General features: G+C 40.3%; 3 protein-coding genes and 1 long non-coding RNA gene across 5 annotated transcripts; 2 read left to right on the top strand and 2 right to left on the bottom strand.

Annotated features, from left to right (window-relative positions):
- Positions 1-2,351: 2,351 nt before the first annotated feature.
- Positions 2,352-33,947, bottom strand: Pon2 (paraoxonase 2). The gene is made up of 9 exons (XM_034519225.2): positions 33,781-33,947; positions 24,844-24,914; positions 13,877-13,932; positions 9,181-9,346; positions 8,535-8,661; positions 6,072-6,272; positions 4,477-4,558; positions 3,625-3,753; positions 2,352-2,994 (listed from the first exon to the last, which is right to left on the bottom strand). Exons 1-9 carry the CDS (start codon positions 33,852-33,854, stop codon positions 2,836-2,838), a joined length of 1,065 nt encoding a protein of 354 aa, XP_034375116.1. The 5' UTR covers positions 33,855-33,947; the 3' UTR covers positions 2,352-2,835.
- Positions 33,948-36,314: 2,367 nt separating this feature from the next.
- On the top strand, positions 36,315-145,886 carry Asb4 (ankyrin repeat and SOCS box containing 4). The gene is made up of 8 exons (XM_034519622.3): positions 36,315-36,788; positions 47,445-47,607; positions 47,970-48,014; positions 101,791-101,987; positions 109,397-109,696; positions 135,354-135,844; positions 142,636-142,749; positions 143,732-145,886. The coding sequence occupies exons 4-8, from the start codon at positions 101,801-101,803 to the stop codon at positions 143,918-143,920; spliced, it is 1,281 nt and encodes a 426-aa protein (XP_034375513.1). The 5' UTR covers positions 36,315-36,788; positions 47,445-47,607; positions 47,970-48,014; positions 101,791-101,800; the 3' UTR covers positions 143,921-145,886.
- A 13,401-nt stretch (positions 145,887-159,287) lies between these two features.
- LOC143434573 (uncharacterized) lies at positions 159,288-189,849 on the top strand. Of its 2 annotated transcripts, none has more exons than XR_013104186.1 (4): positions 159,288-159,874; positions 177,824-177,943; positions 180,570-180,715; positions 180,937-182,338. It is a non-coding gene; the product is annotated as an uncharacterized LOC143434573 (long non-coding RNA). The 2 variants fall into 2 exon arrangements; XR_013104185.1 differs by lacking the exon at positions 180,937-182,338 and adding an exon at positions 187,981-189,849 and having other exon boundaries at positions 159,291-159,874.
- Positions 182,821-194,999, bottom strand: Pdk4 (pyruvate dehydrogenase kinase 4). Its single transcript, XM_034519767.2, has 11 exons — positions 194,550-194,999; positions 193,460-193,601; positions 192,159-192,230; positions 191,253-191,437; positions 191,014-191,100; positions 190,495-190,572; positions 188,564-188,640; positions 186,791-186,889; positions 186,481-186,591; positions 186,076-186,189; positions 182,821-184,959 (listed from the first exon to the last, which is right to left on the bottom strand). Exons 1-11 carry the CDS (start codon positions 194,677-194,679, stop codon positions 184,816-184,818), a joined length of 1,239 nt encoding a protein of 412 aa, XP_034375658.1. The 5' UTR covers positions 194,680-194,999; the 3' UTR covers positions 182,821-184,815.
- Positions 195,000-243,793: the final 48,794 nt, after the last annotated feature.

Genomic DNA, 243,793 nt, shown 5'->3' with positions numbered 1-243,793 from the left:
CTTTAGGCCAGGACTGACTGAGCAAATCAAAATCTAGTGAAAGGATCATTTTCAGAGTAGTTACCCGGAATGATTAACTCATGCCAAAACAAACAAACAAAAACTATGAAAATACAACTTCATAGATTACTTGCTTTTCCTTGTTCCCTCTATTGAGTACTCAGGAATCATAGGTTTTAGTCAACTAAAGAGGAAAACAAAATAAAGGCTGGAGAAATGGCTGGGTGGGTCAGAGTGTTTACAAGACTTTCTGAGCTGGAATCTCCAACCCTACTTAAAAGCTGGGCATGGCTGCATGTACCTGTAACCCCAGGGCTAAGAAAACTCGGGTTTGTGAAGACACCTGGCTTAAGAAAATACAATAGAGAGTAACAGAGGAAGACATTTGAATGTCCTCCCCTAAGCTCTGCAGGCACATGTATATAAACACACACACACACACACACACACACACACACAGAGAGAGAGAGAGAGAGAGAGAGAGACAGAGACAGAGACAGAGACAGAGACAGAGAGAGAGACAGAGAGACAGAGAGAGACAGAGAGAGAGACAGAGAGAGAGAGACAGAGAGACAGAGACAGAGAGCACTCCAGTACATCCCTTAGAAATGTCAAATCCAAACTGCAGTTTCTGTTGTTTTGGGCAATGATGACTTACTTAATCATCCAATCCTTTCTGTCAGCACACGATCATAAAAAGGTCATCATAAACACGCATTAGACTTACATTTGATAAAAGCAATCTCTCATACTCATTAACACCTCAAATCAGGATTTACTAACAACCTTTCCTGCTTGCCTAAGATAAGCAAGCCATGTGTTTATTACTGCATACCCACTTTCCCACAAAGGAAATCTTGAATAAATGTAATACTGGAAACTTTGCGTGATGCCTGTTGTACTCTGCCATTCCTATGAGTGCGTCTTCTTAGATAGACAGCCGTTGTTAACATCCCCTAAAATTAAAAAAAAAAAATCCCCCTCTTGGATTATATCATTAGGTAAGTGATGTTTAATCCTGCCTTATTCATCTTCGACCTAACATTTTCTTTTTAGATAATGGAAGCAATAAGAAGCTTTAAATCCCTTGGCCTGAAATCTACTCTTGATTCATTCTTAACTGAATAAACTGAAAAATCAAAAATAATAAGTAACAGAAATACAAATACAGGCTAAATGAACTGGAGCCCACGTTTAAGAATACTTCTGCAATTTCCACTCGAAAGCCATTACATTATACTACAAAACACAGAACATTAGCATCTTCAACACACACACACACACACACACACACACACACAGAGAGAGAGAGAGAGAGAGAGAGAGAGAGAGAGAGAGAGAGAGAACACACTATTTACTATAGGGAAAAGGTAACTGTAAAGAATTGGCTCTATGGCAGTAGCTTCAAATAATTGCTAATGGCACGGGGTCTGGCATTAGAAACAGATTGATATTCACCCTTAGGAGGTGTGTGACCTTGACCGGCTGTGAAATGTTAACAATGATACAATATTGACATGTTCTCCCTCCAGGCTGCAATTAAGATTAAGTTAAATAATGAAAGTACCACTTCTCAATTGCTGGACATTTGATAACTAACAGCCAGGCATCTTTAAAAGAATGAGGAAGATGTGGGAAAGTGAAACAAAAGGCTTTGAGAAGACGATGGTTGACAGATGATTCATGGGGAAGTCCTTTATAATAAAATTTTAATTAAAAAAATACACAGTGACAATGGAAAGAAATACATTAATGTCTCTCTTCAGGACGTATTTTGGAGATAAAAGTGGAAAGAAATATTCCTCTAGTGATTTTGGCATCTTGACCCTGTTTTAGTATAGTCGCTGCAAACCAGACAGGTCTAGACAGTGGGCCATGTCTCTCCTGGCTTCTGGTCATAATTCTGTTCACTGAGCAGGTACGAAGTAAGGTACCAGATCCAAACCTTTATCTCCTCTTTGTGTCAAAAATGGAATTGTACTTAGGAACAGAAGCTATGGAAGAGGCCTTAAGAACTGAGCATTTGAAGGTTGGCTGTGACATGGGTAGGCCTCTGTGAGTTGGAGGCCACCTTGGTTTACACAGCAAGTTCCAGGACAGTCAGAGGTATATACTGAGATTCTGTTTCAAATGAAAGAATAAATAAATAAATAAATAAATAAATAAATAAATAAGTTGAGCTACAGTATTCGCTTGTTTTATTTTTTTCCAAAACAGAGCTCTTTTACACTGAGCTTTCATGAGAAATTAATATAGCCATTTGTTCCTGTCCAACTGAATTCCCTAGGAGTCACTCCCCTCCTGACATCTCCCGAAAAATCTCCCTTGGGAATTAAACACAAACAAACCCATGGGTTTTGGTTAGTCTTTAATACAATTCTAACTTGTAAAACAGTAAACAAAGCTGGAAGTACAAAACATCAAAATGTTATCCATCAGTAGTCTTCAACACACTCAGTAGTCACAGCATGGGGACTGAGGCCAATGACATTTTTATAACACTCCCTGTTTCAGTGGACTCCTACATGGTGAAGGTACGGAGGTGAAGCCCCTCTGTGCAAAATGCATTCACTTCATGGAAAAGCAGCTTTCTTCTTTCTCCCTGGATCAGCATAAAACAAACAAACTAATGGACAAAGCCAATAATAAAGTTCATTTTCTTTTGATGCTAAAAGTGCATCAGAATTGTGGGGCCTTTCCTTATTGAAATAAGAGTAACTATGTATGTGGTATATTACTAGGTCAGTACTGACAGTTAAATACCCTCAGAATTAGCCATTAATCAAAAGATTATTTTGTTAAAACTTTATCGCACTTGCATGCCAAAAATACAATTCAGAGTTCACAGTACAAGGCTCTCTGGTATAAAGTGCCTACAAGAAGTTTCCTATCATATATTGTCGCCACAGAACTTCCCTGGAGGACAGACCCATTGTTGATATACACTGTTGTCACCGATGGCTTCTCGGAGAGAATGTTCTGAATGCGGAGAACCTACCCAGGAGATACAAAGTATTAATAAAGAACCCACACACCCATGCCACTCAAGCACCAATAATCCCTTGTGTTCCCCAATGACACATGATTAAGAAGGCATGCTGCTACAAACAGCAGTCACCAATCTCCTTAATGCTTAAATTAAAGTACTTTCCCCAACGTTCAAAGAAAGGACTTTTTAAAGCACCTAGTCATGCCATGCCAACACAGGATGTTGTGTGATTACAGCAATTCAACATTAATGGAAATAGGCTCCTGCCACTGTGCCCACTTTGACGCTACTTGAACATGCACAAAGCCCCCGTCATGTGCTGAGCTGACAATAAACAAGATATTTTTAAGATTGCCAGAATGCCACATGAAAGTGAACAGGACCTGTGTCTTTATAAAAATTACTTTTGACTAGTCCCCACCATAATTTAATACATCAAAAGATTACTTTTCTCAAAGCATTTGAGCAATGTAACATTCTGCCAATTATTGGCTTAAAGCAATTACAAAACTACCTCCCAGGTTTATTGTATTTTTGCTTTAAAAGAACTAACAAATCATCCCCGTGACAGTTTATTCCATTATTAGTTCAAAGGACTTGAATAATTAAGGTAGAAAAACTCAAAATATAAGAACCTCTGACGAGGGAGGGTGGTTCGGGTCATACACAAAGAGCTTCTGGCCGTTAGGGTGACAGCCGACCCAGATGTCGCCCGAGGAAGGATCAATAGATAAATTGTCCACCAGCGTACCCAATTGCAGAACCTTACGAAGAAATAATGTCAATATCTAAATGATGCAAGCAACCTGATTAAATAATGTAGAGCTAGCCTTTCCTGCTCTTGTGCTGTGTGGGGCCATTACACACACCTCCCTGCACCTGCCCTTCCGACACCAATATCGTTTAAAATAAATTTAATGAACTGGCTTGAAGCCATTTTTCATCTTCCCTGAATGTAAGAAAACTCGGTGTGATCCATCTGTTTAGATGATAATAATAACAAACTCTTTTTGCTTTAAAAGATGTGCAATGGTCAGTTAGCTTAAGGAAGCGCATCAAGACACGATAGGAAATTCTTACCCTAAAATATGTGTTGGTTGGCAGAAAATAATAATGGTGGACCACTCAATTTCTACCTTCATTCATTATTGAAAAAACTAAATGTTCATAAATCTTCACTTGAAGATTCAACTATTTCTTTTGAACTGTGGAAAGTCTTATTGGGATACATTAGGTGTCATCAATACATCTTGGAACAGTCCTAAATCTGATGCCAATATCACTCAAGCCACTGCAGGCTGCAGTCATTGACCATCCTAGTGACAGCTGCCAACTTTGTCTTGTTGGAAGGGTTACATCTAAGAACATAGACTGGCTGCTCTGTCTGGACCTCATGTTATAGTTAGGGTGATATTTTTATAGTTAGTTTCACTATAATACTGCAAAGAACATTCAATTAACATTTACACAGAAAACCATATATTTACCTTTAGTTGAGTTAAATTCATATTTGGTTGTTTTTCCAAAACATGGATTTCATGAGCCAGTATGTCAGCAACGTAAACATGCCTGTTCAGAGAAGATACTAGTTAGCACTTCCTGCCAACAGAGATGTCTTAATACAGCAGAAAAGAGAAGGCCCTGAAACCTGCTTAGGAATTCAATGAGATGCCCTGGAGGAACATTTGATAAAGGTCAGCTTTTATTAAAAAAAATAATAATAAGCTTTCAAAATCAGTTTAGTGTTGCTATACCAATCATGGAGTTATTAAATTAGATTTTAAAGGATTTGTACAAAAATTTAATTGAATATAAAGTTTACAGTATTTGCCACTGAAATAACCAAAGGAGTGTTTTTTAGAGAAAAAAGCTTTTACATTACACCATATAATTTAATATTTTTATAACGTGCATATAGTATTATATGGAATGGAATACTTTATTTCTTAATATGCATTAAAGTATATTAAAATATTAACACATAGTCTTAAGATAAGTATTAATTCAAAGATGCATGTCTATAGCTAAGGGGCAGTGGGTGAGGCTAACTCATGAAATTAGAACTCACTATTCCATGGCAACTGTCTCACTGAGCCATCTCCCTGGATTAGGCCAGAATATGAGATTGTGTAAGCTACACAGGAAAGGGTCATAACTTTGCTCTTCAAACACATTGACCAGTTCAAACTGGTTTGTGCTCACGAACACCCGAGTCAACAGCACCATGAAAGACAGTTCAATTCTAGAGACTGAAGAAATGTCAGGGTGCTGACAGACCGTCAAAGGAGGGGACTCCTGCACAACAACAGGAGGATGGAGCTATACGAAAGCCAGCGAGATAGGACAAAGGAGTGTGAGGTACAGAGGGGAGTCAGCAACGTCAAGGGCAAGTTGTCTTATGGGAAGTGTGGAACAGAAACAGCAGTGAGAAGCTAGTCTGTGGCAGTCCAGATCTTTTCTCCCTTGATCTGACAGGGACCTGGACTCTACAGAATGCTCAGAAGAAAGAAATAGATTTATATCAAAGGGCTGGCTGGGTCCAACAGTGACTGGGTATGTTCTTTCCAGCTGGTGCTGTGGTGGACATTTGAAGTCAGAGATGGGGATGGCACAATCAGCCATACAAAGACCACAGTGGCCAGAGTACAAAAGATGGAAGTAGGCTGAAACCAAGTTGCAGCAAACACAGCATACTAGCAGTGGAGAAAATAGAGATTGGACTGGATAGGGCAGACTGAAATGGTTTTGGTACAGAAAATAAATAAGGAAGTTATGTAGCCACCAACAGGGAAATGGTTAAGCCAGCTTAGAATCATTCTTATGATGGAATCATAAATAATGTAGCCAATAGAATGACATGAATTAATAATTTTAAATTCTGTTTTGAAGGAGGAATTTTAAAACCTGGGATATTTCCTTTTTGTCTTATATTTAAAATGTCAAATTATTCTATTATAGTGTTACTTAATATGCAAACTATAGTGTTAGACCTAAAATTAAAAAGGGTATAGTGAAAATGAAGGGATTTGGCTTTGGGGACAATTTATTTAAAAGTGGAGCTACCACGTGAAGGGCTGTATACTTTTTATCAGGTGAAATAGTGATCCCGTTGGCTGAATCAAATCCTTCTGCCACCAGCTTAACTTCTTCAGGACTGTAGTAAACAACATTTGCCCAGCGTAGGTTCAAATATGTCTCCAAATACTTCAAGAAAGGATCAGAGAAGTAGTGGTCATTGGTGGCGTAGAAGTGGGCCGGCCCAACAGCGATGACGTCATTCACACTGCAAGAGAAAATTAATTACCATGGGAGAGGAAATCCAAGCCTTATGATCTTCATGTAGAAGATTAGATGAATGTTCACAAGCTTTCCACAGCAGGGATTTTAAATTTTGGGAAGTTTCCAATCCCCCATCCCAAGAAAAGGGAAGCTAAGATCACGTGATGATCCAGAACCAGAGGCAATCACTATGGCGGCAACTGTAAGAGAACAGTTACACGAAGTACCACGGAATTAGAGGGCAGGGCCTTTGGCAATCGTGGCAGGCTCCTTTACGGAAGGAAAGAGATCTAGCCAGGTGCAGCGATTCACATGTAATCCCAGAACATGGGAAGTAGAGGACGGAGGCACTTGAGTTTAAGCTCAACCAGGGCTACACAATGAGGCCTTGTCTCAATAAATAAATAAATGAATAAACAAATAAAAGCATATTTAAACATTTTATTATTATTATTATCTTTTTTTCTTTTTGACTCAGGGTCTCCTATAGTGTAGGCTGGCTCTCCTGGTTCCTCTACCGCCCAAGTCCTGGTGTTACATGTGTGTGCCATCATGCCCAGCTAAACGCGTGTTTTCTGACACACGCACTCCGGGCTTTAACAGCTACCTATAAAGAGGGAGCTGTTGGCCCAGGCCTGACTGTCATTACGCTGTCAGTCACATCTATCCCTACCTCGTTTATTCTGCAGCTGGACTTTCCTGAGGCCCCTTGCTTAGTCATTAGTCAAACGAAGGTTGACTGTTCAATTTCTACCTGCCTCACAAAGCTGCCAAGCCGGGAATGAACAAGCATTCAATAAACACTTGCAGAGAGACAGATGCTGAAATGGCCAGAGACCAGCGCTTCGAGGGAGAGACTGATGTGCTAAAAACAATTACCGTTTCCAACCAGTTAGGCAAAGGTGTTATTAAATTGAAATTCCAATTATCTTATGCAAAAATCTCTGAAAGCACTGCTTTCTTCTCTGTCAAATGAAAAATTCAGAGCTACAAGGGAGGATCTTCCTTCCTTTCTTTCTTTCTTTCTTTCTTTCTTTCTTTCTTTCTTTCTTTCTTTCTTTCTTTCTTTCTTTCTTTCTTTCTTCCTGAAAAAGCTCCACAATTTAAACACCGCCTGATCGGTATTTGTACTCCTCTTTATTATGAAGTGCATCTGGGGAAAGAATGATTGGACATTACATGCTTATAACCTAGATAGGGAAGTAAAGATTAAAAAATATCTATCAAGTTCAAGCTTAAAGCAGGAGCATAATACAAGCTGGGCTGGAAGGAATCCATGAGTCTCCTGTAGTTATCCATATTCTTGTCATTTTGCTAGTAGTAGTGGTCCTCTTCCAACTTGGATGCTCAATTCTGCAGGGATATTGACCCCCCAGCTATCATGAGTGTGCTTTGTATAAAGCAGGTAAGCCTCCCAGAAGACAAGCTGCTCTGCCAGGAAAGGCCAGTATTTGACTGCTAAGTTATCTGAGATGAGAATGTCAGCCATAAAGAATGGTAGAGTTTATCAAATCGGGCCTGAGGAGTATCACCCTGAAATCTGGTGTTTCATCATTTCTCAAGAAAGTGTGCTCAGAACACTCATCATTATAAAGAGTGGCATCGTTTTGATCCACACAGAAATACACACACACACACTCACGAGAGAGAGAGAGAGAGAGAGAGAGAGAGAAAGAGAGAGAGAGAGAGAGGTTGAGTGTTTGAGTGTCCTTTATTGAAAATTCTTGGGAGACTATAAGTGTTTTGATTTTTTGATATTTGCAAAAACACAATGAGATCTCTCTTGTAGATGAGGCTCAGATATAAACACAACATCCATTTACATACCACATACATCTTGATTCTTAAAAGTAGCACTACCCGTATGCCATGGTGGGTGACCATCCACTGGTGCACAGTCAGCCTATTAGAGGCTATACTTCTGAAGTAAAAGTACACTTTCTCCTCCAGCAGTGACCAACTGCCAACAGAGTCTCAGCGAGGTATGAGATCTCTTGAATTCCCTCCTATCAAGGCTGGAATGTTGACTCGCTGGATATTGTGAATATCTTATTTAGGTAATCACACAATGTTTTATTTAAAAAGAAAGGAAATGTTATGCTATAGAATTTTTGTTTGTGGCATCATGCTTTAAAAGACTCAAATTACAAGGCATTCTGGACTTTAGGTTTTCAGTTTGAAAATGCTTACATGCCCTCCCCCCCCCACATATGTATGTAGAAATGCCGGAGATAGCCAGACAAGTGAGAACAAGGAAAGTAAGTACCTTGGAAGGAGTTCGTGTTTAATTGTTTTGAGGTGCAACAGAGAATTTTCTTCTTCTTGAAATTTAAAAATTTCCACTGTATTCTTGAATTCCGGGTGGTTCACAACAAAGAGATAAACTGTATCATCTAAAGGATGAAAAAAAAACAGAGCAATTTTATAAGACACACAGGACCCGTGGGCAGGCACTGGCATTTCAATATCGTGGGCACGGGAAGATTGAAGGTATAAGCTGTTCAATGCCTTGTTCTTCTTGCTGGTCCTTCCCATTACTATTGGCCTGGCATTAGTGCTGATCACTGGTCCCCTGACCTTTAAGGTGGAGTGGTCCACACTCTATCCACAGAATTCATGCCTAACAGATTCATAGACTCATTTGGAGATAGAGCTCTTTTTAATCCGGTGACCACAGCAATATGAAAATGTCTGGAAATCTAAGCATTCTTTTGGTTGTTAACTGTTAGATATTTCAACATGCAGCTTAGGAGACATGTAAACAAGCTGTTGGTAGGCAGAACACAGGCTTGTTTCATGAGGTCATTGTCTCCTTCCGGTGTGTGTGTGTGTGGTGGGGGGGGAGGTTATTCATCACAGCCAGCCATGAGGCTCTGTGTGTTTCTTCACCTTGGCAGCACATCAGCTCTTACCATCATCTATGAAAGTGCTAATGCCATGTGGGTTAAATGAAGCCAAATCAAAGCCCCAGCTGACTCTTAACTCCAGCGCCCTCGGCTTCTCATCTTTGAGATCCATCATCAGTATCCCTCCAGGCTTATCTGGTGCAAAGCTGTGTAGCCCTGGGAACTTGAGGCCCTTGAGAAACAGTGGGAGGAAAAGAATTAAACACAAAGGCTTAAGTACCATCCTGAATTATTTGTCTACTCTACATGAATTATAAGTAGCAACTTTAGTTAAAGTTAGTGGCATGGAGTCCCGAATACAAAGAACATGGTGGGACAGAAAGCCGGGGACACAAAGGGAAACAGCAAAAGAGAAATGGTGATTGGAAGCTGGAAACTGAACACTAGAAGATCGTGTAGAGCTCTGACAGATGGTGCAGCCCTTCGTTCTCTTGAAGGGCTATCTGACGAGTGGTAGGCTGAAAGATTCCAGGTAGAGCAGGGGGTCAGGAGAGAAGAAACTCTCCCATCCCATGCCTGAACTCTGCAAGAGGCTGGAAGGCTTGAGATCTGGTCAGCAAAGCCTGTTGGTGTTATCTTGAAAGGATATCCCTCATACAGATATGGGTAGATCACCCCATTCCTCCAAGGCTACCTTCCTTGACATTGAAGACCAGGAAAATGTCTCTGTTGCTTCTGCCCTTACTTCCTGATCATTTACATTCCCTGAGAATCAGGATTGTGGTGGATTATGACACACCTTTAACCAAAACTCTAATGCTCCCTAACTTGGTCTGATTACAAGGGGGGAGATTTAGGATGGCTTGAAGGCCCTGTGTGATGGGCCTTTCTTACCCACCCTCCCATACCCATCTCTCTCCTCACTCCATGTCTTTCTCCCATAGCCACAATGTCTTAGGCATCCAGGCTTCATGACCCTCTGCAATAAGCAAACATGTTCTCATGCCACGTTTACTCCCAGACCCACCTGCCCACTAACGCTTCCCTCCAAAGATGCAGGGCTCCAACCCTCAATTTATTTACATCTGTTCTAGATGCCACCTTCCCAGTGAGGCCCCTCCAAGCAGTACCAACTGCCCTGACCTATCCTATCCCCCCCTTCCTAGCTTGCCATTCTCTATCACCCCAGTGCCAATGGCACACATACATATTAATACCTACATGAGCAACTTTGCTGTAGGTAGCACTGCAGAGGAGGCTGCCACCGTCTTCTGTCCATCTAGTGTACTCAGGCCTCAGGGCTTGTGAGCTGTTCTTGCTGTCTGGAAGCCCCTTCTCAGCTTATGGACAAGACTTACACCCTCATCCACCTGAATTCTGGGCAACGTCCCTAACCACAGAGATCTCAGCTCTTTTTCCAAATGACAGTATGATGCCACACAGGCCAGAATCAGTACTCTCCTCTACCCCGTCTCTCTATCACCATCTGTTGACCAGATTGGTAGGAATTCAAACCCTTTTTGATTTCTTACTAAATCCCAGGACCTGGAATATGGCAAATAACCCATCCTTTCTCCCATCTATCCATAGTGTCTCCTTCACTTTACCCTGGATCATTGCTTTTATACTTGTTTGTTAGGGGACACTCTATTTTGTTCTTTTGATGTCGCATACTATTCTGGTACTCATTCTGGTACCAATGTCTCCCCTCTAACATAGCGCTCCTTAACCACCACTGGAGGACCTCTGTCCGAGTGGAGTACAGTTTATTACTTGCTCGTTTGCACAGCACCGGGAAAGCCCTGATATTTTATATGTTCACTTTGAACCCAAATCTTCTCTTATTAGTAATAGCTTGTTAGTTGACTCTCTAGGTTGTTTAAAAAATATTATCTGAAAATACTGAGGCCACATTATCTGAAGTATTGACCACCTGTCTCTTGACTTCTTCGTCACATTCCCTTTTCTTATTGTATTAGGTTATTAGAAACTCCATTTTGAGGGTAGAGAGACTTTCCCTCCTCTTGAACATTAATGGAAACATAGCTCATACTTTGCCATTAAGAATGGTGGTTGTTTTGGGCTTCTGGAAATTCCTCTTATTTGCTTGGAACTTTCAATCAAGTGTGAGTATTGAATTGCATAAGCAACTTTTGTGGCATTCGCAGAGATGATTTGGATTGTCGTGCTGATTATAAAGTGCAGAATACTCCTTTTATTCTTAAGAAAAACTAAGAGCAATAAAAAACTTTATGCAAATTCACTACTATATTCAGTTTACTGTATTTTGTGTAAATTTAAGGGTGCAATAAAAACACAAAGACTTTTATGCACAAAAAATGGACAAAATAGGAAATTCTTAATTTTAAGGACTATCTACAGCTGCCTACTTTCATGCTGGCTGGCCCAATAAGCAGAATAAACTACACTTCTGCCAGTGTTTCATGGCAGCCCTATGTCAGCAGTTAATAACCTTCTTTTTGACGTATGTCTCTTCGCAGTACTGTGACTCCGCCATCACCCAGCACTACCAGAGGGTGATCACTATCTATAACTGTAGAAACACTTTCAATTTTTCCCTATTTCTCCGCTTTAAACTTTTGTTTTATTGTTAGTTGCATCAAAATACAAATAACATAAAACCCACCATTGCCATCATTTTAAGGAGACACTCCAGCAACGCAACATATATCCATCTTTCTCTGTTCTAGTCTACTCGGTGTCACCTTGTTGGCTATCAGACTTGTTAGCTTTGTGATGCCTCTTAAACCCATTTTTTTTTAGGAGTAGGGTGGTTTAGGAGACTTTCCATGTTAGAAATCAAAACAAGTCACTCTCCCACTCACTCCCCAAGATTCAAGAACCATGCTTTTAGAAGGGTGTATGTGCTGTGGAGTGTTAAGAGACTCTGCTGGAGTAAATGAAAACTAGCAAAAGCCAAATAATCAATGACTGATAGCAAAAAAAAAAAAAAAAAAAAAAAAAAAAAAAAAAAAAGTTGACATTGATTGGTCATAAGCCTATCAGCTTAAATGGCTGTGGATTTCAGTGTTTTGGATGGATGTCTTACTCATTCTTCTTTAAAGTCATTCCTTTGGAAGTAAAACTCTTGAAATAGGTAGTTTCAAATTTCCAAGAACACATCCTTGCAAAAACAAACAAATATCAGCATCACCTCCAAAGCTCACAATGCCATTCTGTCCTTCTTTATTCAGGATCATGGCATCTCTAGTAATGAGTAATTCTGACCAGCAACCCTGTGGTCTTTCCCTATAGACAAATGCTTCACAATAAACCAAGAGTTCTACTGTGCCTGTGCCCTGATTCATTCTGCATAGGCAATGGAAGGTTTCCTTTGAAACTGTCTATTGTTAGAGTTAAATATAAGTGCTATTGCTCCTTCTGAAGGCCACAGCATTTCTTTTGGCACCAGTGGTCCATCCAGCTGCTCAGAGTCCTTCATATAAGGACCATCAGGAGCCCGCGGAGTGCTCCAACCCTCAGTCTCTTCCATGTCCAGTGCTCTGGCCTTTCTTTTAAGTCTAGTGATTATTTTTATTAGTGTTATGTGTCTCTTCTAATGTATCTCCAGGTTTCTCCATCTCCTTCCTGAGTCCCAGCACCTCACAAGAATGGCTGCAGAGAAGGAAAAAATACTAGAGGCAGGCTGTGTAGTCAGATACTTCTTCCTTAAAAGAAACTGGACAAGGAAGATACAAAAGGCTCTGGCTTCTGCCCAAGTCAGGAAAATGGGGTCAGAAGCACTCAATGCCTTCTATCTATACACTCTGTGTGTCAGAACCACACAGACAACGAGCTTGAAAGACTTTCTATCAAATACTCAGAAGGTTAATTATTCATCAACCTATATGAATTCTTCAGCAAAAGAGAAGCATGTGAATAATAAAAATAGTTGCAAAATTTTTTCTTATGATGAGCTATTTGGGGGGAACAAGGGCCTTAGTTTGAGAAAATTGTTATACAGGAAACTAGAAACATATATGAATACAGAATTTAATGTGCTTAAAATGGAACATATAGTGGGAAGAATAGATGCTATATTGCAAATAGCATAGTGGTAGTGTATAATATTCACACTGATTCCTCAGTGTGTGTGTGTGTGTGTGTGTGTGTGTGTGTCCACACAGGCTAAGGTCAGAGGATAATTTATGGAAATAAGTTTTTCTCCTTCCATCAATGTGGGTTCTAAACATTACACTCACCTCCTGTCAGGCTTGGAAACAAGAGCCTTTACCTGCTGAAACATCTTTCCAGATCTCCCACTTTATTTTATTTTTGAGCAAGGTTCTCTCAGTGAACTTGGATTTCTCTGGCCTCTGACCCCCTCCAGTGCTGTGATTACAAGCGTCCACTGCTGTGTTCATTTTTGTTTTGTTGCTTTTAGACCTGGGTTCAGGGGATGGAAACTCGGGGACTCCTGCTTGCACAGGAAGCATCATACCAACGGAGCCATCTCTCCAAGCCTCAGAGATCTTTGTAAATAACACATTAGAAAACCAATTTGACCTGGAACATTCTAGTGCTACGAAACTGGGAGACAAAAGACAATCAGTCAGCAGGGAAGACTTTCACCTCTACATTCAGAAAAGCTTACGGACATTTCCCTATCCAGCCTGACCTGTCTTGTTCTTGGAATTTACTTTGAGAGATGAGGAATTTAAAGTCTGTTTCTATTTTATGGGTTTAAATTAATAGACCTGTTGGTCCCTGACTGCACATGGGACAAGAAGATGGTACTCACCACGCTAAAGAAAGCCAGACCATTAGGAAGAATGTCAATGTCCTCAGCTCCAGTTTCTGCAAGTTCAAGGAGTAGATAAATAGCATTATCCAACTGTGCTATTAGTTTAAGAAATCGTAACTATAGCTTTGTTTACTTCATCCGAGTGTCTATTTCTTTAGGGACAGTTCCAATATCTTTTCCAAGGCCCCATTGTTTTTAATAAACGTCAGTCTAGAGACTTTCCTACAGTGAACTTCTGACTTTAAATGTTAGATATTTTATGTTTACTCAAATCAAAGTCAAGTTATCACCACATTTCCAAGTATGATACAGAACAAGTTGACATCTGCACACTTCTAGGGTAAACATCCAGATGTCTGGATACAAGTAATTGACAACAGGGGAATATTACTTCCACAAGGAAGGGCCCACAGTCATTTAACCATGCAAATCTCCCGTTCCCCCCGCTCTGCTCATTCAATCTGAAGCAAAAAGACATTTTTTCTCATTAACAGAGAGAAAACACCTGGGATTACATTGTCTCCCCCCCCCCAAAAAGAAGGAAAAGAAAAGAAACAGTGGCTATTTGTTCTCATTAGTAAACACAGCTTCTAAATTAATCTTAAAGTTATAGAAAAACTAGCAAAAGAAAATTAATGAAAAGTACCATGGACCTATGCACCCTATAGCTTCTGACTCCAGTCTCTGAGCCAGGCTACAGTTACAATTGATTGTTATTGACTGTCTGAGGTACCCTTCGTACAGCATAACAAATAATTAGACAGAAGTCCTTTCCCATGGCCTCACTGTACACATTTCACAGACAGATAATAGAGATCCGAATACAAGAAAAGGATAAAATATGGCTTGTATTACGCTAAATCATGACACATTTTTTTCAGTCCGCAAGATCCAATCTTCCTCAAGACCATGCCAAGGGTTATGGCTGAGAATATTTCTATGCTGTCAAAATTAAAAAAGCATTAATGCCACCATTTGGTCTTGATTCATAACTCTGCCCATGGGTGGTTTCTTTCCCCCAGCATCTTTTACTCTGTTATAGAACCAAAAGCAAAATGCAATTAAGGACACAAGAAAGTTTAATTTATAACAGTGACCTTTCTGCTTGGTCCTCAGAAGAAAGGCTTATACAAAGACACTTAAGTATGTCCTGGTGGTGGGAAGGGACCTGAGCTGGGTTCCTGACAGGCTTCAGGGAGCGAGTGAACCTGCTGAAGTTCTGTGTACTGAAAACTGGCTGTGCGTATATAGATAAGAACTTTCTGCGACGAGGGTCCTTGGTTTATAGCAGATCATGTAAGGGTCTGTGATAAATCCAAAATATCTAAGAATCACCAGACATCTTGGTATATTCAACCTCTGGCATTGGATGCTATGTTATTAATATCATCTATGATGTCCGTGCTTGATGAAAAAAAAAGAGAGAGAGAGAGAGACTCATAATATTTAAATAAGTTTAGGAGTTTAGAAGTTAGTTAATCATTGGCCACAGGTGATTCATACTCATGTCCATAAAGATACACACACACACACACACACACACACACACATACACACACACACACACACACACACACACACACACACACACAGACACACACACTTCTAGTCTGGGTACTTTTTTCTGTGTCCACATAGAAGGAAGTCAATTAATTAACATTTTTCCCCTGAAAATCATTTCAGAAAATGTAACTTCAATATGTACCTATTAATACACATAAAAAATGGTAACAATAACATCCCCAACTGTCTCTTGAGTGAGAGAATGATGAGTGATTTGTTTTCTAATTTACTCTTTCTGCTTTTCACAGTTTCTATGGGCTACTGGTATAGCTTTGTAAGAGAATTCATTCCTGGGTGAGTGGGCCTCTGCCCAGTCACCAAGCCTAAAACTAAATGCATTCATTAGTAAATGAATAAATACCTCATAAGGAGGCAATTTCCCATAAATAACAATAGTGTATTAATAACTAAGGAGACATCAGCAAATGATACCCCATTTCTGCCACATTGAACCTTTTTTCTGTTTATCCTATGGCCCGGTTTTAGTGAGGAAACTGATGTTCATGTCTTGCACACTGTGGGGCGTTTTCTGAATCTACTTGGCCATGTTTGTGTGTAGAGCTAATATCACCGCAGGCTTTTATTGCATCCCATCACCACATCAGTGATGACTTCAAGTGCAGTAATTTCTGCAGGAGAAAGCTTCCTTCCTCATAGCAATATCTGTAGTGATCGCTGCTAATGTAATTCAATGTTTATAAACTATGAACTTTTTGTAAGTGATTTTCATAATCTCACATAGTTTTAGAACAGTGAGAAGCAGAATTATTTTCTCATACTTTATATATAAAAGGGAAGGGTCTTTGAAAGGTTAAGCAAATTGGAAATCAATCAATCAATCAACCAATCAATCAATCATTCTCCTACTGGGAATTGGAGACTTTTGGTCTGACCTACAAATTATTAGTCCATTGTTTAGTGAACTTTCTGTTAGAAAACTGTGGGGTTTTTTTTTTTTCTCTGAAAACACCACACTCAGGCAACTAGATAGCTCAGTGGGTAGAGCCTGTCATATAGCCAAACTATCTGAGCCTGAGTCCTGGGATCTACAGGACCTACTCTCCAAAGTTGTCCTCTGACTTCCACAGGATGATAAATGCACATGAATAAAGGATGGATACATTTCACTTTGTAAATTCAGTCATGAACAATTCCAAATTTGAGGTTTGCTCCCAAACATTTTTGTTTACTAAAATCATCATAACTTCCAATATTGAAGCTTTCTTTAAAAATCTCCTTTAAAAATCTCTCTCTGGGCATTCTTGTCATTTAGCACATCTGCTTTTAACCCCTCTTCTTACTTCAGCGATTGCCTGTCTGCGTCAGAGAAGGGCAGATGTTCCTTGGTTTAACACTTCTCTCTTTCTTGTTATTTCAGCAACTGTCTACCATCTGTGTCAGAGGAGCTCAGTGGTTTTATGGTCCCCACACTTTCCTGGTGCCTTTTTAGCAACAGATACCTGGCAACGTGGCTGCCACAGCTTCTTGCTAACATTGATGACCACGTGTATAAGCCCAGGTCAGTAGGACATGAGGGGAAAAGATAAACAAACTACTGGCAAAATACAACTAAAAAAAAAATCTATGTACATTAGTTTCCAACTCTATCTTGCAGTGAAATGGCAGCAAATAAGGTTGTAATCTTGGACAAAAGCAGAAGCAATAAGTTGGAGACAGTTTTATTACTTCATTTAACCTTTGCCCCTGAACGACAAAGAGAAAAGCAGTCACCTGATAGATCACAGGACCCTCTGCCAGACTATCGCATAATAGAAAAATCAAAAGAAACCTCTTCTTTAGTTCAGGTTAGTCTGAAATTCTCAAAATAGACCAAGGTGACCTTGAACTTATGCATCTGCCTCTTTGCCTCCCAAATTTCAGGATTACAGGCCTATACCATCATATCTTGCCTCGTTCAGAATTTTTGATTCACTTCTCTGGCCCATATGTCAATCACCCAGGGAAAAAAAAGATACTACACTGAAAAATAATTTACAAGTTATAGGAAATCTTTGAGCCTTAGTTCCTTATGTGTCATAAAAATTAAAAAAGAGAATATGAATGTGTTTTTTATGGTTTGGAACTTGTCAGTGTCTCTTTTACATGGACAGATTGTAGCATAGATGGTAAAAGTTCTAAATCAAAAACTAACTCAGGAGAGAGGAATAGAGTGGGGGGGAGGAGGAGGGGGAAAAGGAAGGGGAGGAAGGAGGAGCAAAAATGGAGAGGAGGAGGGAGAAGGGAGGGGAGAAGAGAGAAGGGAGGAGGGAGGAGGGAGGGGAGAAGAGAGAAGGGAGGAGGGAGGAGGGAGGAGGGAGGTGGGAGGAGGGAGGAAGGTACGGTTGGAGAAGAGCAGCTGAGAAATTGAAGACTGTCTTAGTCTACAACTCTGGAAAATAAAATTGTTTTGAATCTCAAGCTAAGCTTAACCTAACCAGTTCTTGGCATTATACATTTCATTATGTAGATGCTGGTATTGTACTAAATTGTCAGTATGTAAAAGCTGGCCTATAATACAGACAAGGAAGAGTTTATTAAGTAATAAACTAACTTTCTTCACCACAGAAGATGCATCTTGTATGCAATGGAGTAAATGCCTATTACTGATTAAGCCAAAAAGACATTATAATATGATATATAATAGATACAAATCTAAAAGACTTAAAAAGTTACTAAGAGTTCATTTCCAGTGATGATAAATTAAGGTAGTACTGTAGTGTGTGTGTGTGTGTGTGTGTAAGAGAGAGGGAAAGGGAGAGAGTTGGAGAGAGGGAGAAAGAGAAAGAGAATGTGGGTGCTTATGTGGAGGGGGAAGGAGACAGAGAGCACTAGAAGGAAGGAGTCTCCACTCTTACACAGATTAGTGTCAAGTGCACAACTATTAAAGTTTCCCCAAATAGTTCTCCTTACCACTGTGCATATCATAAAATGCAGATTTCATGTACATGGGGATGCTGGTCCAGCATACACTCATTCCTTGTAATCAAAGACCACTGGATAGGCAACTGCTGTCGATATTCATATCCATGAGTTTTATTAACCACTACAGATCGTAAGCATGGCACTCAACAAACTTTCATATGCTGAGTTCTAACCACAGGGCAAAAGCAAATGAGAATGGAAAAAAGCACAATTGTAATTAGAACTAAAAATGTATCCCAAATGTGCCTCTAATCACTCATCTTCTCCGCTCTGTTGGCTGCTGAAGAGCCTCAGAGGCATTAAACACTTCAGGAGAGGGGGCATAGGTGACATATTTCCTCCTTCTCTCCAGTTCCAGACAGCAGCTCACACACATCACCACATAAAGGTCAGAAACACAGACAGACGACTGTTCAGAATACAAATGCTACGGGGCTTCTTTTCCTCAGAGGCTTGCTCCATCCCAGTGAGCTGTAACAGGAACACGTTTGGCAGTTTGTCCAGTAATGTGTCTGATTGTGCCCTATTGTCTTCTGTGAGACCGAAACTCACAGAAGGTGGTCTTCACAGAGCCAAGGGCTGTTTGATAATGTGACAATTATTAACGTGATAGCAAAAGTAGCCAAAGAGTTCAGTGACCCAGCCTCCCACGCTTGTCTAACACCCTTCACAGATGTCTCGTGGTACAGGCAAGACCAGCTCTGAGGCTCTTTTTCATTTTCCTGCCAGGAGGCAGCATAAAGTAAGTTGCTGAATTATTTGTGAGTCCACGAAACCTACACTTCTAGAACTGGCTTCTTTAAAAATAAAACAGAAATACAGTCAGCCTGGCTTTGGGGCCTGAGACTGGAAGTTCCTCTTAAGTGTCTGGAGGGCAGTAAGAAGAAGTACCCGAGAACCATCCAGGATAGGGAGAAGGAATTAAGACTCGGAAACTACTAAAACAGCAATAAAGAAGAGGGGGCAGAGAAATAGACATTATTCTTATAAGGGAGCAGCAGGAGATCTGTAGAGAAACTCTTTGGTAGGCTAGATAAATTGCTTTAGCTGGAGTGAACTTTTACTCTTTGGACACAGGCGGTTAACAGGTGGCAGTGTCAGTCTTGTCAACTTGACAGCAATTCATTAATGATTACCAAAATTTGAAACATTTCCTAAAGACAACAGTTTCTCTGTTAAGGATCTATTCACTGACATACAAATGCAAGGGTACTGATGACCATAGTTTGTCTAAGAGATCCATCAGCAGGGTGAAGAGAATACTTGAAGAACAGGAGAACCTGTGCATCGAGCATTCATCTGACAAGGGGTCAATATTCAAAATGCATACAGAACTCAGAAAATCCAACAGAAAAATCATACCAAACATTAAAATATAAAACCCAAATGAAAAGTGGGCAAGTGTCTCAAATAGGCATTTATTGAAAGAAGACATAGAAAGGGCCAACAAAAAAGTAGAATCTCTAGTTAGTAAGAAAGTGCATGCCAAACCTACAGTAAGATATATCTCACCCCTGTTAGAATGCTTCTACTTAAAAGGACCAAAAACTAACAAATTTTGGTGAGGATGCAGAAAATGGGGAAATCTTACCTGCTGTTGCTGCTGCTGCTTCCCTCCCCTGTGTGTGTGTGTGTGTGTGTGTGTGTGTGTGTGTGTGTGTGTGTTGAGTATAAATAGTATAGTTACTGTGGATAAGAGTGTAGAGGTTCATAAAACTGAAACTATCTGTGATCTAGCAATCTCTCTACTGAGTAGAATTCCAAGAAAATAGAGTCATTAAATAAAGACCTACCTGCATGGGTGTGCTTATTGCAGGATCATTTACAGGTACTAAGATGTAGAATCAATCAAGATGACCACCCATGCTTGACTAGATGCAAACAAATTGGTAGTCTCCATTTGTACGTATATTAGAATACTATTCTGTGACAAAAGTGTGCAATTTTGTCAACTGTGGGGTCATATACTTATAATCACAGCAAGGTTGAGGTAGGAAGACCACGAATTTGAGGTCAAGTTGAGGTAAACAAACAAACAAAACAAAACAACTATAAGACAAATGGGGGCCATACCATGAGAATATCCCCAAAATCAAAAAACAAACAAAAACCATCTAAAACCACAAAACTACAAAACAAACATGCAAAGGACACTAGCCTCTCATTTGTAGTAACATGGCTAGAACTGAACAGTATTAGACGGTCAGACCAAGCAGGCTCAGAAGGATATATGATAACCTGTTCTAGTCACTTGGTAGTAGTAGCCTGTTCTCAATTCAGTTGTGGAAGCTAAAACAAAAGTTTGTCACACAGAAATAGAGACTTTAACAGAGGTCACTAGATGTTAGGAAGACCAAGGACAGGGAATAACAGGCTGAATAATTCATACCAAAACCTGTTTGGAAGTCGTTCTGATGTCTTATAGCACAGTAGAGTAAGTTCAGTCTATACCTACAAGGTACATATGGCATATTAAAAATTAATGTGTTTTTAAAAATAAACTACAGGTAGTCAGCTTTAGCTCAAGTATTTAAAAACAAGTATCTAGCAAAAGTATTGCACTGCACTTTCTTTGTTAAAAGTATTAATCAGTTTTATGTAAATATTTAAGAATGTGGCATAACTTTGTATTCTCAGGCAACTCTGCAATATCTTTGACATAAAAAGAGTACAACGGAAATGTTATGCACAAGTCCCCTTGAGAGTGGGCTGGAAGGTTGACCAGTTATTCGTTTTCTCAATTTGTTCCTTATGTTCTTTAGTTTGATATTTGTTTTATTTGCTCCTCTTCCCTCTTTCCATCTCTTTTCCTTTCCTTGGCTCCTTTGTCTTCTCTTTTTTTTCATTTTCTCCTTTATCCTCAAACAAACAAATAAACAAAAAAAAACCAAAAAACAACAAAACAAAACAAACAAACAAACAAAAAAACCCCTCCTCGATAAAGAAGAACCCCTTTGTGGCAGCATTTACATGGTTTTTGATATGTTTTACCTCTACCATTATTTATTTTGAGATATTGGGAAAAATCTGATGAAAACTATAAAAACAAAGGAGCCTTTCCTATATCCTGACAATACAGGGTGCTGTTCTACATCAGATTGTCCTTCAGTTTTAAAATATTAGGAATCCCAATCAAAATAAACACCCCAGGCCCCCTCCCTTTTTTTTTTTTTTTACTTCTGAGGTAGTCTGTGAAACTCCTTTGTTAATTAATATGATCAAGATGAAATTCCTTTAGGGAACTAGTCTGTAATCTTGACAGGAAATTATAAGGTAAGGGGTTATAGTTAGCAACCCAATGGGTAAACAAATGTAGCGCGTTCTACAACAGACTCCATAAAACGCTAATTCATACTTGCAATAGCAGCATTTTTAAGGCAGAAGCAAAATGATTGCTATGAGTCGGGGTCAGTCTGAATTACAGAGAGTTCCAGCGTAGCCTAGCCTACAGAGTAAGTCATCTCTAATAATGAGATAGACTTTTCCCTTTTTTGTTTATTTTTCTCTCATATATCACATCGCAATTGCAGTTTTTCGTCATCCCCCTACCACCACTCATTACTGAATTTTACACCTCAGGTGGTTAAAATGATAAGCTCTGCATTTTATACACATAATTATTTTTTTAAAAAAAATTAAAGAAATAAAAAGTCTTACAATATGTCAAATGTGCATTTAAAAGGGACTTAGTAAATAAGTCATTGAAAATAAACACATTTAGAACAACTAGCACTTTGAGGGCAGCATGGTTTATATAGTGACTTCGAGGCTAGTCAGGGTTACATAGTGAGGCTCTGTCTCAAACAACAAATAAACAAAACAACATCAAGGAAAGAAACACTGAGGTAGGCCAAGGTGATGATATCTCAGTGGAAAAGAACTGGTCTTGAAAAAATGAAGACCAGAGTTTGATCCTGGCTAGGCAAATGAGAGATCCTGTCTCAAAACAAAATGAAAAAAATGAAAGTGGATAGCACCTAAGAAACACTAGGTGAGGTTGTCCTATAGTCCCCACATCTAGACACACAAATGCTCCCCCAAAATGACCCTGCACACTCATGCAGCTTTGAACACATGTACCTGTGAGTGTGTGGGCATGCACACAGGCACATGTACACACCTAAGAGATAGATATGCATGTTGACACATACATAGGGCTGCTCACACCATTCAGAAACAGAGAGGGTAAAACAGGAAGAACGCAGCTCACTTCAATGTTATTTGTGACAACAGTGTGTGTGTATTTGCCTGAGTATTCACTAAGTATATCAGGAGAAAGGGAACAGTTTCATCTCTAGAGTTATTTCTGTGGAACAATGAAGTTTGGTGAAGGTTGTGTTATTTGCCACTGTAGATTTCATTGAACATATAATGCTCATATGAACTTCTCACAGATGGCAGTGTTAAAATGTGTTAAAAGGAAGGTAATTATCTGGATATAAGTGGACAAAGAATAGTATTAAGTAAAATTGGAAATATTCAAAATGTATTTAACAGTGACACTGGCTATAAGGGGCAGGACACTTCTGTGTAATACAGATTTTAATTTGCTTTAAACAAAAAATCCAACAGTCTCACCCATGGCCAAATACTGTCTTATAAAGGCTGGAAGGGGCATAATGCTATTTCCATCTTAACGTCTCTTAAAGTAGTCTAAAGAAAGAGCTCAAGAGTTTTAAAGGTTAAAATCATTCACTCCAATTACGAAGTTAACAATATCAGTAACTAATAAGAAGGCCAAGCTTTGGTCATGTTCATGCTACCTTGTGTAGTAGGACCAGAAGAGGAAACAGGGTGTTCTGACATCTGACTATCTCTAATTACACCATGAGCTGCCTTTAAGAAAAGCCAGCATTTCTATCACCCATTGATAAGTTAATAATGATTACTAAGAATCAACTAAGTTCTGGGGACTTTGGTAGATGGCAAAGGTAAAAACCAACAAGACAGGGACTCTGCCCTGAAGGAAACTGGAGAGAGAGAGGGTAGAGAGGCCCACGGACTTTGTGCAGACAAAAGCTGCTCTTTAGTGTTTTGTTTTGGTTTGTTTGTTTGTTTTGGTTTTTTTTGTTGTTGTTGTTGTTGTTATCACATCTGTATTTACCTTTTAAATCAGAACGTGGTTGGGCACTCTATTTCCATTCACAAGCCTTGCTGAGTTACAAGACATAGAAAAGCTTAGGGTTTTTGTTCTCAGTACTTTGGAAAACAAGCCACATGGGGAATTTCTCTTGTCAAGTTGTGTTAGCATGTGTTCTTAATTCTAAGACTAGTCCATGCAGAATTAACCACAGGGAATGAAAAAAATTCGAGATGGAAACTTAAGCCATCTTAATTTGGTCTACTAAAGAATTCAGCTCGACAGCTAAACACTTCGGACCACAAAATTACAACAAACGTCCTACCAACCTCTTGAATCAAATCTACAGAATCACATGTAAAAATTTTGTCTTCCCCTTAGTGTTCATGCCACACAGCTGTTTTAAATGTTAACAAAAATAAGCAAAACTCCTGAGAAATATGCTGCTACTAAGACTCAGGCATTTGGTGTATTCTACAGAGTCAAGAGGGCAGGGCCCACCCTGGTTATTTGCTCTTCCCTTTGTGTTCACAGCTGAGAAAATTAAATAAGAGTTTGTTGTTGCTGCTTCTGCTGTTTTGAATGAGAATGGATTCCATAAGCTTGTATGTTTGAAGGCTTGGTCTCCAGCTAGAGAAACTGGTTGGGAAAGACTAGGAGATACGGCTTTGCTGAAGTGGGTGTGGATTTCTTTTTTTTTTTTTTTTTTTTTTTTTTTTTGGATGAGGTGGGTCACTGGGGGTGGGCTTTAAAGTTTCAAAAGAAGGCCTAGTCTTTCTGCCTGAAAACTGTGGGCCAGATATGAGACTTCACTTATTGCAGCAGCATGCCTTTCTGCCTGCTTCTGCGCTCCTAGCCATAATGCATGGACCAACTCACCAAACTGTAAGCAAGCCTCAATTAAACAATTTTTCTTATAGGTTGCCTTGGTCATGGTATCTCTCACAGCATCAAAAGAGTGACTAATACAGTACAGCTGTTGTAGTTTCCAATAAATAGTAGTAAGGATCAATTATACATCGGGGATAAGACCAAGTGTTGGTGACAGGATGGTCAGCAATATCAACACTATTCCCGCTTATGTAGACTACACCTTCCTTCCAAATTCCAACCATCGGGAACATGGACTGCTGGAGCCATGTAAAGTTTCAATTATACAACACAACTCACAGAAATCCCTAGGGGAACCAAAAAAAAAAAAAAAATCAAACAATAAACATGTGCACAATCAGCCTAAGAAAGAAGAAATACAGGCAACTTAAGATCAAAAGAGATGGGTAAGAGAGGTACCTATTGATTAAATGACCTATATTAATAATTGACGAATGACAATAAAAACATATACAGTACCACCAGTGGGCACCAGAAGGCACCAGGAACAGCATCTTCTCATACATACCGATTCCTTTAATGAGGTGGCAGTTTGGAAGGTCTACAGATTCTACTTCTCTGGAAGCTTTAAGTCGACTTCTGTTGGAAAGCAAAAGAAAACTATTTGTGTATGTGTTCCCTGACAACTGGGCTGCAGGGAATGTTACACTGCCCACCGAGGTTCCCACAGCCCATACAGTTAAGAGTCAAAACAGCAGTTTGGTGTGTGCTCCTTGCTGTTCCAGTCTCTGCTTTCCACATTTAGAGAAAGAAGACGTCTACTGGCCTAATCACATAGAAGGATGCCTGGGCCTAGATAAGCCAGCACCTATGGGTCTATGGCAACTACACATTGTGGGTGTTCATAGCATATGCAAAATTTACAAATAAAGTCTTAAAAGTTATTATCATTGTATGTGTGGCTAATGTGTATGTTGGGAGGGTACCAGCAGGTCTTAGCATATGTGTAGGGTCAGAGGACAACACTGTAGATTTAGTTCTCTCCTTCTACCCTTTACATGGGTTCTGAGGCTAGAATTCACAGTGTCAAGCTTGTATAGGAAGCACTGTACCCTCTGAGCCATCTTTCTAGTGCCAAAATAAAAATAATAAAAGCAAATAGTATTGTATTACTTGAAAGGTAGCCATAAAGCAAATAAACAGTATGTGAGTGTGTGAATGCAATAAAAATATATTAAATAAATGAAAGTTTTAAAACTAATGGAATAGAATATAATAAATCTTAGTCCCACATGTCCCTAGAGCAATTTAAGAGGCAAATTACAATGAGAAGTATAAATAATTGAAGCAGCTATAGCAAGAACAGTATGGACACAAACGGCATCAGTGGTTACAGAGATCAAAGAACAGAATAGTAAAAATATCTATAATGGTAATATATAATATTATTTAAATATTACTACATATATATTATCTATATGCTACTTTAATAGTAAAAATGTCTTTTTGGCACAAGGCTAAGTTGGCTGCTGTTTAATCTGATATCCACTCAGTGAACTGGGTACCATTCAATTCTTCAACTAACCTCATGAACTGGGTACCATCAGACCCACCTTACATATGCTAAAAACCAGCCCAGAGAGATAGGAGCAAGTTTCCTTGCAACTGTTTTGCAGGCAGCTTTTACTCTTCTCATGGTACATTTCTCCTATAGGAGTGAAGAGATCTGGGTTCTTGGGTTATCAGTAGCATAGCCATGATCTCTGGCATGTCAGGGGTTCTCTGCGGGTCTCAGTCTTTCTCACGGATGCCGTAAGGAACAACCTAGAAAATTTCCAGATTCCACTGACATGTGTGGCTCCAGAATTGTGCAGATCAATCCATCTGGTCAGTAAGCATCCTGTGTTGGTCTGGATGTCGTTTTTATACAACTCGCTTATGAAGCCTACTGTACTGTACAAAACTAGGGATGATAACAGCTGGACGACCATTAAGTCGGTAAACTATGTGATTAAATGCAATCTGTTTCAGATAACAGGCTCAGACGCACCTGAACAGCCTAGTGTGAGCCATTTGTTTCAGAATGAACTTGGGTTACTAAAGAGGGTCTTCTTCAGCTAGGTTATTTGCACTGGGCCATCTTTATAGATGCAGTCTACCTACTATTATTAATAGTGTAGAGTTATGTTACCAAAACCTGAGTGTGACCTTTAGTTAATCAAATAATTTTCACCAGGCTCTTCTTTATTTTAAAATGAAAAGAAGATTTACTTAAATGCTCTGTGACTCAATTATCCACAGGAGTTAACTGCGAGCTGTTTGCTCTGGAAGGGCTCTCTGACTCTGATAGCTAGTCAGCTTCTGTAGACCCCAGATGTGATGGCGCCCCAGAACCAACATCATTCCCAACTGCCCAACCTTCTTCCATTGTCTTTCCACTGCGGAGGTAAAGAACCCCAGACTTTTTTTGGTTTTAGGTGTACTCATAGGAATTAAGTTTTGTAAAAACTTGTGTTCGTAATGGGAAAAGCCTCAAAAGAGAGTCAGCTGCCAACCCCCTTCCTCCTCTACAACTGGAACACATACATGATGCTTGGCACATCAGCAGCCATTCTGCACTCTTGAGAAAGATAAAGATGAAAATGTAAAGTCAAGAGTGAAGGGTTAAGTCACACAAATATACAAATAATCTAGTTGTCTGTTTCCCATGTGTATCTTTAAAACAGAAAAGTCAAGGGTACAGGGTACCCTTGTACAAGGGTACAGAGTTTTCAAATGCTTTGAGCTATCTGGCTATAAACCATAGACTCTTAACTGACAGTCATTAAATGGAAACCAACCTCTTTTTTATTCTGGAGACAGCAGTCCTCACCTGGACTGGATCCAGACAGAGGGTTGTTAGCTCTCCTTTTACCTAGTGACAGGTAGCAGTTAAGACACACAACACAATGGCTGAATAAAGGGAGCCCTGTAACTACCAGTCAGCCTTTCCTCTTCCCTGGGTCTCAATGCCTATGAGTTTTTAAAAAGTTGATAGTTCTTTATCTTCAGTGTACATATGTATATAAAAGGGGGCCTTTATCTTCCACACTCAGACTTGGACAGCCCTTTGGAATTCACCCACGGCCCCTGTAATGCTTACACTAGATAACTGAAATTTGTGTTTGGGCATGCAAACCTGGGGAATTTGGCTCAACCACAGAGAATCCAGGAAGCTGTGTGGGAACTGGGCCATAGTTTACTGAAAACTAAAGCGCTGGCCTAGAGCAGAGGCAGTGCTGAGGAGTTCCCTGTTGGGTTCGACACCTAAATTGCTCCAGAAGTCAATTATTTACATGTGAATTAGAGAAAGGAAGCTATTTGTCTAAGAAGTCAGCAAGGCCAGAAAAGTAAAAGAGCAGTCTCACCAAGTGTCAATAAATGTACCTTTGGGGGTTGAGGATATAGATCAGTGGGAGGTGGGCTTGCTTAGTGCACACAAAAGACTTCAGTCTCTAACTCCACATAAACTAGGTTTGGCAGCAAACGTTTGTAATCTTAGGAATACAAAGGAAATTTGAGGCCAGACTAGTCTACATAAGACCCTGTACTTTTTCTTTTAATGCTTGTGTGTTGCTTAATAAAAAGATGTTCTACAGTTATTTAATGTATGTGTGTGCACATATGGCGTATGTGGGTGGGCAGACATGTATATGCATGTGTACATGCATATGTGTAGGCCAGATGTCAATCTCAGTAGTCTACATCAGTAGTTGGCCACACGATTTTTTGGAAGGAGGGTCTCCCACTGAACTTGGAACTCACTGATGTGTTAAACTGTCTGACCAATGAGCTTTATTTCCCTGTCTCCATTCCTTACTCCCACTCCGTGCTGGGTTTATAGGTGAACACTCTTTTGGGTGGCTTTCATTGGATGCTGGGGATCTGAATTTGAGTCCTCATGCTTGCCGTGTGGCTGACTGAGACATCTCCATGAGCCAAGAAGTTCTATATTTTGAACAAAATGATCAGCACATCATTGTTCCACAATAAATGCTAAGGGGGGGGGGGGTCGATGGTCAAAACATAATAAAAAAGGCTGCCTGAAAAGGCGTCAGGCTTCAGCTGCTGAGATGGCTCAGAATACAAGAATACTTACCACTCCATCGCAATGGTCTGAGTCTTATTTCTAGAACCGTAGGTAGGTAGAGAGGACTGAACTGAAGTTAGTTGTCCTCTGACCATATTCACATACACTTGTATACAAACATACACACACACACACACACGCTAATTACAGCAATAAAGTATTTTAAAGTTCTGAAGGCACAAGCAAATCGTTGAGACGTGTGTCTTGGGGCTCCTGCCCACACTTTGTTCTCTAGCATACTCAAGTCTCATGATTTGTCCAAGTCTGTCTTTGCGACAGACAGCAACTAGCTTGGGAGTGCTGGCCTACTTCTACTTTCTCCTCTACTGCCCAAGAAGGGAGGGGTAGAAAGGGTAGGTACAGAGCAGCATCCTCCCGGGGAAACTTAGCTACAGCTCAGTGGGATAAAAGACAACTTCAATGACATTTATCCATTGGGGACAAACTTAACTAAAATATATACCCACTGTTTATCTAAAATTCAAGTCAAAATTTAAGTGGGCATCCTGGGAGAGAGAAACAGCTTGACAGCCAACATCCCATCTCTAATGATTGGATAAACAGAGAGAAGGTACCAGTTAGAGCAAACAGAGCACACAACTCAGCTGCCCTTTCTCCCTGCTCTTAAAGCCTGGATCTCGGAGCCTGTTGCTTTTTGAGGGTCTGAGAGAAGGTTGCATTTTTTCATGTCACCACACTGCAGGCAGGAGAGTCAGGCTATGCTCCAGTCATTCGGTCACTGTATGCAATATATGGTGCTCAGTTAAATCTGCCTTTAGTGAAATGATGTCTCAAACTACATGCTTATTCTACAATGTGTTATACATATATAATGTTAAAGAATGATGTGGGCTGCTGAGATGGCTCAGTGGGTAAAGTGCTTCCTGCACAAACACAGGGACCGGAGTTTCATCCTTAGCACCCGTTTGAAAGTTGGATGCAGTGGACCCAGGTCTGAAACCCCTGTACTGGGAAGGCAGAGACAGGAGGATCCATGGAGTCTGCTGGTGAGCCAGTCTAGCTGAATCCATGAGCTCCTGGCTCAATGAGAGATCCTGTTTTAAAACCTAAGGCAGAAAACAATTGAGGAAGACACTCAATGTTCACTTTTTGCCTCCATTCAAACATACACACACATACACACATACAAATGCATACATGTACAAACATACATGTAGTATATACACACACAAAATGATTCTCTGTTAATCTGAAATTAAAACTTAACTGGAAAAGCCTGATTGGGGGGGTTGAGATGGGGGGATGGGGGGGGCAATCCAACTACGTAACATTTCCTCCCACATTCTTTTTTTTTTTTTTTTTTTTGGTGTTTTGAGACAGGGTTTCTCTCTTTGTAGCCCTGGCTGTCCTGGAACTCACTCTATAGACCAGGCTGGCCCTCGAACTCAGAAGTCCACCTGCCTCTGCCTCCCAAGTGCTGGGATTAAAGGCATGCGCCACCACTGCCCGGCTCCTTCCACATTCTTATATCACCCTATTCAGAGCTTCAATTTGCCAATGAAGTCATCAAGTCACCAGCTCCAAAATCACTGCTCATTAGAAGTTTATCTTAGCCAGAGCTTTGAAAAAAAAAAGAAAGAAAGAAAGAAAAAGAAAAAAAAAAAGCTTGCACCACTTGTAAATTATCTACCTTCTGCATTCAGTTTGTGCATGGATGTGTACATGTGTGTCTGTGTGCAAGTGTGTGTGTGTGTGTATGTGTGTGTGTGTAGTGTGGATGTGTGTGGATGTGTGGATGTGTACACTCATGGGCATACATGCAGAAATCAAATGACAACATTGGGTCACACACCCATAGACCTTTCTCTATTGCTGTCTACCGTATCACCTAGGGACGGTCTGGCCTTACAGGCACTTATGGCCATGTATGATTTTTACATGTGTCTTTTGGGTTCAAAATCAGGTCCTCATACTTGTGCCACAAGCCCTCTTACTAGCTATCTCTGCAGCCGCATCCATGATAGCTATATTTCCTTTTTCTTAATTTGTAACTCTACTTGTCAATCAAAGGGACTTCAACTTTGGACTTTAATGTGAATAAAGAAAGGAGGGGGGGAGAATAGTTGACTATCGATTGACAAAAATTCAGTTTATAGATACACTGATGTTTTAACCATTGGTGATAAATAAAGGAGTCCAGGACTTTTCATGTCCTGTTTTTACTACTGAAAGCTGAGCGGACTGCACAGAATCACCTAACTGCTAAGACCCTAAAGAGTGCAGGAAACACCACCATCAGACTACAACAAACCAGACAGCTTCTGTCAAAAGAAACAAGCGACCAATAGATTTAAGAAATGCCCCCACAGAATGAGAGGATGCAGTCAAGATATAATTGCTAACAGTCGGAACATGTCAGAAACGTGCATTAGCTCACACATAGCTCATTAGCAAAACAGAGCAAAGCAAATAAACAAAACCCCAACAACCCAGTTTCCAAATAAGCAGAAGCCCTGAGTGGGCCCTTCTTGGAAAAAGATAAATGATGGCTAGTGTGGTTATGAAGAAATGACCTACCTCCCTGATAATCAGGGAAATGCAAATAAAACTTTCCAAGAGATACTGTCTCACTCTAGTTAGAACCACTGCTGCCAAAAAGAGATAAAGCACCAATGAGCTCATCTGTACCCTGGAGCTTGAACCCATGCCTCCCACTTACTCTGGAACTATACCACTGAGCCACACAGAAAAGCCCTGTTCAGAAAGAGATCCTTTACTTTCTGTGGCTGTAAAGCACTATGGTGTTGTGAAACAGATATGGAGATGCCTCAACACTTGTTAAAGTGTAAGTATCGTACATGACCAGCAATCCCAGGACTGGCTATATATATCTAAAGGGAGAGAAGAGACGCTTCTGAAGAGACGCTTCTGAAGAGACGCTTCTGAAGAGACGCTTGCATCTGCGTAGTTTCTCAGCGCTATAGGTAGCAGCCCCCAAACGGGAACTGCCGGAGAGCCCTCCCGTCAACAGATAAATGGGAAAAGACAATGTAGGGGATTTATACAACAGATACAGTGAGAGAAAGGGCTTGTAGAGGCATGGCGTTATATGTATGTAATATATGTATGTATATATATTATATGTATGTTATATGTATGTTATATGTATGTAATTTAAGTACTCAGGAGACCGAGACAAGAAGATTTTCATGACACAGATACCAGACTGGGCTAGACCAGACTGGGCTAGACGAAGAAAGACCCTGTCTTAATGAGCCAGGAAGGGAGGGAAGGGAAGGAAAAAGAAGGAAAGGAAAGGAAGAAAAGAAAGCAAGGAAGAAAAATAGGAAAATTCACCGATATGTGTGAAAATTACTTACAGAATTAATATAAGAGTGGTTACTCAAGCATTAGGCCGAGCCAGCGATGGCAGAGAGATTGGCCAAAGGGTACAACAGTATGATTAGAAGACAGGCAGTGCAGTGACTATAGCTAAGAGTAGTGTATGCTTCAAACTGGGAAGAAAGAATTCTTAATATTCTCATCTCAAAGAAAAAGCAAGTGTTTACGGTGACTGTTATGCTAATCATTACAGATACCACTATATATAAACATTAACACGGTAGCCCATAAGTACGTGTGTTTATTATATATCGATTAAAAACAAAACATGGTCCAAACCCATGCAAAGCATTCCAATGCACGGGTATTTTATCGGAGCAGAAGCATTTACCTGCCATGACAATGGAGCCACATTGCCATTCCATGCCACAGGCACAAGCCTCCCTCCTTGCTTCAGTGCTCCCATCCAGCCCGTTTCTCACACAGCCTTTTCCTCAAATGAAGCCGCAGCTATGAAACATTGGAATTGCCTAGCAAACCGTGCCATCACCGTGGCTTTGTCTCTCATTCTCGGGGATGCAGTCTGGGTCTCCTTTATCATTCGTGAACTGTTTCCCCGTGTCTAGTCCAGCAGTTCTCAATGCTTATGACGCAAACTGTACGCGAGAATTACCAAGAGAGGGGTATGCTTCGTGTTTTGATTTAAGTGTGGTGCTGGGGCTGGAAACCCAAGCTTCATGCATGCTGGGAAAGTTCTCTATCCCTGAGCTACACTGCACATCATTAGCGAAGAGTGAAGTGTAAAAAAAAAAAAAAACGAAAGAAAGAAGGAAAGAGAGAAAAAGAGAAGAGAAGAGAAGACAATCCAATGTGTCATGATGGTGTGTACCTGTCATAGCAGAAATCAGAAGACCAAAGATCCCGAGTTTCGAGACCAGACTGAGCTTCAAAACGGAGGATACACAGTGAGACTTCGTCTCGAAACCAAGAATTAATTTAAAACTTAGAAAAGCACCCCAAACCCAAGGCCTAGGCTCCACCAGGACCAACTGAATTGGAATGTTTCATACGGTGCCACTTGAACATCGGGACTCAAGGAGATCCTCATATTCACACTACGTTGCTACGCCCTTTGAGCTTATTTGTACAGTGCAACACTCAGATCAGCTTGCTGCTGAACAACCAGTGAGTGCCAACGCTTCCCTTTTGCCTATCAGAGAGAGAGAGGCCCAACTTCCAGCGTCAAGCACACCCTTCAGACTTGCCCCGCCTTCCTCATCTGAGTCCATGTTGCCTTCCAGAACACCTACAGAAGACCTGTCTTTTCTCTTTAACCCTATAAGGGGTTTCATTTTCCTGTCTTGGATAACTAGTTCCAATATTTCTCTCCTCTCCTGTATTAGAAAGGACTCTGTTTAGGGTTTCAATTCTCTACAGGAGCCTGGGGCAGAGGTGTACCTACTACCTAGTAGGCACCCAACTCTTCTGGAATGCTTTTGCAAGAAGCTTATAAAGTTTGAACTGGTAACTTGAAAGCATCATGTCTACCCAGAACGAACGATCGCTTGATCTGCTTCTGGAGCTCTGGTCAATAAATAAGGAAATGATGTAAGAACAGTAGCTGTCTCTCTCAAGTGTCTTTGATCTCCAGCGCCAAGACTGAAGCCCTGAAGTTTCCCCAACTATTATGCTGGGGAAGGATGGGTTCTGGCTGAGCAGAACAGCACCAGTGACCTGAAATAAAGCTGTATAATTAGAGCGTCCACGCATGAGTAATGGTTTTGTTTTCAAATTAAAGCACTGGGTTTGCCCTTGGGAAATTTGCAAAGCTCTAGCCTGTCAGCCTAGGCAGAGGAACCACGCCACCAGCAAAGGCTGGAAAACTTTTCACAAAGTGTCTAGGTCTTGGTGGAAGTGGGCTGGGCCAGCTGAATAGAGCACCAGTAGCCATCCGAAGTTCTTCCCTCCATCCGGTCCCCCGAACTAAACAAGCTCTCTCTCCAGTGACCCCCACAAGCAGCCCGGCCATCCCAGCCTAGGGATCCGCGACCCGGGACCCTTGGCAGCACCTACCTGAGCGCCAGGAACCGCTCGCCCAGCAGCGCCAGCCCGATGCCCAGCAAACTCAGAGCCACCAGCCGGCCCATGGCGCGGGACCGGCCCGCCGTCTGGCTCCGGCCTGACCGGGCTGCACCGGACGCTGGGCCAGCTCCCCGCCCCGAGCGCAGAGCCGTGCCCGATCCCCGCCCCGAGCGCCGGCTCGGCAGTCCAGGCTCCGCCCGGCGCCGCGGCCTCAGAGTACATCCGCACATGCCCGCGTGGGAACCCAACTGAACCTGACTCCTTTCACAAACACCCCGCCAAACCTCCAAACCTCGCGCAGCTGCACCTGCTCCCCTCCCTGAAAACTTTAGGGTGGCCCCTGCGGATCCTCTTGATAAAGTTTTGGGAGTGCTTTTTGTTGTTTTGGTCTTGTATTTGAGGATATTTTCCCCTTCTGTCCTGTTTAGTTTGGGTTTTGAGAAGCTAGGAAACAAACCCAGGACTTTGTTCATATTAGACAAATATTGAGCCACATCAACAGTCATAGAATAGTTTTGTTGTTGAACGTGTGTGTGTGTAAAACATTTCTATATTTAAATGTAAAATATATTTAGATATTAAGTATTAAACAGCACAGAAAGTATATTAAATGTATGAAATCTATTAAAATTATACTTTTTAATTTTTTTTATTGTTTTGAAGACAAGGTCTCATTTGGTCCAGGCTGGTAGTGAACTTCTGCTCTGCCTACCTCCAGATGCCAAATGCTTGGACCACTCAAGGGCTCTGCCTAGGGTAATATGTTTTAGTTTCGTTCTTTATTTCATATGCACGGATGTTTTGCTTTCACGTATGTATATTCGCCACATCCATGCCTGGTATCCACAGAGGTCAGAAAAGGGTGCCAACTACTCCAGTAAGTAGGATCGGTGTTCTTAGTGCTGAGCCATCTCTCTAGTTCAGGCATTTTAAATATTCCTTTCCTTTTTGTCTTCTTTTAGTTGAGGGAAAAAAAAGATGGTTCTGGACAGGTCTTATGTAAAAAGTTAGAGTTGGAATTACATCCTTTTGTATTAAGGTTTATATTACACTAGAACACCGCAATTTCAGAACTCCTTGGAATACTAATCAACTTTCTTTTCATTCTCCCTTTTAATTTTAATACTTAATTATATGCACTTATAAAAAAATATAAATAGAGAGGGCACTCGCTGAGATTGCGACAGCTTCTGAGTGTAACTTGAAATCAGTTTCTAGGTGTTCCCAGTGCTTAATTCCCACCTGCAATACGTCTACAGAAGGTACAGTCAGTTCTTACGGAACATTCTTTGACAGTGTTTTGTTATTACAGCCCGAGATGACCTTGGATTTGAGGCTTTCTTGCCTTCCCCTCGTGAGGATTACCAGCAGATGTTGGCACATCAGGCCAGACTTCTGTTTTGTAACCAACCATTAAGAAAAAGCAGATGCCAGTTTGTACCTGGCCCCTCACCAAAGGGAAAAGAAAAAGATCTTCCTGTTCCACACATCTGTGACCAGCCCCGAGGGACTCTGGGATGTTCCATCGGCCGATGGAGAGCTAAACAACTGTCCTTTCGAAGTCACTGAAGATGGACCTTTTATGCACTTTCCATTACAGATAACTTTGGAAAATAATGTTTGCCAGTGGGAACTGTTAGGTGGGTAGGATTGTCAAAGAAACCCAGTGTCATGAAACGTGATTATTAGAGGGTTTTAAAAGTGAGTTTGTGCCACAGAAATACAGTAATGCTACAACCCTTCTCATCTTGGCATGGGAGCTGCCCTCCCTCCTTAATGGCATCCCTGGGTTAGGTGTGATCTTAGCACAGCACATCAGAAAGATCTAGCAGCATTCTTTCAAAGGAAGATAAGGGGGCAGGGTTGGTGGCTGACTGGAATTTCACCATGAGCCTGAAGAAGAGTCTAAAGAATATTGGGTTCAAAGCTAGGTCTGAACTAGATAAAAGGGAAAAAATTCAAATGAGCTTAAACATGTTATTTAAAGATACTTGTAACAACTGTAGTGACAACTATTGCTTCTTTTGGTAACAAGAAATTTTAGTGGTTTTTTTATTTTCATACATGAAAGAAATGCAAAATTTCCTTTGAGATCAGTGGTTTTTCCCTTTATCCAAAATTATCAACAGCTCTGAACTTACTTACTTACTTACTTAATTACTTATTTACTTGTATTTTTCCTCTGTTTCCAAGTATCCTGCCTCTAAAATATATCCTCAGATCCTTCTAAAGCATCCATGCGCCTCTAAGTGAAGAAGTCTAACTTGGGATGCAGCTTATGACTGACTGAATAGACAGGTATTGCATTTTACCATCTGTGCCATGAATCACCAGGGAGAGGAACCTCAAATATGATCAGAATTTAGGAAAGCATGATGTTATTCCCCTGGCAAGTCCCTGGCTTAAGTTTGAGAGTTTGCTCTAGGATTCCTGGTTAGTCTGAGAGGTATATAGAAGTATACCTCGTGTATTGTACCTCTTGGGTACTGTGGGGCAAGAACCAGGCAAAGCACCTAAAGTGAAGTAACAGATATGAAGTTTTGAAATTCTGTGCTATTCTTAATGTCTAGGGAGACACCAATAAGTAGATCATTACAGTAATTCTCACCAAGTCCAGACTTGCCCTAACAATGTTTCCTGACAACAGCTGGGAAACAAAAATCTGCTGGCTGACTTCAGTCAACATCGAGCCTGCCGGTGACTCGTTGCTCAGCGAACACCGTTCTGGAGTTCAGCCCACCCGGCAGAGGATCTGAGGGAAGTCATGCTTTACTTATCTAGTTTGAAAGACTGTTTTTTTTAGTAGTATGTCTTTGCACACCCACGTGTGCAGGTGTTCATGGAGGCCTGAAATGAACATTGGAACACCTTGACTGGAGTTAGCCATCCCACCTGTGTGCTGGGAGCATGCCCAGGTCTCTGAAAGAGCCACAGGTGCTTTTAAGCAATGAGTCACTTCAGCCCAGCCCTGCTTTGATTCTCCAAGCACAGCCAGTCAGGTATACATCATTCTGTATTCCTCACAAGACAGGGCAGTTCACCACACTTTCTGAATGTTGCAAGGTGAAGCAGTTTCTCTTATAATTATACACAGCTATTGGGCTAACTGGCGTCATCTTTTTATAAGAGATATATAATTTTTTGACATCAAAACCTCAGCTATACTACTGCAAAAATGCTAGATTAATTATTGAGATTCTTGAAAAACTTAGCTATCTTTCAGATATTTGGGACGTACAGGGCAAAGTCAAGACTGTAATCCTGTTTTGTGTGGTTTCTGACTGTCGAATAACTGAGTTACTCAGTATAAATCCAACTTGTTTCAGAACCTGCTTGTTGTATATGGGTGCTATATTTTCAACAGTGTTTCTCAGCTGGGTGACTGGTTTGTAATTAGAAAATTGCTGTTCTGAAACAAAATTTCAAAAAAAAAAAAGATATAATGACACCTTTTAATCAAGGCTCCTCAGCTTTGTGTAGGAAAGGACAGATTTTTTTTCGCTGCCTTTCTTTGTAAAACACAAAGAAAATAAATTACAGGGGATTAAAGTAAAATCTGAAGGATCAAAAACACAAGCCTATATCTTTCACCTGATACAGCAGACATAAAATTATTTTGTCCCATCTCCATACCAAGATTCAGATTTAAAATCACTTCTAATGATGATGATAGAGGACTTTAAGAAGGACATAAATAACACTCTCAAAGAAATTGAGGAGAACACAGGTAAACAGGTAGAAGCCCTTAAAGAGGAAACACAAAAATCCCTTAAAGAATTACAAGAGAACACAACCAAACAGGAATTGAACAAGACCATCCAGGACATAAAAATGGAAGTAGAAACAAGCAAGAAATCACAAAGGGAGAATACCCTCAAGATAGAAAACCTAGGGAAAAAAATCAGGAGATATAGACACAAGCATCACCAACAGAATACAAGAGATAGAAGAGAGAATCTCAGGTGTGGAAGATACCATAGAAAATAATGACACAACTGTCAAAGAAAATGCAAAATGCAAACAGTTCTTAACACAAAATATCCAGGAAATACAGGACACAATGAGAAGACTGAACCTAAGGTTAATAAGTATAGATGAGAGTGAAGATTCCCAACTTAAGGGGCCAATAAATATCTTCAACAAAATTATAGAAGAAAACTTCCCCAATCTAAAGAATGAGATGCCCATAAACATACAAGAAGCCTATAGAATGCCAAATAGACTAGACCAGAAAAGAAATATCTCCTGTCACATAATAACCAAAACACCAAGTGCACAAAACAAAGAAAGAATATTAAATGCAGTAAGGGAAAAAGGCCAAGTAACATATAAAGGCAGACCTATCAGAATTATACTAGACATCTCACAAGATACTATAAAAGCTAGAAGATGCTGGACAGATGTTATACAGACCCTACTAGATCACAAATGCCAGCCTAGGCTACTATACCCAGCAAAATTCTCAATTACCATAGACGGAGAAACCAAGATAAAACCAAATTTACACAATATTTTTCAACAAACCCAGCATTACAAAGATAATAGCAGGAAAGCTTCAATACAAGGAGGGAAATTATATCCCAGAAAAAGCAAGAAAGTAATCCTCTTCCAACAAATCCAAAAGAAGATAGGCACACAAAGGTAATTCCACCTCTAATAACAAAAATAGCAGGAAGCAACAATCACTGTTCCTTAATATCTCTTAACATCAATGAACTCAATTCCTTAATTAAAAGACATAGGCTAACAGACTGGATACGTAAACAGGACCCAGCATTTTGCTGCATACAGGAAACCCACCTCATTGACAAAGACAGACTCTACCTTAGAGTAAAAGGCTAGAAAACAATTTTTTCAAGCAAATGGTCCTAAGAAACAAGCTGGAGTAGCCATTCTAAAATCTCCAGCCCGAGAACACAAAGGGAGGGACTCATGGCTACACCTGTATAGGTAGTTGAGGGTGGCCTTGCCAGGCATCAGTGGAAGTGGAGGGCCTTGGTGCCTGAAAGTTTGGATTGCCTAGTGTTGGAGAATTTCCAGAGCAGGGAGGCGGGAATGGAAGGATGGTGAAAGCACACCCTCATAGTAATTGGAGGAGGGGGAATGGGGTAAAGGGTTAGGCATCAGTGGAAGTAGAGGGCCTTGGTACCTGAAAGTTTGGATTCCCTAGTGTTGGGAAATTTGAGAGCAGGGAGGTGGGAATGGGAGGATGGTGGGAACACACCCTCATAGAAACTCCCAGAATTATATGGAGTAGACATAACAGAGGCAGGCCGCCAGAAGACTAGATTCCAGAATTCAAACAAAAAATTATCTTGATACTAAAATTTGTTTTGAGAATTGTACATTGCAGAATACATAGCCTTGGTGTATCTACTCATCAAGCAAGCTGAGCAGACCTGCTCAAACCTCTGATGTCCTGGAATTTCAGCTAGATGAAGTGAATACAGTGTCAGGAGGCTTATCAACTTACTCTTCCCCCTGCCCCTCTTCTAATATCTTAACACCCACAATCAGCTAGACGAAATTAATGAAGAGTCTGTGCCCCTATTCCCTGGGCTTGGGGACTGAGGTGGTTAATATTGGTCTGTCTTTGTAGGGAAATGTAGTGGGTTTGTTGGAACAGGGAGGATTAGCTAGGATTTATTGCATAGCCATAACCTATTGGTAGAAATATGTATAATTGTTACTAAGATGAAGTTATGATTTCTTAAATGATACAAAATTTACCTTGATTTCAAATTTAAGGTTTTCACTGGTATGAGCTTCTTATTGATATAAAATTGATATTAATATTGTTACTGTCATAGGCATTGTACCTATATAACACATTTGGGAATACAAGGCTTAGACCCAGTCCTTCTTTAACTTTTCTAACTGATTTTAGATGGTTAGCCTGTGAGTTAAGGGCATATAGCAAATTCATGGCTCTGAGTTTATTGTTAGGGTGTTTTCTATATTTTCTTTAGAAATAGCTGAGAGGAGTTAACAGACAACAGTCCAGATTGCCTTACATGTATAGTTGGTTTTCAAAATGTCAGAAGTCCACAGAATTGACGTTACAAACATTTCTGTATTCATGTCCATTTTGATTAGGGACCTGTCTGCTCCTGACAGCTTCCTGTCTTGGATTCTAAGAAGAAATTGAACATCTTTGGAGTTACTCCAGTTGTGATGAGAAAGCCACTAGACAAGGATTGCCTCTTTTCATCTATAGACAAATTACTGTCCAGAAAAGGAAATGCTTGCAGAATAGTTGACTGATTATATCTGCCAAGACAGAGTAATCAGCCCTTAATAATTCTGCATTTCAAGGTCTGTCAGATGATCCTGGGCCAGAAGGCTGAAGATCAGATGTTCCAACTTTTTGTAGTATAGGGTTCCAACTTTTTGTTGTCCAGGTGTTCAGCAGTCTCTATAAATTGGCTAAGTTTTAGAAGCTATGCTTTGTGCTTCCCGTAATTTCAGTTAACTTAGTCATTCTGGATTTCTGACAAGGTTGAAGACTTATAGTCTCATAGACAATCCCAGCTATTTACTTTGAGAGAAAAGATTTGAGAGGATGGTTTTCAGCTGACATTAATTCCAAAGCCAAAAAAAAAATCCAGGTTCAGAACTAAGTCTTTTAGTTAGGAGGAATGACAGAGGTTCTGGTTAGTCAACAAAATGATGGACTGGGTATTAGGTCTATCTTGTACCTTACTGATACAAATTGGTATAGTTATGTTCTAATTGTATTTTGAGAGAAAAATTTTATTTTAAGAGGAAGGGTGATATGTAGGAGGAGCTAAGTTGGGAAGAGTAAGGAGAGGAAGAGGAAGAGTAAGGAGAAGAGGATGAGAAGGAGATGAGAAGCTAGGTGACAAGGAGGGGGAACATGAAGCAGATGTTTGAGTGTCTCTGCCAGTCAAAGATAGTTGATATATTTAGGTTGGATATTGTGTTACACTTCTGATTGTATGGGCATCTTGTTATTGAGTATTACCAAACTTACAAAGCCTTAGATTAACACTAAAAAAAATTGTATAAAAGCAAAAAGGAGAAGGTGGGATGGAATAGGGGTTTTCTAGGGAGGGAAAAGGGGAAAGGGGATGGCATCTGAAATGGAAATAAAATATCCAATAAAAAATAACATAAGCTGGGTAGTAGTGGCTCATCCCTTTAATCCCAGCACTTGGGAGGCAGAGACAGAGGATTTCTGAGTTCGAGGCCAGCCTGGTCTACAGAGTGAGTTCCAGGACAGCCAGGGCTACACAGAGAAACCATGTCTCAAAAAAAAAAAAAAAAAAAAAAAAAAGGTAAATAAATAATAAAAGTAAATAAATAAATAAAATTTAAAAAAGAAAAAAAGAATGGCTGAGGAAAAAAATAAAAAGGAAAGTAGCACTTTTCTTTGGTTAAATATCAAAATGGTCTCATACTCTGTTAACAAACCAATTTGTGAATGCACTAAAAACCATCAAATTGTACTGTTTAATTCATCGATTTATGGTGTACGAATTTCATATCATAGTCATGTGCTATTTGAGTTCTATCTTATGAAGGCCATTTTAAAATCAAAAGTGTACACATAAACATTGAAAATGTCTGTGTGGTTCTGTACGTGGGTTTGTAGTATTGGACCACCATGGTTTTCATCGATAGTACATAGTATTTCTATGTGGTACTATTTTGTGACTCTTTGGGACTCTTAACCTACTACCAAAAAATAAAATAAGTCATTAAAATAAATTATTATTTAAAAGGACACTGTTTCATGTGCATGGACGAGAGGTATCTAAAGTAAATTTATGTCTGTCTAAAAGATACAATGCAGTTAGAATAATAAAAGTATTTCTTAAGCAGAACCAAAGAAATAAGGAGAACCATCATGCTGTTCTTAAACTGAGAACAAACAAGTAGGCCAACCATTCCATGCTTCCCTCCCTGTATGTGAGAAACCCACATGACACCCATCTCTGAGTAGCACTAATACATTGTGAGGCCTCTATTGGAAAGAACGGGCCCTTAGAGTGGCATCAAGACAAATAAGACATGTCCATTCAGTGACTAGCACTTGGGAGACATCAATCAGGCTATTCTGCCTCTCCCCTAAAGCCAGTCTGCTCCCAGTATCCCTCCACCCTCAGAAGGTTAGAGTTTCATACATTGACCTAAGATAGCATCACAGATCAAAATGCACACACCAACCCTCAGATAAAGTCCTAAAATCTTGTGAGAGAGCAGTAATTATAGATGAATAAGCACACAGATGAAGAGCTGATAGAACAGACAAAAATTGACTTTGGAAATCCCTGCATTACTGTATTAATGGATCACTGTCATTACCAGGGTGTTCCCTTCCAAGACCACAATTCCCGGGAGTCCATAAAGGCACTGAGATAAACCACTCTGGAAACGGTTTCAGGGAACAGTGCCTGCTTTATTGAATGTGAGCAACCACTTACATAGTGGAACCCTGTCAACTGTGACTGGCTAGCATATTATCTCAGATTGGACAGGGAACACTCAAACCAGCGTCTCCATGTGGAAGAAGCACATTAAAGGACAAGTGGGGAGCACAGACTTGACCACAAGCCAGCTTTCAGCTATGCAGGCTACTGGAGAATTCAGTGTTCTGACTTCAGGTACATGGTGTACTATGGTTTTCATTTAGGAGCTCAGAGGGTGAAGTAGGCTGGCCACAAGGTCACGCCTGCATTTTCTCTTTCACATTAATTCACTTAAAATGTTTCTCAAATCTTTCCTACATGGACCAGGTGCTCTTTAACATCTACTGTGCTAAAATGTCAAGGTTTCTGCCATCTTAGACACTGCAATTTACCAATGGTGACAATGGAAAAATAGAATACAAGACAACATAGCTGTAATAATAATAATAATAATAATAATAATAATAATAATAATAATAATAATAAAAACCAGCAGCAGGTAAGAGTGTTCTTTTTGTCTTTGGACAGACAGTCAGGGATTCCCTTTCTGAATGGGGATATGAATGAGGGGCAAAAGCAAGTTTCCTCATAGTCAGGAAAGAACAGGGAAAGGGAATGGAGGATGCTGTGTTAAGAGGATCAAAAGTGCTGGTAAGAGCAGAGAAAGCAATATATTTACAATAGAATAAGCAGGTGGGGCATGGTGTCAAGAATCCATTGGGAGCTTTGTCATCCCCATAGTAGAGGAGACTCTGAGAAGTGGTTTTTGTGTTGTGTTTTGTTTCCAGGCAGGGTCTTTCTCTGTCCCTAGTCTACCTGTCTTGAACTTGCAGCAAAACTCCTTCCTGCCTTAGCCTCAGGGGTATTGGATTGCAGGTACAAACCACTCAAGCCTGGTGAAAACTGCTGGTTGAATTGCATTTCATCAAGACTGTGTTTTGCAAGAGATGTGCGCATGTGCCTTGTGCAAGTCAGACAGCAGCTGTGTGAGCTCAGAGTGCCAACCTTGAAAATGATAATCAAAAAAATTAAAGCAGCTGGGAAACAGGAAATAAGAGGGAAGCCACTGGAGAGAAAAACATCCTTTCCTTACAACACACAATAAAAAGACAGAAGCATGGTAAGAGAGCAGACACACCAGTGATTTCCTTGGAAGATTCAAATTTTGTTTAAGTTACATATTGAAACTGACTATTAAAAGGCCTGTTAAGTGAAATAATAATGATGGAGCAATATTCAAAACCATGTATTGATAAGGACATATTTGAGTCATCTATTCATATCTTTAATTTATAGAAAAAAACTCTGCATTTAATAAAAACATCACAATGGACCATAATGAAAACTGATCACGTGTCAGCACGCGCGTGCGCACACACACACACACACACACACACACACACATATACAATTCCAGAGGATGGGACTAAGGATGGCAGAGCCCAGAACACCTGTTCTATGAGCGGCTCTGCTAGCACCTGACTAAGACAGATGCAGATATAGCCAACCATTGGACTGAGCCCAGGAACCTCAATGGAGGAGTTAGAGGAAGGACTGAAGGAGCTGAAGGGAAGTGCAACCCCACAGGAAGAACAACAATGTCAATTAGCTGGAGCCCCCAGAGCTCCCAGGGACTAAACCACCAACCAAACAGTATACATGGGCTGGGATATGGCTCTGGCTGCATGTGTAACAGAAGATTCCCTCATCTGACATCAGTGGGAGGGAAGAAGCTTGGTCCTGTGGAGGCTTGATGCCCCAGAGAAGGAGGATGCTGGAGGGTGAGGTGGGAGTGGGGGAGCACCCTCTTAGATGCAAAGGAGAGCAGGATGAGGTGGGGAGTTCATGGAGGGGAGACCAGAAAGAGGCATAACATTTGTAATATAGATAAATAAAATGATTAATAAATAAAAACAAAACAAAAAATTTAAAGAAGGTCAAGTTCATCATCACAAAAGACAAGTGTTCTCCCTCAAACACTAGCCGTGGGACTTATTTTGTTTGTTTGTTTGTTTTTTGTTTTAATATCACTGTAAAAGTTTTAAGGTTGCTGGAGAGATAGCTCAATAGGAAAATGTACCCACAGCTCTTCCAGAGAACAGGATTGAATTCCTAATTCCCACTTGGTGTTCACAACCACCTGCAGTTTCTCTGGCCTTTGCAGGCACTAGCACTTGCTTCTATACACACTTCTACACCTACACACACACACAGACACACACCCACCCACACACACACACGAACACAATAATAGATATTTAAATGTTTTAAAACTTTAGTTGCTTTTTAATAATTGATATCTTTATAGATTACGATATGAATAGTTTGAGTTCACATTAGATGTGCAGTCAAACAGTAAGAGGAGAAGGGTTTGATGAAGACATCCCATTTAGGAGTAGGGGTTATAAGGCTCATTCTTAAGTAATAATTGATACTGCATGATCTCAGTTAGCTGTGAAATCTGCAACAGGTGAGTGTAGGATGAGTAGAATGGCAGTCATCAGAGGCCAGGCTGAAGATAAGGGAAACCAAAGGAAAGGTTGATCTGTTGTCTTAAGGTTCAGTCCCATAGGAGCAAGAAGTTCTGAAGAGCTATTACCCAATAAGTTGACTAGAGGCAACAATCACATGCTGTAGGTCTCAGAACACTTAAGGAAATGTCTCTGTTGAGAGCTGATTACCTTGACCCCTCCCAAAGTAAATATCATGTATGCCGTAGTAAACAAAACAAGCTTTGAAACTTCTCGCCACTCCTGAAAGGTTAGAAAGAGCCAGAACTTCACTTTGTTCTGGGAATCTGTCACCATGGGGTGCTTCAGGGGGACTTCATCCAGAGACAAAGGCTGCTCTCTGAAGACAATCCTCTGGCTGGCCTCTCGAAGTTTCCCTCTCATGGTAGCATATTCTCTCTCTCTCTCTCTCTCTCTCTCTCTCTCTCTCTCTCTCTCTCTCTCTCTCTCTCTCTCTCTCTCTCTCTCTTTGTATGTGTATGAATGAATGAATGAATGAATGAAACTCCAGGGTTTAGATCTCCTTGTATTATATTGTTTCTGTCTAATGTCTCCCTCCCACCTTGAGCTCTCATCATGGCTCTGGTGTCCTTTCACTATAAACCTTGTTGAAGGGGATTTTCCTTTAGAGTCCTATGTGGACACGATGTTGGAATATTTGCTTTATCATCTTTTCTAACAATGTTAATTTTATTAATAGAGAGAAAAACGTCAGAAGAGAGGCTAAACAAACAAAGGAGTGATTTCAAAGTTATTTTATCCATAAGGACAATAGCTGGTCTGCTAACATAGGGATACTTCAGTTTTTCTTTCACTGTGTGATATTTAAGACAGAGGGCTAGGCACGGTGGTACACAGCTGTGATTCCAGCATTCACAGGACTGAGGCTGAGAATTGTGTGTCTGAGGCCAGCTTGGTCTTTGCCTCAGTGAGATGCTGTCTGAAAGGAGGAGAAACGATGAAGACTGAGGGAACTTCATTGTCAGGCCGGTTGAAACCGGCCTGGCTGGTTGGAAAATTTGCTATCTTGATAATGCTGATTTATCTGGGAGTGTTTGATATCAATGGTTGTTTCTGTGTGTGGACTTGGAGTTTTCGCCTGTGATGTCTTTTGGACTTTTAGCCCTGTCTGTTGGAGCTCTAGTGCAGGAGGCTAGTCTAAACTAGTCTCCCATGTGATATTTATATTACTTTATTTATTAATTTCATGTGTTTGTGTATGAGGAGGGAAGTATGAGGGGAGTCAGCACATAACTTGGAGGGGCTCCTTTTTTTTCCTTCTACCATGTAGGTCCTGAAGACTGAACTCTGGCTGTCAGGCTTTGAGACAGACATCTTTAATCAACCATCTTGTCTATTTAGTTTTTGTCTGGTGCTGGGAATTGAACTGGAGGCCTCATGCATGCAAGGCCAGCTCTGTTGCTAAGCGATATCCGCCTACTATAATTTTTATTAAACAGTATTTCTCCCATCTCCCAAGTGAATCCTCCCCAGCTTTCAAAACTCCTCATGACCCTGGACATCATAGCTATATCAACATCTCTAAATATTCTCTTCAGCTTTTTGTATTATCACTACCAGGACACTTCTCGTCTGTTCTGGAAGGTTCTAGGTCTTATCTAGCTTATAAGACATTCCCTTTTACACCTTTTGAACAGATGGCACCCAGTTAACATTCAGCAGTATTCTTCAGTTCAGGGGCCCTTCCTCAAATGACCCAGCCTCTCACTTTGAGTCATTCTGTAAGACTTTACTATTGTAACCATTATCTGGGGAAACTCAAGTTCTCTTTGGGTCTTAGTGCCCTTAAAATAAAAAACTCAAAAATGGGTTCAGGAAGAAGCTCGAGGATGATATTTATTAAAGTTTGGGAGAAAACAAAAGAAAAAAACAGGACAGGCAAGCTGAAAATCCCAGCAGCCATTAGGAGGGGAAATGAAACAAACAAACAAACAAACAAAAAAAAACCCCAAACAACAGAAAACAATAGCAACAAAACCAAAAACATGCCGTTTAAGTTAGTCTTGGAGGACTGGGCAACAGTAAAGACCAAGGGAGTGTCAAGAAAAGCTTGCTTAGGCGTGCTGAGGGTACCCAGTTCCAGGCTTTTGTGTCCTAGCACAAAAAAACTGTCCTGCTATAAGATATCTTATATTTAAGTTGGCCCCTCATATATCCGGGAGATTGGATCCAGGAGTCCTCCTTTGTACATTCACAACCCTACATGCAATGAAAGTCAATTTCCGCTTATATAAAATGGCGCATTATTTGTCTAGAACCTACACACATTCCTCTCCGTGCCTCTCAGTTATCTGCACCTGTGATAATAAACAATGCAATGCAAATACTCTACGAATTGCTGCCCTGGATTGCTTAGGGAACAATGAAAAAAAAAATACGTCTGTGTTCAATACATACACGGTATTTTTTTTCAGACATTTTTTTTTTTAATATCTGTAGTTGATTGAATTCATGCGCCTGAAGCCCACAGACACAGAGGGCCAGCTGTATGAGGCCAACAGAGTACTGTAAATGTGTGCATTTTCCTTACATTCTGAGGTTCACTGTGTACTCTCACCGAGGAAGAATTAGTGAATCATTCTTTTGGCCATGTGTTTAGGTAGTCGAGTGGACACATTAATTCCTTCTTTGGATACTAAACATGGCATCTGCTTGTTTGATGAAGAATTGACTAATACAGACTCCTTCATAGTTCCTAGGTTGCCACAGCACACAGAGAGAAGGACACTGCCCCCTGCCAGCCCCACCCACAGCCCCTGAACCCCGAATCAGGGTTGGAGGACTGAGCCAAAACCCAGTGAAGGAAACACCCGAGAAAAGAGTGATTGGAGTTTGGCTGGAATCTGAAAGCCCAGGTCCGTACTGTAATGAATAGAGTTTGGGGTCCTATCATGGGCAGAGGTAGTCAGTGGACTCAAAATATCAGAGATTCTTTATATCAGGGCTATGATAGGAAGGCAGGAACCTACTTGTTTAGTCCCTGCTCTGGCTTCTGGCCCACATACTTTTGCTACCAAACTCTTTGTAGACAGCCCAGAAGGGAGTTCTAGTGTGTTTTATGGGTAAGTACTTTAGGAGACTGTACATGAGGGACTTGGAAGTGTTATTTTTGGAGAGTTAATTTCGGCCTTTCATTTGTCTCAGACAGAAGTGTTTTACTATTTACTATCTCATTTTTAATTTTTTTTTAAATTTTTTCGTTATTTGTATTTCACAGATGCTATGGAGCTTGAAATGCCTACCAGCCTTGAGTCCCCTTAAGGTGAGCTTACTCTGCATGAGAGTTAGGTATAGACTTTTTTCTTATCTCAAACACACAGAGTCCTTTTCAACTGTGTTGACTTAATACTTCTCCCCTTAAAGAGAATGGGCTTTTATATTCGGAAGCACTTGTGGCTGACACAGAGCAGTCCTCTGGGCTCTTCACTCTTTGGATGAAGGTATGAACCATCACATGGCAGCTTCTGGTATATTACTCAGATCTTCAAGCTCTGAGGTTCTCTTTCTCTTAAACGTGTGTATTTACATTCGATCAAGGTCCGTCTCTCTTGTTCCACAACATTACAGCTCAGATTTTTTTTTTTCTAGGATTTTCTAGTGTAGGGTTTTTGGACTCTATCATCTCCTGCCTTTCCCTCCTTTCCCCCTTCCTCCTTTCTTCTCCTGTCTCCCTTCTTCCTTGCCCTCTGTTTGTTTGCTTGCCTGTTTTGAGATAGAGTCTCACTATGTAACCCTGGCTGCCCTGTGTGACTCACTATGTGAATGTGAAGTCAGAGAACAGTGAAGGGTGTTTACCTGTAAATAATTCCACTGGCCTTCCCTTGACTAAGTCCCTTGTAACTAATATGTTAACTATGTGGGTGAAGACATTATTTTCCTCAGACTGGGTGGTGTGGCTCAGTGGTAGAGTACTGGCTTATTGGAAGTAAAACCCAGCACTTCCAAGTTCCTGCTTTACAGGTCAGAGGAGGGCTATCTCCTGTGCTGAGCAAATGTTTACATGGATTTGTAGCACAGAATTTGGTAGCCCTGTAGATGTTGCTTATTAGGGACTACAACAAGCTTCACTGTTTTGTTTCTTAAGAAAGTAGAGTGTCTAGCAGGAGCGTTTTTGTTTTGTTTCTTCAATCACAGGGTCTTGATCCAATCACACTTGTTTCAAGAACCATCCCAATTTGGCTGTCGGACAGTCATCCCTGGTCTGTTCAGCCTTCTCTTCTGGACTACGTCCAAAGCCTGCATTTCACAACCAGTCTGCCTACAGAGTCTCCCTGTCAAACAAGGAGGAGCTTTTTTTTTTTTTTTCCTCAAGAGGAATTCTGTCTTTAGTTCTCTGAGAATAACAACAGTTTGCTTCTGACTGTTCTTGAAATTTTCCTCTAGTGTGACAATAACTCCTCACCCCAGTGTCCCCCTTTGAACATTCTTTCTTCCCTCATTGCTATTCCTTAAACCTTTGTCATGGTAATAATGTCAAACACAAATAGCTCTCACCATTGGTGCCAAAATTACATTCTGAGTCTTGTGTGTATCTTTTGGTTTTATGCATGATACAATGATCTCAAGCAGGATAGTGGCAAGAAAAGGCAGTGGAGGGAGAATAGCTTTCTGTTGATCAAAGGACCAGGGTTAACTACCTCTGTCACGCCTATGTTTTGAGGAAAGAGAGAAAGTTAGAAGGATGCTGACCCTGCTGATTGAATGTAAAATGGGCACACATGAGTTGATAAAAGACTTTCTTCATTGTTGCTTATAAAAGGAATACATATTTAAAGGCTAGTGATTAAATTAAAGTCTTTTAAACGTTTCTAGGGCAAAATGCTACCATAGGTTTTTGTTTGTTTTGTCTCTTGGTCTCATGTGGCCTAGGTTGGTCTGGTACAGCTGCGGACGCTCTTGAAGGCCTCATTTTCCACATCTACCTACTAAGTGCTGGAATTATGGGCATATGTCTCCACTCAATTCCATGTGTATTATTTTCTTATGTTACACTGTATTTTGTTATTATCATTTAAATCTTAGTTTTTCATATATATGCTTACATATATAAATATATTTGATTTTTTTAAAATACTTTTTTAGTATCATAGGCTGTAAAACTTAGTTTTTATATTTAAGATACAACTATACATCTTATAATCTGTTTACAAGAGTATTAAAACTTTAATGATTGTATGTGAAACATTTTTAATTAATGCTAAGCCTAATTCATAAGCACAGTCATCTAGACTTCTTAGTGTTAAATTGTGTTCATGAAACCAATATTTTCTTTTTAAATTCTACTTTTAGCAAACAATATTTTCCTGAGTAATTAAGTAATTCATGTATTAAACAAATAACATTCATTAAACAATTAATTTTAAATTATCTCAAAACTTCTGTGATGTTATGAAATTGACAGATTAATTTAAAAATCACTAACCTCAATAAGATATACAATAATATATTTAAAATTAAAACCAAGAGACTTCTATTCAAGGTACCATTCTACGGAACCAAATTATACTGATTATTGGAATACATCATCAAGAGTCTAATTTTTAAAAAAATATTATTTTTACTATTTTTAAAGTATGTATCTGTGTATAGGTTTATGTACATAACTGTAGGTACTTTGGGAGTTCAGAAAAAGCGTGTCAGATTCCCTGAAGCTGGAGTTAACAGTCAGCTGTGAGCTGCATGATATGGGTGCCAGGAACTAAACCCAGAGGTTACAAGAGCAGTGTGTTCTCTGAAAAACTGAGCCATATCTTCAGACGCAGATGTACAAATGTTAAACATGAGATTATCAATAGTATAGTTTGCTTATCCTGATATTTGCATATTTATTTCAGGGTTTCTTGGAGTTTAATGCTGACTGATAAAAAATCAGCCCATCACATGATTTATTAGGTTATTTCGCTGTATTTGGGAAATGCTTGAATCTTTTTCCTCCCACTTAAACTTTTTTCTTTTTCTTTAAACTTTTTATTAATTGTCTGTGAATTTCACACCATGTCCCCCACCCCCGTATCCCATTCATCTCTCTATCCCTCCATATCCCCTCCCGGCCTTGCAACCTTCCCCCCAAAACAAATACAAACTAACAAAAACAAATTTCTCTGTGGAAGAAACAACTTTTCTCCCAAATATTCATTATAGTGAGTCATTGGTGTGGCTGGAAGCCTCTGGCTTCTGCTACACTATCAATACTGGATCCTCACCAGGGCTCTTCTTGGAGATATTGTTGTTGCCTTGTGTCAAGGAGATCTTGCAGCTTTGGTTCTGGAGGACTCATCCCTTCACCTGCTCCAGCAGTTCCTAGATGGGGTAGATGCTGGGGTGGACCAGCTCAAAGCCTTGAATTTGGGCCTGGGTAGTAGCTGAGTTGTTCAGCCTAACAGTTCTCCTGTACTCATACCATCTGAGCAATTCGTCAGTACTTCCCAGAAGAGGAATAGGACTGGCTCTTCCACTCCTACACTACCAGGGCCACCTCTACTGGGCTGCCCAGGCAAGCTGTGGGCCACTCTCCCAGTGAGGGGCAGGGCTAGGGCCCCAGGAGTCAGTCCAGACCAGGAATGTCTGCATGACCTTTGGTGATAACATGGGCCACGGACATCAACACAGACCTCTGCTACTGCAGGGCCATGCCAGACATGGCTGTCAGTGACAGCACAGGCCTGGACCTTACCATGGACCCAGGTAGCATTGAAATCTATTCATATTAGCCTGTTCATCACTACCTTCAAGTCTCTGGTTCCCCCTCTCTTCATTGTACACACACTGTTCTGTCTCTCTATCTCTTCCATCTCTCTACCACTTACTTGCTCATCTTAGTAGTGCCCAGATCTTCTGGGTGTTTTCCACACGGTGTCAGGTGGGGGCCATCTCTGGAGTGCTCTGCCCATGCACCCAACTTACATTTCTTAATTAAATGTATTACTACTATGACGACTATATGTGTATAAGGTATGTGCTTGCATGCCCATGCGTACTTCTAGAGATTAAATGACAGCTTTACTATATGTGAATCCTAGCTTCTAATTTTTATATATGAGCATTTATGTAGGAATGAGTGTGTTTAGAGGCCAGGAACCTAGAAAGAGGCCATGGAGGAAGAGGAAGGAGGTTTGTGGTAGGGTGTAGTGTATATAAGAGGACACGTGTAACATTAAAATATAAGTGACAATACTGAGGAGTAGAAAAGTTTTAGTGGCAATGGGGGTGGAAAAAAAGTGGCTTGGTTAAAGGTCAACCAGCAATAAGGATGTGTGAGAAAGCCATAAGTAAACCAGCTATTTTGCAAGCTAATTTAACAGTACTTGTTACGAGAGTTTGCATGGAAATATGCTGTATGGAAGAATAAGTCACTCCTAGAAGATGGATTATTAAATGAAAACTTGGGCACTAAGGGTGAACTTCCTCCTTATGCAATGTTCTCAGAGAGCCTCTTAAGGTCCCTAAAACAACGCAGGCTGTTGCCTCAGCTAGTAGTTGCTGATCAGATCTAGATAGTTTGACCTGAATACTAAAGATTTCACATGTGTTGGTTGCAGAACACAAGAAGTAGGAACTAAGCTGGGTGGCTTTCATAGTGCCAGAAGGAACAACCCAGGCTGTGGGTGGGAGGGAGAAAAAAGTCACTAATAACAACAGTACACAGTTGTAGACCCTGTGTTCTATACTGCTGAGCTGCCAGACAAGACAGGCCCACTGCTGGAATAGTGGAACAACTGTTACAGAGGTTAACTGGTGGCTTAAATGAGAAGTGTTCCTCCAGAGCCTCATTTATGTGTCCCTTTGTGGGTGACACTGTTTGAGAAAGTCTATAGAAACTTCAGGAGGTGCACATTTGCTGGAGGACACATGTCACCATGGGAGGACTTAGATAACACTCTTCCACTTCCTGTTTGCTTTCTGCTTCCTTGTGTGGTTGAGAGGTGATGTCTCAGTTTTCTATACATGGCTTTACCACTCTTATGGACATCCAGCCCTCCAGAATTGTAAGCCAAAGTCAACTCTTCCTTAGGTTGTCTTTATCGTGGTATTTTATCACAGTAACGGAAAAACATTACTATATCCAATTGTCTTCTGATAAGATTTGAGGTCCACTCTGTAGAGGAATTTTAATCCATGGCTGCTCTGGCAAGGAATCATATCCAAAGACCTGTGTCTGTGTGATCTGACTAGAATGCAGACATACCACACACCTTTAATCCCTCTGGCTGGATAGATACACTTAGCACACACTTTTAATTCCAAACAATGGATGTAAAGTTAATTTGTAGAAAGTAGCACATGTTTGAAAGTGACGTCTAATTGACAAAGAGAGACACAGTGACAAATCAGAGAAAGATTTGACAATGAGTCAGAGATAGGTTTCATTCAACTCTCATGAGAACAGACAGGAAAGGAGGACTACTTAAGAGAGTGGAGAGAGAGAGAGAGAGAGAGAGAGAGAGAGAGAAAGCCTGGACAGTTTTACAGTGACAGGTTGCAGTAAGATAGAATGAGCCAGAGAATGAGAAGAAGCCAGAAGATTAGGACAGATTACCAGAGTTAGTTTGAGGCAGGGAGGAGCAAGATTGAATCAGTCAGCTTGGAGAGGAGTTTGAGCCAGAACAACTGAGTTGAACCAGCCAGCCAGAGTTCAGGAAGAGCTAGAAAGAGTGAATTTACTCACAAGTAAGCCTTTGTGAGAGGGTAATTACATGTGGGGAATAAAAGTTACTTTTACACCATTCAATAAGAAGAAATGCATGCTTGGTACCCAGAGGCAATAGAGACTGCATTATTGTTTTGTTAAATGGGTGTGTTGTGTCCATTAAACTGCCTTGTAAATGTTTAAATCCACAGACAATTGCTGCTCTCAGACTTGGTGAGAGTTTCCTTTTTGTAGTAGTGTGTGGGTACAGGTTGCACCCTGCTGCAGGGCACTGCTACTTGGGAGGCAGAACACAGAGAGCTTGACTGTGTTTATCCCAGGCCATGGCCAGTAGGTGTTGGGCTTTAGGGAAACACTGAACATCACTCCAGGGGCAGGAAAACACAATCTGAGCTGTGAGGAAACCAAAGCTGGAGTTCCCAGACCCCTTATCCATGAAATGCTACACAAATGAATTGGGGTGGGGGTGGGGTGTTCATGGTCTGCAGTGAGGCCAAGACCAGGCATTCTCAAGCTCTTGAATATTCAGGCACGGGGCAGGGGCGGGGTAGGAGCTCTAGCTTTGGTCATTGTACAAATGACCTTTGCTTGGCTGTGGTTGTGGCTGGGAGCAATGGCCTTCTATGGGAGATTTAGGCAGTGGCTTTGTAGTCGAGAGCCTGCTCCATGCTCCTCATGGTGGTTCTTGATGAGAGAGATAGTTCATCGTTCCAAACTGTTTATTGGTTCTTCATTGTGGAAAATGGATGCGTACCATACCAACTCCACACAGTGGACCCAAGATTAAATACCTCCTGCAGGAAGAAATGTCTGGAAAGGGATGCTTTATTGGCTAAACCCTCAGGGCCTCTAGGTATCTCATTAGCAGGGATAACTCTGTTCTGGGCCTACATGACCACAAGTCACATTTCCTCATATGGGAAGTGTGGCCTGTGTTCCAAGCCCGGAATTTGGCAGGGAGCATGAACAGGAAGTCACCTACAGTCTCAGGTGTGCACCCACCAAGTTTTCAGGGTCTCAACCCACTCTATCCACCAAGCTTCCTGAAATGAGAGAGCGAAAAAGAGCTCATTTTTAACCTGCCTGATGGGTCAGTGGCTGGGCTCTTCTAAGCCTCCCTTGGCTAGCATGCCTCTCTATTCCTTTACTCCTTGCTCAACACTCTAAATCTGCCTTTAGCTTAGTTGCCCGGGTTACCTTTTCCTTGCTCAACACCCTACATCTGCCCTCATCTTAGTTGGATTTCTAATCACCCACCTGGGGAAGCAGCCAATGACCACTCCACCTGAGATCTCACATGGCTGGAGACTCTCTCTCCATCTGAAGCATGACCTTCATGTAGATTTCCAATCAAAGCCTCAGAACAAGGCAGTTTACTTAAGAATAAGACTTATAACACCTACTCCTAAATGGGATGTCTTCATCAAACCCTGTAGGGAGCTATGGGATAGAGGACACGGAAAGAGTCTAAGAGCCAGAGGGGATGGAGGACACCATGGAAAAGGTGCCTTCCAGACACAACAGACTGATACACATATGAACTCACAGAGGCTGTGGTAGCATAGAGCCTGCACAGTCCAATCTACAGTCCCAGCACTTAGAGGGGAAGTGGACAAGAGTCTCCATCCCTAACCTGGACTTATCCCAGTTGACAACTATTCAAAAAGCAAAACATAATTTTATCCAGGTTGTCTCTCTGGGTATAAAAATCACATTTAAGGTCAGGCCCAATGACCAGCAGTGGATCACTAACACAAAATGAACTAAGTGGATTTTATGGAGATTTTTTTCCTCTCATACTGTTTCCTCTCATACTGTTTTTGTTGTTGATATTGTATTGTTTTATTTTGTTTTTTTACTTTATGGGTCTATTGCTAGTATATTATGGTTTCTGATTATGTGTTTCTATATATGTACATATATGTATGTATGTATGTATGTATGTATGCCTGTATGTTTGACTATGTGCCTTTCTTATACTTTTAAAAAAATTAATTCTGAATTTTTTAAAAAAAATTTCTTGTTTGTTTTCTAAAGACAGAAAGGAGTAAGTGTGGTGTTAAATGGGTTGGGGGGACCTGGGAGGAAATGAAGGAGGAGGAACCATGATCAAAATATATTATATGAAAAAGGTTTTCAGTAGAAGTAAAAGAAAATATTATCAATAGAAATACCTAAAATAAAATGTTTTCAATAGAAATAAAATAAAAAATAGAAATAGAATAAGCTTTATGGTAAATGCTTACTTCCAACTTTACTTTGGAAACACTATGTCAGCTGACAGCAACCCCTGGACTCACTAACACCATTGTTATTGCTTCTCCTCTTACTGTTTGACTGCACATCTAATGTGAACTCAAACTATTCATATTTTAATCTATAAAGATATCAATTATTAAAAAGCAACTGAAGTTTCAAAACATTTAAATATCTATTATTGTGTTCGTGTGTGTGGGTGTGGGTGTGTGTCTGTGTGTGTGTGTGTAGGTGTAGAAGTGTGTATAGAAGCAAGTGCTAGTGCCTGCAAAGGCCAGAGAAACTGCAGGTGGTTGTGAACACCAAGTGGGAATTAGGAATCCAATCCTGTTCTCTGGAAGAGCTGTGGGTACATTTTCCTATTGAGCTATCTCTCCAGCAACCTTAAAACTTTTACAGTGATATTAAAACAAAAAACAAACAAACAAACAAACAAAACAAGTCCCACGCTAGTGTTTGAGAGAGAACACTTGTCTTTTGTGATGATGAACTTGACCTTCTTTAATTTTTTTGTTTTGTTTTTATTTATTAATCATTTTATTTATCTATATTACAAATGTTATGCCTCTTTCTGGTCTCCCCTCCATGAACTCCCCACCTCATCCTGCTCTCCTTTGCATCTAAGAGGGTGCTCCCCCACCCACCTGCCCACCCACCCTCCACTCCCACCTCACCCCTCCAGCATCCTCCTTCTCTGGGGCATCAAGCCTCCACAGGACCAAGCTTCTTCCCTCCCACTGATGTCAGATGAGGGAATCTTCTGCTACACATGCAGCCAGAGCCATATCCCAGCCCATGTATACTGTTTGGTTGGTGGTTTAGTCCCTGGGAGCTCTGGGGGCTCCAGCTAATTGACATTGTTCTTCTTCCTGTGGGGTTGCACTCCCCTTCAGCTCCTTCAGTCCTTCCTCTAACTCCTCCATTGAGGTTCCTGGGCTCAGTCCAATGGTTGGCTATATCTGCATGTGTCTTAGGTGCTGGCAGAGCCAGTCATAGAACAGGTGTTCATGGTTTTGAATATTGCTCCATCATTATTATTTCACTTAACAGGCCTTTTAATAGTCAGTTTCAATATGTAACTTAAACAAAATTTGAATCTTCCAAGGAAATCACTGGTGTGTCTGCTCCCTTACCATGCTTCTGCCTTTTTATTGTGTGTTGTAAGGAAAGGATGTTTTTCTCCCCAGCGGCTTCCCTCTTAGTTCCTGTTTCCCAGCTGCTCTCATTTTTTTGATTATCATTTTCAAGGTTGGCACTCTGAGCTCACACAGCTGCTGTCTGACTTGCACAAGGCACATGCACACATCTCTTGCAAAACACAGTCTTGGTGAAATGCAATTCAACCAGCAGTTTTCACCAGGCTTGAGTGGTTTGTACCTGCAATCCAATACCCCTGAGGCTAAGGCAGGAGTTTTGCTGCAAGTTCAAGACAGGTAGACTAGGGACAGAGAAAGACCCTGCCTGGAAACAAAACACAACACAAAAACCACTTCTCAGAGTCTCCTCTACTATGGGGATGACAAAGCTCCCAATGGATTCTTGACACCATGCCCCACCTGCTTATTGTATTGTAATATTTTAGTTTCTCTGCTCTTACCAGCACTTTTGATCCTCTTAACACAGCATCCTCCATTCCCTTTCCCTGTTCTTTCCTGACTATGAGGAAACTTGCTTTTGCCTCTCATTCATATCCCCATTCAGAAAGGGAATCCCTGACTGTCTGTCCAAAGACATAAAGAACACTCTTACCTGCTGCTGGTTTTATTATTATTATTATTATTATTATTATTATTATTATTATTATTATTACAACTATGTTGTCTTGTATTCTATTTTCCCATTGTCACCATTGGTAAATTGCAGTGTCTAAGATGGCAGAAACCTTGACATTTTAGCACAGTAGATGTTAAAGAGCACCTGGTCCATGTAGGAAAGATTTGAGAAACATTTTAAGTGAAGTAATGTGAAAGAGAAAATGCAGGCGTGACCTTGTGGCCAGCCTACTTCACCCTCTGAGCTCCTAAATGAAAACCATAGTACACCATGTACCTGAAGTCAGAACACTGAATTCTCCAGTAGCCTGCATAGCTGAAAGCTGGCTTGTGGTCAAGTCTGTGCTCCCCACTTGTCCTTTAATGTGCTTCTTCCACATGGAGACGCTGGTTTGAGTGTTCCCTGTCCAATCTGAGATAATATGCTAGCCAGTCACAGTTGACAGGGTTCCACTATGTAAGTGGTTGCTCACATTCAATAAAGCAGGCACTGTTCCCTGAAACCGTTTCCAGAGTGGTTTATCTCAGTGCCTTTATGGACTCCCGGGAATTGTGGTCTTGGAAGGGAACACCCTGGTAATGACAGTAATCCATTAATACAATAATGCAGAGATTTCCAAAGTCAATTTTTGTCTGTTCTATCAGCTCTTCATCTGTGTGCTTATTCATCTATAATTACTGCTCTCTCACAAGATTTTAGGACTTTATCTGAGGGTTGGTGTGTGCATTTTGATCTGTGATGCTATCTTAGGTCAATGTATGAAACTCTAACCTTCTGAGGGTGGAGGGATACCGGGAGCAGACTGGCTTTAGGGGAGAGGCAGAATAGCCTGATTGATGTCTCCCAAGTGCTAGTCACTGAATGGACATGTCTTATTTGTCTTGATGCCACTCTAAGGGCCCGTTCTTTCCAATAGAGGCCCCACAATGTATTAGTGCTACTCAGAGATGGGTGTCATGTGGGTTTCTCACATACAGGGAGGGAAGCATGGAATGGTTGGCCTACTTGTTTGTTCTCAGTTTAAGAACAGCATGATGGTTCTCCTTATTTCTTTGGTTCTGCTTAAGAAATACTTTTATTATTCTAACTGCATTGTATCTTTTACACAGACATAAATTTACTTTAGATACCTCTCGTCCATGCACATGAAACAGTGTCCTTTTAAATAATAATTTACTTTAATGACTTCTTTTATTTTTTGGTAGTAGGTTAAGAGTCCCAAAGAGTCACAAAATAGTACCACATAGAATTACTATGTACTATCGATGAAAACCGTGGTGGTCCAATACTACAAACCCACATATAGAATCACACAGACATTTTCAATGTTTATGTGTACACTTTTGATTTTAAAATGGCCTTCGTAAGATAGAACTCAAATAGCACATGACTATGATATGCAATTAGTACACCATAAATCGATGAATTAAACAGTACAATTCGATGGTTTTTAGTGCATTCACAGATTGGTTTGTTAACAGAGTATGAGATCATTTTGATACCTAACTAAAGAAAAGTGCTACTTTCCTTTTTAAACTAGTTAATTAATTTACCTCCAAATTCTGTCTCTCTTTTCAGTCCTATCCTCACAGAATCCCTCCCTCTAGCCCCTTCTCCTCTGAGAGGTTGCTCTCCATTCCGTATCCCCTCACCCTGGAACATCAAGTCTACCAGGTTAGGCACATCTCTCCCGCTGAGACTGGACAAGTCAGCCTTATGTGTCAGGGGCCTAGGTCCAAAGAGTATGATCTTTTGTTGGTACCTCAGTCTCTGAGAGCTGCCGAGGGACCTGGTGAATGGACTCTGTTGTTCTGCCTATGGAGTTGCTATCCGCTCTGGGTTCCTCTATTCTTCCCTCAACTCTTACATAAGTGTCCCCGACCTCTATTCAATGATTGGCTGCATCTGTTTCAGTCAGCTCCTGGGTTGAGTCTCTCTGAGGACAATTATGCTAGGCTCCTGCCTGCAAACATAATGGAGAATCACTAATAGAATCAGGGATTGGTGCTTGCCCATGGGATGGGTCTCAAGTTGGGCCAGTTATTGTTTCCTTCTGCCCCGCCAACCCTGTGCAAAGTTTCATTTTTGTCTCTATGATTTTTCCTAATTTTTAATCTGTGGTAAATCATATGCCAGTACTCCATTCCTTTCCTTGCCAATGAGCATTTTGTTGTAGCTTACACAACCTGTGGTACACCCTCTCATCATCCGGTGGACATGTAGGTGGCTGTGTTGTTTCTACTTCTTAGCTAGTTTGAATGATCCTGGGTAACCATCTAAGGAGGGACAGTTATAAAATGTCTTATGTTTCAACTTAGATTCCGTTTACTACCACTGTGACAGGATACAGGGCTATCTCACCCCACAGACAAAGAGAGTCCACCTACCCCTTACTACTTATTTACCTTCCCACAGGTTAAGGCTGCCAGCCACTGAGCTGTTCTCTGTGTACAGTGTCACTTTGAAATGCCTAACATGTAGATCGAAACAGCATGGACCTGATGAACTTCCATTCAAAATGATAGTCTTGAGATCCATCTAAGATGATACCTGTATCTGACATTTGTCTCTATTTACTATTGAGAGGCATTTCACAGTATGGACATATTGTTGTTTATTTACCCAAAAAAGGGCTCTGGGCTAGGTGCTGAGTTTTAATGGTTACGAAGAGAGTTGCTAGGAACATTCCTTTACTGGTCTCTGTATAACTGTTTTCAGTTCTCCGAGATGAACCTGGACAGAACTCTGTACTCGTTCAGTGCTTGTAAAATGTTTGCATCTTCTGAAAGTAACAGAACTGTTTGCCATGCCTTTTCCAATTTAAGACCAGGTTTCTTCCTGTCTTCTCTGGAGCTTGATTCTGTGGGTGATTCCGAACTATACCTTAAAGGGGTATTGCACTAGTTCATTACTTCGTGCCTTTGTTGTTAGTTTTTGACGTGAGATAGTATCATGTAGCTCTGACTGATCTAGTGTTTGCTACGGAGCCCAGGCTGATTTTCATGCTCAGCAATCTTTCTGCTTCAGCTTCTCAGTGCTGGGATTACAGGCGAACATTATAGTGCCCACCTCTTATTTGCACTTCTGATAATTGTTTTAGCTTTTCATTATTGTCACAAATTTTCTGTGTTCTAGGTCTACAGGTAAGAAGTCTAGTACAGGTCTACTGGTGCTAACAGGCTATTAGCAAGCTGTCCTTCCTGGGAGGTCTATGTGGAAGAGAACTTACATATTTGCCTTCCATAGCTTTTCCTGCTGCCTGTACTTGGGCCCACTTTCAAAGCTAGAAGGTTTATTTCTCCGACTATCGTTTGTCAAATGTTACCAGACACACACATTGCCTTTTAAGGATTCATTTATATTAGTATATTATTCATTGATAGGTTAAAACTTCCAGTACCATGAACTCTATTCCCTAGGGTAAAGATTCTATTTCTCTGTGTCCAGTGAGTCATGTAGGTGTGACCTTTAGCAATAAGGACTTATCATCCATTTGCGGGGAACAGCCTGTACCCTTGGCAATAGCCTGGATTGTGTGGAAGTTCCTATGGGCCCACTTTGGCTAACAACTTGATTAGATGCAACTCATTCCTCGTATTATAATCTTCATTTGGTGATGAGAGATGTCCATTTGGAGCTCTGTCTCAGTTATTATTTGACAACTTCATTTAGATCACCTTCAGAGATATATATCTTAGGAAGCTTTTGCTATATTTGTTTTTTATATTACCTTTACAAGGCCCTTAGTTTTAGCTGTCCCTCCCCCTATATCCTCCTTAACTACCTCTTCCCTCCCTCTCCCCATTTGATCCTCTTGTTTCCACCCTCCTACTTGTTGATTCATAACTATTCTGTTTCCCCTATGTAGGAAAAAACAACCTTCCCCCATTCCCTTGCTCTATATCTAACTTCTTTGATCCCCTATCTAAGACTTAACAGCTAAGATCGTGTAAGTAAACAGGTACCATACTGTCTTTCTGGTCTGAGTTACCTCACTCAAGTTAATATTTTTTTTTAGCTCCATTCATTTGCCTGCAAATTTCATGATTTTATTTCTAAACAGCTAAGTCATATTCCATTGTGTAAGCGTACCACATATTTTTATTTATTCTTATTGTGAGAGACATCTAGGTTGTTTCCAATTCCTTTTCTATTATAATTCAAACAGCAATGGACATGGTCGAGCTAATGTCTTTGTAGTAGGAGGAATCATCCTTTCAATATATGTCCAAGAGTGGTAGCGCTAGATCTTACGACAGCTCTATTCCTAGATTCATGAGGAACTACCACACTGATTTCCATGGTGGCTGTAAACTTTGCATACCCCACAGCATAGGATGAGTGTTCCCTTTACTCTACATCCCTGCCCACATGTGGCAGTGGTAGACATATATCTGGTCTTATGTTGGAGTCTGTTGAACTTTGTTCAGGGTGATGAGTTTGGATCTATTTGGGTTCTTTTACAGGCAGCTGTCCAGTTTGATCAACATCCTTTGTTGAAGATGCTTTCTTTTTTTCTAGTGTGTATTTCTGGCTTCATCATAAAAAAACATGTGGCAAGAGTGTGTGGGTTGATGTCTGGGGCTTCAGTTCAATCCATTTATATCTGTTTTTATGCTAATACCATGCCTTTTCAATTGCTGTAACATTGTAATACAATTTGAAACTAGGGATGGTGATAACTTCAACATTTATTTTATTATTCAGGGCTGTTTTATTATTTTGGAACTTTTTTGTTTCCAATAGAAAGCGAAAAATTGTGCTATCAAGTTCTGTGAAAAACTGTGTTGGAATTTTTATGGAAATTGCATTGAATCTGTAGGTTGATTTTGATAGGATGGTCATTTTTATTATATCAGTCTTACTGATCCATGCACGTGGGACATCTCTCAATTTCTTTCTTTTTAAAGTATCTTCAAGTTTTTATCCTAAAAGTCTTTCACTTGCCTTTTTAGAGATAACCAAAAAATGATTTTTGTTCTTCTTGGTTTTTTTTTGTTGTTTGTTTGTTTGTTTTTGAGTTTTTAGAGGCTACTGTGAAAGGTATTGTTCCTTGATTTCATTCTCAATTCCTTTGTCATTTGTATATAGGAGGATTACTGATTTATGTATATTAATTTTCTATCTTGCTGCCTAGTAGAATTTTTAGGGTCACTTCTATACAATCATATCATCTGCAAATAAAGATATTTTGATTTCTTTCCTTTCTGTTTGTATCCCCTAAATTCTCCTGTGGTGAATAGGTATGGAGATAGTGGACAGCCTTGACTTGTTCTGATTTTAGTGGAAATGTTTGAGTTTGTCTCCATTTAGGCTGATGTTGGCTATGGCCTTACTATAAAGTGCCTTTATTGTGTTGAGATATGCCCCTTGATTCCTAATCTTTTTAGGACTTTTATCATGAAATGATGTTGGATTTTGTCAAAAGCCTTTTGTTGGGGATTTGATTTGAGCTTGCAAGGGAATTTACGTGTCCACTGTGGGTCTCTGCCAACAGTTGGTTTTTTGACTGGTCAATAAAGAGCCAGCAGCCAACAGCTGGGTGGAGGGACAGAGGTGGGACTTTTGCGATTCCAGGGCAAGAAACAGAGAAGTCTGCCATGAGAGGGGTGTAGGACAGACCATGTTGGGAAGAAGCAGGAGGGTGATTCAGCCATAATGTAGGTGCCAAGGGAAATCAGTCCCATGGGAGGGCTTCCCACAAGATAACAGAGCAGCAAAGATAAAATAAAGATTTAGAAAGTGTTAACTTGGGGATACTGGAAGGGAATGTAGCATGGGAGATTTGGAAGTGCTGAGCCATTGAACTAGTTAAGACTATTAAATAAAAAGGTTGTGTGTACCTATCTTCCATTCGTGAATCCAGAGCTCTTGGGTGGGTGCTGCACCGTGTGTGCACCCACAGGGAGTATAGAGTAGACCTTTAGCAATTTACTGCTACAGATGGTGTTCAATGTGGTGGGCCTGTAGCCACTATTAAAAATTATTTAGAGATTCTTGGATGGAATACACACAGTCCCACCATGATGTAAGATTAGGAGTTGGGGAGAATTGGCTTCTTAGCAGGCTACAGACTTTTTTCCCAAGCCTCATGGGGTTTCTTCCTGCAGTTTGGAACTAATACAAAGAGTTTGGGCTCAGGGACTGGGAGCCCCTGCTGTGCAAAGAGAAGGCAAAGAGAGAGGCAGATGGTAGAGGTTGTCTGCTTCCTACAATCAAATAAATAAAGGAGAGAGATAAATGAGATTTGTTTAATTGATCTTAAGAATGAAAAGGGAGTATAATGGTGATTGTTTAAATGTTTTAAATATACATGGAATAAAGAAATCCAGGTCTTTGATCTCAAATGTAGGAAACAAAGGCACAAAGACTGAAGGGAGATTGAATGAAAAAATGCTTTGAAAAAAGTTGAAAAGGTCTATACCAGGGCAAAGACTTGGATTCTTTGAAGGTGGTCTACACGAGAATTCTAGGATAACTTAGCATGATATTCACTTATGATTCAGCCTGAAAATAGGCCCAAACAGAAAATAGGAAGGAATTTAATTGAAGTTAAGTATATAAAAATAGGATGTTGATCCAAGTTATGTAAAGAGAAAGGGGATATATTTATAAATCTACAGATATCACTCTTTATAGAAAGGAGAAAAATGCTTTAAAGGAAAATTTAAAAGATCTATGCCAGGGCAGGCAGCTGGGTTCTATCACCGTGGGCTCCACGAGAATTCTGAGACTGCTTAGCCTGGCATACTGACACATTTGAGTTTAGAAATAGTAGGCTCATACAGAAATATAAAAGGGAATTTACTTAAAGTTAAATACATAGGAGAGAAAGTAATTTAAGTTATATAAAGAGAAAGGTATGTATGTATCTCCATAGACATATTAAGCTCCACAAAAAGGAGAATTTAAGTGCACATAAATGAATAATAGATGATTTGTTCTTAAATTGTACATCAAAAACAGGGGATAGGGAGTTCGACTTTATCTCAGACAGATAGTAGAAACTTCGGCCTTGATCTCATGATTAGAAATTAATCCTGTAAGAACAAGACAGAGGAGAGTGAAGGAGTACTGTCTTAATGAATAATATTTGTTTAGATTGCTTTAATTGTTTTGAATTGTTTTAATTATCAAAATGCATGTGGTTATAAGTCTGGTGATTATGATATTAAAATCCTCTGGAGAGAGGTCAAACTATTAAATTAATTCAATCTATACCTTTAACGATTTTAGGTTACTGGAGCAAGAGTATGTTATTTTTGGAGAGAGGCTCTGCATTTGTGTTGACAGGAAGGGAGAAAAGGTTTTAGACCCCTTCCCAGAGTGATATGGCTCAGATATGACAGAGGAAGAATCCCTGAAGATCTTGGCTACAGAAAAGAAAAAATTAGAAAAGTGAAACAGGACAGGTAACTTGATTTGCTGATTCCTTCACATGGGAACAGCCCTATAACTGACTTACACATAAAAATGTCTCAGCCAAAACTTCAGCTAAAATTAGAAAATACATCTTGTTGGTTGTGGAATTTTTAAGATTCATCATGCCATCCTTCACATGGCATGAATGAAGATTTATTGATCAAATTTGGTTATTGATCAACACATAAAAAGTCAGTTGTCTTTTACCTGCTCAAATAAGGAGCAAAAATTTATCTTTAACTGATCTATGCATTTTATACAATCCATACGAATATTTTTATAGAACTAAAATTTTGGTTGTGAGATTCATATATTACAAAATGTACAGCACTGACAAGATTCATCTATGGGAATGCTGAAATGACCTGTTGTTACAGCTCCTTACTTCTTGAAGCTGTTTCCAGAGAATTTCTTCCAAAAACAGCTTCAGGAATAGCTGGTGATTCCAGAGAACCTTGCTTCATTCAACCTTTCAAACACATCCAGTCAAAACTTCAGTCAAGCCCTAAGTCTTCTAAGCATACAGAGACCGGATAACAGATGTTAAAGCCAGCTTTCTTAAGCCTAACCAATTTTTCTAATTTTCTTACCCCTTTAAAGAATTTTCATCATCCAAATTCAGCTGGAAGAAGTTATGGAGAGTTGTCATCTCAAACCCTTAGTTTTGGATGTCTGGTTATAGTTATTTAATAAATTATAGATAGTCATTTTAAGGGATAATTTGGAAATGATCGTAACTTTGAACAGGGAGGAATAGATGGGATGGATTACTAACTTTGTTCATGAACAAAGCATTGTGTAGCCATAATCTTACATTGATAGATAGAAATCTTTATAATTGATGCAAAATTGAAGTCATAATTTCTAACATTGGTACAGAATTTATATATTAATATAGATTTAAGGTTTTCATTGGTATAGGCCTTTGTATAGTGATACAAATATGAAATTAATATTGTTACTCTTAGATAGGCATTGTACCAATGCAACTAATTTAAGAATACAAGGCTCTCACCCAGTCCTTCTGTAGCCAATATTACAAACGGTTTAGGATGATTAAGTAGTGCAAGTTAAGGGCCAGATAGTAAATATCATGGTTATATCAGATTCTGATTTAATTATAATAAAAATTTTCAATATTACTAAAATAGAAATAGCTAAGAGTAGTCAAAGTTTAACAGTTCAGATACACTTTATATAGATAGATAATCTTCAAAAACATCAGAAATCCACAGAATATGACATTTAGGGTTAATTCATTATTAAAGATCATTTGACTATAAATATGTCTGCTCCTGACAGTACCCCCTTCATGGTTCAAAGAAAAGATTGAGCATCAAAACCTCTATATGACATTGCTCCAGTTGTGGCAAGGGAGCCACTGGTTGAAAAATGCCCTAATTCATCTACAGACAAAAAATACTTTCCAGGAAAGGACACACAATGCAGGATAATTGACAGTCTAGCTCTGCTAAGACAGAGTAGCTAGTCTTACGTAGTTCCTGCCTCATCCAAGGTCTGTCGGATGGTTCTGGGCCAGAAGGCTGAAGACAGATGTTCCGACACTTTGAGGAATAGTAGCCTGTCCAGGCAGCCAGCTGTCTCTGCAAATTGTTTAAGTTTTTGTGCTTCCTATACATTCAGGTAATATTTAATTTGTTCTTGGATTTCTTATAGGGTTAAAGACTAGCTATGATCTCATAATCAAATTTAAGTTATTCAACATTGAGGAAGATGATATAGATTCAAAAGGATGGTTTTCAGATGGTAATACAAGCTAAAATCAAAATATAATTCAGGTATAAAATTGTTGTAATCTCTTTAAGTTAGAATAGATGTTAGAGTAAGGTATACAAATTGACAAAATTGGTGGACTGAACATTATTAGTGTATAGCATACCTTATAATTTGCATAACTGTTGACTATGTTCAATGTATATCTGAGAGAAAAGAGACAGAAAAAAAAAACTTTTCTGTATTAGATAAAAAGGGTGCGATTTTAGTGATTTGACTTGTGCTTACATGGGAATCCTCACATTGGCTGCAGATCTCTGCCAACAGTTGGGTTTTTGAGTAGTCAATAAACAGCCAATAACCAAAGGATGGGCAGAGGGACAAAGGTGGGACTTTTCCTGGGCAAGAAATGCAGAGAAGGGGTCTGCCATGAGAGGGATGCAGGACAGATCATGCCATGAAGGAGCAGGAGGGTGAGACAGTCGAAATGTAGGTGCAAAGGGAAATCAGTCCCTTGGGAGGGCTGTCCAGAAGGAAACAGAGCAGCAAAGAGAAAATATAGATTTATAAAGTGTTAACTCGGGAGGGTAGTGTGTGCTAGCCATAGGGAGGTTTGGAAGTGTCCAACCATTAAGATAGTTAAGGCTATTAAATATAAATATAAAGGTTGTGTGTGCATATGTTTTTTTCATGAATCCAGAGCTCTTGGGTGGGTACAGAGCCATGTGCACACCTGCCTGGAACATAGAGCAGACTTTTAACAATTTACCACTACAGCCTTTTCTGCATCCGATGAGATAACCATGTGTTTTGTTTTGTTTTTCCCTTTCAGTCTGCTTATATGGTAGATTACATTTATGGATTTACATGGACTATCCCTGCCTCCTTGGGATGAAGCTTACTTGATCATTGTGTATGATTTTATTTGATACATTCTTGGATTCGGTTTGCAAGTATTTATTGGTAATTATTGCATCTATGTCTATAAGGAAAGTCGGTCTGTAATTCTCTTTCTTCATTGGGTCTTTATATAGTTAGGTAGCAAAATATCTGTGGCTTTGTAAAACGAACTGGGCAATATTTCTGTTTTCATTTTGTAGAATAATTTGAGGAGTATTGATATTAATTTCTCATTGAAAGTTAGGTATAATTCTCCTCAAAAAGCATTTGGTCCTGGGCTTTCTTAGCCAAGAGTATTTTATTTATGGCTTCTATTTTACCAGGGTTATAAGCCTCTTTAAATTGCTTATCTGATCTTTACTTAACTTTGATAGATACTGAACATCAAGAAAATTATTCATTTCCTTTATATTTCCCTGTTTGGTGGAGTACAAGTTTTTTTCAAAATATGACCTATGATTCTCTGGATTTCCTTGGTGTTTGTTGTTATATCTCTTGCTTCTATCTAATTTTGTTAATCTGGATTCTCTCTCTCCACCTTTTAGTTAATTTGGATTCAGATTTGTAGATCTTATTGGTTTTCTCAAAGAACCAAGTTTTTTGTTTTTCTCATTGATTCCTTGTATTGTTTTGGGGTTTATTATTTCTATTTTATTGATTTCAGCATTGATTTTGATTATTCCTTGCCATCTATTCTCTCTAGTTGTGATGTGTTTTTTTTTTTTTTTCTTTTTGTTCTAAAGCTTTCAGGTATGCTGTTACATTGCTGATATGAAGTATCTCCAATCTTTTAAATATGGGCACTTAGTACTACAAACTTGCTTCTTAGAATTATCTTCATTGTGTCCCATAAGGTTGAATATGCTGAGTATTCCATGGAATTCTAGGAAGTTTCTAATTTTTTTTTGTTGTTGTTTTGTTTGTTTTTATCTTGGCCCATTTTTTATTCAGTAGAGAGTTGTTCAGTTTTTATCTATTGTTTCTTTCGTTGTTGATATCCAGCTATGGTGGTCAGGTAGGATGTAGGGTGTTAGTTCAATTTTACTCTATTTGTTGAGATTTGCTTGTGTTCCAGTATGCGGTCAATTTTAGAGAAAGTTCTGTGAGTTGCTGAGAATGTATTCTTTTCTTTTGGGGATGAAATGTTTTGTAACTATGTTGGGTCCATTTGATTTATGACTGATGTTCCTATTCCGCTCTCCCTTCTTCAGGCAGGATAGTCTGAGATCAGACCAGTGGCTTGAATGGGAAACCTAGGCAGGAATGGTTGAGGGTAACAGAGACCTTAGACAGCTGTGAGCACACTGTGAGAAACAGACTTCTTGGGAGGCAGGCTTCATTGAGTAGCTTTTTAATTGGGGGTGCGGGGGACAAAGGCTATGTAAACCTTTGAGGAGTGGTTAGAAGCTTTTGTGGTGAGTATATATCATTGGCAGGTGTTGAGGTGCTAGAAATGCCTTGTTTGCATGAAGAGAGATTTCCAGGTTCTTGCTGAGCCTGTCCTTGTATGTGTTAACTTGCAACCTGGCCACCAAGCTACAGGACTACCTCAAGGGTGCCAGAAGTGGGAGTTGTACAAGCTACATGCTCCAGGACATGCAGGCCCAGAGCAAGAAGGGAAGAGTCCTACTCCTGCCAACAGTCTCAGGATTAGATTTTCAGGGTTTGGACAGGTGTCAACTTTACACTTGCTCCAGACTGGCTCCTCCCTATTCCATGGCATCCTGGCTCCACATATGACATCTATTAGCTCTAGAATTTTGTTGTTGGTGTTTAGTTTTTGTCTGGATCACCTGTTGGTGAGAGTTGGGTATTAAAGTCTCCCACTTTAATAGGTGATTAAGCTGTAGTAGTGTTTTGGTTTATTATTTATTTATTTATTTATTTATTTATTTATTTATTTATTTTTTGAGACAGGGTTTCTCTGTGTAGCCCTGGCTGTCCTGATACTCACTCTGTAGACCAGGCTGGCCTTGAACTCAGAAATCCGCCTGCCTCTGCCTCCCAAGTGCTGGGATTAAAGGCGTGTGCCACCACCGCCTGGCTTGTAGTTGTGTTTTATAAATGTAAGTGTCTTGTGTTTGCTTCATAAACGTTAAGAATTGCAGTGTCCTCTTGGTGGGTATTTTCTTTGTTGAGTATATAGTTTCCTTCTCTATCTTTTCTGATTAGTTTGAAGTATATCTTGTCAGATATTAAAATGACTATATCATCTTTCTTCTTAGGTGCTTTTGTTTGAATTATCTTTTTCCATTCTTTTACCTTATCGTTGATGTTATGTTTCTTGGTCACAGTAGAAGGAAGGGTCCTGTTATCAAATCCAGTCTCTAAGTCTAAATCTTTGTATTGGTTGAAGTTGATTTCGGGTTATCAATGAGCATTAAAAATAATCTTATTATTGTGTTGTTTCACTATGGTTATTTTCTCTTTTGATGTGCCTATTTGATCATATTTATTCCTTTTGTTTTCTTGGGTGCTGCTAACCCCTTTAGCTTTGAGTTTTCCTTCTAGGGCCTTCTGTAGAGCTGCATTTGTAGCTAAATTTTGCTTAAATTTCATTTTATCATGAAATGTCTTTCTTTTTGATCTATTGTGTTTGAAAGTTTTTCTGGTAACAGTAGTCTGGACTGGTATCTGTGTTCCATTAGAGTTTATAGAATACTCTTCTGGCTTTTAGATTTTATATTGAAAAGTCAGGTACTGTTCTACAGGATTTTCTTTTATATTTATATGCCTTTATGTGTTCTTTGGGCTTTTTTCCTTTCAGGTTTTAATATTCTTTTATTTTTCTGTACATTTAATGTTTTGGTTATTAAATATCATGAGGACTTTCTTTTATAGTCCAGTCTATTTGGCATTCTGTATGCTTATTGCACCTTTTTGTTAAGGTCGCAGAAATTTTCTTCTATCATTTTGTTAAACATATATGTTTTTATTTTTTGATATATCACAGACCACTCTGCCCCACATTTGGGGGCCAAAATGTCGGGGACCGCTCTATCAATGTTGGAACCCACACTGCCAAAAGCCTTGGGGGCTAAATTGTTAGAGCCCGCACTGTCCCAAGCTGCTCCAGTCCTCGGGTCGGGGGTTCAGGAAGAGAGAGAGTGAGGATGGACGTGAAGAATGGAGACCAGATAGAGTGTGATTCAATGCCATTTATTCTTCAGTCCCTCTTCTTCTCTCCAAGTTTCTAGTTCCAAGTCCCTAGTTCCTAGCACCAAGTCTAAAGTCCTAATCCCTGTTCTAAGTTGCTAGTCTCTTTCCCAGTTCCAAGTTCCTTTTCCAAGTTTCTCTCTCAAGTCTCAAGTACTAAATCTAGTTCCAGCTGTAATAAGTCTCAAGTCCTAATCCTAGTTCCAAGTTGCTAGTCTCTTTTCTAGTTCCAAGTTCTCAGTTCAAGTGTCTGTCTTCTGCCTGCCTCTCACCTTTTATATGTCTCACTTCTAAGTCATGCCTTTAAGTCACACACCTTTAAGTCTTGTCTCTAAATCACACCTTTAAGTCACACCCTTAAGTCACACACCCAAGGGAAAATCCTGGGTATTTAAAAGATATTATCAGAGTGAGCAAAGCTGTTGTAGGCTGTTGTAAACAAGTCTCTTGTCAGGGTATATGGCTCAAGATGGCTGTAAGGATGATAGCCGCCTTCTGTCAACTCCCCACATAGACATAGTTTTATCTTCTTTCTCTATTCTAAACATTCTTAGATTTTGGTCTATTCACATTGTCTCAGATTTCTCAGATGTTTTATGCCCGCCCCCTTTTATCTAACAGTTTCTTTGACAGAGGTTTCCATTTTTTTCTACTGTGTACTGTGTACTGTCTACTGTGTCTTTAGTGTCTGAGACATCCCTTCCTTCTCTTGCACTCTCTTGTTGAGGTTTGCCTCTGAGGTTTCCATTCAATTTCCTAAGTTTCTTTTTTTTTTTCTAGTTATTCCTCAATTTGGGCCTTCATTATCTATTCCATTTCCATCCTCATGTTTTAAACAATTTCCTCCTGTTGCTTTTGTTTTGTGTTTTCATAGATCTCATTAACATTTTCTCCTTGAGTATGTTCATAATTGCTATTTTGAGGTCCTTGTACATTTCTCAGGGACTGCTGTGATGCAGAGTTATTGTCTTGGCTGTTGTTCATTGTGTTTTGACACAATCTAGGCATCTAGATTGTGGTAGATTGTGTGCCTGGTATCTAGGCTTTGTGTTTGAGAATATTGTAACTTTAGGTACCAATTAATATCTGGTCTTGTCTTTGTTGAGCAGGTGATTTGTTCCTTGGTTTCCATTGCCTTTCCTCTCTTTTAGGAGTGTATGGTCTCTGTGGGTTGCAAGGTAGGGAATGCTTCTTAAAATCTGCCAGATGTAGAAATTGGGGGTGCCAGGTAGAATACACTTACAGGTTTTGGGAGGTAACATTAAGAAATGGGAATGAACTAGAAAGGAGTTGGTATTGTTGAGAAGGTTCATAGAAAGGGAAAAATCTGAATGCAATACGAGGATCTGCACATGGGCAAAGAGGAAGGAAAGGCCACAGCTGGTGTTCTGCTACAATGTTGTGATGGTTTGTATGTGCTTGGTCCAGGGAGCAGTATTATTAGGAGGTTTGTTTTTATTGGAGTAGGTGTGTCACTGTGGGTGTGGGCTTTAAGACCCTTATCCTAGGTTTTAGGAAGCCAGTATTCTGCTAGCAGCCTTCAGATGAAGATGTAGAACTCTCAGCTCCTCCTGCACCATACCTGCCTGGATGCTGCCATCTTCCTGCCTTGATGATACTGGACTGAATCTCTGAACCTATAAGTCAGCCCCAATAAAATGTCCTTATAAGATGTGCCTTGGTCATAGTGTCTGTTTACAACAGTAAAACCCTAACTAATACAGAAGTTGGTACTAGGAACTGGGGTATTACTGTAATAAGCCTGACCATACTTGTGTTTGGAAGAATGTAAATTTGTGGACTTTGAATTTGGAAAGCTCCAGAATGCTTTAAATGGGGCTTAATGGGTAATCCATCCTAGTAGGAATGTGGAAGACTTTGTTGCCGAGAGTAATTTGAACTGTGAAGACCTGACTCAAGTGGTTTCAGAAGAGAAGAATTTCAGTAAAGACTGTTTTTGTGGTATTTTGTTGAAGAATGTGCTGTTTTTTGCCCTTGTCTGAAGAGTCTACCTGAGGCTAAGGTAAAGATATTTATATTAATTGCATTGACAAAGAAAGTCTCAAAAAAGCCCAGCAGAGACTTTGTTCTCTGGTTAAGTCTCATAAAACAGCATTTTGAACAAGCATAGCAAGCTTAGAAAGGAAAAATATAAAATACATGGTTCAAGTATTAAAGGGGCCCCAGGAAGTGAAATGGAGCCGGATCCTGTGTTCTAGGAGATAGCAGATTAAGGGAGTGGGACTTTAAGTTAAGATCCTACTCAGCTAAGTTTAGATCCAGGCCTAGTAGTATACACCTTTAATCCCAGGAGATAAAGCCAAGATCTCTGAATTTAAGGCCAGCCTGGGACAGAGCAAGTTCTAAGTGAAGAAAAGTTTAAGTCCAGGAGTGGCAGTATACACTTTTAATCCCAGAAGACAGGCATGCAGGTCTCTGAATTCAAGGTCAATCTACACAGCAAGATCCAGGATCTAAGCCAAGCTTAGTCAGTGAAAGGGTTGAAAGAGAAAGCTAGTGATAATGTACTGGAACAAAGGGGCCATGTTCTAGTTCCTGCAAGCAACAGAATTCGGCAGCTTCAGCCACGTGGCTCTGGCTTTAGAGTCCAGAATAGAAGGGACTACTGGGACAAGAGCACAAAGAAGCTGTGTTCCAGAGATAGTCAAGGTTTACCTCATGCTGTAACTGGACTTGGTAATGTGTAAGAGTCACCCAGGTGGTACCGATTTTGAAGGCATGAAGGGGTCATGAGAAACAGTTGAGGCTTGGCACTGTGAGAAGCCATTGGTGAAGGTGCAGCCTCAGTTGCAGTTGACAGCCCAGGACTGAAGGGGTCATTCGAAGGAGTTGAGGCTTGGCACCATGAAGAGAGCCTATGAGAGGCTATTGGTGAAGCCTAGTTGCAATAGAAGACCTCATTGTCTTGGAGATGCCAGCACCATAGATGATCACCACGAACGGCAGCAGCAATGGATTGGAGTCAACCAAAGCCTACAGTGCTCCTCCCTTTCTCAGCCCAGGCCTTTGGATGAGGCAGAGGCTTGCTATGTAACTGTGGCTGGCCTTGGTCTTGTTCTAATCCCCCTGCATCCACTTCTCCATTGCTAGGATTACATTAGCATGTCTAACTCATGATTTTACTTTGGTTGATAGTACATTCAGTTCATTAAAGTATTGCCAACACTATGTTGAGCATTTCTGCCCATTTCTAGTGAAGTTCTCTACTACTTCTGTGGATGCTGAATCCTTCCCTTATGGCAGTGGCGTTTTCCTCTGACATCTATGCTGTCTGTACAGACGCATCATTATAACTTCCAGATGAATTTGCTTTATCGTTATGTAATATTTTGTTTTTCCCCATAAATTGTTCATTATGTGCTCTGCTTCATCTAAAACTATTACAACCTCTCTGATTTTCTTTTGACGAGCGTTTTCCCCATATATTTCTGTTCTTTTAGCTTCGTCCTGCTGCAATGTTGGTAGATAGCAAAGAGTTGGTGAAGTTCTCATTTTCTTAAACTTGTATTCTGCCATTCTTTATTTTTAATTGGTGTGTCCATTTAGTTTTCTTAAGGTAATCACTGCCTTTTCAAGAGCATCTTTGTTTTAATATTTACTTTTCTGGTTATCTATCTCCATTTGATACTTCTGTGTTTTCCCCTTCCTCTTTTCCAATGGAATAGTGGTGTGTGCATGCGTGCGTGTGTGTGTGTGTGTGTGTGTGTGTGTGTGTGTGTGTGTGTGTGCTCTATGTTTTTTGTTTGCTACGAAGCTCATAAGAGTGTGATGTATCTCTTAATCTACTGTTGTCGGGGGGTGGGACTTTATTTTAGTTTCTACTGTCAGATGAGTTTTTGTTTGGTTAATTGGTTGGTTTGGCTTGAAATATTTTTTGGTTATTTGGGTTTTTCGAGACAGGATCTGACAGGATCCCTGGTAGTTAGCTTGGAACTAAAATGTATACTAGGTTGGCCCAGAACACACAGAGATCCACCTGTCTCTGCAGGAGCTGAGATTAAAGGTATATTGTTCCTTTAATCTCAATCTTTAAATCTCCTGTCTAGGATTCTTTTTCTTTTTAATTACAGTTCATTTTTATTATTTTTGTTAGCTGTATGTTGGGGGAAGCAGTATGTGCTTATAGATGTAGGTGCTGTTTGGAAGCCAGAGGTATTGGATCTCCAGAATTACAGCAGTTGCAAGCTGCCAGATGTGGGTTTTTGGAGCTGAACTAAGTTCTTCTATGAGATCAGTTTGTCCTCTTAACCACAGAGCTATCTCCCCAGTGCACCTTCAAAGATAATCTTCTTTTGCTTTATCTTTCAGGAGTTTTAAAAACCTTGTCATATATTTTAATAGACTACGCCTAAAAAATTATGTAAGTATTCACAGACAGGATGGACTGTTACCAGCTCTCACAGTGTAGCCTAGGCTGGTCACAGATTCACCCAGTTTAAATTTTCAGGAATTTTTACTCATTTGCTTGGACATCAGCTTTGAGAGTTTACTCTATTTGTAGTTTCTTCTTTCTGCTTCTCTTTCTTTCTTTCTTTCTTTCTTTCTTTCTTTCTTTCTTTCTTTCTTTCTTTTTTTTTTTTTCGAGACAGGGTTTCTCTGTGTAGTCCTGGCTGTCCTGGAACTCACTTTGTAGACCAAGCTGGCCTCGAACTCAGAAATCTGCCTGCCTCTGCCTCCCAAGTGCCCTTTCTTTCTTTTTTCCTTCTTTCTTTTTTATGTGTATATGTGAATACTTGTGAGTCTCTCTCTCTCTCTCTCTCTCTCTCTCTCTCTCTCTCTCTCTCTCTCTCTCTCTGTGTGTGTGTGTGTGTATCCAGGGATACTAGATTCTATAATTTCCAGAATCCCCTGGAGCTGGAATTACACCTAACTGTGAGCTCCTATTGTGGGTCCTGGGAACTGAACTCTAGTCCTCCGGGAAAGCATCAAGTGTTCACAACCACTGAGCCATCTCTGGTCCTTTCCTCAATGTCTTGAATAGATCCATTTATGTCTTTTGTATAATTTATTTTAAAAAAGCATTGTAGTCACAACATCTTTTATGTTTACATTCATTTTCTCCTTGTCTGCAGCCACGATGACACAAAATACTAGATCTCATGTTATCATCTTACTTTTGCCTAATGCTCCATTAATTTTAAAAGCATTTTATATTGGTTTCTTAGATCCAACCATTTCTCCTGACCTATTTTGATGCTCCGTAATTCTTTTCTTGTCCCTCCCATTGTAGTCCCAGTGCATCCAGTGAGGTTTCTTTATGGGGTGATACTTTTCAGCTTCAGAATTTCTCTGCTGTTCTCATTTACATCTTCTACATGTTTCCTGTTCTTGCTGTCATTTTGCTTTTGGTTTTTGGAACATTATCTTACTATGTAGCCCACAATGATCATAGGTTCGTGATCTCCTCACTTGACAGGCATGTACTAACTACAATGTCCAACTTTTCTTATTTGCTGCTGTTTTTAAATGTTCATGGTTGCTTATTAAGGAATTTTGATAAAAAAAAAATTAGACTATTCCAGTACTTGTACCACCTTGTTAGTGTCTGTCTGTCTCTCTGTCTGTCTGTTGTCTTTTCTTACTTATGTTGAGACTGTTCATGTTTTTGGAATATGATAGCTTTGCAGTATGATCAAAGAATTCAATTCCTGTTTGATATGCTCCACTAACAGACTGTTGGGGTTTTGAATGCATATACTGACACTCTTCTGTGTACTGTGGTTCACATTTAAGTCATTTAAGAAACTTCTAGCACATTCCAGTTGGCTTCTCCTTTATCGTACACAGGTCATGGCTCGGCCTCCAACAGTCTCAGCTGAGTGGATAGCAAAGTGCCACATTTTATTGTAAGCCAAACCTTGCACAGAAAAGTTTGTGACCTTAACTGCCGTTAACACTTCCCCATTACTGAAGTGCTGCCCTAAGTTGGAGGTCTATAGCCAGCCTGCGTGGGCAGAGACAACTTTCTGTTGTTGCAGGAAAAGGGTGAGAGTTGAAGTTTTGCAGGAAGCCTCTGAAGGAGGGGAATTGACTCTTGCTTCAAGAGTTCTTGAAGTCGGAATCTGTGGAACTCATTATTATAGCTGAAGGCAAAGGCCAGGCCTTTGTCTGCTGGCTCTGCCTTGGCAGTGCTCTTGAGATTATTGGCATGTTATGGTCTTTTTTTCTGGTGTTCACTCTAAGAGAAGCCAGGTAGGATTAAAGGGTTCCTGTCTTTTTGAGGGCCATTTTGTTCAGTCTGAGGGTTGTTTTTCCTCCTTAAAATTAAATTTCAATTCTGGACTGGGTGTGGTGGCACACATGCCTTTAATCCCAGCATTTGAGAGGCAGCGGCAGGCTGATTTCTGAGTTCGAGGCCAGCCTGGTCTACAGAGTGAGTTCCAGGACAGCCAGGGCTAAACAGAGAAACCCTGTCTTGAAAAACAAAACAAAACAAAACAAAACAAAACAAAACAAAACAAAAAAAACAAAAAAAAACAAAAAAAAAAGAAAGAAAGAAAGAAAGAAAAAGACAAGAAGAGAAAAGAAATAAACAAAACCAAAAAATAACTCCCCCAAATATTCAAACCTGTACAGTGTATCTTCATCATGTCCGCACCCCAACTCCCTCTCTCCAACCTTCTTCCCTATACATCTCCTTCATAACTTCATGTCATCTTTTTACTCCATAACACAGATCCCAGTTAGTGGGGCCACCACAGACTTAGGTGTGGCTCCTTCACATAAGCCACCTATCAACTGCTACCTTTCCTAAAGGAACGTGGCCCTTGTGTCCTTACTACCCATCAACTGCCTTCAGCTCGCCATCTAGGAACCAGGCACTGGGAGCTGCTTTTCCACTCTGTGCTTGGGCTGGAACCTTTAACTCGATCTCTCGCAGGTCTTGTGCAGGGAACCAGGGCTGCAGTGAATGCATGTGCACACTCAGAAGTCACGCCACGCCCAGCAATCAAGAGCATGTCTTAGCACTTCTTCCCATTTTTTGAGCTCTTAAGTCCTTTTCTCTCCCTCTCCTGGGATGGTCCCTGAGCTTTGGTGGAAAGAGATGAAATGGATGTCCCATCTTTGGCTGGGCACTCACTCAGTCTCTTAACCTCAGCCCTCTGAATGGGTGTCTCTGCCGGCTGGCGCTCTCCGCAACACAAAGCTCCTCTGAGCAAGGTTGAAAGCAGCACAGCTCTATAGACACAAACACACACATTTAGAAGGCCGTTGACCATGTGACTGTTAGAAAAGCATTGTGAGCCTTGAATGAGAAACGCCCCTCTTGGCTTGGGCAATCGAACACTCTGTCCCCAGTCGCTGAGGTTATGGAAAGGTTCGAGGCAGTACATCAGCAGAGGCAGACTGTAACTGTTTAAAGCCTCACCCTGCTTCCAGTGTGTTCTCTGCTTCCTGTGTGTGTTTGAAGATGCAGTTTCTCTGTTTCCTGGTCCTGCCACAAGGCCTGTTTGCTGTCATGCCTCCCCACTAAGATGAACTCTGATCTCCCTAGAACCATAAGCCCAAATAAACTTTCTTCCTCAAGTTGCCCCAAGTTGCATTTGGTCAGTGTTTTATCACAGCAACAGAAAGATAACTAATGCAAATACCAATAACTCCCCTCTGGTCTGTTGGGTTTTTTTTGTTTTGCCATAGGTTTTGAACATGCTTACAGTACCAAGCTTGTGGAACAAGCTTCAAATCCAATCAAGGGAGCAGTCAGTGGGTTAACTCCACGAGCCTTCATGCCACTATACCAGGGGCATATATTGCCTGAAATGTATTAGCATGCAGGGTCTAGTGCTAGGTAAGAGCACTGACATGTTTTCAATCCCCAAATCCTACATAGCACTTTCCAGCATCAGGAAAGCTAACCAACGGCAAGAGAACTGCCTGTTCAGTTTAAGATTGATTTCTCCTTGTCCTGTAACTAAAGCGTATGGTGTCTATGGTTCTAGATTCTCAGCTAGCTCTAGTGGGAAACCAAGAGTGATGGCAATACCCTGTGTTGTTTTGGTGTCTCCAGAATCTCTCCGACAATTAACTCACAGGGACGCATCCCACCCTGGACAGTGATGTTTTTATTTAATAACCCATGTCTTCTGGAAATAGCATTGTCTATGTATAGTTGGCAAAGATTTCTTTCCCATTCCTCCCATCCTGTGGGCTACCTCTTTACCCCATTGGCTCTTTCCTTTGCCATACAGATGCTTTTAATTTCATGCACTCTTGTTTGTTAATGGCTGTTTCCTTTCCTCTACTACTGAAGTCCTAGTCAGAAAGGCCTTACCTGTGCCAATAAGTTGAAGGATACTCTCAACTTTTAATGTATCAGGTCCTGTTCTGAGAACATTAATCTACTTAGAATTGAATTTTGAGAGGTGCGGATCTAGATTTATTTTTCTGCATGTTGAAATCCAATTTTTGCAGCACCTTGCTGAAAATACTCTCAATTCTAGAATGCATTGGGGGGGGGGGCGCTTCCTTTTAAAGATCAGGAAATATAGTCCTGTGAAGTTATATCTGGGTCTTCTATTATCTTCTATTAATCTGTAAGCCAATATTTCTGCCAGTGTCACACAGTTACTATTATATAGTTCTGTAGTATGACTTGAAACAGGATATGGTGTTATCTCACACAGTCTTCTTTTTTTTTTTTTTTTTAAACTTGGGATTTCTTTGGCTATCCTTGGTCATTTTATGGTTCTATCTAAATTTTGAGAATGATTTTTTTTTTTAATCTGTAAAGAAAGGCGCTGACTTTTAAAAAATTGACAATGCATTGAATCTGTAGATTACTTTTTGTAACATGGTCATTTTCATAATATTAATTATTCTTATTCGTGAGTTTGGGAGGCCTTTCTATCTTCTGGTGTCTTCCTTTCCTTTCCTTTTTCCTTTCCTTTCTGGTGAGGGAGGTAGTAGAAAAATCAGGCGGATGTAACTAGCTCCTGGCCTGGCTGCCATGTTCCCACTCTAACTTTCCACACTACTGGGGGCTTCGGCTGGTCAGGAGCGCAGGCCCGAGACCCAGGACATGTTGACGTAGCTGTTGCCTCCACTGCTCGGATCAGCTCCCGTGGACTCCATGGCTCTAAGCATGGCCCGTGGGCCAACTCTGCCACCCTCATAGTGCTTGCCTCAACCTCAGACAATATCCGCCATCCTCGTGGTACCCGGGTGAATGAAGACTCTAAATGCTTAAAGATCACCCAATGGATTTATATATCAGCAAATACTCAATACACAAGATGCCCACACAATTAAAATTGTTAACCCAATAACCTAACCTTGAATGAATAACTACCTTAAGACTGCTAGAGACTCGACTCGCAGACCTCCGCCGCCATCTTTTCTCCTCTCTCTCCTCTTTTCTCTCCTTCCTCTTCCCAACTCCTTGCTTCACTTACCTCTTCTCTATCCAATGACTGAGCTCCACTGTAATGGGCAGGAAAAATTCTGCAATACCTTTCCTTTCCTTTTTTCCTTTCTTTTTTCCTGTTTCCTTTTTTCTTCTTTTTCCTTTTTCCTTTTTTCCTCTTTTTCCTTTCCTTTCCTTTCCTTTCCTTTCCTTTCCTTTCCTTTCCTTTCCTTTCCTTTCCTTTCTCCCTCTCCCTCCACTTCTCTCCCCCTCCCTACTACGTATATTGTGTGTGTTCATTGCAGAGATCTTTAGCTTCTTTCGTTAGGTTTATTTCCAGGTATTTTCAGGGCTTGCAGGGCTGCTGTAAAAAAGACAATGCTCTGATTTCCTTTTCAGCATCATTGGACATAGGGAGGCCAGTGGTTTTGTGTGTTTATTTTGTGTGGATGTTCATGTATGTGTGTATTGTGTACCTCTGCATGTGTGTCCATGTGTATGTGTGAGTATGCTTTGTGCATTTGAGTGTAAATATATGTATGTGTGTCTGTGTGTGTTCATGTCCACGTGCGTGTGAGAGTGTATGAGTGTATGCATGTGTGTGTGTTTGTATGTATGTGTGTATGTATGTACGTATGTATGTGAGTGTATGTGTCTGTGTGTGTATTCATGTGTGTATATGTGTATGTGAATGCATTGTGTAGGGGTGTGTGTCTATGTAGGTATGCGTGAGTGTAGGTGTGTGTGAGTATGTGTGTGTGTATGTGTGTATTAGAGAAGAATAGAATAGACTGTGTTTATGTGGTCAAGCTGTTTGGGAGCAGAAGTCTCTAGAGTCTTAGCCTTTGTAATTGCCTATTCTCACTGCTGTTGTTAGTTTTTGAGACTGGGACTTGCTTTGGGTCCAGATAGCCTTGAACTTAACAGTGTGCTGCTTCAGCCTCATTTGGGAGAAAGCTTCTGTGGCTTGTGGCTTTTGTGTCTCTACTTGTCTGTTCCTGAACTTCCTGCGGTCGTCCCTTTTGAAGGGACTTTGATCTCCCAGGGTTCTCTTCCTAGTATTTGTGTATGCTTTCAATTGCAACAGGAGATTTTTCAGTAACATGCATCCAGTCTGTTATTTTTAGTATTTCAAGAATGAGAAGACAAATCTTACAAAATATTAAAAGCAAATTATTTTATCATTGAAAAATTATGCATATTATGAAATAATGATGTGCAAAGAGATTTTAATAAAAATAAGTGCATCAATTTATATAGCATTTAAATAAATAATAAGAATTACTTTTGCTTTATCTATGTAAAGTAATTTTTAAAAATCAAATTAAAGTACTGTTACAGTTTTTAAAAAACTGAAATAAAACAAAACAACAACAACAAAAAACCCTGAACTCTTCTGGTCACGAGAATAGGCTCTCTGGCATGACCAGCTGAGCAAATCAATTATTTGGCCAACATACTCTCTGTAGGAAAGTGGGTTCACCTTAGGCCATGCTTAGGAAATAGGGAGAATGATCAGCCCCTTGATGAGATAATGTACTTTTTTCCTTTTCAGAGCTCTTGCTGTTAGAACGTCAGCTTTCCAGGCAACTAAGAAAAATGTAACTTCTCCTTTTCTTCTTTCTATCTCTTTTCTAATTATGCCATCCTTAACACTTGTGTTTTCCTCACTATTCTGGGCTTCCTTAGATCTTTTTCTGAAGCCTCTTTCTCTGCCATATGGCTCATCGTCCGTGTGTCTGGCCCACGCCACCTTAGGCTAGTTCTGTTTTCTTCTCTAGTCTCCTCTACGAAGCTGTCTCATTTTTATTACCATCTTTGTTTAGTTTGTCTTATTCTTTTAGTAAAATTGTATTTGTACTACAGTTTGAGTCCACTAGTTGTTGTTGTTGTTGTTGTTATTATTATTATTAAGAACAAGAACTCCAAGAAGGTGACTGATTTCCAGTATTGTACTGAGTGATTCATGAGAAATCAACACTAAGGTTTTTAGGAATAGTTGTTAAGATTGACTTCATTGTCTTCGTAGACTTCACAGCTGCAGTGACACAAAAGTCAAGTTAAGGAGGAAAAGAAATTGGGGTGAGAACCTAAAAGGAGCCCAGAGAAAAGACAAACAGCTTCTAAGATGACCTGTCAGAAGCCTAAAGGTCTGTGACACCCCTGCCGTTATGTAGCTAGTTGAAAATAAGGTCATTTTGAAAGGCAGTACGGGGTTGACTATTGCATAAATTGCTTTTCTTTATTATTTACCAATGTAATTAACATGGGCATACTTTTAACAAAAAAAGTCATGAGATGAAAGAGTTAAACTAAAGTGGGAAATAACTTACTCTTTTTTTAAATGGGTTAGATAAATTCCCCAGCGCCATCACTAGCGGCCAAAGCTACACATTTCCACGGTTGCCTTCTTTTCCCTATGCGCATGCGCCATACTTCTTATGACGTCCTCACCATCACGATCTCTCTTTCCCATCTTGGCTCAGAAGAAGCATTTCGCATATTGCTCCCCCTTCCCAATAAATCTCTTGCACGAGGTCTGGTGTCGGTTGTAATTTTGTGGCATTCTTTGGCCCTTGGATCATCACAAAACCTTGCAAAGGTGACTGAAACTCCTATTTGCAGGAAAGTGTCAAAGACTAAAATATACATAAAATTGTATAATATACATAAAATATACATAAAAATTGTCCTGAAAAAAAAAATCAGCTTTACTTTTATCAATCGGGCCAACCTGCTTTTGGTTTTGAGTTTCTATGTGCCGTTGCTTCCTCTATGCTTGAGTCTGGTAATTTCAGTTCTCTATGTAAACGATGTGACGTCTATGCCTTTTACCTCTGAACAGAATCTCGGCTGAAGCTTTTGTGAGTGACTCTAAACACTTAGTATAAGGGCTTCTACATTTTCTTTTTTGCTCTCACAGTTGCTAAGCTGGGTGCTTTGTGTTTCCAAGTAGTTGGAATATTTGTTATTAACTTGGGGTATGACAAGAAAACGTAGTTCTACTGTTGTGATAAAACAAAAAAGGTAGTTGTGTGGCTCTGTTCTTCGTGTACTCTAGCTATCCTGTAGTCTAGTTCTGTACTTGGTCTAACAAGCTGACGTTAGACTATAAAGTCTTCTACCATTGTTTGTTATGAACTTTGCTTTTATTTTAGTACAACACATTTGGAATATAAATATAAATTGACAAGCCTTCAAAAAGAGTAAAGTAATTGTGACTGGTTTTCATCATATTCATGGGCTTTATCTACTTCTTCTTTTTTTTTTTTTTTTTTTCATAGAAACGTGCCTTGGTTATACAGTCGAGAACACAAACCTGAATAAAAACATATGGCCTAGACGAGCAGGTAGAATCTAATCACCTAAGACATTATGATTTGTATTATTTGAACATAACTGTGAGTATGTTCACATTAGTAAGGACTAATAAAACATAACAAAACATAGTCTGCTAGATTGTGATCATAAGTAAAGGCAGCAGCTAAGAGCTAGTGAGCAAAGGATGTGCCTATTCTGTAGCAAACACTGCTTTCAACACCTCCCATGGTCTGTAATTATTAATCAGCAAAATATTCCTTCGCAGACAGGATCAAAGTTGCTTCAGTGCATTGGATGGAACTATCTTAAAATTCAAATTGGTCCTGAATGCATTGTATTCTTTCTTGGAACTAAAGGTTGCTTTCTCTTAAATGTCAACACTTTTTTTTTAAAGCCTCCTCTCCAGTCTGTTTTGTTAATAGTTGACCTTTCTTCTTTACCAGATGCATCTACAGTAAACTGAAAGGATCTGGGTTCTCTCCTTATTTTTTTTCTTGAGAGCTAATTTCAATGATTGGTGTAAGAGGTTTCTACTCCAGCTCTGAAGATATTTTATGTTGCCAATCTTGGGCTTATAATGATTTCAATTTATATAAACGAGGAGAAGGTAAGACATTTTGTGCTTATTGTCAGGGATAAGTTATTTTTCTCAATATTGAATTCTAAATTAAATTCCATATGAATTATATAAACTGATTCTCGGCTCAATTTACGGCTAGGTATCTGTTGCCTTTAGGAATACTGCTACATTTTAAACTATCTGTTATAACAGAAAAAAATAAAGGGTATACTTTAGAAACATTAGAAAAATATTAACAATAGGGAGAAAACGTATTTTAAAATACAGCAGCACTTGATCTTGCCACCCCCATTCCTTTACAAAGGTAACATAATACCTCATTTCCCACCAATATAATCACTCTTATTATAGTCGTATTTTATTCTGGGCATACCCGGAGCTTGGCAAGCTCAGTACGTGTGGCAGGAAGACCTTTCTCTGTAGGACAGTATGAGCAGTGCCCCCTGGAGTCCCTGGTTCCTGTCTTTCCTCCTAGGCCTGAGGAGTCATGTAGTTCTGTAGAATGTGCTCAGTCTGGTGTGGGAAAAGCAGGCACATAAGAGGGTGTTTGTCATGAAATAATAATAATAAACAGCAAAATATTAATATAAAATATGTTCAAAATCTTGGTGTTCCTGCAAAGGTCAGAGCTCACATGTTGTAAGATTTCTTCCTGGTCCTACGGCCTTGTTTTCTTCACAAAAGAGCAATGCCTTCACAACATAACAGTATGGTTTAACCATTAGGATGTGGTCACTTATCCAACTCGTGCTGTGTCCCCAGGCTCAGGCAGATGAAGTCAACCAAATTTAGTCCTGACTGATAGTTGACAGTGTTTTTGTTCATTTGTGGAAACAATACAGGTTACCCTGACTTTACCAACAGCAGATGTGAGCTGAAGAAAGTTAGTTAACATTCAGCCTTACTCCACGGAGAATACAGGACTCCTTGCTAGAACGCAACACTTAGTCACTCCATATTAGAGTGGCTATTGACTTCAGGGAGTGAAGTTGGATGGTTAGGGTATACTGATCACAAGTAAACCAGAAACACTACAAAAACCCGAATTTAGAGCTATCTACAGAATTATCACCAGGATGTGGACTTTTATCCGCCATCATTCATGTTCCAAATCATGCGATTTAGTACATTGTTAGTCAGTCAAACTTGACCTCAGGATCTCATCCTGCCTTAGGTGACTGGAAATCCAAAGTCAGATATTACTGACATTTTCCCAGCCCAACGCTCAGGCAACACAAAGGTCCCTGAGCCTTTGAGGTGATAGTGAGGGACTCCTATAATTAGATTGGCAGGTTGTATTCCTCATAACCTCGGGGGCACCATTTACATCTCAAGAGGCTTGACCACATTCTTGAAATAAGAGGGAAGGAAAAATAGAGCATGAAGCATCTCGCCAATTAACATTTCAATAAATTATCCGGCCACGTGCATTTTGTTTTTGTTTTTGAGGGAGGAAGAGAGTCTATACCTTTTATTAGATTCTCAAAGCAGAGAGAAGCTGATTTGATCCAGCACTGGATGGATGTCAAAGCTCTGTGCTCCACAAAGCAAGAAAACATCCCATTTGCATGGCTTAGAGAGCCTTTTCAGAGTGCTGACACAGCTATGAGCTTTGAGTGGACTCTTTTTTTTTTTTTTTTTTTTTTATTATTAAATTGGGTCAGGGTGGGGCTCGCATTCATCCCAAATGCAGATGGGGGTCACTGTGAGAGAACTGCAATATACACAATAGGTAATAAATTCTGGAAAATGAAATCTGTCATCAGACCACTTTTTCACTCAACAAAAAACCAAGATGGAGTTTAACATTAGGACTTCAAGCAGGAGGAAAAAAAAAAAAAAAAACCCTCCAAGATAAAGAGGCAGAATTGCATTCATCGAGTTAGAAAGCAGGGAGACAGGGCATCTTTTATGTATCGGACAGGAAAGGGCCAGAAGCTTTTCACTCAAAAGTATATAAAAGTACTGAGCAGAAGAACATTGCCGTAATGGAGGGAGTGTGTGTCCAGCACGGACTTTTCATAAATAAATGTGGAGACCTGAATGGGAACATCATTATCAGCCCATCTTCAAGTACAGGGAGAGAGAGCTTTCAGAGTAGCTGGAAAACCACTTGGGTTAATGAAGAGAGCCTGCACTAAGTCATAGCTGTCTTTTTAAGTGCTCACGACAAAGATTATTTTTAACTGGCATTTAATTTTGTACAGAATTCAATTGATCAGACCTAGAGCCACAATTAATCAGTTGAATAAGGCTAGGCACAAATGGATTCTGATGGAAAGTAAGCAGATGCCCAGGTTCCATTTTCACTGATGTTCTCCCAATGGGTGCTCTCCTCTTCCTGCTTCCCACTGCCTTTAGAGGATGCTGGAAGCCACTATCTGGGTTGGTTCAATTTAGTCTTTTGTTACCCTGATTTCAGAGTTCTCTAATAACTTAAAAGAATCAGAGCTCTCAGCATTTCAACTTGTTATGTAATCATACTTCATAATTTTTTGTGTGCATGCAGGGAAGAGGGTTCACATGTGTTTGTGTATGCTTCTGCATGTATGTGCATGTGAGTGTGGAGGCCAGAGGCCAGTCTCTGGTGTCATTCCTGTTTTTAGGTACTGTCCTCACATTTTTGGAGACATGGTCTCTTACCTACCTAGAGCTTCCCAGTTGAGTTATGTAGCTTGCCAGCAAAGCCCAGGACCTGCTCATCTCTGCCTCCTCAGTGCTTCTCACTACAAGCATTGCCAAACCATCAAGCCTAGCTTGGTCTTTTTCACCTAAGTTCTAGGATTGAAAGCAAGTCCTCTTGCTTGTGTGGCAAGCACTTTGCTATCTCCCTAGCCTCTTACCATTTTTTTTCTATCATCACAGAAATCTATTCACCTGTAGGATGATTGCTTACAGATATTAGGGATGCTTGGGCTGCAGGAAGCAACACCCCACACCTCCCCTCCCCTCCATCTCAGTTCCATTATCTGTCTCTTCACTCATGAAATGGGAAAGCCATGCCTTCCAAACAATACCACTGGTACTCTAAGTTAAATCCCTAGAGTGGTGTTGGGATCTGGCCAATACTACAGAGTCATTTTCTTGAGCCAACGTCAGAGTAGGCGTGACCAATGCATATACACATTTATCTTGTGAATTCTAGAAGGGTAAACTTTTTGAGCTAGAAACACCCTCAGGAAAATGGAGGCTTGGAGGGGAAAGGAGCATGGCCAATGTCTGTATCATTTCCTCATCCAAATGTCCATTCCTTGAATCGAACATTTATCATCACCAGAAACAAATTTCCTGTGTGCCAAGTATTGATCTATCCCTATACATGTAGTCTGCGTTCTACATTCGATCACAGGAAACATTAAAAGTGGAGAGTAATGAGAAATTTTGCATGAAAAATTCCTCATCTGAAATAGAGTTTTCTGTTGGAAAATATGATTGAACTTTACTCTTGAATGTAGTAGGCATTTTGTTTCGCTTCCTTTGTTTGTTTGCTTTCAGACATGCCCTCCTGTAGCCCAGAAAGGCCTCCAACCTTGAAGTTCCGATCCTCCTGACTGAGATTATTGTGCCTGGCTTATTAGCTTGCTTATTTAGTTAAAAAGTGACATTGCTTTATTATGCCAAACCAGTTGTTTACTTAGACTTTTATGCTTACTATATTTTCCTTACACATTAAAGAAAAGGATTTGGTTGCACATGGCTAATTATGAGAAATAGTAAGAGTTTCAGTCGGTTCATTGCTCACTCAACCTCCCACAATCCACAGAAATAAACTCACCAGTATGTAACACGGATCACTTGACACACTTCTGATGCTTAGAACTTAGTAACTTTGACTTCCCAGTATGTCAGTCTTAACAGATTTATATATGAAAAAAATACATAAATGGCAGATTTCCATATAAAAGGGGAGAGCATTATAATGTATGAATTTTAAAATAGTGTTTTTTGAGAAATTGCACTGTGGTAGTCCTGCCTTCCTGGGGTTATTCAACAGCACTTCAGCTTATATAATTACCTCACATGCCTCCCGTACAGAGCCCACAAGGCTCCTAGGTTGGTTACCATGGCAACAGATTCTGAATGAAGTAGCCCATCCTGATACTCTGTATAGGGCTTCTTCCTGGAAAAAGTTTCATTTATTTATTTACTTTTTAAAAGTTTTAACACATTTTCCCAAATTATGGCTATACAATTTGTGACTTCTTGCTCTAGTTTTCATATATATATATATATATATATATATATATATATATATATATATATATGTAACATAACTACCAAATGATGCCTGGGCACACACAATTTCTTGAGTAATAAAGGAAACACAGTATAAAAATTTAAATAGAGATTGCTTTTTCATCCCAGCACCATTTTGTAAAGAAGAGAATAATCTTTCAGAAAAGAAATACATGATGGGATGGCCATTGGGGAAAATCAGCTCCTTCCATCTTCGTGTTGCTACAAGAAGCTTTATGCTTACTTTTAAGAGACTTATAAAATCCACAGATATAAGCCAAAAAAAAATTGCAGGGTTGTGTGTGAGTGTGTGTTTTAAAAGAATGAACACACACTTGTTGCAAGACTTGCATTCATAAACATCCTGTAGTAATGCTTTCTTCAACCAATAAACAAGAGAGCCGCAGACCTGTGTGTCTTCTGACCAGGCTCATACCTTCAGGAGGCCCTTAACCACTGGCTAAGTGTGACATGATGCTGCTGTGACAGCCGATCCCTTTTGGACAGGCCTTGCAGTTGTGCTGCTGAATAGAAGGAAAAAGGCGAGCAACACAGGTCCATCACCTAGGAAATAAGATTTTCAAGGCCCTGTTCCTCCAAGTAATTCACTTGAAATTCAAGGAAGCCTTTCTTTCTTCCCATATTAGAAAAGATACTTGCATGTTTTATCAAAGAATCATTTTTAAATTGCCAGGGTTGCAGCTTCTTTACAAAATAAACTTAGCTCTTAGGGGGATTTATTTTTAGAGTCCTCAATTTAACTGGTTTTATCCAGTATTTCCATTTTAGCATCCTTGGTTTGATTTTGATTAAGCCCTGGATCGTACCTTAGAAGCCTTCCCATTTGGCTCATTTTCTAGTGTTTTCCATATCACATCCTTTGGACCTCTGGTATCCTGTGACTGAAGAAGGATCTGTATTGTCCACTGAGTTCTATAGGGGCAAAAAAGGGCACATGGCCCCTCCAACTGTTCTACTTGCTCCATAGAAGTCAGACATAGTATTGAGTGAGCTCTAACTTGTCAGAGTCCCAGGGCCAGAGTAATTGTGCCATGTTTTTAATACAGACTCTCCTTTGCAAAAACAATGTAGATTCCTGTTTGGTCTTCTAACTAATGGGAAACAGGAACACGATGAGCAGGCCTTGTTCATGTGTCCAGTCTCCAAGAGTATTTAAAACTGAAATTCACAAAGTCATATTGGACTTAACATGGACTTAACATGGACTTAACATGGAGCAGTGACTTCTGGGAGGAATGTGGGTTTCTCTTCTGGCACATTGAATGTACCTACCTGATTTTGTATATCTTGCTTCTCTCTCTCTCTCTCTCTCTCTCTCTCTCTCTCTCTCTCTCTCTTCTCCTCTCTCTTTTCCTCTCCCCATTTCTCTTTTCCTCTCTCTCCTTCTCTCTCTCTCTCTCCCATCTTCATCTCCCTCTCTCTTCCTCTCCCCTTCTCTTTTCCTCTCTCTCTCTCTCTCTCTCTCTCTCTCTCTCTCTCTCTCTCTCCTCCTCTTCATCTTCCTCATTTTTCTTCTCCTTCTCCTTTTCCTTTCCTCTCCTTCCTCCTTTTTCTTTTTAGACAGGGTCTCTCTATGCAGGTCTAGTTTTCCTAGAATTTGCTATGTAGACCAGGTTGGGCTGGAACCTACAGAGATCCACCCACCTCTGTCTCCCAAGTGCTGGAATTACAGGTGTGTATCCCCATGACTAGCTTTTTTGTGAATAGAGGCTAATGTTCAAATGTTTGGCTCTTAAGGTGTCTGCGATCCTGGTTCAACATCTTCTTGCTTCAGTAGAGAAATATCCTAACTAGCGCATTAAGGAGTTCAGGGGACTGTGTGTTAAAAAAAAAAAAAAATTAGATTTGATTGCAGCAGAGGCATAGATGGCAGGTTAGTAACAGCTGCTGATTCAGGAGTAGTCATGTGTACTAGAGACAACCCACCACTTAGATTAATGATGTGTTGCTGCCATCTTGAAAGTCTTAATTTTTGAACCAGGGACACTCTCTTTTCATTCTTCAGCATGTTCCACAAAGACGCAGCCAGCACGGGGAAGGATGCTGGGCAACGCGCAAAGCCTCCAAGGGTAGCAAGGTTCCATTTCTCCATGAGTCCTTTGGAACTGTAACGCTATGTGAAGCTGCAGTTGGCTATGAGCAGATTTGCATTCTGCTGCAATGTAATACTTTTCCTCACAGGAGAAAGCAGTCAGCTCTCACTAATAGGAGTTTTAATGATGCTCTGCCAGAGTCCATGTGCACAGCCTCGAGCCAAAAGGCTCAGAAAGAGCTTTGAATTCAACAGCAGTGTTAACCGCAGAGGGAGCCTTTTGCAGAATGATAAAACACAGTTAACCTCAGTTGGATTTACAACTGGCCCCATGCAGCACTCGGCCCGAATAACTCAGGTCTATGTACAAAACTTCAGTTTTGTCCTCCTGAAAGCTCGACTTTCTAATTCAGCGGTGTTTGCATAATTTAGGCAAATTTACCCAAACTCGTAGAGAAAACAAAACTGCCACAGTACAAGAAACCAAGCCGGTAAGTGGTTGGTTTCCTCCAATGCTGCTTGAGAAAGTTGGCACCAGGACAAATAAAGGCTCACCGGTGGTGAGGGTCTAGGCAGCTCCGTGGCTTTCTCGGAAGTGAACGGTATAATAAGCAGAATGTCCCCACCAGCACAGCAATGATACCAGTGAGCAGAAACTCCGTGGTGGGGAGTGGGTATATCGAGTTCTCAGGAGAAGAAAGGGAGTTTTGCACCTCTTGCTATCATTCAGGAGAGTCAGAGCCTTCATATTCAAAGCAAGTTGCCCGGCTAGACTGAATGATGGCTAACATCTTCCAGCATTTACTGTGCCCTAGACACTCTTGTAAAAGGGCTTTACACATGTCAACTTAGTTAATCCTCACAACAGCTCAATGAGGTACATATTATTATGATCTCCGTTTTAAAGGTGAAGGGTGGGAGGCACGGAGAGAGGGCAAGCGGTTAAGTCAGGAGAGCAGCTGCCTGGCTGCGGGAGCTACAGGTTTATCCGGGACAATAACAGGCGCTGATGAGTTCCTGGTGGGGCCTGGCTGGGTGTGCAGCTGCAGAGCCGGCTTCCCGTTTGTCCTCACAATAAGCCCCCATTAATGAGAGAAGCACGATTGGGTTTCCTTGCTCTGGCAACCTGAAAGAGCCTATAGAATACAGATGCTATTGTGAACGCCTTTGTAATCTGGAGCTTCCCCCTCCCCCTTTAAAAAAAATAAATAGAATAATCAACTTCTTAATGTATCCATAGGGAATTCAGGAAAGGGATGAAGAATCCGCTTCTGTTTTTGAGGCATTTGCAATCATTGTTGGCGAGACAGAGCCAACAGATGGGGAACAATGGGGAGAGACTCGAGGCCTGGTGTAAGCAAACAACCCTGCAGACTGCCAGTGAATGGTGTGGGAAACAGAGGGAGGCAGGCACTTGATGCCTGGGAGGGGAATGCAAAGGAGAAAGTGAATGGTGTTGAATGCAGCGCCTAATCTTCAGACTTCACTTTCCTGAGCTGAAAATGAAGCTATAAATGATCTTGGAGACTTTTTCCAGTTCTAGCGTACCCTTTCATGCAAGTGAGATTTTTATGAGTGATATTTATTAAAAGTCAGACACACCCGTAACTTGTATCCCCAGACTGCAGCTCAGACTGATACAGATTCTTGACCCCCAATGAGCTCCCAAGAGCATTCAGATGCCAGCTTTCATCTCGACAGTTCTCTGGGCAATTAATCTAATAATGACGCTAGCAACATTACACCCTTACTAATATCTCTTAGTTATTTGTATTTTCGTTTGTGTGTCTAAATATGAAATTATAGTTTACAAGAGCTGCAGATCTCAATGACTCAACTGATTTGATTTTTCAAAGAAACAAATCTACCAAATTGGATACTCAGGCATCTTGTTTGTGGTAGCTTAATTTTTTTTTGTCCTGGTATATGTTTTAAACTTTATTTATTTGTTTGTTTGTTTGTTATGTGATTATCTAGTTTTTGAGGGAAGATCTCACTATGTAGCCCAGGCTTGTCTTGAACTATGAAGTCCAGACCAGCTTTGAACTCTATTGATGACTTTTCTGTCTGAGACTCCCCAGTGCTGGAGAATTCATACAGGACTATGCTATAACCCATGGCTATTTGTTTAAACACTTCAACTTATTCTAAACACCAATAACTGATTATACTTGCTGAGCTGGGAGTACAGTTTAGAACTAATAAAGTCTGTAATGGGAAATGAAACCGATTTTTAAAAGTTGACTTACATGTCATTAAGCACACTATATTTTCAACAGTAAAATGGTTTTTTTGCCAGAGACATATGGCTAAGATGAAAAGAAAAACAAACAAACAGAAACTTGCTGAAATAAAGGAGGTGGGATTCAGAAGGCACTCCTGTGATTGATTTAAAGGTTGGTTTTCTGCAACATGGACTCTCCCCCTGTATAGCTCTAATAATACCATATGGAGCCTGGGAACATTAAGTGTGGGTTTCTGGACTAGTAGCATTGACACTTAACAAGTTCTAGGTACCAGACTTTATCAGAGATGGCCTGGTAGGCTGCTGTAACAGTACCTTCAGGTACTGATTCTGAGGCACATCAACCTTTGAGAACTACTGTTGTAATGCAGGCTGTCAATAGCACAGTGTGTGGTCATACATCATTCCTTACACAGTCTCTCACTGTGCCCACCTGATACAGCATTCACGCATAAAGCTCCAAGACAGAATGTGTATGATGCTCAGTGAGTCACCATGACAGATGGCTTACAGTAAGAAGTACTTCAGCTGCATGCAACTAGAGTATACATTCAACTTGTGTCTCCAGTGCTATCTTTCACTCCCCCGTCGGTATTTATTTATTTATTTATTTATTGAAGGTGGATCACATGCTTACCCTTAGTCTTCTCTCCTTGTCTTGAACCATCATGGCATCCCTGTGAAGGCTAGAAAGAGTCTCAGAGAGACTCTCCATCTCTAGAAACAAGGACATCCTTCCTCCAGCCTCTTGGCCTTTATTTACCAAATCCCTGTCTCACATACCATTTCTTTAGTGAAGTGTTTCTTGAGCCCCCAAACTGGTTGCTATCATTTCTCCCTTTTATAACGTCCCATTCCTCCGACTTTTGTGGTTTAGATTTCTATAGATCAGATTTGCATATTGTAAGGTAGTGGCTTCTTTCATTTACCTATAGGAGCTGAGATCTGGATTACAATTCACGTCTTTTGGCTTCTGCCTGGTGGATCCCAGTAGCACACTGTAATAACTCAAGTCAGTAGCTGTTGAATCACTGTGTGTGGAGGAAGGGCTTCCAGCCAAGCCAGAAATGTATCAGATAGCTTTCAGCCAAGGCAATTTGCTGTAACGTGTACTTGGGGTTTGTTCCTAAGTATGCCTTTGCGGGTGACTGATGTACCATCCTTTTAACATTTCTGGAAAACTCATAGTCATGTTTAAGAAAGAAATCACCCAGGAGAAATGCATGAAGGATCAGGAGAACAAGCTCTCTGCTATTTTATACCCTGGAGCTATCAAGGGCCACCTATCAACATTAGACAGCCAGGGCAGGAAAAGGAGGGCAAATCTTTGATTTCTCAGTCTTGCCTGGGGCCTTAACTGACAGTAGCTGCAGTTTTAACCTCTGTCTGTGTCTTCACACCTTTTTAGGAGGGACTCAGGAAACCTCACCCTGGCATTATGGGGAATATTATCAACCGACGAGGAAAATTCTGAGCATGAGAAGCAAGCGTGTCTTGTTTTCCCACAGCCCCAAACAGTAAAGTCTTGGGAACAGACATATAGAAGGAAACACGGCTGGTTTGTTTACAGCACACTTCTTAATACCAGTGAAGTAGGAGCGAAGGAGAGTGGCCGGGCAGCTGCTCCTCCCCTCACGAGGCTTAATTACTTTTATTTATTAGACACACATCTTGAAATGATTCTATAGTAAACCGATGGTAAAATTTCAGCAGAGAAATTCATTCTTGAAGGAAAATCTGATCAGCAAAGATATGGTTTAAATGGATTAAAATACATTTCTTTAAATCCGCATTTGATTTCATCTAGACCTCGTTTTTTTATCTGCATTGGCTCATTTCTCCCATTTTTGAGAGATTTTTGCAGCTGGTCTCCCAGGTTCATTTTTCAAGGAATACCGCCATCATGCGGCCTGGTCTGTCAAGACTGCTCTCTGTCTGATTCCCTCCAGAGAATTGTCTGTGGCTTTGAAAGGGCTTTTGCTGCTTGAGGCTGTATCTGTGGGTTCCTTTCAAAAACATGAATTCTTAAAGTACTTGTTAGGGGATGCATTCTGGTTCGGCTTTTGACTCAATTATCTGGTTACTGTATCAAAACAAACACATGCAAAAATAATCGGTCCCTGATCACTTTACACACTTGGAAAATCCTCCCAAATCTTACCACTTTAAAGTCAGTAGAAAGCATTTGTCCTGCTTACTCCGGGAGCTAGCTGCCTTCTTGTTATGATCCATGTAAATCAGCTGAGGCAGAGAGAACAAAACGAGAATCCTAAGGCAGGGTGTTGTGGTGCCAGAAATTTGTAAATGACTGAAATTGGACTCTCGTCAGCAATTAACATGGTTGAACACACAACCGAGGTGGGCTCTGTACTTTCTTAAAAAGACAGGGTTTGACAAGATACTGTTCTATAGCAAGTAAGTAGACAGAAAGTATGCAACCCTTCTCTCCAGGCTTCCTCCCCTCCCCCCTCCCCCCTCCCCTCCCCCCTCCCTCTTCCCCCCTGTCCTGCAGATTCATTTGCATGACCCACTCAAAACCAATTCTCTGCAAGAATGTAGATTTTACATTCTATCCAGGGAAATGTGTAAAGTACTATTCCAAAACGTCAAGTCAAATCGATGGATGTTTTGCAACTGGTAAACAGCTTCTTGGTTTCTGTGAACTCTGGGTGCTAAGGAGCATGCTGCGATCTTAGAAAGGAAGGTTTAGAAGCCTGCCCTATTTCTTTTCCCACAGGAAAAGGAAGGGCCATTTTCTTCCCTAGCTATACTTTGGCTTCAAAAAATTTGTCAAAAGTAAAGAGAGAATGCAAACGCTGCCTGGAGTACAATTGTGGGGTCAATGTTCTGATTGATTCAGAATTATGGCGAATTATTCCCGTGAGTTGATTTTGTGAAGTGTGTGCTGGTGTGAGGGTGGAAATACAAGCCGGTGCTGGTGTTTAAACAAGGCGTCAAGGGCAGTTGCTAGGAGACCCCGCACACAGCTGATGCCCCCACTGCGGGCTCAGACATGCTTTGTCTGAAGAAGCCGGCCTTTCGCAGTCAAAGATGACATTAGATGTATAGTCTGTCAAAATTTAGGTGGAGGAAAGATTCAGGTGGACCACTGCTCGGTTATTGCTTGTGTCAATCTAGCTACTCTGACGTCCATCACCCATTAAAGATGGGTTTTGAAAGGGAAAACATAGCATTGTGCCAGGAACCAAGAGCCTCCGGAAATGCTCAAGGGAATTAGTAACAAATGCAGTTTGAATACCCTGATATGAAAGGCAGATGGTCTGGGTACCAGTTCCGGGAAGCAGGCGGCCTCAGCTAAGTGATCACTTCAATGTTCCGAACAGAGGACCTCGAGTCCACAAACAGAGACGTCTAAGAGGAAAGGCGCAAGCGTGGAACTTTATATCCGCCGTTTACAAACAACCATTTCAGTCATTTGTGGGAACCGTTTAATGGACTTTTATGAGAAACACACAGGCCTCCAGTTTGTTATTTAGACCTTAGAGATGCGCCGAACTCGAGAGCTCCAAGTGGCTTAGAAGTTCTTCAAGCGCCCCCAACTGGTAGAAAAAGGAACCTGACCCGCTTTGTGGATAAGTGCAGTCTAAAAAACGTTGCTTCCTTGGGTTTCTGAAACTCAGGCAAGGCTACCTACCAGGCTACCTACCTCTGTAAAATAGTATCACCCTCTGCCAATGCTCAAGATATGATACCCGGTGAGGAGTAAAGTAGAGAAAAGAAAAAAAATTTGAATTTTGTGTTTTGAATATTTGAAGCACGGGAGCCAGGGACACAATCTGGGGTCCCTACTCTCACCATCCTTGAAAGTAAGACTGCCTTTCTTCTTCAGGAGAGTCATGCTGTTCTGTGAGCATTGAGACCAGAACAATCCACAACGCTTTGTAGTTGTAGTATCTTTTTGTGTACAAAGCACATTCTGTGTATTGAGTCATTTGTTTCATACGAGTCTGGCAGTTGTTCTTAAGAGCTGATGGTGAAACTGATAGAGATTTGAGTTTAGTTGTAACTCCAGTACCCTACCTTCCAAATCAAGGAATATCTTCGTTGGCCAGTGATCTCCCAGAAGAGCTAATTGAAATCCTAAACTGGTTTGAAACTTTAATTTTGTTTTTTTGTTTGTTTGTTTTTATACTTCATATCCAGAATTAAACAAACAAACAAAACAAAAAGTAACCTCTGTACTTAAGTACTTTTCTATGAAAAAAGAAATCCCATCACTACTTCCCATATCGAAGAACTTTGTATGTAGTAACCCTGTTACATAGTAACTTTCAGGATGCTGGTCCAGGCAGCCTTGAGAGAACTGAGCTTGTTGAGTTCAAGAAACAGAAGAAAGGAAATAAAAGCTACTCATCAGCCCCACTCTTAAACTTTAATGCAAAGAGATGTCTTTAGAGTGATGGAGTCCTGTGGCTGAGGATGGTTCCTTTGCACTCTCTTGTCCAGAGCTTAGGGGCCCAGAACCTGTGGCTTTAGCTCAGAAGAAAGCTCCATCCTTAAAGAGACAACAAGTCCGCTGTTCCCCGCTGTTCCCCTTCCCTTTCCCTTCAGTCTAGAATAAGCCAACCATCATGCTGGGAGGCTATTCAAACAAGGCTCCTCTCTAGGAGAGGACAGAAACCACGGAGGCAGCATCAACTTGTTAGTTAACTAATCAAGTCAGTTCAAAGGGGGATCAGCTCATCCCTGTCTTTCAGGTCTTTCATCTGAGGTCTCAAGCATCAAAGAGTAAAGATAAGCCTCTCCATTGTGCTCTGATCTAGGGGAGGTTACCTGTGAAATGATTACAAGGTTACATTGTTGCTTCAAGTTAACACATTTGGGGACTATTTGTAAGGTAGGAAAAAAGAAGAGAAAAAAAAAAAAAAACCACAAATACAAAAACAAACCAAAGTAAACAAGCAAACAAACAACTCAAAATTTATTTGCCATTTGTTGTTGCAGAGGTTCATACAACCTTTAGTTCTTAGTTTTCCTGGTTTCTGCATTATAAATAATGATAATAATTTTGATTACAGTACTAACCCACTTGCCCGTTGGTATAGAAAATGTGGATCAGAGAGATCTCCCATACAACCGGAATTTGCCACAGCGTTTGTTGGTGTTGCCTATTAACTCAAGTAAATCTACAGCTAAAGCAATCTCTGTACAAAGCTTTGAAACGACAACAGCAAAAACCAACAGAGGAGAAGAAAGGGGTTATCAGGCAATCTCATAATGCATGGCTGTGAGCCCGTAGCAAAAATACCCCAACTCATCTGCCGCAAAGTCAAGAGAGGCCCAAGGGACTCTGCTCCCACAAAAGTTCTCATTTCTGAAGATAAGTTTTAGGAGTCTGCTTCTCATTTCTTCCCTGTGTTTGCGTTCAAAAACTGTAGCCCAGTAGTGTTAAATCCATGTTAAATGCCATAATAAACCAAGGAACCATTTGTGTCCCGAAGATAACACACAGTGGGTAGCTTGTGTGGTATACAAAGAGATAACACACAGTGGGTAGCTTGTGTGGTATACAGCCATTGAGATAGCAAGCACCTGGTTCTTTGTGTCTGCTGCCTCAGGTCCCCAGGGAGTACAAGAAGGTCTTGGGGCCACTTGCCTTAACATCATTGTCCTGTCAGGAAGGTCTTCATACCATCCAGATCAGAGGACATGTCCGAGACATGTTGTTAAACACTAATGAAAAACACATTGTCCAGGATGGAGTTTTCATTTTAAGAGACAAAGTGGGGGAGGGTTCCTGACAGGCCAGACTAGATGGTGTAAAACATGGTCACTTCACATTGTGGTCTCCTGTGGCCTAAGGGATGGATGGCTATTTGAAGTGAAGATTGGGTAATGACATCAGGTCTTACTCAGATTGGTTTTTCTTTTTTCATTAGTCACAATATTCCAGATATGTTGTAATGACTTTGATGAGTAATTTAATTAAACTTCTATTTTTTAAAATTCAAATAATCTCTGAATTTTCTTCTTTGAATCTCTGCTTCTAGCAGAATGGTAGGAATAATGTTCTTCACTTTGCAGATTTTTTTCACAGAAACTTTGCTTTCTCAAAATATTTAACAAGGATACATTTTATTTTATTATTATTATTATTTTTTTTACAGCTATGAACCTGGGTCTTTAGAAAGACAGAAGTTGTACAAATCAGGTATTAATAAAATGAGCTTTTGGAGGGTAGGGCAGTAACTGAGGAGCGCACACTGGCCTAGCATCCGAGAGGCTGTGCATTCAGCCTCAGCATCCAACCCAAACTGAACCAAAAGAACAGCAGCCGCCACCAACACAGCTGAAGCAAGAGTAAAACAACAAAGCCAAGGACTCACCAGCTTAAACGATAGCATTTCTTCCACAATGCAATGATAAGCCCTCTATCTTGGGAGGGAGATCAATGGGCTAGTTAACCCAGGCAGAAAAAAAGTAAAGGTTAAAGAAGAATTAACATTTCTCAGATTAGGCTTTTTCTAGCCAGGTTGGAGTCTTCCTGGATTAGGAACAGAGATACAAGTTGATCCCGGGGTTCTCATCCCTGTTTACGTTCTTTTCAACGTGCTAGCCTTGTTCTTTATGGTCCCTGCAGATGGGGTGGGGGGGTGGGGGGATGAGAGTGGGGTGGGGGTGGAGGGTAGGGTGGGGTGGACAAAAGTGATGGTGTCTCTGGAGAGAAGTCACGCAATTTCTGAAATGGCCAGTAATTGATTGAGCTAAAATATCCATGTGGCTGCAATGGATGAGGAACCCATAACCCATAACTAGTGGCAGATGACTAGAGCCACATACCATATGACTAGCAGAAGCTAGAAGGTGGACAAAGCTAAATAAGACCCAGTGAGTGGGAGACACTCTGCCATCCTGAATAGACTTCAGGGATGGGGGTCCAGAGGACCACGAGCCCACTCAGGACTTCTTTGTTCTCCAGGCTCACATGGGTCTGACCATAAACTTATGGCATAGGGTTTTCTATGCTGGTTGTTAAATATCAGTGTTTCAAATATTGTTTGTGCACTGATGACATCTTCCTAAATGTCCTTTTACAGGGACCGTGAGAACTCTCAAGGACACATGGAACTTCTAGAATGGTGACTACTTACGTAAAGAGACTGCTATGTATTCGGAGCCATATTAAACATACCTGTTTGGAACTAATTTAAATTGCCCTTTTTTATTTCCAAGCAAAGTGGGGGTGGGGGTATCTGTGAAAGGGGATCAGATCAATTTAATTGTCACAAAAAGACATTCTGTGTGAAATTAAAAAAAAAAAGTTTGCAACTTTGTGAACAAAATCCATTTGGACAGGTGATGGAGAAGATCTTAATCCATTAACACACAAAAGTCTACTTCAGTGGGGATTCGAGTGTGTTTTTCTCATTGCTACATTTCCAGTGTTCTGGAATAAGTTCTGGATAAGTGACTGTTATACACTAAGTACTCAGTAACTATTGGCCAAAGAAGGTATTTGCTGCTAAGTTCAGGCAAGCCTCTCAGAAGAGTCTCCAATATAAGCTCAACAAAAGCAAAAGGTCTTGTAACGATGTCCTGGGGTCTAGACCCAGGGCTAAACAGACAGGTCACCCACCATCTCTTTGTTTCTGTGTCTCTTGCTCTTGACCTCACCCTTGCTGAAGCTGTCACTTTAAAATATGTAAAGAAATTTTAAATTGCTAAACTTTTAAAAATTCAGATAAAAGTTTTTAAAAAGTATTTAGAACTGACTCCCAGTGTTAGAAGTCGTGGTGGTGGGTATCCGTGGAGTGACTCTTCTGACTGAGAGTTTGTGAGGGGTGTCTGGTGGGTTTAGCCTGCTCTGATGTGTCTGGGTGTTGAATATGCAAATTGTTATGATTTGATAAGTTATGTGCTCAGGACTTGTCAGTTTTGTATATTTATGTTCCACATCTGTGCATCAAGTAAAAGGGTATGCTGATTTGTAATCATGTTTATAGAATTATGTATTATTGAAATTTTTTTTTTTAAATCACATTGCAAATACTGCAGGGATTTTATATTGTTTTCTGAACCTATCCATAATATGTAAATTGTGGCTAATTTGTATTCTGGATAGCACTTGTTATTAGTTTTCTAATGTTAATGACACTAATAAGTAAAATTAAGTCTTTATTTTTTGTCTCTAACTTTTTCTGTTAAAAACTAACACAGATAAATTTCAATAATAAAAACTAGTAGGTAACTGTATTTTCCATTCCACTTCCCAGCTACTCAACATTGGGACACATTTGCTTTCCTGTATTCTCTCTGTCTCTGCCTCTCGTCCCTGGCTCTCTGTCCTATTTGCATGTCTGAACTATTTTAAAACAAAAGTTTTAGAGACCTTGGATGGAGTGATCTCAGTAGTAAAACACAAGCTGTGTGAGTCCCTGGGTTTGATTCCCAGCAAAACACACACACACACACACACACACACACACACACACACACACACACACACTATGTAAACAGAGGATGTGTGAGACAGTGTGCTAATTGATTAGGCATTGCTTTAATTGAGGACAAACAGGATTCTTTTACACAACCCAAATACCTAACTCACACATTTTCAAATCAATAATCTGATATTAGAAAGTAATAGGAAGCCTGTATTTGTTTTTGTAATTTGATCAAACATGGCTTTTTTTTTTAATTGACATGAGAAATAAAATACAGGATTCAGTAAAGTTCATTCACTTGTTGCATTGATTTTCTTGTTTCTTCAGGTTCTTTTTTCCCCTAAAATGTTGCCCCCCCCTCACTACCCCACCCTGCATTTTTCATACTATTGAAAAATTTTCAAGTCTAGGTTACTGGCAAACCTTCTGTTTGTTTTTAGATGTGCATAATTAGGCTTGATTTTATAGGCTCATTTCACAAAATCATTAAAGGTTTTCAGTAGCACGTGTATCAACAACTGAAACAAATTCTCATTTTGGGCTATTAGTTAGTTAGACTAAGATTCTGGAGCTCCAGCCAGGCGCCAGATGTTTTTGTTGAGGAGAAAACATAAAGAGAATTAAGAGCTTTTTAAATCTTACACTTTCACTTTGGTCTTGTAAGAAATAATTGTGACATTTCATGCTCGGAAATGTGTCACAGGAGCCTTCCTTCTTATCGACACCACGCACAGCGGAAGGGACCTGCTTACGTATCTCCAGTTTAAAGGACCTGGGAACTCAGGGAGAGCCTGGGAGGATATTTTGAAGTTTGAAATGATCCCTATATAAATAGAACGGGTCAGCATAACTTTGGGATAAAATTAGCCGGCAGTTTGTGGACTCTCCAGCCTTGCCTGTGTGCTGGGTGCTGCTCTCCTGATAAATCATTGCTCCGCTTCCACAGGGCACCGAGGATGGACGGCATCACTGCCCCTATCAGCAAAGCTGGAGCTGCCAAGTTAGTTAAGAAAGATTTCCTGGAGGCTCTAAAAACAAATGACTTCGGAAAACTGAAGGCTATTTTAATCGAGAGGCAAATAGATGTGGACACAGTGTTTGAAGTTGAAGATGAAAACATGATTTTGGCATCTTACAAACAAGGTAAAAGAATTGTAGAGGTGTAATTGTGAAATTGATATCAAATGGATATTTTAGGTCAGTAGGTCAGCTTTTGTCTTGAAAGCAGTCGTTCTTTATTGTTTAAGTGTTTGTTTAGACATTATTTCTTTTTTTTTTTTTTTTTGAAATCTTCCCTTTCTTTTAAAATCAGAGTGCATTTGGGCTGGTTTTCATAGCTACATGCAGATTTATGTCTGTGTATTTCTATTTATTGCTCTTTTCCATTCTTGTGCCTGGAATTTGGGGTCCTGGGTAGTTGTATTTGTCATGCACGGTGTGTGTGGGACTTCCCTTGTGACTGTGGTGGTATAGAATAAAGAAAGCCTCCCTCGGCTCTGCTTAAAGACTGCTGCGATTTACGTGTGACAGTGTGGCTGTCGGGGTCAGGCTGCTGGTTCTTTCCTTAACAGCCACTTACAGATACATCATCTCTATGTCCGTGTAGATGAGAAAGGGGACTTTCTTTTCCATTTAGAGAGCTAATGAATGGAGAAAGATGTGCCATAGGCACTTTCAGGGTCTGCGTCAGTTTAATGGGTTTCAGTGTAGGGACAAAAGCTGAACTCTAAATACCACAAAGTTAACTTTTATTTCTCTTTTCTGCTCAGCTACAGTAATAGAGCAAATTAAAAAATTTAAAAAATTTAAATTCAGAATCTCTGCTTTGTCCAAAAAAAAAAAAAAGGAAAACAAAAATTACAACAAAATTATTTAAATTCCCTCCCTCTTTTGAATAAATCAGAACTAGATTAACACGCTCATTCTGATTTCTCAAATCAACTAGCTGATGGGAAAACTTAAATAGTCAGACCTTTTGGGGAGCATACTGCAAAGAAAGACTCTGTTTGCCTTCGATACTGCCTGGATAAAATATGTGGGGAGGTCTTGGGAATGGGGTGGAGGGAGAGCCGTTTATGTTTAAGTATAAATCTGTTTTCTATTCATACAAAATCATTAGGGTCACCAATTTCCAGATACAAATGCTAACAGGATTTATCTCTACCTAGTTCTCTGTCATTTCTGAAATAAGTATAGATTAGTTGAGGCCAGTTGCTGCGCTTTTTGACTTGTGTTTTATGATAAACTGTCATTGCTGTTTTGTCTGAAAAAAAAAAAAATGAAGAGGTCTTTTTTTTTTTTCTACAAAGTTGAAGAGATTCTGTTGAAAGATAAATGGTATGCTACAGAATTAGACGGCTTGCACCTTATAACTTGAGTTCATGGTTCGATCTGGATGCTAAATACGTTTTAAAGAAATGTGTGTGTGTGCGCGCGCCGTATCCTCAGCTTCAAGCCAGTAGCTAACCTATTTTATACTGAGTAGCAAATACCACCTTTTCTTAACCCCCCAGGCAGGTAAAACCTGCAGACAGACTCAAAGGCTCAGAAGTTCTGAGCCAGGGAACTTGGAGGTGTGGGCTCCTGGTGAGCAGGCACTGTTTTCTGTTATCTCTTGGGTATCATAATTCCCAAAGGTGAAGAAACTGTGTTTTAAATTCTTCTTGTCAAAATAAGCTAATTTCTATGGTCCCTGTGGAACTAACTTTTTTAAAACTTTTTATGCTGCTGATTGTTTTACTAGCATTCAGGCTATGAGATGTGGCTTTCATTTAGGAGCAGAAATTTATACTGTCTCCAAAAGAAAGAAAAGAGCCCCAGTCTTATGTAGGTGTTCATTTGGAAATAACAGGACTTTGGTTTGTATCTTCAGGGCTGCTCAGTAAATCGGTGTGCATGTGTGTACACAGTGTGTATGGAAATAACTTTTCTCTCCACTTACTATGAATATGTAGTTTGAGCCTGGGGGGAAACAAATCCTACTTTCTCAAAAGTTACTTGAAACTTTTCCCTAGGTGCCTCCAGGTTTAATACCAGCTCTTTCACTGCTAAGGGTGGGAAGGATGCCCTGAATAGAACCCTCGCCTCTGGCCCAGTAAAGTAGATCTAAGTGGTGATATCAATGTCTTACCTCACAAAGAAATTCTCAGAACAGTGTGGGACTGAGCGCTCTACAACTGGGTATCTAATTAGTCAGTCAGCCCCTTCTGGAGTTTGTCTAAGGGACGGAGCAGCCCCTGTGTGGCCTTGAAGGACATGTGGCTGGATTACTGTTTCTGAGACTTTATTATTATTATTATTATTATCATTATTATTATTATTATTATTATTTAAAAGCAGACTTTTGGGATTGTTGAAAGGCTACATGTTACTCTTTGATTTTTTTTTTTAAGTACACGGAAAGGCTGTACTCCTAAAACGGAACAAGGAAAGTTCACAAAACGCTCCTCAGCAGTTTGATTTATTTTTATAAAAGAAGTGAAGCAGCTTCATCATTCACATCCACTCTCAGCAAGGGGACATAGCTGTCTAATCTCAAAGAGTGGGTGGCTTCTGCTCAGGTTGCATTGGTAAATGAAGCAAAGTACAATGTCGGCAACAGGTTAATGGTCACCTTGAAACTTCCTTGCGTAACTGATAATATGAGTCTCTGTTCAACAGTTGATTATCTTCAGAGGGCTAGCTGGTCTGAAATCCACCCTTACCCAATCTTAGTTTCCTTTAAAACACCCTACCTCCTTTTCCATAGGATTTCAAAAAGTAGTTGAATTTGTGACTAAATACACCCTGTTCCAGCTAGTGTCAAGATCCATCTGGGAGTATTGGAAAGGTAATGCAGAACTCCACTGGCAAAGAAATCAACTTAGAAAATAAATATCCTGGGACTCTAATCTAAAAATGCATCAAGTGCACTAGTCATTAAAAGATGACACCCCCTGCTCCCCACTAAGCTAGTGTGCATTTTGTAAAGACTATAAAACAGAGATACTGGGTTAGACGGCTCTTTCCTCCTTCTTGTTCTGGATCCTTCTCCTTAAGAAACTTCCACCAGCGAAGGCATCTGGTTAAAACAGGCGCGCTACAGTAGTTCTCAGTATGTGCCAGGGGTTTACCAGCACTTAACATTAACTCTTAAAGCGAGCGCTCACTCTCTCCTCACACCCTGTTATTTGTAGCTTTATCATGAAATCTTCAGATAAAATCCCAGTTTGTTAATTTTAAAAGTCCACTATTCTCACTTTGTAAAGCTAACCATCACAGCATGCTGGTCTGTATTTTCGGTAACTCTCAGGGAATGACAGGCAGAGACAGGGGATTTGAAGAATATAGAAATACAAGCAAAATACCGTCTCCTGGACAATCACCTTATTTTTATTTTAAGCTAGTGAGCGATAACATGTTTTGGCTCAGAAGACAACTTGTCCGATCTGTCTCTTTTCTTTTCCCGTGTGTCACGGGGCTCAAACTCAGGTACCCAAGCTTGGCAGCAAGCACCAACTCAGCCATCTCGACAGCCCAGACAGCTGCTTAAAAAATATCACAGCGACACAGAGAAATCATGAATACCCAAGTGAATTTTTAACTATCGGAAGCAACTAATAACTGAGTGGTTAAAGGGGAGTTGGGACACAGTTTATTCGGAGACAAGTAGAAAATATTTAGGGTAAAGTCAAAGGCAGGAGAAGTCGCCAAGGCTCTCCCTCATGTTGGTTCTCACTGGTATCCTGTGGACTGAAACCGTGGGTGGATGTCTGCAAGGCTGTCTTTTGATACTTTCCCCAGCTATTCGGTTCTTCCACAGATGTATGAGCTTCAGCTCCCTAATGAGACAAGCGGAATATCAGATCTATCTTTGGTATGAAACTCCCTAGTCAGCAAGGTTAATGAACACCCTTGATTAATCAATGTAATGCGCTTTAAGTATTTCATTTAGGGCCCACAGTCTCTTCTGGTGCCTTTCATGGCAGTCATATTTTTAATTAAAATAATCAATGAAAGATTTCACTTGAAGACCTTCTGGCAGATACTCCATCTACCTTTTTCTAAGGAGCAGCTGACGCCCAAACATTGTGAACGCTTTTTTGATCTCTTTCTCATTTATTTTTCTTCTTCTTCTTCTTCTTTTTTTTTAAAAACTCCTTTTCTTCTTCTTCTTCTTTATTTTTTATTATTATTATTATTATTACTGGCTGGGGATGGGTGTGGGGACTTTCCCCTTTTCTGGTTTCTGGAAAAGTTTCTTTCTTTAACTTTTTTGCATTTCAAGCTTGTGTCTCTCTTCCATCCTTCTCTAGGGAGCCTTTGAGAATTATCCTCAGAATGTTAGCTATTAAAATAGTAGCCTAGAATGGTGCTTGGGTCTATAATCTTTCAGGGCTGTGTAAACACAGGGACATGGTCCCAGCAACTGTCTGCTAATCCAGCCAGAGCAGCGTGTGCAAACTTTGGCGGCAGCCAGCAGCTTCTCCGGGTGTGGAGCTGGTTTTCCTTTGATAACATTAGCTCTGATAACTGCTGAGGAGCTTGGGCTTAGCTTTAGCTTAACCAGAGATGTGTATCCTTTCCGGGTGCTGGAGCGGAACCAATGCCCCCTTTCACAAATGGGCTGCAACCCTTCCCTCCTCACCGTGTTCCCTGAGTGAGGGGCCTTTCTTCCCAGCCTTGCAGGCTTGTGACTTCAGCCTCAGATTTATATGAGACACTCACAAGTGTACACATAGGGGTAGACACATAGCTCTGCATGGCTTTTGTAAGGCTAAAACTTGTAAGATTTTCTTTATAACTTTCAGCAGTGCAGATCAGAAGCAGCTTCTGACAGATTTGGAGAGATTGGAGTTTGAGACTTAAGAAAAATGTTTTGCTGTTACTTTTAAAGGTTTTCTTTCTTACAGGTACATATGGTAATGCTAAAACATATTCTCCTCTGTCCCCACCTCATTCTCCCTATCTTTTCCCATCCCTCTTCTGTTCCCATTAATCTCTCTTGTTCCCTTGAGAATTTCATTTCTGCCTCATTTAGTCTGCACACACACACACACACACACACACACACACGTAGATATACTATGTGGCATCTAGGGATTGTAAAAGACAGAGAGACATACTACTTTTCTGTGGCTGGCTAACTGCGATCATTTCCAATCATATCTATTTCATGCAAACAACATCACTTTATTCCCTTCTATGGCTGAAAGTAAGCTTCAGGGTGCCTTAAAAAAAATGTCGCATTTTTCTCACTTGTTCTGCCTTGATCACAAGTCAGCATATCACAGAGACACATGCACAGCCATGGTTATGCATAACTCAGCCGCAGCCCCGCATGCCACGGATGAGTTACGGAGCCAGTGCAAGTGTCAAACCACAAACTTAGAGAATTTGACTTCTGCCAATAGTGTTAAGATGAACATGGTGTCCCACAATTTTGGTTCGACCCATACTCAGTATCCCTTGTGGAGGCTCTTGCCTGCGTACAGGTACAATGTGATACATTCTAGGCGAACAGCATGAGCAGATTATATCTCATGGTGTGAAGAAGGACAGTGATGACCACGAGTGAATGCTACAGATCCCTTTGCACGTGGCTTGGACTAGGGGGTTGAGAATGGGGTTTGTGCTCTGGGAATAGCCCTGTTCCTGTCTCAGCCTCTCTTCTATTGATCCCTTTGCTGAAGCCAAGCTTTTTTGAACCCACATCTGCAGCTTGCAGACACGAGAACATGAGTAGCTTTCCCCAGAAGGAGGCAGCACCTTCTTTACCACCCCCTACCCGCAAGGGTTTCCGTCCTTCTCTTCCTTTCCAGCCTGTGTAGACGTGAGAACCTTCCAAAAGTAAATATTAAGAGCAAGTCACATGCTCCTGGCATGCTCTAACTATTGGTGGTTATACTATGTATGTGAGTAGGCACATGTGCATAAGAAAATTCTGATCTTTTGATATATTGGCATTAGCGATAACACATGAATTGGCACACCTCATTCTCGGTTTCAGAAGCTTACATGACCTCAGATCTTGTGCTCTGTGAGGCCCGGTGTACTTATTTCCATATTAACGAGAGAACCTGTGCACAGCTCTGTTTTCAAGATGGTCTCTTTGCTGAGGAGTGCTCTTTGCCCTGGTCAGTGCAGTTAGCATTCCCATTTTGCTCCAGGCTGAGTTATCCAGACCCTTCCAATCCTACCTTCAATTCTACCACCAAAGTTCTGAAGTGCAGATTAAAAGCAGACATAAGTATATTGGGAGTCTGCAGTTTGCCCTCTGGGGCAGCAGCTAAGGTGTGCTCTTCCCTCCCAAATACACAGATACTATGGACAAGAGCTGGGCTTTAGAAAGAGTTCCATTTTAGGCTTGGTGACATTCTTAGATCATGTGGTCTGTGAACCTGGTTCCCCAGTTACGAGCTAAGATTATAGGAAACAGATGAAACTGAGTTTTGAAAGCCAAGGGTGACTGGCTGAACCATGTAGAAAATGTTAAAGGAAAACTCTTTTGGTGCTGCTGGGAATTTAGGAGGGGGAAACACCGTAAACAAACCCATTTCCGTGCCAGCAGCATGGCACATTACAGATGCACTCAGGCGTATCTTCCCTTCTTGATAATCTGTATCATAGTCTTGAAACTAAACCTATACGATCGCCATAAAGACAAACAGATGAAAACCCTGCATGACAGTAGTCCAGGACTGAAGCAGGAGATTTGTGGTTCTAGCAGGCTGAAAAAGTGTCAGTCCTCTCATCTAGAAAAATCAGAGGCTTGGGCAGGATGATCTGCCCTCCAGAGCCAGCACCCTGGGTTTCTTTGATTTTACATCAAAACGGTATTTTCTTAATCAGCTCTCTGCTTTTTCTTCCAGGGTCTCTTTTTCCCCCTATGCAGTTGCAGGAACAAGTTTTCAATAAGTTGCAGCATGACAGTGTTACGGAAGTGAGCATGACAGTGTTACAGAAGTGAGCATGACAAAGATCATGAAGCATCTTTGCCACTGATAAGCAGGCAAAGTACGGTTTGGTTTTCAGGTTCAGAACCAGCTCCATTCTGTGCAGACAGGGAAACTGTCATTGCAAGTTGCTTGTTGAGTACAGACACTTGGGATGATCTGGGTGCAGTGGAGCCTGCCTGAAGTCCCATTACCAGAGAAACTGAGGGGGAGATGATTGCTGCGAGTTCAAGGCCCATAGGGGCTACACAGAGACTCTGTTTTAAAGAGGTGGATTAGAAGAAGGAGGCAGAACATTTCAAGTTGTGAGGATGATTTGTTGAAGATCTTAAGTCTGCAAATCATTCTCTTTATTAATCTGTGCCTGGTCAATGGGCAAAATTGTAAAGGAACAGGAATCTAGGAGCAGTAGAGACTGTAAGAGTTGCAAAAAGACTGACGCGTGTCAGTTCTCAGGAAAAGGCTCTGTGAAACTCATCGGCTGCCAGTGACAGACTCCTGATCCATTTTTAACTCAAATCTTGTAATTGTGTCCAAAGTAAAACACCTTGTCAAAATCCTCACAAAACAGGGAGGAGCACTGGGCAGTATTAAACTCCTCTTCCTTTCCTTTTTCAGGCTATTGGTTGCCCAGTTATAAGTTGAAGTCTTCCTGGGCAACAGGCCTGCACCTCTCAGTTTTGCTTGGTCATGTGGAGTGCCTGATGGTACTGCTGGACCACAATGCTACCATCAACTGTCGGCCCAACGGGAAGACCCCCCTGCATGTGGCTTGTGAAATAGCCAACCTGGAATGCGTGAAGATTCTCTGTGACCGTGGCGCGAAGCTCAACTGCTACTCCCTGAGCGGACACACTGCTTTGCACTTCTGCACCACACCGAGCTCCATCCTCTGTGCCAAGCAGTTGGTGGCGAGAGGTAAGACTTGCTGGGTGTCTGATGTTGGGTTTATACACACATTGTTGGTTGTGTGTGTTCATACACATACGATTTGAGGACTTCGTCATCCCGCTTTGCTTCAGGCGATATTACAGCCTGTTCAGCACCTTCAGCCTGATTTATGATGAAAATCAACATATACATGAGTATTTACATTTTTTTTTGTTGGTTTTAGTCTGTGTGTGTTTCCTACTGATATTTAAGTATAAAAAAAGTATTAATTTTCACAGTTACCTAACATGTTTAATTAACCCTTATTATGCATCAGGCAATGTAGTGACAAAGAGAAACCAGTTCCCACTCTCAACTTATATGTATTTATAGATGTACACGTGATGAATATATGTATATGTGTACACATTTCAGTGGAGGAGGAGATTAACGAAATAGTAACAAAATAAATTCTAATTATATAGGTAGGGAAGTGTTATCAAGGAGAAAATATTTTCTATGTCAAGAGTGAACCATTACAAAAATGTTAAAATCTTTGGTCAATTAGTTGTTGTTTTAGTTGCTAAGCAATATTCCATGTAGATGTGCCATGCAATTTACACAGATCTCAGTCAAGAACTTACCAACTTTGGAGAGCCGTGAATGTAAGTACTTGTGCGCAGATTCCTGTAACTGGACACATTTTCATTTCCTTGTAATAAACATATAGAGGTGAGAAGGTAAGATGGTTGGTACGTTTATAAGAGACTGCCACGCCGCTTCCCAAACTGGCTGGACCACTTCTTAAGTTCCACCAGCAACGTGTGAAAATTCTAGTTGCTCGCTTATTCTTACCAAAATTGATGAAGTAAAATATTTTACTTTATCTTCAAGTACAGGTATTTTACTTCAAGGGCAAAATGTTTATGTCTCTCGTAAGTGTGTAGTAGTGTCTCACTGTGGCTTTGGGGTGATGTTCCTTCTGGGTGCTGTGAATGTCATCATATGATATTTGACAGATGAATTTTCACTGGGAGAAATATCTGTGTTTTTTGCTTCTTCTTCATGAATGAGCTGCTGGCTGCTTGGTTGTTCTGGATACAAGATGAGTAGTTTGCCTTGTAATCATGTGTTCTCTCTCTCTCTCTCTCTCTCTCTCTCTCTCTCTCTCTCTCTCTTCATGGCAAAGTCTACTATCTAGCCCATACAGTCCTGGAACTTAAGAGTTCTAGCACTTGATCGATTGAGACAGGAGGATGACAGGTTTCAGATCTGTTCAGGTTATAAAATCGATGAGAGATTATCTGTAAAACAAAAGAAGTAATAACAAGTAAAACAGAATGAATCTAGACAAAGTCACGATAAATGCTAACACTTAAGTGATCAAAGTGTAAAGGGATTGGGAGGCTCGGATGACGCTGGGGTCCTGAGCTTGCTTTGGTAACTCAGGGCTAAGAAAGAGGTGTGATGAAGGAGCAGGGACCAGCCAGCTACAGGGAAAACTATCAAGATTAAATGAGATAGTCCTTAAATCCAGCGAAAGGTTAATACCTACAAAACAAAACAACAAAACCAAACCAAACAAAAGCCCGTTTGATGACATAATGTGGAAGACAGATTAGTCTGGGGATGCTGTAAATGGATGTTTTGAAGACAGTGTGCTAAGAACTGTTGAAAGATGTTTGCCTGGAGATGGTGCAAGAACAGTCTCATTGTGATGGCTGGGGGAGGCTGCAGGGCTAATGGTGACTGCAGGGAGGCCAAGGAGAAGTTGCAGACAATGGGCACAACAGTTACTTTAGCAATCCTTTAAGGATCCAGGTTTCCAAAGTTGAGATGGGATGAAATCTGTAGATGACAAGACACTATCTCCATTTTCAGTAAGTGTGCCCTATAATATGATTTCCAACACCAGAGTAGATTTGGTGATGATAAGGTGAAATCTGATGAATTCCCCCTCAACCATGTAGAGGCAAAGTCATTGGCTAAAAATGAGAGAGAGCAGGAAAGGTAGACATTTCAACCAGAGTAGTGAAGAGTGTAAAAATAATTTACTCAAGAAGTGTAGTAGGAGTACTGAATCCTAAAAGATGTCCCCTGAAGCTGTGGGAATGAAGGTGGCCCATGAGTGTGGCTGATTCCTGAGGAGGGAGGGAGAAGAAAGGGGAGAAAAGAAAGAAACAGTGAGGGGAAGCGAGGGTTAAACTGAGAGTGAGAGACAGATAGAGCAAGAGAGACAGAGATAGACACAGGGAGACATATGTGTAGAGACAGAGACAGAAAGACAGAGAGACAGAAACAGACATAGAAACATGTAGAGAGACAGAGAAAGATAGAGAGGCAGAGAGAGACAAAGGGAAAGACAGAGAGAGACATATGTAAAGAAACAAAGACAGAGACAAAGAGACAGAAACAGAGAGAGAGAGACAGAGAGAGCGAGGCAGAGAGACAAGAGGGGAAAAAGAGAGACAGAAAGGAAGAGAGACAAGAGGGGAAAAAAGAGACAGAGAGGCAGAGAGACAGAGGGAAAGACAGAGAGACAGAGACATAGTTATAGAGAGACAGAGAGACAGACCAGAGAGACAGAGAGAGACAGAGAAGGGGGTGAATGGATCAATGTTACCAGCTTGCTCAGCTCCTATGTTCTGGGACACCCCCACATTTTATAGTTACTTCCTTCCTCACATTAAATTGAGTTTAGATTTTGTTCATATTTAGTTTAAACTTTTGATTTAATATTATAAGAAATGACAGATCTGTTGTTCTGTTAGCAGGGACAGTAGGATGACAAGGACACCCTGGAACACACAAGCTGTGTTCTAACTGTCCTCACACACTACTTTTCTAGTTTTAAGCCTTTAGAATTTCATACATGTATACAATGAAATATGATGATTCAACCATCATATTTTCTTCTTCTTCCCAGCCTCCAATTACGCCTAATAGATCCCTGTCTTTATGCCCTCCCCCCTCCCCTTCTTTTTAAAATAATTCAGTAAGTTCTCTGAGTGCTTCCCATATAAGTGTGGGTGTGGAGCCATCTACTGGAGGATGGGCTGCCTCGCAGTGACTGCCTTGCCAAGAAGAATGAGTCTTTCTTCAACTGCAGATGGCTGGCTCTCAGCAGCGGCTTTCTCTCTCACACTCTTAAGGCAGTACACACTGGAGGAAATCTTGACTACACATACCAACTTTAACTCAGAAATCCCATTTCTGAGATTCATTTTGGACAGGAAGATGTTTCCTCTAGAGCTTTAATTTATTCCCAGTCTCAAATTCAAGCTGTAGCTGTCCTCTCCAAACAAGGCTATGTTATTCAGAGGGTTGGAGACAACAGAAGAGGCAAGCTGGACACATCTAACATGAGTTTAAGACTGAGCTTGGTAGCTTGCTGTGGGTCTTCAGAACAATGTGGTAATCACACAGTGTGTAAACTGTATGCTTGAACTTCCAAACTTTACATATTATATATTACATATTATATTACATTTTACATATTACATATTATATACACATATATCTATAGATACGCATATATGTACACACACACACACACACACACACACACACACACACACACACGTGCCATATGGTTAATGTGTGAAGTTCAGAGGTCTCAGTTGTCGCCTTCCATCATGTGGGTTTATCATGTACCTGTTGAACCATCTCTTTGGCTCATAAGTAATTTTTTTTTAAAAGGCACATCATCTATAAGTTAAGACCCTTAGTTTTAGGATTATTTTATTATTATTATTATTATTATTATTATTATTATTATTATTATTATTATGTCGGGTCTCATGTAACCCAGGCTATCCTTTGACTTGGTAGGAATCCAGGATGGCCTTGAACTTCTGTTTCCACTGCCTTTACAAGCAAAGTTCTAAAATAACAGGTGTGTGGGCTTATGCAGTGCCGAGCCTCATGCATGCTGGGCAAGCATTCTACCAACTGAGCCACAGATCTAGCTCCCTCTACCTATTTGGAAGCAGGACATTTGCCAAGCAAAAATCAATAGAAAAACAAAATTGCAAACAAAATAATTGTGAAGTTTTTTTTTTTTTTTCTTTGCTGTCATTTCTTCAGAGGAAGGAAAAGCAGGTATGTGCTTGTGGGCTAGTCTCCCAGTCTGGAGATTCTAGAAAAGTCTAAGGTTAATTTTCATGCTTTTCTGGGCATCTTTGTGTCCTCACCTCAGGGGGCAGCACTTGCTAAACAGTCCTTGGTCAGAGGACCTCTCCAGGAGCCCTGAGTACATGGCTGTACCATCAACCATCTAATTAGTGCAAACTGTCATGGTCACAGCTAATAATGGGAAGATTCTGGTTGGTTTCACACCCCATCTCTAGGAAATTCAGTTAAAGGCTGAATTCTGTTTCTCAGGGATGATGTAGGTAGGCACTTTGGGGAAGAAGTCACATGCATGTTTTCCTGACTGGACAGGGGAATGGAGGCAGCACACAGGCAAGGAAAATAAGCCAGTCTAACGTGAACCTCGGGACCAGAGAAGTCCATTAGAGAAGAGCCAGTGCCATGGCAACTGAAAACCGATGTAATTTCATTTGCTATTTAATGGGCTCTTTGTGGGAAAGTGCTCTTTGTGGAAAAGGCTAATTGAGTCCAAAAAATTGCATGCAATTTTCTCTTAAAGGATTTGTCCTGTTTCCACTGTTGCAGAGCTGGCTTTGTCCCACGCTGGATTTTGCCTGCTATTTTCTGTTTGCCTTTCTACTTAATGCCGCCATCTTCTGGCCTTTGTCTCCTTTGGTATTAGTATAATGGTGTTCCTCAGTCGAGAGGGCTTATTTACCTCAGCGAAAATGTCCATTCTTTGCTTTCTGCATTTCCCTATGAATAAAGAGAGTCAGGTCAGGTTTGGCTGGTTCCTAAGCCATACATTATTTCTATCCAGCCCCTTTCCTAAGAGGAAAATGAACACTGCTTGCTTTGGGTCACATGAAGCAAATCCCGACAGTAGGAAGAAAATTTGTTACCTGAGGAAAGCTATAAAAATTCAAATGGCTTCTAACAGAATGTAGCATGAGGAGCGATACAAAGAAGGCCCTGCCTTTGAAAAGACCGCCCTCTGTTCCTGAGGGCTACAGTAACACAAGTCACCTACTCAGGAGAGTCCCTGACCAGTGAGGCCTTCATTTTAATAAGGAAGCATCCACATACCCTCAGGACTGCCCGCTCTCTCCCCACCTCACAGCTGTCTATCCTCCCACTCCTTGTGCTGTGTGTGCACTGTTATGGTACAAAGCTGGCTGCTGCTTCATTCATAGCCCACTCCAAAGATGCTTGCCCCTTCTGTTGTATTGTAAGTGTACCTAGGCCAATTGAATTTAATTTTTTTCTTAAAGTTGACGTTATTTGTTAAAAATTATTTTTAAAGGAAACGATACATCACTTAAAAAAAAAAAAGCAAAGGGAAAAATCTGTCCTTGTGCAAAGAGAGAAACAGAAACAGTAAATTATAGGCAATGACTTTAGTGACCACCACCTGCTCAGAGATTGTCCTCTATCAGATGGCAGAGAATATCTCTAAATTGCCTTGTCTTCTGAATGCTGCCTTCTTTCACCTTGTCTCCTGTACTGAATGAGAGAATTGAAATAAGTTGGGGGGTCCTTTATCACCTCCATCAGATTGCTGTTTCTCCAGCCCCACTGCATCCCTTCTGGAGAATCATTACATACTTTGTAAAACACAGACTTCAGCAGGGCCATGTAAAGTCAATGGTCTCCTGTTGGTGGGATGTTAACGCCTCCTCTTCAGGATTGAGGCTACTTTCTCCACATCTCTTCAGCCCTGTCCTGGAGGTCTCAACATAAATAGAAAAGAGGAATAAATAATGTATGAGGGCAGAGGAGGAAAATTGCCACTATTTCCTTCAATTACATTTATCTACATAAAAATAAAACCTTAGAAAAATCTACCAGCAAATGGTGAGGACTAATAACCGAGCTTAACAGTTGTTCTGCATCTCAAATCATTCTACCAACAAGTCAGTTGTCTTTCTATGTGCCAGGAATAAGTAGTTAGTAGTTGTAGTATAAGAAGATGATTTACAGGACTGGAGAGATGATGCAGGGCTTAAGAGCACTGACTGCTCTTCCAGAGGTCCTGAGTTCAATTCCCAGCAACCACTTGGTGGCTCACGACCATCTGCAATGGGATCTGACGGCACCCTCTTCTGGTGTGTCTGAGGACAACGACGGTGTAACTCACATAAAAATAAAATAAAAAGAAGATGATTTTTATAATATCACAAGAAATTGAAGAAATCCAGAAGACACATGTAATACAGGAGATGGGATAATATGCTATCTGAAAAAAATGTTAAAAATATAATATTCAAGGTTCATTATGAAAAATGCAGTAACCATTTTTTTTTCCCCTTAGAGGCAATTGCTTTTACATCTCTAGGTTAGTTAGCCTAGTGTTTACATATTGCCAAACAACTGCCACTTCTTTATGTGTCAAAACAGAGAAGATGTAACAGTGTAAGTTTTTATGACAATCAAAATTATAATTCCTTTAGGGAATCATATGATACCTACCTGCACTAGATCCTTTCCAGTTCCCCGGTTTCCAGTGCTGTTACATTATAACCGAAGCTTGCTACAAACTAGAATAACAATGTCTTCTTTTTATTAGTATTTTATCTTTTTTGTTGTTGTTTTGCTTAGATTTCTATGACTAGTTGATATTTTAAGCCTTGGTGGTTTTTTGTTTGTTTGTTTGTTTGTTTTTTGTTTTGTTTTATTTTTACAAAAATATTTAACCTCAGTGGATATTTTAATCAACTTCATGTTCAGGGAAGGGGAGTCTCTTCTAAAGCCTTCATGTCCTGTTCCTGGGAACCTCTGTCACACTGGAGATCTTTCTTGACATTCCAGTCTCCCTCCTCTCTTTAGGTCAGATCCCTCCCTCCCCAAATCATGCTTTTTCTTTTTCTTTTCTTTTCTTTTTTTTTAGTTTGTTGCTTTTTGAACTGACCAAATCCTTCACAAGAGCTGAGAAATCACGCTGGAGATGAGAACGATAAACACCGCTCAGCGTGTTTGCTCTTCCTTGATTGACAGAGAAGCCAGGATTCATAATTATTTCCCTAGTCTAGTGTGTTAAAAGCATTCCTCCGCAGCCTCTGTTTTTCAAGATGTAGCTGGCAAGTCTGAAGCCTTTCAGCCTTTGCTTATGACCTATGGTACTCTTTCATGGAGCCTTTAGGGTTTTCTTCCCACCCTTGTTCTGAAAATTCACAAAGGTCTGCTAGCATGCATTTGTTTTCTCTGCTTTCCTGGGTCCTTCCAACATCCACCCCCCTACCACCCCGAGAGTACTTCTCTGTCCATTTCAAGTGTTTTTTTTTTTTTTTTTTTTTTTGCATGAATTCTTTCCTGCTTTTTAACGTCCTCTTTTGTGAATTTCTATCATTTGAATATTAGTTCCCTGGCTTTACTCTTGTGCCTGCCTTCTGCTGATTTCCTGCCCTTTATAGCTTTTACCTTTGTGCGTGCTTTCTGGGTTGTCTTAGTATCCTCGACTGCCTCTCTCTCTGCATGCAAGATGGAATGACTGAACTCCAAGTGAAGTTTATAAATTATTAGCTTCACTCACTCTATGGGATTTGGCTAGATTAGTCATTCAAATTTTCTTTTTTCCCCGGTTAGATTCTCTAAAGGAAAAATCTAACTGGCTTCTTCCTAGCGGCTCAAGGTAGAATTGGCAGTATTCTAGGTGATGGGTCGCAGGTAGTGCAACCATAGTAAATCTACCTCCACTCTGGGGTATTATTCTCTCCTTTTTACAGTGCTAAAATCTGCTCCTGCGTGAGCCTTGAAAATAGCCTTCCATTCTGAAGTCCATTTTCCCAAGCATCGTTAGAGCTTCCTGTTATGTTCCATATTCCCATCAGACATTGCCAGACTCTCACAGGACATTGTCATTTTCTTTCTTTTTCTTTCTTTCTTTTTTTTTTTTTTTTATCACACTTACCTTTGCTTATTTCTTTGATAAATGTCTACTTGTGAGTTTCATGAGGACAAATCTTTTCCCCAGCATAGCTAAATGCACAGTAGTACCTTGTGCATGTTGACTGTCGAGTCTATATTAAATCTCCAACCCAGAACAAGGACTAGTGCTTGAGGGTGCAGTATACTTAAAACCTTGCCAGCACCATTACTGAAATAGTTATATTCAGTTTTTAGCTTATTGTATTCATTTCTTTCCCACGGGAATTAACATGAGAGAAGTCAGACATATTCAGTGATACTGGGAGATACAGTGAGTTGGGGATTAGAAGATCTCTGTTGATCTGGTGATACAGATGGTGTTAAATATTGCAAAAACAGAGACAGAAACAGAACTGAAGATATTGATGGCTAAAAGTGAGGTGAACAACACTTTTAAAAAGTATTGTGAAGAGTAGGCAAGAGGGAGATTCTTCTTATTTTATGCATCACCTAAATATAAACAAACAAACAAACAAACAAACAAAATTAATGGAAATTCTACTTGGTGTTCAAAATTTGAAGACAGGAAAGAGATGGGTGTGTGTGTGGGGGCGGGGGAGGTTAATTTATGGTATGAGGTGTCTGACAAGTTTAGGCCCTAAGGTCCAGAGAAGGTAATAAGATTGCCTCTGGAGAGAAAACCCCACTTCTCTCATGACCTAGAATGAAAAGGGGGGAGGACAGAGACTTTGTTACATGAGTTGTCAGAGTCTGAAGAAGTCTCCATTTGCACATTTTCTAAGTAAATCAAGTCAAAAAGAGATCAAGGCAGGACAAGAATTAAAGACTAGGAGAAAGACATTTGGGATAATGACTATAGAACATGGGAAATAAGTTAGGAAGACAAATGCTGGGCTGACTGGAGGGACCAGCTAAACTTCTCTGCTGACCTCTCTGATGGTACCAGTCTTGTTCTGAAGTTGTCATGGCAACAGTGTGGTTCTTGCTATATGGCTTTTAGCCATTTGGGAACAGGCAACACTGCGCCTCAGTCCTTCAGGATTACTGTCACGCCTAGTATAAGTGGAAGATGTGACAAAATGGAGGGAATTGGAAGTTTTGGCAGCAGAGAGAATGCAATGGTAGGACATAAAATTTTCTGGAGAGGATGAAATAAAAGTAAGGAACTCCTAAGGGGCAAAGAGATTGTAGGAAGAACAGACATGTTCCAGGATGGTTACAGCCAATAGTAAACAAGCAAGATGTAAAGAGAGAAGGTTATGTCAGAGGATTGGACATGTGAGTTAGTTATTGTCAGAGCCGAACCAGCCTCAGACATGGGTCAGTTCACGTTTGACAGTGAGCAGGAGTCAGAAGACAGGGAAAGTCACTGAAGAGAGTGGGGTCCAATGTCTGAGAGGCCAGGGTATTGGGTCATCTGTCCATGTATTTATTAGACACCCAAAAGAATGACAGGCATTTATGTACTGAAGAAAAATGTGACTCAGGTGTCTGAATCTGTAGAGGATGATGGGGAGATAAATGTATTTAGGAAGGAAGTTAGGTAGCTAAACAAGCAGAACCCTGAAGAACCAGGGATGTTCTTTTTATTTATTTTTTCCCCCAAGGGAATTAGGGAGTAATTGGAAACAGCAACGGGAAGTCAGATATATGAAAAAGAACACCCAGCTCTATACTGCAGGCCAGAGCTAAGCATTCTACATTCCTTGTTTGAGCTTGGAACAGAGCAATGCTAGCTTGGTCGCCATGGTGACCAACGCCATGTCTCCGGGCTCATTAATCCTGTGTTCCAAACTAAGCACTTAGCAGTAGCTTCTGAATAAATGCAACAAGGCTCTGCATACTGAAAAGGGCACATTCATGTTAAGCAGGGGAAAAAAGGTTTTCAATTTCATTCATTAAACTTGAGTAAATAATTTAATATCTTTGTGTGCCAGTCCTCCAAGCTAATGAATAAGGATAAATGCTTAATAGAAATCCCCGCTTAATAAAGTTAACAGCATCGGCTCTGCACATAAAAGAAATTGATGTTCCCAGCATATATGCACACGAAGGCGGAAATGGGAAGGAAAATAATGTATATTAAGCATGTATGGTATGGCTATGTCAGGTACTTCAGAATCAAATGTCTCATTCAATCCTTTGACAACTGTGTGAAGTGCACGTTAATTTCCTCATCTCACAGATGAGGGGTCAGAAACTCGGAGAAGTTAAAAGAGGTTCACCTGGCTTGTCTCATCTGAGGAGGCTCAGTGCTGTTTGCATCAAGTCCATGTTGGGTGGTCCTACTGTGTGTCCCACTGCAAACTGTATGCCACCCTCCTTTCTGAGACAGTGGAAAGATTAAAGAATTCGACAAACTTTGTGCTTCCTTGACATGGTCTGAGAAGCTTAACTAGTGTATCTGAGATCTACTAGCTTGAAAAAAGTCAACCACCATGAGTTGTTTTGGATGGTGGCTGGGTAGAGTAAATGTGCTTAATTAAAAGACACACACACACACACAGACACACACAGACACACACACAGACACACACACAGACACACACACAGACACACACACACACACACACACACACACAGAGTTGATGCATCTTTGGCTCCCCCAAAGCAATCATTTATCTCCACTCCATCATTTCCCTGCACACAGAAGGTCTAGTTTTGCAAGCAGACAACCCTAAGGGAGAGCGATTCTATTCTTTTGAATAGGATAATGCCTTTGTTTGGGTTTTCTGATTTGCTGCAACAATGCAAGGAGGTGGAGGGAAGTGATTGACGAAGTTATATTAAAAATCCATTTATTCATTTTCCTTAAAATTAAACTTGGTAATTAAAAACACCTCTTTGATCAATTTCGAAATTACTGCCTCCAGTGAGGTGGAATTGCAAGATATTAAGTAACAAAACCAGCTGGGTACAAGGCAAAGCTCTGGCTTCCAGCAAGGAAACACTACTAGAACACTAAGCCTGTTGCCATGCAAAGCCCCTGCTGCTAAACTCACCTGTCACCAAGGTGCTTCTTTTGAAGTTGTACTTTTAAACAATCCAATCGTCAATTGTTTTTACTCTACAAGACTGTTTCAGGATATTTTCTCCAACAAATTGAGAGATGTTGTCCACGGGAGTCTCCAGCATTTTCAAAATCCTCCCACGGGCAAACAAACCAGTTTCGTTCTCCAGCAGGCTTTCTTGAGTTTAATTTCCCTCGCCAAAAGCCATTGCAGCTTCCCTTCTAAGCTTTCAGACTGGGTGTGTTATCTTTGCCTTATAGCTAGAAGCATCTAGAACAAGAAATTAGAGAATGACTTCTCCTCGGGCCTGAATGACTTTATTATTTTTTTTTTCCCATTAGCACTTCTATAATTTTTTCTTGCTTAGAGAAGCCTCATTATCATGTGAACATTTTAAACACCCTTTGGCAGAAAGATATCAGATTTGGAAACAGAAAGGCAGTGTTTTCTTTGTAACCTCTGCAAGTGATGACTTACAGAAGACAGTCTAAACAATTCCAGCAGGTGCTCAATGGCTCAGATTGGGAGGAAATGGTTGAATCGACAAGACCCCGAGACTCTTGTCTCAGCTTTTTACTAATCTACGTGAGAAAACTCACGAGGAGGGAAAATGGCAAAAGTACTAGGCACATGCCAGTTCCTGATATGTATCTACTCATTAGAAGGCCCGTGACAATTGAGGAAAAACAGACACTTGCCTTTTCTGAGACTAAACATCCCTCCCCGCCAACAGTGAGAAGAGTTCTTAGCCAATACCATGAGAGACACCCTTAACACAGTATCCTTGGTCTTTGTTCACTGTGGCTTTAGGATTTTGGTACCCTCCCCTACCCCCAAACCTTTTGGCAATGAACAAGACCAGACTTAGTTAAGAATGGGGCATACTAGAAATAGAAAGTGAATCTGCTATCTGTCAACAAGGATGAGTCACTGTAGATGAGGTCAGAAGAACTCTGGGAAATGGCAGGCTGGACTTCATAATAATTGTAAGAAATCCAGGTGTGAGGGCACGTAACTGCACTACCAGTGCTTGGGGGACTGGGTTATGAGGATCCTGAGTTCTAGGCCAGGCTCGGCTGTAGAGCACAGCTTTGCCAAAAAAAGGAAAGAAGGAAAAAACTTACCATACAAGGTACTTTATTGCACACCTGGAATTTTGCTTATGCTCCCCTTAACTTTCAAATATATCTCCTGAGGTTAGCTGTATTTTCTCCATTTACCCACTTAAAACAAATCTGTGAGCAAATAGCTTAACTAGTAAAACCAGATGGTAGTCATAGTGACCTCAATGCGGAGTACCTATGCTGCCCACTAGGTGGTGCTGTCTCACCTATGCCAGTGAGTGGCTGGTCAGGTAAGTCAGTCTTGGGACCTTCTGGACGTTACTGTTGCCCTGTTCAAAGAAAGATTGTCTCCACTACAACCTGAATGTCAGTTAGTGAACTCGACTTCTCTGGTGTCTCTGATAAGGGGAAAACAGTTCGGTAGCACGTCCTCCTGTGCTAACATTTCTGGTTGGATCCCGGTGGGCAGTGGGCACACCTGTCTTGGTTGTGAAAATCTAAACTCTGAAAAGTAACTCCTAAAAATCTAAGTTCTGCAGCAAGGCTTCCTGAGTTAAAACCTTAACTCGTATTCACTAGTTGTGTAGAACAAAGACAGAATGGCAGATCCCTTGAATCTTTGCGTTTACCTGTTTAATAAAGACACTGCTAGTAGGTCAAGTAACTCAGCATAGAGGGAATGGTTAAACAAGCAGTACCTTAAGGCCCCCATACCTGCAAGTGACCGTGCATCATGTCTGGCTCTTTCTTTCCATGTTGGGTCTGTGCAACGTCTTTGCTTACGTCTATGAATGCATTCTCCAAAGTCCACTGTATTATGTAGTTAACAGGTGTGTTACAGGAGAAGGATCACTGATCAAACAATCCTGAGAAATCTCTTGTTAAAAAAGACAGCTTCCCTCCCCCCAACTTTGTGCATGCTAACATGGGCCTGTACGAAGTTTCCCAGAACACACACATCTATCTAATCACCTAGTTCTTTTCAATATACCACACAGTATTAATATGTAAGAGAACAGAGTTTGGGAAATGCTGGCCTAGAATAATGCTACTGGGCTTATAGAAGGAAGAGAAACTCTCCTTTAGTGCAGTGGGGAGCATGAGGCTTTGTGTAAATCAGTCTCTGTCCTCTAGGGGAGGCCTGGGAAAGACTATCGGTCAGGGGAAAGGGTCTCTTCTTGCAGGTTGGAAAGACAATATGTTTCTACTTAGAGTCTAACAGATCCAAATGAGAATCTTATCCAAAAATCACTTTTATGGAGAGAAGCAAGGAGTCCAAGGAGTAAGATGAAAACATTGACTTTTTTCACGTATGAGTTTCACACACAGAAAATGAGAATAGAAGGGGACTGTGGGGGCAAAGTGAATCAGCTGGGGGAAGAGGGCTATAGCATAATAGTGTGGGAATAAGCCAGATACAATGATGGATGTATATATATATACATTTACTATATATATTGTATATGTTGCATGTGTGTATGTCATAATAAAACACAGTATTTTTGTATCTTAACTAAACAAGTTAACAATGAAAACAAACACTACCATAGAAACATCTAGAGTAGGATCCAATAAAATTTGGATCCAATAACATTTGGCCATCATGGCCCAGTCAAGTTGACACATAAAATTAATCACCACTTCAGCTGAGACATGGGTCCAATCTCTGGCCTCTGGAATTATAAGATAATGTATTTGTGCCATTATGAGCCACTTCATTTGTGATGCTCTATGGGTGCAGTGGTGGGGAGCTAGCAGCCATCTCCTATTTGCCTAGGCATCACCACCGGCCCTTCCTTCCTTCTTTCCTTCCTTTCTTTCTTTCTTTCTTTCTTTCTTTCTTTCTTTCTTTCTTTCTTTGAGATTTATTTATTTATTTATTTATTTATTTATTTATTTATTTATATAAATGTGAGTACACTGTGGCTGTCTCCAGACATACCAGATGAGGGCATCAGATCTCATTATAGATGCTTGTGAGCCACCATGTGGGTACCGGGAATTGAACTCAGGACCTCTGGAAGAGCAGTCAGTGGTCCTAACCACTGAGCCATCTCTCCAGCCCCACCAGCCATTTCTTAAAGAGAACGTTGTTAACAGTCTCAATTTTTCTCACCACACATAAGGAGGCCTGGACATAATAGTAGCAAACATTCCCTGTGGCCTCCTTCCTGGCTGGGCCTGGCGTCACATGCCTGTAATCCCAGGTACTCAGCTGGACTGCAAATTCAAGATCACTTTGGTCTACAAAGTGATTTTTAAGGTCAGTTTGGGCAATGCAGTGGAAACTTTTCTTAAAATAAAAAGTTGAAAATAAGATTGGTTGTAGCTCAGCCATACAGTGCTAACATGATACCCTATATTCACCTCCAATAACACACACACACAAGGGAGAGAAAGGGAGAGAGGGAGAGAGGGAGAGAGGGAGAGAGAGAGAGAGAGAGAGAGAGAGAGAGAGAGAGAGAGAGAGCAATTTTGGGTAAGGCAGTGGTTGCAGAAACACAGCAGGTACTGCTTCTGAACTAAAAGACTCCTTGCTCATTGTTAAGGACATTGGCTCCACCAGACACAGAAGTTTTCAACCAAGATTTTACTTCTATTGCTGCCCCTGAGAAGGAAAACCATGGTTCCTCAGGTGATTCCTTCTCATGGGATGCTTCCTGGCTCCTTGGTGCCAGCTCCCTGCGTCTTCATAACATATTAGAAACCTCAGTACCTGGTCCTATATCAGTGCAGACATGGGCATTCAGCTCCATCTCTGCAATGGGGAAATGCCCCCTCTTACTTTGAAAGCAAACAGAGCAGAATTGTTTCCCTGAGTAAAGTAAGAAGTCTATATTCTTCTGTTGTTTTTTTTTCAAATTCATAGCTATTTTTTTAAGTTCCTCTGGATTAGCCTCTTTTTCAGTTGAATGGCAATAATAGCATTCATTTCTACAGAAAAGCATTTCAAAGGTTTCCAGTGAAGATGTGGTCTCACTTCACGCGCCCCGCTAGATGAATGCAAGCCCGCATAATAGCAGTCCGTTTTCCAAGAGTCTGAGCTATTCACTCTTATCTATGGCTCCTTGGCTAAATTTTAATCAGTGGGTGTTGGAATTAAAAAGATAAAAGAAAATGAAGTAAACAGAAGATGCCTGTGCGCAGTCAGTGCCTGCATCTTGTCTTCCAGCTGCACATCTAGAAAGATATCTTTTCTTTCAGGTTCAGTAACTTTAAAATAAACAAAATGATAAATAAACATGGGCTGTTTGAAAAACATCTGCCTCCCAGGGGACCAGAAGCAATATTGGGAGGAAGCCAGCAGATAAGCCTCGTTATGAAAAAGATTTGCTTCAGGGGTCCCAGGGAACTAGTTTGTTATCTCTGCTTCCTGTTTTCATGGGGCTAAGGAAAGCGCACCGCAGCTGGACTTTTGGTAGGATGCCTTCCCTGAGAATAGGCATCTGTGAAGGCGCATGGTCAGCTAGAAGAAGCACAGAGCTGAGCTGCCGGGCAAGTTCTTTGCTTCCCTGTCGGTAGTCACATGGAATGCATCTCTTTCTCTTTTCTGCAGTGAAGTGTTAGTATGATGCTCCAAGTTTTCCTGTCTAAACTCAAATATGGCTGTGCCCATCCAGTCCCGTAGTTTCAATACCATCCTAGGGTGGTCAATTGAGATTTTCCAGCCTGTCCTTCTTCCCGGACTTCCAGAACCTTCTATTCCACTCTGTAAAACTCATGACCCCTGGATATTTAATAATGATAATAAATAATGTTAAATTTAACACACTAAGAAGGAAAGTGTTCCTGCCCTTGTAGCTACTTTGTCTTGGGGATAGGAGTAAGGATCTTCCTATGCTTTAAGCTTCGGGCATTTGAATGTTGTTACAGAAATACACTTAACTCATCCTATTAAATCATATTTTAAGGAGAAATTAGCATATATTAGTAATCACAGAAAAGTTGAATGACTTAGCTAAAAGTCACCTGGAAAACTTTAACCACTGACTCAAAGTGAGCCTAACAGGGTGGGACAGGTAAGCATTTATCAGAGAATCTATAATAGGCAGGCCGACTCAGGTGCTTGATAATGGTGATGAAATTATCCTCAGACGAATCAATTGTAACTGAGAGTATGTTGGATGGATTACCCAGAAAGGCTTGTAGAACAGTGTCAGGATAGAGGGAAAAGAAAGAGTGAGCCAGAAACTTTAAGCTTCCATGATAATAAAAAAGTCACTGGAGTTGGTGAGATTACTGATAAGAAGGATTAAAAAAAAAAAAAAATCCACACTGTGTGACATACACTTTAAAGGACAGTCTACAGGGGATGAAGAAGTGACGGTTCCTGGGGACACAGGAGAAATCAGTTCTGAACTTCATACCACAGAGAATACAAATTCTAGGGTAATGGATCCTTAAGGACAACGGTCTTCCACTTGAGGTTTCATTTAAGACAGGACTATGGAAGATACAAGCAGATATATTTGCTTTAGATTGTAGAACAAAGGGACAAAATTGAAACCAAAACAAAGCAGGCAACCAAAAATATGCTTTGGTGACAGGTAATAACAACCTTGACACCGTACAAAATCTCATCCTTAACAAAGCAGAGCCAAGTAACAGTTCCAGAACTCATGGGAAAATGAAGAGCTCTGAACAGGAAAGAAACGAGCTGCAACCTTTGAAAGGGAGATGTCCCGAAAACAATACTGGGGTTAATAAGTGAGACACAGTATGCAAAGCTCCAGGGAGTGCTCCAAAATAGATTTCATTCATTAATATATTTGTAAGGGAACAACTAAATAAACATGGAATGTTTTGCGTGCATAGACATCTACTGCCACCCTTCAAACTGAGTCAGGTGTAGCTCACGCCAGTGAGACTGAGGAAAAGCACTAAGATGAAACAGCTCCAGTAAAGCAAACAGCCAGGTGAGAACTAAACCCCTTGTGAAGTCAATAAATGCAATCGGTGTCTTTCTGGGTCCTGTACTATCCATCCGAATTAATATTTCCTTCATATGCTCACACGTGTCACAGGTCATCGTAACCTGTGACAACGTAAACCTTTCATCCCTATTACTATTTGTAAGAAAAGTATAGTTATTCATGATGACCTGAAAGGGGAGGTCACCAAATTCCCATGATTTCATTTGTATCCTTGAGGACTGTGGCTGGGAAATGGTGAGAAGGGATTTCTCATCACTGGTAGTAGCTTAGTAATGAATATATTGCATCTGAGACAGGGTTCTAGTCGCTGTGGTAAAATACCATGACCAAAAGCAACTTGAGGAAGAAAGGGTTGATTTCAGCTTACAAATCCCAGGTCACAGTCCACTGCCAAGGGAAGTGACAAGTGACAGGCACCCAAGGCAGGAACCTGGAGGCAGGAACTAATGCAGAGGCTCTGGGAAAGTATGGCTTACTGGCTAGCTCCCAAAGCTTATTCAGTCTGTTTTTCATCCAGGACAAATGGGCATGATGGCACATTTGCCAACAGTGGACTGGACTGGACTCACCCACATTAATTCAGAAAATGTCCCACAGGCTTTCCCACAGGTCAATCTGGTAGGGATGTCTTCTCAACTGAGATTCCCTCTTCCAATGAGACCCTAGTTTAAGTCAAGTGATCCAATGCAAATAAGAACTTTTTTTTTTTAAGGATGGCTTTATAGTTTCCAATTTATAAGGAAATATTTCACCTAAAACTAGAACCATTATTTCAAAAGAATAGATTAAAATATGTACTCTTTTGAAGAAAAAAATGGACACCTCTTGTCCTTAGAAAAATACTGAAAAATCTAAATGTAGACACACACACACACACACACACACACACACATATATAAATAGTAAATCATAAAACAGCTGAATAAGTAAAAAGTAGGTTATTTGTTAAGGAACAAAACTTGTTCGACTTCCATTTCTTTATAATATTCAGAATTTAAAATATTAATAAATGCCCTTCTTATGGAATTGAAACTAGAATTTCATACATACTAAGCAATCTTTTTACTTTATTTATTAAGTATATTAATGAATATTAAGTTCTAAGTGGCTCAGTCTGGACTTGAACTCAATCTGTCTCTCAAGTTGACCTTGATCTTGCAGTCCTCCTGCCTCATCTTCTGGGGAGCTGGTTTTACAGGCCATGCCACAAGGCTCATCTTTAGTTGCTATTCTTAATATATCATACCAACAGATGCATGTCCACAGAGTCTTGACTTCTTTAAAAATGTGCTAGAAGTTGTCCTATTGAAGAATTTCATCAGGCATGGCATCCATAACTAGATCATGTATGATACATGTAATATAATCATGAAATACTTTCGGTTTTATTCTGGTGTCTCTTTAAGTTAATCATTATTTTTGAGATCTAATTTTCCCCCTGTTATGAAATGAGGCAAACTTATGTCCCTTCAGCTAAATTTTGGGTAACAAAAGGTTGCCCATCTCAGAAAAACTTTCAGTCTCAATTCAAAAGTTAGATAACCAGGGCTGACTAAGAACTCAAATTTGATTTAAAATCACACTCCTCTCCTTCTACCTTTCTGGCTATGGCTCACCTGCTTTCAACAAGAAGAATATACCACAGACAGGCTGCACAAAGTCCTCCCTTTGGAAGTCCTCCTTTCTATCATCCATTCACAAGGCCACAAGGCAGGACCAGAGAAAGGGAGCAGATAGGATGCTTCTGACCTCTGGGGGTCTTCCTTGGCTACCTTGATGTGTCTGACCTTCTGGTGTTTACTTTGGTCAGTTTGAGTCTAGGAGTTGTTTAAAGTAGTGGAAAAATGTAAGCTCACAGAAAAAAAAATTAACTGTAGTTTGTTTTTCGTTTACTCAAAGGCAATATTTAAAATGATTTTTTAAAAATCCAGTTTAGAATGGATGCTATCTCTGTAAATGAACAGGCAAGGAGAACTGAGTTGTGTGTTTCTGTAAAACTCTGTCTTTCTGTAACTATACAGATTATTATAATCTAGCCTTTTTTTTCCCTTTTTACCCAGGGGGTATTTAACATTTGCTTCCTCTGGAGTTTATTTTGATTTACATATGGATTTAGGAAGACTTTACATCTTCGTGGAGTTCTTCTACACAGAAACATGGCCTCTTGCCAAGCAGTGGTGGCACATGCCTTTAATCCCAGCTCTCAGGAGGCAGAGGCAAGCATATCTCTGTGAGTTAGAGGACAGCCAGGAATACACAGAAAAATCCTGTCTGAGAAAAATCAAAGAAAGGAAAGAAAGAAGAGAGAGAGAGAGAGAGAGAGAGAGAGAGAGAGAGAGAGAGAGAGGGCTTCTTTAAAAGGATTGTTTCACATTCTTATAAGGTACATCCCCCAAACATTTCCAAGCATTTTCATCCTAAGTGAACAGGGTAAATCATTTGGGGATGAAATAACTTTCCACAGAGGGAGAGTCTACAAAAATCCTTGATGTAAGACTGTCTTTGGAAGCAAACTCCAATGGCAGTGAGGGAGACAGATACGAATTGAGATTTACCCCAAATAGCAAAGAATAAGGAAGGTACTTTTCAAATCCATCCATGAGCAACGGAGACTGGGATTCATGTGTGCACTGAGAACTGGGCAGATGGGTGAGGTGCAGCTGAAACTGGAAAGCAAAGAGTGGAACTGTTCACAGGGTGAGGATCCAGGCTCAAAGGACACTGGAACTCCAACAGGAATTTAAACAGAGTTGCCAAATGATGTGTGTTTTGTTCTGCCACAGATTAAATTTTATTCTTTGGGGAATGGCACTCTCAAGGGAGAAACAGCTCAGGAAAGTTCTGAGCACACAATACCAAAACCACCCTGATTTTTATTTTAATTGCATTCCTAGAAATGCCCATATTTCTCTAAAATGCTAAAGTGTTTTGCATTTATATGTAAAGTGGAGTTAGCTATTATGTTACTGCAACCAAATATCTATTATTACAGTAGCTCTAAATCTTAGATTTTTCTAAATATGCAATAGTCAAGCACATAAAAATTAAGTAAGTGCTGAAACACTCAGATGGCATGCCTGTATCTGAAAGGTTTTAATCTTACACACACACACACAATATATATATATATATATATATATATATATATATATATATATATATGACCTTGAAGTAGAAGTAGACCATTGTAATGCAAACACAAAGAAAAAACACTAATAAAACAACCCACAAGGAAAATTTGACTAAAGTCATTATCACCATATTTAGAAGAAATCAAACTAAAATGGTTAAAAAGACCCCATTAGGATAATATACACTTATATCTTCATTGAAGAGTTCATAAAAATGCAAATGACTCAGAAAGTTGTATATGCATTTTAGACTATTTGAACAATTAATCAAAGAAAAGATTATAATAGTTTATAATTATAAAGTGACCAGCTAAATAAATCCAAAATTTTAAGAAACGGTATTTTTAATTTTCTTAATTAGCATAAAATTTTAAAAGTGTGTAACACACTAACAGGGGAAATATCTGCTCCACTGCACCAATGGATAAATATGAATATAATTCATAAGGATGCTGAACACATCAGACATTTCTGCTTTATAATTCTGTTTTCAGGAGTTTATTTCAAGAAAGCAATACTAAAACTTATACTTGCTTATTAGTAGTAGTGTTAAATTATAAGATCAAAATTTTGAAAAACAGAGGATTATTGTACACCCAATAGTATGGCACATTTGCTTCATGGAATATTAATTAATTAATTAATTAATTAATTAAAATAGTGTTTAAAGTCACAGTTTAATAGCATAGAAATGATTATGAGAGAAAATTTAAAAAGGAACACAAGTATTATACTGCATCTAACTTACTCAAAATCTAGGGGAAAACACTAAAATACAATGAGCTATCACTGTGCCTTTACCACATTGGTTACAATGAACTGGACTCAAAGTTTCATCCGTGATGAAGATGTGGTTTATGAGATGTGGTTTATGAGTTATTGACAAACACACTGGTCCAGCAGCTTGTGGAGCAGCTTATATTTCAGTCTCATTTCAGCTTGATGAAACTGAAGATGTAGTGCAGTTGCTCCATCCATGGGAAGAGAAGTCAGAGAAACTTCCATGAAATATCTATTCTTAATGGAAAGGACAAACTGTGGCTAACTTATGCTGAGAGACAGAGCCAGCTAAAAGAATAGAGTAGCAACCATCACAATTGGATGTTGACTGAAGAGAGCAAACCAGCAATATTTTCTTAGGGTTCTTGTGTTCAAACTTAGAAAAGGAGACCAAAACTGTTTGGTTTAGAGTTCTACATGTGAGTGGTAAGGCTAAACAGAAATGAAGACTTTACGTGCCTATGTGAACAGGCTGAAGAAGCAGCTACAGTCGCCTATGGGTGGATGAAATCCTAATTGGGAAGAGTGTAGGAGGGTGGGGAGCTCTCCTAAATCAAGAAACGTTTGTTTCCCCACCAGTGCATGGTGGTGCATGCTTTTAATCCCAGCATCCAGGAGGCAGAGGTAGCTTGGGCTATATTAGTGAGTGAGACCCAGTCTCAGAAGAGAAAGAGCGAGAGAGCAAGAGTTAGAGGTGGTATTTGCATCCTTCACTGGGATATGATTATAATGTTGAAGCTGTGTAATTATATTTTTGTATATCATATTGCATTTGTTACATTATGAGCTTGAGTTGAATTCCTCAAAAAAAAAAAAAAAAAAAAAAAAAGTGTACAGAAGCCCCAATCTCTAAGGTGTCAGCCTGTGAATGTGCTTGCGAACAGTGTGACTGCAGGTGCCATCACTAATAACAATGAAGCCATTCTGGAGAGGGATGAACCTGTTGCAGAATGTGCAGTGTTCTTCCTTATGAAGACAAAGACAAAGAAATGTGGAGACAGAGGTGAAGACTGACAGGACACTCCTACAAGCTATGTGCCACCAAGGCTCAGCAGCCAGCATCAAAGCTGAGACACATTCCATTTCAGAGACTCCAGAGAAAACTGGCCACTCCTGCAAATACCAGGATTTCAGGCTGTCCTCTTCGTTGCTGCAGGAAGATAAGCTTTTCTTGTTTTAAGTTTTTTTTTTTTTTTTAAAATGGGAGTTGTTGAAAAAGTAACACATTATATCTTCCTGCTAAAACGTACTCCTGAAAGTTCCCTTGACGAACCCCTGAGCTCTAGTTTCTTGAAGAAATCACAAGAATCTAAAATTTAAAAAGTGTCATATATTCTTTTGGAAAGTTATTGCTGGAGAAAAAAAAATTCAAGTCTAAAAGTGAGACTTTCCAGCTCAGAAAAGGCAACTCTATCATGAATTCAGTTACTCCAAGAGATCAGGGGTCGAGAGTAAAAGTCTAAGTCTATTACAAAAAAAGCCCAAAGGCTATGGCTCCCTCTAAATTGGCCTGTAAAATTTTCCTCCTGACTCTGATTCTCGTTCTTACCGGAAGCTCTCTTGTGGCTGAAGTGACCCTGCACACGGCCTCCGGAAAGACATGTGTATTCACCCCATTTCACTTAGGAGCAGAAACCTGACCAGAAAGGAGAGCTCACCCAGAACCCTTCCAGGAGAGAATGCCGATGAACACAGGGAAAGGATAACTTTCATTACAATTCTGCCTGCTGCAAGTAAGACGGCCCGGTATCTGCTAAACCGTAATTGGAGAAACCTCATTGGAGAGTTGGTTTCCTAACCAGACACTGCTTGTGGGAGAGTTTCCTTCTTTGAATATATTCTGGATAATCAGGGGGGATGCTGTAAATAAAGCCAAGAAGGAGCCATCCACGTGAGAAAACTGATTTTAAATTTATAAAATGCAATGGCATCTCTAGTACATCTGTTTTTCATATAACAAGCAATATAAAGTTTCCTGCAGAAAAATAATAATGAAGTAGAATAGCATACTAATGAGGGATTTTTTTTTCAAACCAGCCTGCCTGCTTGCAAATTTCTGATTGCAAGCTCACTACCTTGGTGTACTTTTTGCAAATTTTTAACCCAAGGTTGACTTTCTCCAACTATAAAATTAGGGTAAAAACTGCATCTACTGCACAGCTGCTGGGAGATTCCATGAGGTTCTGCATCAAATACATTTAGGTTTTGATGTGGCACATTGCTAAACTCCAAATTAATAATGGTGACAGCAATATCAGTAACACTACCACTATAGAAAAAGAAAAACAAAGGAGAAGGAGAAGGAGAAGGAGAAGGAGAAGGAGAAGGAGAAGGAGAAGGAGAAGGAGAAGGAGAAGGAGAAGGAGAAGGAGAAGGAGAAGGAGAAGGAGAAGGAGAAGGAGAAGGAGAAGGAGAAGGAGAAGGAGAAGGAGAAGGAGAAAAGGAAGGAGAAGAAGGAGAAGGAGGAGGAGGAGGAGGAGGAAGAAGAGGAAGAAGAGGAAGAAGAGGAAGAAGAGGAAGAAGAGGAAGAAGAGGAAGAGGAAGAAGCCTTCTCCAGCTTGGCAATGTGAGCCACAGACTTAGGACCCAGGACATTGCCTCCCCAGTGGCGGCGGATCTCTTCATATCTGTCATTATAATTGGTCCTAATAGCTTCCACCAGCTTAGCTAGAGCACCCTTGTTTTCCAAGTTAACCTGTGTGAAGGCAACAGTGGTGCATGTCTTCCTGTGGACCAGGTGCCCCAGCCTGGCCTTTTCCTTGATGATGCAGTAGGGCACCCCCATCTTTCGACAAAGGGCAGGCAGGAAAACTACCCGCTTAATGGGGTCTACGTCATGGGCAATCACCACCAGCTGAGCCTTCTTGTTCTCCACCAAGGTGGTGACTGTATTGACTCCTGCTGGGAGGACAGGTGGTCTCTTAGTTGGGATGGCCCCTTTGCCAGCAGCTTTCTCCTCAGCACGGGCCAGTAGCCTTTGCTTCTTCTCTTGCTTTGTCTCTGGCCTGTACTTGTGGGCAAGCTTAAGCAGCTGAGTAGCTGTTTGCCTGTCCAGGGCCTGGGTGAACTGGTTAATGGCAGGAGGTACGTTGAGCCGCTTACAGAGGATGGCTCTTTGCCGCTGCAGTCTGATGTAGCGGGCCACTTAATGAAGCGTGTTAGATCTCTTTTGGGATGGATGTCCTGCCCAATGCTGAAGTTCTTGGTCCTTTTCTTGAACAAAGAAATGACCACGTTTTTGGCCTCCTGTTTCTTGACGACAGCGGGGGCGGGGGCCACCTTCTTCCCCTCGGCCTTCTTTCCTTTGGGCATCTTGCGCGGCTGGAGGAGAGAGCTGGTCCACCCCTTTAAATTAGGCAGAGAAGGAAATTTCTGGTTTCTCAGGTTGCTAATTCTAACACTTAACATTTCTTATCAGAAAAAAACTCAACAAACAACAAAAAACAAACAAACAAACAAACAAACAAACAAAAAAACCCCACACTGGTTTCCTGCTCTGTTCAGTAAGCAGGTTTCATGGAATCATTCCTAAGGCACTGGTGTGTTTGATACAGTTGTCTATCAAATCTTTTCCTCAATCACATTTGGCTTTCTTTCTTTCGAGGACTGTTTCTATAATGCTAATTTTTACATATCTTAATTCGAACTATGGCATTTAAGCTGTTTTGGTGCTAAAAAGTGTGTGTGTGTGTGTGTTTGTGTGTGTGTGTGTGTGTCTGTGTGTACGTTTATTACATCACAAAGATGTAGCTCCCGTCATGCTGTGACTTCAGCCAATGTACTTGGAAATTTCATGTCACCATAGTTAGTTTGCACCGAACTTTAGATCCACCTGCTTTGAAAGAGGAAAAAAAAGATTATTTTATAAAACGGTTAAAATTATTTCTATGTACTGGAAAGGTGGCTCAGTGGTTAAGAACACTTGCCGCTTTTGAAGAGGTCGTGGGTTCAGCCCCCCCCAGAACCCACACTGGGATGCTTTCAGCCACATGGAAGTCCAGTTCAAGGCAGGGTCTGCATGCATATGGTACACATAAAGTCGAGTGAGCACACTCATACAATAAGTAAACATTTAAATTTAAAACCCTTACACATTTTAAAGTCTCCTGCATGAGCTGCAGTTTTTTAAAAATATATTCGTTACTTTTACTGTTATTTTAAAATTACATTTACCTATCTATTATTATTTGTGTGCATGTGTGTATGGGCGTGGAACTCACGGGACCATTGGCGAAAGTTGGTTTTCCCCTTCCACCGTATGGGTCCCAGATATTAAACTCACACAGTCAGTCTTCGTTGGCAAAGCTCCTTTACCTATTTTCAATCTTAAAATAAAACAAACAACAGCACCCCCTCCAACACACACAAAATCTTATATTTTTAATAGTGTTCGGAATTTTAATGATATAAACCATTTTGTTATAGACATCACTTACCCCCAAAGCCACCTAGGAATGCAGTGCACGTGCTCAAGACTGTGAGAGAGGTCATTAACTCCTCTTCCCTGGTGCGGTTTTTTTTTTTTTTTTTTTTTTTTTTTTGTTTTTTTTTTGTTTTTTTTGTTTTTTTTTTTTTTTTTGCAGTCAGGAAGACAGCGGTGTTGGGTTAAGGGGTGACTTGCACTAGGGTCAGGAATGACCCTCTATGGCTGTGTGGGAGTCATGCATGATAGGCAAAGGTTAAAGAGAACCCTTGAGAAAGAGTGAGAAAGAGTCTTGGTCAATGAACCTTATAAGGAAAGTCATACAAATGAAGGAACCATAAACACATATGTGTGTTTAAATATCTGCCTCTATTTTCCTCCGTAGGTGCAAATGTGAACATGAAAACCAACAACCAGGATGAGGAGACACCCCTGCACACGGCGGCCCACTTTGGCCTCTCTGAGCTGGTGGCCTTCTACGTGGAGAACGGGGCCGTCGTGGATAGCATGAACGCCCACATGGAGACCCCACTGGCCATTGCCACCTACTGGGCCCTGCGCTTCAAGGAGCAAGAGTACAGCAAGGAGCACCATCTCATCTGCCGCATGCTTCTGGACAACAACGCCGAGGTCAACGCTCGCGACGATGACTTCAAGTCCCCTCTGCACAAGGCTGCCTGGAATTGCGACCACGTGCTCATGCACATGATGCTGGAGGCGGGAGCGGAGGCCAACCTCATGGATATCAATGGCTGTGCAGCTATTCAGTACGTGCTGAAGGTCACCTCTGTGCGTCCTGCTGCACAGCCTGAGATCTGCTACCAGCTGCTGCTGAACCACGGGGCTGCGCGCATCTACCCCCCACAGTTCCACAAGGTGAGGCTGCATCCACACACACACACACACTCCCTTTTTTATAGCGCAAAGAAAGGCGTGTGTGCTCTACAGTCTCCCGGTGATTCCAAACTTGTTCAAGACTTGAGTCTTTCAACTAACCATTTCTGACCTCCATTCGACTGGCCCACCTTCTCTTTGTATGTTTGAAGTTTGAGCAGGAGCTGGAAGGTCAGTGCAGGAAGAGAAGGCAATTGTTCCTACCCAATTGTCTGGTCTGAAGACTACACAGCCTGTTTTAGAATGAGTTAGCTTGCAGCCAGAAAAGAACTGCACATTCTTCCAATTTGACAAAAGTCAGCAATAATGTCGGCTAACACATAGGGACCAATATTGATTTTTAATGCATTCAGTACATTGTTATAAACATTTGATATATGCTCATTTGATTTCCTTCAATAATTCTATAAAGGACTCATCATTCCTGTTTTCCAACAAAGAAAACTGAGGCATCCATTTGTGACTGAGGTCTTGTGGTGGTGAGATTAGGACCTGACCTTAGATAATTTTATTCAAGGATTTATTCACAAAATATCATACAGCATGACCTCTTTTCTGAACAATACTAATTAATAATCTCTAATGAGATGGCAGGAAGCAGATGCTAATGATGTTGATATGACCAAGACAAGGTACCTACGCAAGGAACTTCATCTATTGGGAAAGAAAAACACACACGCAGAGGTCATTTTAATATGCACACTACATGACAGAGTGGAGGGAGACAGGAGGGGCTCGCATCAGGTTAATGATGATCATTAATTTGTAGTCAAAATGCATTTAACACTTAAAGCAAACCAGATGATACTGTAGTTCTGAAACTTTAAAGAAGCTGAGAAATTTGAGAAATATTCCTTCAAAGTTGACTGAAGCTACCCCTCCCATATACATACACAAACACATAGAATATATACATACATACATACATGCACATATAGAATAAATACACATATAAATGTATAGGACACACACACTATATCTATCTATCTATCTATCTATCTATCTATCTATCTATCTATCCACACACACACATATATATATATATATATATATATATATATATATATATATATATATATATAACCTGAAGAAAGTTCTAAAGATGGGAGGGTAGTCAGAAGTGTTGGTGGACATGCTTCCATTGGTCCAGCATAGAGGAAATAGAGGTAGGAGGATTGTACGTTTGAGGCCATCCTGGGTTACAAGGTAAGTCCTTGTCTCATACTATTAAAATTACAAAAACCCCAACCAAACTACCAAATAAACAACAACAACAAAAAAACCAACCAACCAACCAAACAAACAAACAAAACAGAAAGGAAAAGAAAAAGTAAAAATGATAGCAATCGCTTAGGAGTAGTGAGTTCTGGGAGGGAAACCTCCAGATCATTGGAAGCTGAGTTCAATTCTTCAGTGAAGACCTGGTGAGTCAGTAATCCTGGCTCAGTAGGGAATTCTCACTTGCTTCTCAGCATTTTCAACTGAGGATTAACTTTTGTCTTCTGTTGGGAACAGAGGCCTAGTGATTGTGAATGCCAAGTGTCTACTTGCCCACTTATTGCTGGACAGTTTATGAAGACATTGCTTTGATTCTCAGACCTCCCCACGCCCCCAGATTTCTACAGCATTTAAATTGAGAGTCGGGGTGGTGTACCCACCAGACTGGTGAGGCAGTGTCCCTGTCCTCCCCTTCCTTGTGCCTTGTGCTTTGGGGAGAGGGTAAGAGTTTCTAGCACCAGCCCTGTTTGGTGGCTCCTCTAGTCTTCACAATAAGCACACAATTTTGTGTACCAAAGAACATTGAAAGCACCGTCAGTTAGTGTCTTCCTTTGGGTTTTGTTTGCTCCTTTAACTCCCTGTGCTTTTGCTGATTGCTAAGGAGATTTAACATAGGCTTGGATAGTCTCACTGCTGTCTGTGAAAAGTGTGAGAGGTTGGGAAGTGGAAGAAAACATCAAGGCACTATGCAGATCTTTGAAGTGATTTAGAGCAACCACTCCACGGCCCAACTTTCCTAAGAGAAAGTCTTCACGACAGGAGAATGACTGATTCATTTATCCCGAAGATAAAGTGATTTGTTCTCCCCTGGATGGGGAATTCAGTTTCCTTATTTACAAGGAACAAGGTCAGAGCGGCAGATGCTGACTTCCCAATGCAAAGTGGATGGGCAGATGGAGCGGTTCACTGAGAGCCAATGTATAAATTACATAAGCGGCAAGGTGGGGGGCGGAGGTGGGGAGAATGATAGGGTCCACGATTGCTTTCCAGGGTACAAAAGGACATTTGATTTTTTTTTTTTTCTGCTGCTAGTATAATTCTGAAGGAAGTGACACCCCGGGGAGCCAAAATAGAGATTTCTTGTAGGTCAAGAAAGACATTTTTTTTTTTTTTCTGGGGAAAAGAAAGATAATGTGAGAATTTGGGGGAGGTAAATGTGATTTCTGCTATTGAATCATGTTGTGTGTAAAGCCCATTGCTCAAACAATTCCCTTGATAATAAGTGGGTTTGTGTGTGTGTGTGTGCGTGTGCGTGTGCGTGTGCGTGTGCGTGTGCGTGTGCGTGTGCGTGTGTGTGTACAAAAATATAACATTCTATAAGGTTCAAGGTAGCTTTAGGAGAGTTCCTTATTGAAAAGTGTTTTACAAGTGGCACCTGAAAAATTAGAGAGACATCTTTAATCCTGCCCCTGTGTGTGCATGTGTATGTGTGTATGCATATGCATGTGCAAGTGTGGTATGTGCGTGCACACACTTCAGGGTATGTATGTACCTGTGTATGTGTGTTTGGAGGTGAAGCCAACTTAAGGTTGACTTCATCAGTCACTTCCCATTGTATTTTTGGAGCAGGCTCTTTCTCTGATCTTGGAGTTTGCTGCTTAATTAAGGTAACTGGCCAGCAAGCTCCCAGGATGGCATTCTCTTATCTCAGCCTCCTCAGCACTGGGAACAGGATGCCAATCTTTTGTAGAGGGTTTTGGGAATGGACTCAGGTTCTGTGCTTGCCCAGCAAGTACTCAGTCTATTGAGTCATTTGCCCAGCCCCTTGAATCTATGCCATGTTTGTTCATGCTTTAGAAGTCAGATGATGAGAAAGTGGCATTTGATCCACTCCCCTGTGAACACTGTTTTAGAAAATAATTTCATCTCTGTTTAGTCATTATTATGTGATGGGAAAAAAAGGTACTATAAAGACAGAATGTAAGTCCCCTGGTGTTCTCTGCTTAAATCATCAGAGGCTAAGCAGAGGCAGAACCCTGTCATGTGTTAGTCTAGGTTACTGGCAATCTAGAGTGATGCCTATCTATCTATCTATCTATCTATCTATCTATCTATCTATCTATCTATCATCTATCTATCTATCTATCATCTATCTATCTATTATCTATCTATCTATCTATCTAACTATCATCTATCTATCTATCTATCTATCTATCTATCATCTATCTAACTATTATCTATCTATCATCTATCTATCTAACTATCTATCATCTATCTATCTATCAATCTAACTATCTATCATCTATCTATCTATCTATCTATCTATCTAACTATCTATCATCTATCTACTTACCTACCTATTACCTGGGTGGAATATTTACTGAGGTCTGAGAAGATGAAAGATGAGACCAGTTGTGTTAGCCCCAGAAGCCTGAAGTGCTCATAATGACAGTTAGGAGGCTGTCAGGCTAAAAAAGGATCCTTTTATGGTTTGAGAATCAAGGCTTCTGTCAGAAGAGAGCTTAGTAGTTAGAGTGTGTGGTGGTTTGAATAGGAATGGCCCCATAGACTCTTGTGTTTGAATGCTTGACCAATAAGGACTGGTACTATTAAGAGGTGTGGCCTTCTTGAAGGAGGTGTGGCCTTGTTGGAGGAAGTGTGTCACTGTGGGGAAAGGCTTTGAGGTCCCATATGCTCAAGTTAGGCCTAGTGTGGCAGTCTCCTTCTGCTGCCTGCAGATCAAGCTGTAGAACTCTCAGCTCCTTCTTCAACACTGCATCTGCTTGCATGCTGCCATGCTTCCCGCTGTGATGATAATTAACTAATCCTCTGAAACTGTAAGCCAGCCCCAGTGAAATGTTTTCTTTCATAAGATTTGCTGAAGTCATGGTGTCTCTTCATAGCAATAGAAAACATAACTAAGATAGACCATCAGCAAAAACTAACACCAGCATTGGAGGTGTTAGGTCTGTCGAGTCTTTTTTGCCCTAATGAAAGTTGAAAGTCATTGCTTCATTATAGACAGGAGGATGTTGGGTGCAAATGGAAGCATCAGGCATGTGATGTTTGGTTTCTAAACCATAAAAATCTTCACTCCTGTAGGTACAAGTTTATTTGAACCTTTTCTGCCCCTCCTTTTTAAAATTTCTCTCACACATGGTCCAACTCCATCTCCTTGCTCCTTAATCTCACCAGAGCCAGACTTCATTACAAGCTGTTTAGCAGAGGACAGTCAGGCCCATTGTCTTGTGTGTTCATGAGGCACGTTCCTCTGCCCCAGCTTGTGTCTCCAACTTTGCTATTCCACACACTGACTGAGAGATGGAGGAGGATTGGGTTAGCTTACTGATCCTTGGACCTGGAGAATATGTGAGTTCTTTGCTCTTCAGGGTGGCAAGCCTCCAGAAATAAGCACAGCTCCTAGAGAAGGACCTGCAGACAGAAATCAGAAAACTCACTTCAGTGGAGCAGCAGAAGTCCCATGCGGCTGGTTGTTCAACAGTGGATGTAATGAGCTTGCCACTGTAAAGGTGGCTTTCTGATCTCCATTTGTGTGTCATTCTCAGCTTATTCTTAGTGTACACTTTATTAATAAAGGAACATCACTCCTGGGGCCTCTACAACCCTGAGTGCTATAACATGGAAGGTCTCAAAGTTGAGGATGTGTCAGCTCTCTTGTTCATTTTCCTCAGTTATCCCTAGGGATCTGCTTCATGCTTTTTTCAGTTCACCTCAAAACAATGGCGGAAGAGTTTTGGTGGAGGGTGGTGTGTATGTGGGGGGAGCGTGTGTGCGTGTGTAATCAACATGGAGAGAAGAAGCCTTGGCAATTGGGTGTTCCAAATTAATTATGGCACTTGTAGAACTCACACAAATCTTCCTATGTAAAGAAAAAGCCCGTGTAGAAGGCATCTATATGAGGTTACACTGATAGCCAAGACCTCCCCTTCCTCCTGCTCTACCTCATCCACTCAATAGAGAGGTGATACATCACGGCACACACACTCAGATGCGGTATACACATGCCAGAGACTTTTCTACTGTCCAAGATGGAGAGGGGATCTCTACTCCTCCAAATAAGGATCTGTGCTGACGAGCCCCAGGCTATACAGCTCCCTGGCTTGGATTAAAGACGTTTTTATGCTTAACTTTTATTTTGAAATTTTACTTTTAAGCTTTCATCTTTGGTGTGTTTGGGGAACAGGGTACACTGTGTATCCCAGGCTGGCTTTGGACACTTAATCCTGCTTCAGCCTCCTAAGTACTGTAATTATAGGCTTGTGCTGTAGCTGGCAGGATTTTTAAAAATTTATTTATTTTATGTATGTGAGCACACTGTAGCTGTCTTCAGACACACCAGGAGAGGGCACTGGATCCCATTTCAGATGGTTGTAAGCCACCATGTCGTTGCTGAGAATTGAACTCAGGACCTCTGAAAGAGTCTGTGTTTTTAACCACTGAGCCATCTCCAGCCCATCTGAGAGCTTTTTAAGCCACATAATCTAACCTTTAAATTATACGGGTTAACCATTTATCACTACTTGTCTTATCTAATGTATGTGGTTTTGTTTTTCTTCCACATTATTATAATTAGAACCCAGTGAGATTTTTGTTGTTGTTTGTTTGCTTGCTTGTTTGTTTTTGCTCTTTGGCTATTTCTGCTTTATCGTCACATACTGTAACCTAATAAATGCTACTTGATTGCTCTAGCAGATACATGCAATATTGATGACTAATAAAAGTTTTGTTCAGGTGGATTTATAGTCCAGTTTGGTCTAAATCTAAAATGAAATCCCCCTGTGTCCAGTGGGAAATGTTGACGACTGCGACTCAGTTTCTCCATGATTTTGATTGCTCAGTGGAGTCTGGAAGGGAGTGTGCTCATGATCTAACTACATCTCATGCTACCCTTTGTTCTTGAAGAGAGTGACTGAGTGTGGCTTGGTGTATGACACCAGTCTACTACGGGTGCTGTTCCTGAGACATATCTTTGGCTGACTCACTGGTGACTCTGAGATTTGCTTTGCCACATGGTCACCAGTAGACCTATCATGGTACTATTGCCCAGCCATTTTATGATAACAGATTCAGCAGCCTTGCAGAGTCCCCAGCAGCAGGATGTATGTGTTGAAACTGCCTCTCTCAGCATCACCCCATTTATGGGTAGAACAAGTTCTTCAACATCCAGTCTTTCTGTCCAAGTTAGTTCCCCATCTTTATTGCTCATGGTTGATAACATTAGTTTGATTTCATGGATATGCCCATCTACATTGGATCAAGCAGTATAACCATACCCAAAAGGTACAGCACTCCTTAAAAGCAGAGTGCTCCAGACAGCCTGACAGATATAGGAATTCTTTCTAGACATGTGGTCTTGGTGTGGTCCCTTCATGGGCCTCAGAGTCCAGGGTCTTAGTGATCCCAAAGCATCCTGACTAGGGGAAACTCCAGTTGTGTGAAGCCATACCCAACCCTGGTTGGGGATTCTTGTTGTCTGTGAGAATTGTGAACCATGTGCCCACACCAAGTGACAACATTCTTCATTTCCTCTGCAGGTGATCCAGGCTTGCCACTCCTGCCCCAAAGCGATTGAAGTTGTGGTCAATGCCTACGAGCACATCAGATGGAACATGAAGTGGAGACGAGCCATTCCTGACGATGACTTGGAGGTAAATAACTCACTCACTGTGGTTTTCACTAGTGAGAGCTGCCAGCATTATTGTTTAACATATTGGTTTTGAGAATGCTTTCAAAGCTTGTTTTTCAGATGTAATGAAACCAAGGATTATAAAATACAAGGATGAGAGTGTAAAACTCTACGCATGCATGTCTGTCAAATATGTGATATTAGGGAGTCTCTGGGAAGTTCTCTGACAGATATTTGAGTAAATATACAAAGGTGGCAGTTTCATTTTTCTTCAATTTAAATGAATTAAAGGATAATATCCAGGATTGCTCACTCAGCAATTTTTTTCTTTCCAGAACAGCATAGTGTTTTATGTAGCTAGTTTGTTTACTTTCAACTATCTCTAGGTTCTTATGACTAAGCAGGAAACACTGTTTCAGAGTCTGCAGAGAGCCACAAGCAAAATCCTTAGTGGAGCCATGCCCTCACTTGTGGACACAGAGACTTTGGTCCATCTGTAAACTAGCCCTTCCCACAGAGCATTCTGTTCTTGATTTCTGAAGTCATGGCTGTGTCTGATACATGAGAGGTGCCAGGTACAAAGTTCCCTGGGCTTAGAGGCCAACAGTGTATTTGTATAATCTGATTCTGCTAATTGTTAGCTCTTTTACCTTCAAAAGTTACTTGCCTGCTAGCCACCACCAGGAGATATTACCAGGTACATAAAGGGCATGCTATAATATTGAATTGAGTTAAAATCACCATTTTGGTTTGAGCTGGTCCAGACAGCTCAGTCATGGTGGTTTATATCATAATCTGGATTGTAAATGTGTTTCTCTGCTTTTCTTCCCAGTCTTATCATATGCCACTTCCTAACCTCCCGTTTCCATTTTGTGCTCAATTTTGTCCACCATTAGAGATTCTAGAAGTCTATTCTTACATGTGAAAATGCATCTAGTGTGAATTTTTATCTGGGGAAGTTGTGGAGTCTCCCTCAAATTAACCTGTCCTGTCTTGCTTTCCAGAAACACTGGGATTTTTACCACTCTCTCTTCAAGGTGTGCTGCAACACTCCCAGGACCCTCATGCACCTGTCAAGATGTGCCATTCGAAAAGCGTTACACAACAGATGCCACAAAGCAATTCCTATGCTGTCCCTCCCACTGGCTTTGAAGAAGTACTTGCTTTTGGAGCCAGAGGGAATCATTTATTAAGTCTTAGGAGACAACAGTCCCCAATCTTAGATTTCTAAGTGGACTCACTGGGTAGACGCAGTTTGCATGGATAAAATGGTACTTGGGTTGGTTATCACACTTTAGGGATTTCAAAACACTTTACAAACACCAAGCCATTAATTCTAGAGTAGCATGCTGAGGGAAAATAAGTGAGTAAAGTTAAAGAATTTTCAGAGACAATGGCTGCATTTAGAAGGCAGACACTGTTACACAGTGGTAGTAGCTCATACAGTGACAACTTTTATTAGGTACCCAATGTAGTTTGTAAAACTTTCACATATGATTTCATCTCAAAAGGGACCCACATTTTCTTACAGACAATCTCAGTCACTACATTATCAGTAATAAGTTTACATGACTGTGTAGTTTGCAAAGTAGCAGGTTTTGTGAGCGACCTCTTAAGCTTGGTGTCTCCCGCCAGTGACCATTGAGGAGACATTATTGTTACTAGTTTTAAAAACGCCTCCTCTCTAAAACAAGGTCATCCACTCATTTTGGTGACCAATGCCCAGGAGTGCAGTGGGAACACGATCTTTGAGTCTAGATAGAAATAAGAAGGAGAAAACAGTTTACTTCATAGCCTAGGAATAGACATTTCAACACACTCACTGAGCCAGATGCTGGAGGCCACAGATGGACCTCCAGGATCATATGTTTAACAGGGGACCCAAACATACGAGCAGATGACTGCTGTATGAAGTGGTGGGGCAGGAGTACAGGTGCAAATTCATATTTACTGCTTAACTTTCTGAAGTGTGCTCTGACTTGAAGTGCATGGTTTATTTTTAGAGCTGAGTAGAGGGACCTGCTACCATTAGAGTAAATGACTTTGAGTCTCTCCAGACTATCCCAATAGTGTTTTGTTTGGTGTGGTTTCCTATTTTGGTACCTTCGCAGACTCTGAGAAAAGGTATTCTACACTCTGGCTCCCACATAGATGAGAAAGAAGTTTAGGGAAGCGAGCAAAAGCTCTTGTGAAGAGAATGACTAAGTTGATTTTTCTTGGTGTTTTCATGGAACAGGTTGACAGTTTAGAACATTTTAGCTGATAGATAAGGAACTTGCGTTTTAACAGTGGCTCCCTTCAGACAAAAAAGAAAAAAAAAAGAAAAAAGAAAAAAGAAAAAAGAAAAAAGAAAAAAGAAAAAAGAAAAAAACCCTTTGCCAAGCATAGAATGAAGTATGCTGTAGACTTATTTAGTGTTTGTTAGTAAAATCACACTGGTATGATGCCTGGAGAACTTTGTTTTGCTTGTTTGGTTCTCACTGATCACTGTTGAATTAGTTTATTGCCTCTGGGCACGGACTTGGTAGCAGTTAAAGTAGTAAGTAGTGAAGTGTAGACACTGTACCTGCTGCTGGGGCAGACTCATCTCTCCTTGCTCCTTATTTCCTGTCGGATGCTTTCCTGTTGTGACTAGTGATGTTGTCAGATATCCCAGTGGTTCCTTGTGTAACTGTGTTTGTAAATCCAGACCACCTTACTCCCAGTGTTGTGTGGGTGGATATGTTCATGTTTTTGAGGTATCAATTTAACTCGATTGGTTTCGGAAAAAAAAAATATTCTGTATTAGAACAAGATCTCTATGGTGGGACAGATGCTGAATTTATGCAGATTACATATAGAAAGTAGTTTTGCTTGCCTGAGCATTATTTAGAATATAACTCAAAATATTCAAAGGGTTGGGGGGGCTTGTCTCCATCACCAGGAACATCCTGGCAGAAAAGTCTGTGCGAGACTGATTTATCACAGATGTAGTGTGACTGAGAACAAGCGGACAAGGTGTTCCTCATATAGGGAATTAGGGATGTTTGTCATAGTGTTGCAATGTTCCCCTTAGTCTAGGGTGGAATACGTAGCCACTTGTTTTGAATTGCTTGCACGTGGATTTAATGTGATTATTTCTGTACCTTGTCCTTTAATAAAACTTCAATAAAGATCATAAATAAAGCTCTGATGTTCCCTTTCATCGTTGTGAGTTATATGTCACCAAGACTTGTCTTTCTCACACAATATTGACTCTCAACAGTGACACAGACCTCCCCCACCCCAAAGGGACTTGTTTGAATGATTTCCTCAACATTTAGGAAGAGGAACAGAATAAAGAATTGTACTCAGCCAACAAATAATGTTTCCAAAGAAAGTGAAGGTGGCGTGGCTGGAACAAAACAAAATGGAGGCTGTCACCATTATAGTAAGTGTACTTTAGTTATAAGTAGAAAATTGAACTTGAATGCCATGGTCCACTTCTTGCCATCTCTGGAATCCTGGGTTTTCATTTTCCTCTATTCTCACTATTTACTTAACCCTGGAAAAAGCAACAGAGAAAATTGTACCCTCACGGTACCATTGTACTTTCTGTAAATAGCTATCTAACATTCCAAAGAAAACCAGTTCTTTTCAGAATGTTCCATGAGAGGTGGTGGCTTTCGTAAGAGGAAGAGCCCTCCTCTTCACTCTCCTGGACTTCCCTGCATCTAGGCATGCCTGTGTTCTAGGTTTTAATCACCCAATGTTACATCTCCACTTGTCCTTCCTTTTGGAGCCTGGTAGTTCCTGATAATTACACAGTAGTCAGAAGATGGGAGAGATCAGAAAAGCAACAAACCATGTGCAGTGAGTTACCAGCCTGGCAAAAGATGATAATACCTTCAATCTTGGTTACTCATGTGATTGACTATGACAAACCCATGAAGTTCTAAGTTCATACATTTTTCAAAACTTTTAAAAAAGAATGCTATTTCCCAATCTCGTTTGAAATGCAAGCATCACATATAGTACTCAAAGATTCAATAGCTCTTTCAGTAGGATGCTAGGCAGAAACATTAGAGATTGGGCCCTGAAGATTGCATTGTTCATATACTAGTTTTAACCCTCACCCCATCACAAATCTATAGAAATCTATAGAAAATGGTGTATCTGCTCTCTCTCTTAATTTCCATCCATTTAGCATGGGACTAAGAGTGTTCCTTCCTTCATGAAACCTTGATAGGATTATTTGAGGGTTAAGTCAATACACAGCATGGTACATAGCAGGCACTTTATTACTGTCACCATCTTTGATACTATTTAGTCCCTGTGATCTAAAGATAGGTTTCTACCAGTGGGGTAATGTAACCTTTGAGTAAAACTATCACTGTAGCAGATGTGTAGGAGATTCCTTTACTTTTGGAAAACAAGGTAGGTGGACTCTGACTGTGTGCCAGGCTCTTCAGGGATGACAGAATCAATGAGTACAAGGTAGATCTGGTCTGGGACTTCCTTGGACTGTTCTGAGGTGAAGGATAGGAGAGGGAAATCGTTTCTCGGGAAGATTAACAAACAGGCAAGAGATGACTTACTGAAATACTGTTCTTTTGTAAGTAAGTTTACTTGGGAGGCATGGCTCCTTTTACCATTTAATTGGTCATAGGGTTACTTTTGCCATGGGGACAGAGAGAGCTGTCCCCCTGCTTCTGTCTTCAGTGGGGAAGGACTAGGAGGACTGGAGTGAGAAATGGAGATCAGTGAGAGATTTCCTTGATGTCAGGCTCTATTTCATCACAGAGTTCGAATATGGAAGGTGAGAGAAATCCACCCATGGATTCTTTTTCTTGGAAGAATGCATTTAGCATCTGTACACGTGTAATGAGTTAAAGGTAGTTGGAAGAGAAAGTGGCACTTCACCAGTCACTCACTATAAGATCCACTTTTAGTAGGTCAGTCCTTTTACTCAGAAGTTAAGAATGAAAGGACACAGTGTCTGTTTTAATTAGAAACTACCTATATTATCTAATTGAGTTTCTTTTTGCCACACAATGGTTGATTGGGTTGAGTTTTGCAAGCTAATTTCAGTACTACATTGCCTTATTCAAGTGTGTAGTCACACCTACCATGGATAAAATGCAACTCACAACACAGGCTGATTTTCTGTCCCCCCCACCCCCCAAACCTCCACTGCATTTTTAAGCAACACAAAGTGAATGAGGTGCATTTAAATTTGTTCTTTACTAATTGGTTTTCTCAGATAGAGGTATGCCTCAATGATGTTGGGTAAAGACTATGCAAATATATGCTAATTGAGCCCAGGAAATAAAATAGGGATGCCCTTTGTATTTTCAAAATTAGATTTTTGTGTTTGTCAAGTACAGAGGAACTAACAAAGCAGAACTCTTACTGTGGGATATGTGAGGTACTCTCAGAGGTAGAAGATGGGGATGCAATCCAGGGCCCCAGATACTACTACTACGTGCTCAGAGACATAAAGAAAGGTCCCTTCCCCTTTCCAGGTTTGGAGAAAGCTGAAAGTCAGTACATAGCTAATGGGCAGTAAATTCTAATAGAAAATTAAGATGGAGGAAGGGATGAGCTGCCTTTCTGAACCCATTCCCTCTTTCTCCTGCTCAGTGCCTTGGCAGCGTGACTGCCATTCACATCTCAGTTGGAATCTCTGCTCCTTGGGTCCAGTCAATGGGAAGAACAGTGGGAGAGAAGATCATCTTGTCCTGGCTCCCTCTTGCTGAGCTGCTTGCTAGAAGCTGGGCTCTTTGACATGACCACATCTCCTATGTTTCTGCTCTCCCTGGGTTATTGGAGCTGCTTGCTTTCCTTGTTCCTTCAGACCTAGGAGAAGTCTGTTTCTACTGAACTGCCTTTGCCCCCGGTCAGGGCATTTCAGCATGCTTTTCTGTTTTCCTAGTAACTATGCTTTGATTAAATTCTCTCCAGTTCTCCATTCAGGTCCTTTAAGGATCCTGACAGGTCCAAAGACACACAGCATTGCCCAGGCAATGAGAGCATGGGTAACCTTGGTTAAGTGGTCCTAGGGAGGTCACTTGGGCCAGGGAAGGCAGTCAGCAAACAGACAGGTGGGCTGGATTCATGATTTGAGAGAGGATGGGGTTGGGGTAACAAGAGTGCTGAGAATCCACTAAGGTCAGAGAAATGGTTGGCACTGGAACAGATAGTGAGAGTCACCAACACGGATCTTACAGATATGATGGAGGGAGAGATGAACTTTTTCTATAAAAGTGTTGTGGCCCCAGCCACGTGTTTTGATGGTAGTTCCACTCCTGGGAGGGGCTGCAGAGGAGGAGTGAATCTTGTGACCCTTCTGTCCAATTGAATTTGTAAAATAAAGGCTAGAGCCAGTGATTGGGCAGTAGAAGGAGAGGTGGAGAAAAAGGCTTAGGGGAGGAGTCGGAAAGGGAGGAGTTGGAAGAGGAGGAGCCGGAAGAGGAAGTGGATGGGAGAGAGAGCCGATGGAGGAGCTGGAGGTGGAAGTACAACGGAAGAGAAGAAAGTGGCCTGGAAAAACCACAAGTTGTAAGGGATCTCACAGCTGGGGAATAGAGTAGTGCAATGGTAAATCTGCCCAATCTAGGCTTGCAGTTTATAACCATAGATATTGAGTTGTGTTTTCCTTGACCAGACTTATTTGGGTCGGAGATTTATGCAACATAAAAGGGTGGAAAGAAGAGAGAAATTGCCATTATCACATGACAAAAATGCCTTGGACCCCAAGGAATGGTTCTGGAGAGTTGTATTGTTACCATTTTCTCCACTTCCCTCAATTCTTCAAACTAACAAACAAATGATAAATAAATATAGCGTGCTGAAAGAGTATGCATTCATGACACCAATCAATGCTTTCTTTTCCCTATAAAACACTCCAGTCTTATTGACTGATTTATTCTTTAATGAAATAGGGATTACATTTTTAAATATTCTTGCATCTTAAGATACTGAAACATGAAGACTTGTAAAAAGCTTATTAAGGAAAGAGAACTGACAGACTGGAAGCCATCTTTGGAACTTTGGGATCTCTGCCATTCCCAGCATGGCAGGATGCATCAATCAACCGTTTATAGAGGCAGAGGGTTATCACAGTCCTTCAGGGTCAGGGACATTCTAGGACTGATGTCAGAATAGACCGTGAGAGGCTCTGAGGACAATCCAGCAGGGAAAAGTTAGATGTCAGCAAGTTGGGTCTTAAATAACCGCTGTTCATTCTAAGGTGAGTTCATAGAAAAATGAAATGTTCACCCCTAAGCTAGCCCTGTAGTGAGACATAGGGACAAGCGCGTCAATGGTGCCATCAGTAAGATCCCTTCCCAGAGGGAGACGTGAACAATAACTACCCCTTCTCCCAAGGTTCCAGTGACAAACTAAGGCAGGATTCCACCAAAGTTCACCCTGGGGAGCTCATGAGTTTACTGAGCTTTCTTACAAAGCATAGGTGAAAGATTACTCACAGGGATATGGGTGCTTCCAGTCTGCAGCAAGCTGCATCTGAAAAGCCTTTGCCTAGCCAGGATGGGGCCATCCCTGTAACAGATAGCAATCGCCTCCCCTGGTCTTCTCCTGGTCTATACACTCTAGCCCCTCCCTAGGCCAAGTACATAGAACAGGTGGAGAGGAGCAGCTGGATACTCAGGGGAGGGTGCTTGTCCTCACCCCTGCAAGATCATCATGTTGGAATAGGGCTGTGTTAAATCCTCAAGATAGAATAGGACACACACCAGCTATCTACATGAATTCAGTCAACTTTCTACCTGGAGTGCCGATTCTTTTCTCTCTCTCTCTCTCTCTCTCTCTCTCTCTCTCTCTCTCTCTCTCTTTCTTTTTTTGAGTGGTGAGACTTAAACACAAGTCCTTTCAAGGCTAGGACACCACTGTCCGAAGCAGCTACAAACTCAGCCCTTACTTTTTAAAAATTTTAATAGTCATGATTAAATACCTTTCACACAAGACCCTTTGGGGAATGAAAAGAAATGACACACAGCATGTGTTTAAAACTCATGGATGTCCTTGAGTTCTCTCCAGTCAATGGTTAGAAGGTGTCCCACTGTCTTGAGACACCTATACTCTGGTGCTGGATGACATTCTAGGGCTTGTAAGTTTGAGACACAACTTCAGTCCAGTTTACTGCCTTTTCATGGATACAGCTTCCCACACTACTGAGTCATACTCCAATGTGCCACACTCAGAGCGACCTGTGACTGGCTCTGGGCTTTGGGTGGTATGGTCTGAAGGGGTCACGGTGGGAGAACTCTCTCCTTTCATACTGCTGAGCTGTACAGAAGTAGGCAACAGTCACTACTGAAATAAAGCCTCAGTTGTGGTTAGTTTTTTCTTTATACAGCCCAGAAATAGACAATTCCATTCATAGTTCTGTTCATTTAGTTTTCTGTCTTTTTTTCCCCTCCGTCTCTCCCTCCCTTCTCTCACATCCCTTTCCCCTTCCTTCCTCTCTTCCCTTCCTTCCCTTTCATTCTTCCTTCCCCTCTCTTCTCTTTCTTTCCCCTTCCTCCTTCTTTCCTCCCTTCCCTTTCCCTCCCTCCCTCTTTCCCTCCATCCCTTCCTCCCTCTCTCCCTTCCCTTTCCCTTCTTTCCTTTCTTCCTTCCTTTACCTCCTTCCCTTACCTCCTTCTCTCCTTCCCTTCTTTTCCTTTTCCCTGTCAGTTTTTTGTCTGCTTTCCAGGCTGTGATATTTTGCTTCTGGGGTAGAATTTCAATGCGGGCATCTAGAAGGCGTGTTGGGACCTTTTTAACAATTGACTAGTGTATTCTGTAAATTATAGCATGCATTTAGTTTATTCTTAAGCCTCGGAAAAAGTAGCAAAATTGCCCCCACACCTTTAATTTTTTGCTTCTTTGAGTCCAGTTTGAAAGCCCAAACTATGGGGAAAGTTCTCTTTCTAGCAACAGATTGTGAATGAGGTGTTAAGGCCAAGCTAGAAACAAAAACTACCAGAGAGTTAATGAGAGAGGCTACCTAAGTGACACTTTCAGGTTTCTGCCTGATCTCTATGATGTCAGAGAAGAGAACCACATATCTGATTTGGGTTGCACTAGCTCACATTGTGATGTTCAGAGTCAGGCAAGTTCACTGCCAGGCTGTAAAAGTTGTAAAGGTGCTTTCTTTGGGAAAGCACAAACCCATTACTTCCCAGGCAACATCAAAACAGCTGACCACTGCCTAGCTCAGACAAAGTTTATACCTTTGGCCACTAGGGACAGTAAGAGTATTTGTTTCACTGTAGTTTATGAGACACTGAAGAGAAAAACAGAGCAGTTCCTTTTTCTTCTTCCTCTCCCTCTTCTCTTCCCCCTTTTCTTTCTTCACCTCCTCCTCTTCCTTCTCTTCCTCCTCAGTCTCGTCTTTCTCTTTCTCCTCATCCTTTTCTTCTTCCTCCCCCTATCTGCTCTAGGGCCCCAAGCATGCCAAAAAACAAACAAGCAAACAAACAAAACAGTCTACCACACTGATTTACACCACCAGTCCAACTTTTGACAAATTATAGTTATTATTTTATACTTGATTTTTCCTGCTAATTTTGTGTGGCCAAGTGATTTGTGGCCCACAAACAAGTCATAAAAGGCTAGACGCACATATGTAGCAGTCATGTGTGAGCGGAATGCATGCATGTATCTCTGAACTTACTCCACATGCTGCAGTTGGCAGAAGGAAACCTGCCCTGTAACAGAAGGGAGACAAAGGCAGCATAGTTCTGTTGGCTCAGAAGAGGCCATCTTTCAACATGCTGACATTTGAACCAGTTTTCAGCCTTGAAACAGAGGTCTAATCCACTCATCATGTGCTTCCTCATAGACTGCCTTAATACTTGAGTATTATGTGGTGCTTAAACTTAAACCCAAGCAGTTCTGGGATGGCCAGAGCATAACACACATTGTGCATACCACTGTTTGGCAGTGTTGACCATTCTTGTCTACTGAGTGCAGACCTGCCTGCAGAAGCCTCTTCAATGCTGTGTCTAGGCCTCTTCTCCTAATTGCTTGGACCTGTTAGGCAACATGAAATAGAGTCATCATTTCTGGGTTCTAGGCTCAATGTTCTCGGAGGCACATGGTCAGTGTTACAAACTTGGAAGAACTCAGAAGGGGATCGAGGGCTATCTGTACAGGTTTTTGAGTCTCTTTGGATCATGTAAGAATTTGTTAGAAATTTTGTCCTAAAGCTAAGTAAAAAAAAAAAAATCATTTAATTCTTTTTCAAATGAAACTCAGCAACCCAAATTATAATTTTTGAAGTTCAAATATTCTCAGACATACAACTCAAATTACATACATGCTCAGGAAAGGTTTGTCTGTTTGTTTTTGTTTTGTATTTAAATTTGTATGTACCTATAAGAGAAGAAAGCTTTAGATGGTAAAAAGCACAGGAATTCTTATATTTTTGGTTGTGAGCCTAGCCTTTAACGGCTGAGCCATCTCTCCAGCCCAAAACTCAGGAATTCTTAACACAGAGTTGTCATCTTATGAGGGTGATATATGAAGGGTTGACACATACAGTGCAAGGTATTCATGTCATACGTCCAGAACCCAGGGTGCCGTGATGTCATGTAATATAACAGAAACTAGAGCTAACTTAAAACACTCCACATTCATTGTCTGCTTTATTTTTGAATTAAATACATTGTCATTATTTCTTGTTCAGAAAACATTTGCTGTTGTAAAGCTGTCATCACCTCCACATTCAGCAACATGTTCCCATATGGGGTGTGACCCACTGTTTAAGAAGCTAGGGCTTGCAGTGGTTTGAAGGAGAAATGTCCCCCAAGAGGCTCATGTGTTTGAATACTTGGTCTTTTGCCTAGTAGTCATGTTTGGGGAGGTTTGAGACCTTTAGGAGTGGAAGTCTTGCTGAGGAAGTGTATTATTGAAGGTAGGTTTTTAGGGTTTATAGCCTTACCTCACTTCCTGTTCTCTCTCACTTGTTCGTCCTCTCCTTCCCTCCCTTTTTGTCCCTCCCTCCCTTCCTTCTTTCTTCTTTCCTTCCTTCCTTCCTTTCTTCCTCCCTTCTTCCTTTTCTCCCTTCCTATCTCTTTGCTTCCTATAGGTAAATAGAGATGTGATCAGATCAGCCATCTTCCTATGCCTACTGCCATGCCAAGCCTTTCTACCATGATGGACAGCATCCCCCTAACATATACCCTTTCTTCCTTAAGTTGCTTTCATCTTGGTATTTTATTATAGCAGCAGAACAATGACTAATACAAGGCTGTGCCATGTAGGCTTATGAAACTAAATGTCATGATGCTCATGCAACTATTATAGTCACTAGAACCTGTGCCTTCATTAAGGAACACAGCTGTATCTACAGCCTATGGGATATTTCTCTAGAAAACTTTGACTTAATACAGTGGGAAAATCTGCTCTAAATATTCTTACTTAAGTATTTTTGTGGACATGTTTTAATTTTTCCTGACTAAAGAGAGTTTAGTGAGCTGACTTACTGTTGTTTATATGTGCCTGAATTTCATAGATGACCTCATGGTATCAGAGAACTGATCTCAGAATTCATTCTTGAGGAAGACAAATCCACCCTCTCTCCGGAGTCATTGATTGCTTTAGCTCTTCATCTATACTTGAGGCTTCATGAGATTGTTCTTATCCAGGATGGTACGTCAATTGGTGCTATCATTGCTGAAGTCCCGTTTAGGTGGCTGTATTTCTGAAATCTCATGGGTGTTTTTGTTTCCCTGTCATTTCTAGAAGACGCATCTCCCCAAAGATTCCCCAGGCCTCTGTCTGTTCCTATCCTTTCAAGTTTCCTAAATCTTGGGTGTAGGGGTTGTGTTGTGGATGCAGAGGGTGGATTAGGCTTCCCCAATACCAACTCGTTCTAGCATTTTACTAGTTATGGCTTTCTGTAATGGCCTTTGTCTGCTGCAAAAGAAGAGCTTCTTTGGTAAGGCACTAGACCTTCATTTTCATGTAGGATATAAGATTGAGTACTTAGAATGCAGTTAGAATTATGCTGGTTTAGGAAAACAGCAGTAAAAGCTTCTTATCCAAGATCCATGACCTCACTAGCCATGGCTAGTTGACTGCATTTATAATATTAGGATTTATTTCCCTTCTGTTGAGAAGGCCTTATGTTCCATTGGACAGCTGATAGTTGCCTTCAAGATATAAGTAAGTACCACTATTGCACCTTTAGGGCTGTCTTGCTTTGTCTGTGTGTGTGTGTGTGTGGTTTATACGTGTTTAATCTGGGTAAGGCTATAAGTTGGTTTCCTCTCTTGACAGCTTGCATGGTACCTTCTGCCACTATGAAGGTTAGTCCTCAGGTAGGATGTGTTTGGGTCAGTTTCAGGCTAATTCCTGAGACTTCTATGTTCAAAATGCAGTGTCTTTTTCAGCACTTGAGACTTACTTTCAGCTTTTCTAACAAAAATGTCAAACATTTTCCAAAGTGCCATCCATTTCCTTCCACCAACAGTATCTGAGCTCACATTGGTGCATATTCTTGCCCATAGCTAGGGACGTTAGTCTCCCCATCTTTAATCATGCTGAGCTCACAGTGGTTGTCTCTGTAGTTTTAACTTAGGTTTCACTCAAAGCTAATGATGTCAAATAGATTTTACTTGCTATGATGGTTTACTGTGCTGTTAGCCTTCCCGGATGGAGAGACACCTAGACAATTGGCAAAACAAACTTCTGCGCATGTCTGCAAAATCCTGTCCAGAGATGACTGCTGTGTAAAGCACTAGAGAGGGAGAGGGCCCTTGTTGCTTGAGCTTGGCACTCTCAAGCAGGCTGGGGCCTCATTGGAATAAGAAGTAGGAGAGAAAAGTTCATTCTCACACAGCTGCTAAGTTATTCTCAGGGAGTGTGTTATTTGTTGCTGCCATTGCTAGGGACAGCGGACACTTGATACAAGTATTGTGACTGAAGGAATGGTGGATTGTTTGTCATCGCCGATTATTTGAAAATGATGAGGATACTCTCACAAAGGCCTCAGCTGAGCTCTGTTGGCAGAGTCACCCTGAAACAGTTAGTAGATTCTGCACACCCTTACTTCACCCTTGAGGAAACAAGAACTGGAGAGTTCTATAACTTTATTAAGATCATCGAGTCATGCTGTCAATGTGCCGATCATGTCTGGAATCCTCACATCCTTTGTTTTATGTTTTGTGTTCTTAGTTATTAGTAGCTTGATGAATCAAATATAGGGATAATCATTAATTCTGTGACTTCATTCTTTTCTCTCTGTAAATACAGCAGACTTAATGGTGCTGACTGAATTTACAGTTTGATTCATTCTCACTCCAACTGTATGAAAATACTAGTTTTCATCATCTCGATGATTAAACTGTAGCACAGAGAAATCATGCCATTGCCCAGTGTCACACAGCTAATTACACACAGTGTGGACTGGATACAAGCTTAATTACAAATAATGTCTGTTCGTGTTCTGTGTTGTTAAACATACACTCTCATATACACATATACATACACACTTATATAAACATATACATCTCTCATGCCATAACTAATTGTGGTCCTCTTAAACTTGAGAGGTTTATGGATCAGAATGGAGAATTCCAGTAGAACTATGACACTTAGAAGAAAATGACATGACAGGAGAGGGATTACAGCAAGACTGTAGTCAGTCAGCACAGGGCAAGACTCTGAAAGAAAAATCACAAGGAGTCATTGGATAATGTGCATGCGGCATATATTGAGAGGTAGAGAAATGCAATTAGTTTTGACAAAGAAAGTTCTGGCCCATCTGGTTTATGAGAACTGGTGTGTGGGAACGAAATCTGGTCTCTGGTAGTCTCTGACTAAGATACTCTACAATGCTTTGGCTACTGTTTATAGTCAGAATCCAGAAAGTGAAGCTAGGTTATTTACCACTTTTCTATTCACTGGGAGCAAGCCCCATGAGGCCCAGCAGGGACCCCTCTGGCTGGCTGATTAATGCCTCCTCTACTAGGATTTCACCTTCCAGATAAGGGAGAGTGAGAACCTAGTGTTGCCTACATGCTGGCATTGGCAGGCTGGTGTTAATCTGTGTTATTTTAGCTCCCACAGGGTGAGTAATGTGCCCAGACGGAGGAGGAGCTCACTGGGGATGAAGTGGGGGAGGGAGATTGGGTAGCAGAAACAGGTGCAAGACCTAAAAGCTACCTCAGTGAGGGCAGGCAAAGAGGTTAGCTGAGACCATATCTATACTTACTCTTCACAAGTGAGTATTTTTGAGCCACGATTTACTGGAACGGTTAGACTCTCTTAAAATTTATTTTGGTCCTAATTGCATGAGTGTCACAACCATACCAAAAATGCGCCTTGGACATGGTGACAGGTGGAACTTGGTGATCAAGTCTGATGCTAGCTACCTCCTGACGCTCCAGGGAATAATCATTTGTTACATGGAGTAACTTCACTTGGTGGCTGCACAAGCAAACATGTTTTTAAGTCCCTGCACCCAGCAGAGAACATGTCGTTCTGTCTGGGAGGTAGCCAGAAACTTATGAGAGAGTTAGATCAGTGCCAAGAACAAACAGCCAGGCTGCTTTCTGCTCAGACAGGGACATTGTGTGGTGCCGGGCTGCCATGCCTCTCTTCTTTCCTCTGGCTCCCACACTATGTATGCTGCTTTTCTGTCCTTCTCAATCCTTAGCTCATTTTAAAATTATTACTAGAGGCCAGTATCCCTCCGGACAAGTGCAATCTTGCTATCCAGCCATATGTCAACAGGTTCTTGTTTCTTTCATTTAGTTTGTGTTTTGGGAACTCAGATCCTGAAGCTTTAGGGTGGAGCTAGGAGAGACCAGCTGTCAATCACCTCTCCCTCCCTCCCACCCTTGCCACAGATTGAAAATAGAGAAACTAAGTAGCCGAGCTCCCATTACCTCTTTGGCAAAGAAGGTCACAGACACTTGGAATGCAGCTAGTACCACTAAAGTTGGAGAAAAGTTGGTTTTTGATTCCAGAGCCTGCACAGTGTATCACATTGACACAGCTACGAACCCAAATTTAACCACAGGGATCCCTTTCTAACAGTGCAGGTAAAAGACAGCATTATTTCCACTTACTGTTAAAAGAAATATTTGCAAAGCGAGCTTTTTCAAACACTTCTTATGTCTATATAGGGCATAGCTTCTTGTTTCCAAGTTGTTAAACTGATTTTCTAAGACTCAGTCCCTTTTATTAGTTTTGAAATTTCCATTAGCCAAGCATCTGCATGATGTCAACTGTCGAATGCTAGAAATTCATCTCATTCACATCTACCCTTCTATTCATCTACCTAACAATCCATCCTTTCATCTGTTTATCCATCTGCCCATCCACCCATCCACCCACCCACCCACCCATAGTATCAGGCATATTCTATGTGTTTAATGCCTAAGTGTGAAAATTATATTTTTTATGGTAGAGGAATCGTATAAAAACCTATGACAATTATGAGATGAAAATATACATATATATGTGTATATATAATGTATTATATATATACATATCACTTATCAAATAACTGAAAAAGAAAAAGTTTAGGAGAGAATGATCCTGGTGTATGTAAAAGATTCTGCAGCAGGAAGAAAAATGCACTATGCAAAATATAAAAAGCCAAGCCCAGGAAGGATTCACTCACTCTGGGTTTGGGACTTGTTAATTGCTTTCACTTGTATGGAAATGGAGTCAACACAGGGCTAGATTTCAGCGTGGGAAGATAGGGAGAGGTTCTGGCGATGCACTGACAGGTAGAAGTGGGTGGAGAGTGCAATCGTCAGCATTAGTGTGAGGATTTGACTGACCACTCAAAGGCAATGAGTCCAAATTCCAGCTCAGCATTCCTAAGTATGACTTTGGTTGGGTTATCTGATAAATATTCATGATCTCTATCGCATACTGAACATGGTGTGAGGGTATGGAATTCCCCTGCCCTCCTTGTCTATACAAATTCCTGCAGTTCAGGTGTGGCTGTGGCTTTGTTGACTCTCTCTATGCCTTAGTTCATGCCATCTGTAAAGTCATATGATAATATAGAGGTACACTGGTTGAGTAACTGAGAAAATATCCACAAAACATTTGAGTCACCTCTGCGAGTGCCATTGTTTGAAGGTCATGTATAAGTGTGAAAGATAAAGAAGATGTCTTTCTGTGTCTGTTTTAGTCCACTAGTAAGTGTCCTACCCATGTTATCACAGATATAATTTCTTTTAAATTTTTATTACATTAAATTGTATATATGTACATATGCATGTGTGGGTGCCTATATGACACAATATGTGTATGTAAGTCTGAGGACAACTTGTGGGAGTTGGTTCCCTCCATCTACCACGTTAAGTCCCAGGGATTGAACTCAGGTTGTCAAGTTGTGTCAACCTTTACCTGCTGAGCCATCTATCTTGCCAGCCCCCAGTTTCCTTCTTAAAGGCTGAATAGTTTATTGTGTATGGAGGTTTTTCCTATTGCTTAAGACTGGCCAGCTTGGTTCCAAATTTAGTGAAACATAAACACTGTAGAGGTCAGAACAACCACTGGGCTTTATTAAGAGGCAAGTTCATCCCGCTACTCCAGTGACCTCTCGCTGACCCATTATCTTCCAGGAGCCATCGAACTGCAAGTCCCAGCTGCCAAATGAGTGGTGTGTCTTTTTCTTCAACTCCAACAAGTCAGTGACAAGTTCTAAGAGGAAGATCGGTAGAGATTAGATTTGTGTGTAAGGAGTTGAGCCTGGAATCTAATTTTTTAGTTGCATGGCTACCTATGCAATGGATTTGCCAAGCTGTTCTTTTCCGTCTACATGAGCAGTGGGAAAGAGATTTAAGAAGAAAACTCGGAGGTGTAGAAAATGAACAACCGGAGGAGGCAGCTCATTCCCCCTGACTGGCAGAAAAATGGTTCAGGAGTCATCTATAGGGTAAGCGAATGTCATGGAGGGCACTAAACTTGAACTATAACAATGGAAGGGCAATCTCACTGAGAGTCACCAAGAGAAGAACCCCAGGAGCAGCAATCTGCAGGCTGGAATATATTGGAATGGGACCCAAGGGAGATTGCTAAAGGACTATGGGAATTGACCTCCTATGCTTGGCGGACACACGGTGAAGAGGCAGAGAATCATCAGGTGTCACCGAGGAGATGTGACACTTGGAAGCCCATCTGGCCAAGGTTAGAGATCCTACCAGCAACTGGTAAGCAAAACACCTCACTCCCTTTAGTGTATCTTCTGTCTGTGACCTCCTCTTAGAAAGATGAAGGGATTTGGGGATGAGGTGGGCCAGAGAACCTTCCCAATCCTGCCACTGGACCGAATGTGGGTGGTAGACATTTATACCAGTCCACAAAGTAAAGCTGATGGCTCTGGAATTATACTTTTACAATCCCCAAAGCCAGGTAGCTGGGACCTGCGAGGGTGCCCTAGAATCTTGGGAAGAAGAGGTTCTATAGAGTTTGTTAAAGTCAGGATTGGAGGTAAATAAAAACCCAACAGGTTTGAGCCCCGTGGAGGGCACAGAATTCAATAAACTGCAAAAGGCTGGAAAAAGTTTGACAAACACTCAAGGCTCCACAGTGGTGGACATTATTCCTAGACACCCAAGGAGAATAAATACTTTGACAATATACACTTTTTTTTTTTTTCTGAAGGGAAAAATATTCCATTTGTAGTTTTGGTTTACAAGCAAGCATAATATGGTCTCTCTGTCTACAAGTTTTCATTTCACCTCAGGAAGGGAGATGTTTTCCTTCGGCGTTCACAACATTCTCTTGTTGCTCTGGGTATTTGTTTTCTTTGGCATTTTGTGGACCTCCCTGTTCTCCAGAAATAAAGGGGACCACAGAGGTCATCTAATGTTGCTCTTACCTGGTTAAGAAAAAGAGCTAAAGGGCTTGAAAAAGGGAGGAGTGTCTGTGGTGGGTAGGGGCAGGGTGGAGTGGGGGCGGGGCAGAGAGGAAGGAGGGGAACTACAGTCAGGATGCAAAGTAAATTAAGTAATTAAAAGTGAAAACAATTTAAAATAAGAAAAGAGAAAGAACTATTTCGTTAAGAAAGAAAAGAATGAGTTAGTAAAAACAGAATGTTTTGTGCAAGAGTGCAGATGGATTAATTTCTGAAAACTTAATGATACCCCAAGGAGACTGAGTGGCCAGGTAGTGAAATCGAAGCAAGAAGACAATGAGCTTGGGGCTCAGTATGTATTTTTAAAATATTTTATTTGTGTGTGGGTGGGTGTGACCCCTGCCCCAGGCTTTTATGAGTCTGAGTGAATGCCTGTTTGAGGTTAGGATCTCTCTTTAGCTGTCTACCATTGTGAACATGCACATAGGATAGCTGGCATGTTTGTTTTCGAGGAGCCTAAAAATGAAGAAAATACATAAATGATATGTTGAACTGAGTTTGGGGATAAACCCAAGCATCTGAAAAGTCTTCATATTTTACACATAAGAACATGGAAACCCTAAATCCTAATTCTGAATCTTTATTTACAAAAATATTTTCTGTTTGTGTTAGAATAGAATGGCCTTGGAAAATCTTGGATTTTTGTTCTAGGCCTTAGTGTTTTCATTGGCAGCTGGAGCTTTTGTTTCTTAAGGCTCGGCAGTCAGCTGGCTAGATGCTGGGCGCTCCGTCTCCTATATGAAACAGTCCTTTGTTCAAATAAACAAAACAAATCAATCAGGCAGATAAGGAGTTTCTATCTCTAAATGAGGCTTGACTTCACTGTCAACCTGACCGAATTGGAAAGAAACCATGTCCTGAGACTGGGTCCTTGTTCTCTGTAACTCTTTCAGGGAAAATCTACTTACATATTCTAGGAACACAGAACTCTGGTGTGGGTGAGTCTGTGCTGCCATATCTGGGCTAGTGGTTCAGTTGTCTCCACTTACCAGAGTCTGTGAGGAATCTCAAAGCCTAGTTTTTGTGTGAAATTTAATTCTGTGGGCCCTTTTCAAAGTATGACCACCTAGCAATTATTCTGTAAATAATTCAGATCGCAAATTCTTTAGACACTGAAATAATGGTCTTAAGACTGGAAGATGGGGTCGAGGAGCAGTGGCTTTTAGGTAGTTAACAACAGAATGAGTTCCTGGAGTTCCAGCCTGCTGGAAATCGAAGCTGCAGTCACTAAACTCATTTTGCTCAGGAAGTTTTCCTCCATTAACTATTATGGTTGTTTAATTGATTTTAAGGGTAAAGTCAACTTTGGTTTCAGGCAGATGCTTATAGGCTATCTTTGAACAGTAGTGGCACCCTACTGTTCCCTGCCAGTTATTAATAAAGTGGTGTAAGCCATTTGTCAGCCAAATAGATATGAATAGACTCAGAAAAAAGAAAGCTTTCCACCCCCAAGATTTTTTGTTTTCTTCCCCCAAACCCCCCATCCCGGTTTTGAGGTAAGGACAGTAGAAAGAGATCTTCATGTAAGGAGATGTTGCAATTGTTAGCCAGGATGCAGGGAGGGAGGGGAGTTGATTGACCAGGAAGCTCAAGGAAGGCAGGATGGCTTGGGAGAAATGCTCGTTGAGCCAAGGCTGATGGTGCCAGAGGATGATAGACTTGGGCTTGACCTCTGAAACTGCACCCCAAAAGGCTCTGTCTTATTTTAGAGCCCTGTATGATGTGCAACTTTGAAAATGTTTCTTAAGTCAATAAAAACCAAGCAAAGCAAAGCAAAGCAAAACAAAACAAAACAAAAACCACCAACAAAATGAGGGGTGGAGCTCAGAGAATGTCTCAGAGGGCTAGCAAGCTTGAAGCCCCAACTTTGATTCCTGGAACTCACACACAAAAAAACCTGTCATGGTGGAGTGCATCTCTAGTCTCATGATTTGTAGGGAAAGATTGGAGGCAGGGACAAGTGAATTGCTTAATAGTTTAAAGACTGTGTAGCCTGGAGTACACTGTAAAATAATAAAAAAAAATAAGAGAAGCCACAGTGTTGGCCACTCTGAGAGAAGCAGCTTATGGTTGGTCAGGAGGGAACACCTCATGTGGAAGGAAAAACATACACAAACGTGTCCTCTTACTCTGTGTTCCTGGAAAAGGGGCCTCAAGTCTTCCTTAGGCACACATGCAGTTATGTGATCACTCGTCCAGAGATGCCGTAGTAAGTGGTAAAGAGGACAAGGAACAAATGAGAATCCATGAATAGAAATGACAAGGCTCTAGTTACTAGATGTGAAAAGGGTCACAGTTATGACCATCTCCCAGACCAACAGTCTCCCACTGGTATCTTGCCTTCTCTAGCTTCTCACATTTGGTCTGTGAACCAACTGTGGTTTCTCCTATTTCTGTACACATGGCTGCTGGGACTTGACCCAGTCAATGAAGATGAGTGTTACTTACATGATGATGGTGATGTGGTCTGGCCTTCCCTTTTTAAGAGTTGAAGGGAGAACCACTAGATTATTGCTTGACAGATACAGAAACATACAAGTAAATAAATAAAATATATTAGAATCCACTCAGATATTTAAAAGATCCTCTGTCCTTAGGGAATATTTATATTTACAATACAGATGGCATTTCCTCCACTAATAATATTGATAAGAAGGAAGACCCACTTAGGACTCTTACTTGGCTGTGACTAAAGTAACATCAAAAAGCAAAGTCCTGATTGTGGTGACCAGTTGCTCAAGATGACCCATACTCGTAATTGCAAAGGTAAATAAGTAATCAATCCATGCAAAGGTGAAAGCGGTCAATTCAGGGTAAACTTCATGTTGAAATAATTTAAAAGATATGGCCTAGTTCCTAGCTGTTTGCTATCTCAAGTGCAGCAAATTGGAATTCCCTGGTTCATTCTCTCTCCTCATTTCCTTTTGCAATATATTCAGTGTTTCTTGGTTATAATGTGGTGTGAATCTGTGTGTGTGTGTGTGTGTGTGTGTGTGTGTGTGTGTGTGTGTGTCTGAGATTTGACCAAAAAGGTGATAAACTAGGCTCATGGGAAAGTTTTGCTTTCCAATAAAAGACACAGATGAAAAAAAAAAAAATAGGGCTTACTGGCTCCTGAATTCTACCTTCACCCTAAAGCCTAGCAGGATGCCTGGTGCTATGAGAACCATCCCTGGAGGAAGGAAGGCGTCAAAACCTGGGACAGAAATTCAACATGGTGCGTCAGAAGGAAAGCAGAATCAATTTCTAGTGACATTACCGAGACTTAATGGTCGTATTGTAGATGAAAGCAAACCAGAGAAGAAAACCATGCCAGGGATGTCACTCTGCTTTGCTGTTACTTGGAGCTCATCAAAATCAGAAGGAGGAAGGACATCCCGAAACTGGGCCATTGTTCTGTAACTGATTTTAGAGTGGAAGCTATCTCAGTCCCAAGCTAGCATGGACTGGCAGCCAATCTGGCTTCTGGGTTGAGTTGTGTAAAATTCTACGTCTTGCTTAGCAACAGGCTCCTCTGTTGACAAGGTGTTTCTACTAGCCTGGGGTCCCTGTGACAAGACTGTCTGAGACATTTAACTTTTTAAAAAAAGGGCTTTTGTTTGTTTGTTTAGTTGGTTGGTTGGTTGGTGGGGTGGTTGGTTGGTTGGGTGGATTTTTGTCCCCCCCCCCCCCCCCCCCCCCCCCCCCCAGTTCTTAAGGTTTCAACCCATGGCTGTTTGACTCTGTTATTGCTCGGTATTGGACAAGGCAAAAATATCACTGTGGTTTGGGCCTGGAGGAGCAAAACTATTCCCATTGTGGGTCTGGGAAGTAGAAAGAGAGAGCATGAGGGCTCAGTTCCCAAGATAACCGTCCAGGGCGGGCTGTCCATAACCTACTTCCTGTAGGTAGCTGTGCCTCCTCCAGTCTCTACCGCCTACAGCCAGGCTCAACAGCTGGGGACCAATTTTTCCACACATGAGCTGTGTGGGGAACATTTAATACTAGATGTGTGTCAAAAGGTCAGCGCCAATGCCAGAGAATAGTGCCCTAAGCTCTCAGAACTTTCTTTCTTGTGGTTACATGAGATTTTGTAAAACTTTTTATGGAGACAATTTTTCTTGCTAGTGATTCCTTCCTATTAATTAGATTTAATCACGCTCTCTTCCTAGTGGTGTCCCTTCTGGCAATAACAAAGAAAATAGAAGCCTTCACCAGTTTCAAAATACCTGCTTCCTTCTTCAAGGCAAACAAAATCTCACTCTGAATTAAAATCAATGTTCTGAAATCATATTCTAAATAGACATTTTATTAATTTATTCCAATTCGTATTTGTGTGTGCATGCATGCGTGCATGTGTGTGTATGTGGTTTGTGTTGTGTGTACTGCTTGTGTGAGCACATGCGCATGTGAGTTCTCCTGCAAAATGTGTTTATGCATATGGAGGTCAAAGGTCAAAACTAGGTATCTTCCTCTAACATGTTTTATCTTGTTTTCCTAAGCTTTGCTTTCATTGGTTTTAGTCATATGACTGACATGTATCTGAGTATGGAGATGTGCATTTGAGTGCAGGAGTACATGGAGGCTAGAGACTTTGGATCACTCCCTCTTTGCCTCTGAGTTGATGTTACAGATGACTATGAGCTGCCAGTGCATGTTGGGAAACAAACTCAGATGCTCTGGAAGATGATACGCTGCCTTGACTGTTGAGCCATTTCTACAGGCCTACATCATTTTTCTTTTCTCCTGAGATAGGGTCTCTCACTAAAACTGGAGCTCACCAATTTGTTTACTGGTTAAATTAGAGTTCAACGACCTCCAGGGATCATTTCATATCCCCACAACCTCAGAGCTGAGGCAAAAGACATGCTGTGAGCCTGTCTTTTCTATGTGGGCTCTGGAGATCCTAACTCAGGTCCTCAGGCTTGCACAGAAAATACCTTATGATATGAACCATCTCAGTGTCAAAACCATGCAGCTACACCGACGTTGAAAACAGAAGGATTTTTTTTTAAAGATTTATTTATTTCATGTATGCGAGTACACTGTTGCTGTCTTCAGACACACCAGAAAAGGGCTTCAGATCCCATTATAGATGGTTGTGAGCCACCATGTGGTTGCTGGGAATTGAACTCAGGACCTCTGGAAGAGCAGTCAGTGCTCTTAACCACTGAGCCATCTCTCCAGCCCCAGAAGGATATTTTAAAAATCAATCACCTATGAAGATTCAATCCAACAGGGAACACTGAATGAGGAGACAAACCCGAGTGATGGAATCCAGCTGCTACTCAAAATTTCAAAACTGTCTTCTCTTTGCTGTGGGTCCTGGCTTCTGTCCTGGGCTCACACAGCAGAGTGTGTCCCTGAAGTTTGCTTCGTCAAAGTGCCAGTCACAAAATGGTAAATTCTGTGTCTGATGTGAGGAAACCAAAAGGCATATTGTACAAATTACTCTACTCCCTACTCTACCATCTACTCTACCACCTAAAGAAATGTATACCTTCAAAGAAATGGCAGTCAAAAATTCAATGTCATTTTTAAGAAACTGAAAAGGCAAACTGAGAATCTGTATAGAAACACAAAGGCCACAAAGAGCAAGCAGTCCTGAGCCAAAACAAGAAAGCTGTAGGCATCAGGCAATCTAAATTCAAAATACACTACAAAGCTTGGGTTGTCAGAATAGCATGGTATGGTACAGAAATAAAACAAATGACCAGTGGAACTGAAGATGAAGTCCAGAAATGAGCTTGTCTATTTTAGTCAACTGGTCTTCAGCAGTTGTCACAGGACCACAGGGTGAATAAAAGAATATCTCTTCATAGATTTGTGATGGCAAAGCTTCCTGCATACCCACAAGGTGGTCATCTCAGCCCATATGCAAAAATTAACTAAAATGTGTTACAGAGCTAAACACAAGACCTGCAACCATAAAACTGTCAGAAGGAAACATATACAAACAATTGTCTTAACAAAAATTCCTTGGCTATGGCAGGAAGCATTCACACACCCATATATTCATAAACAAAAATAGACAAATAAGATTATACCAAACTAAAAAGCTTTGGCGGAGACAAAACAAACAAAAACAAAGAAATGGAGCAAAGGAAACACATTGAGAGGCCCAGGACAAACATCCACTGTGTGTCAGACACAAAGTGGACATCTAAAATACACAAAGTACTCAAACCAGTAAGAATACAAAGTACCTAGTTAGAAATATGGGCAAAGAAGATGAGTGGAAAGTTCCCCAGCTGAGACATGCATGCTTCAGGTCAGATACAAATAGAGGGGTGGTGCCACTAAACATCAAAAACTGAAATTAAAATCACAATGAGAGATTACACCTTTAAGAATAATTCTTATAAAAAAGACAACAGATGCCACAAGAATATAGGCAAAAGTGAACTCTTGTATAAATACAGTAGGCAAAAACATAAATTAGGAAAACCAATATGGAAAACAATAAAGAAGTTCTTTCAAAAATTGAACACAGAACTGTCGCATGATCCAGCAATTCCACTTGGTCAAAGGAAATGAGGCCAGGTCGGTGTGTTGAGGAGATATTTGCTCTTGGCCTTGCATTCTGGCACTAGCTACAAAGCCAAATTATGGAATTTATTGGCAAGCGATCAGTGGATAACTGGAAGAAAATACGATGTGGACACGCAACTGAACACTGTTCATCTGTTACAAAGATGGAAGGCCTATATTTTTCAACAATATGGACAAATAACACACTGTGTGAAGAGGGAAAAGCCAAGCACAAATAGCACAGATAGTAAGCATTGCACAGCACATGTGGAATCTAAAAACAGGTGAACTCAGAATAACGAGTAAAACACTGAGATATCAAGTCAGAATTGGGCAAAGGAAGGAGACACGTTGTTCAGACAATGAAGTTTCTTTTGGGCAGAAGTCCTGGCACTCTATATGCCCAGCAACTATTTATACTGCTGTGTTGCATGCCTGCTAATCGCTATGAGGGCAGTTTTTAAATGTCTTCTCCACCAGACAGAGGAAGTACATGAGATAGTAGATGTGTTAATTTAGTTATTTCAAACTGTGTGTATGTGTACATGTATATATGTATATATCCATATAAGCCATACTGTGTAATTTTTAACCCTACAGTTAAAGTAAAAACAATAAAACCTAAATTTATAACCCAACATTCCTTAGACCTCAACCTTTTCTTTATAGCACATGGTTGAAAAATCACCTAAACTCAAATTGGACCACCACAGACTTAGCAAAAATGCAATTTTATTTTTCTAATAAGCTGCCTCTGCATTCCAACTAAGGTCAAACAATTTTTTTGGGGGGGCACCCCTTGACAGCATGGTTTAGAACTATGTGTGTAGTTCAGGGAGGGAAGCTTTACTGTGGTGACATACTCATTCATGTATGAGTTAGGGAACAATACCTCTGTTAGGGAACAAAACTCCTTGGCCAGATAATCCTGAGAAAAGTCCCTGTCCACTGGGGGAACGATTTCAAGTCATTCCACTGTCTTCATGGAGGAACATGAGTTCCTCGAACTTAAAGGTTTTGGCTTTCAACTCTCATTCATTTGACTTCTTGGGAAATGATGCTTCTCAGTTTCTCCATGCTAAAACTTTTCTGAAATAAGTTTTATCATGGCTTGACCACCTTTCTCTGTCCCCAACAAGACCAACATGTGTGTGGCGTTCCATACAAATATGTACCCGTGCTCGGAGAAATACCCTGGAAATGCGCTCAACACGTTCTTTCCTCCTGCTTTTATCTTCCTCTCTTAGAATCTAAGTTTTTTTAAATGCTGCTACAGAGTCTTTTTCCTTCTCAGAAGCTCTCCTCTTGACTGTAACTACCACATCCAGTCCATTTTCTTTTCCCCAGTCCTGATTTGGGATAATTCTGCCGAGGACTTGGCTAATTGTCTATAGGATGGATGGTTTTTAATATTTTTCTGAGTGTAAAGGCTGCATCATCATTTTCCCTCCTCCTTTGCATTTCTGATAGTCCTCTGGCACTGGCATGTGATGGGTGAGGCATTGTAAGTAGAAAGGCCCTTCCACCAGCCTGCTCTCCACCCTGCAGACTTCTTCAGCAGTGACTCCATGCAAACTGGGATGTGAGAAATTCTGGATCCCCGAATGTCCCCAGTTACTATCAGCTGTGGGGTCTGAGCTGACCAGGCTTACCAGTAGCCAACACAACCAACCTATGTGTGGACCAAGAAGAGAAGAAAAAGCAATCTTAATTTATCTTCTCTCTTTCAACTCCCAAGTCTAACCTACAAGAGGCTCATCCCCAGATGGCAGTGGAAATGACAGGTATCAATCCCTGACCCCTGTCTCCACTAGCTATCCTCCATTCAGGGATGTCCATCACCCCACACACCATAACTCTCAAAATACTCACCCGCCCTGACAATGGCATTCTTTTTTCCATCCTTTTCAAGTCATTCTCTATGTTTGGGGAAACTCACCTCAGAAATAGAACGTTTCTTCACTGGATAACGTTAACAGAAATTGGGCTACCTTCAGATCTCTTCTGAAGGTGTCTCATATGCATCATTTAAAAATAAACAACAAAAACTGTAACTGCAGCTTTTATTCCAATCTCCAAGTTTTGCTCTCAACTCTCAATCTTTCTGAAAGTCTACATCTGTCACTGTTTTGGTAAAGCATGCTCACTGTTTGGCTCTGCACCTAAAAAATCTTCTCAAACAGTGCTAAATGAAACATTTAAATTTTTAAAGAAAAGCTTCCAAAATCCATCGCTGAGTAGGAGTCAGAACCTTGGTTTTCTCAGACGGACCACAGCCAGTCACCCTCTGAGTTCTTTAGAAAGTTTTTTGTTTTTTTGTTTTTTTGTTTTTTTTTTTTTTTTTTTTTTTTAAAGATAGGCATAGTAAACTGTCTATTTATCTGAAGTTCAGATCTGATCTATTCACATAGACATTACTGCTACAAAGAAGATATATTTTTCCACTACCTCCCCAAACCCTTTCTAGTATTTTGCAGTCTGGTCTCTCTCCCATGCTTCCTCCCATGCTTAGCAGACACTGACTAACATTGCCCCATTAAAGGTGAGGGTTTTGTCTAATGGCACCATAGCAAATGCACCCTTGTCTGTTGTAATATTTTCACTCATTATCATAGGTAAGATTCTGCATTGTCCTATCAAGTCTTCATTTGCCCATATGGCTGAGTAGTATTCCACGTACACTCTTTGAGTAGATTTATCTTCTTTTCTTCTTTTAGATTCTTCTTTTAGATGTCAGGGGAAAGCTGGGACATACAGTAGATCTGTATTTAATCTTTAAAGAAAGTGAATTTTTTTTTGTCTAAATGTTTGTGCTTTCCTACTGATAGTAGATGATTTTCTGGTGTATTACTTCCAAGCTGGTAAGCAGCAGAGACATATTTAAGATATTTTCTTATTCTAAAAGTAGTGAAACTTCACAAACATAGTTGACAATCCCCCTGTGAATGATACCTTTGAACAAATTTCATGGCAGTACTTACTATCAGCATGTCTCCAGTGAATACATGAGAACCAAAAATTTGCCTAACTTCTTCTTTATTGGATGGTATGCTTTCTCCTTTAAGAACTAGGGAGCTGGAGAGTGTTTCGTTTGTGTGTGTGTGTAAATCTTTTATCAGATATATAATATACAATTATATATTTCTGGCCGCTTGTAATTGATACTCTTATTTTTTAAAAAAAATATGTTTTGAAGAGAAGAAGCTTTTAATCTTCATCTGGCCCCATGTGTATGAACAATAGGACACTCTTTTGTGGCAGGTTTAAGAAATCTTCCATAACTTAAAGATAAAGTTTTCTTCCATGTTTTCTTCTAGAAGTTTTATCACCTGAGCTCAGGTTGGGTCTTTAATCCAATTTCTGTATTCCTCTGATTGACGTTCAGTCCTTTGTATGTGGAAGTCCAATTACACTGGCTCATTTTCCAAAACCACTATCCTTCCTCTGCTGGATTTCTTTGGCACATTTGTCAAAAATCAATTGTCCATATATGTGTGGGTTTATTTCTGAACTCTCCATTCTCACCAATTGATTTTTTTTCTTCTTGGTCTGTTGTGACTCCACATGTTCCTGGTTACTAGAGTTTTGTTATAAGTATTGAAGAAGCACACATCTTCTCCTTTTTCATTTTTCCCTCTCAAGTTTATTTTGGTTCTTCTAACCCAATCCCATTTCTGTAAGAGCTGTAAAATGCGATGGCCAATTACCGGTGAAAACAACCTACTGAGATTCTGATTAGGATTGCAACGAATCTGAACAACAACTTGAGGTTCACAGAAGTGACTTCTTAAAAATCACGAGTCTTTTGATCGGTAAGCATCTATTTTGTAGATAGAGTTGTCTTTCCATGCAGTTACATCATCTTTATTTTCTCTCAGAGTTGTTCTTAGTTTTCACTACATGCACCATGTTGACTTTCACCAATTTGATATAGTTATGTGACTTTCTTTTCATCTTCTTGATTATATGTGTGTGCATATATCTCTGTATATGTGATTACATGTGGAAGCCAGAGAGACACAACTCAAGTGTCCTCCTCTGTCCCTTTTCATCTTAATACACTTTCATTTTTATTGAAAATAGATTTTCATATAATATATTATGATTATAGTTACCCCTTCCCAACAAAGGCAGTTTATGTTGGACATGAAGAAGTGAAAGCATCTTTACTTGTGAATGATATGATAGTATACAAATAGTATACATATAGTATACATAAGGGACCCTAAAATTTTCACCAAGGAACTCTTCCAGTAAACATAATAAGCACTTTTAGCAAAGTAGGTGGATACATATTAATCCACAAGAATTAGCAGCCCTCCTAATATACAAATGACAGAACAACTAAGAAATAAATTAGGGGACTAATACCTTTCACAACAACATCAAATAATATAAAATACCTTGGGGGTAACTCTAACCAAGCAAGGAAATCTTCTGTGATTAAAAAGAAATATTACAACATTGAAGAAAATATCAGAAGATGGAAAGATCTTCCAAGCTCATGTATTGGTATAATTTGTGTAATGAAAATTGCTCTCCTATCAAAAGTAATTGAGTCTACAGACTCAATGCAATTCCCATCAAAATTCTAATACAATTCCTCACAGATCTTTGAAAGACAATTTCCAGCTTCTTGTAAACACACACACACACACACACACACACACACACACACACACACACACACACACCATAAAACCAAAACCAAAAACAGGATAGCTAAAACAATCCTGAATAATAGAAAAATCTTTTGGAGGTGTCACTATCCATGATATCTGCTTGTACCACAGAGCTAGTAATAAAAACAGCATGGTATTGGCACAAAACCAAGCACATTGATCAACAGAATAGAATTGAAGGCACACACATAAATTCACACATCTATGGACACCCAATTTTTGATAAAGAAGCCAGAAATGAACACTGGATAAAAGACAGCATCTTCAACAAATGGAGTTTGTCAAACTGGAAGTCCGTATGTAAAAGAATTCAAATAAATACATATTTATTACCCTGCACAAAACTCAATTTCAAATGGATTAAAAACTTAAATATAAAACCATATACACTGAATCTGGTCAAAAAGAGAATAGAGAATAGCTTTGAACTCACTAGTACAGGGAAAGACCTTCCTAACAGAGTACTGTTACTATAGGCAATAGAAACAACAGGTAGTAAACAGGACCTCATGGAACAGAGAAGCTTCTGCTTGTCAAAGGACACCATCATTTGGACAAAGCAGAAACCTAAAAAATGTGAAAAGACTTGTACATATCACACATTTGATAGAGGGTTAAAATCCAAAATATATAAAGATATAAACTAAGATAATACAAACCAGAATAGGAAAAGCCAACCCCTTCCCCCAAAAGACAAACAAAAAGCATCAAAGAAATATAGAATGGTTCAAGACTCCCATGTTCTCACATACAGAAATCCCACAAAAGCACAAAGCGCTCTCTCTCTCTCTCTCTCTCTCTCTCTCTCTCTCTCTCTCTCTCTCTCTCTCTCTCACACACACACACACACACACACACACACACACACACACACACACACGCAGAGTTCTCTAAGGGAGAAAATGAAGAAAGCCCTTATAAAGCTTTATGAGACAAAGAACCTCAAAACATGTCATTGTGTCTGCCTTCTGTCTTTTGTTTGCCTCTGGGCCTGTCCTTGAAGTCCACCTTAGCCTTTGAAACGGAATTTCTAACTGCACCTGGAGCTATTATATTCATGTAGACTGGCTAACCAACAGGCCCCAAGGATCCTCCTCCTGTCTCCATCTCTCCAATACCGGGCCTTTTAGGCATGTGTTACCACATCTGGCTTTATGTGGCTGCTGGGGATCTGAACTCATCTTCATTGCTTCTCTGATTGAGTCGTACTCCAAGCCCCTTGCTTTTACATGACGTAATACATGTCATAACTCTAATAAAGCCCCACTTATCCCTTCTGCTCTTTCTTGGGTTATTCTTCTGGAATTAAAGGCAATTTGTGTATAATACCTGACTATGGCATTGCTTTTTATTGTTATAGTCTTAATTTATGTCATTGCTTACTACCTGCTGAGTGCCACAGAGGAATAGATTAAGCATGTGTTCATTACTATCACATCCAGAGTCTAACTTTGCATTCAGCACTTAGTAGATAATCAGCCATCGTTAACTAATCTACTCTTAAGTAATGAGTGACTTGTGGCTTCAGTGTTCAGTGGATTCTGTGTCTCAGTTATTGTCTTCACAACAGTCTGTTGCCTCTGTATTTCCACTGCTCTTAGGAAGAAACTCTACAGTCAAAAATATCTGAAACCATGCTAGATTTCCTTGCTTATACAAGACCATGGGTCAGAGAACTAGATCCTCATTAGGAGTGGATGAGAATCGTTTTTATATTTTTTCAAAAGTTATGAGAATAACAAAGAAAAAGAAATAAAACATACGCAGTCCTTCTATGAGCGATCAAAGAAACGCCATCACCACATATGCTGCTTTAGCATAAAGATTGTTTTGACCTCAAGGATATTTTATATGACAAAGAAACCCTCCTAGATCTTTCCATGACTAAGAGTAGAAATCTGAAAACATAACTCTTATATACTATCTATGCAAAAGTTTTATGGCCACAGAGAAGTGGAAAATCTGTGATGAAATGGATTAGCACATCCAAGCTTCAGTCTCTTAGTTCCCGCATGTGATCCTTGCTGTAGTTTGGTATCCTAGGAAGCCCAAAATCTTCTTGTTCCCTCCCTCCCTCCCTCCCTCCCTCCCTCCCTCCCTCCCTCCCTCCCTCCCTCCCTCCCTCCCTTCCCTCCTTCCTTCCTTCTTCTTTCCTCCTTCCTTCTTTCCTTCCTTCTTTCTTTTCTTCTTCATTTCTTCTTTCCTCCCTCCCTCCTTTCTTCCTTTCCTTTCCCTCCCTCCCTTCCCTCCCTCCTTCCTTCCTTCTTTCCTTCCTTCTTCCTTTTCTTCTTCATTTCTTCTTTCCTCCATCCCTCCTTTCTTCCTTTCCTTTCCTTTCCCTCCCTCCCTCCCTCCCTCCCTCCCTCCCTCCCTCCCTCCTTTCCTCCCTCCCTCTCTTCCCTCCCTCCCTCCCTTCCTTCCCTCCCTCCTTCCTCCTTCCTTCTTTCCTTCCTTCTTCCTTTTCTTCTTCATTTCTTCTTTTCTCCATCCCTCCTTTCTTCCTTTCCTTTCCCTCCCTCCCTCCTCCCTCCCTTCCTTCCTTCCTTCCTTCCTTCCTTCCTTCCTCCCTTCCTCCCTTTCCTCCTCCTTCCTCCCTCCCTCCCTCCCTTCCTCTCTCCCTTCCTTCTTTCCCTCATTTTCTTTACTTTTTTCATCATCTCCCAATATTTTTTCCAAAGATAATATGGAAGTTCAAGTCTCGAGCATCTGCTTATTGATTTGTCACTGAGGCTGTGTTTATACAGGATAAGAAATTTCATTCTTTCACATTAGTTTGCCTTTGGTTAGTCTACCTGACCCCAGCCAGTGAGCCCATGATGATATAGGGAAAGTTCTTTTGCTTTCTTTCGTTTTATTTTTGTCTATCCCTTCCATGTACATCCACATTGGCTGATTTTGAAAAGGACATATGAACAAAATTAGGTTTGTTCCTGGCCTCGAGAAGATGTGCAGTTTTTTTTCTCTTGGAGGACCTCACTGGAAAAAAAAGGCTGGAGGGAAGTGAAGAGAAAGGGCTGTTTCACAGTATTTTAAGTATGGTTTTATTAGAACCTAGGTTCAAGGACAGATTGTTAACTTAAAAGATAATGGGATGGATGACAAGAAACTGGGCTCCCAAGAGGTACATGTTTATGTTTTAAGAATCGATGAACACCCTGGGTGGAGAGACACTCCATCAGTTGTAAATTCAGAGGCCTTGGGCTTCTGTCTAACCTGCAGTAATTTATTTATATTCCAATGTGAGAAATGTGGAATCCTGTCTTTCTTTCTCAAGTGACAAGCTGTGTGCATTAGGGAGCATAAAATACCTCTCTCCATCTCTGTAAAGAAGTAGTGATACAACACCATCTCTTCCTCATGAACTCTTAGATTCTCCTGGGTTTCTTTGCTGATAACAGCAGTCTAGCAAGTGCAAGGTGTTATTCATTGGCTGCATCACTGTAGAAGGGGAAAAGATAACGGGGGTGTGGGGGAACAGTCAATTTAGCCAGTGCTGTAGGTAAGCACGAGCAGTTGGTCCTTGTCTTAGAAATCTTATATCCACTCTCAGGATCATAAAAATGAAGATACAACTTAAAGCATCAATATTTGCAACACTGACTTCTGTGTTCAAGAGTAGGCCTTACAATCGCATAGCACAAGAATCTTTGTGTTTTATCATGATTTCCTCAGTGCCTGACACAAAGTGGGCAACCGAAGTCTTTGGTAATTGCTTGTTGAATAACAACCATATTGTCCCGGGTCCTGAAGAATGGCTAAGTACCATTCTGAAGAAGTGAGGAGGACTGGTCTAAGAATCCTGAAGTTGTGATGGGTCAGCACATAGGTGGTGCTTTCCTGGGGTATCTGAAGTACTCTAGGGACTTGCAGCTGATGGGATCAGCTTAGTGATGATCAAGCTGTTCTTCTCCTCCATAGATCATTTTTAGCCTGACCTTGGAAATTACTATAATTTGATGCTACTTTCCTTAGAGGACTATTTATACAGAGTGAAGGCTTTACTCTCAGTGTTAGCTTCACCTTACCCAACAAGTTTGTAGCTTTCTTATCTGTAAAATGGAGATGGTAACACTACAGTTATTGTAAGGATAAAAGGAATCAATTTATATAAAGAAGTTAACATAATAAGGGCTTGTGATGATAAATGAATTAATTACTATGAAGTGTTCAGAGTTACAAGTTCAATAGATTTCTTTTTGGGGTACTTATTGTTGATTGCTTTGGATACTTGTTTAAAAAGAATTCAGAGATAACGTAAAATCTAGTAGAACTAATTTCTAGTCTAATACATGAGATAGACATTTATGGCCACTGAAAAATCTAATTGCCAACATCCAAGTCAATGGTGTTGTCTCAAATTAAGAAATTGTTTCTACAAATTCAATAACTAGTTTCATCCCTATAGTAAACTCACTCAAATTAATTCATAGTAAAAGGAGATTCTAATTGGAACTATTTAGACTATGTAAAACTTGGAATAAGCTCTGACTGTAGAGATTGCAAGATATGTACAGTGAACCACCATGAAATATTCTAATTACATAAGTTAAAACAATGATCTCTGCTTTAAAACAAACCAAAGTACTGTTTTCAAAGGTTTTTAAAAACCATGTATTTGGAGGCCTGCTTTCACAAGGTGAAATATGATATTTAGGAGGAAAAGCTGCCCTGGGAACAACTGAAGTCTAATTGGACTTATAAAAAATTTCATTGGTTATTTTATTTATTTACATTTCAAATGTTATCATCCCTTTCTGGTTTCCCCTCCAAAAACCCCATATCTCACCCCTTCCCCTTGCTTCTACGAGTGGGCTCCCTCACTCACCCACCCATGCCCACCTCACCACCCTGGCATTCTCCTACGCGGAGGCATCAAGCCTTCACAGGACCAACGGCCTCCCCTACCATTGATGCCAGATAAGGCCATCTTCTGCTACATATCTAGCTAAAGTCATGAGTCCCTGCATGTGTACTCTTTGGTTGGTGGTTTAGTCCCTGGAAACTCTGGGGGTTTTGGTTGGTTGATACTGTTGTTCTTCCTATGGGGTTGCAAACATCTTCAGCTCTTTCTGTCCTTCCCCTAATTCCTCCAATGGGTTCTCCACCCTCAGTACTATGGTTGTCTGCAAGCAACTGCATCTGTTTTGGTAAGGATCTGCAGAGCCTCTCAGGAGACATGTCAGCAAGCACTTCTTGGCATCAGCAAGAGTGACTGGGTTTGATGTAAGCAGATGGGATGGATCCCCAGGTGGGGAAGTCTCTGAATAACCTTTCCTTCAGTCTCTGCTTCACTCTTTGTCCCTGTGTTTCCTTTTGACAGGAGCAATTTTGGGTTAAAATTTTGAGAAAAGTGGGTGGCCTCATCCCTCTATTGGGGGTCATGCCTAACCTCTGGATATGGTCTCTACATGTTATCTCTCTCTTTTGTTGGATATTTCAGCTAATGACATCCCCATTGGGTCCTGGGAGCCTCTTGTTTTCCAATTGTTAATTTAATGGATTGAGCCAGTTTTTATCCATTCAGCAAAGAGTTACTGAGTGTGTACTGTGGGCATGGTGCTATGGTAAGCTTTTGTGTGTGTGTGTTTAGAATGTGCAGTGAACTCGATGGTTTCTCTGTAGTCATGGAAGTGCAGTCTTATGTTCCTAAGAATATTGGCAGGCCTCATTAGATAATGCATTGCACTACCAACAACTCAGCTCTTGATTGGACAGATTTGGAAATAGACCAAAGTCTGGGTCAGATTCCCATCTTTCCAGCACTGTTGAATCTCAGACCATATTTTGAGGTAGAGATGTAGTCCAACGGTCACAAGCGAGCAATGGGTTACAATAGAGCAGAACTGTTGCTGCTGTCACTGACACATACCAAGCTAACAGTGCATGACTTCAAATCTGAAAGACTATATTTATTACTGTGGGAATTTATCACAATGTATAATATCAATTAATCAATATTTTGGAAAAATGAATGCCATCTATATAAAGTATTCCATGTGTCAAACACTACTAACATGTTTTATATGTGTTAACATCTTTCATTTTCACAGATATTCTATAAGAGATTATAACAGCAACTCAGTTTCAGAGACCAGAAAACAGGCATCAGAACTGGGAGAAAACTGGCAGCTGGTGGGAGAGTCTACAAGACTCACAGCTGTGACACATGGGTGAGATCTACTGTTTCCATTCACCAATCAGCCCACTCAAGATTACTTAAATATTAAGTTAAATCTCAGTGTTAGTATATTTTAATGATCACTGCATTTTATTTTGAAAATAAACTGACTGTAAAATATATAACATTGACAGTTTAGTCACTATATATATATATATATATATATATATATATATATATATATATATCTTAGTGAATAACTTGTTGGTACCTGGGGAACCATATCCAGACTTTCAAAGTATTTCTGTAAGAGAATCTGTGCTCCTTTGCAACATTCTCAGTTAGTTTCATCAATTGTCCTTCCATCCTACTACAGAAGTGCTCCCTATCCATGAGACACACTACCCTGAAATCACTTTCATTCTGGAAAATTCACATTAATTAATATTAATACATTTTATGAGTATATTAGGGATTATTACATCTCCTGAATTATTCATTTAAACTGCTGTTAAAACTATTTAACATTTCATAAACTCAGTTTTTGACTTTTCAAGTCTTCAGTGGGCCTCTAAGCTTCTTGAGAGTGAAGATCATGTGCTGGTTGTGTAATAAATTGCTGGAGTTAGTTGTGTGGGTAGATTATAGCTACAACCCACAGGAAAGTAAATACAGATTATTTCTAAGATTCATAAAAAAATATAGTATTAAAAATATTAAAGTAGGGGCTAACAAGATGGCCCTTAGGATAAGAGCACTGTCTGTACAATCCTGAAGATCTAAGTCAGATGCCTGGAACTCAAGGTAAAAGAAGAGAGCAAGTTCTCAAAAGTTATTCTCTGATCCCCTCCGTATGCATGATGAAGCCTCTCTAAACAATAAAGAGAGGCCTGGGAAGATTGTTCAGTGGTTAAAGCATTTGCTGTCTAAGGATGAAAACTAGAGTTTGGATCCCCAGGTCCCTCATAAATGTAGAGCAGGCTAGGAGGCCCACCTGTAATTCTAGTGTTCAGAAGGTAGAGACAAGAGGTCACCAAAGCAATCTGGCTTCCCAGCCTATCCATACTAGTGAGATTTATATTCAAGTAAAAGACTGCCTCAATTAATAGTGTAGACAGTGACTAAGAAAGACTTCAGCTAGATTTTTATTGTATATTTGCCTATAACCTTTAACCAACAACTTTGGAAATGATGTGGTAAGTACTAAAATGGTCCCAAGCATCTGAGAGTTTAGAGGATGCTGGGATGCCCAATCAATAGGGTTAGGATTTAAGATGGGTCTAGGACTTTGAATAGTATTAAGACAAAAGAGAAAAGAGAAAGGTATTTAAGACTGAGAGAAATGTATGTGTTCAGAGGAGACTATATTGAACAGACAGAATTGCAAGACTGATGTTAAACTGGATGTAGAAAACCACAAACATTGTATAAACACCAGCTTCTTCGACATTAGAAAATTACTAAAGGAATTTTTGCTTATAGTGATATCACGAGAAGGCAAAGTTAAAGGAATTAACTTGGAAGTTGTGTGAGAGAGTAGTAGAGTTATTCTGTAATAGGAAATATAGATTCTAAAAGTTTTGAATTTGTAAACTCTTTCTTACATTTTAACCCACGTCAAAGTTATTATCCTTGGAAACAAATTTAAAAGTAAAAGCCTAAAGGGACTGCAATTCTACCAAATGTCAAGCTGTATTTAGTGGCTAGAACTAACCAGGAATGCATAGCTTTGCAAAACAAATCAAATCTTTGCTTTTCCATTCAACAAGCTTAGGTATTAAAGCAGTTGTTTATGTTTATGAAAGGCAATATCCTAATAAATAATTTTTAGTTGTACTGCATCATTTGACACCACTCCTATGTTACCACCACTATATTAAATGGAAATAGTAGAATAAAGTTACATCTTATATTTTGTTGATGAACTCTATGCTTTGTTATGGATTTGTCATTACATGGGCTTATATCATTCTCACATCACTTAATAGATTTGACATATTAGCAAGGTCGTTGATATTTCTGTTTGAAGTGGTTTTTAATATTAGCTTACACATGAGAAAGGACAAAATACTCTCACTTCCAACAGTAGCTATGATATTTGGAGAAAAACAGGTTTCATCAGAGCTCAAGTGAGCAAGAAAGAATACTCATAAAATCTGAAGTAACTAGACCTCATGTTCAAAAAATTGCCTCAGAAATTTTATTTCCTGTAACTTTTAATTTCTTGTGGAATACATGGTAATTTTCAAAGGCTAAAGGTGACCAATTAAAGTAACATCAAAGAAAATCCAGCTGTAAACTGACCAGTTTGGAAGCAGATTCTGGAGTCTCTGAAACACTGCAGAGCTTCTTCACTCTAACTTAAAGTACAAGTCCTGTGCGACACATGCACAGTTATTTGCGTCAGAATTCCAATCTGTTCTAACAGCAAGAATCAGTTCCAGGACAAGCAGTTGAAAAATATGTTCATTTATGCGTTTGCCAAGTGACTATTCATCGAGTGCCTAAATTTCAGGTTGAAAAGGATAAAATCAAACCACATAGGTTGAAGAACATCAAGACCAGAGAGGTAATGTGGGTCAGAATATTTCACTTTAAGTGTTTTTGGTAGAAATTCCTTGACTTCTTATACAGGTTCTAGTGGAAGAATAGAAATCCCTCCCATCTTCTGCCCACAGGCCAGATCAAAGTGTACAGATGATGCCACATACTTTGCAGTGTGGGTACATGGCCAAATGAAACTGAGCCCTTCAAAGTGCAGTAGGAGATCAAAGCAATTGTCAAAGTTCATGACCTGCTTCTGGCTTCAAGGATGTCTGTTTGAGTAAGTAACAGTAGCTGAGATCAAATAATCTTACCATGTACAACCAAGTTTTAAATGTGGGAGAAATGGTCTAGAGATTAAACTGTACAAATATCTGGCTCCTTCGTTGTTTAAAGAAAATAGCATCGTATGTGGAGGCACACATTGACTTGAAATTATAGTATGTATTCAGTGCCATTGTACATTGGAAGTGTGTAATTTGCTTTTTGGTTTTACAAAAGGTTGCACTTAAGAGACTGCTTTGAGTTCAGAAGAAAAACTGTGTTGAGCCTGTGAAAGACTGTGGAGACTTTTGAAGTTGGACTAAATCTATTTTGCATTCTATGGGAAGAAGCCTATGGGGACAGGGAATGGAATATAGTGGTGTGGATGAGAAGAGCCTCACATTGACTTATGTTTGAATAGTTGGAGGTAATGTTCAGGAAGCATCAAAAGGTATGGTCTTGTTGAAGGAGATGTGTCATGGGACTGGTCTTCAAAAGCTTCCAGTCATTCCCAGTAAAGTCTATTTCCTGTTCGTGAATTGAAATGTGAGCTCCCAACTACTGCTCCAGAGCCATGAATATCTGCCTGCTGCCAGGCTCCTACCATGAGGGTGACAGTTACCTATCCCCCCAGCAACTATAAGCTCCAAATAAACCCTTCCATCTATACTGCCTTGATCCCTGTGCTTTTATCACAGCAATGAAACAATAACTAACACACTATGATGGGAACCAAGTTGCCCATCTAAAGGCAGAGAAAGATTGCATTAATAAAAGAAACCACTAAATAGCAAAGACAACATTAGCCATGCATGATTCAGCTTAGTAATTCCTTCTTCATATTATTACCTTTTCATTTATTTTATGTGTTGGGCATGCACATGTGCTACTGAGTTTATGTGTTGCATGCGCACGTGTAGCAGTATGCACGTGAAGGTCAGAAGACAACCTGAGAGATTCTGTTCTTCTCTTCTACTATGAGAATTATGGAGACTGAACTCAAATCTCAGACCTGGTGAAAGTTACCTTTACTCATCAAGCTGTCCCGTTGGCCCTAATTTTGTAATTTCTCTTTTATCTCTTAGTTATTTTCATATAGATTCTTAATTCAAAATTATTTCAATTATTTAGGTTATTATTTTTGAATTTCACAGTGTGCATGTAAATACCACACTAAGTGAAATTAGAAAAGGGAACAGAAATGGAGCAGAGACAGAAAAAAAGGTCATCCAGTGACTGCCCAAACTTGGGATCCATCCCATGCATAGGCGTTAAACCCTGACACAATTACTGATGGCATGTTGCGCTGACAAGGAGCCTACCATGGCTGTCTTCTAAGAGGCTCTACCAGCAGTTGACTGAGACAGATGTAGATACTTAGTGCTAACCACTGGACTAAGATCAGGGACTCCTGTGAAAGAGTTAGAGGTAGGACTGAAGGAGCTGAAGGGGATTGCAACTGCATAGGAATAACAACAGTATCAACTAACCGGACCTCTCAGAGCTACCAGAGACTAAGCCACACACCAAAGAGGATACATGGACTGGTCCTTGGTCCCCACTATGTATGTAGCAAAGGACTTTCTTGTCTAGCCTCAGTGGGAAAGGATGTTCTTAATCCTGTAGAAAATGAATGCCCCAGGGAAGGGTGATGTTAGTGAGGTGAGGTGGAAGTGGGTGGGTGAGTGGGTGGGTGGGTGAGCACCCTCTCAGAAGCAAAGGAGAAAGGGTTGAAGAACTCATGGAGGGGAGGCCAGGAAGCGGGGAAATATTTGGAAAATAAATATGTAAAATAATTAATAAAAAAGAAAGAACAGGGGACATGAGAATTCTAGGAAACATGCATTGCCAAACAGTTACTGAATAAATACTTGTAGGCAAACATGTTTTAGTCCTATATGTTCATGGAGAATATACAAACAAGAAAAAGACAACCACAATTTCTGAACTCCTCTAAAACACTTGTCTTTTAAAATTAGGATTTTAAAGTTGCTTTTAATACTTTTCAAAGCCTATGCCAAGTGTATACATTTAAATAAAAATGGGAGGAACGCCTTTAGTTGAAATCATTCATTATACTTTGAGATTATTCAAGAAAAGAATTTTAGAAGACCACATTACTATTGTAATAAAAATATTTATTATAAAATTATCACATTTCTCTGCATATAAACTAAAAACATAAATGTAATTCACACATTAATAAATTAAGTGGGTCTGGGCATTTAGCATCCATCTGCTGTGTTAAAGTCTCCTGTGGCTTCATAAATAATACGAAAAACTATTTTGATTTAATTTACACAGTTGATGCTATTGAGATCCTAAAGATTTTCTCTATTACTTTACACATAGCTTATGGTATTTGGGCTAATTGTCCAAATGCCTACATCTTTGGTAAACACAAGTATTCATGTGAACAAACATGTAGCTGAAATTTCAATGAAAACATCAACAACAAAACAACAGGTAATCCAGATGTTGACAGTTTTGTGTGATCAATCAATGCAGGAGTCAAAGTCCTGCTGTCAAAGTCACTGCCCAGAACTTTTAAGCATAACATCTGCGATGCAAACCAAATAGTTGCAGCTCCTGTTGCCACAACCAGAAGCACCTCACCTCTAGGTCACTGTGAAATGAACTGCAAATTTCAAACTCAACTGACACACAGGACTGATAATATTACAATGCAGAAAAAAGTTTCAACATTAATTTGACAAAAATTCATTTATTATTTCACCTTACTTTGTAAGAGTGAGACCCACTGAAGAAGCCATACTGTTTTCAAAGACGCCAATTTGTCCTCTTCCCTACCCAGGAAAAACATAGACCATTCCTTGGGTTAGCTTGTGGGGAAATAGGAAGATGCCTGCCTTCTGCTTCATCCCTTCCTTCCTTCCTTCCTTCCTTCCTTCCTTCCTTCCTTCCTTCCTTCCTTCCTTCCTTCCTTCCTTCTCCCCATTCCTTCCCTTGTTCCTCATTTTTTCCTTTCTTTTCTATGGGTGATTACATGGATGACCTCCCGCTGAGGTGACAATTACACCTTCAACTTCCCAAGCCTCAAGCACATCACAGCTTCTAGTCACTACTTCTCGATGGCTCCATGCTTCACAGATGACATCATCCTGATATGAGAACAGTCTACTTCCAGACTACTCTCAAAGAGGGTACTCCAAGAGGGAATTAGAATTTAATACTCTCAAGCTGATCAGCAACTAGAAAAATTTGAACAGATATGTCAGAGTGTAGAGGATAAAAATAAAATATAAAATGCTCATATTTTTAAGAGTAGAAACTAGATACCCTTGGATTTTTTCACTACTTCCAGTTAGAGAACAGCCATTTCCTCACAGTTAAGTTCTGAGTACGTGACTTCTTTCTCTAACATGGATTTCTCCACATACACAATCCTTGGATAACTTTGGCAATTTACCTCCCTTTCAAAACCAACTTCCTGAGGTCAATGCATATTTAACATTTCACCCAAGGTTAGGCACCAGCCAAAAGGCACTGGCTTTTTGAGTGTAGAGCAAACAGAAACAGCTGCACAATACTGGAGCTGTCTTGACAGTGACTCTTTTCTTCTGAGTTTGCACATAGGCCGCAGTGCCCAGCATCAAGCTCTATAAAGTGCTTTGAGTCCTTCCATCCTGTCCTTTCTAGAGCATCCCAACACCTATAAAATGTATGTTTACACACATTTCTGCCAATGCTCCAATCTTTGCATGGCAGGAAAGCAGTGATGATTGATGTTCACTAAACACCAATATATTTGGATGGCAGGAAGATGCTGTTGAAACTGCAAATCTCAAACTTTGTACTTGTTGAGAAAGAGTTGTAACTCAGAGGCAGACTTCTTCTCAGTATTTGGAATAGTCATGAGTCAATCTGCATTGCCAAATGAGAAGCAGGACACCTGACATCTACTGGAGCCCTGCCCTGACTTCTCCCGGGCCACTCAACCAAGCTCCATCCCTCATTGGATCAATGTCTGTTCTAGCATTTGTTTTGTTTTGCTTGCTTGGTTTTGTTTTGCGGAAATGAGAGTCCACACACATTCATGAAGCAGCACTGCCATAGACCCACTTTGATCCCATAAAGTGTCAGGCATGTTCCTCTTCACACTGCCAGCTTCTCCTTTGCCAAGTTTTTTGGTTCCTTGCTTGGGATACACCAGTCATCAGCTTCGGAACTCATCTGATAATGTTTGAAGGCTGACTTGTTAAAGACAGGGAGTTTTTCTACAGACTCAGAAGATAGAGCCTAAAAGGAAAGTAGAGATAACAACAAATTAAATAAATGATGCATGGCTGTACTGCATTATTAAAAATACATTCAGAGGTCTGATTTCATATCCAAGTACTCTCATTTAATTGATATTCTTGTAAAAAGATACCAAACCTATTGATGTTCTAGATGTTTCACAAAACATAACTTAAAAAAACTTTTATCTTTGTTCAATAGAAGCTTAAATTGTAGACGTGGGATTGTAAATTTGGGCACAGATTTTGGGTTCAATATTTACACATGAGCATTGGAGACCTCTGATGGAATGGAATTGAAAAGAAAAGCAATTCTTTCCAGAAAGAAACTTGGTTTTCTGTGATAGAGAACTCAGACGACACTATTCATCTATTATAGGCTTCTTTCCCTACAGTTTAGACACTTTTGCCCATTTCAGAAATGAATAGGTACATCAAGTATTTCAGACAGTCAAGGGTATGTGAGTATTTAATTCCAACAAACAAAATGGAGGAAGCCTAGAAGCCACTGGTGTTGCAGTTCTTACTAGCTATAAATAAATTTTCTGTTGAAATAGTTGGCAAATGATGAACAGAGTTGGGGAGGTGATCTTAACAAACAAATTTAGGCTTTATCTGAGACAGAAAAATATGTACTCAGTTTTACATTTTAAACAGGAAATGCCTGGCACCCCACTGACAGCTTATGAGCAATCTTTCTCCTGGGTTTTAAATAGAGTCAGTTTAAGATTACAAAAGTCTTGGTTTTTATTGTTTTAAGCTGAAACTTTCATTAGCATGTATTACCCACAAGGCTGAGGAAAACAGAACTCTAGCTACCCTCACAGATGTCAAAGAGAAGTTGTCTGAAAATATTCACATCAGGATGCTGCCACTCTGGAGCTTAATCTGTGTCTGGGTCAGCACTTGAGACAGGGAGCACACCTTAGCTTTCTCTTGGGTAAGATGTATACAAGTATAGTATACAAGTATGCACACAGCCAAACAGGAACTTTAATAGCTGGCTGTTTCCTTAGACTAACTCGGTTTGAAGAGTTCACAGAGGAACGTAGAACTCAGAGGTGTAAACAAATCCATGGCTCTGAAAAGATGGCTTTTGACTGCGCTGCAAGCATACCTTCAAGTAGATGATGGCGTCTGTCCCATAGCCTGACATAGAGTAGAGATTCAGATCTCCTTGAAAGTACTTGGCGTAGAGACGAGAAATTGGCAAGCCATAACCGAAACCAGCCTGAAAGTAGAAGGTCAAGGGTTAGGGAAAAGGTGGAGAGGATCACTGGGATACCGAATATGGAAAGGAGTTAGGAGCTTCACTGATGTTCATTGTTGAAAACCTCCTTCTCCCCACCAGGAGCTCTAAGGATCTTCACTCCAACGCTAGCTAGCTTTGTCATGTTTCTCACAGGCCTGCGTGCCTATTTAGCTAAATTGATTATCTTGCTTAATCACTTCCTTATAAGTCTCACCCTACGTTTAGAAGTAGGTGGCCTTGAGATAACCTCAACTGTATCACTGGTCTTACCAAAGGGGCATTCCGAGAATTGTCCATCACAGGCGTTGGAGCAGTGGAGTACGTGTAACTAAAGAGACGGTCAGTAATCCTCAGAGGAACACCGCCTCCTCGGTCAGAAATCTGAAACGCGCAAACGAATAGGTCAGTGCTATACTTTCCCAACAATGGACACCTGTCTACAGAAAAAGAGCTTTCCTCTCTTCAAAGTCACTGGGCACACACGGCCTTGAGAGTTGCCCCAAGTGGAGTCCCATGTTGTTATCAACTGCTTTTAGTTCTCTCTAGATAGAACCTCCAACAAAAGGCAGGGAATGGTCACCTTGATTGTAAGGTCTTCTTTTCCCAAGACGACAGTGGCTTCGACTGGTGTCAGGGAAGGGCGGTTTTCTTGATGTTCAACTGTGGCCCTCATGGCATTCTAAAGACAACAAAACTATAATGAACCCAATGGGCAAAGAATAAGGCCAATAAATAATCGGTTTTATGTTTAAACTGAAAGCAGCACAGGGTAATTCAAAGTTCCTATTTCTTAAGTGAGTGATAAAACATCTCTGTAAATATAGCCATTTATGAATGTGTCATGTAGAATGTATAATTCAAAATCTTCATTTACCATGTAACATAGCTCCTGGGAATAATGTCTAATGGAAAAACAATTCTGCTGGCTGTCAAGTTCTTATTTGTAAGCTTAATTTAAATGGAGAAATTGGTTTTTATAGTCCATTTCCTAGTGCCCTATTTTTCTGTCTTTCCATTACATTTTATATCCAAACACCAAAGACTATTACATAAGGAATGAACAGTGAATCATTGAACCAATTTATTGGCTTTTATAAAACTTGCTGGGAAAAAAAAAAAAGGTTGCTACTATTTAAAAGGACAGTCAATAATTCTAAATTAAATTTCTATTTGCATTTGAATATCATTTTACCTTCCACCAGTGATGGGAGAGTAACTCTCATTTTAATTGAATTAGAACATTCAATTAAAATAAAACTAAATCGATGCAGAAGTATCATGTGTTCTTCAGCATCAAGTAAACTCAAACACGTTTGAGCTTACCCTGTGGGTGAAACCTCATTTCATATATCTATTTCCCTTTCCTACTATCCTTTGGTGTTTATGTATGATTCCAGATATTAACTGAAGTAAAATAAAATAGATCAGGTATTTGGAGTTTAATCAATACCTCATAGCCAAACATTAGGGTAAGCTGGAAAACAGTACATTCTGGGTTTAAGCCAGTATTAAAGGCAGATTTTACTTTTAAAAAGATTTTCTCCCTCCTATCAATCTATGAAGTCATCTTGGAGAACATCACAAACTTCATATAACTCTTATTTGCTGGCTTAAGTTCAGAGTGTTAGTCCGACCTTAGAATGCATACAAAGGTATAATATCAGTATTTAGTTACCCACACTAGATGCCTTTGAGTCTTCAGAGTGTTGGAAGTACAAAATCTCAGATCTAGAGAACTTAACTATCTCTGTGCCTCTTTCTTTCATCAAGGCCTGTGGATGCTTGTGGCACACACTGAGAACAAGGGTTCTGTAGGCTGGTTAAAACGTGTGGATTGTGGATTACCACCACGTCCTTGGAAATTCAGAATCCTGGACACCACTCCTGACCTGCATCGGAGTTTCCATTTTAATGCAGTCCAAACGTGAACTGTATTCATGTGATGGGAATGGCTGTTCTGGATTCAGAATGCGATCACCCTACCTGCAAGACCTCTCTCTGCCTTGAAGTCTGCAGTGGTAGAGTCTGTAGTACGAGGTTGCAAGACTTCATTCACAGAGACACCTCATGACCTCTTCTAAAGAATAAACGACCAGTGCTTTGCTGCAAATCTGAAGAAATGATGGGAGCACAGTCTCTACAGTACTGAGATATAACGAACCGTGCTGTATATTTTCAAGCACATTATTTTACTGTGATCTTTGTGCCTTTTCCCAAACACTAGTTACATGGCTTTGCTATACAAAAGTATTCTTGGGAGAATGTACAGAGGGTCTTATTTCATGGGGAATGATAGAACTAGGAGCCCAGAACTACTTAGAGACAAAGCTACAATTGCTGGCATATATTATACCTTGAAGAGTTCAAAGAGCATATGGTGAAGGTGGGAAGGAACGTACACGATGTGGATTGGTTGGCCTGGAAATTTTCCTAGAAAACAATTAAACTCATTAGTATTGGGAAACAACTGTTTTGCTGAAATAAACCTCGGAGTCTGTTAGATTAATGTTTTAGTTCTAGACAAGACCGGGATAGCTGCCGTCTTTTCCCACCTGAAAATGGTGACTTAAAACATTCCCTTTTAAACAGTAAAGACAGCTGGCTTATATATCCACTGGTTCCAGCTGCTCCTTAGTATTCAAGATTAAAGCTTGCATTTCCCTGTAAATGTATGTAGTTGGCTGAAGTGTGAGACTTTGGAATAAATGAAGTCATTGAATGAATGAAGTCTATTTTCAACATGTTTAAAGTATACAATTTCAGTAATAAAACTAAATGCATTTGAAGAGAGGAGGAATTAATAGTAGCTGTAAATTTTCATATTTTAATACATATTAAGTGACATGTTTTATTTTTAAATCCCCAGAATATTAAACCTTAGAAGCTAAATGTGTTTAAGCTTTCCCAACAGGATAAAGAAAACAGAAACACAAGCCTCATGATACTGTTTGAAAACAAAAATAAAAGTATTCTTTGATGCCCCGGGGCCTTGAAAAAGTTTGACTGAGTAAACACAAGGAAGGCCTGGCACAATCCTGCCTTTGTTTTGTCCAAAGGTTTGAGCAGTTTGTCCCCAAGTATTACACAATTCTGCTTACTTTGGGTTTGTCATTGTCAGCCCTGCTTTGATTCTATTGTTCTCTTACATTCTCCATGCCCTCTGTCTATGAGTTAGTATATTTAAATCATAAAACTATTAATCTCTCCTCTAATCAATATCACTGTACATATTACTTAGAAAAAATAGACTTAGAATGGAAAGGAATGGTCATTTCAATTTATGGGTGCCTTGATCTGAGAAGCCACTCTCTTCTGGAGCAGAAGAGAATACGATAAAAGTTTGTCCCTTGCATTGACTATATAATCAGTTCCATATGTGAAGACCTCATCTCAGCAGACAGCATAGAGTTCAAGTTTTGAACTATGTTCCACTTCTAAATAGCAGTATACATTCTCAGTACATTTTTAAAATTTGTAGTAACAACATTCAACATGAGTGTAATCATATTTTAAAAACTCTTAAGTGTCTAGTACAACATTGTTAACTATGTCGTGCACCAAATCTCTAGGACTTATTCATCTTACACAACTGAACCTTTACACTTCTTCAAAAACAATCCTTTATCTCTTCCCCCTGAATCTTTGGCAAGTACTGTTGTAATTTCTGCCTGTGTGACTGTGAATACTTTGGGTGTATATCACACATGACCAGAATCATGCAATATCTGTCGTTCTGTGTTGATCTTATTTCTTATAGAGGAATTTATGAAGTGTTTTTGTTCTCTAGTCCCAGGAATAACATCTTGAGACAGTTACTGCCATTCACAACTGCTTTCTGTACTTCAGATATCCTTCTGTTTTTTTATTCTAACTGTATTTTATTTTCTTTTGGGGGACAGAGTCTTAGGTATGTTCAACTGGCCTGGAGGTTGAAGGACTTGTAGGAAGAACTTGAACTTCTCCACTTTGTAAGTGCTAGGATTGCAGGCACTATGCCTGGGGATTATCTTACACATTATAGAGTAAACAGTCTTTTCTTGATCTAAGACACCGGAGCCCAGGTACATCATTGTCCAAAGAATCATAGTAACCAAGTGGTATACACAATTGGAGCTTTTCAGCTGAGGCAAATAGGGAGAAGTTTGTCTTAAACAAAACAGAACTTTTACAAATTCTAAGTAAGCTCAGGAAAATAAAAAGAACACAAAGGCTGCCTTGTATTTACAAAGACCCGAAGTATTACATTTTAATAAGTTTACTTGTGTCGTGCTGCTGCTGGCTTACCATTTACTTGTGTGAGCTTTAATTCCGGCGATGTTAGATAATACTGATCACAGAGCATCTTTGCACACTCAAAGGCATCTGGAATAGAAATTTTTCATAACAATGAAATAAATTTATTCCAAGTACAGTTGTCAAGTGATATCCAATGTGTTTACTACACTTAATCTAAAATTCTATTCACTGGGGAACTGGCTCATATGTATGAAAGATGTCTCTTTAATATTTTATTAAAACAATATTTTATTGAAGTCGTAGCAATAGGAATACATGCACTTTTAGATCAAATACAATATATAAGAATATGGCACATGGACCACTTATGTTTAAATATTTTATAATACTATAAATGAGTGTTTATACTCCTGACACTCTAAAGCAACGGAGTCTGATGGCAGAATTCATAAAGCACAAGCAGAGCACAGTGAACACAAATTCATTTACAGAATCACTTAGATTACAGATTTGCCAACCATGTATTATACATTTTCAATAAGAGAAATTCAGAAGTCTAGAAGTTACCTTGGACTACTGCTACCACATCACAGTTTGGGTCGATACTTCCAATGTGGCTTGGGTTTCCTGTCTTCGAGTCACTAAATATGAGGACTGTTGAAAAATGAAAACAAAAATATGCTATAAAACTCAGGTTGGTGACTAGAGCTACCCCAAACACTGTGAGACCCGAGTCATGGGCCCAGCCTCAGTATGTCGTATGATCAGTACCCATTTCTGGACCATCCACGGAGAGTCTCACTTACTGTGCTGGTTCATGAGCATCCGAGTAGAAATGCGGTTCATATAAAACCGGTCCAAAAAATACTGAAGATTTTGATTGGTAACAGGGTCCACTGTGCAGGTGTCTTTATACTCCAGAATCCCTTGAGCCATTGTAGGGACCACATTGTGATGTCTGTTTCGTACTTTGACCAGTATGTCTACAAAGCTAAGCCAGAACATTTATAGTTAGTGGATATTAAAGAAGTTTCCCATCCGTCTCTTCCTTAAGTTACTTCAGAGAAAACTAAACCTCTTTTTGCAGGACCAAAGTAAACACAGCCAATTATAAAATTCTGGGTGAAACTTCTTTTGGACTTTCACTCTACACTCTTCTGCAGTAGCAGAAGTGGCAGCTTCATGAAAGGGTTTGTATTTCTAGGTCCCATATAAAACTATTCACTCTGTGACTGCTGCCTTCATTAAAAAATGTTCATTAAGCCTACTTGTTAGAGGCTATTTAAAATCAAAGATGATTCTAGCATGCCACTGTGGAAAATAAAACCACAGTTTTCTTTTTTTAAAGATTGCTAGTTAGCTAGATAGAAATTGTCACACACAAAGAAAGTACGAAATCACTAACGACCCAGAAGTCCATTAAAATTGTGTAATGGCAAACTTTCTTGCAAACATAATCTTTGGACTAAATTTAAAGCAAACATGGCATACCTTGGAAAGCTAAAACTCCAAGTCCTCTCCATTGGTTCATACCTACCATTAATTTCAGCTCTACATTTCTCCACTTCTAAAACCACAAGCAAGCCAAAATTTGTAAGGGGTACCAATTTACTGTGAAAGGCTGGGGCCTCTTTAAGCTTTAAAAAGATCTGCGAGATGCATCCCAAAGGATCCTGATTTCGTAGCATGTTATTTTCAAGAAGAAAGCTTACTCTGATAGAGCTTTCTGGTCTTCAGGGCTCTTCTCATGGAACTCCACCAAATCCATCAGGCTCTGGATGTACCTGTAAAGGGAGAAGTTTTGAAATTAATGTCAGATGCAATTAAAATACCTTTAGAAATGATCAGAAAGGGAAGGGAACCACTACGTTTCAAATTGGAACCTTTCTTCAAAATGTTTGGAAAATAATAGGTTAAGATATTTTTAAAGCTGCATTTTTTTCACCCTCTACTTTCCTGACCACTTTGGTTGGCAGATGTTTTCATTTCTTCTACTAAAAATACTCAGAATCAAACTTTAAGAAAGCATGAGAGACCTTTAGGACTCAAAGAGAGGGACCTAAGATAAAATGTCCTACAGTGGGGTGAGGGAACTTGTAGAGCCCACCTCTAGCAGAAAGGCAGGGAGGGAATCAAGTGGAGGGATGGGGTTGCCATCCCACAGTCAAAAACTCTGACCCAGAATTGTTTCTCTCTGAAAGAACCTCAGGAACAAAAATGGAGAAAGCCTGAGGAAAAGGAGGCCCAGTGACAAGGCCCAAATTGGGATCCAGCTCAGGGGGAGGCCCCAAGGCCTGACACTATTACTGATGCTATGGAGTGCTTACAAACCAGAGACTATCATAACTGCCCTCCAAAAGACCCAACAGGCAGCTGAAACAGTCAGATGCAGATATTTACACCCAACCAATGGACAGAAGCTGCTGACCCCTGTGGTTGAATTAGGGAAAGGCTGGAAGAAGCTGAGGAGGAGGGCGACCCTATAGGAAGACCATCAATCTCAACTAACCTGGATCCCAGAGATCTCTCAGACACTGAGCCACCAGGCAACACACACGAACTGATATGAGGCCCCCAAAACATATACGGCAGAGGACAGCCAGGTCTGAACTCAGTCAGAGAAGATATACCTAACCCTGGAGAGACTTGGAACCCCAAGAAGTGGGGAGGTATGGGTATGGTGGGGTGGGGGTGGTGGAAATGAGTGGGAGGAAGTGTGGGATGTGGAACAGTTGGAGGGTGGACTGGGAGGTGGATAAAGTCTGGACTGTAAAAAAAGATTAAAGAATAAATAGAAGAAGAATGATTTTTTAAGGATATTAACAAACATCTATTTGTAGTTTATAACAATCTTAATAATAACCTGCCCTAAGTTAATACAAACTTAGCTACAACTTTCAGAGCTATTTTCTGTTAAGACCGCCTATTATCCAAGTATGATGTTAGTACGGTATAAGAAGTGGTACTCAGGTCACTTTTAAAGCCAGAGACATCAAAACAGCATGCCCCTTACCAACTTTTCACCAGCTGCACCGAAGGGGTATTCACTAATCGGCCAGGGAGGATGTCGATCTCCTTCAGGATATTGGCTAGTCTCACGGGCAATTCTTGTCGCAGAAAAGAAAAAGAAGTTCTTTCACAGGCATTTTCCGAACCTGTAGTGGGTGAAACATGTTCAGTTTGGGGGAGGAATTGAGAATAAAGAGCAAATATAAAAGGATGCTGTAAAATAATATCTTACCCACAGTTAGGTTAGTGCTTATAGATACTTTAAGGACAGATCTTTAGTGTCTTTTTTTTTTTTTTTGGTCCTACTCCTCCTCCCCCTTTTCCTTTAAGAGTGACCAACATAGAGGAAATACTGTTTATTTTCTTTCTGAAAAAAAAAAAATCGCTGTGGAGAAATGAGACCACTCTCCAGTTATTCTTATCTGTGAGTTCAGGGCCAGCCTGCACTACAAAGTCAACAGCACATCCTCTGATGAGTAGGAACTTGAAAGGATCCAAGTAGAAGGAGGCAGAGGCGGTTCCAGACAAACAATACCATATGCCACCACTGCAGAAAGGGAGTGACCCTCTCTTTCTTTCTTTCTGTCTTTCTCTCTTTCTTTCTTTCTTTCTTTCTTTCTCTCTCTCTTTCTCTCTCTCTCTCTCTCTCTCTCTCTCTCTCTCTCTCTCTCTCTCAGTAGTAATGTAAATACTTGTAAAACAATAAAGGTGAAATAGTAAAGATGTCTGTTAGGCATGCTACGACATCAGCGGAATGCGTGGAGATCGGGGTATGAGTTTAATCTATCAATTTAAGGTGAGTTTATGTTATTAGGGAGTGTCACATTGGGAAGAAAGGAGTTCAACTCAAAGATCTAGAGAGAAGAGGAAAGTAGAATCGAAGTTGAGCATCAGTATGATTACAGGTGACCTAGACTTCTGGTACAAACTGTCAGAAAGTAAACAAACTAGGAAAGCAGGTACACAGCCTTTTGAGACTCCTGAGTTCTTCAGCCAAATAGACCTCAGTTGTCCTATCCCTGAACTCAGTCCTTCCCATCCTGGGGCCTCTCTAGCCTCAGCGCCACCCTCCTGGGCCCTGTATCGTCTCTCACCAAAGTCCAGCAGCTGCTTCATGGACAGCGGGGACGGGCTATAGCGGGAGAACAATTCGACCTCCCTGGGGACCAGGCCGGCGCTGTTCAGCGAGCTGGCGCTGCGCATCACAAAGCGGGCTGCCTTCATCCTGACGCCCACTTAGGCTGGCGGCAGCTAAGATCCTTAGGGTAAGCGAGGGCTGAAGGGCAGGAGCGCGGTCGAGCAGGAGCAAGTGCGCTGTGGGCTCAGGGTCCCGGGTGCTCGAGGCTGGGTGAACGGTTGACACTCGTGTCTTCCCACCTCTCGTTGTCTTGCCTTTTATTTACCTCCTCGCCCTCTTCACAACTCCAGCCAGGAGGAGGCTCTGGGACTCTGAACTTGGGGCCACACCAATCAGCTCAGAGAAAGAACTTTGGGCTCCTCCCTTTGGCCGTGGTCACTAGAAATGCCTGGCACAGTGATCCCGACACGGTTTCCACGGCCTGCAAGGGGCAAAGGGTGAGAGAAAGGCAGGGGTGGGGTGAGGTAGGGGAGCAGCTACAGCTGGCATCCGGTAAGACGTGGGCCAGAGATTGGTCCCCTAAGGATAGGTCCCAGGTCGCCAGGGGCTTCAGGCCCGCCCAGACTTGTCCTTGTTTACAACTTAGGAGCCACCTCAATGTCATGCATTCCTCGCCAGAAACTGTTTCCAAGAATCTCGCCCCTGAGAGTGCATTGGTGCTCGCTCAGAGCGGGACTTTTACAGTAGCCAATCATCTGCTTACAAAAGTATGGGCTTCCTTGCCATTGGACCGCGAAAGTAAGGACCACCCTACAATTTTCCCCACTTTCTTTTAGTGAACGGCCCATCGGTTTGCGTTTAGAAATTGTCTAAATAAGCTTATTATTGTGGTGAAAAAGCCCAGTTCACTTCTCTCTGGCAACACTTTCTACCTGTTAATTAAATGCAAACTAAAAAGCGATTTGCTGTGGGTTTGATTCGCCCTGCAGTCCCCCTCCCGTCACCGTCACCCCTTCTTTCTCTAAGACCTTCTAGTTTGCTCTTGAACTCCCCCCCGCCCCCCAATCTGCTCCAAAAGCTCTTTATCACTAGCAGGCACTGTGGCGGGTTGTAGTTATTTTGACTCTTTAGTTTCTCAGAGACTCTGTGCTACCTACCCTACTCTGTTACTGCCCAATATTGGCTTACCTAATGACAGCTGTTGAAACATATTAGGGGGGTCATAAAACTCTCATCCTAACCTCTCTTCGTCCTTCCGTTCACTCTAAATGGACTGTAGAATGAAACCAGTGTTTAGGGAAGCTGATAACGACTCGGTTGCAAATGTAATGGAATGGGTATTAATAAGGCAGCAAGGGCAGTTTGTTATCCAAGGTGCCCTTAGCCATCCACCCTTGCATTTAAGGAGAATGGAGTCTTATGAAAGTCATGGGTGACCCTGGGTGCACTCTTCCCTCGCATTTCCCCCTATGAGAGCTCATCCAGTCATGGGACTGATGTCTAATTTCTATCTCCAGGGCAAACGCTGCCCCTAAAGCAGACTCCAGTGTGCTGCTGTTTATTGGACTTGTGCAGGCACATGGCTAGCATCAAAGTTCCTCCTCTCAATCTACCAACACTGGGGGTCTGAGCTAGTCCTGTCCAATGCTGTGTCCACTTGTGTGACTTGTTTGAAAATAACACTTTGGCTTTCCGTTCATCTCCCACCTCTCTAGTCACCGCCTACAAGCTCTACCATTTATGACAGCCATTGTGGCCAAGCATTTTGCTCAGATCTATGGGGGGAAAAAATCCAGTGGAGACATTCAATATTCACAGTTTTCTGGTAATGATGATCTGGTACAGGTTCTTACAGGCACTGAGGAATAATCCAGAGATGGATGACAAGACATCAGCAACTGACTCTGGTGAGAAAAATAAATGAAGAAAAATAGTCAAAGTGAATGCACCTCAAAGCACTGCAGCTTCAGCACTTAAGGTAAACGAGCTTAGACAGCGTGGATACCACAGACACAACCAGATCCCTCATGTCAGGCCTGGACTTATATATGATATAAAGCTCCAGGAAGCAAGGAAATGTCCAGGAGATCAAAAAAAGAAGCAAATCTCTCTCTCTCTCTCTCTCTCTCTCTCTCTCTCTCTCTCTCTCTCTCTGTCACTATGTCATCTTCATTTTCTGTTCACTTGTCACAGATTAAACGACTTAGGAAAATACGCATACTTACAGTACTGTGTTTTATGGACTGGGATCGTATACCACACTTATGTCCGAATCTTACAAGCACAAAGAAAATGATCGTGTTTCCTTGGGATCACATTTTCTTTTTTTAAATGCTAACGGTTTTATTCTTAAATCAATATATATTATAATTAATTAAATTTAAGTTTTGTTTGCAAGAAATTCAGTCACATCGATACGTTTCACACATGAATGCTTGAGTGCCAGACTGTCTTTGATGAAGCAAGTAGAAGGTAGACGTTCCCCTTCTATCCTGGACTACCTCTCAAGAAATGAAAGTACACAATTCCATTTCCTTTCAGGCAACATTCCATGCTATGAAGAATGATATTTTAATCTGGAGAGGGAAAGAAAAAAACTGTAGAATATGATATGTAGGTTTCATTTAGAAGGAAAGTCCCATTTCTCAAGCCCATTGTGAGGTCAGCATTACCTTATGGTGTTGTGGGGTGATTAAAGATCAGGTGGTTTCATATGACTCTCACAGAGATGACTAAAGGCTGAGTGTGAACCAAGGTCGCCAAAATTTTGTCCCATGTTATCCTATCCAATAATATTTACCACGTTGCTCTCAACACACAGCATTCTTCTATGTCATTTCTGGGTGATGGTGGCTGTTGTTATTGGCAGCACCAATGGTAGCTGAGCCGGAATGACCAGGTCAGGTTTTCTACCTACTTGGCAAATGTTCCACGTGGCACCGTAACTAGAGAGTGGCCTGGGATCTCTATTCTCAGACGGACCACACATCCTGGAGGAAATTCAGTTGAGACAAAGGTGAAGCGCAAGATTATCTGGCCATCACGAGTGTGACCCAATCCATGAGTTCATCTGAGTAAACACCAAGCATGAGAAATCTACTACCTGACACAGTGCTGGGAAGTGGTAATTCATGCTGCCTCTTTGCACAATCTGCTGGATACAACCTCAGCTTGAAGCATTGGATTCTTTATATTTTCGGCTGTACTTCCTACTTTAAATTGTTCTGCATCATTTGTCTGGCAAAAAAAAAATGCAACAATATAACACTCTTGGGGGAGGGGAGCTCTGAAAATGTAAGCCACAGCTTGGCCAGTGTGTGTGCGTGTGTGCATGTGTGTGTGTGTAGGGGTGCAGGGTAGAAACCTGAAAGAGAACTATTCATCATTTCCTCACTTAAGGGCCATCATCCAAGGAAACAATGAAAAACATGCACATAGCAAAACCTCCAAAGCCATGATGGAAAAGCTAGATTTGGCCACAGAGTACTTATAGGTAAAGGTGGACCAGAAAATTTGGAGAAAATGCTTACACAATATGAAACAGATAAATGGTTATTTCAGAAATGGCTGCTCCAGTGAGATCAAAGCAGTCCTGGTTTGTTCCCTCTTGAAGATTCTGGACGTGGGAAAGGAAACGGTCATTGCTGAAGCAGATGGACACTGAACCTGCACATTAACTCAGATCAAGAGCTCTAAAGAAACTCATGAAGAACCGAGGAGCCGGAGTGACCTTGGACGTGGTGGTTAGAGATAGGCTCCTGGAGAGGATGACCATTAAATGAGATGGAGCAACTTTCTGCTGGGCATGGCAGAGAATGACAGTGAACACATATTGTTGTAGATGATTGGGTAGATCCCAGCCTAACATTTCTTCCGGTTGCTGATCACTTAGAAGGCAGTAGGTCCAGGAGCTGAATTAGGTGCCTTGCTGGATACAACATCATCTCTGAACTACCCCAGACTCACAGTGGATGACAGAAAACAGTGGTCTTTTGTTTGTACATTTATGAGACTTTCATTTAATAGACAGCATAAAAGTTATAACTAAAGACATTAAGACAACAGTCCATAATTAATGTGTTGTTGGCTCTGGTGACAGTGATAATGCCAGACAGCAGCAATGCTATCGAGGTAAAGGGACACTTGGAGGGAGAGATAGGCTGGTGATCAGGGACTTTTGTCTCTGAGGACTGCTATTTAGGATGACCTTGGAAGGGTGAGTAAGATTAGCAAGTGATTAGTAAGAAGGATAGTTTCGTCTTGATCAGCTACAGGTATTCTGAGCTGTACACATACAAGAGAATTAATGGCTAGTTTAATCTGCCTATTGCCTCCAGCATCCTGAGAGAAGAGAGAAATGGGAGGCGTTCCTGCTTTTTCAAATATATTAGCAGCAATTGAATTCTACTAAACTTTAATGAGGACTTATTGTATAACAGGTACCATGACAGATGCTAGGGCCAGAGAGATAAAAATGGGACAGTCACTGACTAAAGGATGGTAGAAAGATTTGTGAGTAATCCTGACCAAAAAAAAAAAAAAAAAGTTATATGTGTCATCTGTTAGGTGTGAGTGTGGAACGAGGAGTCAGGGAACCACGTGTGTTTTTAATGGTGGAAGAGGTTCTCATATGCAGTCCAGGGAAGGGCAGTGAAACAGAGGGGTAGTGAACTAAGAGGAAGGCACTGTGTTTGCGGGATCTCTGGGCTTTGTCAAAAACCAGAATGAAGTTTACTTACTTAGTTTTTGATGTTCTCTTGTGTTCACAGTCCATGCTACTGGCAGTAGATGATTTCATCAGTGAAAGCAAAACTATTGGTAGAGTCAGGCAGATGGGCGAGCTGACTAGTTGGACGGCTCATGTGATGAGCTCATTTGGGATTGTGTTTAAAGAGAAACCGTGGGAGGGAGAGTCTCAACTACCAGTGAAGGGAAGACGAGAACCCAGAGGTCACCCAGTCACTGCTGAAAAGTGACGCGGATGTGGGTTCTGTTCCCAGAATCTTCACTCAAAGGTCTCTTTGTCTACTCTCCAGCCACGGCTCTCTTCCCCTAGATAGTAGTCCTACTGGAGCAGGCATTTGTCTCAGTCTCAGCTTTCTGACACACATCAGGGCCTCAGTGCTTCAAACATAGAAAGTCAACTCATTCTTCTTGTTGCCCTGGTGACTCCAGACCTACCAGAAAAAGGAAAAAAGAGGAGGGAGGGAGGGAAGGGGAAGGGAGGGAGAAAGGAAAGAAAAATGGGAGGAAGGGAAGGAGGGAGGGAGGGAAGGAGGGAAGGAGGGAAGGAGGGAGATAGGAAGAAAGGAAGAAAGGAAGGGGAAGAGAAGGAGGGAAGGTGAAAAAGAAAAATAGTGAATTCTGTAGCTCTTAAATTTTTTGCAGGCAAACAATAAGAATGTTGGTCTCATGATAACTTATAATTTATCTTTCTCCCAAGAATTTTTCCAATTACATTTGATGTTTGCTTTTATGAAACAAGGAGGGCAGGTGAGCCCTGGAAATGAGAAATTACCCAAAAAGGAAAACATAGATATGTAATAAGCAAACAGTAACAGGCACGAAGTAATGATGAGCACAAAGGTAAAAGTAGGATATTAAGGCATTATTATCCGCCATCAGATAGGAAAATTTTAAAAAGCCAATGGAATACGCCAGTAAAGATTTAAGTCATGAGCACTGTTCAGTGTTCTTTGTGTTGGTATAAATGGCCATTATCTGATGAGATGGGAATCTTAGTAATGGTTATCCTGAGTCTTAGCCCTTTTAATTTAAGAAGTCTACCCTCCAGCTTTAAGGACAGAGAACATGAAGATTTGTGTACAAGATAACCCATGGGAGCATTACCTGTAACAACAAAAATCGGATAACTTGCCTATCTCAGAAATGAAATGCAGCAGATGTAATGCATAAAGTAACCTTCTCAGTCACCTTAGAGGTCTGCCATTAAAATCATGTTTGAAACAAAGGTCGGTGTTAGTTCTGGGGAATGGAATTAGCTGATAGTTCTGGGTTGTAACACCCTGAGGACCATTGCAAGGCTTAAACTGAACGCCTTGGTGGGCAGCCCATATGTCCAATCCAGGTCTTCTGAGGTCCATCAAAGTCTATCCTACTCAGTTCTGCTTGCCATGCCTCGTTTGCTATTTCAGGAATCAAGTAAACGCCACACTTAGAAACTTCCTTATTCTCCCCTGCTTCCTTCCTATGGGAAAAGCAGATTAGAATGGCTTTTACCGAGGTAGGAACTGGAGCAAACAGTTCCTACAGGAGTCCCATACTGGGCAGGTAGAGTTTGGAATAATTCCATACTGGGACTTTGGTCTGTGAAGCTAGAGCTGTCAAAAGAGAAAAGGCTTTCCCTGTGAAGTCAATGCAATGTAGTAAAGCCTCTCAGAGTAGTTTGTGGTGTGATCCATACTTAGGAATACCAGCGCCACATTTTCACGCATACGGATTCATTAATGGAAACTGGGCGGTCCATTGTAGAACTGTACATGACCACAAACTTTTGTAGTAACAGCCCTAACTACTCCTGTGGAGAGTAGGAACTTTTAGCAAAAGTTCCTAAGCTGGATAAGGTGTTCTAGCTAGAGCTTAATAACCAGTAACTACCATTATGGGAAACAGTGAAAGAAAACCACCTATATGTTGAGATTGGGCTGACTGAAGTACGTGTGGCCTCAGACAAGAAGTGTATGTTAGTACATGAGAGACATCTTCACTCTCAGGTTTACTGTAGCACTTCTCATATGTGGGAACGAATGCAAATGCTTAAGTGGCCAGTAAATGCAGTAATGGTGGCTAGATAAAGATAATATGCCACACACGCACGATAGAATAGTGTTCAAACTTAAACAATAAGCAATTCATGTCATAACACCAAGGGACCCCAAAGACATTAGGCACAGAACATAAACACTATGTGATCTTGCTTGTGTGTGAAATCTGGAAATGTTCACCCCCTCAAAACATACCACAAGCTCGGGGCTTGGCGTCTGAGAAGATGTTGGTCAAAACCCACAAAATTCCAGTATTACAAAATCAAATGAATTTCTTGTGCAGCATGGTGGTTATTGTAAATAATGAGTTGTATTTATACTTGAAAATTGCTGAGTAGATTTTGTGTTCTAACCACAAAGTAATTGTATGCAAAGTAATATGTTAATTGGTTCCATCCAGCTGGTCCACTATGTATATATTCACAACATTGTGTAGACCATCAACTGATAGAATTCTTGGAAATTAGAGAGTATTTAGAAAGGAATGGATTAGGTGTTAAATATGAGAAATTATGGCTCCATGTTCGTATTACTAAAGCACTAACTTTGGTGAGCTTATGTTACTCGTCCTATTCTGCTTCTTCCTGTAAAACCTGGCATACTCTTGGCTTTGCATATGAAGAAGAGATGCAAACTCATTCCATATACATACACCGGCTTAGAAAAAAAAAGGCTCATTTCAAAATGACGTTTATATAAATAACGTATTCTGATTCTTATTTAAAAGATAGATAGATAGATAGATAGATAGATAGATAGATAGATATGAGAGAGATATTCATGTATGTGAATAGGAATTCATCCGAGCACTCTGTCTCGGGAACCACAGCAAACAAGCCCAACACTACAGATGCATGGTTGCAGGAATTTTCACTCCTTAGTCTTCAATTCTGCCTTTTTATTCTCCATGGTGCTTACCTCAGGCATCGTGTACTAAACCCAGCAACAGTCTTTAAATGAACACTATGCAAGGCAGACTGATCTAGGATTGTTTTTCCCTCAGGATCTTACAGGATGTGCCAACTGTGACTTGGGGCGACCAGGCATATGACATCTGCTATTGCTAGTGGCCCCTGCTTGTTCTAGTGTTCCTCTGTGACTGTGTTGCTATTGGACAAAAGGCTGGGTAGGTAAGAAGAATATCATTTCTAGAAATAAATTGCCAAGTGATGATGGTCCTGACATATAGCATGCTGACTCAGTACCAGGGTGCTTAAAGACAGAACTGGAGTTCTAGAAAGAAATATAAACCTAGATGATGTCAAAGTCAAAAAAGTGTTCATAGTTTTTATGACAGTTTAATCCCAGTGACTTGGACCCATACTGCATTTCTGTCAACCGTTTCCACGGTGCATCACACGTGCCCTACCAGCTGTTAGAGTATGAATGTGCTCCCTCAAACGTCATGGTGGAAACCTCAAAAGAGGTGCTCAGAGGAGGAGTCTTTGGTAAGCTATTACATAGCTGAGACTCTGCTCCCTCCAATGGATGATTTACTCATAAAAGCTGGGGGACTCAAGCTCTGGCTGTTCTTCAGCTTTCCTACCATGTGAGGGTTGTACTTCTCCTTTCCAAGGGATAAGGCAGCAAGGCACGCTCGCTCTTGAGAGCAACAGGAAGCCCTAACAGAGAAAGAAGTTGCTGGCGACCTAAGCCTGCACTTTCTAGCTCTCAGACTGTAGGAGGTCAATTTTTGTTCTTTATAAATTGTCCAGTTACACCTGTTTTGTTATGGGAGCACAAGTATGCTGTGATCTGTGGTTTTCAGATAGAATTACTTCATATCTAAAACCAGGGAGGATGGAAAGTCCCTGTCTCTTGAGTCCCTGCCACCTCTTCTTCTATTTTCTTTATTTGTTCACTCTCTCTAATCTTGCTCAGGCATCTTTTCATTAAGATCTTTTGATCCTAACCCATCCCTTTTACTCACAGAGTGCCCTTCATCTTGTTCTGCATGCCCTAGACCATACCTCTACCATATGGTCTACCTTTAGACTATAAACCATCTTCATCACTTCTTTCAACCACAACTTTATTTCCTTCTACTTATTCTGGCTTTCTGGCTAATAATCATTATCTTCCCAGTGATGTTTCTCACCCCTTCACCAGTCTACCACAGTATAGCATGACAATAGAAAACTGGCCAGGTTTTTGCCAAACCTTTTGTATGTGGAGGAATCCCCATTGTAGTGTTTATAGACTCGGGAGTGAACAGTGGCCTTTGGCTCCAGTGATGACTATATTTACCTTGCATTTGGTTCCAGCTGATGATTATCTTTATCTTGCATTCACTGATCATCTGAGTTTGCCTGGATTTGCCTACACGATGCCTAATGTCCTGATTTAACTGAAATACCTGTGAGCCCTCTCTAATTTCACCTATATTTGACTCATCACTCCTCTCAGTTTCTCTGGGTATCCTCTACTCTGACATAGTTCTCAGTCCCCCCACTTTTCTTCCAAACGCTCCTGCTCCCCAGAACTCAGAGTCTGTTTTCAATCTCCCCACACCCTCAGTTTCTTCTCTGAATCTTCTTTTTGTTTTCTCAGAGAGCATGTCACAGAGTCTCAAATACAGATAACTTTTCTCAACATAGGGCATTTGGTCTGAAGGTGAAATCATTGCCTTCCTCCTCCATCTCAGTTGGTACTTCTCCTGCCTCCACACACTTTATATCAGTTCTTGAGCACCACAGGGTCTTTAAAGATCAAGACATCAGGCAATACTGCCCTTTTGTTGCTGGCATTTATAATATCTGCCTCCTGTCTTCTTTGCCAACATGGTTCCTATTATCATTGTGGTTGAGAGCAACATTCCTGTGAGCAATCCAGGTACATTTGTTTCCTAGTTAACCAATCTCTTTACCTTACCCCCTCCTCAGAACCCAACTCCATTCCCCATTCCCATGATCATGCTCTTAGTGTCTTCACAGCAGACACCACCACATCCAAATAATCCAGTTTCCCTACCCCATTCTCCGAAATCTGCTTTCTATACTTTAAACATTATGTCAATCCTTTTCTCAAGTACAATACCTCAGGACTGGGTGACTCCCTTTTCACTTCCCTTCATTCCTTGTAAGTCTCCACTTTGCTCTTACCCAACCATACCTCCAGGATCCAACACTATGATTTTACCCTTGTGAAAACACTTAACTGCCTCTTTCTGTTTCATAGCTTGACAAACTAAGCCTTGTTAAACCATTCTAGATATAGAGTATGAGTACAAACTTCAGTCCATAAACATTAAATGTGCAAATGCTGGTTTTTTCTTTCTTCTGATTTCTTTTGTAAGACCCTTGGATTAATAAATTTTACTCTTTTTTATTTTCTTTGGTCAGGGATGCATTTATATTCCCAGGAGCATATAAACAACCAAATGTCAGGGCAATGAACATTTAGGAAGGTAGTATCCACTGAAATGCTTGTTATCAAATCTGGTCTTATGTGGTTAGTTCATAAAAGCTATTGATCCAATATGTGAATTCCCATCCAAAAGACCAATTTGTATCTGGCAAACCCTCTTTGTGCCTTTTCCCCACTCTCTGGGAAGTATTTTATTCTGCTGCTCCTGAATCATGCTGGCACAGAAGCTCATCCACCCAAGTACCTCACTGACACGAATAACACCTTGGGCTGCCACAAAATTTACAAGGCTGGTCCACAGCTGTGTGTCTGTAATCCCTATGCAAATAGTTCTGTTTGTGCTGCCTTCTGAGTATCTTGGTGCCAGCATGAGTTCTAAAAGTTTAAAATTTGAAACAATTTGTAGCACTGTGAATCTACAATAAATCACATAAAGATTTCAACAATTACTACCACCTCCTGGCTATGAAATATTCTCTTTGTGTAGAGGAAATAAAAGCTGGAGAAGAAATGACAACAGATCCAGATGATCCATTAAAAAAAAGGTAGTGTATAGATCATAGAAACTATGATTTGGTTTTGTGGGTCTGAGCTAAAAAAGCAAATCAATATTTTCATTTCCTCAGTACAGTTGATTTTAAATTTCTACTAAGTATTTTTGGATTCTTCTGAGTGCTGTCTTGTCTTCCCAAATGGGAGAAAGTGTCATGGGATCATAAGAAGTGTTTCTAAAAACACACATGATTAATATTTTAAAAATTTAAGCACAGGGGTACACTCTAGGAAGACTGCCAGAGTTTCTATAGTGCTTATATGTTGGTGGTATTTATCATTGCTCCTAAAATGCTTCTCTGGATGTTAAACAATGAAATGGTAGTTTTTAATCGTAAGCAAGTACATATTTCAAAAGTTGAAATGGTGATATATGTAGCAAAAGAAATGAAGAGTTTGGCAAGTTCATTCTCTTAAGTAGTTTTGAAAAAGTTAATCGGAATAAATAAATAAGTAAATAAGTAAATAAATAAGTAAATACATACATAAATAAGTAAACAAATTAAATAAATAAATAAAGTATAGAAATGGGCCAGCCCCTCTCTTGTCTTCTTTTCAATCCCCTTGCCACAAAGCAAGAGTTATGTCCTAAGGAGCTGTTACCCTACTCTCCTTTATCACTTGGACCCGGTGTCTTCTGGGAACTGCTACTGGGCTATAGCAAGCTGAAATTCTGCAGACTTCCAAGGCTTCTTCCTTTCCTCTGCTTGCTTACCATTGCCTACATTTACTGAGATCATCACCAGACAAGGTATTCTTCTTCTGTGGAGTCCTGGCAGTCACAGAATTCATGCAGAAGTCTCTTGCTTAGAAAACTCCAGTGCTTGTCCTAGTCTGCCCTTGGTTCCCGTGCTGTGTAGGCCTTGGGTAACCTTTCTGACTTTCCACACAGTCAAGAACTCACAGCTAAGCCCATGGTCATCTGGAAGACACACATATTCACTAGAGGAAATCTTTTTATGTGTGTGTTTTTGTTTTCCTTAACTCGGAGCAGTGTTAAGACAGAAATTATGTTAACATTGCCCCGAGTAAGTCACTTCTTGGCAGCCAAAGGACAGAGGCCTAGATGTTGCCACCAAATGTCTCTTGTCTGAAAATACTAGTTAAATCAAAAGCACATTTTTTGCAAGTGGCGGTTATTCCTCCCCTCCCCCGCCTCCAAATGTTGGGTCTGCTCCACAAAAAGTAGATTGTTGCCTCCTTTCCTGTTTGGTCTAACTGAACCTTGCCACTCAGCACCCCAGACGTGGAGGAGTTAGTTACTAGTTTGGAGAGTTCCATGCTTCTTTCTCCTGATCCAGGGGTCCAATTGGGCTGTGAGAGGCACCTTCTGGCCTGTCCCACACCCCTTTAATGCTACAGAAGGACAACAATTAACACAACTATCAGAGGTCAAAATTAGAATCCATGTATTACTCTACTCTCTTTGCTTGCAAAGGAGAACAGAGTTAGCAGGTAGCACAAAACCTTAGTTTAAATAGAAATTCCTGCGACACTTGCCAGGGGTTCATAAATTCTACTTAAAAAAAAAAAAGAGTAACTGTTTTAAAAAGCTTTTACATTAGTCTTTTTGACATATCATTATTAAGAATGTCTGTTTACTTAATAAAATAACCAGGCAACAGTGTTAACTGAGTTCGAAACACACCAGTTACTGTGTACTCCATATATTTGTTTCTTGATGTTTTATGATTTTTTTTTTTACATGTAGACTGGGTCAGACCTGTCTGAGAGAAACTACACTATTTTTTATAACCATCCTGGCAAGACTAAAAATACTCTAGAGACACCTGACCCCTCCTTTTGGCTATCAGACTATTGAAACAATGGTCCCCAACGGATTGGGATTTCTCCTGGAATTTGTTAGGACAAGAAAGAGGCTGAACTCTGATGCCAGCCATAGAAGTATACTTACCAGAAAGAGATTTCACAGTTTGGACAACTTTTTTAGGCCGCCTGGCAGGCAAGACAGGGGCTGGCTCACAGATGGGGACCCACCCCAAGTTGATTATGCCCTTACTCTCTATTTACACCCAGGGATAGACTTGGGAGGGAGGACTAGACTTCTTGACAATGTGGGCAATGGACTACATCTTCCTCTGTTTTATTTCTTGTCCCTGTAATTACCCTGTTGAGGATTGTGGAGAAGCCTGGTTCGGTAGGGCTGCCAGGGCCCAGGCTCTGACCCTAACAACTCCTCTAACATCTTCAATTTTAATATCACCACATAGACATACAGTTCTTTCCTTTGCTCCAAAAATAACCTCGAGGATCCTAAGTGCTGAGTTCAGAAAACATGTTTATAATCTTGAGTGACAAATAGGGTCTGGCTGGATTTCAACAGCCAGTGCTGAGGCCAAAGAGGACACAGGCTTAGTAGGGAAGGTCGGGGCTCTCCTGTTCCATCCTTTCTTCTGCCCTTATCACACACTGGGCAGCACCACTTCTTCTTTCAATGTCAAGGCTCCTGAAAACGTGCTGGTTCAAGCAAGGGGATGGTTTTGCTCTGCCAGGGAAGTAACTCATTTCTTCTTTGAAAATAAAGGGACTTCCTGTCCCTACAGTTTTATCAGGATTGTTTGAGAAGAAAGAAACAGCTTGCCTTGGAGAAGCTGAGCAGGTACCACCTTGCTTTCCCAAGCCACATGAAATAGGTGAAAGGTTAATCGCTCACCCACTCCAGCAGCCCAGCCCGTACTGCCTGGCAGCTCAGTCAACACGGAGAAGTTTAGTAGGTGAAGGGTCACAGTAATAACTTTCCATGCATCAACTCCCAGGCATCTAGTTTCTGTTTGTGGAAATAGAGCTCTCTGGGGGAAAGGTCACACCAACCCTAGAATAGCCCATGCCTTATTCCAATAGCATCCAAGACATGAGTCCAACATGCCTTTTCTAAATTCTGCTGCCCAAGTGGAAAAACAGGTTGTGACGTGCAGTAGGGGCCACCCAGTACCGACCAAGAGGAACGGAACAGCCTGCAGGCTCATAGATTTATACTAGGTAAATAGTATACGTAACAGAAAGGGGAGAGATTCTTTTGAAAAATCTATTTCTATAAAAGAACCTGTGGGTTTTCTTATTACTAATTTTAGATTGGAGCAGCAACCCATCTTCAGGCTGGGCTAGTAAAGACACTTCAAAGCATGCTATAAATGCCCTGTTTAGCAAACACTCTAGCCATTTTCCACATTGTGGGCTGTATGGAGCAAGTGGGCCATGGCATCTGTTTTCTAGGTCATAGATTATGGGAAAATAAATAAGAACAACATGGGCAATCATGTTCGTGATGATGAGATTTTTAAAGTTAATACTTTTCTTCCAGATCTACGTAGACTGGTATAAAATCTCAGTTCAAGATTCTAGAACAAAAGCCATGGCCTCGAGCCCCCTCCCTTGCTTCTTGCCTTAAGACTCTGGCTATTAGTATTTTGTTTATTTGTTTGTTTGTTGTTTGCTTTGTTGTTGTTTTAATAGGCTCTGGATTCTATAGGGTGCGGAGGCCTGTGTTTGGGAGGCTACCATGGCATAGTTTTGAGAGAGACCTTGCACACAAGTTTCCATGGTTTCCAGAGTTAGATAAAAGTGAGCCTGTTACCCCTGAGGGATGTATAATAGAAGGAATGAGCATGGCCGACATCTCAAGATCAATACATTCAAAAGACAGAGAGCTTGCTTGCTCATAGCCTACACGAAAACTTACCTGACGCCAACTCCTCCAAAGAGAACAGGGTGAGCCTAGATAGGTTCGTGTTTGCTCGGCTTATCTGAAATCATGAGGTGTTAGACAGAATGTTCTTGACGGTGGCAAGGAGCAGGCAAATGGACAGACTGCTACTCTGGGAGGAAAGGTCACGAACTCTGAACGTTAGGGAGAAAACCTAGAAAAGAAGAGAAGGGTAGTGGGGTCTGTGCTTCCATCTGAGCCTTTTCTCCATTACTTACTCCTCTCTCTTATTTTTCTTTTGGTTTTCTTTTAAAGACTGCTTCTGAGTTATTCATACCATTTCATGCCTGCTAATGGATATTGCATTCTATGGCACATTCCAAGAATTTATATGCTACACCAACTTGATAGAGGCCACTCTTACTAGACATATTTTTGAAATCCCCAAATGACTGGGGTTCCAAATTTCTCCAGATTTTTAATATAGTCTCTAATGAAACTCTTAGTTTTTTCTGTCTCTGCATTGAAGAACTATTATGATATGATCTGTCCTTCAGAGAAATGTTTCTAATAGCCCAATCTACCTATTTCAATATTTTGATTTATAGAATTTCTCCAAACCAGTGAATTGCCAGTTCACCATTTTCCATTTCTCAAGAAGGAAAGATTTGTGTGTTTTGGCAACCAAAGAAAAAAAAATTAAGTTAATTTCTCTATAGGCCTGGGAAAAGTGGCAATAAATAATGGGTTTGTCCTTTAAGAAACATTTTAAGTGAACAGCACATTGGCTGCACAGCCATTTAGTGTAGTTCCAGATCAGCCATCGGCAATTCTTCTCCTTTAGGACATGTTTAAATTGTTGTATCTGAGTATCGTAGGAGACACATCAGATAAACAACACCAGCAAGAACTGGTGAGGTATTGATTTTTCTTCAGTCCAAAAGTTTGCTAAGTAGATGAAAAACAATCTGCCTTCTCTGTAACATTTTCCTGAGGCCAACACAGGTTTTTCCTTTAGCACCTGAAGTTTCATTACCAGAAAAGCCAAGGACATGTTGGTCAATTAGACCTCATATGAGAACATTAGATTCATTTAGGTGTGGATACATTTTTCACCTTGTCTACCCCTTACCTTTGACGTCCTTCTTCCTGCTCCACTCCAAAACACTCCTATGTTCACACTAACTCTGGTAACACCAAAGGGTAGCTATGGGGTCTTCAATAAGCTTCGTATGTATATTACACTCTGCACTCATTTGAAATAACAGATGCTGTGTTTTGCAACAGGGAAGGATGAGATGAGGATAAACAGATTATGAACCTTTCATTTCTTTCTCTTTTCTTTCCATTAAAGTTTTTCTAAAATTAAAATATAATCACACAGTTCCCCCATTCCCCTCACCTCTTTAAATACCTACTCACTGAGGATCTTTGGGAGAGAAAAATCATTCATTTATCTCGGACTCAGTTTCCGCTGTAAAAGTAGTCAGATGTTGTCACAGAAGAACTCTGAGTTGCATCTTGGCTTTACCATCTTGCTTTTCACTCATTCCCCCACAAGATGAGTCCAAATCCTTATCACAGGTTTTTTGATTCATGTTCACCAAGCATAAGTCACTTCTCCAAAAAGGAACTTTGTATAGCATCTGTGGTGGTTTGAACATGCTTGACCCAGGGAGTGGCGCTATTAGGAGGTGTGGCCTTGTTGGAGTAGGTATGGCCTTGTTGGAGAAAGTGTGTCATGGTGGGCATGGGCTCTAAGACCCTCATCTTAGCTGCCTGGAAGCCAGTCTTCTCTAGCTGCCTTCAGATGAAGATGTAGAACTTTCAGCTTCACTTGCACCATGCCGTGTCTAGATGCTGCCATGTTCTCACCTTGATGATGATGGACTGAACCTGAGAATCTGTTAGCCAGCCCCAATTAGATGTTCTCATTATAAGAGTCACCTTGGTCATAGTATCTGTTCACAGCAGTAAAACCCTATCTAAGACAGTATTCCAAGCCAACAGCTGGCACATTGCTGTCAGGCTTCTGCAGGTGACAATGTGTCTCTCAGTAATAAAGTGATCTTCAAAAGTTTGCAATATAGCAACAGCTACCATTAATCTTCCTACCTTGACTTTTCAAGTACTTGCCACTAGAAAAAAACAAAGCGTGACTAACACTCTTGTAGTGTCTTCGCCAACCATTTAGTAAATGAGTGACTGGACTTACAGCTGAATGTCAGGTAACACCCTGGGTTCTTCTTGGAGAATATTTCCATTTTGTTTTGTCCTGAAAGAACAAGTGTATGCTTCCCATGAAGGATGCGGGGGTTTGAATCAGACTCCTGATCGTTCCCTAATGTAGCTTACAAAAGCATAATCATTTTCAGTGGCATAGATGGATGGGTGTGTGTAGGTAAATGAAGGTGGATGGGTATCAATGGAGGCCGAGCTGTGAGGACCAAATAGCTCTCAGGCATGGACCTGCTAGGCTTCAGAAATCCCTCCCTACTCCTGAACTCTTGACATCTTTATTGAACCTGATCCTCTCAGCACTTAGAGATTTTGTAGATACAGGTTAGAGGCATTGAGTTTTCCTGGAGCTGCCATTAGTGGTATCCACAGGCCAAATGACATGGATGCTGGGAACTGAACTTGGATTTTCTGAAAGAGTGGAAGCCATTTCTCCAAATGAAACCTCTCATGTACTTTTGAATCCTGTGTGAGCAATGCAGTTGTGAGGATGATGGCAGGTGCTGATCAGTCTGTTATCAATGGAGGAGGAGTCATGAGGACCAAGTAGCTCTCAGGCATGGAGCCCTTAGGCTTCAGAAATCCCTACTCCAGAACTCTCAGACACCTTTATTGAACCTGGTCCCTTTACCACTTAGAGACTTTGTGAGTAAGTTTTCTTTTTGGTTCAGATAGTATAAATCAGGGGCAACTATAGATTTATAAATTAGACCTACAAGCTGAGAGTCAAGACATCTATAGGAGATCCTATAGAATTTCCTCATGCATATGTAGACCAGTACAACCATAATTATACATTACTTTCCTAAGACTTGCCTCTGGACATCAGCAGACCTCCATCTCATAGCTGTAATGTCTTTCTTATTCTTTCACCCTTGACAGTGTTGACAAGGAGTGAACTGGCTCAGTAGGCACCAGTATTGCACTGCTTCTTGAGCTTACTTTTGACTGAAGCTCCAATAAATGGTCTACACAAGCACAGACACTTAGCTAATTGTTACTTCAACCTCAGTAAAATTGTTCTTTTAAAGCTCATTGTATTTTACCTGTCCCAAACTCAGCGAATTCAAATTTCTTATGTTGTCTATCTCTTTAAAAAACCAACTTGTGTCATTTGAAATTTGACAACCCTGATCTTGCCATTTGACTAAAGCTGTTGATAAGGCGGGGGTGGGGTGGGGTGGGGTGGGGGAGTGTCAAAGTCCAAACTCTTTATGTGATCTCTAGAAACTGTTTCTGAAAAACAAACAAACAAACAAACAAAAACAGAGTAGAAAACCAGTTTTCCAAGATGCAATTGAGGGAAGACTATCTGGCTCAAATGCATATGGGAAATGTTGTATTATTAAATTGCCCTTTGGGGGATTTGAAATACATATATATGGATGACTATAAATCTAAAAGGAATTCAGTTAACTTTCCGTCTCTAGACAGGTAGCCTGGGCTGTGTAAGAAATACAACTGAGCCACACAGTGGAAACAATCCAGTAAGCAGCATTTCTTCCTCCTCCTCCATGGTTTCTGCTTCAGTTTCTGCCTCCATGTTCCTGCTTGAACTTTTCCTTAAGCATCGTCCTCAGTGGATGATGGATTGTAACCTGAAGGCCCCAAACCTGGCCCTCCCCAAGTTGCTTTTGGTCATGTTGTTTATCACAGCAAACTATCACAATATCCTTTGCCTAAATATGTTGAATAAGTCAGCAAAAGCAAGCTTTTACTTTATGATGACGCACATTGTACACAATATGAAATATTTAGAAAAGCTATTTAGCCTCTGTACAATCTACTGAGCCACAGAGACTTCCTTCATAAAGCATCTTTTGTTTGTGTGTGAACTCAGACCTCAAATTTTTTCACAAAGTCTCTTTCAAGATTGACATAGTCAGTTTGGTAGAACTATCTCAGGGAATATTTAGGGGTTGTGGCTGTTCCATCAGCTCCATATCTCCAAAGTGTCCTATCTCAGTTCATGTACTTAGTTTCATTGATAACACACTTACATCAATAATGAAGAAACGTTAAGACTACTATTGTTTGAAGAAACCAGATTTCAAAAAATCAACTTTATTTGGTTTAGTTCTACTTTTCATTTATTCATTATTTAATTTTCTATTTATTTTATTTAGACACACTTATTTATACATTTCTATTTATACATTTTATTGAGTTTCATGTTTCCTAGGCTGATCGAGAATTCTCCATATAGCTGATGGTGACCTTGAACACCTGATGGTTCTGCCTTTACTTTGTAAGTGTCGGCATCACAGGCTCTGTCCAGTTCAGATGGTGCAGAATTTTGAACCTTTGGCTTCATGCATGCTAGGCAAGTACTCTACAAATCAAGCTACAAATACATCCCTAGGCCCACCAAAAATATCTCTTTTAGGCATTATATCCTAGTAAAACCATCATACCTTGAAAATGTAACAAGTTAAAATACGTGTTATTGCATAATCTACCAGATATCCTAGCTTAAGTGTAACAAGAGAATGCACAATGTTGCTTCCTTTGATTGCATACAGGTTGTTTCCTTGAGATTGTCACTGGCTAGGCGTTGGGGTGGCCTCTGCTATACAGCATAGAAAGAATGGTGCAGCATATATTGCTACTGTGAGGCAGCGAGGATCAGAAATGAAGCAGTTTCTAATATATGCATAGTATTTTTGTATAAAAAATTAAAACACTTGTTAGGATATGGTGTCCTAAGTAAGGGGGTGGGATGGATGTATACACACACACACACACACACACACACACACACACACACAGTACCTCTAGTATATAGTACACATTTTCTTGTCTATGTTTTAAATTTCATTTTGTAAGTAGTTTCTGTGATGGAATTTTATAATCTTGAAATGTAATTATTTTCTTAATGTTCTTGTTTTTGTTATTATTTAGCCTTTCTAAGGATTCTTTGCCCACCACATGATCACTAAGGCAGAAGTGCATTATGGAAGTTTGTGGTGACTCACCTCAGCCATTGTGTTAAGACTATCTCTTCCTCCCTTTCCTTTCCCCTTCCTCCCACTGACTGATCACTAGTTGTCTGAAGAAGTCTCTAGATGTTAGGAATCTACATTGTCTATTATGGTAAGTCAATAGCTATGCTCAAGTTTCAACAGGTCAGACAGAATTACAGCTCCTAAACCTTTTAAACTGGAAGAGAGGCCTTCCTTAAACTCCACAGTTGCATAAGGTACATGAGGATAGTCTTTATCAGATCATATTGGGGACTTTATTCAAATCACATTTTTTTCACCATTACTTGTTTACCTGTTTTCCATCTGATTCTTAAATCTGAATTAAACTATATATATATATATATATATATATATATATATATATATATATATATATATAAAGTTTATCAGTGGTAACTGAATGAATGAATGAATGAATGAATGAAACAATCAATAGGGTCCACATTACTGTGTGGCTGGCTATAATGACATTAGTTTGGGGTTTGTGTTTCCTACTATTTCACATTGCAAGCCCTCCCTGTAACTCTCTCCCACCATGGTACTGCATATCTATTAAGTTACTCTGTGGGGTAAGGACTTTGCATGGAATTGCAAAGCCCATTCCTGTAAAAAGAGGTCAACCCTCTCTTACTCTTACTCCATTTGAATGAAAATTAGTATTCTCTGAAACGTCAGATGTTCAACCTTTCTTGAGTAAGGGAGGATTCAGGATAAAGCTAATGGGGGAATTACTGAGAAGATTGCTTTTTTCCCCCTGTAATTTGCTCTCTAGCCTTTTAGATGGGTAATTAACGACAGAATATTGGTTTTGGTAGATTGTTGCCTAGTAGCATAAGCTTGGTTAAAGCAGACCTGCTGGCATTCTAGAAAAGGGCATCGTTTACTGGTGTTTATCATTCCGGTGCTGCAATTCACACTAGGTGAAAATTGGCTCGTGACAGCTCTAAGCTCAGTCGCAACTTAGAGGAAAACAGATTCTGCTTTGCTTAAATTGTTTTCGATTGACTGGGTAAGAATAAATTAAAGGTCCTAGTAGGTAATAGCTTCTGAATTCAATTAAAAATATCGTCAGGCAGCTGCTTTCTTTTTTTCTCCGGAAAGTACAGAAATGATATTGAACTACCTAATTGATTTTCTTATGATGTTTTTGACTGACAGGTTGAGCCAAATTCTTCCATTTTACCCTCACACAAATATAGGAGCACATCATGGAATCAGGAGAAAAGTGGAATTACCCCACTCTGGGAAGAATCTGTTAAAATTGTAAAGGTCTCATTTTGCCCACCCATTTACACACTGATTTATTGAGCAAACATCCATCTTGTGACTTGGCAAAGTTTTACTGGACAAACATTTAATGCCTGCTCATCTGGGATTTCCTGTTTACAAATCTTTCTAGCTTTCTAGTCTCTAATATTAAAGCCATCAGGCCCATGGCTGGCAGATAAGTAAGTCCTCAGAATGACTGACAATGTATATGGTACTTTAGTTGAGATCTAAGTAGAAGGAAATAAGAGATGTCGGGAGAGAAGGAGGTAACAGGAAGATAGCAAAGCCAGAGGATAGAAGACACCATGATGTTATCTTCATTTGGAAAACCATGGAATATTGAGCAGGAGGCTGGAAATCGCATACCTGTCAGTTATATCTTTCCTTTTCTCAGGACAAGTTAAAGGGAGTGAGTGTCTTAGTAAGGGTGTCTTTCATCACTATTGCTGTGATGAAGCACCATAATCAGAAGCATCTTGGGACAGAAAGGGTTTATTTCACCCACAGTTCCACATAACAGTTCATCATCAAAAGAAGTGAGGACAGGAACTCAATCAGGACAGGACCCTAGAGTCAGAAGCTGATACAGAGTTTGTGGAGGAATGATGCTTATGCACTTGCTTCCTATCTCTTGCTCAGCCTTCTTTCTTATAGAAAGCATTATGACTAGCCCAGGCATGGCCATGCCCACAGTGGACTGGGCCCTCCTATGAAGATAACTAATTAAGAAAATTCCCTACAGAATTCCCTACAGTCTGATCTTATGGAGACAGTTTCTCAACTAAGACTCTGTTCTCTCTGATGACTCTAGTTTTTGTCATAAAACTTGCCAGCACAAGGAGACACCATAAGAAGTTTTCCACCTTAAGTCTTTTCTTAGTTACATTTCAATTGTGATAAAACACTATTACTAAGGAAACTTACAAAAGAAACCTTTTATAAGTTTGTGGCTTATGGTTTCAAAGGACTAGAGTCCATGATGGCCAGGTATGGCAGAAGTATCAGCTGAGAGTTCACATCTTGATCCCAAAGTAGGAGGCAAAAATAGACATTCAATGCCCATTCCTCAATTGCACACCTCCACCAAGGACATACCTTCCAATCCTTCCCCCAAAGTTCCACTAACTGGAGAGCAAATATTCAAACATAAGAGCTTATGGGAAGCAGTCTCATTCAAACCACCACATTCTACTACTTGGTTGCCACAGGCTTGTAGCCATATCTAATGCAAAGTGCATTTAGTCCAACCTCAAAGTCGTATAACCTTTCATTTTCTCAACATGGTATAAAAAAAGTCTAACATCCAAAATCGCTTCTGAGACTCAAGGCAAAAGCAAAAGCAAAAGCAGAAAGCAAATTTCATACCTTCGACATACAATGAAACAGAATATACATTACAATTTCAAAATGGAAGGACTGGGACACAATAAGGACATACTGGACCAAAACAAGACCTAAACCTCGAAGGGCAAACTCCAAATTGTAGTTCCTTGTTTGACATCAAAGGACTTAGTTGGCTTCACCTTTCTAGCATTGCTGCCTGAAACACAATTCTCTCCCTTGGGCTACTTCCAGTTCTTGTGTGCACCATTCCTTGACAAATGTCTCATGGCTTAGGTGCTTTCCACATCTTGGGGTTTCCAATTTAATCCAGGCTTTACTTTTTCACAGCTTCATGCAGTGGTCTCTAGGGAATTCCAGATGGATGTCCCTGTCACATACATGTCTCAGAAGCTCTACATAACTGTAGGGGAAGATTATGCAACCCTTTACTTATATGTCCTTCATGACCCTAAATCCAGAAACACATGGACGGCACTGACTGATGCTTAGGAAGGAGTATGGGTCCCCTTAAACCCCATGGGCATAGTTTTCCTTTACTGCTGCTTTTTCGGAACAGAAAATGCCTCAAGCTTTTCTTTTTTACTAGTTGGAAACTTCTCTGGGTGAGTTCTTCCCTAAAGGCACCTCTCCTTTCCTAGGGCCTCTCCTTGTCTGTTCCACCAAATGCCTTGGCTCTAACATTGAATTTTCTACTACCTGTTTCACTTCAAATTATGTATTTTCTATTTCTTTTTACTATGCTTGCCCCTTTTGATTATGAACCTGAATAAGAGTGATTACTAGTAACCACATTACAGAATCAATATTAGACTGTCTTGAAATCTCCTCCACCAAGGAAATTAATTCAATCCCTTTCAGCTTAGCTTCAGAAAGATTCTTACAACAAGGGCAGAAAGCAGCCACATCCTTTGCCAAAACATCACAAAGCTCTCTGTATCTCAGTTGTTCATCTTGTTCCCCCCTGAAAGCACCTTGGGTTGGACCTCTGTAGTTCACATTGTTCTCTGCACTGCAGTCTATAAGCTCCTGCTTGGCTCATGCATTAAGCTCTGATTAGTGTTCAACTGCTTTCCCAATCCAAAGACTAAATTCTTCCATATTGCTCTAAAAAGCAGGACAATCAGGTTATGTTGTGGTTTTCTGGAGTATCTTGGCACTCAGTTTTGGGACTGAGGAGCCTGCCAGATATTAATTAATTTCTCATAGAAAGACTAGAACTTGAAAAACACACACACACATACACACACACACACACACACACACACACACACACAGCATGATTTAGCGCTTTAGGCAGAAGATCCACAAGGCACTATAAGATTTGAATACAATAAACCTCGTAGACACAACATGCTACTTCAGATTGAGTACTCCATGTAACAGTGGCAAAATGCAGCGCTTTTTCAGTTCCACACAAAAAAAATTGCAAAGGATAGAGCACGTGCTGAGCCATAAACTAAGTCTCATTAAGCTGAAAGAATTGGGATTATACAAACTATATGCTCTAACCACAATAGAATTAGAAATGTTTATCAGACAACAATTTATAAAACTTATAAGCATGTGGATGGAAGTTAAAGCACCCATTTAAAGACTGTCAAGAAAATTAGAAAATTTATTACATAGACAAAAACGAAATGAAGTCAGCCTGTGTTAATAAAGAACTCCCTCACAAAGCAACAACCTCACTTTCTACTTTAAAACATAAAAAAGAAGGAAAAAAACCCTAATCTTAAAACAAGAATACTAAAAGAAGTAACAAAGATAAAAAAGAAATGGATGAAGCAGAGAATGAAAAAAAATCAATTAAGTCAAATAAGTCTATAAAACCATGAACAAAATTGACTAAAGTTATTCAGAAATCTACAAAATGCTATTGAAAGCAATGCAAGCTGGCACATAAAAGTGGAGTTGTCCTGTGCATGTTGATTAGAAGAAGTCTTCGTGTTGGTAAAATGGCAATACCATGCCATGGAAGTTGAAAGAGACCATAATAATCAAGAGTTGAAAAGACAAGTTTCTCAACTTCAAGTTGAGAAGTATAGAGCTACAAATAGCAAAAGCAGTGGTTGTACTGTTGTAAGGATGGACATATAGATTAATGGAGGAGAGCGCCAAAATATTTAAGTGGATAATTGAGTGAAATATAACCATTTCAATAAATAACACTGGAATACCTGGCAGTTAACCTTCCAAAGAATGAAGTTGACCACGTATTTCACACAAGATTCTAAAATTCAATAGAAGTGGACAAAAATCTAAGTGTAAGGACAAAATATGTAAGAAGTATAGAAATATGGGTATAAATGCTTGTCATTATTGCCTTTGTAATAATCTCTTAAATTTGACACTGAAAGTACAAATAACCAAAAAAAAAACCAATACTAATTGGATTCATCAAACCTGAAAGTATTAGAGTTACGATGATGGGCTAGCTGCTTAAGTGCTAACCACTCCATCATGAAGCTCTGAGTTCCATCCCAGGCATCCATGTTAAAAAGCCCAGAGCTGACACACATGCTTTTAATCTCAGTTATGGAAAACAGGTGACAGAAAGATCCATAGGGCTTGGTGACAAGCTAGTCTAACTTAATTGTGAGCTCTAGCTTTAGTTTTAGACCTTGTTTCAAAGCATAAGGTAGGGACTACTTAACAAAGACTCCTGACATTTATTTCTGACTTCCAAAAGCATGCAAACGCATGCACCACGTGTATTTACACCCATGCACATGCAAAGAAAACATTCTAACTGATGTTTTTGTTCCACATAGAACACTAAGGACAACTTAGTGAAAGGGAGAAGATATTTACAGATTATATATCTTTAAAATGATATGGATCTAGAATATATAAAAGAATCTTACAATTCAATAGTAAGTTGGCAAACAGTCCAAATAAAAATGGCAGAGTCCTGAATATATATATATATATATATATATATATATATATATATATATCAAATCAAAGCTGTAATAAGCATCACTTCACACTTAGTTACTGAGGTAATTACAATAATGAAAGTTATTATCAAATATTAGGAAGGCTGTAGGAAATCTGAGACAGTCACACACTTCTTTGGGAAATTTAAAATGATATACCTACTTTGAAGATATCTAAGTTCTTCAAAAGGTTAGTGAAGTGACAGTCTAAATTTTCTTTAAGACCCTTTACTTCAGCACTCCCAAGTAGGTGGCTAGGTTTTCAGTACTAGACACAATTTTCCTATTGTTGGTCAGGCCTTAAATCCAGCCCAGGGATGTTGATTACCACCAAGTTATGCATGTCATTATTGCACCCTTAGGGACATTTTACTCTGCTGGTGGTTGTTTTAGTATAGACATCATAGCTGGGTAATACTATTGGTTGCTTCTCTCACTTGGAAGCTTGTATGGCACCTTTTGATACCATGACAGCTATTCCTCAGGGAAGAAGCTTTCAGGTTAGAACTGGCTTAGATCTGTTGGATTCTATGTCTGAAGTACATAACGTCTTCACCAACAGGGCCTTATCTTCACCTCAGAGAGGCAGCCAAGAACAACAGCAAAAGACTGTTTCAGAGAGTCTGTTGGGGTTTCTTGGAGAATCCAATTAAAGCCACTGCCATCTCTCCTATTTCCTTATTCAAATCACTTCTACTGTGCCCTTCCCCTCTTTACTGTATCACTCCCTTCCTATTTTACCCTTCCTCATCTTCGCAGTTACTCCAAGTTGTATGCGCACTTCTGAAAGTTTGAAGTTCGGAAACTCAGCTTAGAGGGAACATATACCAGTTGTCTTTCTGGATCTGGGTTACTTCAATCAATATAAGATTTCCTGGTTTTGTCCATTTACCTGCAGACTTCGGGATTTTCCTTTTTCCTTTTTTTTTTTTTTTTTTTTTTTTTTTATAGGTGAATAGTATTTCATAACGTAGCTGTGCCACACTTTTCTTATGCATTCCTTAGTTGAAGAACGTTTAGGTAGTTTTCATTCTTTAATATGGTGAACAGAGCTGCAATGAATGTAAATGAGTACCATTTTGGAATGAGACACTTGAGTCCTGAGTCCTTTGGGTATATGCGGAGGAGGGGTATAGTGGATTATAAAGTTATATTAGCTTTATTTTAGAAAGGAGACTTGTTTCTGGAGTGACTGAACATGTGATGAAATGGCCAACTGTTGGTTACACTTGGAAGAATCCAACCTTCTGTACAATGCACCTAACTTATAACCTCAGAGGTTATACATTTGTGGTAGTATGCTAAATGCATCTTCATACCATCCACTAACTTCTTGTGGTCCAGATAAGGTATCTTCTGGTGACTTCTGCATACTGAAGCTTATTCTTTTCATGATGGCTGGATTCATCCCTTCAAACCTCACTCTGATTACACAGTATACTTTCTCTTTATCTAGAGACAGCACAGCTTTGCTAATGCTGACATCAGCTATCTGCTGGCTTCCATGCAGGGGATGAAATCAGCTTGCAGGTCTACCATCATTTATTTAAACAGGCCAAATGGAAAGCCAACCAGACTCTTTGCCACTTCGTGCATTATTTGTCCTTAGCACTAAGCAGAGACTTGGCAACAGCCAGAGGAAGCAGGAGGTGATTTGTTTGGATTAGACTGATAGTCACCCTTGGAGATATTTAACCCTCATCCGTTGGGCAGCAGCGCTCTCCATTCAAATGTGTCATTGGGCACATAAGTGATTTGGGAAAACCTGTCTCATAAATAATACAAGGAAGGATTGTTCCCCTCCACTGCCGCTGCCGCTGCCGCTGCCGCTTCTTCTTCTTCTTCTTCTTCTTCTTCTTCTTCTTCTTCTTCTTCTTCTTCTTCTTCTTCTTCTTCTTCTTCTTCTTCTTCTTCTTCTTCCTCTTCCTCTTCCTCTTCCTCTTCCTCTTCCTCTTCTTCTACTTTTCCTCCTCCTCCTCATCCTTATCATCATCACATTTAAATCAATCTATATCAATACAGTGATACAGTGTTATTGGCAATCTGCCTACTCACAATGAATTCCAATTTTCATAAGCTCTCCAGAGACATAAAACTGCATAGCTGCTTGGAAGAAGATTCTCGTGTTTAATAATCTGAATATTTTCCTTCTCTTGATATATCAAAATTTAGTAAATTAAAAAAAAAACAATAATTAGAGATGTAAAAAGCTCTCTTTGGAAGTTACTGTGTAAATTTTTAAGTATCCACCATATTTTGATAGTAACTCTTCTTTGGAAAACATGTAGGCTAGCCGTGTCAGATACTCCCATTCTTCCATGAGCCCTTGTTCTTTTGAATACTCTTCATTCACTTACCATATCGTTTATTTTACATGATTATAGAGAAACTTTATGTATTCTAACTTTGCCTGCCAACTTTGCTTTTTCCAACAATTTTATGACATAAGAGTCAAATATTCTTTGATTTTTTAATTGTGTTGACTACCAAATGCCTTTCTTCCTAGAATTAGTGAAACTGCAATGAGCTTGTGATGTTTGGTGATATACCTGGAGGGGTGGAAAGGTCCTGTGCAAACTATTTGTAACATGTGACTTAAGAAGGAGAGCCACTATGAGGGTACTATGCAAGAAAGTAAAAACTCATGTAATGGGATAGAAAATTATATTTAACAAATCCAGAGAAACATGATGTCACATTAAGCAAAGTTGTATTTGGGGTTGGTCAGTAAAATACTTGCCAAAAATATAAATAAATAAAGTGCTGACTCCAAGCTCCAGAGTCTACATGAAGGAGGTTGAGTGTGGTTGTATGTGTTTGGGAGCTTAGCATTGGGGAGGAAGAGATGGTCCCCAGTTCACAGGCCAGTCAGGTTAACCTACTGAGTGAATGCAAGGCCAACAAGTCATCAGGCCTCAACACATAATGTGAATGATATGTAAGGAATGACTTCTAGAGTTCATTTCTGACCTCTACATGTCCCTGAGCACACATGGACCCACATTCACAGGCACACCCCCCCCCACTACCACCCTCAACAACAACCACAAAAATCTGCACAGCAAAACAAGACAACATGTATCTTCTAGACTCTTCTATGTATTTCATGCTTGCTCTTCAGGTTGGACACTGATATTTAATTGTGTTTGCTTTGCTTCCATTCTCTGTCTGCAAGAGTATTCTCTATTTATATTGAAAACATTTACTTCTAGAAAAACAATTAAGATATGGGTCATGGTGGGACTAGAGGCCGACATAAGTCCCATGAGTAATTACTATTTTGAGAGTCACAGTAGGAAAAGACTCATTTGCTTAACAGGAGAAAGACTTTTTTCTTGTTCTTGCTACACTCAAACCAGATCAGGTAGACTTCTTCTCCATGAGCACCTCCAAGATCCAGGTTGTTTCTGTATTGCAACAGGCAATCTAGAGTTCTCATGCTCCCAGGAGAGGAAGGAGGTTGGAAGCGAGGTGAATTCATACTTCAAAAAAAAAAAAAAATTAAGGTTAAATTTCCACTGACCAGAACTAGAGATGAGGCTCCAACCCAATTAAAATTGTCAAAATGAAATGAACACAAATTAGAGAAAGATGCTTCATTGAACATCTAGTGGAGTCTATTTGCTTCATGGTACAGACCAGAGAAGAATCACAGAAGACCTGACCAGAGTAGTTTATCAAAGAAGTGTCTTAATTAGGATTTTCTATGGTCCTAATTAGCTCATGTGGTCAGCTCCTGTTTCAAGCCAGATACTTAAACTTATCTCTTTGAGCTCTTAGCACTCACCCTGTGAGACAAGAACAGTTTTGTCTTCAAATTAAGGGGAAAAAAACGGACAGACTTGTAGTTAGGAGACAAAGAGCAGGAAGGAAGGAAGCACAGGCCCTTGCTCTCTGTCCACAGAAGGCAGGCAGTCTTTTTGTTCTAGACTCTGGATTCCCATTATCATATCATCAGGCTACATAACTTTGACATAAAATGTCAGTCTCCACCAAGCAATGGTGCTACAGGATCTTGAAGATGCAAACAGACCTAATATTCTTGTCTTGAAGACATGTCGAAGACGCGTAAACAATCTCGGGCTTCAGATTGGCACCAGAAATTTACTGCTGGCTGTAAACAGGTAAGACCCAGCAGTAAAAAAAGTACTTCCTGTTTCTTGGTAGCAGCATTTCAGAATAGCAGCATTACACCCACAAGAATGGATGGGTAAAAGTATGTGGGGTGGGAAAAAACAACTAGTGTGACATGTTCAAGAAGCAAAGAGTAAATCAGACATCTAAGTCATTTCTTGGTTTGCTCTTCTAGATGGCAGAAATAATAGGACTTTCAATCATAACTACTCATAACTGCTTGCTTTTCAGGACAAACTTTCTCATTTATATAAAGAACTGAAAATATTGTTATAAGATCAAATTATATTTAGCTCCATGTCAGGCATCACAAAACAAAAGCAACTCTTCCTCCTCCCCCTCTTCTTCCTCCCCTCCCTCCTCCCTCCTTTCTTTCTCTTCTTCCAGACAAGGTCACAGTCGATATCTCATTCTGGAACTCACTATGTAATCTAAGATTCCTCAAACTCAAAGTGATCCCCCTGCCTCAACAGCCTAATCCTTGGCTTGCCAGTGAGCTGGCAACCCTGCTGTAGCTCTTCTTGTTATTTGCTTCTTCCACAGCTCAGCTGGTGAATTATTTTAGAATCAATTTTCTCCATTTTCAGCCTTGATATTATTATTGAATTGTTTATCACAGTGGAAAATTAAAACCACTTCAGGGGAGAGATTAAATTGTTCTTTTTGTAATACTGGGGTATTAACCCAGGACCTTAGGCATGCTATTAAAGCACTCTACAAATGAGACAAATTTCCAGCCATTCTTAGACCTTTATTGTACTTGAAACAGAGTCTCACTGTCTAGGTTGACCTCAAACTCCTATTCTCCTGCCTCACTCAGCCTCCTTAGGAGCTGTGATTTCGGACAAGTACTACGACAACTAGTTCATTCTTTCTATAGTTGCCAAATTTCCAGATTATTTTGGAGTGATTATAGACTCTGGTTGCAATCATAGGGCCACCAACAGGATGGCATCGGGTAACATGCATTCTAAAATACATGGACCAACGTAGATGATACATTAGTCCAAATAAGTGTTTTAGAAGGAAAACAATAAGCTTCTGTTGTCTACTCTTAACAAGGTTTCCCAAGGAAGGAAGGAAATGTGCTACCCATGATGACAGCATCTTTCCTATCAGAATTACTAAGATATTAAGTTTCTTACTTTCCTCCAAACTCTCATTTTTTCCTTATTTTTTACTAACATGCAATTATTTTGAAAGAACAGTAAAATACTATGGTAAACTTTAAAAACAATCCCAGATACATGAAATCCTGCCTTAACAGGATAAATAATGTCTCAGACTTTACAAGTATGAGATTCACAATTATTTTAATATGTGTCTAATAAAACAAGGGCATTAGTGTGTGCCATCTTTTCTTCTCAGACCCTGCTTAGCCTTCACATTGTCTCCTAGTTAGCTGGTCAGGTAGAGGCAGAAGGATATTCAGGATGCAGGCTCAGGTTTTCTATTCTTCCTTCCTCAAACACTCTGGATAGTTTGTGACTGTTGAGCTGTTGCCCTCCCAACTTGTCTATCTTTTCCTTCTAGGTCCTTCAGTTCCCTCTGACAGATAATGGAATTGACCTGAGTTGATTAGGTATTTTAAATTGTGTTTTATCCAAATGCACTTTACAGGGAAGTTGTATGATATTTCTTTAGAGAAGTTTAGTTATTCATCATCATAGCTGATATGTTTTATAAAACCAAGGATATGTTTTGTAGAGCAGTATGGTGCAGTGAGAGGGGTACCTCGGTGGGCACATGCTGAGGTATCCCCCCACCCCAAGGTACCAACTATATGGCAGGTCTAGTAAAGGATAGATTTATTTAGGGAAATGTGGAGGGTGTTGAGAAGGGAGTAGAGGCAGGAAAAGAGAGGGGACAGAGAAAGAGAGAGAGAGAGAGAGAGAGAGAGAGAGAGAGAGAGAGAGAGAGAAATAGGCAGAGAGAAGAGAAGAGAAGGGAGGGGAGGGGAGGGGAGGGGAGGGGGGGAGGGGAGGGGAGGGGAGGGGAGGGGAGGGGAGGGGAGAGGGAGGGGAGGGGAGGGGAGGGGAGGGGAGGGGAGGGGAGGGGAGGGGAGGGGAGGGGAGGGGAGGGGAGGGGAGGGGAGGGGAGAGGAGAGGAGAGGAGAGGAGAGGAGAAGAGAAGAGAAGAGAAGAGAAGAGAAGAGAAGAGAAGAGAAGAGAAGAGAAGAGAAGAGAAGAGAAGAGCCTAGCTGGGAACATATGAAGAGACGGGGTGGGAGTCAGAGAGAGAGAGAAAAGTGGCAGAAAGAGAAAAGAAGAGAGGCTAAACAGTTCATTTATAGCAAGCCAGGCCTACCTGGGTGTTGCCAGTTAACTGTTGGGAGGAGCCCAGTAGGAATGCTAGCAATAGTTATACTGGTATAAGGTAAAGGTTAATTCCCTGATTGTTTTCAGCTAAGACACTTCTTCAAATGAAAGAGAACATTGGCTACACTGATAAGTTTGTGTTCTTTGTGAAGCACAAAGAGAAACTAACATCACTGCTCAAGAGATGATGTTTCATTGCAGTAAGTGTCGGGAGAAAAATAGAAAAAGTCTAAAGAAGAACAGGAGGGAAGAGATGAGGCAATTAGCAAAACATTGTTCTGGGATCCTGGGTCTTTTAATGTTCAGTGAGTGTACTCACTTAGTGAGTTTCAATAGACAGTTGTGGTCACTGAACTTTTTGTTGAAACCCGGGAATTAGTTTAATTTTAAGACTTTAATTAGTTTAATGTTAATTTTAGTTTTAATTAGTTTGAGACTAGATATACATATGCATAGTATATAGACACTTTCCAGAATTGTTTTATATATATATATATATATATATATATATATATAGAGAGAGAGAGAGAGAGAGAGAGAGAGAGAGAGAGAGGGAGAGAGAAAGGGAGGCAGAGAGAGAGGGGGGAGGGAGGGAGAGAGAGGGGGGAGGGAGAGAGAGAGAGGGGGATAGATAGATAGATAGATAGATAGGGTTCTAATACTACTAAATAAGTCAACCATGTATATCAAAGTAAATTAATATGTACATAGTACTCTGTGGAATGGTCTCAAGTTAACATCAACACTTTTTTGAGACAGAGTCCTGTGTAGCCTAGAAAGACCTCAACTCTCAATTCTCTTGTCTTAGTTTCCTGGCATTTTAGTCACCTAGCTCCTTGTCTAGCAAGTAACTTTTAAGTTGAGGCTCACCTGTTGTTTTCTTTTAATTTTAATTCTAGAGCATGGTGAAATCTTGAGGCTTAAAGTCAGAAGCATAACTTTCCTTAGATCATTTTAGCTAGTAAATGAATACACAATTTATAACCAGGTCTCAACAGCACATCAAACAAGTCAGGGTCCTCTCGGTACCAATCTAGACCTTTGAATTCCATAGATGTACTCAAAATGGCAAAGAACATTATTTTATGTAAAGAAATACATTGTGGGCCATTTCATATTATTGTTTTATTGGGTAGTTAAGTCATAAAAGGAGTATTTTTGACTATATGTGCACATATGGTTGAAAAATGGAGCAAATCTTACACGAAGCATATGTAGAGTAAGTGTTTATTATGAAAGTTACTGTCCTAGTTAGGGTTTTTATTGCTGTGATGAAATGGCATCACCAAAGAAACTTAGGGAGCAAAGTGTCCATTTGCTTTATACTTCCATATCACTCACTGTTCATCATCAAAGGAAGTCAGGACAGGAACTCAAACATGGCAGGAATCTGGAGGCAGGAGATGATGCAGACTCTGTGGAGGGGTGTTTCTTATTGGCTTGTTCATCATGGCTGGCTTGCTCAGCCAACTTTCTTATAGAACCTAGGGCCACCATCCCAGGGATGACACCAACCACAATAGGCTGGGCCCTCCTCCATTAATTACTAATTAGGAAAGTGCCCTACAGGCTTGCTTATAGCCTGATCTGGTAGAGGCATTTTCTCAGTTGACGTTCCTTCCTCCCAGAGAACTCCAGCTTGTGTTAACTCGACATGAAATTATCCACACAGTTCCTAAATCATGACTAAAGACCAATGGTTCCTGGCTTTCTACCAGTAAAATATCACACATTCTATTAACACAAATGTCTACTCAAGACATGAGACTTCTGTGAGGAGTGAGTCAAGGGAGAAGAAAGATGAGTGCCTTCCCATTTTTCAGAAATAGATGAGAAATCCATTCGAACAGCCAGCACAATGAATAGGCAACCTAGGGAAAGGGAGAAAATATTTGCCAACAACTCATTAGACAGCACTCAAAATACATAAAGAATTCAAATCCCTTAATAGTAAAACTCAAGCAACTGAATTAAAATGAGAAAATTATCTAAATAATTATTTTAACAAAACACAAATACAAATGGTCAATAAGCAAACGATAAACATTCAGTATCCCTACTCATTAGAGAATGCAAATGAATATTACAAGAAAAATACCATCTCACCAGAATAGCTATTATTTCTATATGTTAGTAAACACACACAGAAGTTGAAAAATCAGAAGACAAGAAATAACAAATGATGAAGATGTAAATTTAAGAAATTACTCCTATGTTTTCTTAGTAGGAGTAGGAATAGTATGTCATTATAGAGATTGCTATGGAGGTTCCTCACAAAAATCAGATCTCCAATATAATCCAGCTACACCAATTGTGGGTCTGTGTATTAGTGGCTTTTCACTTGGTATAATAAAATACCATGGCCAAAAGTAACTTAGAAGGAAACATGGTTTTATTTTTTAAGCTTTCTGTTCCAGAAGAGAGATAGTTTCATGGCAAGAAAGGCAGTATAAGTGTGGGGTAGGCCTAGAAGTCAGGAGACAGAGAGATTATGGTCGTCTGCAAACCACAGCAAAGAAAGAAAGAAAAAGAGACAAAAACCAGCTTATCACACCTTAAAGCTCAACCCTGGTGACATACCTTCTTCATTAAGAATTCATGCACTCAAAGTTCTAGAACATCTTCAAACAGTGCCCCCCATCTGGGGACTAGTGTTCAAAAAAATGCTTCTAGGGGCATTTTTCATTCAAAACCCCACAAAATTGTACAGAGATGGCCAGGGCAAAGCTGACACCATTGAGATGTAGTGGGAACAGTGTTCAGGGTTGTTTGTTTGTTGGTTGGTTGGTTGATTGGTTGGTTGGTTGGTTGGTTTGGTGCAAGAGAATTAGAAGCCAGTTAAGGTCCAAGAAGAAGCCCTTTTTGGCTTGAAGATGGCCATCTACAAGCCAAGAGCAGAAACAATCCTAGTAATACCCCACTTTGGACTTCTAGGCTGAAGAATAGTGAGGCAATGAATTTCTGTTGTTTAAGGCACCCAGTCAGGGGCATATTGATAGGCCTTGTTGAAAATACACTGAAAAAGAGCAGAGATACCAAGCTAATCAGGTTTCACCCACCATATCTCTGTAAGCAGAAAATGTGTAGAGTTAATTATGGAGTTCATTCTAGAAAGCTGAAGTCGAACACATAAGGCTTACTTAGACGAGAAGAAAACAACTTACTCGTCTTTTTAAAATTCTTCCTTTAACTAAACTATTCTCTTTTATCTCTAAAAATAATGCAATTATCGTATTTTTACTTTAATTATGTTATTTCTACCTTCAAGTTTTTAGTTAATGAGACTCCAAGTATTACTCTGTAGCACTGTTGTATTACTTTGAAGATACACCATAACCTAGGCAGCTTATAAAAGAAAGCATTGAAATGGTGGGTTGTTTATAGTTTCATAGGGTTAGTCCATGGTCATCATGGTGGGAAGCATGACAGAAGGTAGGCATAGCACTGGAGCAGAAGTAGACAGCTCACATCTGATTTGCAAGTCATAGGCAGAGAGAAACAGAGATGGGGTCTGACATGAGCTTTTGAAACCTAAAAACTTACCTCCAGTGACACACCTCCAACAAGGCCACACCTCCTAATCCTCTTAAACTGTCCATCAGTTAGGGAACCAAGCATTCAAATATATGAGCCTATGAGGTCATTCTCATTCAGACTGCTGGGATCCACTCCCTGACCCCCATAGGCTTACAGACATTTCATAAGGCAAAATGCATTTAGTCCATCTTCAAAAGTCCAGGAAGCTGTCCACTGTACCCTTGACTGTTTAAAAGTCCAAAGTTTGGTTTTTTTTTTTTTCTGAAACTCAAGGCAATCTGCTAACTGTAACCCAATATAGAAGCAAAAAATAAAGTAAAAATAAAAAATAAACAAACAAATTACATATTTCCAACATAAAATAGTATAGAATGTACGTTACCATTCCGAAAGGGAGGAAATGGGACACAGTAGAGAAATACTGGACCAAAGCAAGACCTAAATGCAGCAGAGAAACCTACAAATTCTATGTCTCTGTGCCTAATACCAAAAATCTTATTCAATGGCTCTTTCTATCCCCTAGTCTTTCCAGTTTTGTTGACTACAACACACTTGTGTCTCTTGGGCTGGTCCCACACTCTATCTACAGCTCTCCTTGGAAGGTTATCACATGGTTCTGGTGCATCCAATATCTTTGGCGCTTGTGTCTCTTGGGCTGGTCCCACACCCTATCTACAGCTCTCCTTGGAAGGTTATCACATGGCTCTGGTGCATCCAATATCTTTGGCGCTTGTGTCTTTTGGGCTGGTCCCACACCCTATCTACAGCTCTCCTTGGAAGGTTATCACATGGCTCTGGTGCATCCAATATCTTTGGCGCTTGTGTCTCTTGGGCTGGTCCCACACCCTATCCACAGCTCTCCTTGGAAGGTTATCACATGGCTCTGGTGCATCCAATATCTTTGGCTCTTCAATGCAATCCAGGCTTTACCAGCACAGCTTCAAGCTATGGCTTCTCCACAACTCCATAAAGGAAGTTCCTTACCATATGTCTTGTTTTGGTGGCTTTTCTTCACCACAGAGAAGATTCTGTAACACATTTTACTTTTGTATCCTTCATGATAAAGCCAGAATCATGTGGCTGAAGTTGTCAGAGTTTGCTGCCTGCTAATCCAGTCCCCAAATTGAATTACATTTTGCATGAATTTTCCATTGATATTGTTGTTTAGGCCTAGAAATCTTTTTTCCCTTTCACAGGTTCCAAGATTAGCAACATGGGGTCTCCAGTCACCCCCATCCCTGATGATACCATTCCTTTTACTCCATTCAACATTTTGAACACAGGGCTTGCTGCCAACATTACATTTTCTGGTTCTATTTTTTTTTTTTTACCTCAAACTGTGTATTTTTTTATACCTTTTGCCCCTACCTTATTCACTGTTTTATTGCTATGAAGTGACATCATGACCCATACAACTATTATAAGAGAAAGAATTTAAAAAAGAATTTGCTTACAGTTTCAGAAGTTTGGTTCATTATCATCATAGCAGGGAACATGGTAGTATACAGGCAGACTGGCCTGGAGCAGTAGTTGAAAGTAACGTTCTGATCCATAGACAGAAAGATAGACTCTTGGCTTTTCTAACCTCAAAGGCCAGGCCCAGTGACATATTTCCCCCAACGAAGCTGTACCTCCCAATCCTTCTAATCCTTTCAAATAGTACCATTCACTGGTGATTAAGCATTCAATTATATGAGACTATAGGGATCATTTTTATTCAAGCCACCACAATCCCTCTTGTTCTTTTTCACTGTAGATCTAAGAGTGATTGCTAATAGCTTCCTGATATAGACAATGCTAGGTTGTCTTGAAATCTCTTCTGCCAAACTTTTTCAATTTATCCCTAGGCAGATTCATTCATTCATTCATTCATTCATTTGTTTATTCATTAATTTTTTTTGGACAGAGGGAGATAGCAGCCACATTTTTGGCCAAAATGTGGTAATAATGGTCTGTAATAGTATTTTTCCCTAGAACCTCTTGAGCTGGGCCTCTATAGTCCACACTGCTCTCATTACTATTCTCTTCCAAGTTCTTACTAATATGTCCCATTAAGACTGGCTTATAGCATTTAACCAATTTTCTAGTTCAAAGACCCAACGTTTTCCACATTCCTTCAAACAACAGCATTGTCAGACATGCCACAGCAATATGCTACTCCTACTGTTCGGTTACTGTTCTATTGTTATGTAGAGTTATCATGACAAAGGCAACTTGTGAGAAAAGGCAGTTAACTGGGGAGTTGCTTAGAGTTTCAGAGTGTAAGTCCATGAAAGTGATGGTGGGAAGCATGGCAGCAGGTAAGTAGGCACAGTTCTTGAGTAGTAGCTGAGAGCTTACATTTGATTCATAAGTTACAGGCAGAGTGAGACAGAAACTGGGCCTGGAGTGGAAACATCAAAGCCCACGCCAAGTAATACATGTCCTCCTTCTCACAAAGTCTCATTTTCTAATTTGTTCTGAACACTCTACCAACTAGGTAACCAAACATTCAAAACTGAGTCTATAGTGGCCATTCTCATTGAAACCACCATAGAAGCTATAAAAAGAAAACCATTAAGAAATATCACCACCTTAATAAATGTTTTGATGTTTTTTGCTGTTTATTTCTTATTCAGATGTAGGTACATGCTAATTTCCTTTGCATTTAATCACAATATAAAGAGAATTTTACACTTAATTTCACCTTTTATAGGTGTTCTCAGCCAACAGCATAGTGTTCATTCCAATGCATTACCCAAGCCTTTTGGCAGGATTGAAGCATATTTTTTTTGTTATTATACACAGTGCATAGAGACCAGCCATGTGGCTGAATATTCTATAAAGCACAGAATAGTCCCAAACCCAACCTGAATATCTTGGCCCAAGATGTTAGTCATATTGGAGTTAGGAAATTATGCTCTGAATAAGATATTATAAATGTTTTCCATTTTGCTGTCCCATATATTTTAGTATTCTTCATTTTTGTAGTATTTTAACAGTTATTGAATTCATATATTATAATTTATTTAACTTGAAACATGTGGTATATTATTCAGATTGTTTCCAACTTTTTTCTTTTTTTTTAAAGCATTTATTTATTTTATGTATATGAGTATACTATAGCTGTCTTCAGACACACCAGAAGAGGGCATCGGATCCCATTACAGACGGTTGTAAGGCACCATGTGGTTGCTGGGAATTGAACTCAGGACCTCTGAAAGAGAGTCAGTGTTCTTAACTGCTGAGCCATCTCTCCAGCTCCCAACTTTTCACTACTGTAAATAATGGCAGAAATATTATTTCCCCAGTTTTACAGATGATCTTAATGAAAAAAATCTTGATAGTAGGATTTAAATGTCATAAGTCACATATCAATTGTTTTATTAGTAAAAAAAAATCACAATAATCCTCATTTACTGTCATCTATGCTTTCCTTTTCAGGAAAGCATCTTTCTTTTTCCATGTTTAATTGCTCATTAGAGCATGTTGGAGGCCACATTAGTATACAGTACATAGATTCAAGCTTGCAATCATCACTGAACCTTAACTCTGGAAAGAATTTTTTCAGAATAGAACCAGGTAATAACCACTTAATTCCAAAGTCCACTTTTCCATTCATACCAAATAATAACTTCACTTACTCCAAGTTTTTAGAAACTAGTTTCTCTAGTCTCTTTTTCTTTTCTCTTAAAATAAGTGTATTTTACATCATAGATGAATAAGATGGCAAATTATAAAGCAGTAGTCTTAAAACTCTTGAGTTTATTTCTTTTATGTACAGAACCTAGATTTAAAACACTCTCTCTCTCTCTCTCTCTCTCTCTCTCTCTCTCTCTCTCTCTCTGTGTGTGTGTGTGTGTAAGAAGATCATGAAAGTAGAAAAAGAATCATGATTGTGGAGGAAGACATCTCAAGGGTGGTAATAAGTAAAGCAGGTAATAGAATCCATATGAAAGGAAAACAGAAAGAGAGCTTTAAAAAATGACTTGGTGATTAATAGTGCTTCTTGTTCTTCCCGAAGACCTAAGCATCTGTATCAGGCAGCTCACAAGTGCATATAACCCCAGCTATAGGACATCTGATCCTCTCTTCTGAACTCTGCAAGAATATGCATAAACATAGCATACATGCCCAAAGACACACATTTTAAAAATCCCTGAAAATAAAAAAGAGAGAGAGAGAGAGAGAGAGAGAGAGAGAGAGAGAGAGAGAGAGAGAAGAATTGAAGGTTAGCTGAAGTGACTGGAGGAAGGCAGCAGAGCAGCTTAAGGAAGATAGATGGCATGGGGGAGGGCGGTAGAGAAGGGAATAATTGAGAACAAAGTATATAACACTCACAGGAGAGCATGTGCACACACACACACACACACACACACACACACACACACATGTATGCACTATAATGAAATCTACTTTGTAAAAACAAGTAAAAAAAAGAGTATGTTAAAAATAAGAACATTAGAACAAAAGAAACCACGAGGAGTTTCATTCATCCGTTCTTCTTGCTGTAAGACTCATCTCCAGGCATACAGACTTCATCGTTTTTTCTTGCTACAAGACTCCTCTCCAGGCACACAGACATTCCTTCAAAGTCAAAATGAACACTGGCCTATGAAAAAAGAATATTCCCCATGTTTCTGAGAGACAAACTGCCTATTCACACTCTCTTTCCCTCAACAAGCACATTTCTCCAGTTGAAAGAACATGATGGCCAAGTCTCTGTGCAGGTAGTATCAAGCATGACACTAAAGAGGGGTCCACAGTGCAGCAGTAGGATTTGTTGAATAAAGAATATGAAAATAACCAAAGGACAGAGAAGTAGTGTTCTAGTATTGTGACTTAGAATATTATAGACATGTGCAGTGCCCTCTTATGAGTGAGACATGGCCTAGTTGATTCACCTCTGGCCCTCCAAATCCTGATTCCATGGCTTCCCAGAAGCCAAGAGACAATATCAGACTAAAAGTTCCAAATCTTAATTTATTATTTTGCCATTAAAATATAAGAACAGGATACACATCAACAGCCAGAAATTTCAAAAGAATGAGGCAACTGCAGAAAATGACCAGGTTTCACATGAATCATTCTATATAATCCATCAAAGTAAGTGGCAAATCTAATAAGTTTTCAGCATAGTAAATAGGAATAAATGTAAAACTAGATGTAAAGTCTAATTAATTTTAAGTTGAAAACTTTTGTTTAGATCTTAGTAGCAAACACAAGTGCAATTATTTTTAATGACTATAGATTCTTTTTTAAATGTAACCAGTTAATTACAGAATTATTTGATATACATGTCAAAGTTTTATATTAGGTGTTAAAGAAGTTTAAAGGACAATTTTCATACCACCTGTCTATCTGTTTGAGATTTCTCAAGGGAGGGAGCACAAAATAAGAGAAAGCCAATATTGAAATATTAAATTTGCAAAGTTGACTTGTTTTACAAATTCAAGTACAGGGTGCTTTCCCTAGTTTGTCCTTCATAAGTCAAAGGCCTGAATGTAGAAGGTCAAAGGAGAAAGGCATCTCCAGACAAGAGTGAGGGAAAATGGCAAGGAAAACATGAGAGGCCAAGGTAGCCCATGGTACTCTTTTGAGTTGGCAATTGCTGTTGTCTGCTGAACTATAGTAGACACTGCCTCAGAGTCAAGTATCAATGGGGTAGAAAAAAGGGGCTCTTGTCTCCTAGTGCCCATTGCTCAGCAGTCAAAAATTTTCTTTGCAATCAAGTCTGGTGTTTGATTTTGTTAGGGTTTTCCTGCTGTGATGAGACACCATGAACTCAGGAACTCTTAGAAATAAACATATAATTAAGGTTGGCTTACAATTTCAGAGGTATAGTCCTGCCACCCTCATGGCAGGAAGCAGGGCAGCATGTAGGCAGACATAGTACTAGAGAAATACCTGAGAGTTCTGCATCTGTATAGGCAGGCAGCAGGAAGAGTGACACTGTCACTGGCTGGAGCTTTCAAAACGTGAAAGGCCACCCCCCACTGACATACTTCCTCCAACATGGCACCCCTATTCCAGCAGAAACACATGTCCCGCTTCCTTAATGTGACTCACTATAAACCCATTGGGGTGCATTTTTAGTCAAACCACCATGGGGTTCATACCTGTAATTACACCACTCAAGTAGTAGAGCAAGAATTGGCATAAGTTTCAGACCTGTGTGGTGGTTAATTTTTACTGTAAACTTGACACAACCTACATTGATTGGGGAAGAGAGTCTTAATGAAGAATTAACTAGATCAAAATGGCTTATGGTCTTGTCTGTAGGAGATTGTCCTGACTGTTAATTGAAAAAGCTCATTAAGGGTGATACCTGTCCCAAGCAGGGTTCCTGGCTATACAATAGTGAAGAAAGCTACCCAGAAAGCAGAAAGATGCAAGCAACATGAGCCATTCATATCTCTTGGCTCTTGACTGTAGTCATGTGAATAACTGCTTGAGTTTCTAACTTGATTTCTCAATGATGGACTGTAACATGGACTTACAGATTCAAGCCAGCCTTCCATCTTATGAGTTTCTTTAGTGGGGAGTACTTTATTATGACAACAGATTGGAAACTAGAATACCCTGCATTTCTTTGAAGTATTAACTTCCTTACATTTCCAGCTTGAACAGTTGGCAATATGGCAGGTCTCCAAAAGATCCTTTCTCAGTGGTAAAAGAAAGCGTGAGCAGGCAAGGTAACATGGTGGACGAATGCCCCTTTGAACAGAAACAGTGGCTGCAACAGTCTGTAGTGAAAGGTCACTAGAGAGGTGGAGAGGGGAAATTTACCACACCTCATATACTCATTCTTGTTGCCTCTCAAGGCTTCCCAAGTGTGGTATGGAGGAGAATTCAGACACTGATGCTGAAATCAAGAACCAAGGGTCCAATATCTGTTAGGGAGGACTGATGTAATTATTATGTTCGAGTTTTTTCATCTGGGTATGGAAAGCCATAACTTGATCATCTTTCTTCTTTGATAGTGAGAGGAGACTGAGATTAAAAGAAGACCCCAAACTAAACTCATTTAGTTATTCTATTGTGGGAAGATTTTTGACACCATTTTAAAATGTAAAATAGACCAATGTTCTTTTGTTTGTTTCTAAGGACAAGCATCTGTTATGAACTGAGTTGGTAGAGAAGAGTTAGTTCCTTTAGATTGAAGACAACAATCCACAGGGGCTTAGAGAGCACGTGTTCCACAAAAATAACTTCTTAAAAGAGGAAGAAGAGGAGGAGAAGGAGGAAGAGGTGAAAGAGAAGGAGGAGAAGAGAAGAGGAGGAGAGGAGAAGGGGAAGGGAAAGAAGAAGATGATGATAACTGCAAATATAATCTACAGGTCTCTGGGGCTTCACATTCAGCTTATGGGTCTCACATCAGTTCTGTCCTGGCCCATGAAGTTTTGGGTGGATCGGCATCAGCTTTCACCTTTATGAGGCTGTCTGTTTAGGACTGTGTACATTTTCTTGGGGCTGGTTGTTACCTACCCCTAAGGACCTTACAATCCTTGCCTGTTCATCCATGCCTGTCTTACCACCTTTCGTGCTTTCTTCTCTCTCCTTTTTCTGCCTTTTCCCCCAAAAGGCCAAACTAACCTCTCTGCCTCATTTCCTAAATCAGAGATTACCACTAAACTGTTGCCAAAGGATCAAAGAGGACATTACAGGATAATAGGAACCCAGCACAGATGAAGATGTGAGAACAGCTATTTTTACAGGACTTAGCTGACTTTTCCACAGGACTATCCAGCAGAAGAAATCTTGTCTTCAGCATCAAATGTCATATGGTGCTGTGATTTACAGGGTCCTGTGTTTTCTCCCTTCCTTGAGTATCCTGGAACACTTGATGCTTTCATCCCCATTGGTAACCAAAGGACAAGACTATGAAGATTCAGTGAAGTCCTGAGTGAATATATGATGTTGACATGGGCACAGAGATCTCAAGAACCTCTACAGTTCAACCCGATGGGAGTAGCTAAGCCTTGTCTTGGTGAACCTTCATCTGGACTGAGTAGAAATGTTGACAGTTTGTACAGAAAATGTCCATTGTAGCTTTCTGCCTGTGCATACAGACTGTTCGTAACAAATATTAGCTAAACCTTCCTTGTTTAGTTGTATGCCATAAGCCTCTTCTTCTTAATAATATCCACTTCTCTGTATAACATTGTATAATAGCCATGTGTGATTCCAGGGTGTTGATGCATTTCCATCTGAGAGACCGGACCACCCAATCACAGCCTTTCTGTAGATATGTGGTATGTCTGTCCTTCAATTTTCTCTCTACCCCTAGTCAGGCTTGTGAGATGCAAGCCATGCAAGGACATGACATAAGACTCTAATACTTTACTATGGAGCACATTTGAGTTTCTGATTTTTCTCAATCCTGTTTTTTTTTTTTTTTCCATTGAATGGAAAGAAAAAAAGAGAAGACAGAATAAAAAACAAAAGGAATGAAAAGGATCATCACTGGCCCTGAGTTTCAGTATCAAATGAATGAAACAAGAAATACAAAGGAAAAGTAAAGGAAGCTAAACTCAGGTCCTCATGCTTGCCCTGAGGACACTTTACCAATGGAGCCATCTCCCTAGCCCTTGCTGCCACTTCTGAGAACTAGCTTGGGCTAAGGGGTGTGGCCCTGGGATCAGAGCAAATGAGACTTGTATAAGAGTACCAGGGAAAACTTCATCTTGTTCCCAATCCACATGTTATTTTTCATGTTTACTCTCATTCCTATGAAAAACCATCTGCTAACACCGCTGCCCACAAAGGTGCCAGCTCAGGTTCCAAACCTATTTTAAACCATAGTGCTTATTAACAGAATCTTCCTGGCTTGGTCTTGGTGGGTTAAATGGCTACTATCTCACAGAACTTTCCCCTCTGATGAATGCACTCTAGCCCAAGAGTGAGCAACGCTAGAGCCTCTCCCTTATCAGCATAAGACTCCCAGGTTTTTACCTCTGCTTAGCTCAAGATCCAGATGTTCACAGCTCCAGATGTTTAGAGCTCCAGAACACAATGCTAGTTCCAGCCTGGTGAGAATATGGAGGTGACCAAGGATGACTCTGTATGTGGCCACCTGACTGCCAGTCAGTCCCAGGAAACTTGGGTTGTGATCAGTAATCAAGATAAGGTCTCTGACCCAGATGACATAGATGGCTCTTGCTTGGAACATGTGATTACTATTTGGCTTATACCACAACTCTAGAAGAAGCCAGTGCTCATGTCATCTGCCTATCAACTGTATCTGGGTCATAGGCCTTATCTCAACTATCCATCTGTTAAGTTCTTCGGGGCCTGACTGGAAGCTTGGCTTCATCCTATCTTTCAGTAAGTAGCAACCTGTTCTTGTGTGGAAGTCCCCATATCTCAGTCACTAAGAACCATGACTAGACCACTTTGCTCTCCTTCTTGTCCCTGTCTACTTCACTGAGGCCAACTGTGCCCATGTATGACCTGCAAGCCGTTTTCTTAACCATTGGCTTCTGTTCATATTTATGGCTTATCACTGTGGCTACACCTTCTCCTTGTCCCCAGAATGTCCTTGAACTATCGATCTCTAATCTTGAGCATTAAACAGCTAATCAGTTGCTAGAAACAATATCTCAACATTTGTTGAGTAACTCCTTACTGTCAATATTATATCCATCATCTCTGCATCTCATTATATCTCTGGGTACCTTTTTCTTACCTGTTTTGTAAATAAGAAAATTAAGTTTTGGATTCCTCACCTGACTAGAAAATGGAGGAGACAGAAATCTAACTGATGTCAGGCATGAAAACCCAATCTCATTCATTTTGCCAAACTGCCTCTGCTTGGGAACAGGTGGGGTACATTTTCTTGAATCGCTGTCAGTATTAGCATCTTCATCTACAAACTCTGGGTAACCCAAATAATATGTGAGTCAAGGAAACTCAGGAAACTTTCTTCTACCTGATAACTTTGTTCTGAAGTTACACTTATTGCTTTAAAAACCACTCGGTTTCTTGGTAAACACTCAAGCTCCCACCTGCATCCACTGAAGTACCTGATAACAAGATCCCTTGATACAATATCTGAATGCTGAATCGTGGGTTTGGACAATTTTCTTCCCTTTTGTTGTTCAGACTCTTCAGCTGCCCCCTCCACTTGTCCATGGAATGATTCATCTCTCCATCGTCTCTTACAGCAGGTTTCAATTGTCCCTAAGGATGTTGACAGAATTTGAAATATCAGCCTAAGTGCCAGCTTTAAATTACAGTGAGCGATGGAGGGCTCGGTCTTTGCAGTGACTCATGCGGGCTGATTGGCACCCTTTTCCCCGTGGTTGTTAAACGTGGGATGTTAAACGTATAATTGGGAGGTGAGTTAGCAGAATGAGAACTGGAACAAGAGAATTTAAGTGGGGTGACTTGCTGTGACAGGATAACAAAGGTCTAACACGTCATCTTTACCTCTGGGGTTTTGCTACAATGCCCTGGTCTCTTTACAACTAGAGAGCCTGGTCAGACTTCCTGTTAAGGTTCAAGCAATCTTAAAGAAATTGCCTAGTAACGATCATTAAATATGAAAGTTTTCTAGAAGACCGTGTAAAAAAAAGAAAAGAAAAAAAGAAAAAGAAAAGGTATCATTTACCCAATACCTGGCCAGATGTGTATAAAACTCCAAAGCCTCTTTGTATTGTTCTCTTATCCTTTTTGATCTTTGTTTTATTTTAGTTGCAATCTACTATTTCTTTGAATCTCCAAATACTTGGACTTTAGATAAAAGGAATCATACAGCCTGTAGTTTTATTCATATAGTATTAAAACTCAGGTTGTTTTGAGGGTAGCTGAAATCCATTACATTTCATCAGTATGCAGTAATCCATCATAACTACATCTCACATTTGTTCTATGTTGATTGGTTGCTTAGAACTCGCTGAGATAAACAATGCAGCGGTTTACGTACTTGAGCATTTTTGATGCCTTTATGCATATATGTCCTAGAATAGAATCCCTGTGTCATATGGTTTGCAAATTTTCAATTCGGCTAGAAGATAAGGTATGCTTTAAAGTGGCTCTAGCCATTATTATGCCTCCTCTGAATTGTAATAAACTCCTTTTACCACATCCTCATCAGAGTATAAATCCACAGACTTTAATTTCACAGGTATTGAGTGTGTGTGATATCATCTCATTGGAGTCCAAATTTACACTTCATAATTTCTAATAAGGCTGAGCATCATTTCATACATTCATCTCATTTATAATTATTCATCTGTAGAGTTCTCATTTGAGATGTTTCCCGTGGCATTGGGTTGTTTTCTTTTCTTTTGAATTTATTCATTAGAGGGTTCACTTTCCTTTTTCTAACCACATTTTGGTACTAATTTCTTGTGAGTTTTATATATTAAGAGGAACTTTTCTCCGTTTTGCACATTGATTACATGTATGTTTTAATTTATATGTTATGATTTCACTTTCAGTCTGGGTTTTTGTGGATGTTAAGGTATCTTTCTATTGTATGGTGAAAAACTGCTTTCCTAATCTTACTAGTTTTGACATTTCTCATCTAAGATTTTCACTTAATGAATCTTGCATTTCATTATAATGTTTGATAGGGCTATCATCTTAGTTTCTTACCTGTGGATTCCCAGTTGGGCCTGGATAAAAAAATTGAAGGAAGAATTTCTTCCTTCCAAAATGGACTGCTATACATTTCAATTTGTCCCAAAGGTCTTCATCAGAGTAGGCCAGTTTCAGGGCTCTCTAGCTGGTGTCCGCTAAGTGTCTACGTAAAGAACTTCGTCTTGATGACAATGGTCTCTGGGGGAGTGCTTGGGGCCAATGATACACGATTCTTCACACAGATCTTTTTGCTTTTCTATTTGAATTTTCAAATCAGGTTGTCAAGTACCACAAAGCTCCTGTTGGCATGTTGATGAGATATTCATAATTCTCAATCAGTTTTAAAAGGCTTGGTTTTCCTGTTTCACTACACTCTCTAAACTGTATGCACATATATCAAGCTCCCTAAATCTGTGTTGGTTTAGCTTTTGTCTTTCAATAAGGTTGTATACTTTCCATCACAGAGTTGTTGAAATTTTTATTGTTTTTCCCAAACATGTTAGAATTTTGACATTATCATAAAGGTAGTTTTACATTTAAATTTCTGAGTTGGATATTCTGACTTGTGCCTGCAATCCCTGTAATCCCACAATTCAAGCAGGTGGAGGGAGGAGAACTGCCGTGCATTTGTGGCCAGCCTATGCTACATAGTAAGTTCCAGGCCAGCCTAGGCTACCAAATGAAGCTATATCTTGAAACAAAAACAAACAAACTAACTAACAAAATACTAGATTTTCTGCTGTTTCAAGTTACTTCTGCATACTGAAGTTTGTTCCTTGAAATCATGGCAGATATAATGACATATATAGAAATACACCATTATAAAACCGATTTCTTGATAAAAAATTATGTAAAAATACTACTTGTTTCATGCTTCTTTTGGACACAGAGATTATATCCATACAACATTCATGTTCTTTATTTCATTTCAACTTCTTTCTACCTTTTAATGCCTTAATGTAGGCCAACAATTCCACCGTATTATCAAGAAGTTCTAGTACAGGTCATGGTTTTAGTCCACCCAAAGGGGGAACGTTCAACAACCACCATTAAGTTTGCCTGTTGGACATTTTTTGTAGTTATTTTGTCAGATTAAGGATGTAGAATTTTTATCAATTGGTTTTTGTCAGTAAAGATGATTCTATCACTGTCCCTTTTCATCAAGTGATATGAAAACACACACTGATTGATTTCTTGATGCATTGTGCTAATTCCATGTTTCCACATTAACGTTATTATTCTGATTCAAGTTTTTGTCCATATGCATGAGCAAGCTTAATCACATTTGTTGGATTTTTTTTTTTTATCAAAGTTCTGCTAGCGTTAGAAAGTCACCTGGAAATGTCATACTGTTCTCTAATCTGATGAGTTTTGTGAGATTGTAATTATGTTTTCTTTAATGTCTGAATTAATTTTTCCTTTATTGTTTGCTAGAAATTTTTACCCCCCCCCAAAAAAAAATCGGTGTAAATATGACAATGGTGGCATATACCTAGGCAAAGGCAGGCAGATTTCTGAGTTTGAGGTGAGGCCAGCCTGGTCTACAGAGCAACTTTCAGGACAACCAGGGCTACACAGAGAAGCCCTGTCTTGAAAAAAAAAAAAGGAAAAGAGAAAGAAGGAAAGAAAGAAAGAAAGAAAGAAAGAAAGAAAGAAAGAAAGAAAAAAAGAAAGAAAGAAAGATGGAGGGAGGAAGGGAAGGGAGAGGGAGGGAGGAAAGCAGGAAAGGAAGTTGTTAACCACATTATTTCATAAAAACCAAAACTCTAAGAGTTGTTTTAACCTTATTGTTTAGTTTGTGATGATTATACATTTTACCTTATACTGATTACATTTCCTATTTTTTCCTAACTTAATTTTGGTAAGCCACATTTTATTTTTCTAGAAATGGATTCCTTTCCCCAAAGCTGCAGCATGTCTGACATAAAGTTGTTTATAACAGCATCTTCTTGTGTCTGTAGCCTCTGGAGCATTGCTGATTTCTTCTTCCCAGTGCTGTGTGAGCCTTTTCACCTTTTCAGAATCTGTCTGCAGGGTCTTTGTCCATCCTAGTTGTTTTGCCAAAGAGTCTTGAGATATGTTTTGTTCTGGTATTTTTTCCAGGAAATGTCTCTACCTTCTTATAAAACCATTTCCTCTGTCGAGCGATGACATTTGAGATTTGATATTACACTGGTTTCTTGAAAAATAACTATTTTCTCCCAACTATGGTCAAGGTTTCTCAAGTATGAATTTGTGTTGAATCCCACTAGGAGAAATAATTACAAAGGCACTTCAGCTAGGGGACTAGGAGATGAGATATTCCTTTTTGTAGACTTAACAATACACACTGGGGGTTCATATAGAACCTTATTACCTTACTTCCATAAGCTTTTACTAACAGGTTTTAACTGGCTGTGTTTAAAAATCCTCTGAGCAACATGCCAGTTCAGAACAGCAACTAATAGAAAAGCATAAACAAGACAACTCTGGCTGCTTCGTGCAGAAAAAATGACAGCAGGGTGGAATTAAGTTTCAAGGTCATAGAAAACCTTTCCACAGATTTCTTAGTTGTTCATGTCTCTC

The sequence above is a fragment of the Arvicanthis niloticus genome, chromosome 15, assembly GCF_011762505.2.
Source record: "Arvicanthis niloticus isolate mArvNil1 chromosome 15, mArvNil1.pat.X, whole genome shotgun sequence".
Classification (NCBI taxonomy): Eukaryota; Metazoa; Chordata; class Mammalia; order Rodentia; family Muridae; genus Arvicanthis; species Arvicanthis niloticus.
This window is presented reverse-complemented; position numbering and strand designations above follow the sequence as displayed.

Bases quoted from the DNA above. Each gene is read 5' to 3' on its own strand.
- Pon2 (XM_034519225.2), bottom strand. From the start codon at position 33,854: ATGGGCCGGCTGGTGGCTCTGAGTTTGCTGGGCATCGGGCTGGCGCTG. The intron at 8,662-9,180 runs GTAAGAGCTGAT...TTCATCCTTTAG, and splicing joins TAGCACTTTCATAGATGATG to ATGATACAGTTTATCTCTTT. The intron at 3,754-4,476 runs GTAAATATATGG...TTTCTTCGTAAG, and splicing joins TGAATTTAACTCAACTAAAG to GTTCTGCAATTGGGTACGCT.
- Asb4 (XM_034519622.3), top strand. From the start codon at position 101,801: ATGGACGGCATCACTGCCCCTATCAGCAAAGCTGGAGCTGCCAAGTTA. The intron at 109,697-135,353 runs GTAAGACTTGCT...TTTCCTCCGTAG, and splicing joins CAAGCAGTTGGTGGCGAGAG to GTGCAAATGTGAACATGAAA. The intron at 135,845-142,635 runs GTGAGGCTGCAT...TTTCCTCTGCAG, and splicing joins ACCCCCCACAGTTCCACAAG to GTGATCCAGGCTTGCCACTC.
- Pdk4 (XM_034519767.2), bottom strand. From the start codon at position 194,679: ATGAAGGCAGCCCGCTTTGTGATGCGCAGCGCCAGCTCGCTGAACAGC. The intron at 193,602-194,549 runs GTGAGAGACGAT...CACCCACTACAG, and splicing joins GAAGCAGCTGCTGGACTTTG to GTTCGGAAAATGCCTGTGAA. The intron at 186,190-186,480 runs GTAAGACCAGTG...TTCTACTTTCAG, and splicing joins ATTCTCGGAATGCCCCTTTG to GCTGGTTTCGGTTATGGCTT.